We start from the raw sequence: 285,519 nt of genomic DNA, 5'->3' as shown, positions 1-285,519 counted from the left end.
TAGAAAAATTAACACACAATGGATAAAAGATTTAAATCTAAGACACAAAACTATAAAAACCCTAGAAGAAAATGTGGAAAATAACTCTTATTGGCCTAGAAAAAGAATTCATGAATACTCCACTGGCAATCACAGCAACAATAAAAATAAATAAATAGGACCTGATAAAATTCAAGTTTCTACATAGTAAAAGACACAATCAACAAAGCAAAAAGACAGAATAAAAGAACTTACAGAATAAGAGATTTATTTGCTTGCTAATCATCTGACAAAGGGCTCATAACCAGAAATCTACAAAGAACTCAAGCAAATCAATAAGAAGAAATCAAACCACCTCATTAAAAAGTGGGTAAGAGACATGAACAGAAACTCTTCTTGTGAAGATAGATTAATGGCCAACAACACCTACAAATTATTAATCAAAAAAGAAACTATTAACTTCATGGTGAAGAAACATAGTGCATATTACCTTAAATAAACATCAAAGTTAGTATTACCAATAATGGCACAAACTAAACTCATGTATCTCCTGATATACACTTAGTAGTATTTTTCTAGTATTTTTATGAAAACTGCAAAACTTCAAAGCCTGGTGTGGTAGCTCATGCCTGTAATCCTAGCACTCTGGGAGGCCCAGGTGGGTGGTGGGTTGCTTGAGCTCAAAAGTTTGAGACCAGCCTAAGCAAAAGCAAGACTCCATCTCTACTAAAAACAGAAAAACAAACCAGGTGTAGTGGCACATGCCTGTAGTCCCAGCTACTCGTGTTATTGAGGCAAGAGGATTGTTCAAGCCCAAGAATTTGAGGTTGCTGTGAGCCATGATGATGCCATGGCAGTCTACCCAAGTGTCCCGATTCGCGGGACAGCAACGGGGGACGCAGGAACCACCTAAAGGAGAAAAACAAACAACGAGCGCGAGAAAGGGAGACAAGACAGTTTTCTGATCAAGTCTCAAACTTTATTGAAAAACCTGCCCCTTATAAGCATTATGGGGAAGGTGGGTGTGTCTTGTTGGGAGGTTCAGAGGAGTTGTTAACTGGGGATTGGCTAGAGTAAGTAAGATGGGGCATAAGGTGATTGGTTGGCTAGTTGCCGGGTAAAGTTACCGGGAAAAGGTGAAACTGTTTTTTACTTAATGAGGAAGTAAGGCCGAGCTGTGCCTTATATGGCTTCCGACATCTCCTCCCTTTTTGTTTAAGGAGGTGGGCATTAACCGAGAGAGAGAGTAGTGACCTGGCTCCTCTCGTGGATTTCCCAGATCCACATTTGTTATTTGTGGTATCTTTTGGAGAGGAGAGGTAAGTGAAATTTTTGATACCAACCTCTATGCAAGCCAGGTTTGCTCTCAGAGAAAAATCAGAGGGGGTCTGATCCTTCATTTGACTTCTCCTTGGGATCGGGAGGTTGAAGGATTGTGGGACCTTCTCTTGCAATGCTTTGCTGTGCACTCAACTCGGTGCCCATACCCTTTTTTCCTTTTATTAGGAATGGGTAAGTGTACCTCTGATCTATACACTGCCCTCATTATGAGGGGAAGCCATGAGATAAGGAATAGTCGGCTTCTTGGTCAGACAAAGCTAAGCGATGGTAATGAATTTGAATTGGTTTTGCTAGTGCAGAGTCTATTTGTTGTTTAATGAAGGTGGTGACCTTTTTGAATAGCCAGGGGCCAAAGGAAAGGACTAATAGAAGACCTAACAGGGGGCCTAGGAGTGGGAGGAGATAAGGGAGAAGTCCATTGAGTCCTGTCCAGAGGGGGTTATCACAAAATTCCTTTCTTCTTTCTTCGAGCTGGTCTTGCAGGGTTTTTATCTTGTCTCGAACAATGCCTGACTTGTTGGCATAGAAACAGCATTTTTCCTGTAAAGCCAAACAGATACCTCCCTGCTCTGCCGTGAGGAGATCTAAGCCTCTACGATTTTGTAGGACTACTTCTGCTAGGGAGTCTATTTGATCTTGAAGATCGTGAATTGTTTCAGAAAGAGCTGAGACATCCTCTATTAGTTGACAAGACAGTTTGTGGTAGGAATGTGTAGATATTCCTGTTCCGGTAACTCCTGTGGCTACTGCTGTAGTGATGCCTAGTCCCGCTATTAGTGGGATAAGTTGAATAGCTCTTTTAGAGCGTGGATGTCCAGCTATATAATCAAGACTGGGGAGAGGAACAGGTTGATCTCCTAGTATAATAGAGATATCAGGGAGTAGTTGGGCGGTTATACAATAGCTTGTCCAGTTACCTGGTAGGGCCGTGTAGGCCAAATTTCCTCCGCATACAAAAACATGTCCGGGAGGGGGGCACCAGTGTGAGGTGTTGTTAGAAATGGAGGAGCAGTTTGTGAAGGTGATGCTTCCTAAGTCTACATCATAATTATTATTCTGGGGAGGTTTGTATAAATTCTATAGGTTGGACTCTAAAAGGTAGACTGTCACTACAGTTTAGATGTGAGTTGTTTAGATGTGAAGTGGAGGTGTTTGTTAGTAGGGCCAGGGGCATAGGTATGCCAAGAGTTAGACATAGCCAGCAGTTTTCCACGAGGGTTGGGTTGGAATTATTTAAAGCTTTGAAAGTGGCTTCTAAAATATCAGAGGTTTGGATGTCGAGATCTATGTCTCGAGATTTTGGTAAAGCTAAGGGGTGGTATTGTAGGGGAGTATATTTTTCTTTAATTATTTTTTCAATTTGTTTTTGAACCGCTCTTCTCTTATTTTATCTGATGGCCCACCACCATCAGATGTGTGAATTGGTGGTTTTAGTGGCCAGCAAACATTTTTGCCAATTGTGCCTGAGCAGGAGGCTTGGGCATATTTGGAGTGTCCCAGGTTATGAGTAGAATCAAGCTCACCTCCAAAGGAGCCAGAATAAGTTCTTTGTAAAATGGCTGTTAGATATGTGTTGCCGTTTGTGTGGGTGCACTGCTGGACACTATTGTAGCACATAGAGTGCATTTGATCAGTTATTTCGCACTCCGTAGGACAAGGTCCTGGTTCGTTTTGAACTGGGAGTATTATTTTGGGTGCATTAACACACTGCCAGTTTTGCTTATGTCCTCCTCCTATCTGTGACGTGAAAGTTAAATAGGCAGTTTTGCCACTGCAATCAACTTGGCTAGTATGTGAGGTGGGTATTATTGTAGTTGTTCCTCCCTTACAGTCACAAGGTGCCCCATATAATTTTTGGAGTAGTTGTTCTGTGGTAATTGGGGGCCCCATGCCACCTAGGGTAGTGTTTAATAAGGTAAAGAATATTATGGTAGGGTAGAAAACCATGGCTTTGATTGATTTTGTTCTAGTAGGTAGGAGTTTATTGAGAAGTATTGTCTTCAGGAAGATCGTGTTCTAGGGCCGCATCTGTAGGGAAAGATAAAGTTTTCTCAGGGATTTTCCCTGGAACTAATAGTGTTACTGAGGGGTTGATGGGTTTGATTAATCGTTCTGGGAGCCAAAGAGGTTCGTCTTCTTTGGTATCATATATACAGGCATGTCCTCGACCCCAAATGAGAACGGGGTCAGGGCCATTCCATTTTAAAGTAAAGGGATCTTTCCACATGACTTTGGCATATTGGGTGTTTGTTTCTTGGTGCCAGAGTCTGTCAGCTGCAGACTTTCCGTGGTAATCTAATTGTAAGAAGTTTAGGACAAATAGAGCATGGTTAAGGAGGTTACAAGGGGAGCCTTTGGTGGGATAAAAGGAGGTAGTTTTAAGTTTGTTAATTGTGGTTTTTAAGGATTGATGTGCTCTTTCAACGATCCCTTGGCCTTGTGGGTTATAAGGAATCCCGGTAATGTGCTTGATTTCTAATTGATGGCAGAATGATTGAAAGGCTCTGGAAATGTATCCGAGGCCATTGTCAGTTTTGATTTTTTGAGGTTTATTCATGGTAGTAAGACGTTGGAGAATATGGGCTATGACATTTTTTGTGGCTTCACCACTTTGAAGAGTGGCGAAGATGAATCCACTGAAGGTGTCAATAGTGACATGGACATATTTAAGGGTGCCAAATTCAGGGAGATGGGTAACATCCATTTGCCAAATTTCATTGGGGAGTATACCCCTGGGATTGACTCCCAAGTGAGGAACCGGTAATGAGGTTACACATCCGGGACAGGACCTGACAATTTGTCGAGCTTGTTCTCTGGAAATTTTGAATAGGAGTCAGAGGTGTGAGCATTAAGATGGTGAGAAGCATGAGTTTGTTGGGCTTTGGTAATGGGGTCTGTAAAGATGGGGTATATAAGTCGGGTATTTTTGTCAGTGATGGCATTGCCCCGAGAAAGGGGCCCTGGTAGTTCTGTATGTGCTCTTAAGTGTCCGATGTAAAAGGGAGTTTGTCTGGTTCTTATTAATTTTTGTAGTTGATAGAATAGAGGTACTGCATTAGTGGTAGGTTTGATATAGGGAATAGTTTCTAATAAAGGGATGGAAAAGGCTAGGTAAGAACTGTCAGTGTAAAGATTAAAGGGAGAATTGGGTAATTCTGTAAAGACTTGAAGGATTGCAAAAAAGTTCTACAAGTTGGGCAGATTTGAAAGGGGATTTAATGGAATGTTCTTTATCATTGATAGTAAAAGCAGCCATGCCATTGGAGGAGCCATCTGTAAATACTAAGAATGCTTGTTTAAGTGGTGTTTTTGAGGTGATTTTGGGGATAACGAAGGGATGTAATCGTGCAAATTGGAGTAATTTGTGGGGAGGGAAATGGTTATCTATTGTTCCTTGGAATGAAGTGAGGGAAATGGTCCAATCGTCATCATGTTGAATAAGCCAATTTAATTGTTCCTTAGTATATGGAAGAATAAGTTGATTGGGATCTCTTCCGAAGTATTGTAAGCTTTTTTCTCTCCCTTGTCATATGATTTTTGTGACTAATGAAGGGTAGGGTGTAAGTACCCAGGAGGGAGAGGAGGGTAAGTGAATCCAAAGAAGGGGATTGTCTTGCCATAAAACTCCGGTTAGTGTGTGAGGTGTAGGGCATATGATAAGAGAGAAAGGTTCATTGTAGGAAAGGAATGTAATTTGTTGTTGTTGAATGGCATTCTCAACGGAGCGAAGGGCTTTCTTTGCTTCAAGGGAGAGGGAGCATGGGGAGAGAGGATTAGAATCACCCTGTAGGGTGTTAAAAAGGGGCTTAAGTTCCTCGGTTGTAAGTTTTAGATAGGGCTTTAACCAGTTAATATCGCCGAGGAATTTTTGGAAGTCATTAAGGGTTTGAAGGTATGAAGTTTTTAGTTGGACTTTTTGAGTTGTAATTTTATTTGAGTTTAATTCAAATCCAAGATAATAATAGGGGTCTTTGAGTTGTATTTTATTGGGAGCTATCTGGAGTCCTAAGGTGTTGAGTTGATTTGTTAGTTCTTGGCTGCATTTGAGTACTTTTGAGGCCGAAGGTCCTGCTAGAAGAATATCATCCATATAGTGAATGATATACATAGAGGGCCATAGTGGTTGGAGGGGATCTATGGCTTGGGCGACAAATTTTTGACATAGGGTGGGACTGTTTGCCATTCCCTGTGGGAGTACTTTCCATTGATATTGGGGCATAGGCCCTTTGAAGTTGATGACGGGGAGGCTGAAGGCAAAACGCTCCCTGTCCTGAGGGTGTAAAGGAATGGTGAAGAAACAATCTTTAAGATCAATAATAATTTTGAAATAATTGGCTGGAATAGCAATTGGGGAGGGGAGGCCTGGTTGAAGGACTCCCATGGTATACATGGTTTTATTAATTTCTCTGAGATCTTGGAGAAGTCTCCAGGATCCTGTTTTCTTTTTTATTGTAAATATGGGGGTGTTCCAGGGGGAAGTAGTAGGTTCTAGGTGGCCAGCTGCTAGTTGTTCCTGTACTAACTGAGTAGCCACTGTAAGTTTTTCATTACTTAGAGGCCATTGATCTACCTACACTGGTGCGTCGGATTTCCATTTTATTTTGTCAGCGTGGGGTACAGGAAAGTCAATGGCCATTATGGAAAATGTTCACTCCCTAAACCCGAACGGTTACTGTTTTGTACTAGGGAAAGGGGTTGTTTTATTCCTTGGCCGTTTTTACCTAATCCTTGCCCTGGTAAGAAGCCCTGCTTAAGCATTTGATGCGTGATGATTTCATTGGGACTGCACATAATGATTTTCATCTGGGATAAGATGTCTCGCCCCCAAAGATTGATGGGCAGCCCTGAAACAATGTAAGGTTGTACTTGTCCGGTATTACCTTCTTCGTCTTTCCATGTTAATATTTTGGAACTTTGTTTAGGGTTGGTGGATTGACCAATACCTTTAAGGTGAGTTATGGAGGTTTCACAGGGCCAACTAGAGGGCCAGTTTTGGGCAGCGATGACTGTAGCATCAGCCCCTGTATCTACTAGGCCTGTAAAGGCTTTGCCATCAAGATGTAAAGTTAACAATGGTATTTCAGGGGTTATTTCTTGTGCCCAATAAGCATCAGCTGATCTGAGAGCAGCATTTAGTCTGGGGAAGGAGGAACTATTTTTATTGGAGGAATTTATGAGGAGCAATATAAGTTGGGCTATTTTTTTGCCTTTGGGGATGGACACAGGTCCTGATGGTGCTGAGGCTAAGAGTGTTATTTGTCCTGTATAATTATTATCAATAATTCCAGGAGTGATGTGGAGACCGGCCAGTGTAATATTTCCTCTGCCTAAGACGAGGCCGAAGGTCTCAGGAGGTAGGGGCCCATATGATTCTGTGGGTATGAGCTGTATTCCTTGGTCAGGAATTAATATTGTATCAGTGGCGGCACAGAGGTCCAATCCTGCGCTACCTGGGGTGGTGTGGAGGAGAGATTTAACATCTGAGCGGGGAGAATTTGTTGTTGGTTTTCCTGGGCTTGAGGGATGAACCTGGTGGCCCCTTGGTTCAGTCCCTGAGTTGGGGCCAGGGGCTGGCCTCTCAGGGAGTTTCCCTGGTTGGGGTTTTCCCGCGAAGGGGTAAGGAGTTTACCTTCGATATCAGTTTTGGAGTAGCATTCATTAGCCCAGTGAAGGCCTCGCTTGCAACGTGGGCAACGAGTTTTGGGAGGTGCTCGGGGCTGGGAACATTTAGGCAGGGAATTGGTGGTAGCTGCTGATTGTTTTTCATTAGGGCAGTTACGGGCGAAGTGCCCTGGCTGTTTACAATTATAACAGGTTTTTTGTTGGTTATTTGAGGTGAGGTCTTTTAAGGCTGCCCCAATGGCTAGACCAAGCGTGTGAGAAGTGCCAATGCCTGAGCATAATTTTATGTAGTCGGACAGACTGCCACAACGATGGGGTCTAAGGATTTCCTGGCATGTTAAATTTGCATTTTCATAATCAAGATGTTTAATGAAGGTGCCCTTGGTTTCTGCTTCCCCTAATAATCTTTCGGCAGCGTCAGTGAGGCGGCTGACAAAGTTACTGTAGGGTTCATCAGGGCCTTGGCGAACTTTAGCCAAGGAGGTGGTGGCTGAGCCTTTAGGAGGGAGTCGTTGCCAAGCTTTGAGGCCTGCATTCTGAATTTGGGCTAATAATCCAGGAGGAAATGTTACTTGGATTTCATTAGTTTCATAGGGACTCCGGCCAAGTAGTTTATCTCGGGTCCAAGAGCGTGTGGTTTTACTTTCACTATTGCGCTGGGCGGTTTCTCGACAATTTTCCGCAAAGTCAGTCCACCAAAGGACATAGTCACCTCCTGATAATGTAGCTTGTGCCAGGGAGAGCCAATCGTTGGGTGTTAGCCATCGGTCACTAAGACTCTCAAGGATGGTAAGTGTATAAGGGGCAGTGGGGCCATAATTGGTTACTGCCGCTTTTAGGTCTTTTAAATGTTTAAGGTTTAGGCGGCAGTATTTTTGTCCTTTAACAAGATTCTTTTGGTCAGTGTCTAAATCCTCTGTGTCTGAAATATCAGGATCAGGTTTTATGGAGTCGGGGGAGGTTTCATTTTCATTAGAAAGGTCTTCCTCAATCTCATTGTCTTCAGATTCTGCTACGGCAGGGTTAGAATTTTGGCTACAGGTGACTGGGAATGTAAGAACAGGGGAGTTGTCTTTGGCCCTTTTTGTTCTCCCTATCTTTTGTGGTGGTGAGGGAGATGGATTATTGGTGGTGAGGGTAGGGTTTAGTTTAAAAAGTTCAGTTTCAATGGCCTGAATTTCTTTAATAAGGTGAAGGTGCTCACGCTTGGTTTGTAATATTTCTTTGAGGGAGGAGACTTCTTGAATGAGTGTTGTTTCACTTGTCGGATGGGGTCAAGTGGGAGATTATTGGGTATAAAGGGAGGTTTTGGAATAATTGAGGTGTTGAGGTTGTAAGAGTGTGGGTTATGGGGGGGGGGTTTATTGATGACAGGGGCTGTAAGGCCCCAGGGGTTATGGTAATGGACAGCTTGATTTTCTAGGGATTCTTCTTCCTCAGGGTTTAAATGATGTATTTGATTATTAGAAATGAGCGATGGGTAGAGTTTGGGAGATGAAGGTTTTTGAGGGAAAGGGTTGGTAACATTTGGAGTTTTAAGAGCGTTGTCGGGGCTGTTCGGGGGTTTAGGGAAACTGGGGGGTTGTCAGGAATTTCTACCATGACAGAGGGGCAGGTGGAAGGAGGGCGAGAAGCCTCTTTAAGGACTTCTTCTCCTACTTTGATGACATCTCGAATGTCAGGATCTAGTGAATGAACTTTTAACATGTCGTGAATTAAATTCCAGTAGGAAAAGGCTGTAACTGGGACTTTGTCAGGACCAACGGTGTGGTAAAAGTCCTGCAAGGCATCTCCTACTCATTCCCAGCATTTTTGGCTGATTGTTCCCTCTAAAGTGAACCAGGGGCAGGTTTCATGAATAAAATTAAAAAATTCTTTAAGGTCCTTTCTTTTAACCCTTACTCTTCGCACTCTGAGTGATCCCTTGAGTCCGTCAAGGAACATTTCATGTGTACTAAGCGAATTCCCCATTATGTTGGCTGGATGGCTCTCTCAGGATCTCGGTTCACGCAAGTCTCCAGTTGACTCGGAACTTAAGTTTCTCTGTGACCACTCTCTCTGTGCCTTATGATCTCTGCTCGCGTGTCATAGGTCGGCAGGTATAATCCGCCTGCTCGGACCCTCTCAGGCAGGACAGCTGCCTACCACCCTCAGGCATAGCCTTTGGAAGGCAGCATCCCTGGGGGTGCCCTTGAGGTGGATGACCGTATAAGACGTAGTAAGCTCAGAGTTTGTTAGAGAGTGTTAGGCAGAAAAACTAGTCCAAGTGTTTTGGAGTTCTCACTGCCGAAACGGGTACCTCTCGTCCTTCCCCGCTTTGGCGCTGTCAGCGTTGGTAAGTGGATTAGATCCAGGAAAGCCAATAATAACAGCCAAGACAAAGGGGTGAAATGTTTGAAATCTTGTAAGTTATCATTTGCCTACCTTATCTTCCGATCCGTCTCACGGCGGGTGAACCGAGGCGATCTGAATGGGGAGTGCACGCAGGTCCTCACTGCAGCTCCGAAGGGTGCCCGGCCAGGGCTTCCGTAGGCAAGCGTTCTCCTCCAGGGGGTCCCGATCGCCCCATGTTGGGCGCCAGGATGTCCCAACCCGCAGGACAGCAACGGGGGATGCAGGAACCACCTAAAGGAGAAAAACAAACAAGGGGCGTGAGAAAGGGAGACAAGACAGTTTTCTGATCAAGTCTCAAACTTTATTGAAAAACCTGTCTCTTATAAGCATTACAGGGAAGGAGGGTGTGTCTTGTTGGGAGGTTCAGAGGAGTTGTTAACTGGGGATTGGCTAGAGTAAGTAAGATGGGGCATAAGGTGATTGGTTGGCTAGTTGCCGGGTAAAGTTACCGGGAAAAGGTGAAACTGTTTTTTACTTAATGAGGAAGTAAGGCCGAGCTGTGCCTTATATGGCTTCCGACACCCAAGGTAACAGAATAAGACTCAGTCTCAAAAAAAAAAAAAAAGATAAAATAACCCCCCAAATTTTAATCTATCATGAATTGTCAAATATACCCAAACTGAGAGGCATACCACAAAAATAACTGACCTACATACCTCAAAAATATCAAGATAAAGAAAGACAAAGAAATATTGATTAAATGTTTCAGGTTAAAGAAAACTAAGAAGACATGAGAAGTAAAGGAAAAGCATGATCTTGCATTAATTAGATCCTGAGTTTTGGGGAAAAACAGCTGCAAAGGATATGTTGGGACAGTTGCTAAAATTTGAATACGGGCAATCAGGTAAATAATAGTATTGGTTATGAAATAAAAAGTCCTTGATCTTAGGCAATACACACTAAGAAGGCTTTGGAGATAAAGGAACATAATCTCTAACACTTATAGTCTACTTCCAAACACAGGCACAGAAAGAGAGGAGGAGAGAGAGCACATAATATGCATAAAGCAAAGGGGGAAATGCCAATAATTGGTGTATTTGGATGAAGGGATTTGGGTCTTCTTTATCAATTAATGGGCTGTGGTTTAACTAGAACTTAGAAGAAAAATTATAACCTTAAGCCATAAATAAATAAAGTACAATTAATTCAGTGAATTAAACACCCAACTCAATAAGTTAAGTTATAGATCTATAAAATAAATCTAAGAAAAATTAATAATGAAATTAGTCAAGATAAAATCAATAATTAAAAAATTAGAAAACAAAATTTCCAGCTAATAAATAGATCTAAAGAGCTAGTTTGTGAGCCTTCCAACATTGAAAGATAAATTATTGCTATCTAAATCTAATTACAATATAGAAAGTACAAATACAAAATAAGAAACGAGAATAAGAAAATAACTGACAGAGGAAATTGCCAGGATTGTAACCTTTTTTTAACTTCAGGCAAATACATTTGAAGATCTACATGAAAGACATGAACAATTTCTTAGAAAAATATAAATTACCAAAACTGACCCCCTGAGGGCCATCTAAACAGAAAATTCTCACAGAATTTAGGAAATAGTAAGGATCCATTCGCAAAAAAAATGTTCCCACCCCTTTCTATAGGGAGTTTCTAGTGTTTCAACTCTAAACATGATGTTAATTGGGCTTAAAATATGGATTAGGTATAGATATATATTTAGATAAAGAATTAATTATAGTGTGGCACTGGCTCAGTGGGGAGGGCACCAGCCCCATGTACCAAGGGTGGTGTGTTCAAACCAGGCCCCGGCCAAACTGCAACAAAAAAATAGCCAGGCATTGTGGTGGGCAACTGTAGTCCCAGCTACTTGGGAGGCTGAGCAAGAGAATCGCCTAAGCCAGGAGTGGGGAAGTTGCTGTGAGCTGTGTGATGCCACAGCGCTCTACCAAGGGTGAAAAAGTGAGACTCTGTCTCTACAAAAAGAAAGAAAGAAAGAAAGAAAGAAAGAAGAATTAATTATACAGGTAGTTATTATACTATCCTATTAGGTAAGTAATCATCAAATCCTCTGTATATATTTTTTATTATTGATTCAGGTTAATTTGAGGGGACAAAGAATTAGGTTACAATGTTTGCATTTGTTAGGTAGAGTCTCTCTTATAATTGTGTCCCAACCCCAAGAGGTGTGCCATATACCCCAACATTGTGCCCATTAAGTGGGAGCACACATCCCCCTCCTCCTTGCTCTCCCATTCCCCTACCCCCCACCTTGAATTGATTTGAGTTTTTCTTTTATGTGGGCATGTATTAGATCATCTACTGCTTCATATTAAATCCTCTGTATTTTTAAAATCAAAATTATATATATATATTTTTTTTTAAGTCGAATGGAGGGAAATTTTTTGGTAATGGTGGTATGAAGAGGTTATAGAATTCCCCTTTCTTTGCAGAAAAGAAGTATAAAACTGGGGGTATGGAGGAATGTCTAAAACAACTACCAGCCAAATAATTGAGAGATGTTTATCCTTAAGAAATTGCCACAGTTTCAGATCAGAATGCAGTAAGTCCATAGTCCTGGCCTTGGCTGGTCTCAGCTTCCTCCTACTTTGTCCTTCACCCTTCATTGTTCAGTAGGACACCTGACTTGATTTGGAGTCAGGCAAGATGAAAACCTACACATTGCTGGCTGCAAGTGGCAGTCTTTGTTCAGAATGAATGGTAAAAGATAACAATTTTGCTAGGTTGAAGTTATAGGTATGACTTGGGATCAATTATTCACCAGACACAAACTCAGTAGTAAGAGATATAATGAGTAGGGATGAGCTCTCCACATATCCCTGCCTATCAGCTAAACTGTGCATATTGTGGGAGAAACCCAAGAGGATCCATGGAAAAGAGAAAACCAACATGGACTTGATAACTGGCTGCAACTTTGAGAGTGTTCTTCCATCAACACGTAGCTCAGCAGACAATGGATGGGGAAGCCTAAGGGAACTGAGGTGTCTGCTAAAATCACTGGCTGACCACTAAGCTATGCAGACAGAGGGATAACCAAGTAGTAAGCAAGACCAAGAAATAATGTTTAAAAAAACTGATCAGAAACATCACTGGCTTCACATTGCAGGGATCAGAGATTATAGTTTAAGTTCAAGGAAGTTACTAAAACAAACAGCACACACACAATGAGCCTTAGGATGGGAAAATAAAACACAAAAGTTCAAAATATACTTATTATCTAAATTTTTAATTTTCACATACACATAATAAGGCATGCAAAGCAGCAGAAGAATGTGACCTATATTCAGTAAAAAATAAAATAAAATAAAAGCAGTCAAAGGATATCAGATTTAGTAGGCAAAAACTTTATAGCAACTTTATAAATACTGTATGTTGAAAGATTTTTTTAATGTTCAAAGAATTGAAGGGAAATATGCAATCAATGAGGCAACTAAAAGATTCTGCTTTGCCTGTTGCTATGCAGGAGCATTTTCTATAACCTTTTACAGTTGGCATGCTAAGTTCTCCTTGGTAGGTTGGAAGGCTGGTCCTTCCTCTCCAGGTGTGGGTAATCACTTGGGAGAAAATTAAGATGGGAGACACCATGTTAGGGGCCTCGGGCCCTGTCTTATCCTCCTTCCCAGATTGAAAGTTATCAGGTGGAGTGCGGAGACAAGATGGTTGACAGAAGCCAGCTTTCCACAGAGGCTCCCATCCAGAAGGAGAGTTAAAGGACAGAAATTTAGCAAGTAACCTGGTGGATCAGAGCTGCACCAAGAGAGAAGGTTGAAGAATACACATCAACCCTGCTGAGGTGAGCTAGACCCCAAGAATACAAACAAAAGGTACAAAATCCATCACCAAGTGGGTGGGAGTCCCCTACCCCATAAGAATGGCTCGGTGTGCCCCACAAACAAATGAGCAGAGTTCAAAAGTCCTCCCACTACACTCCACAGGATAGACCATCTAAAAACTGGACCTACCTCCCCTGCTAGGGTGCCACGGTGTTCTCCTGCCAGGCGTAAAACTGTATATTTTCTCTACCTACAATTCTGCGCTCCCAGCACTCCCCTCCGCTCTTACTCTGAGGTCTGGAGGCCTGTCCCCCAGGAGTCCAGAATCTTGGGTGATTTCTCGAGGGGTGTGGAAAGGGCCTAAACTGCAGCTGGTCAGTGCTGACTCTGCGGCATGGGAGTGAAGAGAGGACGGTCAACTGAGAGGGAACCACACCAGAGCGGCGGTGCCAGAGGCACAGAGCAGCAGCTGTCTTTTGGCAACAATAGGGCTCACTCCTGGATATTCCGAAGCCACAACCCCCTGTCTCCCTGGGCAACCAGAGGAGGCTGGGCATCTGCTCAGGTGGCAACCACCCTGGGACAGATCTGGGACAGAAACGCAGGCCCCGTGATTAAAGGGTTTGCCTGAGGCAGTACCGGCCTGGGTGGACCATGGGGACTAGAAATGCACGTGCAGAGCCGGAAAGTTCCCAGGGTGGGACTGACCCAGAGGACTGCTTTACTGAGCCTAAGACACAACCAGCCCTCAGGGGATCATCAGCCTATAGACAAAGGAAGACAGGAGGCTAGAACTGACAGCTAACCAAATACAAACCTGCAGGACCAAAGACAGGGCCTGAGTCTCAGGCTCTGGGAACTCAAAACAGCTTCTCTTCTGGAGGGGAATTTAGCAGGGACAGAAACAAATTCCGGCAAAGTTGTTCTGTTCTGTTCTGTCAGTAACATCAATCAGGGATGGGGCTAGAATTGAGTGAACAACCCATCAAGCACCCGAGGTTGTCAGACCTCACCTCCCCCTGCTAGATAGAGGCAGAGTGCAGCGGCCCGGCTGAGCAGAAATAGATTTCCTTGTGATTCAGGCAGGTGCAAACCCCTGGAGTATCTGTTCACTACAGGCAACTGGGTCACAGCCCTGCGGGGCTATCAGTGACTGGGTGTGACAGAGGTGCAAGGTGGGGAAGGAGGCATCAAACTTCCCAGACTGATCTATTTGCTGGGTGGGTCCTCCTGACTCCACGGAGTACCAGAGCAAGCCATATCTGAGTAGTCACTGGACACCTGCGATCCAGTTGCTAGAGACCTTTTAAACTCTCCCACCTTAGACAGGTGCTGACTGAGACAATTGATTTGGACCTCTTGAACTGAGCAAATTGCCCAAAAACTATTCAGGTGGTGCCCTGGGTGTGTGGTTGTAGGAAGGTTTGATTTTCCTTTTCCAATTGTTTCCTGGGGAGGGTGGGTAACTTAATTGCTGGTATTTCTCCACAGCTGAGACTTCTACCCAGAGTAACTGTTTCACTAGGGTCGAACACAAACCACCTGAAAACAAGACAGAGACACTTAGCCCCACCACACCAAACAGGTGCCCAGTTTCTCAGGCCATAGCACTGTACGGGTCCTTGACAAAGCTCCAGGGAGAAAATCAAACAGTGTAAAACAATCAAGAGGCAGAATCAGCAGAAAAACTCTGGTAACATGAATAACCAGAATAGATCAACCCCCCCCCCCAAGGAAAGATATTGCAGATATAACTGAAGATCCCATTCATAAACAGCTGGCAGAGATGTCAGAAATCAAATTCAGAATTTGGATTGCAAACAAGATTAATGGAATGGAGGAAAAATTGGAATTAGAAATTCAAGGAGCAATTCCAAAGTCGGAATTAGAAATTCAAGGAGCAATTCAAATGTTGTCTCAAGAATTTAACGAATTTAAAGACAAAACCACCAAAGATTTTGACGCACTACAGCAAGAATTTGCAGCCCTCAAAGATCTGAAAAATACAGTAGAATCCCTCAGTAACGGAGTGGAGCAAGCAGAAGAAAGGATTTCTGACATTGAAGACAAAGCTTTTGAATGCCCAAAACTCTCGAAGAGGAAGACAAATGGAGAACAAAAACAGATCATTCTATCAGAGAGCTCTGAGATAATTCAAAGAAGGCCTCACTGGAATGATTTGCCTCATTGGAATCCCTGAAAGTGATGAAGTGGCCTCACAAGGCACAGAGAGCCTTCTCCATGAAATTATGAAAGAGAATTTTCCAGACATGCCAAGAGATTCTGAAATTCAGGTAGAAGTTTCAGAAACCCAAAACGACTCAATCCAAATAAGACGTCCCCCAGGCATATCATAATTAACTTCACTAAAGTTAATCTGAAGGAGAAAATTCTGAAAGCAGCCAGACATAAGAAAGCCACTCCCTACAAAAGGAAGAATATTAGAATGACTGCAGATCTCTCTGCTAAAACTTTTCAAGCCAGAAGAGGGTGGTCATCGACTTTTAATCTCCTAAAGCAAAATAACTTTCAACCCCGGATCCTGTATCCAGCTAAACTGAGTTTCATTTATGATGGAGAAATAAAATACTTTAATGACATTCATATGTTGAAGAAATTTGCCATAACCAAACCAGCTCTTCAGGATATTCTCAGACCTATCCTCCATAATGACAAGCCCAATCTTCCACCACAAAAGTAAACTCACTCAGAAACTTTTGATCAAACTCCAACTTCCACAGTGGCAAAAGCATTAAAAATGTCCACTGGACTTTCAAAAAACTCAATACCCAAAATTTTACCACAGTTATCAATATTCTCCATTAATGTGAACGGCTTAAACTGTCCTCTAAAGAGGCACAGGTTACCTGACTGGATACAAAAACTCAGGCCAGATATTTGCTGAATCCAAGAGTCACATCTTACCTTAAAAGATAAATATAGACTCAGGGTGAAAGGATGGTCATCCATATTTCAGGCAAATGGTAACCAGAAAAAAGCAGGTGTTGCAATTCCATTTGCAGACACAATAGGCTTTAAACCAACAAAAGTAAGGAAGGACAAGAATGGTCACTTCATATTTGTTAAGGGTAACACTCAATATATTGAGATTTCAATTATTAATATCTATGCACCCAACCAGAATGCACCTCAATTTATAAGAGAAACTCAAACAGACATGAGCAACTTGATTTCCTCCAGCTCCATAATAGTTGGAGATTTCAACACTCCTTTGGTAGTGTTGGATAGATCCTCCAATAAGAAGCTGAGCAAAGAAATTTTAGATTTAAACCTAACCATCCAACATTTGGATTTAGCAGACATCTACAGAACATTTCATCACAACAAAACTGAATACACATACTTCTCATCAGCCCACGGAAAATACTCCAAAATCGATCACATCTTAGGTCACAAGTCTAACCTCAGTAAATTTAAAGGAATAGAAATTATTCCTTGCATCTTCCCGAACCACTATGGAATAAAAGTTGAACTCAATAACAACAGGAATCTGCATACTCATACAAAAACATGGAAGTTAAATAACCTTATGCAGAATGATAGCTGGGTCAGAGATGAGATTAAGAAGGAAATTGCCAAATTATTGGAACAAAACTTCAATGAAGACACGAATTATCAGAACCTCTGGGATACAGCCAAGGCAGTCCTAAGAGGGAAAGTTATAGCACTTCTAGCCTTTCTGAAGAGAATAGAAAGAGAGGAAGTTAAGAACTTAATGGGACATCTCAAGCAACTGGAAAAGGAAGAACATTCCAACACCAAAATCAGTTGAAGAAAAGAAATAACCAAAATTAGAGCAGAATTAAATGAAATTGAAAACAAAAGAATTATACAACAGATCAATAAATCAAAAAAATTGTTTTTTTGAGAAGGTCAATAAAATAGATAAACCTCTGGCTAACCTAACCAGGAAAAAAAGAGTAAAATCTCTAATTTCATCAATCAGAAACAACAAAGACAAAATAACAACAGACTCCTGAGAAATTCAAAAAATCCTTAATGAATATTACAAGAAACTGTATTCTCAGAAATATGAAAATCTGAAGGAAATTGACCGATACTTGGAAGCACGTCACCTTCCAAGACTCAGCCAGAATAAAGTGGAAATGTTGAACAGGCCAATATCAAGTTCTGAAATAGCATCAACCATACAAAATCTCCCTAAAAAGAAAAGCCCGGGACCAGATGGCTTCATGTCAGAATTCTACCAAACCTTTAAAGAGGAACTAGTACCTATATTACTCAACCTGTTCCAAAATGTAGAAAAAGAAGGAAGACTACCCAACATGTTCTATGAAGCAGACATCACCCTAATCCCCAAACCAGGAAAAGACCCAACAAGAAAAGAAAATTATGGACCAATATCACTAATGAATATAGATGCAGAAATATTCGACAATATCCTAACAAACAGAATCCAGAAACACATCAAACAAATTATACTTCATGACCAAGTTGTTTTTTTTCCCCAGGGTCTCAAGGCTGGTTCAATATACGTAAAACTATAAGTATAATTCAGCACATAAACAAATTAAAAAACAAAGACCATATGATCCTCTCAATTGATGTAGAAACAGCTTTTGATAATATCCAGCATCCCTTCATGATCAGAACACTTAAGAAAATTGGTATAGAAGGGACATTTCTTAAACTGATAGAGACCATCTACAGCAAACCCACAGCCAATATCGTATTGAATAGAGTTAAATTGAAATCATTTCCACTCAGATCAGGAACCACACAAGGCTGTCCATTGTCTCCACTGCTCTTTAACATGGTAATGGAAGTTTTACCCATTGCAATTAGGGAAGAAAAGGCGATCAAGGGTATCCATATAGGATCAGAAAAGATCAAACTTTCGCTCTTCGCAGATGATATGACTGTATATCTGGAAAACACCAGGGAGTCTACTACAAAACTCTTAGAAGAGATCTAGGAATGCAGCAGTGTCTCAGGTTACAAAATCATAGTCATAAATCGGTAGCCTTTATATATACCAACAATAACCAAGCTGAAAATACAGTTAAGAACTCTATTCCATTCACAGTAGTGCCAAAGAAGATGAAATATTTGGGAATTTATCTAACAAAGGACGTGAAAGATCTCTATAAAGAGAACTATGAAACTCTAAGAAAAGAAATAGCTGAAGATGTTAACAAATGGAAAAATATACCATGCTTATGGCTGGGAAAAATCAACATTGTTAAAATGTCCATACTACCCAAAGCAATATACAATTTTAATGCAATCCCTATTAAAGTTCCACTGTCATACTTTAAAGATCTTGAAAAAATAATACTTCATTTCATATGGAATCAGAAAAAACCTCGAATAGCCAAGACATTACTCAGAAATAAAAACAAAGCAGAAGGAATCACGCTACCAGACCTCCAACTATACTATAAATTGATAACGATCAAAACAGCATGGTACTGGCACAAAAACAGAGAAATAGATGTCTGGAACAGAATAGAGAACCAAGAGATGAATCCAGCTACTTACTGTTATTTGATCTTTGACAAGCCAATTAAAAATATTCAGTGGGGAAAGATTCTCTATTTAATAAATTGTGCTGGGTGAACTGGCTGCCAATCTGTAGAAGACTGAAACTGGACCCACACCTTTCACCATTAACTAAGATAGCCTCTCACTGAATTAAAGATTTACACTTAAGACACAAAAGTATAAAAATACTAGAAGAGAATGCAGGGAAAACCCTTGAAGAAATCAGTCTGGGCAAGTATTTTATGAGGAGGACCCCCTGGGCAATTGAAGCAGCTTCAAAAATACACTACCTGATCAAACTAAAAAGCTTCTGCACAGCCAAGAACACAGTAAGTAAAGCAAGCAAACAGCCCTCAGAATGGGAGAAGATATTTGCAGGTTATGTCTCTGACAAAGGTTTAATAACCAGAATTCACAGAGAACTCAAATGTATAAGCAAGAAAAGAAAAAGTGATCCCATCGCAGGCTGAGCAACGGACTTGCAGAGAAACTTTTGTGAAGAAGAGAGGTACACGGCCCACAGACATATGAAAAAATGCTCATCATCTTTAATCATCAGAGAAATGCAAATCAAAACTACGTTGAGATATCATCTAACTCCAATAAGATTAGCCCATATCACAAAATCCCAAGACCAGAGATGTTGGCGTGGATGTGGAGAAAAGGGAACACTTCTACACTGCTGGTGGGAATGCAAATTAATACATTCCTTTTGGAAAGATGTTTGGAGAACACTTAGAGATCTAAAAATAGATCTGCCATTCAATCCTATAATTCCTCTACTAGGTATATACCCAGAAGACCAAAAATCACATTATAACAAAGATATTTGTACCACAATGTTTATTGCAGCTCAATTCATAATTTAAGTCGTGGAAAAAGCCCAAGTGCCCATAGATTCACGAATGGATTAATAAACTGTAGTATATGTACACCATGGAATATTATGCAGCCTTAAAGAAAGATGGAGACTTTACCTCTTTCATGTTTACAAGGATGGAGCTGGAACCTATTCTTCTTAGTAAAGTATCTCAAGAATGGAAGAAAAAGTATCCAGTGTACTCAGCCCTACTATGAAACTAATTTATGGCTTTCACATGAAAGCTATAACCCAGTTATAACCTAAGAATAGGGGGAAGGGGGAAAGGGAGGGGAGGGAGGAGGTGGGCGGAGGGAGGGTGATTGGTGGGATTACACCTGCGGTGCATCTCACAAGGGTACATGTGAAACTTAGTAAATGTAGAATATAAATGTCTTAACACAATAACTAAGAAAATGCCAGGAAGGCTATGTTAACCAGTGTGATGAAAATGTGTCAAACGGTCTATAAAACCAGTGTATGGTGCCCCATGATTGCATTAATGTACACAGCTATGATTTAATAATACTAAAAAAAAAAGATGGAAGAAAAAGTATCCAATGTACTCAGCCCTACTATGAAACTCATTTATGGCTTTCACATGAAAGCTATAATCCAATTATAACCTAAGAATAGGTGGAAAGGGGAGAGGGAGGGGAGGGAGGGGGGAAGATGGGCAGAGGGAGGATGATTGGTGGGATTACACCTGCGGTGCATCTCACAAGGGTACATGTGAAACTTAGTAAATGTAGAATATAAATGTCTTAACACAATAACTAAGAAAATGCCAGGAAGGCTATGTTAACCAGTGTGATGAAAATGTGTCAAACGGTCTATAAAACCAGTGTATGGTGCCCTGTGATTGCATTAATATACACAGCTATGATTTAATAATAAAAAAATGAGGCTAATGAAACTAATGAAAAATCTTAAAAGAGACATTGAACTGCAAAAAAGGACCAAATGGAAAATGTATCATTGAAAAGCATAATAACTGAGGTAAACATAAATCACTAGGTAGACTCAACACCAGATCTGAAACATTAGAAGACTCAATGACTCAGAGATAGATTGATAAAAATTGTCTAGTCCAAAGTTCAAGGAGAAAGGGGTTGAAAAAAAAGGAATAGAGTCTCAGAGATCCATGAGATAATTTCAAGAACTCCAGGAAACATTTACTGGGGAGTCATGGAAGGGGAGAGGAAAGGAAGGCAGAAAATAGTCTGAAAATAGAACGGCCGAAAATATTTTATTTTGATGAAAGACATTTACGTCAAGATTCAAGGAACTCAATGATTACCAACTAGTAGACATACACAAAAGAAAACACTCGGACACAGCCTTCTCAAATTCATGAAAAGAAAAAGAAAAGAGAAAATTTGGAAAACAGAAGAAAAAAGAACTCATGCTACATAAGGAAACTACAAGTTTTTGTCAGCTGACTTCTTATTAGAAAGAATGAGATCACAAGAAATAGGAATGACATATTTAAAGTGCCAAAAGAAAAAAGGAGGGGGCAACCAAGAATTCTGTACCTTAGTGAAATTATTCTTCAAAAATATAAGCAAAATATGTTCAGACATTTATATTCTGCATTTAGTAAGTTTCAACTGTACTCTTCTAAGATGCACTGTAGGTGTAGTCCCACCAATTATGTCTGAACACAATAACTAAGAAAATGTCATGAAGGCTATATTAACCAGTTGGGTGAAAATATTTCAAATTGTATATAAAACCAGCACATTGTACCCCATGATTACATTAACGTACACAGCTATGATTTAATAAAAAAAAAAAGAAAGAAAAAATATACAAGCAAAATAAAGACACTCCCAGAAAAACAAAAATTGAGAGATTTCAATGCTAGCAGACATTAATTACAGGGAAAATCAAAGGAAGTCCTTCAGGCCAATAGAAACGACACCATGTTGGCCACGCATGGTGGCTCATGCCTGTAATCCTAGCACTCTGGGAGGCTAGGGTGGATTGCCTGAGCTCACAGTTTTGAGACCAGCCTGAGCAAGAGTGGGACTCCATCTATAAAAACAGCAGGTGTTGGGGCAGGCACCTGTAGTCCCAGCTACTGGGGAGGCTGAGGCAAGAGAATCGCTTGAGCCCAAGAGTCTGAGGTTGCTGTGAGCTGTGACACCATGGCACTCTACCAAGGGGGACAAAGTGAGACTCTGTCTCAAAAAAAAAAAAAAAATAGAAATGACACTGTGTGGTAACTCAGATCCATGGGAAAAAATGTCAGTCACTAGAAATGTTTAAGTAAATGAAAAGACTGTGTATGAGAGTGTGTGTGTGTGTGTGTGTACATGCATACATGATTTTTCTTTTCCTTTCCTAATTTCTTTAACATCAGAAACTTTTTTAGGCTAGGCGTGGTGGCTCACACCTGAAACCTAGCACTCTGGGAGACTGAGGCAGGTGGCTAGCTTGAGTTCACGAGTTCAAGACCAGCCTGAGCAAAAGTGAGATCCCTGTCTTACTAAAAAAAAAAAAATAGAAAAACTGAGATAGGAGGATCGCTTGAGTCCAAGAGTTGGAGGTTGCTGTGAGCTATGATGCTACAGCACTCTACTCAGGGCAACAGTTTGAGACTCTGTCTCAAAAAAACAAAAAAAAGAAAAGAAAAAATTTTTAAAGTAATAATTATAACCAACACAATATTGTTCAGTTTATAATATACGTAATGAATCTTTTACATGTGACAATAACACAAAAGAATGGGGAAAGATTAAGTAGGGCTTTACTGGTACAAATTGTCTGGAGTTAAGTCAGTATTAATTTTAAATGAATTATGAAAGTTAAAAAGGTGTCATGATCCTTAGAGCAATTGATTTAAAAAAAAAATCTTTATTAAAAACAGCCAAAATATCAACAGAGGAATTAAAATAATATTAAAAAGTGCTTGCGTAGGCTCAGCCCACATAGCACAGTGGTTATGGCATCAGACACGTACACCAAGGCTGGCGGGTTCAAACCCAGAAAAGGCCAGCTAAACAACAATGACAATTGCAACAAAAAAAATAGCTGGCATTGTGGCGGGTGCCTGTAGTTCCAGCTACTTGGGAGGCTGAGGCAAGAGAATCGCTTAAGCCCAGGAGTTTGAGGTTGCTGTGAGCTATGATGCCACAGTGGTCTACTGAGGGTGGGATAGTGAGACTCTGTCTCAAAAAAAAAAAAAAAGTACTTGCTTAACACAAAAGAATATAGTAGTAGAAGAAGAGAGCAACAAAAAAAGATGTGAGATATAAAGGAAATAAATAGCAAAAGAGCAGATAATTTCAACTATAGTCATCCATCACTTAATGACAGGGATACACTCTGAGAAATGTTCTCATTAGGTGACTTTTTCATATGAATAACATAGGTGTACTGACACAAACCTAGATGATGCAGCTTACTACACACATAGGCTATACCTCATTGCTCCTAGGCTACAAACTTGTATATCATGTTACCAAGGGCCACATGCTAATTTTGTGAGAACTTTTTTACTTATCGTGTGGTGTCAGATATCACAAAAAGAATGCATGGACTTTTTTTGATAATCAGCTTTCACTAGTGTTTGTGTATTTACTGTGTGGCCCAAGACAATTTTTATTCTTCCAATGAGCAGCAGAAAAGAAAAAAGTTTGCACACCCCTCCCTGAATACTATAGGCCATTGTAACACATAGTAAGTATTTGTGTATCTTAATGTAGAAATATTACATTAACATCTTCTAGAACCACCAGCAAATGTGCAATCCATTATTGAAACATCATTTTTCAGCTTATGACTGTTTATCAATAACTATGTTAAATGTGAGTAGACTGAACACTCAATCAAAAGGCAGAGGGAGAATGGACAAAAAACCAAGGTCTTACTATTTATCTATAAATGATGTACTTTAAATTCAAAGGCATCAATTGGTGAGGGTAAAGAATGGGGAAAGATATGTATGCATAGAGCAACAATAACAGAGTCGAAATGGCTGCATTGGAATTAAATGACAGATTTTAAGCAACAGGTTGGTCAAAGAACAAATTACAAGGGAAAATGCAAAACATGTTAAATGAAAATAAAAACACCACATACCAGAATTTATGGACTGCAGCTGAAGCAATGCTTACAGAGAAATATGTAGCATCAAATACTCACATAAAGAAGAACGTCTAAATCTTATATTTTAACTCCATAATGAAGAACGTCTAAATCTTATATTTTAACTCCATAAGGAAGAAATCGACCCCAAAGTAAAAAGAAGAAAATAAAGACCAGAGGAAAAAACAGTGGAATAGAAACAGAAAAACAACAGGAAAAAAAAAAATCAATGGAAGCAAAAGGGTTGGGTTTTTTGGTTAAAGATCAACAAAGTTGATAAGCTTTAGACACCTGCTTTAAAAGAATTAGAAGAGTTACAAGGAACTGTTATGAACAACTTTCTAACTACTTAGATGAAATAGATAAATTCTTAGAAAGACACAAATTACCAAAACTGATTTAGATGTAAAACAAAACCTAGTGCTCCCTTCAGCAGCACATATCCTAAAATTGGAACGATACAGAGAAGATTAGCATGGCCCCTGCGCAAGGATGACACACAAATTCCAGAAGCGTTCCATATGTTTTCCCAACCCCTGACACACATAAAAAAAAAAAAAAAAAAAAAAGAAGTAAAACAAAACCTGAATAGACCCATTAAAGTAAGGAGATTAAATAAAAAATAAAGAGAGAGATCTCTGGGGAGGAAACTTTGTAAAATTCTACATCTTTTACCATCAGTGTGCAGTCTTCAATGATAACAAAATGTCTATATTATGGTTGTGAAGGGTTCAATTTAATCCCAGCACCAAGTTTATTTAGTTTTATGAAAGCACACAGGAAACAAACCAGCATGCACAACAGCCACATAGGTGTGGTACCTCCCCATACCTCCCATGCTTGCAGTCCTTGTCATGTTACTTAGAGAACATGCACAGCCTTGAAAAATGAACTCAAAATGTGCAAGCTGTCTCTACTCAGGGAACCACCAGCCCTGAGTTTTCTTTCACTTTTTTCCTAATCAGTCATGCTGCTCTCTCAGCTGCATGAGACTAGCCCCAATTCTCGGAAGCAGCTGCATCTCATCAATTGCAGTTATTCATTATTAAGTCTCAACATTGAGGTCTGGTGGTTGCCCTGTTGCTACTCTTTGGTTAGATTCTCTTTTAATATGGATCTGCTCTTGCTAAATTTCTGAAAATTTCCTTCAGTTAATATTGCAAGCAGGATTAAATATGGGTGAAATTCTCAAGTTCTCCCAAGACCAAAGGAAAGGCCAAAGAAATAGCCATTAACTCCCTTTATAACTATGAACAGACATTGCTGTAAGCTTAGTGACAGGTATCTGTTGAGATTATAGGTGATTCCTTTTCTTTCTTACATAAACTTTTAATTGTTTTTGTAATTTTTCAATGAGTAGTAATTAATTTTGTATTCAGAAATATGAAGCTATTTCAAAAAAAAGAAGAAAATTTTATAAACAAAATCAAGTGTTTGCTCAATTGGGGAAATAAACAGTTGGTGCAGATGGCACATATTTATCACACTTGCCAATGTTGAAATGACACAGAATTGTGAATTGAAATGTCACAGTCTTAGAAAATTACATTTTAATTTTAATAACTCTAATTTTTTTTGAGGACAGAGTTTTATTTTGTTACCTTCAGTAGAGTGCTGTGGCATCACAGCTCACAGCAACCTCAAACTCTTAGGCTCAAGTGATTCCCCTGCCTCAGCCTCCCGAGTAGCTGGGCCTACATGTGCCTGCCACAATGCCTGGCTATTTTTAGAGATGGATCTCACTCTTTCTCAGGCTGGTCTCAGACTCCTGAACTCAAGCAATTTACCCACCTCAGCTTCCCAAAGAATAACTCTAAAAAATTACTTCAAAATCCCAAATAAAAATTAAAACTAAAATAGAAAAAGGAACACATTTTGAGTACATTTAATTTTCTATTCTATTTTGGTAGCTAGTTGGGTTGTCCAGGAAGGAGACTCTGAAATAGGTAGTGTCACTCAGGAGATTTGATAAGGAAATCAACACCTGTGAAAGGCAGGAGAGGAAAGCAGACTAGAGAGAAGAAAGAGTTGAACTACAATGGGGTCTCAACAGAAGCATTGGCAGACCTCTCACTATAAACATGGGATGACCCTTCAGAGCTGTTCTGATGTTCCAAATAGCAGCAAGGAAGATGAGAGGTGAAGGGGAAGAAGGGGAGGGAGTGTCAGACCTGTGCAGGCCCATGTTGATACAGACAGCCCTGAGAAGGGGGTGTGGGCTTGGTGACGTCATTCACTTCAGTTGAGGCAAAACCTGAAGGCCGCGAATAGGGTAAGGCCGCGAATAGGGTAAGGCCTGTCTTCAAGCAGTCTTCCTGGCATCTGAAAACTGCATCACACTGTTCATTACAATTTGAAAACAACAAATGAGGTATACTAAGTTTGTCTTGTAACAGAGCCTGTGAGGTCTGACAATTAAGTTTGCAAACTTGCCACTGTGCTCTTATGTTGGCAGCACTGTACAAACAACTTGGTAAGATTTCATAACCTTAGTACATCAGTGTCTTATAGTTGTGTTCATGTCAATGTGTGTCAGTATCTTGCTGAGCCGTGTTTATTATTGTTGTCATGTGTTTTTGTGCACTGTCAAGAGAATGTCAGACTTTGAATTAGAGCAACAAACAACCATTACATTTCTTGTTATACTTGGCAAGGGTAGAAATGAAACCAGGGACAAATTAGTCCAAGTTTATTAGGATAATGCCATGAAGAAAACAGCAGTGTACAAGTGGATTAAATGTTTTTTCTGAGGGGAGAGAAAGTGCTACTGATGAAAAGAGGTCAGGGAAGCCAGTAACAAGCAGAACTGATGAAAACATTGCAAAAATTCATCAAATTGTGCATCAATATCATTGGTGGACCCTGAGAAACACAGCAGACCAAGTGAATATCAATAGAGAAATAGTTATAAAAATCCTAACTAAAAACTTGGCATGAGAAAAGTGTGTGCAAAAATAGTCCTGAAAGTTCAGGCATGATGGCTTATACCTGTCATCCTAGCACTCTTAGGCTGAGATGGGTGAATTCCTTGAGCTCAGGAGTCCAAGACCAGTCTGAGCAAGAGCAAGACACTGTCTCTACTAAAAATACAAAAACTAGTTGGGTATAGTAGTACACACTTGCAGTCCCAGCTACTTGGGAGGCCAAGGCAAGAATATTGCTCAAGCCCAAGACTTTGGGGTTGCTATGAGCTATGATACCATGACACTCTATCCAGGGCAACAGAGTGAGAATTTGTTGGAAGGAAGGAAGGAAGGAAGGAAGGGAGCAAGGGAGGGGAAAGGGAGAGGAGGGGAGGGGGCAGGATGAGTGGAAGGATGGTAATTGGTGGGACCGCACCTATGGTGCATCTTACAAGGGTACATGTGAAACTTACTAAATGTAGAATATAAATGTCTTAACACAATAACTAAGAAAATGCCAGGAAGGCTATGTTAACCAGTGTGATGAAAATATTTCAAATTGCATATAAAACCAGCACATGGTGCCCCATGCTTGCATTAATGTACACAGCTATGATTTAATAAAAAATAATTATGAAAGAAAGAAAGAAAGAAGGAAGGAAGGAAGGAAGGAAGGAAGGAAGGAAGGAAGGAAGGAAGGAGGGAGGGAGGGAGGGAGGGAGGGAGGGAGGGAGGGAGGGAAGGAAGGAAGGAAAGAAAGAAAGAAAAAGAAAGAAAGAAAGAAAGAAAGAAAGAAAGAAAGAAAGAAAGAAAGAAAGAAAGAAAGAAAGAAAGAAAGAAAGAAAGAAAGAAAGAAAAGACAAACTCACTGATTAACGAAAGCTAAGAAGAATAAAAGTTTGCCAAGACCTTCTGGAGAGGCAGGATGATGTTTTGGGCCATGTTATCACAGGTGATGAAACATTAGTGTGCCTATATGACCCTGAGAGAAAGAGTCAATGGAAGTCAGCCAATTCTCCACAACCAAAAAAGCTCTGTCTGTATAAATCAAGGGTAAAAACTATGTTGCTAAACTTTTTTGATATTAGAGGGATTATTCATTATGAACTTGTACCAATTGGACAAACAGTTAACCATGTTTACTATTTGGAATTACTAAAAAGGTTGCATGAAAAGTTAGATGAATGGCCTGAACTTTTGACCAACTCACACCTCTTGTATCACAATGCACCAGCTCATATAGCACTAACTGTGAGGAAGTTTTTAGTCAAGAAACAAATAACTGTATTGGAAAACCCTCCCTATTCACTTGATCCGGCCCCTAATGACTTTTTTCTTTACCTGACGATAAAGGAAATATCAAAAGGAAGAAATTTTGATGACTTTCAGGACATCAAGGGTAATATGATGATAGCTCTGATGGCCGTTCCAGAAAAAGAGTTCCAAAATTGCTTTGAAGGGTGGACTAGGCACTGGTGTTAGTGCACAGCTTTCTGAGAGAAGTACTTCAAAGGTGGCCATAGTGATATTCAGCAATAAGATATGTAGCACTTTTTCTAGGACAAGTTCACAAACTTAATTGTGAGATCTTTATACAGCAGATGCTGTTAGTTACCTTATTAAGATCTAACTTCTCTTTATGGTCTAATTTGTTTGAAGCAATAATGTGCCCAACCTACATGTAAGAACATGAGTCCCTAAAATTATTATGAGAATCCTATTTCCTGATTTTCTAGCCCTTACCCCTGTCCTCCCATCCTTTGTAATAGTTAGAAGTGGTCATATAGACTGATTCCAGATAATAAGACCCTAGGAAATGTTTATGATAGGAATTATGAAAAATATTTTGTTTTCTTATTAAAAGGAACAAATGAAGCTGATGTCCCCTGACAGCTCTTAATTCCCTCTTTCTCTTTCTTGATCACAGCTATGGTACTTAACAGCTGCAGTAGCCATGTTATAACCAAGGGGAAATGGTCAGAAAGACTTCTGAGTGTGTTCCAACATTTCTGAACTACTGAATAAAGCCATAAATCTATCTCTGGTTTTCTTGCTTTTTTAAAGGAAAGTAACCCCTAATTGTTTAAGTAGCTGAAGTTGTTACTTGTAACAAAGCATAATCCAAACTGATCATAGAGTTATAAAATGGGATGATGTCTGTATTGAGGATCTAAAAATTTACATATACTTGTTATATGGTGTGCATGTATCTGTTTACCAAAGTATGCTGTGTTTTTAATAAATTCAAAAACACCAAATCCTATACCCTTCTTCTGGGGTTTCATATTGCTCATTAGTATTAATGGTGCCAAAATTAGCATTAAGATGTTCTGCCACCAATTAGCCTATTTTAACAAAGTTTATTTGTAAAATATATATGTTTCTCAAATACAGAGTATATTTGACCAGAATAACTACTAAAACTCCACCTACTAATATGGAATGGATCAGGAAACAGTATTTAGCTTATGTTCTAGTTTGTGGTTCATTTGTTCTTTCCCTATTTCTGTTTTCTGTAGCAGTATTCCTAGGAGCATCCAATTTAAGTTGAATTAAGTCAAAGGTATAGATTATGGTTACTTTTTTCTTATGCCTATGACTAGATTCCTCAAGCAAGAAAATTATCTCTGAAATAGTCACACTGAGCTGTGCTTTAGGATGTGGTCAAAGTTCAACAGAGAAACGTGTAGCAGCACATTTGCAGCATTGTCTGCTGGTCACAACTAACATCCTGTTTCTCTCCACACCAGTTATTTTTATCTATCTGCAATCAGTCCCCTTTCACTGTCGTCCCAATTTGTTTATTGGCAGTGCAGAAGCAGAGACGTGACTGGAGGTATTCATCTTCCTATGCTGAAGAATGAGGTCTATTTTGACACAGGAAGTGATGGCTGTGGCCACATTAACAAAAGGCCTGAGTTTTATTTATATGTGGCTTTGAAGCTGGCATATATATTTGAAAAAGCAAAGCAAGATTAGTATCCAGTCATTTTCATACTAGAAGGGCTTGAAGGGAGTGTGCCAAAGCCTCTCTTGACGTATCAAAATACACACACACACACACACACACATATATAATTTAAACTTTCTGAAACTGAACTTGTGATTCCTCCTCCATATTCCACGTCTTGATGTTAGCACTATTATCTCCCTGAAACCTAGTTCCATCCAGAAACCTAGAACTCATCCTTGCTACCTTGACATCTCATCTTACACTTCCTGACTCCAGAAGACAGTTGATTCATTCAACCATCTCTCTGCTGCCCCCTTCAGCCCAAACATTATCGTCTCTCATCTGGACCACTGTAAATAGCTCCCCTACTTCTTTCTATACTTAATGGTTTTATAATTCTTTTCTCACACAGCCACCAGAACAAAATTTTAAAAACGAAATTAAATTAAGTCACTCTTTTGCTTAATGTGACTTTTCAGTGGCTTTACATTGAACTAAGAATAAAATCCCGATTCCTTACTATCCCTACATGGTCTGGATCCAGCACAGTTTTCTAATTTCAAACATTTAACATTTTCCCTTTTGCTCTAGATGCTAGAACAAGGGTTGGCAAACTATAACCAATGGGCCAAATCTACCCTATCACCTGTTTTTGCAAATAAAATTTTATTGGAAATAGATACATTCCTTTATGTATCCTCTATGCCTGTTTTTGTGTTGTAATCAGTCAAGTAGATGTAACAGAAGACATATTGCCTGAAAAGCCTAAAATATTACTAACAAGCCTTTTAGAACAAAAGTTTTCTAGACTCTTGTTTAGAGCCTCATTTGCTTCCTTTTCTCTGCTTTATCAAAATAAACTCTTTATTGCCTTTGGCCTTTGCACTTGCCCATGCCTAGGGAGAGTAATCTGTTTCTTTATGAAGCTTCTTCCCATCTTTTCCTCAAACTCAGCTCAAATATTCAGAAAGCCCTTCTTTTATAATAGTAAGTAAAATAGGGCACCTTTCCCCCCAGGTACATGTCACTCTATGATAGCCCACTGTTTCGTGTATAGCACATTAAAATAGAATTATCCTGCTTAAGTTTTTGTACATTGTCTACTTTCCTGAATGATAGTCTAAGCTCTGAATTCAGACCCTTGTCTATCTTCTTCAACAATGTTGCATATAGTGAGTGCCCATCAAATATCTGTTGATTTAATGAAGTAAACATTATAGTGAACTCTCTAAATTGCATTCAATTACTTAGTTTCATATACAATATAAATTTCCATGGGAAATATAAATTCTTCCTTTAAAACAATCTAGAATACATCATATGCACCAATAACAGCTAAGCTTAGAATCAAATCAGGCACAATACCCTTGACAATAGCCTCAAAGAAAATGAAATAGCTGGGAATATATCTAACAAAGGACATGAAGAATCTCTACAGAGAGAACTACAAAACCCTGAGAAAAGAAATAGCAGAAGACATTAACAAATGGAATAACATACCATGCTCACGGCTGGGAAGAATCAACATCATTAAATGGTTCGTATTATCAAAAAGGATCTACAGATTTATGCAATCCCCATCAAGGTACCAATGTCATACTTTGAAGAACTGAAGAAAAAAAGTACTTCATTTCACCTGGTACCAGAAAAAAAGCCTGAATAGCCCATTCAATTTTAAGAAATGAAAACAAATATGGAGGCATCACATTAGTTAACAGTCTTCAAGTTATAATACAAGTCTACAGTGATCACAACAGCATGGTATTGGCAGAAAAATAGAGATAGATCTATGGAATAGAATAGAGAACCTTAGAGATGAACTCAACCTCATATCACCATCCGATAAATCAAACAAAAGCATATACTGGGGAAAAGAATCCCTATTTAATAAATGGTGCTGAGAGAACATGTTAGCCACATGTAGAAGACTGAAACTGGACCCACACCTCTCACCATTTACAAAAATTGACTCTCGCTGGATAAAAGACTTAAATTTAAGACAAGAAACAACACAAATTCTAAAAGAAAGTGTGGGGAAAAAATGTTTAGAGAGCAAAGGAGGTCCCTCTCCAAGAGTGGAGAAGAGATCTTACAGAAGTCAAAAGCAAGAGGCTTGAGACCCAGGAGACATGGGTTGACAGCAAAAGACCCTGGGAGTGCACACTGAGGGGGATTTTGCCAGAAGGTTTGTCAGTGCTATGGTCACAACTGTTGCTGGAGACTCCAGAACCCCTGTATGTTGCTTTTGTCTACAGAAGCAGTGGAAATAAAGTGGGTTCAGGAATCTCTGAACTTTCCCTTACACCCCTTTGCTCTGCACTGCTTGATGGGGCAGTATTCCTGCTGGGGATGAGGAAGATTTGAAAGCCTATTCATTCCCCAGAAGCCTGTCATCTGAGAATTGTAGATCAGCAGCCACACTATTTGTTTTAACTGGCTGACTGATGCCCAATGATTAGGCCCATTGCTATAAAAAATATATATATAGGGTAGAGTCAAACAGGGGTCCAATTACTTACCACAATAGCAGATTTAAAATACCAGATGAGAGCCCTCAAAATATATAACTGGAATTCCTCCTCTGCTGAGTCCCTCTGAGATTAGAAGAGTGAATCCATGGACAATGCAAGTAAGCAGAAGGACAGATAAGGATTTAAAAAAGGTCACAGCCATGGGTACACTGAAAGGGATTCCTTAGGAGCTAGCCTATGTGGGCCTTCTCTCTACAGGTTTATATACAGCTTTTACTACCCTGCAGGCAGGGGGTGGGGTTGGGGAGATGGAATTCATAACCATTTGATGCCAGGGGCTTAGGGATAGAAGTTAATTTTAAAATTGCCCTTGTGTAGGAATGTGGTCTCATTAAGGGTGTGTTCTCTGCTTGGGAGTGGCAGCCTCTTGTTACGGTATGTTCTCCACTTTGGGAGTGTTGGCTTAGGTGGAATGTTGGTCAGACTGGCTTTTGGACCCCCTTGGGCCCAGAGAATGTGATTAGGATTGGTTAGTCCTAGAAAATGGAGTTTATGTACAGCCCTGGGAGGGGGACCCTGTGTCATCTATGTATCCTTTTATCTTATTTTTGCTTCATAAAAGTGGTTGTTACATTATTTAGTCCATAAATATAATTGGTGTATTTTGTGTTGAATTATGAGCTTCAGCATTATGAAGAATCTGTTATTTAAATTTAGGGGACTAGATATCAGGAAGGATGGAGCAAGATGGTGGCCAGGTAACAGCTTCTTTGCAATCAGGCACAGTGAGATTGGAGAGGGAGGACTCCAGGCATCTCCAGCTTATGGGCTCTGCCCAGAAACATCCCTTTGGGGACACAGGAAGATAGCGACAGACTTCTGGACCCCAGGAGCAGGACTAAGGCAGTGGAGAACTGTCAATTGGTTGCATTCATTTGGTCTGAGGCCGCCAGCAGCTGTAACTACAGCCACAGTGAGATTGCAAACAAGGAAGGCCTTCCCTGTGGGCTGTTTTGTTTTTTTTGGACTTGGGCACTCAGTAGAACTACCTTGGGAGAACGTGGGTGAGAGTGCGGATGACTTTAGGCATTGTCTAGGGCCCCAGACTGAGCCTTTGAGCTGGAACAGAGCTAATATTGTTCACTTTGGGGCCACCCATGCAGCCATTGTGGGAGAACTGCCCCTACAGGCTCTGCCCTCAGGGTCACACAGCAAGAATTGGGCTGGGAGACCTTGGGCGAGTAATCTAGTGACTGAGTAGTGCCAAAGGCCAGGCCTGAGATGTTGGGGAGGAGTGGGGATGTCAGTGTTTGGCAGTAGCAGGGGCGCCTTTCAGCCTTGGCCCTCAGCCCTCGGGGGCATTGAGTGAGATTGGTTTTCGTGCACTGGATAAGTGGGCAGCCACTCAGGAGAGATCCCAGCAACAAGTGCTTTCTTCGGAAAGCTTCTGCTTAGCCAACGTTAATCGTTTAAAGTGTCTTTTAGGTGGGCTGGGGAGAGATTTAGGATCTCAACCCTGCAGGGTTTGAGAAACCAGCAGAGGTCTCCTATCTGCATCTCATATAGCTGTATCAGCATTGTGATCGACATCTCATACCCCAGAGGATCACTTGTTGTCCAGACTATATTCAGCAAGATATATATACTGCTTTGTTTTTGTTTTCTTCAACATTTTTCCTCTAGATTTTTCTTTACATTTTTTTCTTTTCTTTCTTCATTTCTCTAGTTTAAATATAATTTTCCATTGTTGCCTTCTTTTATAATTAAAACTTCATTTTTGCTAGTGTTTCTGCCCCTATTATTTGGTTTTTCCCCCAATTTTATCCCATACAGTTTTCTGTTTGTTTGTTTTGTTTGATTTATGGTATTTTTGTCTATCCTCTCTACTTGGTAGAGGTAGGGTACTGTGTCTGAACAGGATGGCAAAGAGCTGCTGACCTCAAGGAAACCACCCAACCCAGCAACCCCATAGGTTGGGGGTCTTTAATGTTGGGTCAAAGTACCCTACTATGCCTTTAATACTCCTGTCTCCCTTTCTCTGTGCCTCTCTTCTTTTTGTCAATATTCCCTTTTATTTATCCCCTCTCCTTTCTCTTTTTTCTTTCTTTCTTTTTTTTTTTTTCTTTAATCTTTTTTCCCTTCTTGCTCTTCAATCTTCTCATCCTCTGGTCCTGTACCAAAAGGACTCATCAAAACCTTAGGCCAGAGGCATGGTAACTTAAAGAGCAAGAGAAAGTGAAAAGAAAATTAGGGCAAGGAAACATAAAATAAAACACTCATGAGGAAAAATAAGCAGAAAAATCCTGGCAACTGAAACACCAGTTTACAGCAACCTCCCTAAGGGATCATGAGGTAGCTATTGCTGAGGATTTCACCTATAAAGAAATGTTAGAAATGGCAGAAGGGGAATTTAAAATACAGATGATAGAAACAATGAGGGAAATTGCTGAGAAAGTGGAAAATAACCAAAAGGAAATCCAAAAACAGAATCAAATAAGAGATGAACAATATGAAGAATATAGAAAGGATATAGCAGAGCTGAAGGAATTGAAGCAGTCAATTAGGGAAATTAAAGATGCAAAAGAAAGTATCAACAACAGATTAGACCATGCAGAAGAAACAATCTCAGAGGTAGAGGGCAAAGCTCTTGAGATAACTCAGATAGTTAAAGAGGCATAAAAGAAGAGAAAGAAAGCAGAACTGTTCACTGACAGAATTATGGGACTTCATGAAGTGTTCAAACATACAAGTTATAGGTATCCCAGAAGGGGAAGAAGAATGCCCCAGAGGAATGGAAGCCATATAGAGAATATTATAAATGAAAATTTCCCAAATATCACCAAAGATTCTAACACACCCCTTTCAGAGGGATATTGGAAACAAGGTCACCTCTACTCAAATAGAGCTTCTCCAAGACACATTGTGATAAACCTGTCCAAAGTCAAGACAAAAGAAAAGATTTTGCAAGCTGCCAAGAATAAGTGCCAATTGACCTACAGGGGCAAATCCAGGGTGACTGCAGACTTCTCTAATGAAACTTTTCAAACCAGAAGACAATGGTCATCTACCTTTAATCTACTTAAACAGAACAATTTCCAGCCCAGAATTCTATATCCTGCTAAGCTAAGCTTTAAAATTGACAGAGAAGTCAAATCTTTTACTGATATGCAAACATTGAGGAAATTTGCCACATCAAGACCAGCTCTACAGAAAATAATTCAACCTGTTCTACACACTGACCATCACAATGGACCACCAGCAAAGTAAGCTCCCAGAAATTAAAGGACAGAATCTACCTTCCACAATGATGCAAAAGACAAAATTAAGCAATGGACTTTCACAAAATAAGATGGATAGAATGCTACCACACTTACCAATTATCTCAATAATTGTTAATGGCTTGAATTACCCACTGAAGAGGCATAGATTGGCTGATTGGATTAAAAAACACAAGCCATCCATTTGCTGTCTGTGGGAAACACACTTAGCCTCAAAAGACAAATTAAAACTCAGAGTTAAGAGTTGGAAGACAATTTTTCAGGCAAACGGAATTCAGAAGAAAAGAGGAGTTGCAATCATTTTCAGATACATGTGGATTTAAAGCAATTAAAGTCAAAAAAGACAAAAATGGTCACTTCATATTGGTCAAGGGAAAAATATAACAAGATGACATTTCAATTCTAAATATTTATGCACCCAACTTAAATGCTCCCAGATTCTTGAAACGGATTTTAGTCTGAGCAATATGCTATCCTATAACACCATAATAACAGGGGACTTTAACACTACTCTTACCGAGCTGGACAGATCCTCTAAACAGAAATTATACAAAGATATAAGGGACTTAAATGAGATCCTGGAACAACTGTGCTTGATAGATGTTTTTAGAACACTCCATCCCAATGATAAAGAATATACATTCTTCTCACCTGCCCATATAACATTCTCCAAAATCGATCATATTCTAGGACACAAAACAAATCAAAAGAATTGAAATTTTACCTTGTATCTTCTCAGACCACAAGGCACTAAAGGTGGAACTCAATTTCAACAAAAATGTTGAACACCAAACAAAGGCATGGAAATTAAACAACCTTATGCTGAATGACATTTGAGTGCAGGAAGAAATAAAAGAGGAACTCATTAACTTCCTTGAGCATAACAACAATGAAGACACAAGCTACCAAAACCTGTGGGATACAGCAAAAGCAGTCTTGAGAGAAAAATTTATCGCTTTAGATGCCTATATTCAAAAAACAGAAAGAGAGCACATCAACAAACTCACAAGCCATCTTATGGGTTTGGAAAAAGAAGAACAATCTAAGCCTAAACCCAGCAGAAGAAAAGAAATATCCAAAATTAAGGTCAGAGAGAGAAAGATTTTGTTTACTGAGGCCTGCCCTTGAGGGCTAAAGCATCCTAACATTGTAACAAGGACCATGGGAGTTATGAACCAGAAACAATGGATGAAAACACACACACACACACACACACACACACACACATATATATAAAATAATACCACAGAATATTACAAGGTGTTTCTCATAAGCCTCATGATACCATGGTAATCACAAAGAAAATATTTACAATTGTTAAAAGAGTGAAAGAAATCAAGCATATCACCACCAAAAAAAAAAAAAGAAAGAAAGAAAGAAAGAAAAATCAACAAATCACAAAGATAGCAAGAGAAGGAAAGAGAGACAAAACAAATAGAAAATAATAAAACGGTAATACTAAGTTATTAACTATCAACAATTATTTTAAACAAAAATAGATTAAACTATCTAATCAATGAATGGCTGAATGGATTATTAAGAACACAAAAAGATGCTACTTACTACTATATGCTGTCTACAAAAGACTCACTTTACAATCAAAGACACATTAGGCTGAAAGTGAAGGGATCAAAAAAGATATTCCATGCAAATGGTAACCAAAAGAGATCAGGGGTGGTTATACTTACATCACAAAAATTTGACTTTATGTCAAAAACTGTCAGAAAAGACAAAGAAAGTCATTAAATAATAAGAGAATGGAAAATTCATCATGATAATATTAAGAATATACATGTACCCAGTATCAGAGCCTGTAAATGTATTATTATAAAGCAAGCAATGACAGACATGAAAGAAATAGATAGCAAAACACTTATAGAAGACTTAAATACCCTACTTTCAAAAAAAGCTAGACCATTTAAACAGAAAATCAGTAAGAAAATAGCAGACTTGAAGAAATATAGACCAAACAGACCAAACTAACACATACAAAACATGTCATCAAACAGAAGCAGAATACATGTTTTTCTCAAGAACATACACACAATAGTCTCTGGGATAGATCACATGTTAGGTCACAAAATAACTCTCAACAAATTTCAGATGATTGAAATCATACCAGTATATGATTGTAATGGAATAACAGAAAAAATCAAAAAGAAGAAAAATTGAGAAACCTACATATAGAGATGTTTAAAAACATACTTTTAAACAACTGGGTCAAAAAGAAACCAAAGGGAAATTAGAAAATATTCTGAGACAAATAAAAAACCTTGTGGAATGCAGCAAAAGCAACAGTAAGAGAGAAGTTTTTAACCTATCACTGCCTACATTTTAAAAGAAAGAAGATATGAAATAAACTATAGAAAAATAGAAATAAACTAAGCCCAAGGGTAGTAGAGGAAATGAAAATTATTAGAGCAGGCTTGGCATCCGTAGCCCCGTGGTTATGGCACCAGTCACATACACAGAGGTTCTAACTCAGCCTGGGCCAGCTAAAACAACAATGACAACTGCAACAAAAAATAGCCGAGTGTTGTGGCAGGTGCCTGTAGTCCTAGCTACTTGGGAGGCTGAGGCAAGAGAATCACTTAAGTCCAAGAGTCTGAGGTTGCTGTGAGCTGTGATGCCACAGCACTCTATCCAGGGTGACATAGTGAGACGAAGGAAGGAAGGAAGGAAGGAAGGAAGGAAGGAAGGAAGGAAGGAAGGAAGGAAGGAAGGAAGGAAGGAAGGAAGGAAGGAAGGAAGGAAGGAAGGAAGGAAGGAAGGAAGGAAGGAAGGAAGGAAGGAAGGAAGGAAGGAAGGAAGGAAGGAAGGAAGGAAGGAAGGAAGGAAGGAAGGAAGGAAGGAAGGAAGGAAGGAAGGAAGGAAGGAAGGAAGGAAGGAAGGAAGGAAGGAAGGAAGGAAGGAAGGAAGGAAGGAAGGAAGGAAGGAGCAGAAATAAGTAAAATAAAAAATAGAAACAAGGGGAAAAAATCAATGAAACTAACAATTTTTTTTGGAAAAGATTAAGAAAATTGACAAACCCTTAGCTAGACTGAGAAAATGACAGAAGACAAAATCAGAAACAGAAAAGAAGACATTAAAACTGATGCCACAGAAATAAAAAAAATGATTATAAGAGCCTATTATGCAAAATTATACAGCAAAAAAAAAAAATTAGATAGTCTAGAAGAAATGAGTAAATTCTTAGAAACATATAACCTGCCTAAACTAATGTATGAAGAAATAGAAAACTTGAACATGCTGATACAAAATAAGATGAAATCACTTTTTAAAATATTTCTGGTATCCCAGGAATAAATCCCACTTGGTTATGGTATGTCATCTTCTTGATGTGTTGAACTTGGTTTGATAATATTTTCTAGAGAATTTTTACATCTTTATTTATCAGAAATCCTGACCTATAGTTTTTTTTTCTTGTGTCCTTGCCTGGCTTTGGTATCAAGGTGATGCTGGCCTCATAAGGTTTAAAGTATTCCCTCTACTATTTTTTGAGGAGTTTAAGAATTACATCAGTTTATTCTTTGAAAATTTAATAGAATTCAGCCATGAATCCATCTGGTCCTGGGCTTTTCTTTGTTGGAAGGGTTTTAATTACCTCAAATTTCTTATTTGCTAACAATCTGATCAAGCTTTCTATTTCTTTTTGATCCTGCCTTGGTAGGTAGTATGGTTCTAGGAATGTATTCATTTCTTCTAAGTTATTCAATTTGTTTGCATATAATTTTTCTTAATAGGCCTCTTTAATCTTTTTTATTTATGAGGCATCCAGTGTAATTTCTCTTTTATTTCTGGTTTTATTTATATCTTTTATATTTTTCCTTATTTTAGTTATAACTTTATTGATTTTGTGTATTTTTACAAAAAAACTCTTAGTTTTGTTGATTTTTCAGTTGTTTTCCATTATTGATTTTGTTTATTTTTACCCTAATATTTATTATTTCTTTCCTTTTACTAACTTTGGATTTAGTTTCTTCTTTTTCTAATTCCCTGAGGTGTAAAATTAGGTTAAAGAATGAAAGATAAAAACCACGTGATCAGTGTAACTGGCTTATTGTACCCTCAATGAATCCCCAACAATAAAAAAAAAAAAAAAAAAAAAAAAAAAACCACATGATCATCTCAATAGATAATGGGAAAGTCACTTGAAAAAGTTCAACATTCATTTATAATAAGAACTCTCAACAAAATAGGTATAGAAGGATATTTTGTGAAAAATCCCACAGCTGAAATGATAATCAATGGAAGAAAACTTAAAGCTTTTTCACTCAGACCCAGTACAAGAATTCCCACTATCACCACTTTTATTCTATATAGTTCTGGAATTACTAGCAAGAGCAATCAGACAGGAAAAATAAATAAAAGGCATCCAAATCAGAAAGAAAGAAGTAAATTTATCTCTGTTAGTAGACAGCATGATCTTTTATTAAAAAAAAAAAAACCTTAAGACACCATATATACAAAAACTGTTAGAACAAATTGACAAATTTGATAAAAGTATAGGACACAAAATCAACTTATAAAAATCAGCTTCATTTCTTTACACCAACATCTGAAAAAGATATGTTTTATGATAACATAAAAAAACTTAGGAATAAATTTAAACAAAGACATAAAAGATATTTACACTAAAAATAAAACATTGATTAAAGAAATTGAAAAAGATACAAATAAATAGAAAGATGGCCTGAGTTTAAGGATTGAAAGAATTAATGTGGTTAAGCTGTTCATACTTCCCAAACTGATATACAGATTTAACTATTAAAATTCCAATGTTATTTTTCACAGAAATAAAAAAGTTTATTTATAAATATTTATGAATCCACAAACAGCCAAAGGAATCTGGCAAAAGAAGAAAGTTGAAGGTATCGCATTTCTGGATTTTAGGTTATATTACAAAGCTATATAATAATCAAAACTATGGGACTATACAAAAAGTATGGTACACATAGAAAAGTGGAACATAATAGGGATCTCAGAAATAAACCCAACCATATACAGTCAACTAATTTTTGGCAAGAGCAACAAGAATATATTGTACAATGAGGAAAGAATAGTCTCTTCAAATAAATGTTGGAACATCTAGATATCCATCTTTGATCCATTTTGATTAAAATTCAATCCATTGGAATTTTAATAGAGATTATGTTGAATCTGTATATCAGTTTGGTTAGTATGAACAGCTTAACCACATTAATTCTTTCAATCCGTGAACTCAGGCCATCTTTCTATTTATTTGTATCTTTTTCAATTTCTTTAATCAATGTTTTATTCTCAGCGTAAAGATATTTTATTAAACAATGCATTTGTATCCTTATCTTATACTATACACAAAAGTCAACTCAAAATGGATTAAAGACTTAAAATTTAAGACCTGAAACTATAAATTCCTTGAATAAAATAGAAAATCTCCTTGACATTCGCTCTGACAGTGACTTTTTGGATATGATACCCAAAACTATGCAACAAAAGCAAAAGCAAACACGTGGGACTACATAATACTTAAAAGATGTATACAGCAAAGGAAACAGCAACAAAATAAAAAGATAACATATGGATTGGGAGAAAATATCTACAAAACATCTATCAGCTAAGGAACTAACATCCAAAATATTTAAGAAATTCACAGCTCAATATCGAAAAATAACCCACCAAACAACCTGATTTAAAAAATGGGCAATGGACCAGGCTTGGTAGCTCTTACCTGTAATTTTAGCACTTTAGGAAGTCAAGACATATGACTGCTTGAGGCCAGGAGTTCAAGACTGGCCTGAGCAAAATAACAAGACCCCATTTCTACAAAAAAAATACAAAAATTAGCCAGGTATAGTGGTGTGTGCCTACTCAGGATGCTGAAGCAGGGAGATCACTTGAGCCCAGGAATTGGAAGTTGCAGTGAGTTAGGATGATGCCACTGCATTCTAACTTGGGCAACACAGCAGAGCCCTGTCTCCGAACAAGAACAACAACAACAACAACAAAAAAAAAACCACCATGGACTTGAATAGAGCCCTGTCTCCAAACAAGAACAACAACAACAACAACAAAAAAAAAAAAACCACCATGGACTTGAATAGAGCCCTGTCTCCAAACAAGAACAACAACAAAAAAACCACCATGGACTTGAATAGACATTTCCCTAAAGAAGTTGTGCAGCTGACTAACAGGTACATGAAAAGGTGATCAACATCACTAACCATGAAGGAAATATAAATCAAAACCACAATGACATATCATTTCACATCTGTTAGAACAGCTATCATCCAAAATATAAAAAGTGTTGGTGAGAATGTGGAGGAAGGGCCCCTTGTACACTATTGGTGGGAGCATAAAATGGTATGTGAGGTTGTCCCTGAAAAAATTAAAAATATTATTACCACATGGTCCAGCAATCTCATTTCTGAGTATATATTCAAAAGAAATGTAATCGAGATTTCAAGGAGATATCAGCATTCCCATGTTCATTGCAGCATTATTCGTAATAGCCAAGATGGAAACAACCTAAATGTTCATTGATGATAAATAGATAAAGAAATTGTGGAATATATACAATGAAATTCAGCCACAGGTGAAACATGGGTGAACCTTGAGGACATTGTGTTAAGCAAAATATGTGGGTCACAAAAGACCAACTGCTGCATGATTCCACTTGTATGAGGTATCCAAAATAGTTGAACTCATAGAAACAGAAAGTAGAATGGTGGCTGCCAAGGACTCAGAAAGGGGAAAACAAGGAGTTGTTCAACAGTTGTAGTTATGCAAGGTGAATTTTATACAAATGAATAAATTCTAGAAATCTGGTGTCCAATTTGGTACCTATAGGTATAGTGTATTGTGTGCTTAAAAACTTGTTAAGAAGGTAGAGCTCATGTTAAGTGTTCTTACTACAGTAAAAAATAAAAATAAAAATATGAAAAAAGAATAAATTCCCACTTAGGTGGTCTGTGAGTGACTGATTAAATTATTAAATATTTGAAATTACCTGTTAGCTGTCAAAATCAGGTTATGTGGGCTTCAGAATTAAAATGGTTTATATACTATCGATTTTTAAATGTCATCTCAGGAGTGAGAGTGATTGGTTTACAATTATCGCTCAGGGCTTTTTCACATAGTAAATCCACATTTTAACATATGAATATAAATCTCTTTTCTGCCTTTTAGATGGACTACTTTTGCTTCACTGTTTGGGTGTAGGGGCAGACCTATTATTTACTCCCTGGTCAGCTTCACTGTGGACAACCTTAGAGACAATACCATGTCTATCGCAATCCTTAATAATTTCAGATTGTTCTGAATTTCTGTCATTTTATTTATTTTCATTGGTTTCAGCCTTATTTTTCAAACTTTTCTTTTTAAACACCAATCTATGTCTAGAGTTGAAAAAATGTGGCAAGAACTTGAATGGATTTTTTTAAAGCAATGCTTTTTACTGTGACCAAAAGTAATAAGCAGACATTGATTTCTAAGGTAAAAAATCTTACTTATAAAAATAAATCATCATTTATAAAATTTTAAAAACTATTTTTTAAAAAGGGCATAGAATTGCTGAGAAACTAAATATACCAACTTGCTCATTCTTTCCTTATAGCATTCCCAGCTAACATAAACTTGTGATGTTTGCATAATCTGTACTCACTTCAGGACCATGGTGAACTTTCCATATTGATTTAAAGTACTAATATGCATATTATATATTCTCCCATAACATCTCAAGGGTACCAAATTTTTCAATCACTTATTACATATCATTTGGATTTTTTTTTTAGGAAGGTTTATTAACAGGGGGAAAATCCTAGTCTGATTATTTTTCTTACACGTATTTGGGATGAAATCACTAAAGGTGCCCCCAATACTCAAATGCAGCTGAGAATTCCATGGAAGAATTTGCCACAATTATTTCAGGAGTGTATATAACATTTTTGCTCCCCTTTAGAGTCTCACTTAAAGAATGGAAAATGATAAACATCAAACTCTTCTCAAGAATGGGATGTGTCTGTGTCCTAATTCTTCCACTTTCCACCCTCAAAAGCTTGTTTCACTTTGATTCTACCAAACCACCAAATTCCTTACTGTCCCATGGGGCACACAGTGCTCTTTCATGCCTTTTTGCACATGGCCTACACTCTGCTTAGGACAAGTAGCATGCTGCCCTCTCCCTCCTTCAGTTGGTGATCATCTGAGACCCTGTTCTGCTGTTACTTTTCTGAAAAGCCTTCTGAGAAAATTTTAAAAAGGGTTCATCACAAGTAGACCCTCCATGAATGTTCATAAATAAATACTCTTAAATGAACTAATGAATTAAAATAGATATTCATTTGCTTTTTGCTATCAGGCTTTCCTTGTTTATTTGCCTTTTGTTTTATGTCAATTTCTTGGTTAAATTCTTCATAAAAATTTCCATCTGTCACCACCGTGACAAAATGGGAAGGAAAATCAGAAGGTCAGGTGGGGGGGTATAAACATCTGGGGGCTGAAATAGACACGACCTGGAGCAGCTAAGAGAGAAGGAAGTCTCCCCCTAGTCCTAGTGACAAGTCACCTCTCAGAACCCCTTCAAAACTAGGGTGCTACTTGAGATTAGCAAGTCTTCAGGATGTGGCCCCTGCCCACATTCCAGCTTCAAGGCGCACTGGTGCAGTGGCAGGGTGAAAGCCTCAGAGCTGCCACCAGGCTGCTCTGCGCTCCAGTCCCTGAAAGGCAGCAGTGTGCTGAGCCTGGGTGGCTCCCAGCTGCCCCAGCACAGCTCCTGGGAAGTGGGTGAGCCCGACGTGAGGCAGAGGCTGTCTGTATCTCTGGGTCTGGGTGCTGTGCTTCGGTCTAGAGGGGATAACATAGTTTTGTTGATCAGCCTATATTTACCTTTTTCTTGACAATCCCAACCTTTAAATTTGTTGAACATGTTATAATCTGTACTTGATCACTTTAACTTTGCTCTCTGAGCCCACAAATAATTCATTATTTTGTTTTCTAAGGCTTGACATAGCAGTGAAAGGATGTCTATGTCAGCAAATAAACATTCTCTTAGTTTATTTTCCCATTCCAAGCAGTGTTGTTCCCCTTTTGACATCCAAATTGTCTATTTTTACTGTCTTGCTGCATTCAAAACAAATCTTTATATGTTTTTATTGAAGTGGTCTTACTAAAATTTTATCATGATACACTGTGAAAAAGGATTCTCTATTAAAATACTCACTTTGAGTTACTTTGCCTTCTATGATATATAGCAACTATTAATTTTTCATAGCAGTGCACTGCCTTCCACTTTCCCCTAAGATGATGTCATAGATTGAGTTATGTACACCCCTATGTAGGGCCAAAGTTGTCTGGGCTTTCTCACCCATGGCCTTGCCAAAAGGTGCCTTTTGTTCCCAAATAGCCATAACCGTATACAGTGAAGTCATGCTTATGTAACTGCTGCTTAGCAACTTGCTATTACTGTTCCCTCTGGGTATAAATGTATATAGGACCATCAACTTGTACAGACCAAAGATTGGGATTGCAGATTGTAGACTTTCTATGTAGCTCAGCTTCCCGGCACCAGGAGCTGGAAAAGGGCGAACCTCCCATGTAACTTAGCTCGCCAGCCCCTGGGAGCTGAATAAAGACACGTTACACCTGCTCCCTCCTCCGTCCCAGTACCTCAGTTACTCTCCAGTCTGTTTGAATTAGGACACCTGCATTACACCCCCAAATTCATATGTTGAAGCTGTAACTCAGAAGGTGACTCCATCTGGAAATAGGCCCTTCAACGAGGTCATTAAGGTAGCATGGGCTCACTGGGATAAGCCCAAATGTAATGTGACTGGTGTCCTTCTAAGATGATGAGGTCAGCACACAGCACACAGAGGAAGACACATGAAGACAGAGGGAGAAGACAGCCTTCTACAAGCCAAGGATAGAGATCTTAGAAGACAACCTTATTCCTTGATCTTGGTGTTACAGCCTCTAGAACTAGGAGGTAATAAAATTATTTTGTTTAAGCCACCTAGTCTGTGGTACTTTACGATAGCAACCTTAGGAAACTAATACAAATTGTATCAATAAAAGTGTCAGTAGGGGTGGCGCCTGTGGCTCAGTGAGTAGGGCACCGGCCCCATATACCAAGGGTGGTGGGTTCAAACCCAGCCCCGGCTGAACTGCAACCAAAAAATAGCCGGGCGTTGTGGCGGGCACCTGTAGTCCCAGCTGCTTGGGAGGCTGAGGCAGGAGAATTGCGGAAGCCCAAGAGCTGGAGGTTGCTGTGAGCCCTGTGACATCATGGCACTCTACCGAAGGCGGTAAAGTGAGACAGTCTCTACAAAAAAAAAGTGTCAGTAATAGAAAAGACATCATTTCTGAGTCAGAGTCAAGACCTAGAACAGACTTGGAGAAGGGTGGTAATGACCTTATTACCATATCTTCCCTTCTCCTGCATGTGTTTGCTCTTTTCTTATGATGAGAAATCTCCATGTATAGGAAAAACTAGCCTGAGAGAAGTCTAGGCCTATATGATTAGATAAGAGAATTCTGGTTTTAATGAGGGCTCCTGAAACACAAGAGAAAAAACTAATTTTTAAGGTAGGACTAGAGCAGCATCAGAAAATGGAAACAGCAATTATTTGTAGGTTAATAGTTGTGATCTTCAACACTGAATAAATGAATGTTCATAAATGAATACTCTTAAATGAACTAATGAATTAAAATAGATATTCATCTGCTTTTCATGCTTTCCTTGTTTATTTGCCTTTTGTTTTATGTCAATTTCTTGGTTAAATTCTTCATAAAAATTTCCATCTGTCACCACCATGATAAAATCAGGAAGGAAAATCAGAAGGTTGGGTGGGGTTCCTTTCAGCAACCAGCCAGGTGTAAATGGGGATAGTGGTGGTTACAAATATTAGGTAGGAGGAGGGGGAATGCAACATTCATGCAACACTGAATAAGGAATTTCACTCTTTACAAACCCAAAGTGAGCAATATGCAGACTCAAAGGGAAAAAGTGAGAGTTAGAGCTGTGAGTAGCCTCTCCTGCTGCTTATACCACAAGAATGGAAAGAACAGGAACATTGTGAGAGGTTCCGGACCCAAAGATAAAAGATTATTTCGAGGCGCAAAACGAAAGGAAAACAGAGTCCTGGTTCTTTATGGTCAAGTGGTTTTTATTCCACCTGGGTGCAGGGCAGGTGAAATCCCCAACCAGGAAGGCATTCTGCAAATGGGCTATGGCAGATGGGGATTTAAAAGAGCAGGGGGGCAGGGATTGGTGTATTCATTATTTCCTCGGTGGAACATGCACTTGATCCTTCCTGGGCAGGTCAGTTCTACCCAGGCAGGTCAGTACATTCGACTCTGTCACTTTGCACTGTAATAATAATTTCTGGAAAGAATGAATGTATTTGGGTGTAAGATTATTACTTATTTCTTAGTTTGGGTATAATTGGTTAACTACCTCAGCTTTAGAATCAAGTTGAATTTGATAACATTTTGAGGCTTCATCTTTCAAGCCAAACTAACCACCTTGACAAAGAGAATTTGTTTCTTTATTCTTCAAATAAGCCAATTTAATCCCAACGGCCTATTAACGAGTGCTTAGCTTATTGAAATTTGATTTCAAAGAGGATAATAATGCAATAATGTAATTTGTTAATAGGTATAATAATAATTAACATTTACTGCCATGGTAAATAAATAAATAAATGCTGCCATGGTAACTTTGCACGCACAGCCTATGTAATCTTTATCACACTTCTTGAACTCATATTCACCAATTTAAGGATGAGGCAGCAGATTCTGAAAAGATAACCTCTTGTTTCACAGCTAGGACAATGGGAGGTGATGCCATTTTCTAAGATAGATTCCAAAGTTATATTGAGATTTAAGGCTGGTGCAGGGGATATACGGCTGTAGTTGAGGACCTTGCCCTACATTAGCAATAAGAAATGACCCAGAGAGTGCCCCAGAAAGGCCAAAAGAAGATATTACAGCTTCAGTATTTAGAGGAGAGGACACAGAGGAAAAGAGAGAGAGGAGATGGAAGGGGATAAGAAAGAGGGAGGGAGGGGAGGGGAGGAGGGAAAGAGAAAAGGACAGGGGGGCGGAGAGGGGAAGAGTCATTAGGTATATGTAGGCTAGAGACTGACAAGGCACAAAGAGTTGGGGTGGAGAGGATGAGAAAGGAAGGACATTAGGGAATGAAAAATCGGGAGAATGGCTTATTTTTTCATATAAGAGGAATTTGTGAGTTTAGTATGCTGGAAGTTAGAAGGTTTATAGGAGAGAAGAATGTGTGGAAATAATAGACCAATAGATAAAAGCATGAGAAGCAATGAGATATATACCAGTATCTCCCAAATGTTTGTGAGTTACTGAATTTTGTGAATGTCTTCTGATTTACTCAGATCCTCAGTGTGGGTGGAGGCATAGCCTGACTAGCCCTAGACTTTGATCTATAAGTACAACTCCCAGGTCTGTGCATGTCACAATAAATCATGGTCCTTCTATTTGCTAACACAGCTTTGAAGCCTCATGCTATGATTGGGCTCTTGGCCAGGGTCTGGCATGCAAGAGACAAACTAATAATAATGGAGACTGATTGCAAAGATATATGTCACTAAATTTGACACTCATGATGGGTGTGCTTGGGGGAGATGAATTACAAAAATTGAATATCAAAACTTGCGGTTGTCAGAATTATTTTCCAAACCCTGCATGCTCCTGTTTAGTTTTATAATAAATATCAATTACCCAGTAGGAGAAAAGAGAGTCAACATTCATCACCAGACATCTGGCTTTGAAAACAGCTTTGCTGAGAACACATCCTGTGAAACTGAATCTGTGTAGCTTTCATTCTTAGTGGTTTTGTATCCAGAAAAAGTAATAACTTTGCTATTTTATTTCTGCTTTTATAAAATTATATTGCACTTTGTGTCTGCATAACTTACTTGACTTCACTCTTTCATGCCCAATGACCCACTGACATGTAAAATGTACCTAAAATTGCTAAAGATGATGTGTCTTCCTCCTCACTGGGGCAGTGGAACAACTCTGTGTCTGAAATGTTTCTCATCAGCCTCTACAGTTGTCAGGATTCTCATGGACCCCAACCTGGGATGGTGGTCAACAAGGAAGATAACGCTGAGGAAATCAAGAGACTTTACATGAGACTTGTAGCATAAAGCCTGGAAGCCTGAAAGGGCATATACTATTTCATGTGCTAGGTGGCAACGGAAACAATGCAGCCTGGACTTGCTGTTCAGGAGTCTTTTAATGGGTACAAAAACAGAGTAAACATCAAAGAATGCACAGCAGTCCAAGTTAAAAGATAAGAGAGGGGAGATTACAGCCCCAGGAAGGTTGGGGAAAGGTTAATGGCGGGATAAACAGGGATGTAGGGTAATGGAACAGTTGAAATGGCCAGATAACATATACAGGGAGAAGAGAAGGGGGAAAACAAGTTTCAACCCTTTAAGCTATCTTAACTTCCCTAATTTAAACTGTTAATTAAGAATCTAAAAGTCTTAGCCCCTCTGCACTGTTGAATCCCCACACAGGGATAGACATTCCCCCAACTGGACACATTACCCTGAGTTGGAAGGCCCGTGAGGAGTTCCCCCTGCCTGCCTGACTCCCACACATGGTCATTGCAGTCATGGGTTGGGTGTTCATAAGAGATAGGGCATAATTAGTTATGCTAAGGGCCCGGGAACTCTAACACCCTGATGCTGAGCTCAGGTTGATGCCTGAGACACAGACTCATGGGCCCCACCTTCAAGTTTTCATTCCCAGAATATTTACCTCACTAGGGGGCAAAGCATTGAGAAGGTTCCTTGCACATTTCTCCCTGTGGGCTTCATAGGAGAGAGGTAACAAAGACCTTTGTAACATTTTTGTCCAGTATTGCTGAGAAATTTTTCATTCCCTTGGGCAAGAAATAAAGATTTTGAGAATATTTTCAAAAATAGTAGGGAGTCTCTTTTCTTCTACCACTTGAGGTCCTACTGGGTAAGAAAGCACTGAAAGAGACTTAAGAGAGTTGCCAAGAACTTGTTCCCACAGTGCCGATAGGACGGGGTCCCCAAACTCTGCTGAGAGTTAGATGGGAGTCACTTCTGAGGGCAGATACATTGGAGATGCCATTCTCTTTCAGCGAGGAAAAGCTGCACACATGCTAAAACATACTTGCCCCTCATTTGCTGATATGCTGCCTTCCACCGCAGTCTCTACTCACCAGTCTTTCCTCCAAGTCAAACTCTGCCCCCACAACAGCCACAGAAGTTCCACCTAAACTTCTGAGCTAATAATTTTCAGCTCCCTGGAAGCTAGACTGACAGCCATAGTTCCTTTAAAATTCACGATGTGAGGGTATTCAGCATGTCCCCTGGGTGAAGAGTTCAACTACAACTTGAACTTTACCTTGGAAATGAAAATGATGTGACCTGGACATGTGTACCCTCATATTAATCTGAAATTAAAAAAAATAAAAGTTTAATGTGGTTGTTTCAATGATCTGTCTCTGTAAAAGCTAGTGACTTAAAACAATGGTGTATTATTTCTCATGATTTGTGGTTTTCTGAAGGTGTTGTTCATCTGGACTTACTCATGTGGCTGCATTCAGCGGGAGGGTCTGATGGGTCTGGCATGTGGTCCAGACCTTGGTTTTCTTCTGTGTGGCCTCATATTCTCCAACAGGCTAGCCTGGCTTCCTTACATGAATGCTTCAGGGCAGCACTTTGAAAGAGTAAAATTGAAAGTGCAAGGCTCCTATGGCCTACCTTCAGAAGTGTACAGCTTCATGTCAGCCACATCCATTGGTCAAAGTCAGTCACAAGGCCAGACCAGATTCAGGGTTCAGACTATTTCTTGATGAGAGGAGCAGCAAACTGAAGAGAGTTATGTGTGTAGGAATTGGAGGTCTGGTTACAGCTATCTTGCCTCTATCCACCGCAGAAAACTGTAGGTTCACCACAACAGATGCCCTTAATAAGAAGAAAATTCAAACATTTTCACTATAGAAAAGGTAGAATGCATCAATAATTATAAATAAGGAAATAAAAGTCACCCTTAATCCCACCATCTGAAGAGAATTACTATTAATAGCAGTTTTATTAATATAATAATAACATAATGACATATGACATATAGTAAAAACATAATAATATGTGCACCCCCAGCAGTTTTCTAAATATATTTATGTCTGTTTAAAAATTTGCACAATTTTGACTTGGCACCCATGACACAGTGGTTATGGTGCCAGCCACATACACCTAGGCTGGCGGGTTCAAACCCAGCATGGGCCAGCTAAACAACAATGACAACCGCAACAATAAAAACAAAATAGCCGGGCATTGTGTTGGGCGCCTGAAGTCCCAGCTACTTGGGAGACTGAGGCAAGAGAATCGCTTAAGCCCAAGAAAGAGTTTGAAGTTGCTGTGAGCTGTGACACCATGGCACTCTACTGAGGGCGACATAGTGAGACTCTGTCTCAAAAAAAAAAAAAATTCATACAATTTTGTTCCCTGATTTCTATAACCCTGCAAAATGTCCTAAGTATTTTCTCATAATACACCTGCCTAATATCTCATGCATTGAATATGCCATAACTTATGTTTCGGACTTTTTACCACTATACATAATAATGTAATAATTTAATATAAAGATGTGTACATATAACTGATTATTTATTTAGATTTAAGTCCATAAAGTAGAATTTCAGGGTCAAAAGAAATACATATTTTATGATCTTGAGATATTGTGCCAGATAGTGACCCATAAAAAATGCTATCATTTTATGTTCTCACCAGTGGAATATGTGGAGCCTGTTTTCCCCTCGATCCTTAACCCTAGTAAATCTGAGAGGTAAAAACTGACATTAGTAGCTATTTCAATTTACCTTATATTATTGTTTTCAACTGACATCATTGAGCATTCTCTCCATTTTTATCAATCACTTGTATTTTCTCACTAACCCAGTGCTTTCCCTCCCTCTGGGAATATCTAAGAGAGAAAATAGAGAGGTTGAGCCCTTTCATAATTATCACTATATAAGCTGGTCTCTTTTTCCTACAGAAAAGTAGATAGCTATAAATGTGGGTGCTTAAAATGGCAACAAAGATTATGGCTCATTAGCCAGAGAAACCAGGTCGGGCCAGAGTAGAAAGGTTTAAAAAAAAAAAGTTATATGCTTAAGACAAAAGGCATAGAGAGGTGGGAAAGGAAAGCTAAACTCAAGTTTGTTAACCACGGGATTAGGGAGGCTTAAGAAGTTAACACTGGCTGTATGTCTACATAGAATTAGAAAAGCAAAACCCAGGATGTGAGAACCAAGAACCCTGGTCTGCCCATTTCTGCATATGGGTTTCCAAGATTGACCCTTTTCAGCCCAAACTCACAGATTGTTCTTGAAAAACTGACAAAAGATCTCACTGCACATTTTAGCAGCATGAGAGATACTACCATGGCCCTCAAGTTGAACAGGATAGAACCAAAATGATAAAACAAAAATTTAGGCCTATGTGCATGCATTCATTCAACCAGCCAACCACTACTGGCATGGACATGTGCGTGCTCGAGATATAAATAATTAAGAAATAATTCTTGCTCACAATCAACTTAAAATCCAATAAGGCATTAGACATTAGAGAAGATAAACAACTAGGAAGGAAAGAGACGCCTTCTAGTGTCTAACCATGAAGGCTATGAACCTATAATGTGCCTACAGTGAGACCCTAATACTCATTAAACTTTAAGTAATATGTGGCATTAAGTTTGTCTCACTACTAACAATGAACAATGACTTTTTTCCAATGCATAATTTAAAAATCACTTCCTAATTCATAACTTTCTGAGTTATATTGTTCCCATATCATGACTAGTATGAAAGAGGATTCTAGGCTCAGTCACACGATTTACCAGAACCAGTCTTCAACTGTGTGTACTGAGCCCAGGTCACCAGACCCCTGTTCCTCCTTATGTGTACCCTCCTGGGATCTTTGTATCCATTTGTGTTAACAGAACAGATAAGGAGCAGCTCAGTCTTCAAACTTTTAATCTAAAGTGTTATCTAAGTTCCAAAAATTCTGAGTTAAACCTAACATTTCAAAAAGTTTGCCCTTCAAAGTGAGTGGGGGCATCAGCATACCAGATTTTAGTTTGTACTACAAAGCCATAGTGGTCAAGACAGCATGGTACTGGCACAAAAACAGAGACATAGACACTTGGAATCGAATTGAAAACCAAGAAATGAAACTAACATCTTACAACCACCTAATCTTCGACAAACCAAACAAGAACATACCTTGGGGGAAAGACTCCCTATTCAATAAATGGTGTTGGGAGAACTGGATGTCTACATGTAAAAGACTGAAACTGGACCCACACCTTTCCCCACTCACAAAAATTGATTCAAGATGGATAAAGGACTTAAATTTAAGGCATGAAACAATAAAAATCCTCAAAGAAAGCATAGGAAAAACACTGGAAGATATTGGCCTGGGGAAAGACTTCATGAAGAACACTGCCATGGCAATTGCAACAACAACAAAAATAAACAAATGGGACTTCATTAAACTGAAAAGCTTCTGTACAGCTAAGGAGACAATAACCAAAGCAAAGAGACAACCTACACAATGGGAAAGGATATTTGCATATTTTCAATCAGACAAAAGCTTGATAACTGGGATCTATAGAGAACTCAAATTAATCCACATGAAAAAAGCCAACAATCCCATATATCAATGGGCAAGAGACATGAATAGAACCTTCTCTAAAGATGACAGACGAATGGCTAACAAACACATGAAAAAATGTTCATCATCTCTATATATTAGAGAAATGCAAATCAAAACAACCCTGAGATATCATCTAACCCCAGTGAGAATGGCCCACATCACAAAATCTCAAAACTGCAGATGCTGGCGTGGATGTGGAGAGAAGGGAACACTTTGACACTGCTGGTGGGACTGCAAACTAGTACAACCTTTCTGGAAGGAAGTATGGAGAAACCTCAAAGCACTCAAGCTAGACCTCCCATTTGATCCTGCAATCCCATTACTGGGCATCTACCCAGAAGGAAAAAAATCCTTTTATCATAAGGACACTTGTACTAGACTGTTTATTGCAGCTCAATTTACAATCGCCAAAATGTGGAAACAGCCTAAATGCCCACCAACCCAGGAATGGATTAACAAGCTGTGGTATATGTATACCATGGAATACTATTCAGCTATTAAAAAAATGGAGACTTTACATCCTTCGTATTAACCTGGATGGAAGTGGAAGACATTATTCTTAGTAAAGCTTCACAGGAATGGAGAAGCATGAATCCTATGTACTCAATTTTGATATGAGGACAATTAATGACAATTAAGGTTATGGGGGGGAACAGAAAGAGGGATGGGGGTGGGGCCTTGGTGTGTGTCACACTTTATGGGGGCAAGACATGATTGCAAGAGGGACTTTACCTAACAATTGCAATCGGTGTAACCTGGCTTATTGTACCCTCAATGAATCCCCAACAATAAAAAAAAAAAAGGAAAAAAACAAAAATAGCTTCAAAGAAGATAAAATACCAAGGAACATACCTAACAAAGGATGTGAAGGATCTGCAATGAGAACTATGAAAACCTGAGAAAAGAACTAGCAGGAGATGTTAACAAATGGAAGAATATACATGCCCATGGCTGGGAAGAATCTACATTGTTAAAATATCCATACTACCCAAAGCAATCTACAGATTTAATGCAGTCTCCATTAAAACAGCAATGTTATACTTTGCAGAACTTGAAAAAATAGTACTTTGTTTCACATGGAACCAGAAAAATGCTGAATAGTCAACACAATTCTAATAAATAAGAACAAATCTAGAGGCATCACTTTACCAGACTTCAGGTTATGCTACAAATCTGTAGTGATCAAAACAGTATGGTATTACACAAAAATAGACATTATAGATCTATGGAACAGAATAGAAAACCTGGGGATGAACCCAGCTTCATATCACCATCAGATATTTGATAAACCAAACAAAAGCATACACTGGGGAAAAGAATCCTTATTTAACAAATGGTGCTGGAGAACTGATTAGCTACATGTAGAAGACTGAAACTAGATCCGTAATTTTCAACACTTACAAAAATTGACTCACACTTAATAAAATATTTCAATCTAAGACACTAAATGATAACAACTTCAAAGGAAAGTGTGGGAAAAACTCTTGAACACATTGGCCTGAGAAAAGATTTCATCAAGAAGACACCCTTGGGAATTAGAGTAAGAACAAAAGTAAATAAATGGGACCTAATTAAGCTAAAAAGCTTCTGTACAGCTAAGGACACACAATTAGAGCAAACAGATCACCTTCAAAATGGGAGAAGATATTTACATGGTATGAATCCCACAAAGGGCTAATAGCCAGAATCTGTACAGATCTCAAACTAATCAACAAGAAAAGAGCAAATAATCCCATTTATTACTGGGCAAGAGACATGAACAGAACCTTCTCCCCAAAAGACGGACAAATGAACAACAAACACATGAAAAAATGTGTCTCTAATCATCAGAAAAATGCAAATAGAACTCACCCTGAGATATCACCTAACCCCAGTGAGAATAGCCCACATCACAAAGCACCAAAGCTGCAGATGCTGGAGTGGATGTGAAGAGAAGAGACCACCTACACACTATTGGTGGGATTGCAAACAAATACAGCCTCTTTGGAAAGAGGTATGGATAATCTTCAAAGACCTAAAGAAGACCTTCCATTTGATCCTGCAGTCCACTTGTTAGGTGTCTAGAAGAAAAAAAAAATCACTTTAGCATAAGGACATTTGCACTAAAATGTTTATTGCAGCTCAATTCACAATAGCCAAGATGTAGAAACAACCCAATTGCCCATCAACTTGTCAATGGATAAATAAACTGGTACATGTATACCATGGAATTCTATTTAGCCATAAAGAAAGATGGAGACCTTACATCTTTTGTGTTTACCTGGATGGAGTTGAATCACATTCTTCTTAGTAAATTGTCACAAGAATGGAAAAGCAGGCATCCGATGTACCCAATACTAACATGAAACTAGTAGATGAACAACTAAGTGAGAGAAAAATACAACTAAATTCAAGAAGGGGGAGGAAGGAGAAGGAGAAAGGGGGTTTAAAAAAAGAGATAAAAAACATCTGTGAAATTTAAAAAGGTGTTAATATAATCTAAAAAATATATTAAAGGAAATAAGAATGTGTTCCTAAATTTCTGAGATTGATATAATAGCAAGAAATTATGTTTCAACTCTTTCAAAATACAATACAAAATATGTTACACTGTAAAGAACATTAAGCCTAAAATCAGAAAAAAAAGAAAAAAGAAAAAAGAAAAAGATCAGGATAGTGATAACCCTGCTGAGCCCCCAAAAGAATTCTGAGATCACATGCTGTGCTTCTGGTTAAGTAGAGTAATACTTCCTTATTTTTAAGCCATGGTTAAACAGCCTTTCTGTGACTCTCCCACAAATGAGATTAGTCCAGGAAAATAAAATGATATCTGAACAGGTGACAAGTAGTTCCCTCACTCAGCAGACCACAAAGTAATCCTTTCCTGACGAAGGATCAAACAAAAGGTTTACACGTGGGGCAGGCCATGGGAGGCCCAGGTGTTAGCCTTATCAGGTCACCAAGAAGAAAGGAGAGGGAACAGCAGAGAAGCAAAAGACCTCCTTTGGCAGAGATCTAAAGCAAAGACAGCTGTTGCTTATCTTGGGCACTCTGAAGTTTATCACTGTGACATGTCATACCCCAGCTGGCACAGGTCTATGAGAATGTGCTAGGGGTATGTTTATATGTGTGTGCGTGCTTGTATGTTGCAAGTGCCAAGGTCAATAACTTAGGTATTAAAACACCCTTCCCTGGGCTGTCCCAGCAGAACTTTTCCAAACATTTTGGTGAGTCTGCTCTGCAGCAGCCTTCCATGCTTCTATAAGCCACTTACAAGAATCCAGTACTGAAACTGTTGTCCAGCCCTCCTGTCTTCTGTCCCTCACAGCCATGTGGGAGTGCAGGGATCTCAGCTTCTCTCCATCTCTCCTCCCAGCCCCAGGACATTGACTCTCTCCAGGATGAAGCCTACCATTTGCCTTCTTCTCATCCTCATCCCCCTTCTCCAGCTGATTATCCCAGGGAGTACTGAGTGTTCCTTAGAAGCCACTGTAGAAAAAAAGATCAAGGAAATTCTCAACAGTCCAGGTAACTGACTGAGGTAGTGGGGGAGCGGAAGGTTACCCCTTGCTCATGCCTCCTGCTCTCATAATAACTTTGTCTCTATCTCATCTAAGATCCCAACCTCTAATCAGTTTACTCAAGCCCCATATTCCTGTCTGGGGCTTTCATACCCCTGTTTGGACTCTTGACTATAAGCTCAGGTTTCCCTGACGCAGAGAAGGTGAAAGAGCATGGTAGCTATAACTGATGAATGCTCATTATGAATCAGATATAAGACATAGCTTTACATAGATTGGTTCATTTAAATTCTCACCACCGCTTTATGAGGTAAGCACAACTATTACTTTCCCTTTACACACGAGGAAACAAAGCCCTGAAAGCTCCTGAGTAGCCTGACTGTGGACACAGTGGCACCTGAGAGGTAGAAGAGAATTTGGAAGGGAATGGGAGGGACTGATTGTGGCAATCCGTACTTCTTTTCTCCTACACAGAGTATAAGCCCCCTGCTGTGGCAAAGAAGATCTCATGCACCAGTGTCACCCGATCGGGTAAATTTGCCTCCTGTCCTAATGGTGAGTAACTCCCTAAGGAGGAATGGTGGGTAAGATAGCTGGTGTTCTCCCACATCCACCTCCCAGCACCTACACTGTCCCCATCTCAGGTTTGTATCCTGCTGGGGCTGAGTCTTATCTCCTGGTGCCCAGAGATCCCTCATCCACCTTGCCCTGAAGGGTGGCTACAGAGGGATCTTGGGTTCTTTGCTTATTTCCTTCTAGTCCCCATATGCCAGCCCTCTCTCTCCTCCCTTTCCTGGTCAGAGTCACACCATTCATCTCTCCATCCCAATTTACCCCCTATTCAGGTGGGTAGGGGCCAATACAGGTGTGAATTTAACACGTATCAAAGGAAACCAAAACTCTCAACTTCCAGGTCTCTCACTTCCATGGGCTTCTTCCACAGCCATGTACATCTGTCTCAGTGATTTTGTTTTTCTTTTCTTGAAATGGGCTGTCAAAATTGAACTAGCTTTTCTTTTCTTGAAATGGGCTGCATGCACATGGATGAAAGATAGTTATGGGTAGACCACCCTCCTCTCAGACTCCACAAACTCTGAGCTCTATGTCTCACACGCCCATGCAGGGATGTCTGTCACCGGCTGTGCTTGTGGCTATGGCTGTGGTTCATGGGATGTCCAGAGGGGAACCATGTGCCACTGCCAGTGCAGTGGGATGGACTGGACCACGGCCCGCTGCTGCTGGGTGGCCTGAGAGGGGGCAAGAATCTAACTTCATGATCATGACAACAGTGAAACTATGATCCCAACCAGAAAACGTGTCTCAATCAGTCCCCTGTATTTGTTTCAACCCTGCCTCTTGAGTAATAAAGACTAACTTTACACTACCTGTATTTATGTCTTTGGTGTTATTGCTCCTAGCTTGGGACTTCTCTAGCCAGAAAATGAAAACCTCACTAACTACATCTTGATATGGCATGAGGGATAGGTAGCTATGTCAGATATAGGAAAATGGGAAAAACAGATCGATGCCCCAGCGCCTCAGTTTCTTCATTTTTCAACAAGAGATCTCTTTGTCTAGGCATATTGCTTAGCATGAGGTATAGGCAAATGAACTAGCATGAAGTACAGAGAACTTGCCAACTGAAAGAATGTGCTACAAGCAGTGTACGGGAAGAATTTTCAAGGTGTGGGCAGGCAAGAACAATTTTAAAGTTAAAAGAATAAATTTCTTAATTTTTATCTCATATATGCACTCTTGCCTAAATTGAAGTGCCTGCAATGTACTTTCACCATTGCCTTCTTCCCAGAGGCCTCATCGGTCATTGAATCTTACCACAGTTCAGAATCCTGGGGCATAAAAATTTGCAGAATGCCAAACCAAGGAATGAGCAAAAATCCCACTGTCAATTTGAGTGTGAGAATGATCCAGCAACTGGGTAACAAGTCCCTTTACAAGTTTGAAGCCTTCTAGTTTTTGGCCTTCATATTCTATATTGAAAGATGGCACAACCCAGCTGTCAACTGACAGAACATCAAAAACAATTTTTAACAATCGTGCTGTGATTGTTGACAAATAAAAGGAATTCAATCAAATTGAATGACATTGTCACGAGAGAATTTTTTCCTTTCTATATATTTAATTATAAGAAGTAGGTATCTTGAAATTGACAAGTATTATTTATAAACTCTGTCTCACTCTAGTGAAATATAGTTATTTGTCCATGGGCATATGAAATATTTAGGGAGAGGGAAAGCCCCATTTTTCTCATTTAAGAAATACATTGCCAAGAAAAATTCTTTCTGTTTATTAGTTACTTCTCAAAATTGTTATATTCTACTGAAATGTGTACTATTAATCATTGTAATACTAGTTCAATGCTTCTATTTATATCAACTGGAGGGAGCCTTTTAAAATATAGACTATGTCACTTTCTTGTCCAAATCATTCTAGCAATTTCCATTACATGAAAAATGAATTCCCATGGCCAAAAAATTCCTGCATTCTCTGGCCCCCAGTTGTATCACTGACCTCATTTCTGATCCTTTCTCACTTCAGCCTGACCACGTCTGCAGTCTTGGTGTCCTCTAAATTGTAGTCACTCTCCACCCCAAATCTTTCCTGCTCTGGGTCAGATTCCACATACAAAGTCATTCCTCGATATTTTCTGAGAATCCTTCCCATCACCTTTTTTCTCTCAACCTGTAATTCTTTTTCCATAATGGTTCTCAGTTTTGACTTCATAATACACATTTATCTGTTTATTAATGTGTTAACTATCTCCTGCACTGGAACACATGATCCATGAAAGATAAAACCTTGTTTAATTTGCACATCATTCTGTACAGCTAAGGAGACAATAACCAAAGCAAAGAGACAACCTACACAATGGGAAAGGATATTTGCATATTTTCAATCAGACAAAAGCTTGATAACTAGGATCTATAGAGAACTCAAATTAATCCATATGAAAAAAGCCAACAATCCCATATATCAATGGGCAAGAGACATGAATAGAACCTTCTCTAAAGACAGACGAATAGCTAACAAACACATGAAAAAATGTTCATCATCTCTATATATTAGAGAAATGCAAATCAGACCAACCCTGAGATTTCATCTAACCCCAGTGAGAATGGCCCACATCACAAAATCTCAAAACTGCAGATGCTGGCGTGGATGTGGAGAGAAGGGAACACTTTTGCACTGCTGGTGGGACTGCAAACTAGTACAACCTTTCTGGAAGGAAGTATGGAGAAACCTCAAAGCACTCAAGCTAGACCTCCCATTTGATCCTGCAATCCCATTACTGGGCATCTACCCAGAAGGAAAAAAATCCTTTTATCATAAGGACACTTGTACTAGACTGTTTATTGCAGCTCAATTTACAATCGCCAAAATGTGGAAACAGCCTAAATGCCCACCAACCCAGGAATGGATTAACAAGCTGTGGTATGCGTATACCATGGAATACTATTCAGCCATTAAAAAAATGGAGACTTTACATCCTTTGTATTAACCTGGATGGACGTGGAAGAGATTATTCTTAGTAAAGCATCACAAGAATGGAGAAGCATGAATCCTATGTACTCAATTTTGATATGAGGACAATTAAGACAATTAAGGTTATGGGAGGGGAATGCAGAAAGAGGGACAGAGGGAGGGGGGTGGGACCTTGGTGTGTGTCACACTTTATGGGGGCAAGACATGATTGCAAGAGGGACTTTACCTAACAATTGCAATCAGTGTAACCTGGCTTATTGTACCCTCAATGAATCCCCAACAATAAAAAAAAAAAAAAAAATTTGCACATCATTGATTCTCCAGTGTTTAGAACAGTGCCTGGACCATGGAGGAGCTGTAAGGAATGATTTTTCTATTACCAAGTTCAGCTTTGAATCTGAGTGGGCTCCCTTTTTTGCTTCCTCTTCCTCTTCCTTTACTTCAATCCTGGTCATTGACCATGAACAGACATTGTTCTAATGGGGACCTTGGGGTGGCACTCTCAAGGTGGTCTACCGGAGAAATAGCTGTTTATCAGAGGGCACCCCTAAAAAAGAAAAAGCCAGAGAGTGGAGATGGAGGTCAGAGAGGTTAGCAATAGCCGAAGCAGGAGTCAAATTTTCTAGCCCTGGCTGATACAACCAATTGTTCACTTGGTGGCCAATTTCCTCTTTCTCAATGTTAACAGAACCCTGATTTCACTCAGGGCAGTATTGTGCCAGTACTGAAGGATAAGCTAATGCTTGAAACAATAATGAACTCCTCCTTCTCTTGGTCAAATATTTCCTTTCCTATCCACATTTTCGTCAAGCTCTGTGGGGTAGCAATGCCCAAATCAGGCCAGGATGACACAGAAGAACACTTTTTGGGCCTCCTGAGAAAGAGTGGGCCTCCCCAAATAAAAACCAGAGAATAAACTTGTCCATGACCCTTCTAGCTTTGGCTGTGGGTGTGAGGATGTGGCAGCTATCTGTGTCCACAGAGTTAGTTCAACCATCTTATGACCCTTGAAGCAAAGCTGTAAGGACAGTGAAGCAGAAAGAGGAAAAGGACCTGAGGCTCTAATCACATTATTCTGCCACTAAACAAACTCCAAAATGACCTAAAGCATTTTTCTTCATAAGTAAATAATAAGTATTCTTGTTCACTCATTTAACAAGTATTTATTAAATCTTGTATTCAAAAGCACTGGGATATAGGGGTGGCCAAAATAGCAAAAAGATTACATCTTCTGAAACCTTCATTCTAATTCTAAATCTCTGCCAGACGGGATTTTTGTGTTGCTTTCCCATAGACAGAGTTAGTGAAGGTCGATGCTATGTTATCTGAGCAGACGACAACCGGGGCCCTGAGACCACACATTTTCTACCATTTTCTGTTGAAGGAGTGAACAAAAGGCCTATAAGGAGAGATGTCATCAAACTTGGCGATTTCTGGCAAGGTATGAGGTGCCAGGCTTGTGAGACTGCAAAGAAGGAAGGAGAGGGACCTCTCAGGACACACACTGGAGATTATTCAAGGCTTTCCTGAACGTCTGACCCAACTCAGCTACCTTAGATGCCAGAGTTGGTGAAGGAGAGACAATGCCTTTACAACACACCGCCAGGATGCAAGTCCCTGCCCTCCCATCCTTGGAACCTCAAGAGCTGGTCCCTAAGCCTGACATCTCTGCTTCTCAGAAGTTCCAGAAAGCAACCCTTCCTCTCCTCTCTGGACCCAGAAATTGTTTTTTATCTTCCTTCAGCTCAGGATGCTACCTCTTAAAAAAGTGAATCCCTCTTCTTCCCTTCTCCTCATCACCCTGCTCCAGCTGATGCCCTCAGGGAATGCTCAGTGCTCCTTAGAATTGGTCATGAGTGAAAGGAAAAAGAGGAGCTCTGGCTAAGGGAGTAACTACGACGGTCATGGGCATGGAGAGCCCCACCCCTGATTCTTAGTTCTAAACTCCAAGCCATTTCCTAACCCAGATCCCAATCTCTGCCTGGAAGATTCATCCCCATCTCCCCTAACCTCACCACACCTTTGGGGCTCTTAGGACAGCTGGCGATGGCAAAGATGAAGACTGTACCCAACTTGTCTGAGCGCTCATCCAGGTCAGGCACTGCGGGTGCTCCGCTATTATTCCGTTACAACTCACTACAGTCCTATGAGATAAGCACTGTTATTTTTCACATTTTACAGAAGTGGAAACTGAAGCTTACAAAAGTTAGATCAGTTGCCCCACAGCCCTCAGCTGTGAGGTGCCTTGATGCTAGACCCAGTGACTCATTTGCATGAGCAGAAGGCTGGTAGGAGAAGGGAACTGGCCAGTGCGTGTTCCTGTCTCAGCTCTTGGTCTCTACCACAGAGTACCAGCCCTCATTCTGTCTGAAACTCTCCTGAGCCAGTGTCACTAGTGAAAATGACCTGTCCTCTTGCCCTCAGGCAGTCTCTGAGTGAGGCTAAAAGGGCCGGCTTGATCCATGCCTATTTCCATGGTCCTGCACTCAGGCTGCCAACCTGTCACTGTACCGGCAGGCTGTCCAAAGCTCAGGAGTCTAATGTCTTTGTGCCGAGTCACAACCCAGTACCCACAACTCTCCTTCCCATATCTTCCTCCAGAGTGAATATTAAGGACTCTGGAGCTTTCTCTCACTGCATCCCTCTTCCTTAATCTCTCCAAACCCAAACCTTCGTCCTCCCCATTGTCTCCCATCTATCTTGCCCAACCCGATCCCACTCTGTTTTGTTTTCATCCCATCAGAGAGGAGATACTTCATGGGACAGAAGATAATTATGGAAGGGCTTCTCTTAAAATTCATGTGCTTCAAGTTTTTCTCCCTCCAACCCCACAACCTGCCATCTCTGCCACGCAGGGTACATTACCACCGGATGTTCGTGTGGCTGTGCCTGTGGCTCATAGGATGTCAGGGAAACCATGAGCCACTGCCAGTTGAATTCTGGAGGGTGGACTGCTGTCTCCTGCTGCTACCCCATCTACCCAAAGGAGGCTGAGAACTCCGCCTGGAGACCATGAAGGCAACACAGTGACGATCACAGCCAGGAAGCTCCACCCATGCTCAGCCAAACCATAATTTCTCACCTCAAGTCCCCTTTGCATGTGGCATCTCACTGTGCTTGTGTCCTCAGTGTTCCTCCCTCTGACCTGAGTCTTCGCTGTCTATAGGATGTCTCCTTTATCCACAGTGCTCCAACTTGTGCAGGGAGGGAAAAGGCTATGGAGAGGACTGGAAGAGCTGAAACCAACACCCCACCCTCACCATCATCTCATTCTGCAACAAACATGGAGCCTCTCTGTTCAAGGCTCCGTCTGCGACACTAGCAGTAAAGAGACATAAAACCATACACATGCCCTAAGAGTGCTTACCATCCAGAACATTCCTTACACATCAAGGTACACATGCTGAAGCTTGGAAGAGCTAGATCAGTAGCCCCACTCTACTCAGCTGTGAGGTGCCTTGATGCTGGTCACAGTGACTTATTTGCTTGAGCAGAAGATCTGGTCATCACTTCTCTAGAGGATCACCACACACTATTTCAAAATAGAGGTCTGGCAATTAAAAATATAATTATACACCCAGATCCCAAGATCAGGAGGCACACCCCACCTGGGGTGCAGCACACAGGGAAGCACTGGGGTAGGTCAGGAGGCAGAGGGAGTGCCGAGAAGATGAGGACAAGAGCCTTTACTGTGACCTCTACATGAAAGAACTCACGAGGCAGGGTAAGAAGTTGTAGGATTGGCTAGCCTGAGTTAAGTTCACCAGCTCTGGGATATAGGGGCTGTCTTTTTTGGCTGGTACCTGGCTCCATGGTGATTAGCATAGGTGGAAAGCGGTTAAAGGAGCTGGGTGGTGTTATGGATTTATTGCTTTACATATAAAAGCCATAGAACATAAGTGAGTTGTTTGCTGGCTCTAGGAATTAGCTAACCTTGGGAGGGCAGTCCCTTCAGGATTAGTAAGGCCTCATGATGTCAAAGTATCAGAAAATAAAAGGTGTGGTTAATTCATACACTGTTTAACTGCAGTCAGTTTTCTTGTTATTTCCTCCACTAAGGGAGCCTGGCATATAATTTCCCTTTAGACTACTATAGAGAAAATTCCTATACAATGCTTCAGATCCTTCCTAGCGTGCTAGAATCTCGATGTCACAAGCTCAAGGAGACATTTGTCATCGTATAAGGAATTTTTGAAGTACAAATTGTAGGCTTCTGAGCATAATATAGGTAGCAGCTGATCACAAATCTTTTTAGCAGACAGAGCTCAGTGCTTAAGGCTGACTCACTCTCAGAGTCAAGCTGTCTGACTACACTTAATTTTGCATTCTCCCTTATGTGGGATTTGAATGGTTTTCCCAAGAGTTAGTCATAGATCTAGAACTGAACTCTCTTCTGTTGTCAAGGAGATCCCCCACTGAGTTGTATTAAGCTGTGCAAAATTGTTGTAAAACACTCAGGATAGAACCAAATATTCTTTTGTGCTTGGAGAGAGCAAATCGAAGAGAAGGTAGCAGGTATTTACTGTAGCTTTTCAATGTCTCCAAGACCTGTTCCTGAGTGCAGGATTCCTCCCTAGGAAACCATGAGCCAGGACAAGAACATCAACTGACAATGTTTATAGTTCCCCCAAACCATCAGGAGAAATCTTCACTGTGTTGCCTCTGGCATACAGCATACATGAACGTGAATCCTTAGACTCTGAACGTGAATCCACCCCTTATTGCAAGCTGCAATCTTATGTCCCAGGCCAAATAGTTCTCAACATCTCCATTAAGGAAGAAGCACAAATCCACTGTTATAGAATCTGACACCTATCACCCATGAGTCATAGAGAATCTATTTCAATACTATACCAGGAAATTAATAATAAAAGATTCCTACTTATTGGATGTATGGACAAAAGAAAAAGATAAGAATGGGACCAATATCTGATCTTCTATGGGTCCAGTATGGAATTCTATCACAAATCTGGATAAGCTTTTCCTCTAAATTGGAATGGCTTATATCAGTTATCAGGTAGTGCTTCAAATCATAGTTCCACTAACTAGGATGTCTATCCTTTTTTTTTTTAATCTTTTTTTTAACCTTTTTTTAAAATTGAAAAGTAAATTTATTTCAAGTTAATATGAGGGTACAACCAACCAGGTCAAAATCTTTGATTTTGTTAGGTACAATCCCTCCTGTGATTATGTCCCACACTCAAAAGGTGTGCCAAATACCCCCACATCATGCCCATTCAGTGAGAGCAACCTGGCCCTGATTCCCTCTCCCCCTTCCTCATTACCCTTCTTGAATTGGAATGAGTATTTCTCCTATGTGGGCATGCACCACATCGTCTACTGGCTTCATATCAGTATTGAGAACATTGGATAAGTGCTTTTCTATTCTTGTGATACTTTACTAAGGAGAATGTGTTTCTACTCCATCCATGATATTACAAAAGATGTGACGTCACCATCATGTTTATGGCTGAATAGTTTTCTATGATATCCATACACCCCACAATTTGTTAATCTATTCCTGAGTTGATAGGCATTTAGGTTGTTTACATATCTTGGTGATTGTAAATTGAGCTGCAATAAACAATCTAGTGCAAATGTCCTTTCGATAAAATAATTTTTTTTCTTTTGGGTAGATGCCTAATAGTGGGATTACAGGGCCAAATGGAAGATCTAATTTGAATTCCTTGATTATTCTCTATACTTCTTTCCAAAGAGGCTGTATTAATTTGCAGTCCCACCAACAGTGTAAAAGTATTCCCCTCCATCTTTACATCTATACCAGTATCTGCACTAAACATAGGCTGACAACTGTTTCATTTTTACCACATAAATACCTTAGATGCGATGAGACGAAGAGAACAAAGGAAATTTTTTCAAAAATGTATACACTATTTAGCAATCTTTGTTAATTTGTTATTCATGGGAATGAGGTTGGGGAGGTAGTACTTTCAAGGAAGGAAACAGAAAGAAAATTAAAATAAAGCCAAAATGTGTGTATATGTGTGTATCTAGTTCTCCTTAATTTCTATTCAAATGCTGAACATAATCCACATAAGCTTCACATGTTGCCCTTTAGATACCTTTAGGACGGGCTACCTCTTGTTACCCTAAAATAGTAAAGTAACAAGAGAATTCCCCAACAAGGGAATGTGAAAATACCCAGAGTCATGTTAGTTGTCAGCCCCGATGCAGGGAAGGTGATGTTGGCATCCAGTGGGGATAGACCACAGGATGCTGGGAAACATCCTGTGACACATAGGAAAGGCCCCCGCAGCAAAGAACTACCTCACACAAAATGTCAATAGTACCAAGGTTTATAAAACACTGTGCTAGAATGTGTGCTTTTTTCACTAGTTAGATGGCCCTATTTCTCATTGAAAAGGAACCCTATCCTCCTAGACACCTCTATTCTTGAGCTAACATATGTATATTTTAACTCCCTAATTCTCACAAGGGCTGCTTGTAACTTAAATCAAAGAACAATGATAATGGAGTATCCCAAGATTTCCCAACAGCTAATGTTAACTCTTCCTCACATACTAACAGTTAGAAGCACATTTCTTTTTTATTTTTTTGCAGTTTTTGGCCAGGGCTGGGTCTGAACCTGCCACCTCCAGCATATGGGGCTGGCGCCCTACTCTGTTGAGCCACGGGTGCCACCAGAAGCACATTTCTTACACATGCTTGAACTGACCAGTAAATAGGTATCTGGAGGATATTTTGAGTGGCAGATTTCCAGTTCTTCAGAAACTATAAAACTGACTCAAAGATAGAAGATTTGCGTCAGAGAAATTCAAATCAAAAGCACTCTGAGATATCACTTACCCCCACAGAGAATAACTGACATCACAAAGCTGCAGATGCTGGTGTGAATGTGGAGAGGAGGAACACTTTTATATTGCTGGTAGTATTGCAAACTAATGCAACATCTATGGAAAGATGTATGATGAATTCTCAAAGAACTAGAAGTCGACCTTCCATTTGATCCTGCAATCCCATTGCTAGGTGTCTACCGAGAAGACAAAAAAATCATTTTGCCACCAGGACACTTGCACCAGAATGTTTACTGCAGCTCAATTCACAATTGCCAAGACATGGAAGCAACCCCAGTGCCCATTAACTCATAAATGGATTAACAAACTGTATTTGTTCATGTATACCATGGAGTACTATTCAGTTATAAAAAAGGATAGAGACTTTAATATCTTTTGTATCTACCTAGATGAAGTTGAAGCACATTCTTCTCAATAAAGTGTCACAAGAATGGGAAAGCAAGTATCCAAAATACTCAACACTAATATGAAACCAGTATATAAACAACTACACATCCACATGAAAGAAAAACACAGATATATTCAAGTGAGGAGGAGGGAGGAGAAAAGAAAAGAGAAAGGGGAGGGGAGTGGGTGATTAGAAAATTCTCACCTAATATGCACAATGTAAGGGTACCTTGGTTGAAGGGCTTAACTACAACTTGAACTTTACCTTAGAAACAAAAACAATGTAATCTAAACATTTGTACCCTCATATTAATCTGAAATTTTTAAGAAAGATAGAAGATTCGAACAACCAGCAGTTATGTTTTGCAGGTCTATGTGCCAGCTGCTTTTATTTATTTATGTGCTTACTGGATGTTAGAAAACCGAGTTTCTGCATATTTGTGCAACGGAAACATAAAGGGGGCCATTTGGGAGGACGCCCATAATTTAGTATGCCATCATTGGGCCCTTATTTTTAGCTGCCATATACACTATTTTTGAGACATTAAGTATTATTTTAGCTAAATAAATATACTCTTCCTGGGGGGGGGCGTTATTTTTGGTTCTGGGAAAACCCCATAAAGAGGAATTGCCAAAGCACATGATCTACGTGAAAAAGAGTGTGTTGTACTAAGATAAGACTTGGACCTAAGCCTTTGTTGTATGGACTGGAGGGAGAAAAGAAGGCCCTTGTTTATAAATAGAATCCTATAAGGCTCTAAATAAACAGAAAAGACAAGAGGAAGACAATTCTAAAAACCCACACAGATAGTACTTACCTAAGAAATGAAGACTATTTGCAAGACCAGGGATGTAATTTGAGGGAATCTAAGAAAACTCCCTTTTTTCAAATACCCTTGTCTTTTGTGCCTCAAAAACTATCATTAGATTAACTCAGAAAGTGAAGGTTACCAGAAATAGTTAAGACTTCTAATTAAATACACACCCCCTTAGGTAGGGTCCCACTTTGAAGTCTACCAGCGTTGTCCATATAAGGGGGAAAGATTACCAAGGCAGAGTGCACAGAGGGTGAAGAGAGTAGAGAAAGTTTGTTCTTACCAGTCATATCTTCCTGGGAGAGGGCACCATAGCTGAGGAGAAAGTGCTACAAATGGTAGAGACATGAGGACATGAGGAGTCAAGAGAGAAGGGCCAAGAGGAGAGAGATGAGGAAGCTGAAAACCACCTGAGACTAGATGTGCTTAGATGAAAAGGGCAGGTTTCCTCCCACCACAGGTTGAGAGTTGGTTTTCCTCTGGGAAAGTTACTATAAGTGAGGCTCAGAGGCTACACTGATAATTAAAAATTCAGAGAGAAGAAATTTGTGAACGCTCATGGGTATGTGGCAGTCAGGATTAGGAAGGAAAAGCAAAAGTTTCCTGGGAAAGGGACTCACAGCTAAGTTTAATGACATGGTTATCTTATATTAGCAGTGAATTTCAGAGATAGAAGGTAAACAAGATAAGCACAGGCAGCTAGTCAATTCAATAGTTAATAATCCACTGACTGTTATTGACTGTGTAAAATTTCACACTTCCCAAGAAAACCACACATGGGTAAACTGCACTGGGTGTGGCCTCCCTTCGTAATCTTTATCCTTTAAAGTAGAGCATATCAGTCCTAATAATCATAATAATAGTTTTTTAAATTGTGTAAAGTACCCACATATAACTTATGAAGACATTTAAAATATCTACAGCTATCACACATTTTTTGAAATATTTAACCAATACATTTTGCTCCCCAAACTAGCTAGTTCCTAGTTTTCGCTCATGCATTGAATCAGTAGAGTCATTTTTTAGATTTGAATCCAAAAGCCGACTTCTTTGAATCCCCAGAAAGAAACATTTAAAATTAGGATTTTCTAATTGAGAAAATTGAAACTAAATTAAAAATTTTTTAAATTAAAAAACAATCTAAAATCTGATCTTGAGTCTTACAAAAAGCCAACGTCCTATACTTAGTTCTGTCATGGAAAAGCCAAACAGATCTTTTTCACACTGGTTGAGATTTTTTTCTTCCATTGATGTGATTTAGACATCAGAGTTGTCACTTCCTAGTCAAAGTTCCCACTGCGCAAGCACCTGTCTTTGTTACACACGGGAGAATAGGCTTGACCCTGAGGACATCATCCACCTGGTAGTTGTGCTTGGAGGGGAAAGTTGTGAGCCAGTTCTGGTCTTTACCTGCTCTCAGATCTTTTAGGGATCTGTCTCTCCTCCCCTCTTCCACCATGTATGTTCCTGATGCAAGGCCAGCTCCTCACAAATCCCTTACTTCCAAGGTTGTTATGTTAGAAGTGGAGGTTTTAGCTATCATTGGCTGATTTCCTCCAAAGACTCAATATTGCTTAAATATTCTCTGTCACTTAATAAATCAAAACATTCTCTCCTTGAGATATGATCACCAATATGAAGTTAACTGATCCGTGATAGATAGGGGGGATAAAACATACTCATTTTTTGAAACTTAAGCCTTTGCTTTTCACATGATAAAAAATTATAAGGGCTTCCTCAAAAAAAAAAAAAATCCTCAATAGATTAGGTAACATCTGACCTACTTTTTCTTCAAATCATGCCTATACATTTTAATAATTACAAAAAGAAGTTTAAAAACTACAACATGAATCCATGCCTGATGGACTAACCTTTGAAAATCAAGGAGAAAGATTAAATAAGAGAAAGTAAAAAGGAGATAAAATGAATGCCCTAGGAAGAGAATAAAAGATAGGAAGCATTTCTGATGTGGCATAGACATGTTTGACCCTGCTCCTCTCTGCTAAGTAAACTATCAACCCTGGCAAGAATTGAAGAAGCAACCAAAGGAAAACCAAAGGAATAGTGAGAAGAAAGACACCCTGGCTAGTGATCCCAAAGCTGGAGAAATAGCTACCCCTTTGGCCAGGGTGTTCCTCATGTGGACTGCTCTTCCTGACCCTCCCTTGCCTGTAGCCTCCTACTCTGCCCGTTGGTATTAAGATGCTCTTTTCTGAAAACTTGTCTTGACAAATCAATCTCCTACTCAAAAAAGTTTACCAGTGACCCTCTCATGGCCTACTGGACTAAGCTGATGCACCCCTAGCTTTTCTCTGCTGTCTTTCACAATCAGTTGCAATCTATCTGTCCAACCTTACTGCCTAATCTTCCTCTATAGGATCTTTACTCCACTCAAACATGCCTCCTCCCTGTAGCGCTATCCACTCTTCACTTTTTCTTCTCTGTGCATTTGTTCAGTCCATTTTCTATGTCCCAAATTCATTCCTGTCACCAACATTGATCTCCTATCCCAACTCCTGCCTGTAAACACCATACCTGTCCTGGAAGCAGACATCCCACCCCCCATTAAAGTGCTCTCTAAACAACTTCAGCCCACAGTGACCATGAATTGCTCTTGCCTTCAGTATCTCTGTGTACCCTCAGTTGGCATTTTCAAATTGCAAATTGCTTCTTGTATTGCTGATTATCTCTTTATGTGTCATGTCTCATTTCTTACTAGAGTACAAGTTCTGTACACAGCAGGAACTATATTATGTCTATCCTCCAGAGTGCTGAGGACAGAGTTTTACATAGTGTAAGAGTTCTAAATTTGTTTCTTATATTTCAGGTATCCTGCCCTGAGATTTAAATGAAGTGCAAACAGAATTTAGGAGCAAATTACACAATCTTAGTATTTCATTTCAGGGGTAGAAAGAATGTGCTGTGTGCCAGACATCAGACAGGTGAAACTCCAAATCTTACCTCTTTTGTGATCCTTAATGAAGTTGGTTGATTCACTCAATCTTTAAAAATCTCCCTTTTTGGTAAAATAGAGATAATATACCTTCTTCATAGACTTTTCATAGTGATTAGATGGAGTTTTTATACTAAATGACTAGCACTGTAATTGGCCTATAGAAAATACTCAATAAAGGATATTACACTGGAGCCATCAGAAGCAGATGAGCTATTACCATGGACTCAGAAAATTCTACACCCAGATGCACCCCAACAATCATCGAGGCTCTCAGCCTGCCTTGCTGCTCTTCATCACCCAATATGAGCTGATGAACATCGAGATGATCACCATAAGTGCCCTCTAAATAAACTTCTGATTTGGGTCCCAACGAACACCAAGTAATCCTGTCTGAAATAGCTGCTAGAGAATGTAGAGTGGATTGTACCTGGTTAGAATGAACATTAACCATTACCTAACCCTAAAAACAAATAGACTGTCAGAGCACAATGTATATTGTACTTGGCATAGCGACAGAAGACTTCTTCATGATCTGTACCACCATGACCATCTCGAGGAGGGGTGACTGAAATGCATGGTAGATGTTTGAGTAGAGCTGGGAAAGTACCATCTTTCAGACATTGCAAAGGAAAACACTCTTGAATGAGTGAGTTTAAAAGGTCATCTGGGTTCAAACATATTTAAATCATGTTCTTGAGCTTTCAAACACCTACGTTTCCTGGTTCAATGCCTAATTAAGACCAAATGTCTTACATGCCCTGACTTAATCAGGAATCAGGTTGGGTATGTTGCCTTGAAACTTGAAAAACTGGAACAAAATGTACCTATTTATCTGATTACCTGCATGCTTATCTTTAAGGGTATGATAGCATTAATATAATGTTCCTTTTAGTATAGGGCATAAAATAGTATCAACCTAATCAGTGACCTGACCTGAGACCCCATACCCCAATGTTTAGCTCCCTGGACTCCAGCTGTGATCCAATCCATCCACAGATCTATTCCAATTCATCTCAGATCCCAAATACTCATGAGTCTGACAGAAGTTGTTCTTTCTCTTCATGGAATTTATGGCCCAGATGTCTCTAGAATAATCTCTGCTTGGACATAGTGAATTCTTATAGGCACTTGAGTGGGTAAGAATTATGGGTGGCTGGGGGGGGCCTCTGATCTATCCCTCATTCACTCCCATATAGAGAATGTGATGCTAAAGAACTTTTTCTGTCTCAGCATCACAGTCCTGGCAGACTATTCCTTAATAAGTGAGGAATATATAACTTGAAGCCACCTCCAGCTCAGGCTACTTCTCCATCCCCATGTACCTACCTTTACCCACCACCTCGTTAAGCCAGTCCAGTGTGTCTGAGTCACTATCCCACCTCTTCTTTCTTCATCCCTATTTCCCCTTACAGGTGTTGCTAAGAGATCCTTGGTTTCTATTCCTTTCCTCCCCTCTTGTCTATAGTGCATATTTGTTCTTTCTTTCAAAGAAATTTTTGTCTGTAGTTTGCCTTCAAGTTCATCTCTTATGTGCTCTGGCTCCTTGCTCTCTTCTTACATGACACTTTTTGAACTCCCAAGATTGGAGAAAGGGCAGTCATGGGAACAAGAAACAGGAGCAGGAATGAGGTGGGGTAAGCACAGGTAAGGACTCCAGTCTTCCCAAATCTAAGGGCTCTGGTGTCTCTGCTCCATGCCCTATGCCCCATGCAGGGTGCCTTGTCATCAGCTGTGCTTGCGCTGTGGATCCTGGAAGGCTGTAGGGGATCCATCCCTCACTGCCAGTGTGCTGCCTTGGACTAGACTACTGCCTGCTGCCGCTGCCTCCCCTGAGAGAGAAGAAACTGAGACCATGGCCTTGTCATGCCTAAAGAAACCAGTCAGGAAACCCTCACCAACTAACCTCAGGTTAAGACTTCTCAGCTGCAATTCCTTCCGCCTATGACATCGGGGCTCAGTTACTAAAGATGGTTTCTGTGTTTCCCTGCCTCTGAGTCTACCATTCCCCTAGAGAATGGTGATTAAGAACTGAAATAGAAACTTTGTTTGTTTGTTTATTTATTCAAGGTAAATAATAGCATGTTAGGCATTTTATTTAATTTATTAGTTATATTTGGACTTTTCTTGAGCATATTTTTAAAGAGCTGGACCAGTAACAAAAGAACAGCCAAAATAACATGGAATAGAGAGAGAGTAAGGCAAAGACTGAGCACCTGTCAATATTTCTCCACTTAAAAAAAAGATAACCCTTGGAACTTCTGTTTATTCTCCCCAGGTTTTCTCCTACCAATCCTTGCTTCAGGTTCCTCCAATACTTGCTTCAAGTACTTTGGCTTGACCAAAAGTCACTGAACAGGCAGGGTGAGAAAGATATTATCTGATAGTAAGAATAGGGAAGAGAGAGACCTTCCGGGGCTGACAACTGCAAAAAGGCCTATGGCACTCCTAGTAGGAAACACAAGCAGCCTTGGACCAAGCCAGTTCTGCTCACCTTCTCACTTGTTCTCAGGAATAATTGTAGAATGTGCTGATAATGCAACACCTTGAAATAAGATGGAACTGGCCAGAATCGCCAAGGCTCCCTCCAATTCCTAGAAACAGGACATCCTCCAATGCTTTAGCCCATGCTGTTCTCAGGGTACAAAACCCAAGGTGATCTGCTTCGATTAGAGTCCCTCAACTGTAGTGCATGTCGGGCACACACAGACAAGATAACATGCACCCTGCAAGTTTTCCTGAATGTTGGCAGACTGAATCACCCTAAATCTGAGGCATCTACTCTCCCTTGCTTCTTGCCTCTCTGTGAGTAATGAGGTTGCTGTACCTAACTTGTGTGAGTGTCACTGGCCTCATGCAAGCAGTGGAAACTGTAGCCCATTATGTAGTGGGTTGAAGTGGTAACCAGTGCTCAGTGAACTTGCTTCACGGCAGGAGTGCCCTCACTTCTCGTTTCCCACTCTACCAAGGTGAGGTTAGAAACACTTTATAGAGGATAAGGACCCCACGTTCACCACAGAGACTAGCTCTTGGTCTCCAAAGAGGCAAGAGGCTGGGCCAACAGGAGCCTCTGGTAAATAACTGATGATAAGTGAAAATGTTTTCATTCTTTGGCTTTGCATATATACTCTACCCTAAAGGAGGTATCTCCCTCCAGAAGAATAAAGTTGAATTTCCTAAAAGCCTATAAGAATGGGGGCTATGAGTCCAAACTAAGTTGACTTAAAGTCCATAAAGAAATATGGAACTTCCTGCATACTCCAGTTTATGCACAAGTAAGATGTCCCCCAGCCATATCTCCTGAACCCCAAGTGTTCTCATCTCATCTCAAAGCAGGGCAGGTTGTGCTGTGGAAACCAAGGTGGATACCAGGAGTCACAGTTTCCTCATTTCCAAAAATTTTTATTGAACTTGGAACACTATATTGGCTTCAAAGGCACAAAGAGAATACAAACCAGATTAGTCCTGACTCACGGGGCTTAGGGCACTATGTGTGGCGTTAGCATGACTCACTCTCATATTTTTGTTTCTGGTCACATCTGCTACCTTACCACCTCACCATCCACCACATGGGGCAAAATAGGGTGTTTCTCCTCTTAAGACAAAAGACCTTGGGACCACCGTCTGGCTTATAATCATCAGGGAAGTCATCAACCTGTCACCAGCTCAGGTAGATCCCTGGAAAGCCCACCTGGCTCATATTGGAAGGATTTGAGTGTGGAAATAACACACAGCCAACCAGGCTGTAGGGACTTAGCTGCCTCAGCCTCAAAGACCTTGGGAGAGAAAGCAACATCCCAGCCCATGAAACCAATGAGGGGGCACTTGGGAGGTGATTGGAGGAATTTGTATCCTACCTAAGACACAGATTATTTATCAAACTCACTTTTTCCCTTGTGAGGAATAATTGGAAGTTCATACCAGAAAACTATCATGAGGTGTTGAAAATCTGGGTGATAAAAAACATTCTTTGACAAATACTTACTGAGCACTATTAATGTGCTAGACATTTGGCAGGTCTTGATAATGAAGACATTGCACCTTCACTCAGATATTCATGGAGTATTCAGAGTGATATAATTTCAAAATAAGGCATTGAGTTCTGGGTTGAAAGGGTGCCCTATGTTCAATGATGGCACAAGTGAGCAATAGCTCTCAGATTAAAGACTGAGGGGCTATTTAGATGGGGCAACACCTGCACTTTGTCTTAAAGAGACAAAGTGGCATTAGCCATTTCAGTAAGAGGGAAGGCTACCAGACAGTAGCCTCAGGTAGCCCTGAAACACTGCTCATTATAGGTGGAGGGGAACAGAGCAGCTACCAGCAGTTTTGCATTACTGGAACTTAGCAAGTGATAACAGATAAGGTAGGAAGGGCTGTATGGGCAATTGGGTGATGGTGGGAAAGAGCCTGAATTCTATAAATTAAGCCTTGAATATAAAGTTGTAAATATATGTGGGTGGGAGGCATCCTCCAAAACAGTTTCTGATGATTCACTTATCCGAATACTCATGTCCTTGTACAGCATTATTCCCCACACATATCCGCTTTGTGAAGGATAAACTTACTATTGTTTTTCTAACAAATAGAAAATACCAGAAGGAATAGGATGTTACTCCTGGAATTAAATAATGAAGAAAGTCTACATTTTCTGTCTCACTTGCTCCAGCTAAAGGAAGTTGCTGTACTTGGAGGCAAGTGGAGAGGCTTGTGTGGCAATTACAACTAAAATTCACCAATCCCTATGGCATGAAAAAGCTCTTGAGTGAGTTCCCCTCAGCCTTCAGTGAAGCCTTCAGAAGAGACCACAGATCTACCAACAGCTTGACTGCAGCCTCACCAACAACCTTGAGCTGGAGGCACCCAGGTAAGCTGTACCAGACTCTGAGCCACAGAAATGGTGAGATAAATGTTTGTTTTTCTAAGCAGCCATAATTTGCAGCAATTGGTTATAGAATAACAGGTAAATACTATAATCTGGTGGTGAAAGAGGAACCTACATATGTTTTAAGAAAGAAATTTAGATTTGTCCTCTGGACAGATCTCACATGCAATTCGGAGAAGATAAATTTGGAGGGACAAGATTCAAAAGGTGGAGAGGGACGTTACCACCACATCCCGGGGCGGAGCTGAAATGGATCCCCCTTTGGAGAGAAACCAGCAGTGCTAGACACCAGGCACCAGAAGTCCCATGAGACAGATTCCTTGTCTGTGGCAACTTCAGGCTGTTTCTGTATCACTGCTTCAGACCTACCACAACTACTTTATACCAAGCCTCCTCCCATGGAGCATCAAGGAACACTTGTTAAATAATATTTGTTTTTAATAAATAAATACATATAAGACATGTCTATCTTTAGGTTGTTGTATTTTTTAAATCCTTTCTTTTTCATACCCATCACCTCAGCCATAGCTTATGTTTTTATCCTTGCAAGAGAGAACTAACACTTCCTAAGCATCTGCTATGTACGAAGCGTCATGGATCTGTACTCACTCGGGCCACGCTAATTGTTGAGTCATCCATGGCAAGTTATCTAACTCCTTAAGCTTTATTTTTTTTTTTTTTGGTATAAAAAATGGTTATATATAATATGTGGTTAACTATGAAAGTTTGGAGACAGACTGTGTTATGGTCCAATATTTCGCTTCCAAGAAACACAGTCGACAATGTCCTTTCTGATTCCCCCCATACGAGTTTCATCTTGCTCAGATTATCAGTGCTGTGTGAGAGCTTCATTTGTTTCCGTCCACAGGGATTTTATGTTTCTTGATTTTTACGTATCTCAAAACTTTTGTAATGACTCACAGACACTTATCAATGGGGTTATAGTAGATTTAAATAACATATACACATGAAGTCTTAATAAAATGTTAACTTTCTTCGTTATTACACATTACATCTCATTTCAGGTCTGTGAGGCATTTCCCAATTTTCAAATAAGACAAATATAATTTGTAAAGGGTAAATAACATCCTTGAAGTCACTAAAGGTTCCTCCTGTAATGATCTAAACTGAGGGATTGGGGTGAAAAAGATGAAGGAATTTATAGCCTGTGTAGAAAATTCTTCTACTTTAAGGTTTGAGAGTTTGGCCACACTAATATTTGGATACCTGTTTGGAGGGAAAAACACGATCTAAGAGAAGCTAGTTACTGACAGCCGGCCCAGCCCACGGCACAAGGGCTGTCTCATGGCAGCTCCCTCCAGTGAGGACATCACTCAGGAGCTGTTGTGCCCACACTCACTCTGGACCTCTGTCCCCTGGCCCACATTTAAGAAAAGCAAGCAGCATGGGCTCTCTACATATAAAGAAGTGACAGCCAGCTCAAAAAATGATCAAAGAGAGCCCTGATAGACAATTGAAGGAAATTTAGTAAAAAAAAAAAAAAATGTATATAACAAGATAATATTTATATGAAAGAAATCATATAAATAACAGTAACAAAGAAGCAACAAACACGTGTGTTTCTATGTACGTGTATGCACATGATGCATAGAAAAACCCAATGAGAGGGAGTCTGATCTGGGGTGTAACTGAGTGGGATTTTCCCTCTCAATGGGAACTCAACTCTTTTCTAAACAGCAGTGGTTAAAGCACAGCCTCCGAAGACAGGTGGTCTGGCCTCTAGTCCTGCTTTTGACATTTAATTTTTTGCATGAACTTGAGATAGCTGCATAATCTTTCTGCCTCAGTCTCCTCATCTACAAAATAAGGCAATAAGGTGTACAACTTATAGTACTGTTGAAAGGATTAAATGAGTTAATGGATTAACATATATAAGATACCACACACATATTAGCTTTAATTGCTTATATAATTAAAGTACGTTTTAAGTATGATATTTTAAAGTACCATTTCAGGACCTAGAGCCTAGTAAGGGCTCTATAGCATTATTTAATATCTCCAGGGGTGATGTTTCAAAAACATTGCTCTATCATTTACGTTAATCTTCTCTTGGTTGTCTACACCAAAATCATTGCTTTTTCCACCGCAAAAAGTAATACATCTGGCAGAATAAGGCCTTTCTTTTAAGTAAAGAGGCCAAGTGCGAAGATGAGGAGTTGTGCCAAGGATCTGTCCATTTGTAATCCCAGAAAAGATAAAAATGACATTTCTGAAGCATTAACTTATGGGCCTAGAATTCTAAATTACATCACCTATAAATCTAAGCTCTTCTCAAGTGAGACTTACACCTCAGCACGGAAGCTGAAGAAAAATGGTGTTATTTATCTGCTATAGCCCCGTGGGTGGCAGAGATCCCAGAATTAACATCCGTAATCAAGACTGCTGAAGAAGCACTGCCCACCCTAAATCAATTCCAGGTATTTTATCTGGCAGCCATTGCTGTGGTATAATTTAGATGGAAAATTAGAGTGCCATTGACAGGAAGTTCTCTGGTCATCATTTGCTTTACTGGCTCTGGGTGGCTTTAAGGAAGTAGGATTTCTTCCCCCTCACTTTCTACAGGAAAAGCACCCATGATTAGCAGGATTTTTTTCAACCCATCATTGGTGATTTTTAAGCTTTGTCTCTCATCCTTTAAGAAATTATCATCCCATAGTGAGATGTAGGTTCTATAAGGTTACAAAGAAATTGGAATTGAGAGTTAGCATTGGTTATAAAAGGTAATTAAAAAAAAATTTATACTAAACTGTTGAGTTAGTGACTGGAAGGGACTGAGGTGTTGTTTTGAATCACTTGCTCCTCTAAAGAGAAACATTACCCATTTTGATTCTAATGACACCAAAAGTTAAAATTAAAATATCACAAGTGAAGCGCAGATCATATTGAATGCATTCCCCATCACCCAGTGATTACAAAGAAATCCCTCAGCAGAGGGAAGAAATCATCTCCTTTAAAAATAAAGATAAAATAATAGCACATCACAAATAAGTTCCTAATGTTCTAATTTTAAAAGATGCTATACAGCCAACGAGGGCACAAAAACCTGAAGCAAGAGAACTGGAAATGTGTTCAATTTTTGCTATTTTTAAAAGCAACCAGCCAAAAGATTTTTGAGAGATTTCACTCTGGAAAGGATGAGAACTGTAGCAGAGCGGTTGACATAGATTCAGCCTCCTCCAAGCAAGTGCTTAGGTGAAGGTTTGCTGGCCCTGGCAGCACTTTGTTAGGTACTGAAGATCAATAGAGTAAAACTTCCTTTCCTGGAAGTCCTGAGAATCTATTTGTAGAGCTATAATCAATATAGGAAGTAAGTGAAAGTTAGATAGTCAAGAGCAAGTTATTTGGGTTTAGCATTGAGACAGCACAAACTACAAGAAATAGTGATGCGAGTGACAAGAAGAGAGAAGACCCAAGTCTTGGCTCTGCCACAAATGAGATTTTGGCTTTGAACAAATTCCTAAAACTCCCAGGGCTTCAAGTCCCTGTTGTGGAGAGCGAAAGGCTGTGAAAGGCGCATGAACAAAACATAGGGAGCAAAGTGGCCCTGCTCCGTGCCAGGCAAGTCCCCTTGTCTTTCTATACATTGCAAGAGATTCATACGTGACTCTATATGCCTTACAATCCATAAGGAAGTAGGGCTTTCTGGAGATAATTAGCCAAGCGAAATCTCTCCTTTCTAGGAGTCCACTTATTTCTGGAGAAGAAACACTTTTAACACTGAAGTACACAGAAGGTGCATAATAATATTGAGTTGCATGTTATATTGTGATTCATGCTAGTTCATTCACTATGATTTCTGCCATTTTTGAGGACATACAAGGATGCTATGGAAGTGAATACAAAATGGAAAAATAGCTGCCTTAACAATAGGAATTCAGCCTCACTGGTAATTAAATGCAAATTGAAATGAGATAACATTTCCATTTATCAGATTGGCAAGGATTAAAAGAATAGCATTATCTAGTGCTAATGTGGATGTGTAAGGAAGTGAGCATTTTCACATATTGCTACTAGGAGTGGAACTGATTCTGCTTTTTTTCCAGAATGGCAATTTGATAACACAATTGTTAAAAGTCCTGTAAAAAAGGTATACCCTTTACCCAGCAAGCTCGTTTCTAGAAATTTCTCCTGAGGAAACAATCGGACAAGAGTCCCAAAATATATACAAAATTGTTCCTACAGCACTATTTAAAATAATAGAAAATAATCCTAAATACCTCTTAATAGAGCCATTAAATAAACTTAATTTAAAACATACATGAAATGGAAGACCACACAGCCATTAAAAATATTAACTTTAAATTGCTTAAAAACCAACCTGGCTGTTTCTAGGTGATAAAATGTGAGATGATTATAAATTTATGTTCTTCTTTATCAGTTTCTCAAATTTTCTACAATGATTGATTTAATCATCTACATGAGCTTTTGTAAAGATAACATTTTTTTATTTTTTTATTAATATTAAATCATAGCTGTGTACATTAATGCAATCATGAAACATTTTAAGTATGATCATTGATATAATGCTTCTCACATAGTGGGCTGTCTATTAATAGATCTTATTATTCTCTCATCAATTAAGTGACTTGTGGTCCGATGGGCCTAGGTTTTAAGAGATTATTGAAGATAGGATTTATTGCCTCCATTATCAGTGTCTCTGTTACTCTTTTAAAACATTTTCCAAAGTATTTATAAAGGATTTTCTATTTGTTGATGAAAACATAAATGGTCTCTGTGATTTTTGTTTCAAAGGAAATAAAACTTTTGCCTCTTCATGGACACTTTTTGTTTATTTATTTATTTATTTTTGCAATAGGATTATAGGCAAAGGAAAAGAAATCACCACTTGCCTTAGTGACTTAGAACTAACAATTTTCCTTTGCATTTTTTCTCATGTTTCTCTACTTGGATTCACTACCAAAGAGTCCTCTGTAGCCAACGTGAAGATTAAAGACAAGCAAAAACACCTAAATGCTAGAAAACCGTGGTATTTGAAAGTTATTGCCAGTAGTCTTAGCATTTTAAGAATGCTAAGAAATGACAAATTTCTATGTAATGTGTGAACCACATACAGAAATGAGGAATCTTGTAAGTACACATGATTTTAGCCAAAAGTCTGAGTAATATTTTGATTAAAATGTGACTCCAATCATATTTGAAAGGCCAGTAGGTCATAATACTCCATCTCCTTGCCTTGAGCTCATCTTACTCAATAACCTAAAGACAAATTTAGTAGGAATATCATCTCAAAGCCATTAAGAATCATTAAGAAGTGTTGACTCTGTCTCTTCATTAGATTTTCAAGGAATCGGGTTCCCCCTACCTCACTGACTCTCTGGCCCTGCTTTCATTCTATTTCCTCCTTTTTTTATCCTGCCTCCCTCCTGGCCTTCTTCCAACTTGCTCTACTCTTGAAGCCCATCCTTCTTTCTCTTTGATTCACATAAGCAGGAGTCAGATAAGCTCTGGAGTGTGGGTTCACCATCAGTCATTTTTCACATCTAAAGACACTCTAATATTGATATTTTCTTTCTACATAAAGTATGTCAATAATTTTTTAAAAAGAACCACAGCCAAGCCAAAAAAAAAAAAAAAAACCAAAACCATGAAAAGATGTATAATATACTCACTAGAAAATCATGATTATATATTTTTTCATCTAATAAATTTTTATTATTTTTTTATTGTTAAATCAGAGCTGTGTACATTTGTGCGATCAAGGGGTGCAATGTGCTGGTTTCATATACAATCTGAAATATTCTCATCAAACTGTTCAACATAGCCTTCATGGCATTTTCTTAGTTATTGTATGTAGACATTTGTATTTTGCATTTAGTAGGTTTCGCCTGTATCCCTTCTAAGATGCACTGTAGGTGTGGCCCCACCCATTACTCTCCCTCCACCCAGACTTCCCCCCTCCATTTCCCTCCTTTGGCCCTTTCCCCATATTCTTGTGCTATAGTTGGGTTATAGCCTTCATATGAAAGCTATAAATTAGCTTCATAGTAGGGCTGAGTACATTGGATACTTTTTCTTCCATTCCTGAGATACTTTGCTAAGAAGAATATGTTCCAGCTCCATCCATGTAAACATGAAAGAGGTAAAGTCTCCATCTTTCTTTAAGGCTGCATAATATTCCCTGGTATACATGTACCACAGTTTGCTAGTCCATTTGTGGGTCAATGGGCACTTGGGCGTCTTCCATGACTTAGCAATTATGAATTGGGCTGCAATAAACATTTTGGTACAGATGTCTTTGTTACATTGTGATTTTTGGTCTTCTGGGTATATACCTAGTAAAGGAATTATAGGATGAAATGGCAGGTCTATTTTTAGATCTCTAAGTATTCTCCAAACATCCTTCCAAAAGGAACGTATTAGTATGCATTCCCAGAAGCAGTATAGAAGTGTGCCCTTTTCTCCACATCCACACCAACATCTCTGGTTTTGGGATTTTGTTGTGTGGGCTACTTTTACTGGGGTCAGGTGATATCTCAAAGTAGTTTTGATTTGCATTTCTCTGATGATTAAGGATGATGAGCTTTTTTCATGTGTCTGTAGATCATGTGTCTGTCTTCTTTAGAGAAGTTTCTCTTCAAGTCCCTTGCCCACCCTGAGATGGGATCACTTGTTCTTTTCTTGCTAATATGTTTGAGTTCTCTGTGGATTCTGCTTATTAAACCTTTATCAGAGGTATAACCTGCAAATATTTTCTCCCATTCTGAGGTCTGTCTGCTTGTTTTACTTACTATGTTCTTGGCTGTGCATAAGCTTTTTAGTTTTATCAAGTCCCAGTAGTGTATTTTTGATACTGCTTCAATTGCCTGGGGAGTCCTCCTCATGAAATATTCACCCAGGCCGATTCCTTCAAGAGTTTTCCCTGCACTTTCTTCAAGTATTTTTATAGTTTCATGTCTTAAGTTTAAATCTTTTATCCAGTGAGAGTCTATATTAGTTAATGGTGAAAGGTGTGGGTCCAGTTTCAGTCTTTTACAGATCGCCAGCCAGTTCACCCAGCACCATTTGTTAAATAGGGAATCTTTTCCCCACTGAATGTTTTTAATTGGCTTGTCAAAGATCAAATAATGGTAAGTAGCTGGATTCATCTCTTGGTTCTCTATTCTGTTCCAGACATCTACTTCTCTGTTTTTGTGCCAGTACCATGCTTTTTTGATCACTATCAATTTATAGTACAGTCTCAGGTCTGGTCGCGTGATTCCTCCTGCTTTGTTTTTATTTCTGAGTAATGTTTTGGCTATTTGAGGTTTTTTCTGATTCCATATAAAATGAAGTTTTATTTTTTCAAGATCTTTAAAATATGACAATGGAGCTTTGATAGGAATTGCATTAAAATTATATATTGCTTTGGGTAGTATAGACATTTTAACTATGTTGATTCTTCCCAGCCATGAGCATGGTATGTTTTTCCATTTGTTAACATCTTCAGCTATTTCTTTTCTTAAAGTTTCATAGTTCTCTTTCTAGAGATCTTTCACGTCCTTTGTTAGATAAATTCCCAAATATTTCATCTTCATTGGCACTACTGTGAAAGGAATAGAGTCCTTGACTGTTTGTTCAGCTTGGTTATTGTTGGTATATATAAAGGCTACAGATTTATGGGTGTTGATTTTGTAGCCTGAGACATTGCTGTATTCTTTGATCACTTCTAAAAGTTTTGTAGTAGAATCCGTAGTGTTTTCTAGATATACGATCATGTCATCTGCAAAGAGTGAAAGTTTGATCTCTTCTGACCCTATGTGGGTCGCCTTGATCGCCTTTTCTTCCCTAATTGCAATGGCTAAAAATTCCATTACAATGTTAAAGAGCAATGAAGACAATGGGCAACCTTGCCTGGTTCCTGATCTAAGTGGAAATGATTTCAATTTAACTCCATTCAATACGATGTTGGCTGTGGGTGTGCTGTAGATGGCCTCTATTAGTTTAAGAAATGTCCCTTCTATGCCAATTTTCTTAAGTGTTCTGATCATGAAGGGATGCTGGATATTATCAAAAGCTTTTTCTGCATCAATTGAGAGAATCATATGGCCTTTATTTTTTAGTTTGTTTATGTGCTGAATTACATTTATAGATTTACGTATATTGAACCAGCCTTGAGAGCCTGGGATAAATCCCACTCGGTCATGGTGTATAATTTTTTTGATGTGTTGTTGGATTCTGTTTGTTAGGATCTTATTGCATATTTTAGCATCTATATTCATTAGTGATATTGGTCTATAATTTTCTTTTCTTGTTGGGTCTTTCCCTGGTTTAGGGATCAAGGTAATGTTTGCTTCGTAGAATGTGTTGGGTAGTATTCCTTCTTTTTCTATATTTTGGAAGAGGTTTAGTAATATTGTTACTGGTTCTTCTTTAAAGGTTTGGTAGAATTCTGAAAAGTCTGTAAAATTCTGTAAAACCATCTGGTCCTGGGCTTTTCTTTTTAGAAACATTTTGTATAGTTGATGCTATTTCAGAACTTGATATAGGCCTGTTCAACATTTCCACTTTGTTCTGGTTAAGCCTTGGTAGGTGACGTACTTCCAAGTATTGGTCAATTTCTTTCAGATTTTCATATTTCTGACAGAAAAAGAAAATTACGATTATATTTTAAAATGTCTATCTCCAGTGTGTTGCTTTGTTATGCATATAAAACAATTTTTAACAAAAACTGGATCATAATGTACCCAGTGTTGTGATTACTTGCCTTTTTACTAATAATTATGCAATTTTTTCCGCATCATTCAAAATTCTAACTTTCTTTTCTTTCGTCTTTTTCTCTCTCTTTCTTTCTCTATATCTCTCTTCTTTTTATCTATCTCTCTATTTCTTTCTTTTTGTTTCTCTCTCTCTTCCCCACCCCTCTCATTTTCTCTCCTTCCTTCCTGCCTTTCTCTCTTTTGACAGAGTACTGGTATCGTCCAGCCTCTCAAGTGCTGAAATTACAAATCTACGACTATATACCCATCTGTGATTTTTAAAAAAGAAAATTTCAAGTTTAAAATTTTCTTAGAGCTACTAAACACAGCACTACATTGGTTAGACAACAAGGAGCAAAGGAGAATCAGACAAGAACAGCTCTGCTCACAAACACAAAGTAAGTACCAGTCAGGTGATTGCTAAGGAGGAGGACAAGGTGTTACAGAAGCAGATACTCAGGAGAGTAAGCTTGGACCAGAAGTTAAGGAAGGTCTCCCAAGGAAGTAACTTTACCTAAAAATGAGAATACAGGTATTCTAGAATACAGATCAGTGGTTCTCAACCTTCCTAATGCTGCAACCCTTTAATACAGTTCCTCATGTTACGGTGACCCCCAACCATAAAATTATTTTCATTGCTACTTCATAACTGTAATTTTGCTACTGTTATAATTGTAATGTAAATATCTGATATGCAGGATGTATTTAGGTGACCCCTGTGAAAGGGTCATTTGACCCCCAAAGGGGTAGCAACCCACAGGTTGAGAACTGCTAATACAGATGAACCTATAGACAACATTTGCTTGTTTTTGGTCTCCTTACCTAGCTAAGTCTACCAGATGTTCTGATCCATTCCAATATTATGCTTCATAACTCCTTGTAGCCATCCCTGTGTAGACATCCTGCTTTTTTGTCTTTGCCAGTCACGGGAGTATCTTCTTATCTAACATATGTCTTCTAGGATACCACTTGGTGATAAAAATGATTTATATAGAAAAAATAACTGAATGTTTCTGTGGTCTTGCCCTAACTTCAGAACTGCTTTCCCCAGGCACTCCTGGTTCCTGGCAGTGTGATCATTTCTGAGGGTAAGACCTCAATTTCGGAGGCTCCAACCCTTGATTTCCCCATTATGGATCAAATAAGACCTGCCAACATCACAAGCAATGACATGAGAATCACATTTGTGAAAGTGATTTGCAAGTGTTAAAAATTTGCCAAAGTTTGTTTTTTTTTAGTAATCCTTTTCCTAAACTATAATATCTTAAGAAGCCCATGGAGAAAATGTGAGTCTACCTCCAGCTAACTTCACAAATATTTAGGCAATACACATGTTTCTATCAGTATTCTTTTCTTTTCTTTCTTTCTTTTTTTTTTTTTTTTGGCCGGGGCTGGGTTTGAACCCACCACCTCTGGCATATGGGACCAGTGCCCTACTCCTTGAACCACAGGCGCCACCCTGTCTTTCTTTTTTTTGAGACAGAGTGTCACTTTGTCGCCCTTGGTAAAGTGTCGTGGCGTCACAGTTCACAGCAATCTCAAACTCTTGGGCTCAAGTGATTCTCCTGCCTCAACCTCCCAAGTGGCTGGGACTACAGGCACCGGCCACAACACCCAGCTATTTTTTTAGAGACAGAGTCTTGCCTGGCTCAGGTTGGTTTCGAATTTGTGAGCTCAGACAATCCACCCCTTGGCCTCCTAGGATTATAGGCATGAGCCACCACGCCCAGCCCTGATTTATTTTATTTCTGTGGCAAATTATTTCTAGGAAATTTTGAAATTTACCCATGATTTTATTTTATACAAGTATCTATGAATGAGTAATATTTGACACTTTGATTTCATTAATCCAGTAAAGTTTTTCTTTGTTTAATTTTCCTTTAAAATCTTTTAAGCTATGTATACCACTAGCACTTCTGATGTTGTTTCTCTACAGATTCAAGGCTGGGCACATGAAGCAGATGGCATGGACAATTGCTGAGAATCACAGTCTGGTCTCAGCAAAGCTGTCATCCCAGGAACATAATTCCCTTAACACTGACCAGCAGGTGCTTTATGACAACATTGAAGTATAGCAGAAAGGGCACAGATTTTGGAGCCACACTGACCTAGATCCAACTCTTAAATGAGTTCTCACTTTAGTTTTCTTTAAGATACAGATAATAATTCCTACCTTACAGCATGTTTTGAGGTCTAAATAGGCAAAGAATATTAAGTTGTATAACAGTCCTGGACTGCAGAGATTAAAAAGTACTTCCTTTTTTCTATCTAAGCACTCCTTCTCCTGCACCTTCCAGCCTGATTCAACATTCCTAGCCACCTTGCTCCAGCACAGTGAGAGTCACGTTGGCACCAAACTCACATACTCAGGCCTTCCATTTGGGAGGCTCTGCCATGCAAGGCTGTCTCCTTGGCATGATGCTAATTACCTGGTAATATGGTGTAAGAAACATGAATTCAAATCTATATCTTGATGAATGCCTGCTCATTGAAGGTATGCCTATTTATCACAGGATGAGAATGACACTTTTCCAGAAAGAAATGTTTCTGATTTACATATGTGTGGCTAATGTAGGAAGTGAGTTTTATAAATCACTATGTCATTACCATCAAAAAAAAAAAAAATGCCCTCTAGCATTATTAAAAAGAGCCCATGACAAGGGGCCTATCAAACTGAATGGAAAGGCCATAAAACCATCAGTTTATTTGACATAAAACTGATGTATTATGTGATAATGCTTCAAGTAGAACCTGAGACTCCATTCATCATGCAGGCTGCACCACAGCTAGGTTCTGAGCTGTGGGTTAATGAAACCGTCACGCTCGGCTCACACTGCAGATTATAGTCCCCAGTCAGCACTGGGGACCAACGCACCAGAAAATGTTCCCATTGAAAATGCATTTTGTTCACTAATGAACTTTCCTGGGAGAAAGTTACATCAGGACAGAGGTCACACAGCCTCATGGGGGAACGGTGTTCTCATGTGTGAAAGGTCAGACTGTAACCGTGGTTCTCCCTAAGAGAAGGGTCTCAATCCAGCCAGCCTGTAAAAGAAGGGCAGCAGCGGGGGCTCCATCTCGTGGGGCAGTAACTGGGACCCTCATCTTTAAAGAGACTGTAGGTGATTCTGAAGCTCCCCACGGTTTATCTTTTCTCCTCAAAGTGTTATCCCAGAACCAAGAGCATCAGCATCAACTGGGAATTGATTACAGATGCAGAAATCAGACATTACCCAGACCTACGGAATCAGAATCTGAATTTTAACAAGATCGTCAGTGAGCCCTTGTGTGTTAAAATTTGTGCAGCATTAGGACAGTACTTCACAGCCTTGGTCCCCATATTAACATCTCTTGGGAAGCTTTTGACTATCATGATGCCCAGCGGGGCCAATGACTCAAAATCTCTGAAGGTAGAACCCAAACATCAAATTTTTGTTGTTGTGGTTTTTTTTCTTTTAATCTCCCCCAGGTGATACTAATGTGTAGCCAAGCTTGAGAACCACTGGCTTAGAACCTCATTTATAGTTTACCCCTGAGGGTTCATCTGGCATCCTGGCCGTGTGATGATGGGAGGATATACACTCAGTGACTTAAGGAAAGCATTTCAACAGCAGCAGAAAGGACAGAGGCATTCCTGCAGTGTTCCTCCCTCATGTGAGCTAGTCTGTTGCAGTCTTATATATATACACCTTCCAGATAAGAACTGTTAAACTATTTTTAAAATGAGAAGTGAGTCTTGAGAGGTAGAGTGATTTGCCCAAGGTTATGTAGCTAGTAAGTGGTGTTCATCAACTCTGAAGCCAATGTTCTATGACCCTCTCCCTTTGTGCCTGACAGGAGATTAGATTAAAAAAAATTGAGAGGACAGTTTTAGAAGGGATAGAGACAGGGTAATTGATACTTCCAAGGTCATTCTATGAACATCATCAGATCAGAATGTGCAGAAAGATCCAAACTCAAAGATTTTTGGGGAAAGATCAGTAGAAAACTAGAGGGGCTCAGATGGAACCTGCTGGGCAGCGGTCCTGGATGGGGCTTTGTCTTAGTGTCTTTGCTCCATTTGAGTACTGCAACCTTAGGACATAATGACCATGCAGCTGTGTGAAATTTTGTGCTCACTTTTCCTAGCAACTTAATTGAGTTAAAGACACACAGTAAACTGCACATATTTAAAGTGTATAATTTAAGTTTTGACATGTGCGTACACTCATAAGACCATTATCATAACCAGGATAAGAAAATCCCTGTCACTCCCTGCCCTCAAATTTTTCTTTGTTCTTCCTTGTACTAACCCTGTCCTGTCCCTCCCTGTTTGCCGTCCCTCCCCAGGCAACCATTCATCTGCTCTCTGCCAGTGAAGATAAGTTTGCATTGTCTAGAACAGTGGTTCTCAACCCTCCTAATGCTGCGACTGTTTAATACAGTTCCTCATGTTGTGGTGACTCCCACACATGAGAAGCGGTGTCTCAGTTCCTAAGACCATGGAAAATATGTGTTTTCTAATGGTCTTAGGTGACCCTTGTGAAAGGGGAAAAGGTTGTTCGACATCCAAAGGGGTTGCAACCCACAGGTTGAGAACCGCTGGTCTAGAATTTTATACAAACGAAATCGTACAATATATACTTTTTTTTTTTAATCTGGCTTCTTTCAATCTACATAATTATTTTATGATTTATCCACATTGTTTCATGTATCAAATGTTCATTCTTTTTATTGTGTATGCACTTACCTGCTGAGGGATGTTTAAGTTATTTTCAGTTTGGGGGTGATACAAATAAAGCTTTTATGAGCATTCTTACACAAGCCTTTCGTGGCTATCATTTCTCTTGGATAAATACATAAGAGTGGAATGCGTGAGTTGCATGGGAGGCACGTGTCAACTTTTTAAAAAAATTCCAAACGGTTTCCAAAGTGGTATTTTATATTCCCCAAAGCAGTATATGGGAGTTCATTATGTTCCACATACATATCAACACTTCCTAGCACTTTTTAATTTTAGATATCTTTTCTTTTCTTTTTTTTTTTTTTTTTTGCAGTGTTTGGCCGGGGCTGGGTTTGAACCCTCCACCTCTGGCATATGAGGCTCGCGCCCTACTCCTTTGAGCCAAAGTTGCCGCCCAATTTTAGATTTTCTTATATGATAGTAGTATCTCATTGTGCTTTTCCCTGATCACTAAGGATATGGACGGTCTTTTCATAAACTTATTTGGAATCTTTGGTGAAGTATCTGTTATAATATTTTTGTTTATTTTTCATTGGGTTTTCCTACTATTATATTTTTGAAGTGCTCTATGCATACTGAATAAATCCAATTGATTTGATTTTCAAATGTTTTCTCTTCATCTATGGTTTTTTAATTCTCTTGATAGCATCTTTTGAAGAGCAGAAGTTCTTAATTTAGATGAAGTCCAAATGTATCAATTTCTTCTGTGAGGGATTGTGTTTTGAGTATTATCTCCAGGAACTCTTTGCCTAACCCAAATTCACAATAGTTTTCACCTATGTTTTTCTTCTAGAATTTTTATAGTTCTAAATTTTATATTAAGATTTATGATCCAGGTGCCAGGTATGTATCCAAGTTTATTTTTGTATGGATATTCAACTGTTTCAGCAGCTGTTGAAAAGACTCTCCTTTCTCCCTTAATTCTGTTTGAATTTTGTCAAAAATCCATCGTCCATATGTATGGGTTTATTTACGAACTCTCTGTTCTATTTTCATTGATGTATTTTTCTATCTAGAATATCCTACCTCACTTTCTTGATTACTGCAGCCTTAAAATTAGTGTAAAGTCAGGTAGTGGAAGTTCTCCAGATACGTTCGTTTTCAATAGCATTTGAATATTTCTATTTTTTTTTTTCTTTGTCAACCTCAGTAGAATTCTGGGGCGTTATAGCTCACAGCAACCTCAAACTCTTGGGCTCAACTGATTCTCTTGCCTCAGCCTCCTGAGTAGTTGGGACTACATGTGCCCACCACAATGCCCAGCTATTTCTAGAGCTAGGGGTCTTGCTCTTGGTCAGACTGGTCTTGAACTCTTGAGCTCAAGTAATCCACCCATCTCAGCCTCTCAGAGTGCTGGGATTACAGGCCTGAGCCACCGTACCCAGCCTCATTTGAATATTTCAATATTATTCTAGGTTCTTGGAATAGCCATATGAAGTTTAGAATCAGTTTGTTAATTTCTATTTTAAAAATCCTGTTGAATTTTTAATTAAGATATTGTTGAACTTACAGATCAACTTGGGAGACTAGATATCTTAGTGATATTAAGTATTCCTAGTTATCTTCATATTTTTAGGTCTTAATTTCTTTCAGCAATGTTTACGTTTTTAGTGTAGAAGTCTTGCATATCTTTTGTTGGATTTATTGCCAAATACTTTATATATTTTTGATGTTATTATAAACATATTTCTTTTAGTTTCTAATTGTCTATTGCTGTTAATATAAACAGGTTTTCATATAGTGTCCTCAAACATAATTTGCAGACTGCTTCAGATTTTCTACAGATAACAATATCATGTGGATGAAAAAAATTTTACTTCTATTGTTCCAAACTGCGTGCCTTTTGTTGTTTTTATCTTGTTTCATTGGTTAGAACATCCAGCCAGAGGCAGTGGCACACATCTGTAATCCTAGCACTTTGGGAGGCTGAGGAGACAGGATTGATTGCTTCAGCCCAGGAGTTTGCTGCAGTGAGCTATGATTTTGCCATTACACTTCAGACTGGATAGTAGAGCAAGACCTTGTTTCCAAAACCAGGGGGGAAAAAAGAACATCCAGTGCAGTGTTGAAGAGCAGTGGCATGAGCAAGCATCCTTGCCTTGTTCCTGAACACAGTGAGAAAACCATTTTTCACTGTTGTTAGTTGCGGGGAGTGTGTGTGTGTGTGTGTGTGCACATCTCCTTGATGAGATTGAATAAATTCTCTTCTATTCCTAGATTGTTGAGTGTTTTTATCAGGAATTGGAGTCTTTTGTCAAATGCTTTTTCTCCATTTGTTAAGATGTTCATATAATTTTTCTTGTTTATTCTGTTAATCTGATAAATTACACTGATCAATTTTAAAATACAGCTAACTCAACTTTGTGTTCTCGGGACAAACCCAATTTGATCACAATTCAATACCCATTTTATATCCTGTTGCACTCAAATTCATTAAAATGTTGTTAAAGTTGTTTTGTTTTCCAACAAATGGTACAGGAACAACTGGGTATCTGTGTACAAAAAAAAAGAATATAGACAAAGACCTTACATCTTACATCCTTCAAACATATCTCAAAACACATCATTGGACTAAATGCAAAAACTCAAAATGATAAAACTCCTAGAAGATATCATAGGAGAAAATCTGGATGACTCTGGCTATGGAAATAACTTTTTAGATGCCATACTACAGGCATGATCCTTGAAAGAAACAATGGATAATCTGGAATTCACTGAAATTGGAAGCTCCTGCTCTGTGAAAGATACTCTCTAGGGCTTGTCTGGGTGAAAGTGTTTGAAATAGGCTTATCGGGGGCGGCGCCTGTGGCTCTGTCGGTAAGGCACCGGCCCCATATACCGAGGGTGGCAGGTTCAAACCCAGCCCCGGCTGAACTGCAACCAAAAAATAGCTGGGCATTGTGGCGGGCGCCTGTAGTCCCAGCTACTCGGGAGGCTGAGGCAAGAGAATTGCTTAAGCCCAGCAGTTGGAGGTTGCTGTGAGCTGTGTGATGCCATGGCACTCTACCGAGGGCCATAAAGTGAGACTCTGTCTCTACTAAAAAAAAAAAAAAAAAAAGAAAGAAAAGAAAAAGGCTTATCTGATAAAGGACTTTTATCCAAAATATACAAAGAACTCTTAAAACTCATCAATAAAAACCCCAATTTAAAAATGAGCAAAGCCTTGAACAGACATCTCACCAAATAAAGAGACACAGCTGGCATAAGATTATGAAAAGTTAATTCTAACCACACATCTTTAGGGAAATGTAAATTAAAGAGGTAACACTACAAACCTTTTAGAATGGACAAATCACAAAACTTTGAAAACACCAAATGTTGGCAAAGATTTGGAGTGACAATAACTTTTATTCTTTGCTCGTGAGAAAGCAGAATGGTAAAGCAGCTGTGACAGACATTTTGGCCATTCTTTTTTTTTGAGACAAAGTCTCTCTTTGTCGCCCTAGGTAGAGTGCCGTGGCATCACAGCTCACAGCAATTTCCATTTCTTGGGCTTAGGCGATTCTCTTGCCTCGGCCTCCAGAGTAGCTGGGACTATAGGCACCTGCCACAACGCCTGGCTATTTTTTTGTTGCAGTTTGGCTGGGCCGGCACCCTTCTCACTGAGCCACAAGCGCCACCCCTGGCCATTCTTAAAAACTAAATGGACTTTCACCATATGATGCTGCAAGTACACTCTTTGGTATTTGCTCAAAGGAGTTCAAGACATATGCCCACAAAAAACCTGAAATAAAGCTATGTTTATAGCAGCTTTATTAATGATTGCCACAAGTTGGAAGCAACCAAACTGTCCTTCAGAAGGTGAGTGGATAAGTGAACCACGGCATATCCAGATGATGGAATTCGATTTAGTACTTTCTTGTAGTTGCTTAGTATTGCTATAAGGAAGACTTGAGGTTGGGTGATTTATAAAGAAAATAGGTTTATTTGGCTCACAGTTCTTCTGCTCCACATTTTAAAAATACTATTAATATTAACACATAAATATCATGCATGCCAATAATATTTATGAAATATTTTACTCCAAAGATCACAATTCACTTCTCACATAAGTAAATTGTTAACATTTTAAGTAACTCTAATGAAAAATACTTCCAGTTTATATTCTGATATGTCAAAATATGGGCACATGGTAATAGTTAGAACTGAAGCAAGTTTTAGAAGTCAGTTTCTTTACTTTTTCTGAAATAAATAATAATTTGTAACAACAAAGTAACTTTGACAAGAACTTATATACAAAAGTAAATAAAAACAAAACTCAAATTTTCACACCATTACTTTAATTCATTTTTAATTAATTCCAGAAGGAAAAATAAGCCTTGCCTATGTCTAAAAGACAACAACAAACAAACTGAGATAAAGAAGCTGCATACAATGAAGAACCCCCATTAACATGAACCCCCATAATTAACGAAATTAATATATACTTATAGCACTAGAAAATAATCAAGTTCTTAATCCCTTATTTAAAAAAAACTTAAAACATATTTTTTCCAAGTCAAAGACTAAAATTTTTTATTTTGGAGTTAGTCTTACTCTGTGCCCTAGGTAGAGTGCTGTAGGCATTGTCAAAACCCACAGCAACTTCAAACTCTTGGGCTCAGGTGATCCCCTGGCCTCAAACCCCTGAGTAGCTGGAATTACAGACGCTCTTCACCATGCCTAGTTTTTCTATCTCTAGAAGAGACAGGGTCTTGCTCCTGCTCAGGCTGGTCTCCAAATCCTGAGCTCAAGCAATCCACCTGCCTCAGCCTCCCAGAGTGCTAAGATTAGAGGTGTGAGGCACCACGCCTGGCCAAAGACTAGAATTGTTAACAATAGAATTGGTGATAGCTATATTAATTAGTTTGATTTAAGCATTCCATATTATATATCAAATCATCCCATAATACCCCATAAATGTATACAGTTATGATTTTAGTTAAAATTAATAAAAAAATAGAATCAGGGCTGTAAGAGCTACTCTACCAAAAGATGAAAATTACATTTATGGATGCATTCCTTTCAGACCTGGGTTTATCTAGGTAGTAACAGATTTTTCTTACTTTGACAAATGATAAAAACATTAATCTGTACTGATGCTACCACTGCACTAAGGTACCAATTTACATGTAGGCCAGGATAAGAAAGAATTAAAGCTTAATAACAGTAGATATGTTAGAGCAAGGAATTGACTATTACTGTTAGGATGGTTTACACAGTGATATTTTGCATTGAATATAATAAATTTATTTTAAAATATTATATACATAAAATTTAGAATAGAAAAAATGAAACTATGATGTTTTCTCTTATATTTCTGTACTTTGAAATTTGCTGTACTGAGACTGCATTACTTTCTTAATGAAAAAACATACACTATTAAAATAAAGGTTTTTCAAAAAAGTGTTTAGTCAAATTCTGTCAAAGTTGTGATATGTTGGTGTACCACCGTAAGGCCTCACTGTGGTGACTGCCATTTAGTGTAGTCTCTCATAAAGCATGACTCTGAGAGTTATAACCATTTGGAGCACTAAGTGTTCCTGTCTACTTGCTATCTCAAAACGAAGAAAAGCAGACTAGCCCTACCCCAAATGGACTAGGAAAGGGATGTTCTGGCAGACTGAATGAAGAGCACTCAGATTTCTGCTTCCTTCAGTGGCTTTTGAACAACTCTGTGGAGTCTTGTCCACTCAGGCCTAGTGGCAGAGCCCTGACACATAGGAAGATGGGCAGACACCTACTTGTCAATCCCAAGTGAGATACACTCGCAGTAGCTGGAGAGAGATCTGAGTAAACTTTTGTTAAATGAGTATCTCTTGTTAAGAGATAGTTTAAACAAAAAACAATTTTTCACCTGTCTTAACAATTTATGCCTTGGTTTCATTTTCATCCTTTGTAATAATTTTCACTTTTTCTTTTGCTATGAAAATTTCCACCTGGATAGTAAACAGCTTTCTATAGACAATGATCAAAAACTACTATCTTAGGTTGTTACAAAAGATCCTGGATCACTTTTTTATTGCTGAGTAGTACACCAGGGTATACAAATACCACATTTTATTAATCCACTTTAATTGATGGGCCATCTGGCTTGTTTTCATATCCTCGGAATTGTGAATTGTGCTGCTATAAACATTCAAGGCAGGTGTCTTTATGACAACATCTTCTAAGTGAAGTATCACAAGAATGGAAAAACAAACACAAATGTATTCAGAACAAAATTAGACCTACCTAATTAACACTTACGTGCACACAGGGAAGTAGAATACAACAGGAATCAAGTGGACGGAAAGTGGGAGATAGGGTTAGGTTAATTGACACCTACAGGGTATAAAGGCAGGTGGCAGGCACACATAACTTTGACCTGAAATATATAAAACAAACTATGTAACCAAAACATGTGTACCCCTGTAATATTCTGAAATTAAAAATAATATAAGGGTATTCAAGTTAAAAAATATTACTCAAGATTTAAGTAAATTTAGATTAATTAGAAAAGTTTTATATTCTAAGTATGTTTTAACAATGATTTTGAATAAAAATACTCATGCTGTATGTCTCCCTACTGAAAACAAACCAAAACACTCTTAGAAAACACTTGTTTTTCAAGCCATTGTTCTTGCCTAGAACGGCTACTCTGTCCTTCAGTAAGGCCCATTTATTGATCAAATATTTATTGACTGCCTATTAAATACCAGATAATGTTTTAGGCAATGGATTGACAATGGTGAATAACATAGACAAGATTCCTGTCTCTGTGATTACTTGGTGTTGAATATATGTTAAATACTATTTATCTTTTACAAGTTGGGATGTTTGCTCTTTTACTTAGCTCCTTCAGGTTAGGACTATGTTTCTTCCCATATGGAAAACTAAAATAGTACTCTTAGGTGATAAACATTCAAGGAACACTCACTGATGAGCATGATCACAGAAGTCTGATATAATCACCTGTACTGCTGTCATGCCTTTAATGAGCATATCGTCTATTGACTAAAGACAGAGTTGGGCAGAGGTGGTGAGATTCTGGCTTCTTAAAAACATACCCAAATAAATAAATAAATGCTGGTTTTGAATTTCTATTTAGGTTTCTTTTGTAATGATCTGATAATGTTATGAATGTATTTATAATTAAAACCTCCTTTCTGAACTGAAATTAAAATACTTCACCTTTAGTTGCTGAGGAATGGATTTTGTCATAGCCCTTGGAATTAAAGTCTCTGTTGGATTAAAATGATGCAAAACTTACATCTGTTGCTTATAATTAGCCCTTCTCTTTGTTATATAATAGTTTTAAGAGAGACATCAAAGGCCCAGGCTACTTAGTTTCTTATACCCTTGCTAATTTCTCTAAACTGAGATTGCAAATTGACAGATTATTCATACTACAGAGGTATGTTACTGTGATATTGGAATCCTAATATTGGTTATAAATTTCCATGGTTTAAAAAAATTACTCAACCCTGGAGGTATGCTCTAAACCAGGGGTCCTCAAACTTTTTAAACTGTCCCTCAGACCATTGGAGGGCCGTACTATAGTTAAAAAAAAAAACAAAACAAAACTATGAACAAATTCTTATGCATACTGCACATACCTTATTTTGAAGTAAAAAAACAAAATGGGAACAAATACAATCACACCACCTCATGTGGCCCGCGGGCCGTAGTTTGAGGACCCCTGCTCTAAACAAACATTAGCATGATTTTTTTAAATCAAACCGATGAAATGTCTGGCCTTTGCCTTTTTTAAACACTGATCACATCCCATGTAAGAATACTGGAAATGTGGTTGCATTCTGAACTAAAATAATGTTTCCTTGTGGTAAGGCCATTCTAATCTTGTTTTGCCTCAGTCTTTACCCAAAGAATCAATTCAGTGGGTTTTCAAGTAGTCAGTTTCATTTGGTTTTTGTTAAAAATGCAAATGCACTGGTATGGGGAAGAGTACACCAACTTTGATGTCAGGACTCTAGATCAAAATCAGGGCCCTACTATTTAATAGTTGTATGACCTTGGGCAAATCATTTCTTCAATACCCTGTCTCTGCCACATGGACATGACATATTTCCTACATGCCTGCAAAACTTTCAGTCTCCTAAATCACTGTCAGCTGTTGTTCAATCTTGCTGGGAAGTATTCAGGATTATTAAAGTTCACGTAGCTCAAATGGAGCAATCAATAAAATGTTATGAGGGTGTGATATCCTTGTGCACTAAACTTTCTGCTCAACATTTTGGGGCCATATGAAACTGAAAGTATGACTAATCACTAAATTCTTTCCTTCCTTCATTTTAATATGGGTAGTTGAAGATAAAAAAATCTTTTAAGAATTTTATGATCAAGGAATAAATTTAAGCAGGTTGAATGAATAATGAAAAGTATGCTACTTTGGGAAAGAAGACCAATAAATGTTCATTTAAGACAGTAAAAATAACTGCCAGGCAAGTAATCTCTTTTCTGTTTTCCAGAAAAGAAACTAGGTGAGAAAGTAATTTATGATCACACAATATGCCAGATAGGGAATTCAAGAATCAAAAAGATCTGCCTGAGAAAGCCACTTTCTACTACTCCAATGGTTTTCAAAATTTAGTTTGCATCAGAACCCCTGTGGTTCTTGCTCCAAATGCAGATTCTCAGATGGCTTCTCAGAAGATGCATTTGATAACTCACTATGTAATGGGATGACTGTCCAGAATGTGCACATAAGAACAACAGCCCGTTAACTGCCAAGAAGCATTTCAAATCTATACAACTAATTATTGAAAACTATCTATTCAAGAAAATCAGAAAACATACATTTTTATAATAAATTAGTATTCTCTGGCTATAAAATAGAGTAGTTCTACAGTATTGTTAATCCTAAAATTCTTACCTGTGAGGCTCATAGAAAAGGTATTCCGTGAGCATTTAGTGAGGATTCTTGCTAAATCTGAATCTGGTAAAATATAAGCCTACCTTCCCTGAATTAATCATAAAATAAAATTTATCATCCAAACTGGGACACTTATGAGGGTGAAGGGAAACTAATAATTAACTACTACTTTTCTTGTATGTACAAAGTCACCCTAAAGTGAGGATTCAGCTGTGAAGAGAAAACCTGCTAAAGAATAGAAGATTTGCATTTAAATCCCAGAATACCACTTTGTAGCTATGACTTTGACCAAATTATTTTCTTCTTACTTTTATCTCAGGCTCATCATCTGTACAATAAGGATAACAATACCCACTTTAGAGTCATTCGTGGATAAATAAAGTACTAAAAACATTTGAAGGTGTTCCATAATGTCTGTAAACTGTTAGGCACATGGAGTTACACACATAAATTATGTTATACACACAAATATGAAGGGAAACATTATGAGACATATCATCTTAACAGCAACTAGAGTGATATTCTGGATACCGAAGATTGTTTCTTTTTTTTTTTTTATTAAATCATAGCTGTGTACATTGATATATTCATGGTGAAGATTGTTTTTGATTAAAAAAAAAATTGCCCCTTTAAGAGCGCTCTGGTTCTCTGATTTCTTGGCAGTGTTCTGGATCATTCCTCAGTAGACACAGGCATGACAACAATCACTACTTGTGGGAGAATGACCCCTACAATTGTTTTTATTGCTAAATTATATATTAAAAAGGAAAAAACTCTAATCCTATTACCCTTTGTACCGATATAATTAGCTTGATTTTGGGGAGCACTGCTGTATTGTACTCTTACTATATACCAGCCACTGTGTTAAGTCCTCTGCCCCACCCTTGGGCATTAACACATGGCAGGTTAACACCAGTATCATCTCACAGTGTGAGTGCATGGAGGAAGCCTGTTTTGGAACATCAGGACCCTGAAGTACTGGTACTGGCCTAATCACTGGCCACATAACTTGGGCAAAACACATCTACAAAAGGAGAGACAGATTAGATGATCATTAGGACCCCATGCACTCTGGCCCTCTATGATTCTAAGACATCCATGGCAGTTTACAAGTCTAGATGATTGATTTCTTAAATTTTGTCCTTCACATTTTCTTGTCCTTTCTCAAAACAGAAAAGGTTTAAACGTGTAATTTAGCAGAAATAGACATTTGAAGCAGAGATTTAAAGTAGCTTCAGAATACATTAATAATGAAATACACAGATAAAATAGCTGTTCCTTTAAAAAACATTTATTCTTTTTCACATGAAAGTGAAATTGCAATTGTAAACGTGAACTAAGAAACAGTTGTTTCACAAGGTAACTTGCTATATGATGAGGACCTTATGTTGCTAGACAAGATGGTGATTAAAGACTATAAATTCTAAATCCTACAATTCTGAGACAGTCTTAGCATTTTACACATTCAGATTTATAGCCATCTTTTTTTTGATAATTTCTCTAACATCCTCCAGTCTATTCTCATTACAGAAGAAAACATTTACAGAACGATTACAGAAACAGAGATATTAAATAGAGAGTTAAAGAAATTTCAAAATACATTTACAATGAAATATATAGATAGAAGAGTTGCTGAGTCAGGAAACATTCTTTTCAATGTAATGAAATTGAGACTGTGACTATGAACCGAGAGGAACATTTGTCTCACAAGGTAACTCTGAATTCTTTTCATTTCGAAACTACAGACATGTACACACTTACAGAATTTACACAATGCTATATTCAAAATAGAGTTTTGACTTCTAAAAATTAAAGTTCTTGGTGACAAACTTTAGATATGCAATTTAGCCCACCAGATATCAACTTTATCACAAGAAGCAACTACATACAAATAGTTTCCTCCATCCGCAGCACAAGTAAATAAAACTAGAGACTTTTTAAAGCAACAAACTCTCCAAAATACAAATGATTAAAGCCCAAAGAACATGTTTACAAATAAACATAAGCTCTCAATTATTCAACTGAGGCAAGTGACTTAATTTGCATATTAACTCCTTTTCTTACTACTTCCTGATTTCCGATTTTGGAAAGTTTGGTTTGTTATTACCATTTTGAGACAGGGTCTCCCTCTGTTGCCTGGCCTAGAATGCAGTGGCATCATCATAGCTCACTATAACCTCAAAATCCTGGGCTCAAGCAATCCTCTTGCCTCAGCCATCCAAGTAGCTAAGACTATAGGTGTGCACCACCACAGCTGCCTAATTTCAAAAATTTTTGTGGAGACAGGGTCTTGCTATGTTGCCCAGGCTGGTCTCAAACTCCTGGTCTCAAGTCATCCTCTTTCCTCGGCCTCCCAAAGTGCTGGGATTACAGGAATCACTGTGCCTGGACTGATTCTGGCCATATTTAATCTGCACCTACTGTGCAAGACATTGGGAACATAAAGATCAGACAAGGTCCAGTGGTGTGCAAAAAAATGTTTAACAATCAGGTTTTAAAGGGAATCTAAGTCTTTACTTATAGCATTTACCAATTGCTATGGTCAATACTCCCAGTATGGTAGATTTCAAGCTACCAATAATTTAACAAATGGCTCACAGAGTTCCTGAAACTAATAATCATCTCTCACAAGCCATTGTAAGTCAGCTCCAACATACCACTGTAGAATCTCCACCCTTGAGTAGCTCATAATCTCTTCATGGGTACATACTTTAAAGAATAGAAAAGAATGGGGAAAATAGATATAAAATTTAAATACTTCAATTATATTTTTGTAGGTAGTTTTAAAAGCTAATAGGAACACTAAAATCTGTGGCATTTTCTTATTTTTCTTCTTTACTATTCCCTTTTTCCTGTTAAACTTATTTCAGAAAATCTTGTGGGAGAGTAAAGGATGAGTGGAAAAAGAAGAAAAAAGACAAGAAAAGACATCCTAAGAAATACATATAATTTCTGCATATTAACAGTTATCATGTTTACATTAGAAGAAAAACCCCACTAAGAGCAAATATGATGTAACTATTAAAGTTGCATCTTCTTTAAGCCCCTATAGTCAGTTTACAAGTTTACAAGTCCTGAACATCTGTTCTGACCCCTTTGGCTGTGGTTCTGATGTAATTAGCTAGTTTTTTCAGCACTATACTAAAGAGCATACAGCTGCATAACACTCGCACAATCAGCTCATAAGAAAAGGCAGATCTAAATTCTGGAGTCTGAAAACTGATCTTCCTTTGCATAGTCACCTCCCTTGTATTAGATCTTGGGCAACTGCCGGCTGGGGTGACCAGGGAATTCTTCTGGTAGCAAAACGTGAAGTCTGCAGGTTGGGCATGTCCCCTGTTGCATCAACCATGGTCTGATGCACTAAGCAGCAAAAAGATTTATGTCAGTCTCTCAGATTTAGCCTTAGCAGAGGCAGATGTGCCACTCTCTCTCTATATATTAGGGTTACTAAACAATCTGTCTTCTGGTGGATCTTTAAACTGCTACAATGATGGCACTTTCTTTGTGGTTTGCTAAACAAATAGCTGTTAATACCCTTCCCCCCTTTTTTTTCCTGGAGACAGGGTCTCGTTCTGTTGTCTAGGCTAGAGTGCAGTGGCATCCTTATACCTCACAACCTCAAACTCCTGGGCTCAAGTGATGCTCCTGCCTCAGCCTCTGAGTAGCCAGGATTACAGGTACGTGCCACCATGCTTAACACTAATTTTTCTTTTTTAACTATTGTAGAGATGAGGTCTCAGCTGAACTCAAAACTTCTGGCCTCAAGTGATCTTCCTGACTCATCCTCCCAAAGTGCTGGGATTACAGGTATAAGCCACCACACCTGGCCTAGCTGTTAATATCTTTTAGCCAGTTTATTCTATTAGAATTCTTTCTTCAACCCCAATTTTCCAGATGGCTAGCAATTCTTCCTGACAAGAAAATTGGGGAAGCTTGCTATATTTCCTCTTTATTATATGTTGTTTTCATTTATAATCCAGAAAAAAGTCATAACTAAACATATAAAAGCCACCAATACCTTATATCAAGTATTGACGATGTTCTGAGGTTAAAATCCCTAAATAATGAATATACTCAGATTTTCTTTAGTAATGATCTTTGACAATAGACTTTCTATTAAGTCATTTGAGTATTGATTCTTTAAAAACCATTTTTACCTATATGAATAACTGGAGAGCAGAGTCTGATAGGACTAAGAATGGGGCACTATATATGAGGCCTACTAATTCTAACTCTAGTAAGTAACCTGAACAAAATATATAATTTGTAGTTAATAAGCATTGTAGTTAATAGGCAAAGAATAAAATGTTTCGTTAAAGATGTATTTTCTAAATTCTTGGAAACTTAAAACTTCCAATGGAAAAGTAAGTGACTAAGTGTCTTTCCTGGAGAACTTTTGGGATTAGGCATTTTGTATCTGTCTCTTCATATCAGACAAGATGCAAAATAATTGTGTACCAGGTCCCACATGTCATATCTTTGAAATGTTTTACAAACATAGCTTGACTGAGCTGGCTATTGTTCACATCCCTGAAAATTTTTTTATGTAAGATTATCTTTTCCTGTGTCAAATTACATCTGTGCAACACAGAAAGAACTTGGGTCATAAATTATAAATCAATAGCAAATACATGGTAACAATCCCAGGAATTAATCCTCATGAATGCCAAAAGTCAACAAAAGATATGCCCGCCTCACATTTTTCTAACATCAAAACTCAAGCCTGAGCATCTTCAAAAGCAAATACAGGAGCCTGAACATACTGCTAAGTTAAGTTTTATGCTTTAAAATGACAAGAAGTCATAATTGTGGACAAAAAATATTATGTGGTGGTATTCATAGCATGCCAAGTTTAAGGGTTGCTGTTGCCAGTTCTGCTACTAAACTACCCTGTGCATCAACAGTTCTCCCAGTTCTATGCAACTGAACACAATGCCTACTATGTACCACTTAAGTCTCAACATTTTCCCCTTCTCCTGTAAGGTATGTGAAGATCTGAGAAAGCATAACGAAATCTATGGCTATGTATGGGAAAGATGTAAATGTTTCTGTGTTGTACCCAAAGTGGAGTTATACCCAGTGTAACTCATGACACAACAAAAGATGATGCCACATGTATATGATTTTAAGTTTAAGTAAGGTGGTATGAGGCTCACTGAACTGATTAGTGACAAAATATTACAGGAGAAGTTTAAAGGGTTACCTGAGAGTGGAATTTGTGAGCACAAGGCAAAACTGAAAGGTTTTCTGGAGACAGATTCTCATGGCAGATCACACAAGGCTCTTCTTCCTCTTCCTCCTCCTCCTAAAAAATTCCATATAATGTTATGATTAGCTCTCTTTTTTCTCCCAGCTCTAAATGTGTTCAGAATCAACAACTTTATTCGCACCAAACTATTGCCTCCTTCCCATGTGGCAGAACCTTGTGAACTGAGAGGCCTCCAGGAGGGTTTTGGAGGCTGTGTAGCATTAGGCTGTGATGGAAAATGGCTAGGTGAAGCACAATTCCCATTTGGCACTGATTTTCCTTGACTCTGAAAATAAGAATATAATATTTTTTTAGAATTGCTTTAAAATAGTAAGACTAGAATAGCATAGAAAGCAGTATAGCAACAATTAGGTAAAATGATTGTATTTGTAAGAAACCTTGAAACAAAATACTGACAATCTTTATATATTCAGAGCTCGGTAAAAACAAAAATAACTGTATATATTCTTTAAACTAAAAAATATCTTTCCAGAAAATTAGAAAAGGATATCTCCCTTTAGAATTCAAAGTAACCTAGAGTAAACTTCAAAGGGACAAGTTCTATTCTAGAATAATCAGGTGGTGGGAAATACAAACAGAATTCCTATATCCTTTGTCAAGTTGAAGTTATTACATTGTTTACTATTAACAGATGATTTAGTATGAATAGAAGTTACCAGTTTTCTGAACATGTTAAGAGATAATTAAAACTGTTTACTACTAAAGATAAGGGCAGAGAGATAGTCTGAATTTACTTTTTTTTTTCTTTTTTACCTGAGGTCTCTTCGGTTCAATAAATTGGGAAATCTTGTAAACAATTTCATCAAATGTCAGTCCAGATAAGGACTTCCCATGAGCATCCTTCAATTTTCGTAAGAAATCCATAAGCTCCTTTCTGGAAGAAATCAAGGGAAGAGCAGTGGTAATTTCCCTATTGCCTTGAGTCTGTGCCCTCCAAAGGAGATATAAAATCCTAACATGTGTAGCATATAGATGTGACTTTAGATCTTTCTTTAATCTGAAAAAGTGATAAATTTTTCAAGCCTATCTTAATTTATCCTAAAACAAAATGGAAACTCCTAATTGTGTTCATTAATGATATGTAATGTACTCATGAGTGATAAAGTTTAGTATTTATTTTCTTTCCAAAAAAACTGTTTTTGAGAGCTCACTATGTGAAAATTGGATTTATCTACTTATTTATGCATTGAGCTCTTTATATCTCATTTCTCAAATGTTCTCTTATTCAAGACTAAAATATGCTTTCTCAACTATTTAGCTGTTGATTTCTCTCCTCTTTATCAGCACTAGTAGTTTTACTTTTGTAAAACTCATAAACAGAAAACAAAGATTAAAAAAACAGGAAAGCAAAGGTGAAAAGATAGATTAATTATATGATGAGGGAACCGACAATTATTTTAATTGATATCTTCCTTTTCAATTTCCAAGATCCACTAACATAAAGCCTTTGTCTACATTTTTATAGGACAAAGTAAATATTTAGGAAATATGAAATATTTTTCTTTCTCAAATGAATCATCATAACATCAGCCTCATAAACTTTTTGATTTACAATTATTCTTTATATATATATTTATAACAACTATACTAAAATTCTATTCCTATTATTTACTATTATGAAATTTATAAAACCATAATCTAATATTAAAGTATGACTATATGTGTATTAAATGAAAGTGTTAGTGTTCAAATGAAAGTACTGTGAAAACTACGGTTCCTTAGATATGAGTAGAGATAAAAGAAATTTCATTTGTTATGAGTAGAATTAAATATCTTCCTGCTAAAGTCACATAGTGAAAAGCACAGTAAAATTATAATTTCTTGCGTTTTACTGTGTTCCCTAACAACAAAACTATAAGGACCCTCAGTAAAATTAAGGAAATAGGAAACTAAAACCTAGAAATGTTTGGGCTTATGTAGCATACAATTAACTTAAAATTCACTTTGAAAATAAGTCATTAAGGTAATTATTGCAGCTGGTGATATTTGGAGAGGTTTAAAACTAGTTGCACTTTAAGTAAATGAGAAAATCTAAATTTAAAATTATCCTCTCATGATTTAAGACTAGTAACTTTAATGAAGAAGTTTAGCATTTCTACTGAACACTATCTCTTTTTGTTAAATTTCATTTTCTTTACCAAGGCCAAGGTAAGAAGTATCTGTACTTTTTGTGTATGCGTGATATGTGTGTCTAAAATGTTTCATCATCATATTATGGCCATGGAAACTGTAGAATATGATCTGTACTCACCACTAAATAAAAATTAAGGTACCTGTTATGTTCTTCCATTTGTTAATATCCTCTGCTATTTTACTGGGCATCTACCCAGAAGGAAAGAAATCCTTTTATCATAAGGACACTTGTACTAGACTGTTTATTGCAGCTCAATTTACAATCGCCAAAATGTGGAAACAGCCTAAATGCCCACCAACCAAGGAATGGATTAACAAGCTGTGGTATATGTATACCATGGAATACTATTCAGCCATTAAAAAAAATGGAGACTTTACATCCTTCGTATTAACCTGGATGGACGTGGAAGACATTATTCTTAGTAAAGTATCATGAGAATGGAGAAGCATGAATCCTATGTACTCAATTTTGATATGAGGACAATTAATGACAATTATGGTTATGGGGGGGGAAACAGAAAGAGGGAAGGAGGGAGGTGGGTGGGGCCTTGGTGTGTGTTACACTTTATGGGGGCAAGACATGATTGCAAGAGGGACTTTACCTAACAATTGCAATCAGTGTAACCTGGCTTACTGTACCCTCAATGAATCCCCAACAATAAAAAAAAAAAAAAATACAGTAAGAAAGGCATTAAACATGGCTAAGAAATCCATTAAAGAATGAGCATCTGTACCAAAAATGATTATTTTGCAAAGGTTAACTATTCAGATAGTTCATATGAAGATATTTCTTTTGTATACAGATCAATCATTTTAATTGTTGAGAAATTATTTTATTTTTAAAATAGTTTTGTATATATAATTATTTTCAGAAGTTTATCAATAAAACATGAATTTTGTTGCTCAAAACATATTTTAAATTAAAAAAAAAAAAAATTAAGGTACCTGGTCTGTTGTGGAAAGGCGGTTTTCAGCCTGTCTGTAATCCTCTCCCAGTTCATCATGGAGGGATCACTTCCCAGACTTGGGCTGGGAGGCACAGCCTCTCCCATAGGTGTTGGCATAGTCCAGGCTATGCCAGTCATCTGGAAGGAGCACAGAGTTATAATTTATCAACCTCGATTACTAAGAAGTGACATTCCATGTCAACATGACACTTCCATATCTCATAAAATGTATAGAATGAAAAGTAATAATGACATATACATTATCTTTTTATAGTTTTTTCTTAACTAATGCAAACAATATTTCTAATTATTGTAACTTATTTTTAAAATACGACATAATTGCCTTAATAATTACACACAGGTACAGAAAAACATGAAGGGTGTTTATTGCTGTTTTTTGATAACAGAGAAAAACTGAAAACAACCTTAAATCTATTATTAGGAGAATGAGTAAATAAATTACGGCACATCTGATCAAGTTCTAAACATTAGATTCTTTATGTCTGGGCATAAGAGATGTCTATGAAATGGTTAGTACATTTTTTAAAAAGCTTGTGGCAGAGTATTTATGGTATGACTCCTTTTATATTAGAAAAATGTTTAAAGTAGGGCGGTGCCTATGGCTCAAAGGAGTAGGACGCTGGCCCCATATGCCTGAGGTGGCAGCTTCAAACCCAGCCCAGGGCAAAAACTGCAAAAAAAAAAAAGAAAAAAAATGTTTAAAGTATATGCATATATACATGTGTATGAAAGTCTAAGCTATGTAACTATAAACAGTGATTATTTCCAAGGGATTCAATTACAGAGTAATTTTGCTTTCTAACTCATATATATCTATATTATTTGTATTTTTTATGATGAGCACATATAATTTCATAATAAGAAAGTTAAATTTTCAAACAACAAAATAAAGACAGGAATACTTTGAACTGTCCAAAGTCCCATGAATGCTATAGTCAAAGGTAGTAAGGAAGTTGTAGTGATAACCTCTGAGCCATGAAACAAAACAGTTTTCCTCATATTTTATGGCAGTTCTTTCTTAGAACCATTAAGATTTGAATTAATTAAAATATCAATAAGTGAATTTTTTAGAGTGCTAATCTGATGACTAAGATAATTATAAACATGGACTCTATTTTCAAACATTAGATAATTATTATAAAAAATTAGCAGTCACTAACCTTCATTGGAATAACTTGTACAAAGCCTAATAAGTGAGAAGAACGGAATACTGCCCAGAAATCTGAATTTGTAGCAATATCAAGCTTTTTCCAAGGAATAAGAAAGTAATTTTATTAGGTTAGGTATTTTAATGTTTTCAATAAAATTGTATTATAGTTCCTTACAGAATGATGGACAAGCAAACTGCCTAAGTAATAATATAGTATCATGGTGAAAAAAATATGGTACTTATTTAACATGTTAAGGCCTTTATACAGATTTGTTTATAGACAGATTTGTAGACACTACAAAAACAAGCAAAGTCCATCTGATCTGACTGTAAAAAAAGGAAGAGAAATAAGTAGCTAGGCCTAGAATGTACTTACAGGGAAGTCAAGATTAGAGAATTTTGCATGAATTATATCTAACACCAACACCATTATTTGGAAGGACATTTCTCTTTTAATAAAAAAATTTACCTTAGCCAAAATTACAACTAATTACTCCAGTATAAAGTTTATCTAACTATTTTTAGCTAGGAAGATTGGTAACTTTACAGTATATGTTCCAAAATGATGCTATTCATATTGTCTGTTCATAGATACAGTTGAAACACTGTCTCATGTGTGTATGCACGTGTATGTAAATAAAATTTTTCTTTAGCTTTGTGGTATAGTTTATTGTGACTTATCTTCTTTGCTTTTCAATTTATCCAATAATCATACTAAAAATAATCTCTTAATATCATTTACCTACATCATTGCCTATTATGAAGTAAAACTGTAATTTTAGACTCTCTAGTATAAAAAAATGTATTTATCTCTGTATCCCCAAACTATGCTAATATCAATTAAATAATACCGGTAATACCCTTACCGCAGTGCTCCATGGAAAGAATTTATTTAATTATCATCATTACTACCATATAACCCATCGTTATCCATATCAAATAAATGAACAAAGAGAAGACATTCATTCATTCAGGAAGTGATAAAAAACTAGTTCATATGTCTATTCCATTAAGAAAGGTTCTTACCAGGGGGCCTCTAGGTTGGGCAGGTGCAGAAATGACTCCAGGGCAAACTGCAGGCATTTGAGGAACAGTAAGTATGGGTCTAAAGAAAGATTCCTTCACAAGGGGTCTTCCCAAGAATTGCTGCATCTAAAATAGAAAAAGTAAAAAGTTAAAGAAAAAACCCATACACATTTATGTATCTATGTAGGAAGTGATCTAAATTCATAGAGCGTGCATAAGGGGAAACAGTGAAATACAGATACAAAGCATATTACAAACAATGTGTGTCAGAATCTTAGGTAAATATATGGATATATGGAAGAAACAAAGGGAAATGAGATACACAAAAAAGAGCACTGAGAAACAGGAAAGAATTGGATTCTAGTTCCATTGTCTCTACCTAGTGGGATAACCTTGGATGCCCTTTATAAAATGAGAGGGTTAGGTGAGGTAATCTCCGAGTTTCCTTCTCAACTGTAATAATATACCACTATGGAAAGAGGATTCTCAGTGAGTGCTATCTATGTTGGTGGACACAATTGGTACTCAGAAATTTTACAAAAGTATTCAAAGTTATCCATAAAAAATATTTTTTTCTCTATTATGTGCTAGAGGTACCACTTGATGAAATACCAACTTTAGTTTTAGCTCCAAGGGGAGGAGAAGGATGAAGTGGGGTAGACTTAGGGGATAAATTATCCTACAGTGACTTACAGATATGCTTATTGGTATTACTGTACTTCCCAGGGGGTTGTAGAAAACTAGATCTTATAAGCAGTTATGGATGGGAAGAATACTTTATTGGCTGGAGTACAGAAGAGAACAGATTTATTCAAACATGTACCATGTTCCAGGCCTGGCATAAGGAGTAGTTTAATAACAATTTAAGTAAAACATGAATAATATCAATATCTAAGTGATGATCCTAAAACTAGCATGTAAAAAATAAATGGGGAACTTTTCAATGGAAGATTGAGTTGACATTTAATTCTTAACAGCACTGAAGAGACATCATGTGCCTTCTAGGTAAGAAAAAGACATTTTGAGACAACCGGGGAAATATAAATTTTAACTATCTATTAGATATAAAAATTGCTTAAAATTTTCTTAGATAATGGTATTAGGATTAAATCTAATAAGAATTCTACATCTTTTAGGCTATATCCTGAAGTAAAAATAGATAAATTGATATGATATCTGGGATTTTCTGTAAGATATTCCAGTGGAGAGAAAGAAGGGGGATGATATAACTTCATTTCCTTAGGATATGTACCCAGTAGTGCAACTATTAGATCACATGATACCCTGTTTCCCCAAAAATAAGACAGTGTTTTATTTTAAGGTGTGCTCCCAAAGACGCGCTAGGTCTTATTTTCAGGGGACGTCTTATCTTTCCTGTAAGTAGGTCTTATTTTCGGAGGATGTCTTATTTTCAGAGGATGTCTTATTTTCGGGGAAACAGGGTAGCTCTAGTTTTAATGTTTTGAGGAACTACTATACTCTTTTCCATAATAGCTATACTACATGACCTTCCCACTAACAGTGTACAGGGGCTTGCTTTTCTCCACATCTTCACCAACATTTTTTATATCTTTTGTCTTTTGGTAGTAGCTATTCTAACTGGAGTGAGATGTTATCTCCTGGTTTTGATTCGCATTTCCCTGAATTTTTCCAGTTTATGACCATAGGATATCTTTCCATTTATTTGTGTCCTTCTTAATTTCTTTCATCAATGTTTTATAGTTTAAACAATATAGTGATCTCTTAACTCCTTGGTTAAATTTATTTCCAGGTATCTTTTTTTGGTAGCTTTGTATAAGGAGTTGTTTCCTTGATTTCTTTTTAGATAGTTCCCTATTAGCACATGGTTTTTGTATGTCAACTTTTTATACTGCAACCTTACCAAAATCATATTTTAGTTCTATGGAGGTTTTGGTGGAATCTTTGAGATTTTCTATATGTAAGACCATGTTGTCCACGAACTGGGATAAGTTGACTTCCTCTTTTCTGATCTCGATGTCTTTTATTGCTTTCTCTTGCCTCATTGCTTCGGCTAGGACTTCCAGTACTATGCTGAATACAAGCAGGCATCCTTGACTTGTTCAATACTTAGTAGAAAAGCTTTCAACTTGTCTCTATTTAGTATGAGGTTAAGCTGTGGGTTTGTCATGCATGGCCTTTATTGTCTTGAGGAATACCTAATTTGCTAAGAGTTTTTATCATTAAGCAATGTTGAATTTTATCAAATGTTTTTTAGCATCTTTGGAAATGATCATATGGTTTTCATCCCTCTTTCTGTTGATACGTTGATAGTATATGTTTAACATATACTAATTTGTATATGTTAAACCATCCTTGTGTTCCTGGAATGAATTCCACTTGATCATACTGAATGATCTTTTTTTTAACACTTCTTTTGAGAATTAAATAGTCAGGGTATAAAAACCAAGATATAATGAGAACAGTCCATATTGGGTTAGATTTCTCAAGTTAGACTACTATTATTTTTAAGTCTCGTGACCATTCCTTAAAATGCTAGAATCTCAGAGATAGAAGGGGCTTAGTGATCAGATCATCTAGTACAATTTCCTAACTCATTCATGGGAAAACCAAAGTCCACAACAGCTGATTTTCCCAAGACCAATATAGCTCTTCAGAAAGTTAAGATCTGAAACCTAGACCTCTCTAGTATACTTTTAACATCACCTCAATTTATAACCAATAGCACTGTAATATTTGTAGCCATTTTTCTCTCAACCTCTCTTTTCTGAAATTTGATGGTCATCAATACTTGCACTTTAACACAACTGTTAGGTTGATCAAGTACAGCAGTGACTCTGGTTAGGAAGCCCAAAAGATAGGTGTGTACCCCTCAGGCTGTTGGCAAATGATGCTTATGAATTACCAGATAGCCTAACTGCCAGTGGGTTTTTGCTTTTAACTAAACATGAGCAAACCCCATCAAACATGAGAAAGTCTGCAAAGCAATAAAGGTAGAAGCTCTGGAGGTCAAAGTTTGTTACCTAGGTACAGAATATAACTAGTATTAAGCAACCAAGGCTTATGTGGGTATGGTCCTGGGAAACGCCAAAGAACAATTATGTATCTAGCTCATGGTCTCTGGAGCTGTTTTATATTTAGAGTAATGGGAGATTTTAATTATAATCTAAGGGCAATATTTTGAATATGGGGAAAAGGTCCAGGTATTTGGACATTCTACACAAAATACATGCTACTGCAGGGATTTCTCTGTCGGTGACTTAACACATTCCTTATCAGGGTGGTTTGGTATGATGATGATCCAAGTCTAGAATAATAATGTTCATAAATACTGCTCCTATAGAAACTGAATTGACCAAAAATATAAAAGCAATAGTATCATTCTAAACTAAAGACCATAATGTATATCATAGAATTCTTTTAGCTCTAGATGCTGCTTTTGAAATACATAGTATAGCTCCATTCAACCATATAATTTTTAAGTTCTTTTTTATATTAAGTTCTCTGAGATAACATTTTCAGAGTTCTACTACAAGAAGGAGTCCTGATACCAAAAGTCATCTGTCCACAAATATCTTATACTTTATTATCATTTTATCACCTAATGATACCATCCTAAAAGGTCTTTTGAAAAGCTGGGTGAATTTACTGGGTTAGGGTACGATGTTTCTGAGAAGGGTAACATAAATAGGATAGCATAGAGAATAGTCTATCTGATTAAGATCCACTGGCACCTATCAACCAACAAAGAAGGGGTATAAATGGAAGCTATCCTTGCTGTTGAGGGTATGATAGAACATAAAACTTAAGCGAAAGAAAGTCTAAAGTATAAGTGGAGGGGTAAAGTCCAGCCTTCTAGGGTATAATGTTGAAATGCTTCACTTATCTAGTGGTAACATGATGGCATTGGGAATTCTGAGTATTCATCAGTTATATTTCCCACGGTATAGGTGAGATTGATGGATAAATGAGAGGGACTATCACTCTCATCCCTAACATCCAGTGACACAACCTACTGTCCAGGCCTCAGCTGAGCCAGCCAACTAATTATACCATCTGGTAACTAGTAGGTATGGTCATAGTGTGTCTATCCCATTTTGAACACACAGGAAACATGCTGCATATTCAGTGTAGTATAGCCCTTACCATTTTGTCAAAATGAAGAAAAAACTGTCAGTTTTTCAGAATGTCTTATTTCTTACCAATATCTCAGGACTGGGTGGTGGTGGAGGAAGCTGAACTGGAGGCAAGGTACTCAAGGCAAACCCTTGCTTTACCTTGTTTATTTGTTCATTGTACTGTGTCTGGTGGAAGAAGAGTAAAACTGTTTTAGAACGCAATCAACTTTATAGAAACAGCATATGGAAATACTTGATATAGTTTTGAATAATATAATATAGAACAGTGGTTCCTAACCTACAGCAGGAATAATAAAAAACAGCTCTGATATAAAAATAATTCTATGAGTTACTATCTACACATGTAAATAGTCATATTTTAAAAAATGTCAATTGACAAAAAAACAGAGCCATAATTCACCAAACTGTGTGAAAATTTTCCCAGTGTTTACAGCTCTGAAGTAGAAACCACAGATACCAAGTGAAAAAAGAAACTAAAGATTTAAGAAGCCACATATACTACCTGTAAAAAGAGTCCCAAACCAAATTAATTAATAAGTATTCAGTGGGTTATCTTTTCAGATTAACTTTAGCATCATCCTAATTCTATTAAATCAATAATTAAGAATTTATTGTTTTGCATTATGGAATAATTATAAAAAAATTAAGATTAAGAATATAGGCCTACTTGATCTTCCTTTTAATTCTGTAAATACAGTGTTACTCAGACAAAGTCAAGACATTTAGTTTTGGTTGGAGTAGAGTAAACTTTGAAATTCTAGGAAAACTAGGTGTGAGGCATAGTTTTCAGTTTATGTTTTCCTGGACTAAGGATCTAAAAGACTGCTGAGTTTAGAATGCTATCTCTAATTAATTACATGCAAATAATCAATCTCAAATTAAAAAAAATAAACTTTGATTAGTGAAAGGAAAAAAATGTTTTTACTTAAATTTCTCTATTAATTGCTTTTAAAGTTAGATGTCTCCAATTTTATATCATCTGTGATATTTAGCCAATTGACTTGAAATGTACTTTAGGACTTACCCTAAGGAATGCAATCTTGTTTCTAACGTCCGCCACAATAGCATTCCAACTATCCACTGCAGCTTTTAATTGAAGTGATTCTAGGTTGCTGATGGAGAAAAGGAGATACAAGAGAAAGCATTTTCCTTTTATCTAACATTAGACTTTCAAAAATTTCCATTATGTTTTCTAGCATACGTATAAATAACATCAAACAACAAAATTACACCTATTACCAACAATTACCTCAAATGGACACAAAGATATACAGAAGGCTTATAATTAAACAAAATAAAAATGCAAAAAAACCCAAAACAGACAAAAAACCCCCCACAAAAATGAAAACAAAAACTAGTAATCTATGTGTGTAAGAATTCTTTTCTTTCAAGAGCAAATATAATTTATGCTTGCAAAATACCACATTTTTTTTATGTTGGCAATACTTTTTTAGGACATATTATAGAACCTTTGTTCAGGAGTAATTCTAATGAAGTAGGGAAGCAGACAAGGCCAATTGCCTTGGGAATTGCCAAGGGAATTGCCTTTGTTATCTAATGCAGGGGCATTCACAAAAATGTTGACCCATCTTGGAAGCAAGTTTTGGACTATCTGTTGTACATACAACACATACTAATTTTGACATCACAGAGCCGTGGTTGGCTTACATAGTTCCTTTGCAAACTAGAAAAACAAATTGCCTCTGGGAGGGCAAATTAGAAAGAAGCATCTCCTCTTTGTTGATGAATGAGGTTGCTGCTTTGCATAGTGCATAAACTGTACACAGTAGCTGTATTAACCCAGGCCCACCAAATTACTTAACCAAAATAGCAACAACTTTGAAGTCTCATAGTTTACCATCTCTAAAAGAAAGACTTCATATGGCCTTTCAAAAGGTTCTGTATGTCATAACATCTCCACTTCAGTATGACTTAGTTCAACAGTTTTATAAAGCTGAACTAGTTATAACTTAAATTTATCTCAGATAATGAGGCTTTGTAATATTCTTATTTATAGAGCATCTTTTCTCCTATTAACAAAGAATGAGCATTTATAACAGTATTTCCCTAACCTGAATGCTTGTCATTATAATCTGGGAATCTTGCTGAACATCATAGACTCTGAATCTTTAGCATTAAAGAACAATGATTATTAAAATGAAACCCATTCAAAAAAGTGATGTCTTGGTCCCAGAGATTCTAATTTAATTAATTCCTTAGGTTTGAAGGTACAGCCTATAAGATTATAAATTTAAGAATTTCATGCAACCTGTACAATACTGAAAATTAGTCTATAATAACTAGAATTTAAAAGTACAGCAGAAAACTGTCTTTAACATCTGATTTTAGGCATTCATATTGATTTTTTTCCTCAGAGTATTCCAAAGGTATTTAAAATTAAGTACTAGAAGGGAAAACAATTAGAAAAAAGTCATCCAATTAGAATTCAACTTGTTTTGCAAATATCTGATCTTTCATGCCTATCTCTGATACTTTTGATCTATTTCATTATAGAGGAAGGGAAAAATCTTTCAGCAACTGTTACTGTACTCAGTAACCTTCTTATTGCTTTGGTGGAAGTATAAGCACCAAAGTAACTAAATGACTTTTGAGGTTTTAAAAAAACAAGATCTTCTTCACTCCAAAGACTCTGATGTCATCTATGCAAAACACATCACAGATATGTTGAACCCTGGAGAAACTTGAAAATATCTCAGAGATCAAGACGCATTAAGAAAGTGGGAAAGGTTACCTTGCTGCCATGTGAGTCACCCTGGCAAGCTGACTGAGACACTCCTTTTCAGTCTGCTCTAGATGAAGCAAACCGAAATCTCTACGACACTGTAGAAAATACACCTACAAGTTTTTGAGAAAAAAAGAAAGAAGTTGAAAGTGTCTTTCTGATAAGTGAACATTATCTTCTCAATCACTCAAGTAAATTGTAAGCCATTTTTTCAGTTTCTTCCAACAGTACCTAAGCTTTTGACCATTCACGATACATCACAAAAACTTTTTGATCCATGCACATATGCAATTCTAATTCTTTCTTCAGTGGTTACTGGGTTAATAAGCTTTCTAGAAAATTAGTTTTCAAATTTGAACTCATATTTGAATCATCTTTCAAATGGCACTGGGATTTTTAAAAGCTCTCAGGTAACTCTAACATGCAACTAAGTTTGAGATCACTCAAAAGAAGGCTTGCTCTCTCTTTTTTTTTTTTTCATTGATGAAGAGATAATAAAATAATCAGACAATACAGAGAGATACAGTACAACAGGCCTTGAAGGTCATCTCATTCAATGTCCCTCCCATAGCAGGAATCCTTTCCACATCATTACTGATGCAAAAATCATTTAGCCTTTGTTTTTTACTATTCATCACTCAATAGTCACTAAAAAATATACTCTTGGAAAACATTAAGTATTAGAAAGTTCTTCCTTCTTAAAATTAATAAAGGAAGAAGAAAGAGACCTTTTGACCAAAAAACAGTTAAAAACAAAGTATACAAACGAAAGTATACTTGATCTTTTAAAGTAAAGTAACTTTTTCTTTTGTTAAAGCTAGTTTCCCAAAACTATTTATTCTTCAGGGATTTTTGATTCAGGTTTCATTCTTTGGTTGTTGACTTCTGGAATGCCAAGTACACTGCTAGGAAGTAGAGCTTTAACCAAGATGGAGAAGGAAAGGTTTTGATGTCAGCAAGCTCTCCAAAAATGTGAATCTTATTATGTATCATAAGCAAAAATTACATACACACATACAATCATATTTCTTTTGAGAGATCCCAGCTGTGGTGTTCTAAGTTAACTTAGAAGAAATTGAGTGACTATGGGAATCTGGAAAGTATGTTAGTTTTTGACAATGAGGTGTATGATGTGTATGTATTTTTGGAAGACCAATATAAGAAATAGTAGGCAAAGAAGATACTAAAATGTTATTCTAGAAGTTCTGCTTAAGTGACCTGGCTTCATGAGAATTTTGCCAGGATATTTGTATTTTCTACGGATACTGCAACAAAACACTTTCTTGGAGTCATTAGGGTAAACCACTGAAGTATTTTCATATATGATATGCCGAAGAGTCAAAAAACCCCAAAGACCATGACTTGTCCGAAGATGTCTTATTTCTATTTATTCAAAAACAGACTTTGAATTCTTTAGTAGTAGCATTCTTTTTTTTTTTTTTTTTTGCAGTTTTTGGCCCAGGCTAGGCTTGAACCCACCATCTCTGGCATATGGGGCCGGCACCCTACCCCTTTGAGCCACAGGTGCCGCCCCAGTAGCATTCTTTAGTATGCTATTATACAGGTAAAATTTTCCTCTCATCCCATGCCGACAGCCCCTTTTATCTTACCTCAGCTGTTAAAGCTCTGCTAGTTTCTGCATTCAGTTTGCTTAAGTATGTTTTCATTGTGCTTTCCAGATTATGTTTCTCCATTTCCCACTGAGATCTGAAATATATGATTATTAAAGAGTCAGCAATATTACAGCAAGGACAGCCTTTTTTATCTTATTCAGAAGGAAGATACATTATACAATTAGTAGGAAATTATTTCCTAAAAAAAAAAGTATAATGGCACATAAAAGTAAGAGAAGACACTGACTCTACTGTTATCATTTACTATTGAAGAATGTGTAAGTTCTAAAGTTGTTGAGATAGAGGTTATGATTTAAAACTTGGCTCTGAAATCAAGTTGTCTGAGGATGAATCTTCCTCTACTTATTAAATATAAAACCTTGGACAAGTACAATGGACTGAATATTTGTGTCCCACCAAAATTCTAACCTCTAAGGTGATATATTGGGAGGTGACTGATTAATGACGAAGTCTGAGAGAGTTCCCTTGCTTCCCTTTTCCCTCACCCCCACCCTGTGAGGCTACTCTGAGATGGTCATCATGAGGAAGCAGATTCTCACCATACAGGCACCTTGATCTTGAACTTCCTAGCCTCCACAACTGTGAGAAATGCATTTCTGTTGTTTATAAGTTTCCTCGTCAATGGTATTTTATTATAGCAGTGCAAAATTATGATGGCAAGTTACTTAATTTCTGTTTATTTCAGTTTCCTCACATAAAAATTTAGAGAATTGTATTACTTGCCTCAAAGAGCTGTTGTGAAAATTCATTCAGATAAATATACATAAAGCACTTTGCGTTTGGCACATAAGTACTAAATAAATGTTAGCTATTATCATTATTAATATACTTCATATAAAATAAAATTTCTATAAGCTTTTTGTATTCTCAAAATAGCAACCACATACGTTTTTATTATTCCTATCATAAAGTGAAATCACTGCATTTAAAATATTTTACTGATTATTTCAGTGCTCATATTCAACACCTTAGAATGAAAGCCAATCCTATAACTTGAGAGGTATACCCAAAAAGGAGACGAATGATGGTAAGGACATTGTTTATGAAGAACATCATGCAAAATCATGTAAAAAGCTACCTATGAGCCTTGTTTTCGTCTATCCCATCTCAGCTTCCTATACTTAAATCCAAGAATTCTATATAATATAAATCAATTTCTTTCTTTAATGAAAACAAATGAAAATATAACATTAAAATAGGGACCATCACAAGAGCCATCCTCAGTGTTTTATTATTAGAAACATTGATGAGATGATTGATAACAATATATTGTAAATACCATTAAGGCCGAATTTTTTAAGGGGAAGAAAACTCACAAAATAATCAAACAAAAATATTAGAGGAATTAATTATTGTCATTAAATACTGAACAAAATTTTCCTACAGAAAAAAATAAAAAACATTGAACTAATATCAAAATCAAAAACTCTGGTACTTTAAACAACATCATCACAAAAGTGAAAATATAACCCACAGAATGAGAGAAAATATTTGTCAATCATGTATCTGATAAGGGACTTGTATTCAAAACACACAAGAAACTCTTAAAATTCAACAACAAATTCAATTCAATCATATTTCTTCAAAAAGACAATATGATTTTTTAAATAGGCAAGAATTTGAATAGACATTTGTCTAATAAAGACATAAAACAATTACAACCTAGATTATATAATGTATACAGTTATAAAAAGCTATATATTATGCCCAGTACTAAAAATAAAATATATTCTTTTCAAATAGTGAAAATAAGATATCCTTCAAGTTTTCTAGGTCACATGTTTCATTTGACCATGCCTCTTTTTTCATTTTAAACAATGTCCAATATTTTCTTAGACAATAATGTCAAAATGTGGGCAATTTTCCTGACTAGTAACGGCCTACAAAAAGTGCTAAAATCATAACCTAGGCATTGAAATACCCTCTGCTGTGTTCCATGAATATAAAAATAAAAGACAAATAAATATAAATAACTTCTCAGCTATTAAAAAATCAAAGGTCCACTGTACTATATTAGGAGTAAGTCTTGGATGCAGACTACTGCAACCTGAATTAGTAAACAGCAACTAGCCGTATATCATGAACGGGTGCCCCCAATCTGACTGTGAGCTGTTGACTATGTGCTTGGCCAGAAAGTTCTGGAAAGGCTTTCTGGGTCCATGCACTGGTCTCCCAGACCCACACACAGCAGTCACGGGTTTCGGCTAGTCCCCAAGGGCTCCTCGCTTTTCACAGTTATATGTAAACTAATGTGTGTGTGTGTGTGTGTGTGTGTGTGCGCGCACGCGCGCATGCATGCTCTACCATGAAGCATGATGTCATATACTTTCTCCTCCAATTTTCATTTGGAAGACTTTATACAAAATGATACAAAAACGTAAGAACTTGTGAAGTGTAACTTTTGTTTAAAATCATAATTGTTCAGTGATGTACCACAGAAGGATTCAATCAACTTCTCTTTAAAAAAGTAGTGTCATTGTATCAGTTCTACCATTTTGTGAACTGTATTTTAAGCAAAAGGTACTATAACATTTTAATATATTATATATAACGTACATATGCACAGTGTCTACGTACTGTATGCACATTATAGTTATCACAGTTTATGATTATCATGAAAGGAAAGGAAGGAAAACATAAAAAAGGCTTCTATGATTTTGGAAAAGGTAAATATTACATCAACAAAGATACACACACAGATCTTATACATGTGTCTATAACATTAGTCTTATGACTGAAAGTCAGACAATCCTGGAATATCTTAAAAGATCTGGCTTGTATTAGAAGAAAATCTAAGAAGCTGACTTTAAACTTTTAAAGGCTGATTGAGAAAGTCTGACAGGGCTGAGAAATTTTTAAATGTCTGAAATATAATAGACAATGGTTTAAGCTTCTAAAAGCTATTGACCCTGTCATTAAAGAAAAATCATTTGAAGTATATTAAAATATAGAAAAACAAACAAAAAAAGCACATGAAAGATGCTCAATATAATAAATGGGAAAATGTAAATCAAAACAATAGTGATATACTACTTCACAAGTAATATAATGGGTAAAATAAAAACCAATAATCTAACAAGTGTTGGTGAGAAGGTAGAGAAACTGGAACCTTAATACATTGTTAGTGGGACTGTAATACAATGCAGTTCTCAAAAAGTTAGTAATAAAGTTTATTGATAACCCAGTAATTCCATTCCTTGGTATACACCCAAAAGAAATATGTTCATACAAAATCTGCATATAAATGATTATAACAGCATTATTCACAACAGCCAAAAAATGGAAACAAGCTAATATCCAATCAACTGATGAAAAATAAAATGTGGGGAGGTGGAGCAAGATGGCGGCCGAGTAACAGCTTCCTTGCATCTGGGCACCGTGAGTCTGGGGAGATAGGACTCCAGGCATCTCTGGCTGGTGGGATCTGCCTATCATCACCCCTGCGAGGATACAGGGAGTCAGCGAGAGAATTCTGGACCCCAAGAAGAGGACTAAAATAGTGGAAAAATGGCAAGTGGTTGCGTGTGTTCAATCCGTCTAAACCCGCCCGCAACTGTAAGTTCAGTAGCAGCGAGACTGCAAACCAGAAAGACCTTACCTGTGAACTGTTTTGGTGTCTTTGGACTTGGCACTCAGTTGAACTGCCTTGGGGAGAGCCTGAGCAGGAGTTCGGAGAACTTTGGCCGTTGTCTGGGGCCCCAGTCTGAGCTGCTGAGCCAGACGGAGCTAATAGTGTTTGGCTGTGGGTCACAGGGAGCCATTGTGAGCGATCTGCCCCGGCAAGCTCCGCCCTCAGGGTCGCAGAGCTAGAATAGGGTGGGAGCTGGTAACCCAGCGACCAAGTAGCCTAAGGGAGGGGTCTGAGCCGCCTTGCAGCCCTAACCCTCAGGGGCAGAGTGAGACCAGTTTTGGCACACTGGGTAAGTGAATAGCCACTTCAGCAGTGATTCCAGCGACAAGCACTTTCCTGGGAAAGCTTCTGCTCAGCAAGTGAACAAGTTCAAAGTGCCTTTTAAGTGGGCTGAGGAGAGATTTAGGGTGTCTACCTGCTGGGGTTTGAGAAATCAGCAGCCTCCAGTAGTATCAGAACTGTGATTAACATCTCATGCCCCAGAAGACCACGTGTTGCCCAGACAATATTCAATAACATATACATACTGCTTTGTTTTTGGTTGTGTTTTTTTTTTTGGTTTGGTTGTTTTTTCTGTTTATTTTGATGTTGTTTTGTTTTTTAATTTCAACCTTTTCCATACAGATCCTTTTTCTTTCTCAATTTTTCTAGTTTAATTATAATTTCCCATTGCTGCCTTTTTCAATAATTAGAACTTCATTTTTACTAGTGTTTCTACCGCTATTATTTGGTTTTCCACCCAATTTTATCCCGTAAAGTTTTCTGTTTGCTTGTTTTGGTTTGATTTATAGCATTTTTGTCTTTCCTCTCTACTTGGTGGAGGTGGGGTACTGTGTCTGATCAGGTTAGCAAAGAGCTGCTGACCTCAAGGGAACCACCCAACTGGGCACCCAGAAGGTGGGTTTTTTTTTTTAAAGTTGTGTCAAAGTACCCTACTGTATACCTATATTGCTCTGTCTCCCTCTATCTGTACCTCTCTTCTTTTTGTCAATATTCCTTTTACCCACCCCCTCTCCTTTATCTATTTTTCTTTGTTTTTGTTATCACCCGGTCCTCCTTTCTTTCATCCCCTTTTTGCTCTTCAACCTTCTCACCCTTCTGGTCCTATAACCCTTAGTCCACAGGCACAAGAACTTAAAGAGCAAGAGGAAGTGAAAAAAAAAATTAGGGCAAGGAAACAGATAAAAGAAATCACTCATGAAGAAGAATCAGAAGAAAACTCTAGGCAACATGAAGAACCAGTCCAGAACAACCCCACCAAGGGACCATGAGGTAGCTACTGCAGAGGATTCCACCTATAAAGAAATGTTAGGAATGACAGAAAGGGAATTTAGAATACACATGTTGAAAACAATGAAAGAAATGATGGAAACAATGAAGGAAACTGCTAATAAAGTGGAAAATAACCAAAAGGAAATCCAAAAACAGAATCAAATAAGAGATGAATGATATGAAGACTATAAAAAGGATATAGCACAGCTGAAGGAAATGAAACAGTCAATTAGGGGACTTAAAGATGCTGATGAAAGTATCAGCAACAGGTTAGACCATGCAGAAGAAAGAATTTCAGAGGTAGAAGACAAAGTTCTTAAGATAACTCAAATAGTAAAAGAGGCAGAAAAGAAGCGAGAGAAAGCAGAACGTTCACTGTCAGAATTATGGGACTTTATGAAGCGTTCCAACATACGAGTTATAGGAATCCCAGAAGGGGAAGAAGAATGCCCCAGAGGAATGGAAGCCATATTAGAGAATATTATAAAAGAAAATTTCCCAAATATCACCAAAGATTCTGACACACTGCTTTCAGAGGGATATCGGACCCCAGGTCGCCTCAACTCTAACCGAGCTTCTCCAAGACACATTGTGATGAACCTGTCCAAAGTCAAGACAAAAGAAAAGATTCTGCAAGCTGCCAGGAGTAAGCGCCAGTTGACCTACAGGGGCAAATCCATCAGAGTGACCGCAGACTTCTCTAATGAAACTTTCCAAGCAAGAACACAATGGTCATCTACCTTTAATCTACTTAAACAGACAATTTCCAGCCCAGAATTCTGTACCCTGCTAAGCTAAGCTTCAAAATTGATGGAGAAATCAAATCATTTATGGATATACAAACATTGAGGAAATTCACCACAACAAGACCAGCTCTACAGGAAATACTTCAACCTGTTCCGCACACTGACCACCACAATGGATCAGCAGCAAAGTAAGAACTCAGAAATTAAAGGACAGAACCTAACCTCCACACTGATGCAAAAGATAAAACTAAGCAATGGATTCTCACCAAATAAGACGAATAGAATACTACTACGCTTATCAATTACCTCAATAAATGTTAATGGCTTGAATTCCCCACTGAAGAGACACAGATTGTTTGACTGGATTAAAAAACACAAGCCATCCATTTGCTGTCTGCAAGAAACACACCTGGCTTCAAAAGACAAATTAAGGCTCCGAGTCAAGGGTTGGAAGACAATTTTTCAGGCAAATGGAATTCAGAAGAAAAGAGGAGTTGCAATCTTATTTTCAGATACATGTGGATTTAAAGCAACTAAAGTCAAAAAAAACAAAGATGGTCACTTTATCTTGGTCAAGGGAAAAATACAACAAGAAGACGTTTCAATTCTAAATATTTATGCACCGAATTTAAATGCTCCCAGATTCTTGAAACAGACCTTACTCAGTCTGAGCAATATGATATCTGATAATACCATAATTACAGGGGACTTTAACACTCCTCTTACAGAGCTGGACAGATCCTCTAAACAGAAATTAAACAAAGACATAAGAGATTTAAATGAGACCCTAGAACAACTGTGCTTGATAGACGCATATAGAACACTCCATCCCAAAGATAAAGAATATACATTCTTCTCATCACCCCATGGAACATTCTACAAAATTGATCATATACTGGGACACAAAACAAATATCAACAGAATCAAAAGAATTGAAATTTTACCTTGTATCTTCTCAGACCATAAGGCACTAAAGGTGGAACTCAACTCTAACAAAAATGCTCGACCCCACCCAAAGGCATGGAAATTAAACAATCTTCTGTTGAATAACAGATGGGTGCAGGAAGAAATAAAACAGGAAATCATTAACTTCCCTGAGCATAACAACAATGAAGACACAAGCTACCAAAACCTCTGGGATACTGCAAAAGCAGTTTTCAGAGGAAAATTCATCGCTTTAGATGCCTACATTCAAAAAACAGAAAGAGAGCGCATCAACAATCTCACAAGAGATCTTATGGAATTGGAAAAAGAAGAACAATCTAAGCCTAAACTCAGTAGAAGAAAAGAAATCTCCAAAATCAAATCAGAGATCAATGAAATTGAAAACAAAAGAATCATTCAGAAAATTAATGAAACAAGGAGTTGGTTTTTTGAAAAAATAAATAAAATAGATAAACCATTGGCCAGACTAACGAGGAATAGAAAAGTAAAATCTCTAGTAACCTCAATCAGAAATGATAAAGGGGAAATAACAACTGATCCCACAGAGATACAAGAGATCATCTCTGAATACTACCAGAAACTCTATGCCCAGAAATTTGACAATGTGAAGGAAATGGATAAATACTTGGAATCACAACCTCTCCCTAGACTCAGCCAGGAAGAAATAGAGCTCCTGAACAGACCAATTTCAAGCAGTGAGATCAAAGAAACAATAAAAAATCTTCCAACCAAAAAATGCCCTGGTCCAGATGGCTTCACACCAGAATTCTATCAAACCTTCAAGGAAGAGCTTATTCCTGTACTGCAGAAATTATTCCAAAAATTGAGGAAGAAGGAATCTTCCCCAACACATTCTATGAAGCAAACATCAACCTGATACCAAAGCTAGGAAAAGACCCAAACAAAAAGGAGAATTTCAGACCAATCTCACTCATGAATATAGATGCAAAAATTCTCAACAAAATGCTAGCCAATAGATTACACCTTATCATCAAAAAAGTCATTCACCATGATCAAGTAGGCTTCATCCCAGGGATGCAAGGCTGGTTTAACATACGCAAGTCCATAAACGTTATCCACCATATTAACAGAGGCAAAAATAAAGACCACATGATCCTCTCAATAGATGCAGAAAAAGCATTTGATGAAATCCAGCATCCTTTTCTAATTAGAACACTGAACAGTATAGGCATAGGTGGCACATTTCTAAAACTGACTGAAGCTATCTATGACAAACCCACAGCCAATATTTTACTGAATGGAGTAAAACTGAAAGCTTTTCCTCTTAGAATTGGAACCAGACAAGGTTGTCCTCTGTCACCTTTACTATTCAACGTAGTGCTGGAAGTTCTAGCCAATACAATTAGGCAAGACAAGGAAATAAAGGGAATCCAAATGGGAGCAGAGGAGGTCAAACTCTCCCTCTTTGCTGACGACATGATCTTATAATTAGAGAACCCCAAAGACTCAACCACAAGACTCCTAGAAAGTCATCAAAAAATACAGTAATGTTTGAGGATATAAAATCAATGTCCACAAGTCGGTAGCCTTTGTATACACCAATAACAGTCAAGATGAGAAGCTAATTAAGGACACAACTCCCTTCACCATAGTTTCAAAGAAAATGAAATACCTAGGAATATACCTAACGAAGGAGGTGAAGGACCTCTATAAAGAAAACTATGAAATCCTCAGAAAGGAAATAGCAGAGGATATTAACAAATGGAAGAACATACCATGTTCATGGATGGGAAGAATCAACATTGTTAAAATGTCTATACTTCCCAAAGCAATCTACCTTTTCAATGCCATTCCTATCAAAGTACCTACATCGTACTTTCAAGATTTGGAAAAAATGATTCTGTGTTTTGTGTGGAACCGGAAAAAACCCCGTATAGCTAAGGCAGTTCTTAGTAACAAAAATAAAGCTGGGGGCATCAGCATACCAGATTTTAGTCTGTACTACAAAGCCATAGTGCTCAAGACAGCATGGTACTGGCACAAAAACAGAGACATAGACACTTGGAATCGAATTGAAAACCAGGAAATGAAACTAACATCTTACAACCACCTAATCTTCGATAAATCAAACAAAAACATACCTTGGGGGAAAGACTCCCTATTCAATAAATGGTGTTGGGAGAACTGGATATCTACATGTAAAAGACTGAAACTGGACCCACACCTTTCCCCACTCACAAAAATTGACTCAAGATGGATAAAGGACTTAAATGTAAAGCATAAAACAATAAAAATCCTCAAAGAAAGCATAGGAAGAACACTGGAAGATATTGGCCTGGGGGAAGACTTCATGAAGAAGACTGCCATGGCAATTGCAACAACAACAAAAATAAACAAATGGGACTTCATTAAACTGAAAAGCTTCTGTACAGCTAAGGAGACAATAACCAAAGCAAAGAGACAACCTACACAATGGGAAAGGATATTTGCATATTTTCAATCAGACAAAAGCTTGATAACTGGGATCTATAGAGAACTCAAATTAATCCACATGAAAAAAGCCAACAATCCCATATATCAATGGGCAAGAGATATGAATAGAACCTTCTCTAAAGATGACAGATGAATGGCTAACAAACACATGAAAAGGTGTTCATCATGTCTATATATTAGAGAAATGCAAATCAAAACAACCCTGGGATATCACCTGGCCCCAGTGAGAATGACCCACATCACAAAATCTGAAAACTGCAGATGCTGGCGTGGATGTGGACAGAAGGGAACACTTTTGCACTGCTGGTGGGACTGCAAACTAGTACAACCTTTCTGCAAGGAAGTATGGAGAAACCTCAAAGCACTCAACCTAGACCTCCCATTTGATCCTGCAATCCCATTACTGGACATCTACCCAGAAGGAAAGAAATCCTTTTATCATAAGGACACTTGTACTAGACTGTTTATTGCAGCTCAATTTACAATCGCCAAAATGTGGAAACAGCCTAAATGCCCACCAACCCAGGAATGGATTAACAAGTTGTGGTATATGTATACCATGGAATACTATTCAGCCATTAAAAAAAATGGAGACTTTACATCCTTCGTATTAACCTGGATGGAAGTGGAAGACATTATTCTTAGTAAAGCATCACGAGAATGGAGAAGCCTGAATCCTATGTACTCAATTTTGATATGAGGACAATTAATGACAATTAAGGTTATGGGGGGGAAGCAGAAAGAGGGATGGAGGGAGGGGGGTGGGGCCTTGGTGTGTGTCACACTTTATGGGGGCAAGACATGATTGCAAGAGGGACTTTACCTAACAATTACAATCAGTGTAACCTGGCTTATTGTACCCTCAATGAATCCCCAACAATAAAGAAAAAAAAAAGAAAAAGGAAAAGAAAATGTGGTATACACAAAGAATAGAATATTATTTACTCATAGAAAGGAAATGAGTATTGATACATGCTATAGTGGATGATTTTGAAAATATTAAATGAAAGAAGTTAATCGCAAGAAGCCATATACCATGTGATTTAATTTATATGAAATGTCTAAAATAGGCAAATACCTAGAGATAGAAAACAGATTAGTGGTTGCCAGAAGCGAGAAGAGGGAGCAATAGGGAGTGACTTCTAATGTACAGGCTTCCTTTTGAGGGTGATAAAAATATTCTGGAAATGGATAGCAGTGATGATTGTATACCTCTGAACATACTAAAAGAACAACAAACTGTATATTTTAATAGGGTGAATTTTATGCTATATGAATGAAATACATCTCAGAAAAGCTTTTATAAAAAAAAGATCACTGGCTGTGGTGGCTCACTCATGTAATCCTAGCACTTTGGGAGGATGAGGTTTGAGACCACCCCAAGCAAGAGCTAGACTCCATTTCTACAAAAAATAAGAGAAATTAGCTGGGCGTGTGGCACACGCCTGAGTCCCAGCTACTCAGGGGGCTGAGACAGGAGGATCGCCTGAGCCCAGGCGTTTGAAACTGCAGTGAGACAGGATTACACCTATTACACTCTATCCCAGGCAACAGTGTGAGACCCTGTCTAAAAAAAAAAAAAAAAAATTACCTACAGGCAAAAACAGGTGAATCAGAATAGAACTTAACCAGTTTTATAAAGCAGTCACACTTAGAAGCATTGATTAAAGTAAAGAAATAAAAATTTTCTGAAGCTCTAGTTCCTGGCAATAGTTTGTTATGGTATTATAACTTTGTTGACAGCTACAGTATTTAACAATCTCTCTCAGAAGTTTTCTAGAGGCAGAGCTCTACTCTACCTCCCAATGTGCCTAGGACACTTCCAGTTTACACCTATTATCACAGTAAAACTGAATACCACTCAGTATCAGGCTCAAAAGTAACCCAGTTTGAATAATAAATTATAAAGCTACTGTACCCAGAATGTACTGAGTTTCAAAGAGGGTATACCCCATAAAAAATAAATTAAAAAAAAACAAAGAGGGTGTACCCACCCAAAGAGAAAACTAAGTTTGTACCTTTTCATGGAAAGTTGTTCTTTAAGGTTCTTGATTTCATTATCTTTAGCATGGATTTGACGTTGTAATCTAAGCAAATAAGAAAGAAAGTCATAAAATGTTAAAAATTATTTCTCATTAACATAGAATAGCTCTGTCAGTAGTTGATGAGAGGACCAGATACGTCCACTTTGGGCCACAAATCTTAACCCTGAAAACAATAATTCTATTCCTATCTCTGGTCCTTTTGACATTTATCTTTCTTGTTTCTGACATCTGATTTACTGACTTCACCCAAAAAGGAGAACTATGTCCTAACATTAAATCAGAAAGGAATTGAAAGTGTTTATCTTATATTCCCTGCTTAATGATTTGGAAAAAGATCTTCAGCTTTGTTTCCCACTAGAAAACAAAGATGGCATTTTCTGATTTTGTCAGCCTATGGTGGGATTGAGAACTTTAAGTTCCTTCAAGAGATATTATATCAAATCATGCAAATTATGAAAGACTTAAGGTCTGAAGGAAATCAGACTTGGGAGTCACTCACACGACCTAATCATAGAAAAATGAATATAAATTTTGTATAAACCAGAAAGTATGTAAGAAACTATTAAGAGAAATGCAAAGTAATACTTTTCAGTTGACATAATTTCTAATACAATTTTTGATGTTCCTCTCTCATGCTGCTATATTTCTTTTTACAACCAAGCTTTTATATAAAATTCCCAATTGCCTTCAATATGAGGAGATTCATAGCAAAAGTACATTTCTCTTTAAGTATCTCATATGTTCAGACTCTTGGGATACATGGGAGTTTGAATTAATATAAATTACTGAAATGATAAAGCATTGAAACCATGACTTCAATGTTGGCTAGATTGCATACCACTAGTTTTCAGAGATGAACCACTCACCGTTAAGCTTCTTAGAACCTGTAAAGACTTATAATCAATGTTCTGTTGATCTGAGAATGCAGTGAAAAGAAACTAGGTTTCGTTTTGTACAAAAGAGGTCTTATTTTCAAGTGACAAGTAAGAAATATAAGCTTTGTTAATATAATATATAGGAATATGTTGATAGAGTTGAAAGTACAATTTTAAGTAAATTTATTTCAGGTTAACATGAGGGTGAAAGTAGTAAGATTTCAAAGTTGACAGCTTCTTTTCCTTTGCATACCTCAATTACATCAATGTTTTACCATCTCTAGTTTAGAGTGCACAGTAAGAGTTCGTGGAACTAGTGGGGCGTTCAGAAGACCTAGAGTTTTAAATATTGAAAGATAAGGTAGGCATAGTTCTTATTATCTGGCTCAGATATGAACAAGCTATATATATTCAAGTAGATGTAACTTTTCAGTCCTATTTTTCTCATGTATAACATGACAGGGTAGCATTATTATATTTTCTTTATAAAAGATCTAAAGTTCTCAAGCTGGCTGTCAAGTTTATTACAGAAATTTTATTGATAGCAGTTTCTTGATGTTTATTAGGTGCTTATTGTAGTTGGTGCAAAATAGGTCACTTTATACACATTTTCCCTAGTACCGCAATTATCAACAAATATCTGCCAAACATTTACCACAGACATAGCATTGAATTAAGTAAAAAAAAAAAAAAAAAAAAAAAAAATTCTTTGGCTACTTAATAAAATCCATTTTCTAAGATGAAAAATATAATTTAAAAGTATATTTTTAGGCTTGGCACCTGTAGCACAGTGGTTACGGCATCAGCAACATACACTGAGGCTGGTAGGTTCAACACTGGCCTGGGCCAGTTAAACAACAATGACAACTGCAACAAAAAAAATAGCTGGGCATTGTGGCAGGTGCCTGTAGTCCCAGCTACTTGGGAGGCTGAGGCAAGAGAATCGCTTAAGCCCAAGGGTTTGGAGGTTGCTGTGAGCTGTGCCGCTACCGCATTCTACCAATAGTGACATAGTGAGATTCTGTCTCAATTAAAAAAAAAAAAAAAGATATATTTTACTTTACTTTTGAAAATGTTCAGGAGAATTAAACAAAGAAAAAGATCAAAAGTTTGTATAGGAAGCTTATATAAGAGTGCTCATGCTTTCTAGTCTACCTGGGTGGCCTGTCCTTTCTCTTCTCTCATCCTACCCAGCCTATAATGTTAAATTCAGTGTTATGTCCTCAATAAAGTTCTTCCTTCCCTGAAGTTAGTTCTTCCTTATCACAACAATCAAAAGTACCTCCCATCCAAGAAATTTCTATTAAATATATAACCTTAACAGTTATTTATATGTACTTTCTAAAATGAATTTTCCATTTTTAGATAATTGTAAATTCATATGCAAGTGTAAGAAATAATGCAGAAAGATCCCATGTACTCTTTCTCGGATTTCTCCCAATGCAACATCCTATAAAACTACAGTACATATCATAACCAGAATGTTAACAGTTACCCAGGCAAGATACTGAATGGTTCTACTACCATTTTGCCCTTTAAGAGCCACATCCACTTCCTTTCTTCTCCATTCCTCTTTTCATAAGCTTGGAAGCACCAATTTGTTGTCCATTTTTATAATTTTGTCATTTCAAGAATGTTATAGAGGGCAGCGCCTGTGGCTTAGTGAGTAGGGTGCCAGCCCCATATACCAAGGGTGGCGGGTTTGAACCCAGCCCCGGCCAAACTGCAACAAAAAAAATAGCCGGGTGTTGTGGTAGCCGCCTGTAGTCCCACCTACAGGGGAGGCTGAGGCAAGAGAATCACCTAAGCCCAAGAGCTGGAGGTTGCTGTGAGCTGTGACGCCACAGCACTCTACCCAGGGTGATAAAGTGAGATTCTGTCTCTAAAAAAAAAAAATAAATTAGAATGTTATAGAAATGTAAATGTACAGCATGGAAGCATTTGGGATAGGCTTCTCTCACTCAGCGTAATTCTCTTGATGTCTGCAGGGTTTGTAGTGATTTCACTATTTCATTCCAGATGGTGGTAATTTATACCTTTTCTCTTTTTATTTAAGACGGAGTCTCACTTTGTCACCCTTGGTAGAATGCCGTGGAGTTACAGCTCACAATAACCTCAAACTCTTGGGCTAAAGCAATTCTCTTGCCTCAGTTTTTCATTTTTAGTAGAGATGTGGTCTCACTCTTGCTCAGGTTGATCTCGAACTCATGAGCTCAAGCAATCCACCCGCCCCAGCCTCCCAGAGTGCTAAGATTACAGGCTCCAGCCAACACGCCAGCTTATGTCTTTGCTCTTGTCTGTTTTGCTAGAGATTTGCTAATTTTGTTAATCTTCTCAAAACAAACAAACAAATAAACAAAACAAAAAACCCAGCTTTCTGTTTCATGGATTTTCTCTATTGTTTTCTTGTTTCCAACTCCATTGTATCTCTTTTTTACATCTATTTTGGTTTTCTTTTTCTGAGATCTTAAAGTGAGAGCTTAGAATGACCATTTGAGACTTCTTCCTTTTTTAATGTGTATATTTAGTATTATAATCTTCTCAGCATTGCTGTATACCCCAAATTTTTATATATTAGATTTTCACAGTAATTCAGTTCTATCTATTTTTGTTACCGATGTCTAGTTTGATTCCATTGTGATCTGAGAATATGCTTTGTATGATTTCAACCTTTTAAAGTTTATTGAGGTTTGTTTTATGGCCCAGGATATGGTCTATCTTGATATATGTCCTGTGGGCATTTGAAAGCCTGTGTACTCTGGTTGTCTGGTAGAGCTTTCATAAATATTGATTAGATCCTGTTGGTTGACAGTCTTCTCTATATCCTTATTGATTTTCTGTTTAGTAGTCCTATAAATTGAGAGTAGGGTTTGAAGTGCTCAGTTACAATGGTAAATGTTTTACTTCTTTCAGTTCTATCAAGTTTTGCCTCATGTGTTTTGATGTTCTGTTGTTTGGTAGATGTACATTTAAGTTCTTATTTCTTCCTGGTGGACTGATCCAGTTATCAATATGCAATGTCCCTCTTAGCAGTTTTCTGTTAAGTCCTCTTAATTTATTTTAATACAGCCACTCCTATTTTTGATAAATGTTTGCATAGAGTGTCTTTTACCATGCTTTTACTTTTGAGCTATTTGTGTTGTATTTGAAGTGAGTTCCTTATTAACAGCATATTGTGGGATCACATTTTGCTTGTTTTTAAATCTACTCTGCCACTCTTTGTCTCTTAATTGGTGTATTTAGACCATTTACATTTAAGGTAATTATTGATATGTTAGAGCTTAAGTCTGCCATTTAATTATTTGTGTTCTTTTTTGGCTATTTGGTCTTTAATTCCTAACAAATTTTTTGCTAAATACAGGATTCCTGATTGTTTTCTTTCACTTATTGAATAACGTGCCACTTCCTTCTGGCCTCTATGATTTCAGATTAAAAAATCTACTATCATTTAAATTAGTGTTCCCACATAAGTCATGTTTCTCTCTGCATGCTTTCAAGACTTTTGTCTTTAGTTTTCAAAAGTTTAGTTATGATGTGTCTGTACTGGCCTGGATTTCTTTGGGTGTTTACCAATTGTGGTCCACTTAGTTTCTTGAACTTGTAAATTTATGTATGTCCTCAAACTTGGGAAGTTTTCAGTTATTTCTCTGAATACTTTTTTGATCCATGCCCCCCACCCCCACCCCACTGCTCCCCTTCTGGAATTATGATGATAAGTACTTTGCCTCTTTTGTTACTGTCTTGTATGAGTCTCTGATACTCGTCTTTTAAATTTTTACACCAGTCTATTTTCTCTTTGCTCCTCAGATTAGGTAAATTCTACTCATCTGTCCCCAAGTTTAATACTCTGTCATCTCTCCTCTACTAGTGACTATATCCCATACATTTTTATTGCAATTATTTTATTTTCTAGTTCTATAACTTCCATTCTTCATTAAAACATTTCTTACTGCTATTTTCTAGATTTTCACTTGTTTTAAGAGAATTCAATTTCATTGAAGCATTTTTGTGATGATTGCTTTAAAATCTTTGTCAGATAATTCCAATACCTGAATCATTGTAATATTGTCATTTGCTGGTCTTTTCTCTTTCATGTTGTGAATTTCCTAGTTCTTAGTATGATGAAGGTTTTCTATTGCAGCCTAGATATTCTGGATATTACGAATTCTCTGAATTTTATTTAATTTTCCTAATTTTAGCAGGCATTGAGGTGTTACATATGAGCCAAGGAGGTACGTATGTTCACATTTGCACTGGGCTCTGCCAATAGCACCCCAGCAAAAGTGGGCACTGACTCACACTGCCTCAATGCAGACAACAGGTATAGAAGTTCAGGTATAGAAGTTCAGCTCTTCCCTCAGTTCAACTAAAAGCTTCCCATAAAAGTGGAGCACCAACTCACAATGCCCTTTGGTCTCCAAGTTATATATAAGACCTGCTCCATGCTGAGCCCTCTGATGCCAGGAAAGGAGAAAGCAAAGAGCTGACTCATACAACTTTGTTGCTGCCGGAGGAGGCTAAATCCCAGCTGCCTGATGTGCCTTGCTGACATTAGCTGAGGAGATGGTGGAAATGGAATGCCAACTAGCCCCATGGATGAAGACTTAGCTTCCCCTGAGAATAATGGGAGTGAAGCCTAGCACTGACTGCCATGCACTGGCTTAAGTCACACTGATGCTGGACAGAAGCAGAGGCTCATCTCACAGTTGGACCACACTGACATATCCTGGCAGAGGAATTGGAGTATGACCTCCTTCTGCCTGTAGGAGAATTGGAAGTCAACTGCCTGCTTAGCATTGCTGACACTGTCCTGGTGGTAGGTTAGGATTGCTTCCACCTATTTCTGTCAGGTGGAAGAATCAGAATACATTGCGTACTTCTGAGGGGTGGTGTGGCCATTGGTGTTTGACTGCAGTTAGGTGGGTATTATCAAAAAGATTTTCTGTTGTTATACTTTCCATTTCCTAATCCTTTGTCTAGAGCAGTGATTTTCAATTGGTGTGCTACAAGAGGATCTTATGTGTGCTGTGAAAATTTTTAAAAATCATTAATTAAATTATTTTCAAAAGAAATTCAAGGCAAAGTATCTTTTCTTATTCTTTTTTTTTTGATCAACATAATTTAAATGTGCCATCAAGTTAACTACAGGTTCAAGTGTGCTGTTAAATAAAAAAGGTCAAAAAACACTGGACTAGAGAGGGCAGGCTTTTCTTGGAGTTTTCTTCCCCTGTGCTTATTGGCAGTTCCAGGTTTAAGACTTTCACAATGTGCTGTCTGGGACATATGGGAGACAATAGGGAATTTTAACTGCCATTTTGTTCCCAAAGTCTAACTGTCCTTATACATTGCTTCTTATTCTACCTTCTTGGAGTATTCCTAGGCTTGTTTATCGTGTTATATCCAGGGGGGTTAAGTTGTGAGAGGAAACCACTGTGACGCATGGAGCTATTACATTTTGGTGGATGTGGAAGTCCCTCTATTGAATGTAATTTTAATCTTTACATATTAATCTATACCCTCCATTAGCTCATAAACAATGTTCTGCATATCTCAGTATCTTCTACACGTTCCTTACATAATTTTTCTAACATAGTGACACTTGGCACATGTATGGTAAATACTCAAAACTGAATGCTTGTTGTGTGAGAGCTATGCATCCTTGCAGGGGTGTCCAACCTTTTGGCTTCTTTGTGTCACACTGGAAGAAGAAGAGTTGACTTGGGCCAGACATTAAATATACAAGCACTAATGAAAGCTGATGAGCAAAAAAAAAAAGAAAAAAGAAAAAAAGAAAGGTCATGATATCTGCCACCACAGATAAGCAAAAAAGTCCTCCTGTAATCCCCAGGTAGTCTGTGGGCCAAAGGTTGGCAGCCCCTGAAAAAAAGTCTGTTTTAGCATGGAGCATATAAAAATGCATGAGCCAGCTGTCAGAGCTGAGGAGGGACAGACTCAGATGGTAAAGGAGAGAGGCAGCTCATCTGTATTGATGGTATTTGCTTTTCTAATCTCTAATATTATATAAGGTATTTCTGGATTGGTCACCTTCACCTTCCAAGCTAAAAGACAGTTAATCCTAACAAATATTTTCTTCAGTGACTGCAACCAGCTTAGTTTGCCGTACCTTTCCTAGGTCCTCACTGCCTTTTGAACTTGAAGGATCTAACTCCAGTAAAGACAAGTCTGAGAGTGTTTGTGACTGAAATTCTGTTGCTGGACCAATAGCATCCAGGTCTTCCCAATGAGCCCTTTCATGTTGGAGATGTAGCATGCAAGAAAAGCAAATCTCTGTCAAATTTCTCCAACTTTACAAGAACTACTACCTTGGACTTCTTCCTCTAAAACATTCTTAGCACTTGTCTATTTTCCTTACTTGCATTCTAGAACTATAAAAACGAGGCTTCATAGAGAGCTGGTATTTTGTGTATTACTGTTTATTAAAATAATGTGTTACAAACTATGCTACTATTTCAATAAACACAGTTTGGAGGCAGTGAGTAGCCCAAAAAGAATAAAGCAGGTCACTTGTGTTTCCCTGTTAAGTCAGAATTTTTGGTTATAAACATTAAAATTTAAGGTTGCAGGAGAAAAGAGACTAGTGGCAGGGGAGGAGGGGAGAGTCTCTATGAACTTATCTCAGGCTTAGACAAATATTCTAAGACCAACATAAAAAACACTCAGCTGATTCAATGAGTGTCTTTGAGAAATGTACTCATCATATGCTATAAAGAAGCAGCCACTCATTAGTCACATTTTTTCAAATTAGAGCCATGACCTAAAAATTAATTATCTTTCTTATGTAATTCTATTAACTTCACACTTGCTCCACCAAAACATGAAAAGCTTAATATACAGTATGAGCAGCTGCTTATTTCTCGATCTGTTTGTCAAGACGAAAAAAAAAAGTTGGTTTTTAAGTAATCCAGTGGTTGGAACTCCTAATGTGCAGTCACAATGCCATCTAGTGGCTATAAAGATTAACTATTAAAAATGCTGTTCGTTATGGAACAAACACAGAAATGTCCCTTTCATTAAAGATTTACTCTTACTTGGAAACCTTATTGACTCCAAAAGCCACTTGTTGGTTAAGAGACGCGATGATTTTGTCCTTCTTTTTAATCTGCATTTGGTTTTCTTGCCATCGAAAAGTCACTGTTTTCAACTGTCTTTTGAAATCCTGATCAATGAAAAATATTATTTCACAATTAATTCTGTTCAAGTCACCAGAAATGAAAAGACAAAAAAAAAAAAAAAAAACCCCAACCTGGGCCCTTTTTATTTATTTCTTTTTTTTGAGACACAGCCTCATTATGTCGCTCCCAGAAGAGTGCCCTGCCATCACAGCTCACAGCAACCTCAAATTCTTGGGCTTAAGCGAATCTCTTGCCTCAGCCTCCTAAGTAGCTGGGACTATAGGCACCCACCACAACACCTGGCTATTTTTTTGTTACAGTTGTTATCACTGTTATTTGGCAGGCCTTGGCTGGGTTTGAGCCTGCCAGCCCCAGTGTATGTGATGGCACCTGAGCTGCTAAGCTACAGGCACCAAGCCCAAACAGGGTCCTTTTAAAAAATAAAATACCATTAAGTTTGACATTTTAAAAACTTCTCACTTCCCTCAGATCTAATGACAAAAGTACTTACTTCACACTGATAGTGCAATTTATAAAGCTGCCGCTGGCGAGCAAGCCTTTCCTTTTCTGTTTCTCCATAGTCTGCAGCTACCTTGCCGGATGAGCCCTATTGAGCAAATGGAATATACATGTTCCTTATTTTTCTCTTAAAAAAAAAAATCACTGATATTTTGATTATTTAAAAGAGATTTAATGTTGCTATCTTACTCCTCTTCGTGTTTTTTGCCTCAACTCAACTATCACAGTTAGTTCAGATAAACCCACCTCACCTGCATTATAGCATTCACTAAACAATACCAGCTGCTGCTACTACTGGCTAACACTAACTGCATGCTTACTATTTTAAGCATTTTTTGATAATGTTTTTATTATCATAAGAACTGTATCAGGAAGGCATTCATTATTCCCATTTTAGAAATAATAAAATTAGTAAGTAACTTGCTCACATTCACATGTTAAGTAAAGAAGACTGAATTCTAATATAGGTACGTCTTAATTGCCCAAGCACTATAACATCTCAGTTCAATGTTTATCTTACCTACTAGATTTTAAACACTATACTAAGAGAGACCATGTCTAAGTATAGCTTTTGACACAATGCAGGTGTTAAATGCTTTTGAATAAATGAACAAACAAACATTTTTTGAAAGGTATGTGACATTTTGATTCTATTTATGAGTTCTCAAAATTCTTATGGCTACTGAATGAAAACCAGAGGTCCCATATTTAATTAAACTTTGGTGTGACATCAAAAGATAAGAATGTCACTTCAGTTAAAATGTACATATTCTAAATGAAAAGAAGGAAAAAGGTATAGCAATTATATAAATATTGTTCTACAAGCTAGGGAATCATTTGTACTAACAGTATCCTTAAGACAATGAAAATTCCTACATACTATGTACCATTATATTTAAACCACAGAACAGATTCACTGAATGCTCATGGGTGGGTAAAATAAGCTACTTTAAAAAAAATCATTTGCTTTAAGTGTTCTATTGAGCAGTTAAGTCTTGTTTTTATATATGTATGCCTCTTCATATACAGGGACATCATTCTACAGTGACTAATACCAGGAATGGAACCAGAAAAAATCGTTAGATGTTAATATTTTTTTGTAGACATTTCATGGTAGCAATTAGATTTAATTCAATAAATGAAAGTAGCTTTGTTTTACAAAACTATTTTTCTCATGGCATTTAATCCAGTGAGATTATGCCAATTTTTTTTTTCTTGTGGTATTCAAAAACCCTTTGCAAGAAATCCATTGATAATCAACTCTGCCCCATAGTTAAAGCAGGAAATGATTTGAGGGTTAAAGTGATGTTTCCAGATCCTGGGAGTTTCTTCTTGTACTATTTTCTTTCACATATTCCCTCAGACCTCTTTTCCTGTTTTTTACTTCCTCTCACAAAGCACAAACCACTGGTTGCTCGAAGACTCATGCTGTTCCAAGAATAACAGGGAAAACACAAGTTAACAATAGTATCTGAAAGAAGGAAGGCAAAGATGTACCCTCTCCGATCATTCTCACCTGTTCTATCATGTCCAGAATATGCAGTTCATCCAGGCTGTAGAACTTGTCTTCTGTTGCAGAATCCTCTTGAACATCACTTGCATCATCTTTTATAAATCCACTGACTGAATGTGGATATGCTTGTTCATTCTTCAAATGTTCTTCCTTTTCTGCCATATATGGGCTAGAGTGGAGACACAATCAATGTGATCTTTTTTAATTGTGTAGTGCCTTTCACCTACGCTATTATTTCCCAAATTAGAATTGTACTAGTCTCAAGAGATGTTCAGCATTAGAAATAAGGGTTAGTGGTCAAAGAAAGTTTGGATGCTTTCTTTTGAAGATTCACATCAGCATATTTGAGATAGCAATCAATCAAGGTACCTATTTAATTCTGTTCAGCTCAGTGTTTTCAAGGGTTATGAAACTACAGTGTTCATTTTTCAAATTACAACCATTAATATCAGTTACTTTGAGAAACAGTACTTTGAGAAATATTGGCACACATTTCTACATCTGCTATATTATTTTACCATCATAACATTATTTTTTTTTTCCCCACAATTTTCTTGACAAGTAGGTTGATTTAATCAACCTCAGTGCTTAGGTCCAATGCACAATTTAAATAGAAGGTTGAAAATAGCAGCACAAAGTAAATTATAAAATGGAAGTTTCTTTTGTAATAGGACTTTTTAAAAAACTGCAGTAATAACATTGATTTCAGAAACTGAACTACTAAAAGGGACCACTTAAAAAAATGAAAATACTATATATACATAGAAAAGGTACAATAAAAATGCAATGTAAGACTAAAAATTGGTACACCTGGCTAGGGCCATGAATGGAGCTTATAGGACTGAATGATTATGCATGAGTAAGTAATGAGTGAATGTGAAAGCCTGGGACATTACCATACGTGATCATAGACTTTATAAACATTGTAAACTTAGGCTGCACTCAATTTGTTTTAAAAATAATTTAAATGCACTATGATGTTTGGTGACTCTGTCACTAGGTGATAGGAATTTGTGGTAAGAGTTTTTCAGGTCCATTATTATTTTATGGAACCACCATCATTATATATGCATTCTCTGTCATTGACAGAAACATTGTTAGGTAGTAAGTGGCAAATAACTATACAATAATAGCACTGGAATAATATAGAAAAGCATTCATATTTCTAAGAGATGCAAACTAAAGCAAGAAGTAAAATTATAATAATGGCTGGGATTGACAGCACTTCAACAAGGAACAAGTTGTCAAAGGAAGCATAAAACGTGAAAAAACAGAGATAACTGTTTAAACAGGAGGACAGGTGTATACATATATATATGTATGTAGGTGTATGTAGGTGTGTATATATATATGAATATATATATAAAATCTTTATTTTTGTGTATATTTGAAAATCTAATTTAAAAACAAAGTTCCTTGGGAGATCTGATCACCATCCAGATTTGGATCTACAATGATTGATAACACTGTTTCACCTTTATTAATTTATTTTCATGGCATTTAGACACAGCCTGAAAAAAAATTGCTGCTTCAGTGGCTCAACTTGTTGCCAAGTGAAAACACATCTTGGATGATTAACTGTTTTACAAACCAAGTGGATCATGTCCATAAACAATTAGAAAATATCAATTACAATAGCTTTAAAGTTGACAAATATATTCTTGCTGCCATTTTAAAGACATCCTATGTCCTCAGATGTCTCTATATTCAGTTAAACTTTTTGGTGGGAAAAACGATCACTTCATTGGACTGTCTCCCCCCTTCCTTCATCTATCACACTGTCTTCCATCATGCACAATATATCTCACAGTGATCCTTTGATATTAAAATGTTTCCATTAAAGCGTTAAAATTCATGAGACACAACTACAAAAGGGATTGCACCTAATAAATTCAAAAATTGTGACCTTTGTTGTTTGTACTCTCACAATAACCTGAAGTTTAAAAAAATGGTTAAAATTCACTGTCAACATCAGGGCTTTAAAAACCCTCAGGTTAAATTAAAAAAAAAACAACAAATCAAACCCAACTTTTTGGTAAATGTGGTGACTGGGACATAATAATGATTTGTCCTTCAAAGTTAAGTCTAACTCTAGATTTGGCAAACTATAATATAGATTGTATTTTATACGATTTTAAGCTAGACACAAGTTAGTTCTTGAATGAAGCAGTTAGCATCAGATGACTCTTGAGCAGCCTTACAGAAAAACGTAAGAGATTCTATTCTTCCAAAGCAAATGATAAATTAACTTTTTGTCATGTCCTGTTAAAAAATGGGGACTTATGATGACAGAGGACTGTCCTTCCTTCTCTTAGTAAGAACACTTTCCAAAGAAAGGCTGTGTCATATTGGTAAAGTATATTTTGAAAATACTAAAAAAAAAGTTAAAAATTAAAATAAAGTATACTTACACTTCATCTTCTTTTGAGTCCTTAATCTGAAAAACAGCATCAAGAATTAGTAATCTATATTAACTATATCAATAAACATAGTGATATGACTGCATGTCGGTCACTGTTTCTCAATTTTTTTTATCACAATCATAGTAATACATCTTATATCATGATGCTGTATGTACTTATACATATATGCATATTTACACATAAAACTGAAATATAACTTCCCTGAAATAAATCTTACCCATGTGTGATGAATGTTAGTATATTTTATTCCTATTTTGTTTTATTTCTCTTTTTTAAATGGTGGCTGTGACCCACTAAATTGATTTTATAATCTACTACTATGTTTTGAAACATAACTTGAAAATCACCCATTCTGATATATATCGGGATAGGTGGACATACCCATTTATTCCTACACTATATACAAGGGCTCTTGAATATGTACATATAAAAAGAAATCACAGTGGTATATATTTTAAGAATCTTATAGAAAAAGAAGTAATAAGGAGATCACAAATGGGAGAAAATCTTAAAAAGCCCCAAATGCTATGTTTATTAAAATAAAGCTATAAGGGCAACATATCAAGTAAAAGTAATATTGGTAACTTCAACACATATTAAAGTTAAGAATATCACGGTATTAATATCTACCATCTCCTGCTTACAAGAAACTTTAGAGCCTCCTTCTCCAGAGATACAATGCTTCACAAATTTGTTTTGCTTTCTTATCTGTATACCAAGAGTATTTTTGTGCTTCAGTGTCTCATCTTCTGCTCAACGTTCAGTGACAATTTGATTCTATAATTTAGAATTACTGACTTCTGGCTTGGTTCCAGTGTACTTGAATACCTGAGTTGAAAAGACTTTTGGTTGTTGATAATGAACATATGTAGTATAGTTGATTATTTCCCAAACTCCTTTTTAGCTCATCCCATGATAACTTTATACCAATGCATGTACCTGCCTCTCATATAGGCATCTCTACAACTTCCCTCCTAAAATTAGAGAGGACACTCAATTTGAGGGTCTGGCTTTATTTCCTGTCATGTTTATTTTTTCCCAAGGCTTCATCACAAAAGTGTTCCATTCTTTTGCCTACCCTAACCCTGGGGGTGGGGTGGGAGGATTTAATTAACCCTCAAAATAGTTATTTGTTCAGATATATTAGAAGATAAATAAATACTAAATTCGTAACTGAAGAAAAAGATCACATAGAGTAGCCACAAAGTTCCTATACATACTAGTTAGAAGTTATCTGTACTGTCCCTTATATTTGCTACATAAATTTTCCCTTTTCTTTATACTCCTCCAGAAAGTCCGTAAGGTATTTTTAGGATGACTGGTCAACATTTGCAAAACAAATAATGAACATTATTTCATGCCAGGGAGACTTTGTCATCACTCCATATATAACACAAGCAAAGTTGTAAATGCTATAATTTTTCAAGAGAACTACTGATTAGAGAATTTGGTTGACTTCATTTTTATAACTGATTGCTTATGCTACAACCTAATCATTCTTTGCACCTATAATAACAATAATTGAATATTTGGAAAAGAATTATTCCATATGCATAAATTCTAGCATTTTTTAGATCCTATAGCATTTTTTAAGGTCCTAATTTAAAATTCAGGACAAAGATACAAGATATGCTACAAGATATAAGATATACCATCTGTCTACTAATGTCCAAATTTTAAATTGATAAAATTATTGTATTTTTCAGAAGTATCTCAATTTCAGCTAATAAAACAAATTCAAAAAAATATCAAAAAAAATATTAGGATGTTAAAGAAACAAAAAAGTCCTAGATTTTTGTTAACATTTAATAAGAAACTTATAATGTTACTAGTCATAAATTTTTGAGTAGTGGTTTATTTAGTTGTGTTTGTTGCTTGTTTAATTTCAATTTGACGTAGAAATGAAACTTTCCATTTAACTAAAATTGGAATTTGAGCATTACCGTATTTTGGAAATAATACTTTGGAAATAAAGAAGAGATGCATCATATACCCTTGGTATTTAGCTTTGAGGTGTAGCAGCTGTGAATTTACTTGGTTAGCTTTATGTGGTATTAGACTTGGGACTTACTAATATTTTGACAAAATTGAAAATATCACTACAATAATGAACTAAGTTGTATTCTATCAGGTAAGAATTTGTTTAAAACCTTTATACTCACATCTTTAATAAACAAAATCTAACTTTTAAAATAAATTTTGAATGAAATTGTTATAATAAATGATGGTTATGATAAATATGAAAATAACAACATTATTATCAGATTAGCAGTATACATTTTATTTTGCTTCTGACCTGTAAGAATTTTATAAATTCATCTTCATTACCTTAAGTTTCATTAATAATTAAAATTTGTGTATACTTTCAAATGACTAGTAACGTAAGCTCACCATATTGTAGTTGTGCAAATATTCTCATTCAGTTTATATTAATGTATTAATGTTTATTTTTAATGTATTTTTCAGGCCAGAAAATTAACATTGTTTCATCTCAGAGTTTTCATAATACAGTAGTTAACTGTATGCTTGATTATAAAAGTTTCCTGGATTTCCCTTTCAGTTTTTCCAGTAATTAAGAGACCTGTTGCTAAAACGGCTATAGATAGTTACTTGTTCATTTTCCAACTGTCAAAAAATCAAAGAAGAGGCAATGAAAGAAGTTTGTACTTATACCATTTTTTGTATATTATTGCATTGTTGGCACACTCTCAGACATAAAGAAAGTCAAGGTTTCTTAAGGTTTCAAAAATGCTTCTGACCATTTTAATAGGGATATGACAAAAATAATCTATTCTTAAGACCATGAGTAGCATTTTTAAGATGGGGGGTAGGCAGAAATTCATTCAGTAACCCAGTCTATTTATTTGTATATGAAACGTATAAATTATAATTTAGGAAAGTAAAGTATGGTATACTATTTTAATCATTCAAGATACAACATAAGTAGACTTCTCTATAATCATATATTCAACAAGCTATTAAATCTCTGTGTTAATGTCTATTTGGACTAACTTAAATTCTAATAATGAATTCACATACAAGTATTGAACTCAAATGTTCATAATCAGACATCCTTCTATTATAATGTTATTGTAGTCTCTTACCTTTTTATTCTTTGTCTTTTTCTTTTTCTTTGCTTTACTTTTAACCTAGTAGGTAAGAAATATATCGTTTAATATGCGAGTCAAAGTACACATAAGTTATTTTGCAAAATATGTTTCCTCTAACCCTTAAGATCTTTTCTCTCCTAATATTTTAGACAGTATTTCTGTCTACAGTCTATGAAACAATTTTCATTTTAATTATTTTTATTTTAATGTTAATCTTTTGCCTTTGAAAAATCACTGATGAAAAAGAACACATAAGGTTAGTAAGTAGACTACTGATAAAAACTCAGATGCTCAATTGCACATGTGCCTGAGTAACGAAGAAGGAAAGCAATTTTCAAAAAGCAACATATTCATGTCCATAGATGAAAGATTAAGCTTAAGAAGAATTTAGTGACTATAAATGTCACCACTTATATGTAAAGAAGTATAACAGAGATTCCATCCTGCATAATCTAAATTCGACCTCTCTGTAAATAGGATTGAAATACTCCTGTTTTCCCTTTTTTTCTCTTTCTTTTATTCCCCACCATACTTTCTTCTATTTTTCTACTACCCTCCTGCATCTACTTCCATTAATCAGGATAAAGAAATTTTTTCAGAAATCTAGCATAGTACTTGGTATATAACTATTCAATAAATCTTGGCAAAATAAATGGTTATGGAAGGAAATACTGGGGAAAGAACCATTCCAATTCAGGCTCTGTGTGAACAGTATAATAAATATAAGTTAAGATCATCTGGGATATTTAAGCACATGCAAGGAAATAAAGGCTTAGAATAAGTTCTTGTAATTCAAACATTAATGAGAGCTTATACCTCCTGGAGATCTTTAATAGATTCTGTTGAAGACTCGCTGGGTATTGAAGCTATATCTTTACTCATTTCTGCAAACTGTATTTCAGAGTTTGATTTCACATTTATATTGTACTCCATGAGAGGCGGACTTAGTTCTTCTTCCTCATTCTGTAACTCTTCTATTTCAATACCTAAATATTAAAGACAAAATCTCAAAATCTGGCTGGAGCAATTTTAGCCTCTTATCAGTATTATAAATATTTTTAATAAAACCCCCTGAAATAGAAATATTAATATAAGACATCTTACTCTTTTTAATTACTAGATAAAAATGCAGTGTCCATTTATTAACAACAAATAATAGGTACATGTAGTCTGTAACCAATCAGTGTAAACCTGAATACTATGATACCTTACTGGTATCTTGAGTAGATTCTTGAAATTAGATACTCTAGAACTTAAGCAGATTCTAACTACTAAGTTTTTGAGTGTCCTGACATTGCCTATTAATACTACAACTGGTATTATTTTAAGACATAAATTTCAAACACAAAGAAGAAAAAGTTACAAGATCCACTTTCTACTTTTTCATAAGAAAAGTATCAATCCCCTATTATGTGACCTTTTCTTTGACACCACAATCCTTGATACTGCCCCAGAAACTCAGTCTCAAAACATGTGGACTTTGTCTGACTGGTCATAGATAATCCAACATTCAATTTCAAACAAACCCACGGGATTGTTTTCTTAGGTACAATTTTAACTGCAGAATAGGAATTTCATTAAAAAACAATAGCACAAAAATGGAAATTAGAAAAATAGCATCTCTCAAGAGGGACTTTACCTAACAATTGCAATCAGTGTAACCTGGCTTATTGTACCCTCAATGAATCTCCAACAATAAAAAAAAAAAAAAGAAGAAGAAGAAAAAAAAGAAAAAGAAAAATAGTATCTCTCAACCTAGCAAAAAAGTATGTAACTATAAACAATAGACAATCAACCAGATAAAGTTACATATGCTAAACAGACCATATGAGTGGATAGGCATTTTTGTCTGCTAAAGTGTTCTGTAAGTAAAACGTTAGAAAATTGTCCTTGGGTTAACCCTGGAGCACATGTACTAAGACAAAGGTAGAGTAAGAATCACTCTAGATTCAACTGGCCAGTAGTAATTTAGTCACACGATTTTAATGAACGGTTATAGTTTATCATATAATTTATCTGACCAAGTAAAAACCCCATAGGTAACCATAGGTATCCTAAGTTAGAAAATCACTAAAGCATTTTTATTTTAAAATACTTACGCTGACTGCCTGTTATTGATTGTAGAGCAATTCCTATGGTACATAAAAGAAAAAACTTAGATGTATAATTGCAAATACAACCAACAGATGTCTGACTGGAATTAAGAAAAGCCAGAGGCCTTTTACACTACACCAATTGATTCTATAAATAAACTGTAAAAATAACCAGCTTTGCTCACCAACAGTTTAACAAGGCACAATCTTAAGACTAATACATAAACAATATAAAGCTCTGACTAGAAGAAGAAGTAAACAGTAATTTGATAGTTCGTTAACAAATAAATCCTAGAACATAAGCAGTTCAAGCCAAAGAGCAAATTCTTACTTTTTACAGTCCAAGGCCATGAAACAATAATTAGTTATGAAACAAATCTCCATTGAAAATTTGAGCCCCTTTTTCTTCTGAATTACCCAGAACATTACTTCCTCTCTTTGCTCACTAATATATACTGAAACCTACAATGTGCATCAGATTGCATTAGCCTGTAGAGACTGAATGGTTAAACAAACAAACAAAAAAGACAAGCTTCATGAAAATTTAGGGGGATGTGTGTCTGATTTAAACTATCAGACACACAAATAAAAACTCCAACAGTATTGGTTGAAGAAAGAGATGTAAGATGCCAAGAAAGCCTCTATTAAAGGGACTTGACCAGTAAGCTCTTCAGAATACCTGAATAAGAATTGCTTACTAATTTAATGCCTTGAATTAAATTAGTACTCAAAGCTCTTTCTCAAATATTACCATATTTCTCATGAACTTTTGTTTAAGAGAGCTGGAATTGGGCAATAGCAGTTATCTCTGGGGGGGTGGGGGGGAACCTGAACCGTTTCAAAAATTACTAGAAACTTGGGAAGTAGTACATTTAAATAGCATCAGTGGTCATCAGTTGCTCTGCAGGCTGTTAATAACTTGGAACCAGGAAAAGTCACCCTGAACAGCAAAGATTTCAGTGATGTTGACAAGCGTTGAATTCTTATGTCTTAGAAAAGAGCTAAGAAGTGATCCTGGGATATGAGAGAGAAGGTCTGAAGTCTTCCTCATATCAACAGATTGGAAATGGTGGACACATAAGGTTATCTGATTTTTTAAATTATCCACAGTCATTAGATAGCTGCTAAAATTTTGAACAAAACATCAAGATTCTGCCAGAAAAGGGCAAAAGGATATCCTCTGCCTCTAAAAGGGAATTCCTGAAACCTCATAGTACCTATATTTCATGGTTTTAGGCATCCCTAATTTTGAAGAAATGATAAAAGTCTTCTAATTAAAAATCTTCAATGATTTTTTTCTGAAAATGAAAACTTTATATTTTTTAAAGGAAAAAAATCCTTTAACTTTAACTCTCTTACATTAATCTCAGTAGTGCCAAATTTTTTAGTATAATAAATATTTATGTTTTATACCTTAACTCTTGTTTTCCTCTGAAACAATCTTCCCCATCTTCTTCACTTGGCTAACTTCTATATATCATTTAAGAACCTTTAACTATTCTATTCTTCAGTAAACTTTTTTAGACCCCCCCCCCTTAAACTAGGAATTCCCTCTAGTATTCTGGAAACGTCTCTGGCAGTATAATTTGTTACCTTCTTCTTTTTTTTTTTCTGTCTGTTACCTTCTTGATGAAGCTATTTCTGCTAAATTGGTAAGCTCCCTGAATCTGCTGTCCTTAGCACTGCACCTGGAGCCGAGCAGACACTCAGTGAAGGTTTATTGGCCGAAGTAAGTAATTATTCAGTACCTTGCTGATAGCAGGATAACATCCTCTGTATGATTTCTGGTACTGGTATGCCTAAGTAGATGGATAGCTGATGGTAATCAAGGGAGATATTCTCAATGGGATTCTCCTTCACTTTGTCAATATCCTCTTGTTTCATCCCAAGGCGCAGAAGAATATCTGAAACTTTTTGCCAAATTGAATTGAATTGTGACTCAGTGAGACCATTCATCAAAATCTCACTAAGGAGAATATCCCTGTATTTGCACAGCCTCAGGATGTCTGCAGACTTAGAGAGATCAGAAGATGGTGGTTCCATATTCCAGCCTTTCTTGGGTGCAGGGAACACATTCAAATGTTTTATGAGAGCTAACAGGAGACATAAGTCAAACTGTTTGGACTGTGGCAGCTCCTTATTTGGGGGATAAAGTAGATGCCATGATCCACCCAAAGGATGATTGGTCCAAAGGTGGTTGTAGTAGGATTCCAGCACATTCTTGTGTATAAGCAGCTCTTTTTTCAAAAGAAGGGGTGGCATAGCTTCATCAAATATTTGCCGGACAATGTCAGTACCAGAAATAATAATTATATGAAGCAGATGATAGAAATAATTATAATCAAGTTTGAAGATAGGCATTTCATCTGAAAATGAATTTTGAGAAGTCAAGACATTCCACATTAATGCTCTTTTTCCATGTAGTCTCTTACATTATACCCTAAGTTCCTATAGGGGAATTATTCCAAAAGAATGAAGTACAGGTTAGAGCTTGGCCATAGCCAGTGCTCTACAAGCATGCTGCTTTCTGTAGAAATACAGACAAAAACAGTATGTTCCCAAGCAAAAGTAATCACAAATACTAATCACCACAAAAGCATTTTAGCCATCCAAGGTTTTATTCAAGTAAACGAGCTTTGGTAACCAAATGGCATCAAAGTATTAGGTCTTTGAAAATTCTGAAATTTGCCAAGAATAGTAACTGCAAATGGTTAATTATACTTTACTTAAATAATTATACATTAGCCTAATCAGCACTGTCTAAGAGAACATTCTCTGATAAAAATATTTTGTAGGTGCTCTGTCCACTATTCACTGACCACTGGAAATGTTGCTTGTATGGCTAAGGAACTGAGCTTTAAATTTTATTTAATTTAATTAATTTAAATTTAAATAACCATATATGGGCAGTCATTGAGTTACAACCATCTGACTTACATATGACTTGAACTTATGAACAGAGGCCATTACAGCTAAGAGGTAAATTACCTTTTGTAACTTACATACAAATTCAACTTAAGAACAAACCTTCAGAACCTGTCTCATTTGTAACCCCAGGACTACGTGTATACCTAGTGGCTACTATATTAACTCAGATCTATAACAGGAAACAAAGGGATCTCATCTCTTGCTACTCAGGTCTGTGTAATCCACAGACCAGCGGCATCAAACACCCACCTGAGAGCCTATTAAAACACAGAATCCCAGGCCCTATTCCAGACCTACTGAATTGGCACTTGCATTTTATTTTTGTTTTATTTTATTTTATTTTATTTATTTATTTATTTATTGAGAGACAGAGTCTCATTATTTATTTATTTATTGAGAGACAGAGTCTCACTTTGTTGCCCTTGGTAGAGTACAGTGGTGTCACAGTTCATAGCAACCTCTAGCTCTTGGGCTTAGGCAATTCTCTTGCCTCAGCCTCCTGAGTAGCTGGGGCTCCAGGTGCTCGCCACAATGCCCGGCTACTTTTTTATTACAATTTGGCTGGAGCTGGGTTCGAACCTGCCACTCTCAGTACATGGGACTGGCGCCCTACTCACTGAGCCCCAGGTGCTGCCAGGGGGCACTTGCATTTTAACAAAATCACCGAACATTTCAAATGCAAATAATGTTTGAAAAGCACTAATCTAATAAACCTCAAGGCCTTAACCCTTCAACAAATAAATTAATGATTAAGTATGCATTTCATCAATGAAATGGAATAAGACATGAGACTGACTTATTCGGTATTTTTTTGGCTTGGTAGTCCTTCCAAATAAGGAAAGTAGACTGAGGTGAATTAGAAAGGAGCAATAATCTAGTACAGTATGGTATTTGGTTTTTGTATGAACATCAAAATATTTATCATAAAATGCAGCTTTATTATTTTATCCTTCATGATTCTGTGTTTGAAGAGATTTTTTAAATTAATATTTTTGCATGGAATACTCATACTGTGGCGGCAAATGAAGTGAAAAAGCAAATGACTCGGGGAGCTTTGTCTGGCAAGCTGACATTAATTGCTACCATGCAAAAAGGGCTGCTACCAAACTATTCTTTCATAGGCCCAGGGACTTTTTATAAGGTCTGTAAGTACTGGGTGGGGCATTTCCTAGCATACTCCTAAACAGCAGGCCTAAGTTTAGACTACTTGGCCCTAAGCCCAAAATGTTTATTCCTTCCATGTAAAGCTACTCTCACGGTTGCTCTATTAAGATGGAATGCAAGGGAAGAGGGGTTGAGGAAACAATCTCACTATTCAGGTCAGGGCTATGTACCAGACCTAGCATGGCAAGGTAATGTGAGAATAATACAACTCTTTCTGTCTCTGAGTGCTCACCTATACCAACTATTCCCTGATGGTGTAAACACAAGCCCAGTGAATTGCTCATGGCATGATAATTTACAGATGAAATGAAAATTTTTTACATACTTTTTAATAGGAGGCATGTAAAAATAAAATAATACCTTTTGTATTAAATTTTAAACTGATCTTCGGTCTTATATCAGTATCAGTTATTTTCAGAGACATCAACTTTTTATAACTACAAGTGGAAAAAAATTAAGTTAGATAATTATCAAATAATACCAAAGGCAGGCAAGATTTCTAGTATAAGCACAACTAAGTGATTATTTTCATCTTCTACTCCTGGAAATAATTCAAAAAGGAGAAAAATAAATGAACAAATAAAAATCACCAACAATAACAACCCAACATTGTCATTTTCATTGGTTTTAACAGTAAAGTAGTTATTACTAGATTTGATACAGAAGAATCACATGACAAGGTCACTGGCAAGAAGGCTGTGTAGTAGCAGGGAAAAAAAAGGAAAGAGAGCTTTATTATACGAAAAAGAAAAGAAAAAGACAGCAAACCTGGAACGCTTTCCTGGCCATCCCATTTACCACATTTTTTTTTCAATTCTTAATCCAAGAAAAATCAAATCATTCAATATCTAGTAACTAAAAAAAAAAAAAAAAAACTGGTATATATCAATAAAAATAATTAGAATAACTAGAGGGAAGAAACAGAAAAATTCATTAAATAGATTAAGCACTGGGTTAATTTTCATCTGTTTATTACCATTAAACAAATGAAAAAACTTGTGGTTTGGCTTTGAAATGAACCTTGTCATAGAAAAAAAAAAATCTGTTAACAAAAATTCTGTAACACAATACAAATATTGGGCAACAACACTAGAATGTAAGTGTAAGGAGGACAAAGATTTTGGTGACGGTTGTTTTAGTTTGGTGGTGGTTGTTAACTGATTTTAAGTCCAATACCACTACAATGCTGTCAACTAGGCACTACACTGGAAAAATTTAAAACTCTAACAATATAAAGGACTGGCAAAAATACTGAATAAAAGGAAACCTCCTATACTGCTGGCAGAGAGTATAAACTAGTAAAACCAGTGTGGAAAAGAGTTGAGCAAAATCTAGTAAAGTTGAAGATATGCATAGATGGCCTAGCAATTCCACTCCTAGGCATATATATTCTAGAAACTTTTCTGCACATATACAACAGGAAACGTGTAAGAATGTCCCTTACGATATTGTTATAGTCTGAAATTGGAAATAAATATCAATGGTAGAATGATCAAAAGAGTGAAGCAAAATGATGAAAAGCAAAAGCAATGAAATGAATGAACTACAACTATAATATAAGAATGAATCATACAAATACACTGCATAGTTTAAAAATACATAAAAATAAATGTTCCCATGTATATGAAGTGCAAAACAAAAACATTACACTTTTAAGTAATCGTATATCATGGAATTTATAAAATATGTACAAGTAAAACACATGAAAATAATAGAACAAAAGAAAAAAAGAAACAAAAAGATGTCATTACAAGGTTCTTACACCTATATACATGCTGTGGTATATTATTATTCAAAATTGGATGAGTTAAAAATGTGTACAGTAACTCCTCAAGCAACCACTAGGGAAAAAAAAGTAAAACTAATAAACCAAACTAGATAATAAAAACCAGAGCACAGGGAAAATCAAAAAAACAGGAAAACAGTAGATTTAAACCCAACCACATAAATAATTATACCAAATTTATATGGAATACAAAACTCCAATTTAAAGGCAGAGATTGTCAGATTGTATATAAAAATAGTAAGACCTATGCCAACCTCAAAAATCTCTCCTTAACTTCAAAGACATATGTAGGTTGAAATGGATGCAAAAGGATGTTCTGTGGAAACTAACCAAAAGAAAGCTGGAGCATCTGTATCAGACAAAAGAGACGTAAGGCAGGAATAACATCCATGATCAAACAGGATGTTATATAAGGATAAAGAGTCAAATCATTAATAAAAAAAGATAATAATCCTAAATGTGTTTTTATCTTTTCATAAAAGAGTTTCAAAATACACAAATAGACAAAGACAAAATATGAATAACAAATATCAACATTTGTCTTTCAGGAACTGATAGAAAAAGTAAATAATCAATAATTCCAACCGATAATCATATAAAAAGGTGACACAAAACTATAAGCTAACTTCATCAAATGTATGTATGTACTCCACTCAACAAGAGCAGAAACAGATGTTTCACATGTAAATAGAACATTCATCAAGATATACAATATTATAGGTCATAAAACAAATCTCCACATATCTTAAAAGACTGTAATGCTAGAAAACATATTCTGGGACCACAAGGGAATTAAACTAAGAATCAATATCTGGAAAGATAAGTTGAAATATCCACAAATGTTTGGCAATTAAACAGCAAACTCCTAAATAGTCCATGGTAAAAACACATAATGTACTAGGCACTGTGAGTTGTGCATATGTGTTTTTACCATGGATGCGCAACTAGGCACCAGAAAACACATATGCGCAACTAGGCACCAGAAAACATTTTGAATAGAATAAAAATAGTAATAATAATAAAAGGCTACATATCAGTATGTATGGAACACAGCTAAAACAATGGTTAATGTGGTAGCAGTTAGTTAACAACAAAGGTCTAAACTTTTACTTCAAGAAAATCAGAAAAGCAAATTAAACCCAAAGCAAGTAGAAGCAAGGAAATTACAAGGAGCAGAAATCAATAAAATTAAAAACAGAAAATTATTAGAGAAAAGTCAATAAAACCAAAGTTGATTATTTGAAAATATCAATAAAATAGATAAAACTATAGCCAGAATGGTCAATAAAAAAAGAAAAAGATACAAATTACCAACCTTAGGAATGAAAAATGTGACATCATTAATGAGGCAAGGTCTCTTTGGCTGAAGGAACCAGAAAACAGAAGGGGAACCATGGCCACCAAAGACAATGAGCAAATTTCAGAAGGGAAAGAGTCAGAAGAGATCCCTAGATTCTTTCTAGCCACATGTCTGACTGACCACAAAACCACATACGTGTAGAATAGACTAAAAGCAGCTCAGGTAAAGGCAAAAGGTCTCAACTAAGAAAGATCTGGACTAAGACTGGAACCACAACCTGAAAAAGAGTTCAAATTCACATCCTGCCAAGTTAATGTCCTATCAGAATAAAAGTAATACTACCAATAGGGGAACAATGGGATTCAGAATCTCTACATCTATTTAACAGATACCACCTACATGCCAAGCATTATGCTGTGCTGAGAACATAAGAGAAAGTAAGACAAAATTCTGGCCCTCATAAGGGGTACAGTCAAATGGAGATACAGTAGTACTCCATAGTTGACCACCTCCCTACACTGTCCACCTTCTAAAGTTGACCTAATTTTCACAGACCAGACATATTCTAAATGGAAGACTGACTTCTATATATATTGACCACCTCTGTTAAGTTGTATCTTGACCATTTGGAGTGAAATATGGTATTAATTTACCCTTTATAACTTGAGGGTTATAACAGTTGGGTCCACTCTACACCAAGGGATAGAAAGTATAGCCTTTGTCCCTTAGTTCTATTATTTTTTCTTTAGTATAAGTTCTTTCTTCATGTTTATTATTATCACGCATTGGATTAGGCCTAAAGTCCTACTGTTTATCAAGTATTGTGGAAGACTTCTTTCAACATAAAGACTAGTCTGAATTATAGGTACATCCTATAGGTGTACAGTTACTGAAAAAGTTAGTTAATTAAGACACGAAGGCCCAAAGAAAAGAACTCAAAGAATGACACTGAAGGAAAAGGTTTATTTTCTACATTTTCTGGAAAGCAGTGACCAAAGAAAGATGGCAAAACATTTTGATGTTAGCAAGACCATAGTTAGCAATATCCAAAAATGTAAACATGAGTAATTGGAAGAAAAGCAGAGACCCACAGTAGAAAAGGAGGAAAACTTCCTCCGATAAAGTCCACGAAGCCACCTTAAGCTGGTTCAAACAAATGAGGGCAGTTAATGCCCTCATCTCTGGGCTGATGATCAAAGAAAAGTTGCTAAAAAATTTGCACAGGAATTCAGGGTGGCAGATTTCCGGCAGCAAGTGGTTGCCTTAAGAAATTTAGACTGTGACACAAGATCTCCCAGAAAGTCTTATGTGGTGAATCCAGTGAAGTTCCAGTAGAAGTTGTGAAGAGTTCATCAAAAAGTTCCTAGCCTTTGCCAGAGGCTTCAAAGATGATACCATCTTAAACGCTGACAAGTGCAGACTCTTTTTCAAGGTGATGCCTGACAGGAGCTTCATCATGAAAGGTAAAAATGTAAGAGTGGAAAACTTTCCAAAGGATGATTCACAGTTCTGCCTTGTGCTAGCTCAATTAGAAAGAAACTGAACGCCTTGGTGATTGGTAAATCAGCAAAGCCACATGTATTCAAGAATCTTAAGCCCCAAGATCTGCCACTTGGAAATTGAACAAATGCAAATGAATAACTAGTCCCTTATTTTAGGATTGGGCAAAGGGTATTGACCAAGGAATGAAGAAGAACAAATGGTCTACTCTACTCACAGCAGACTGTTCCTGTCACCTGCAAGTGAATCATCTCAGTAAACTTAAAACTATAATTTTAACAACCTCAAAATTCCAACCTCTTTACCAAGGCATCAACTAAAACATTTAAAATGCACTACTAAACCCAGCTCCTACAGTGGGTCATTACTAAAACACATAAAACACAAACCTGGGTAGTCTGCCTGTGGAAGCAACTTCATCTGCCCTGTCAGCTAACACTCTAGATGCTGCCTTCTGACTGGATCAGTTCTACTTGCAATAAAGTTCAGCCAGATATGACACAGAATTGTTTCAGGAAAGTTAGATTTGTCAGAACGTTAGAGTACAATGTTTTGGCCCCATCAGACAGTCCATCTACCATGGTGTAGATTTTGAAGGTTTTGTTGCAATGAACGATAAGATAGCAACTTGTAATGGACCGGACCCAGAAACAATTTTCTAAGTGATAATGAATGAAGTACAGAGCAGCATAAAAGTGCAGCTGAAGAAGAGAAAGAAGCAAGTGAGGATGACACAGAAATTTAAGAGACTCCAAAAGAAGAGGGTGTCAGGCATCTGATAATGCAGTTGAAGTCATCTGCTGTGGAAAATGCCCAGGTATGGGGAGGCGCCTGTGGCTCAGTGAGCAGGGCGCCGGCCCCATATGCCGAGGGTGGCGGGTTCAAACCCAGCCCCGGCCAAAACTGCAACAAAAAAATAGCCAGGCGTTGTGGCGGGCGCGTGTAGTCCCAGCTGCTCGGGAGGCTGAGGCAAGAGAATCGCCTAAGCCAAGGAGTTGGAGGTTGCTGTGAGCTGTGTGATGCCACGGTACTCTACCGAGGGCAATAAAGTGAAACTCTGTCTCTACAAAAAAAAAAAAAAAAAAAAAAATGCCCAGGTATGCTGAGTAGTGTAGTTAGCGTTGAGTGTTTTCTCCACTTATGTTTGTAGTAAGAAACAGACCATGACTGACTCTTAAACCACGAGAAAACAGTAAATGTATTGATTTTATATGATACAGTATGTATGATTTTACTATGTTTTGACGATATATGATTTTATATAATATTCTCTAATGATATCTGTACAGGGAAGTAGAGTATATGTACCTACAAGTATAGTAAGCCCAATTTCTTATGTTGATCACCTCCATATGTTGACTGTTACAATGCCTTGGGTGATCAGCTTATATAGGTTCTACTATATAGCCAAGAAAATATTAGAAAAGTTACTAAACGTTTTGATAGAAGTAGAAGGAATACATGATAGAAACACCCACTCTAATCTAGGGCCTTCCAAAAGTTTTAAGTAGGCAAAGCCAAAGGAGCCGAGTATTTCAGGCGCCTGGAGGTAAAATAGTAATACAGTTTTACCTTCATGTAAAAACCTGCACACTGAAGAAACTGAAAGAAGCTCAGTACAGTTAGTGTATATATGGTTAACAGTAAAATGACAAGAGGTAACACTAGTGAGTTCGGCAGGGTCTGAGGCAAATGAAGAGTCAAGCTAAAGAGTCTGAACTTAATTTTGCAAGCAATGAGAAGCCTCTGAAAGATCGTCAAGCACAGAAGTAAGTTATTTCTATTTTTATTTGAGAAAAGTCCTATTGATGGCTATGCACACAACAGAAAAGAGACAGGCAAGCCTGAAGAAGCTGTATGAGAAATAATGATTGTCTCATTTAGTTTAATGAAGTCAGGGAGGTAAGGACAGAAATAAGAAATTTATGATATACAAGGATTTAAGAAATGAATTGACAGGACTTAAAAGATTACAGAGCAGTGTTGGGAAGAACATGAGTCCAGTTTGGGATGCTGAATTATAGATATTTGTGAAAAGTAAAAATGAAAATATTCAGCATGCAGATAGGTTCATAAGGTCAAGATTTTAGACAAGAGATCTGTGCTAAAGATGAAGATTTGGGTTTCATGAACTCATAAGGGAAAACTGATGCCTTAGGTATCAATGCAATGTCTCTGGTAGATTGAAAAATGGTAAATATTTACATTTCAAACAGAAAAAAATAGAGAGTCAATCAATTAGGAGAAATTTTTATTCTGAAACCTCTCATTTCAATAGCAAGACTCTACACTTCTATGAGCTCCCAACTTACAATATAACATAAAATAATTACTCTACATACAATTTTTCTCATCTAGGAAGCAAGAAGATTCTACGAGATAAGCTTAGCGATCTGGATGAGTTTTGAAAGATAGCAGAAAGTTTTTATTTCTTAACAACCTAACTTAAATAACTGAGGAAAACAGATCTATTTTTAGAGGATTATTTTCATACTTAAGGGAAAAGTATCCATATGATTTCTCCCTCCCTGCTTCAAAACATAAATGTTGACAACAAGTAGGGATAGAGGAGGAAGCAAAGGGCATAATTTTCTGACAAATCTAATAATACCTTAAAATTTCATGGAGCTCTAACAGGTAACAGAAACACAGAAGAGAGAAGCAACTAAAAAATACATATATACCAGAGAAAAGTAATAGAATAATTTATTTCGAACTTACCTTGCTCCTAAATTTTCAATGGTTATATATTCATCCTTTCTCACAACTTCAAACTGCAAGTAATAGAAAAGGGAATCTTAAAGTTGTTCAGTTTTCAGAATTCTTTAATGTTACTTCTTAGTCTTAACATTTGAAAAACACAATATGAATGAAGCCATAGTAAATACAAAACAAAGTAGAAGTACTAATGTGAATAATAAACAATCCCGATCAAATAACAAATTAGAGTTGACCTTAAAAGGCAGCTCTACTTTACATCACTATAGGATTTTAGTGCCAAATGTGAAATACAAAAGTAGCATACCTAAAGATAAAGAAATAAAAAAAGACACTTCTATTTAGAATTTGGCCTATTTACTTATAAACTGAAGATTCAACAAGATATTTCATTTATCAAAAACCAAAATGGACAAAATCAGAGTACATTTTGTGTAATAGATAGTACACATTATATTCTATAGGTATTTTCCTAAGACAATATTTATAAACTCAAAGAGGTTCCAAAAGTCTAAAATTATCTTTCACATTGGGTGGCACAGAATTAAGTAAATAATTGTTCTTGGTTCATGATACTTCTCTAATTGGTACACTCATGACATGTTTTGTCTTTGTTTCTCGCTTTGTGTTTCTCTCTAGGTTTCTTCATCTTTAAAATTTTCTTGTTTTTAAGGACAACTTTAAACACCATGTTAGATAAATCTTAGCAATGCAAAGGTCAGAGAGCTTAATCGCCATTAAAGAGAATATGGCTAGAATCCTATTATCTTGATTCTCAAATCTGTTTCAAGTAAAAAATGTTATTCCAATGAAAGAAAGCAAGAAAAATGAAAAAAGACACTTACCAAAATTTTAACAATTCCAGGTACATCACACTGCAGCATCCTTACCATGTCACCCGTACATCCTTCCTTCAAACATTTTTTTCCACTAAAACTCTAAAGTTATTAACAGAAAAAATAATAAAAATTGAAAAAAATCACTGATGTGCAAATCCAATTATATTTATAAAGTTAGAAGCAGATGTTGCTAGATAAAAAAAGGAAAGATGTGAATGAACATTGGCGAGTTAGTTGTTAAAAGGTAGTCCATTTCATGTATCAGTGGGTACTTCGTTAAAACCTAAAATGTACTTGCTGCCCAAGGGAAAGCATCTTCAAGTAAAATATGTTAATTTAGTGAACATAAAAAAGATTACTGAAAGATTCTATCAGACATATGGGGATTCCGGAGGAAAGGGAAGAATAAAATATTGAGTGCTTTCTGTACTTTAGGACTTATTACCTCTGGTTAAGTTATTTCATTTTCTTTTTCTTCTATTTCTAAAATTGAGCAATATTAATTGCCGAAACAATCAAGAAAATTATACCACTCAAAAATGAGTAATAATGTTTTATACAATTGTTTTCACTGTTTACAAGTTCACCTGTTTTTTTTTTCCTATTTTATCTATTAACTTTCATAACACCCCTAACAAGTACGTTTATCTTATCCTCACCCTAGAGCTTATAAAAATTAGTCTCAGAGCAGTTATATTATGAGCCCAATTTAAAAAACTAGTAAGTGGCTCAATCTGGACTTGAAGCCAGAAATCTCCCAACTCCATATCCAATGCTCTTTCTACTATACCACAATTGCTTTATGAAGGTTTTCTACTATTTGTACAATGTAAACACTATAGGATCAAACACAGTAAACCTAACTTATGGCAATTCGCTTACTACAGAGTAATTAATACAGAATTGGGCTTTGGACTCCACTCTGAGGTGGCAAAGGACTGAATTTATTACATGCCTAATATAACTAAATATAAATAGAACTATAAATAGTTGCAAGTGTATTTTTGAAGACTATAAAATCAATTCTTGTTCTTTAACTTTAAAATTGCATAATTATCCCTTTTGCATGTTTATTAAACAATTCCAGTCTTTGATTCTATGTCCTTTATGTGCATATATATGCAACAATGGTTCTATTCTTCAAAGTGTAAACTTTTAAAGGGAAGAGAACAAATTGAAAGAAATAACTAAACAAAGCAACTAGTAGAGGAACCACTACAATGAGCTGCTTAATAAATGATGGTAATACATGAAGACTGGTGAAGAGATAAGCATCAGAGAGAACTGGGGAAGAAGAAAGGAGAAAGCAAAAAAAAAAAAAAGAAAAAACAAAAAACAAAAGCAGGAAGTAAAGAGAAGGACGTAAGAGGTGAACGGGAAGAACTAAAGAGGAAGAGGACAAAAAAAAAAGAAAGAATAGAGGAAAGGGTAGAAAAGAAATGTTGCAGTAAAGTTTTAAGAAGGAATCTTATACCTGATCATTGTCACCTGGATATTTTAAATTCTTGAACTTTTTCCAGCAAATTTTATGGAAATAAACACAGCAACTTTTACTGCACATTAACTGAAAAAATCCCTGGGAAACAAATAAAAGTAGTTGTTGATGTAAAATGGTAATTCATGCAGTTATGGAAAATAACACTTTAAAAATTATTCTATAACTAGATGAATTTTACACAACACTCAAAATTTAACAGAGTCAGAGATCATCAAAGAATTTTACAAGTCATTTTCATATCATTAAAGATAGAAAAATTAGGACAGTAAAAAGGGGGCAATAATTCAAACAAATGAATGTAGTATTTTCCAAACACTATGTACAACAAAATACCAGAAACCCAATGAATGACCTTTGTTGAGGAACATGTCCACTTCTCTTCATTTCCCCTTTTACATTTCTCTTTTCCTACAGTTCCAACTCCACACCATTATTTGCTGAATCTCTCTGCTACCAATCAATAGCACTCAGACTTGCTGCCTTGGGACAGATAGCTCCTGAACTACTGGAGGTATAGATTTCCTGTCCTTCCTACTGTGCCCTCCCTGGAAACTACATCCCTGCTACTTTATTTAAACTTTGTTTTGATGACAAAAATCTAAATTGCATGCCCAGTACTTTCTGCTGCTACATGCTGTTCATTTGATTGGAACTCTGAAGACTTCCAGAGAAACCTTAGGACCATATCCATATCACTATGTCACCTTTACCAATGCTCAATGTAGCTGGCCCTGAGCACTAGATCTCACCAAGCTCATTTCCCAATTCTTGTCTTATCTGAACGGATAGGTCTTGGTCTTCGCTTCTCCCCATCTACCCCATTTGCTATACATCATACCTTACAACTGAGATTTCAGTCATCTTATAAAAATGTCTTATAAAAGATTTGCACTGATAGTCATATATTCTCATCCTATCTTATGATTTCACAGTATTATTCTGACAGATCCAAAGACAGCTATCAAAAGTATTCTGATTGCTGAATTTCCTCAAGTAAAGGTCGGTTACATTTTCTTCCTGCCAAGGCCCATAGAGGAGTTAATAATTACTTATTTAGCAACGTAATTCCTGAGGAGTGATAACCTTTCTCCCGGAATTTTCAACCTCTAACATTTCTAATTATAAAGTAAAGCATTTTTTATATCATTTTCATTGTATGACTGATTTTAGGGATAATAGTTATAACTTCATAAGTATGTGAATATTACAAAACTCATAGCAAAATCAATTCATTCTTTTACTGACTCACAGAATATAAGTAGCTCCTGCTTACTGTAAATCTAAGTTCTCAAACAACTTCTCAATTGCTTTCACTGTAATTAGTCTAAATACTTTAAAAAATAATATTTTGATGCATAATAATATAAAACTTTTCATCTAAGTTTAATTTTATAATTACATGTTTAAAAATACTCAGTTAATTGACAGAGTACCTTATAATTGGTGTTTTTTAAAATGTCAGCTTCACAAGATCGTTCACAATCTAGGTAACTACAAATGGTCTGCTTCATGATATTACTTTCAGTTGTCTTGATAAAATTATCAAGAAGGTCCTAGATTTTAAAAAATAAAAAGAATTCTCATGATTTAGTAATAAATTATGACCATAATTCCAATATTTTACCTTAAGTAATATGTCCACATCTTATCCCTTATTGAAGGACTTATTTATAAGTTATATATAACTACACACACACACACACACATATCATTTAAAAAAAATAGTAACAGAACATATTTCCCTTCTTTGAAGTAAACAATGTACATAGTATAGGAAGGCCCTAAATGAGAAATACAGAATTTCCTACTGAATGACATAAACATGGGGAAAGGAGAGAAGTTTAAATTTGAGGCCATACTTCTCTTTGTCATTCTAACCCATAGCACAATACCTGGTGTGTTCCTATCAAGAATTATTGCTTTGATATGTGGGTTATTATGAAAGTTCTGAGATACATAAAAATCAAGAAATGTAAAATGTCCACAGATAGAAACAAAGGGAGCCCTCCCAGCAACACCAATAAGCTGAGTAAGTTGAGACTTGCACAGGTGAATCAGAAAGGATGCTGCCGACTATGTTTCTTAGAAGTGAAATCATGAACTATAACATATTTTGTTTCAAAAATTTCGTAGTGACCCATGTATATACATAAAGAGAGACAAAAGATCACTAGGGTTCAGGGGTGTCCTTGGTAGGACTAGCCCCTAGACCCCACGTTGGCAGTAAAACTACTGTAGTGGTGCAATATGCCATTTATTGCCATAATGGGCAAAAGTACAGTTCAGAAATGTGTTTCCAGTGTTCAGAGTTACAAATCAGAATACAATTTCTTATTTTAAAATGCAGATTGAATGTAAGTGGAATACGTTACCAAGTCTAAGTTAAAAATTAGACGAAGTCCTTAACACTTATCCTTCAGATAATCTTACTGCTAATATACTGAAGGCATGTGACATAATAAATAACCCTCTATAAATTATTTCATGAATATCATTTTATAGATAGAGATGCCCTATACAGAAAGACAAATTGAGAAAATTTCCTAGACAACAGAACAAAAAGACAAACAATAAAAAATATGAAAGAAATAAGATAATTAGAGATTTAATCTAGTATGCAAAACATTTGAACAATGAGTGTTCCAGAAAAAAAAATTAAGAAGAAATCATCAACTATAAGAAAATATACCAGAACAAAAATCACAAATTTAGAAAACTGGGGACACAAAGTCTATTCTTAAAGACTCTCAGAAAAAAATAAAACAAGTCATAAGGCAAAAGGTTAAAAATTAGAATGCCATTAGATTTTTTCAAAAGTTGTATTAAAAGCTAGAAAATCACAGAAAAATACTTGTAGAAAATTAAGAAAATTTATTTGCAATATACAGTTCTATGCCCAGAATTGAAAAAAGTACACAAAGGACAAACTAATTTTAGACTTGAAAGGTCTCAAAAAAAAATTATTCTCAAGCAAGCACTCTTTTATGGGATAATGCCGGAAGAGTTGCACCTCCAAAATAAGGGAACAAACCTAGAAAAAGGAAAAACTTGCATTCTGAAAACAAAGGACTCTATATAAAAGAAAGGTGAAAAAAATGCCAGGATGAGAGTGAAGGGAAACCCTGAGGTCAATTTAACAAAAACTTATAACTACCTGTAGGATGAAGAAAGGTAAGGTGTGGGTGTGTGTATAGGAAGAGAAACAGAGAGAAAGGAGATACAAAAGAGAGCTAAACCCTAAAGAAAAGAAAAAAAAAAAAAGAGAGAGCTAAACCCTCATCTCCTATAGTGAAAAGTCAAAAGATAGCATCTAAAATAAAGTTCTTAAACAGCAGTACATATGTTTTGGAAAATAGGCAAACAGTGAAGAAAAATGCTTAGAAAGCTGGAAGAAGTTGCCCCTAAGAAGCAGATTTGCAATTAGAGATGATGGAGCAGGAATTCTTGTTAAATCTTTTAATATTATTTGACAAAATGTATGTGTCGCTTTATATAAAATAAAAATGTACTAAAAATAGTTGGATGATTATATATTTTAAAAATTCACTGAAGAAGTTTAGATAATAAAAAAAATTTTTAAAGGAGGAGGAAAAAGAATAAAATAACATCCAACAGGGATTATGTTAGATAGTCATTGAAACTTTAATCTTTTCAAAATGTATAAATTACTTTAGCAAGTCAAAGTTAAAAGTCCCATGATTATCTTAATAATCCAAAAGCTGTCATATTCTGATTGACAAGAGAGGTATATTAACGTTTACTATTGCGACTGGGGATTTTTTCATTTCTCCTTTCAGTTCTATCAATTTTTGCCCCATATTTTTTGAGACTATATAATAAGGTATATACAAATTTTGTATTGTTATAATTTCCTGGAGAATTGAATTTTATATTTTCATAAAATGTCTCTCTTTATTTTAAGAAATGCTTTTAGTCTTAAAGCAAACTAACATGTAAGGATAAAGATTTAAAATAAAAGTTTGGGAAAAGATACATCACTTAAACATTAACTAAGAGAAATCTAGTGTAGTAATTTTCATATTAAACAAATTAAAAAGAGACCCCTATGGCTTATCAGATGAGTAAAAAATTACCCAAAAGGTAAAGATACCCAGAATGTATGGGGAAATGAACATTTTCATACTGTCTGAATTTATATTGATACAAACTTTCTGAGAGGAAATATGGAGATATGTAACAACTTTATGAGGGTATGAATGCTGGTTTCACAGTTCCACCTTTAGAAATTTATTCTAATGGAATGATATAAGAAATATGTAAACATCACTTTATAAAAAGTGAAAGACTAGCATATTTAGAATAAAGTAAATGTTCAATAACAGGAAACTGGTTAAGCAAATTACAGCACAGTTACATATGTGTATATCATGGACTACGTAAAAATCACATTATATAATAATCTTATCACTGAGAAATTAAAAATGCTATGTATGTCCAGATTACAAATAAATGTGTATAATATTATGATATTATACACATAATATAATATTATACATAAAAATAAAGGGTATGCAAAAGAAGTTAATTATTACATTTGGCTCTAATCACATGAAGTATTGGACTAAAATGGCTATTAACTTTCCTGGTATTTGAAAATGTAGACACTGCCACCTCAGTTTTCTCCCTTTGTTCAGTCATACTCACATTATGCACTAGGTAATGTAATCAAGGCTATTTCTTAAAAATGCTAATTGCCAATAAAAGAATATGCTTGCTATAGAGTATGACTTAATTGGTTCAAACTTTATCAAAAATGATTCTGATTAGTCACAAATGAAATGTCATTCTGAAACAATTTCTTACTTTAAAAGTTGCAGGTAAATCTTCATCTTCTGCAGGATCTACATCAAACCAGTGGTCATTTATATCTCCAATTTCTAGTAAGCTTTTATGAAATTCTAGCAGTCCTCCATTATATCTGCAAGGTATTTAAAAATAAAGTTAGTTTGAATGGGACTGTGGAACTGAATGGATTACCAACAAGACACCAAGTAACTCATTTTTTTTTTCGTGGTAAGTAGGGTGGTGATAACCTCTGGCATGCTATAGAAATACAAATACTAGGACTCTCACCTGTGGTAGATTGGGATGAAATACAGGTGGAAGGGGAGGCAATAGATTATGTAGTAGCTCAAGCTTGAACAGTATGGGGGCCATGGTAATTAAAGGGACTGTAGAGTTGGATGGCTTTTGTTAACTGTCTTGGAGGCCTTGAAGAAAGAGAATGATAGGCACAGGTCAGCCAACTATTAACTCAGGACACACTGTGAAAGCCAGAAGGCCTCTAATGGCAGTATATCAAGAGACTCTCATCTCCCATAGCCATAAAAACAATCTGTACTGAAAATAAGTCCCAGATTTAATAATAAGGTGGAACAAAGTGCAAATGAGACTGAATGCACGGCCTCATTAAGACTAATACTATAAACTCAGGATACTGAAAGCTAAAAGGCTTCAGTGGTAAGATGTAAGGAACCCTTACCTCCTCTAGACATAGGAAGATTATGTTCAAAATGAAGTCTATGACTTAGTCCTAAGGGTAGAACAACAGCAAGGGAGACAAAAAGCACAGCCTCAACAAAACTACTATGCTAAAATCAGGGCTTTAATAGGGAAAGAGTAGGCTCTGAGATCTGACATGGGAATATTTAGGTGAATATTTCAATTCCCCTTAAGCCGTTTAGCCGTCAAAGACTTCTTCCTTGCTATAGGAGAACAGCCTCCCTTGACTTAGAGATCACACAAAAATATTATCTGAGATGGATGTCTCAAAATATGACGCCCTTTCACCTCAAGATCCTCCCCTACCTCTCCACTCACTGCCTTCATACCAAAAAATTTAGGATCAGGTTAAAAGATCAGGTGGGCAAACAGAATCACTGTCCAGGAAAAAAATGCTTATTCACCATAAGAATTACACAATCTGATTAGCATGTATTGGCAGGGACATGAGTGGACGTAGACCTTAAGAGTGCTGAAAACGAGAGTAAATATTAATACAAGGGTGGACAAGGAAGTGTATATTGACATGGGACAACTCTTTAGTAATTAAAAATTTACTTTCTTAGCAAAAACATCTGAAGCCAGACCTAACATAAGATCATTAATTAAATTATTTTCAAAAGACGTTCAAAGCACAGTAAGCATATTCTTTTTTTTCTACTCTTCTTTTAATCAACGTAATTTAAGTGTGCCACTAAAGTTTTATAATAGGTTCAAGTGCGCTGTGAGATAAAAAGAAAAAAAAATGGTAGAAATACAATGGGCTGTAGTAAGTGAGGTAGAAATGCTGAAATTTTCTTGGTAGAGTATTAAAAGAATCAGAAGGCTCAGGAAGGTGAGAATGGTAAGAATGGACTTACTATATAAAAAGGCAGAACCCATCACTAGACAATATTCCTAGAAAGCTCACAGGACACTCCATTCATGCAGTAAGAAATACAGACTAAGAAGGGTACCAAGTCTTTAACAAGCTCAGTGGTGGTTGTCCTCCATAGTCCAGGGATGAAAGTAATAATGCTGCTATACAACTGGGCTTTCTAGGGGAAAACTGATTTCCTACAGTGCCATCAGTAAAGAGAATAAAAAGGAGTTTTCATATCTGAAGGACAGCAGTATATATGCTCTGTCCTATCTCAGGCTATATTAAATCTCTTACTTTGTCACAACTATAGACTAAGGGATTTTGATCATCTTGCAATTCTGCAAAGCATTACACTAACCCACTACATTGATGGCATCTTGCCAATCAGACCTAGTATGAAGGCTTGTAGATACCCTAGTTAAAAACAGTATTGCCAGAAGATAGGAGGGAAAATATACAATTAGGGAACTACTACATAGGTGATACTTTTGAGGATCCGACAGATTGGCCCTGAGGTAATCCTTCCTAAGTTTGCCCAAGTAAAATTTTCCTAATTCATCCTTCAGATCCCAACTAAACACTATTTCTTCAGGGAGATTTCTGATTCCCAGAACCAGATGCAAGCTCTAGAAAAGGTTTTGACTATTTACTCTATTTTCTTTCATAAATCTTTATCGTATTTCATAATTATTTCATGATTGATTATTTGATTACAGTATTTAAGCTTCACTATATTGTCAGTTACCTGAAGACAAGAACTGTCTTTTTTGTAAACCATGTTAGGTTTTGTATCCCCAACAACTAATAGTCTCTGGAATACAACAGATGATCAATAAATGAAGTGAATAAATTATGCTACCAATGGTAAAGCATCTCCAGATAGGAAGTAGACAGATAATCCATATAATCTCCTCTGTACAATTTCACTTTCTTAAAATACTATGTAGTACCCAATACTCCCTGATCTCAGCATTTGGACCCTTTCAACTCTTCATGAGCTCATTTATATCTTAACAAACTATTCCAAGTCAGTAATGATAATATTAATAACTACAACCATCATTTCTTTATTAAGTATAGTATTTTTGTGTCCTGGGTACTGTGTTAATTACCTACAACATTCTTGTGGGGTAAACACTATTATGAGTTCCATTTTAGAGAGAAGAAAAAAAACACAAGGCCTAACAACATTAAGTTTCCTAGAGTAAGTGGTAGAAAATGCATCTGAATCCTGGTCTGTCAGACTCCAAAGCCTATGTTCTCAATGGCAGTGCTAGACTGCCTCTATTGCCACTGCCTGTTAAGTTTGATACTCAATATTCTCGAATACATTAAAGAAATTATTATCTATAGAAATGGATAAAGAAAAAAAACAACAAACTAGCAGAGCACAAATGTCATGATCCCTGGTATACTATGCACACTTAATTCCCATTTCACAATGCTAAAAGTTGACAAGATCTACCCATTAATTAAAATCCTTACCTCTTCTGAGCACATCGAAGTAAGCCACGTCCAAAATAAACTAAACACATAAAGTTTTCACAAATTTCATTTTCTTGAATCACCATCTTCATCACCAGAAATTTATTCTCAGCTTCTGTGTAATCCTGTAGTAACATAAAACTAGGTTTGGCTCATGTGAAAACCATTTTTTTTCTGTTACGGTAGACAATTATTTCCCAAACTGGAAACATTAGAGCACCTTTAAAAAGAATTCAGTCATTTGGTCATTTATTCACATCTTTAATTCTATCATGTCTATATATAATCATAAAGATAATGTAATATACTCAGGGTTTAAAATATTCACTACAAACAAATTTAAGATCTTATTTAATCGAATTTTCAAAGTTAAATTTAAAACAATTTTTAATCTAATACTGATGTATTATTACCCTCCAAAGGGCTTTTCTGGTGACTATTAAAACACGATTTTTATCAATCTTCACAATTCTTCGTAATTTTTCAAATAGGAATTAAACAACTACTTGACCATAAATACAGTCTCTTTGGGGGAAGTGCCATTTTGATAAGCAATATAGGTTTGCAAGTAAAGATCAAGACTAATTCTAACAGAAGTTTCAGTTCTAATTAATAATACAGGCATAAAGGCCTCAATCTCTCTGGAAACAAAAAGTCAGAAAAATGCTGTATGGCCTTACTTTAAAATATACTCCAGTATATAAACATAAGATAACTAGTATTACATGAAATTATTTAAAATAGAAATGTTTTCAGTTTGGGTGCTTATAAATTATACTTCACCTTATTAATTAGAAAGTCATATTTATATACTTAATTTATAATGCCAAATAAAGATATAGATTTGGGAAGAAGAAAGTAGAAAATAGATCAAGACTGCAAAGAAAATTTAAGAAGTCATTAAAAATCAGAGAAAGAAAATTGATAAATTTGAAAGAACCATTAGAAATTATTTCCAACTCTCAAATTTTTACTTATTTGCATTTTGTTAATAGCAAAGAATTTGAGGTAAAACTCATACTTTACAAAAGAGGTTAAGATTAATTAAGCTACACTAGAAAATGAATTTTTTAAAACTTTATAAGTAAAAGAATCTAAGTAATTTCCTACTTTACATAAATGGCAAGCATTTAAAAGATAAAGTTAAAATAACTGAAGTTAAAAGCTAATTTTAACAGTTTCCTGTAACAGTATGTTTAGTTCCACAATATAATCTTTTATGTAATTACTGTAAACTATAAACATACAATAAAAAAGTCCCTGAATAGTTTCAATTTGTAGAGAATTTTTAGAAATCAACATTTTAATATGCTAAAATGAAGTCGGTATATATAAAAAGACTTCTAAGGACTAAACAGTACATGCTACATACATACCTCTTTCTTTCCTCTTTCAGTAAGAGCTACCCCATATAAGAACAGTAATGTCAGATAATAACCAACATTAATCTGGTGTGCCTAAAAAGAAAAACAATGTTAATTGCTTATTTAGACTAAGCTACTTTCCAGCATCACAGGTTTAATAAATATCCTAGACTTATTGAATAATTATTAAAAATAGTAAATTATTATATTAATAATCTAATAACAATTAATTTTGATTTTATACTATATAGCCTAGATATGTAAGAGGATGTATTTTAAATGTGTTCAATAATGACCAAGGAGTAACAAAGAGAATAATCAATAATCTCAAAATAACTTAGAATTTGATTTTTAAAAATTTAAAAATACTTAAAAATAAATTAAAAAAATAAAGTCAATATTATAAACATTTGTTACACTGTACCTTTCAAAAAATTCTCATTTCCTCTCTCTCTCCTATTATATATACTATTTTAGGTATCAAGAACACTTTAGGTAATAATATAAAGAACACCAATGTATCTAACATCCACCTTAAAAACTACAATTTCTTAATCAAAATCCTTTACTCTCCCACCATAGGTTTTGTTATAATAATATAAACATACAGCATACCACTTCTTCAATTAAAAGTTAAAATGCATGGATATTTCCCTCATTTAAAAATAGTCTATGCGAAATTACTGAGATAGACATAGATTAGGTATTAGAGAAGGTGCAGAGGGAAAGGGGTAGGAGTGATCACAAGCATGGCATAGGAGAGATATTTGTGATCATGAAAGGAGGAATTATGCCCCAACAAGAGTAGCTCTGCAGGAAATATTCAGACCAATTCTTCACACTGACCATCAAAATTGGTCACTACCAAAGTAAAGACACCCAGAAACTAAAGGACAAGCCTAGCTTCCACAATGGTGCAAGTGATAAAACTAAGCAATGGGCCTCCACAAAATAAGCCAAACAGAACTCCACCATACTTATCAATTTTCTCAATAAAGTTCTAGCTAATGCAATCAGGCAAGAGAAGTATATCAAGAGTATTCAAATGGGGGACAGATAGGTCAAATTCTCCCTCTTTGCTGATGATAATAATCTCATACTTAGAAAACCTCAGGGACTCAACCACAAGGCTCCTGGAAGTGATCAAGGAATACAGTAACCTATCGAGATACAAAATCCATGTCCACAAATCAGTAGCCTTCATATATTCCAGTAAAAGTAAAGCTAAGGACAAAATACCTTTCACAATAGCTTAAAAGAAAATGAAACACCTGCAAATATACCTAACAAAGGACATGAAGGATCTTTACAGAGAGTACTACTGAAACCCTGAGAAAAGAAATAGCAGAAGACATTAACAAGTGGCTGGAAAGAATCAACATTGTTAAATAGTTCGTACTACCCAAAGTGATCTACAGATATATGCAATCCCCATCAAAATAGCAACATCATACTTTGAAGAACTTGAAAAAATAGTACTTCATTTCATATGTAACCCAAATAGCCAATGCAATTCTAAGAAACAAAACCAAATCTGGAGGAATCACATTACGAGACTTCAGGTTATACTACAAGTCTATGGTGCTCAAAACAGCATGGTACTGGCACAAAAATAGAGATTTATATCTATAGAACACAGAACTTAGAAATAAAACCAGAGGGAGGAGACAAGATGGCTAACTAAAGCCAGATTTCCACAGAGGCTCCCGTCCAGTATGAGAGTTAAAGGACAAAAATTCAGCAAGTAACCTGGTGGATTTGAGCTGCACTAAGAGAGAAGGTTGAAGAATGCACATCAACCCCGCTGAGGCGAGCTGCGACCACAAGGATACAAACAAAAGGTACAAAATCCATCACCAAGCGGACGGCAGTCCCCTCCCCCATAAGAACAGCACAGAGTGCCACACAAACAACCGGGCAGAGTTCAAAGGTCCTCCCACTACACTCCACAGGAGAGACCCTTTAAAAACTGGACCAACCTCCTCTACTAGGGTGCCATGGCGTCCTCCTGCCAGGCATAAAACTATATAAACTGTATATAGTCTCCACCTGGAATTCTGAGCTCCCAGGACTCCCCTTCACTCACATTGAGGTCTGGAGGCCAGTCCCGGTCGGCGGACAGGGGACCACACAGGAGTGGCACTTCCCTGAGGCACAGTGCGACAGCCGTCTTTTGGTGACAATAAGGCCAGGCATAAAACTGTGTAAAGCTGTGTGTGTTCTCTGCCCGCAACCCCAGGCTCCCAGCGCTCCCCACGCTCCCCTCTGCTCTCATTCCAAGGTCTGGGGGCCTGTCCCCCAGGGGTCCAAACTCTTGGGTGATTGCTCAAGGGGTGTAGACAGTGCTGGGCTGCAGCTGGTCAGAGCAGACTCTGGGGTACGGGAGTGGAGAGAGGACGGTTGACCGGAAGGGAGCTACACCAGAGCAGTGGTTGCCTGAGCCATAAAACAGCAGCACTCTTTTGCTAGCAATACAGCTCACTACCGAATATTCTGAAGCCACACCCCCTCTCTCCCTGGGCAACCAGAGACTCTGAGATTCAGATTTGCCTGAGGCAACACCAATTTGCAAACCAGGAAAAATCCCAGGGCGGGGCTGACCTAGAGGTCAGCTTTACTAAACCTAAGACGCACCTGGCCCTCAGGGAATCGTCAGCCTATAGACAATACAAGAGTAAAGACAAGCTGATTTGGAACTCAATTCAGCTTCTCTTCTGCAAGGGAACTGCAGAGTTGTTCTGTTCTGTTCTGTCAGTAACGTTAATCAGGGGCGAGACTGGACCTGAGTGAAAACCCCCCAACCTTCATCAAGCGCCCGAGGTTGTCAGGCCTCACCTCCTCCTGCTACAAAGAAGCACAGCGCAGCGGCCTGGCAGACTTCCTTGTGATTCAGGTAGGTGCAAACTTCTGGAGTACTGATTCACTACAGGCAACTGGGTCAGCCAACTGCAGGGCTATCAGTGACTGGGTGTGACAGTGGAACAAGGTGGAGAAGGAGGCAGCAACCTTCCCAGACTGATCTGTTGGCTGGGTGGCTCCTCCTGACTCCACGCGGCACTGGAGCAAGCCACACCATAGTAGTCACCAGACCCCTGTGATCCAGTGACTTCCCACAGACTTCTTAAACTCTCTCACCCAAGACAGGTACAGACTGAGATAATTGATTTGGACTTTTTGAACTGAAACAATTGCCTGAGAACAAATCAGGTGGTGCCCTGGGTACACTGTGGTAGGAGGTTTGATTTTTCTTTTCCAATTGTTTGCCAGTGGGGGGTGGGGTGACTGAATTGCTGATATTTCTCCACAGCTGAGACTTCAATCCAGAGTATCTGTTTCACTACGGTGGAACAGAACCAGTTGAAAACAAGACAGAACCACTTAGCCCTACCACACCAGACAGGGCCCCAGTTTCTCAGGCCACAACACTGTACAGGCCTTCGACAAAGCCCCAGGGGAAAAAATCAAAGGGAGTAAAGGGGCGCAATCAGCGGAAAAGCTCTGGTAACATGAATAACCAGAATAGATCAACCCCCCCAAGGAAAGATATGGCAGATGTAATTGAAGATCCTATTCATAAACAACTGGCTGAGATGTCAGAAATCGAATTCAGAATTTGGATTGCAGACAAGATTAACAAAGTGGAATTAGGAATTCGAGGAGAAATTCAAAAGTTGTCTCAAGAATTTAATGAATTTAAAGACAAAACCACCAAAGACTTAGACACACTGAAGCAAGAATTTGCAGCCCTCAAAGATATGAAAAATACAGTAGAAATCCCTCAGCAACAGAATGGAGCAAGCAGAACAAAGGATTTCTGACATTGAAGATAAAGCCTTTGAACGCTCCCAAACTCTCAAAGAGGAAGAGAAATGGAGAGCAAAAACGGATCAATCTCTCCGAAAGCTCTGGGATAATTCGAAGAAGGCAAATATCTGAATCATTGGAGTTCCAGAAACAGACAAAGTGGCCTCGCTGGGCACAGAGGCCCTTCTGCATGAAATTATGAAAGAGAATTTTCCAGACATGCCTAGAGACTCTGAAATTCAGATAGCGGACAGCTTTAGAACCCCAGCACGACTCAACCCCAATAAGACATCCCCAAGGCATATCATAATTAACTTCACTAAAGTTAATATGAAGGGGAAAATCCTCAAAGCTGCCAGGAGAAAGAAAACCATTACCTTCAAAGGGAAGAATATTAGAATGACTGCAGATCTCTCTGCTGAAACTTTTCAAGCCAAAAGAGGGTGGTCACCAACTTTTAATCTCCTAAAGCAAAATAACTTTCAACCCCAGATCTTGTATCCAGCTAAACTGAGTTTCATTTATGATGGAGAAATTAAATACTTTAATGACATTCATATGTTGAAGAAATTTGCCATAACCAAACCAGCTCTTCAGGATATTCTCAGACCTATCCTCCATAATGACCAACCCAATCCTATACCACAAAAGTAAACTCACTCAGAAACTTCGGATCAAACTCCAATTTCCACACTGGCAAAAGGATTAAAAATGACCACTGGACTTCTGAAAAACTCGATACCCAAAACATCACCAGACTTATCAATATTCCCCATTAATGTGAACGGCTTACTCTGTCCTCTAAAGAGGCACAGGTTAGCTGACTGGATACAAAACTCGGGCCAGATTTGTTGCATACAAGAGTCACATCTTAACTTAAAAGACAAATACAGACTCAGGGTGAAAGGATGGTCATCCATATTTCAGGCAAATGGTAATCACAAAAAAGCAGGTGTTGCAATTTTATTTGCAGATACAATAGGCTTTAAACCAACAAAAGTAAGGAAGGACAAGAATGGTCACTTCATATTTGTTAAGGGTAATACTCAATATGATGAGATCTCAATTATTAATATCTATGCACCCAACCAGAATGCACCTCAATTTGTAAGAGAAACTCTAACAGACATGAGCAACTTGATTTCCTCCAGCTCCATAACAGTCAGAGATTTCAACACTCCTTTGGCAGTGTTGGATCGATCCTCCAACAAGAAGCTGAGCAAAGAAATCTTAGATTTAAACCTAACCATCCAACATTTGTATTTAGCAAACATCTACAGAACATTTCATCCCAATAAAACTGAATACACATGCTTCTCATCAGCCCATGGAACTTACTCCAACATCAACCACATCTTAGGTCACAAGTCTAACTAACCTCAGTAAATTTAAAGGAATAGCAATTATTCCATGCATCTTCTCGGACCACCATGGAATAAAACTTGAGCTGAGTAACAACAGGAATCTGCATACTCATACAAAAACATGGAAGTTAAATAACCTTATGCCGAATGATAGCTGGGTCAGAGATAAGATTAAGAAAGAAATCGCCAATTTTTTGGAACAAAACAACAATGAAGACACGAACTATCAGAACCTCTGGGACACCGCAAAGGCAGTTCTAGGAGGGAAATTTATAGTACTGCAAGCCTTCCTCAAGAGAACGGAAAGAGAGGAAGTTAACAACTTAATGGGACATCTCAAGCAACTGGAAAAGGAAAAACATTCAACCCCAAACCCAGTAGAAGAAAAGAAATAACCAAAATTAGAGCAGAATTAAATGAAATTGAAAACAAAAGAATAATACAACAGATCAATAAATCAAAAAGCTGATTTTTCCAAAAGGTCAATAAAATAGATAAACCTTTGGCAAACCTAGTCAGGAAAAAAAGAGTAAAATCTCTAATCTCATCAATCAGAAACAACAAAGACGAAATAACAACAGACTCCTCAGAAATCCAAAAAATCCTTAATGAATATTACAAGAAACTGTATTCTCAGAAATATGAAAATCTGAAGGAAATTGACTGATACTTGCAAGCATGTCACCTTCCAAGAATTAGCCAGAATCAAGTGGAAATGTTGAACAGGCCCATATCAAGTTCGGAAATAGCATCAACCATACAAAACCTCCCTAAAAAGAAAAGCCCGGGACCAGATGGTTTCACGTCAGAATTCCACCAAACTTTTAAAGAGGAATTAGTACCTATATTACTCAACCTGTTCCAAAAGGTAGAAAAAGAAGGAAGACTACCTAACACGTTCTATGAAGCAAACATCACCCTGATCCCCAAACCAGGAAAAGACCTAACAAGAAAAGAAAATTATAGACCGATATCACTAATGAATATAGATGCAAAAATATTCAACAAGATCCTAACAAACAGAATCCAGCAACACATCAAACAAATTATACATCATGACCAAGTCGGTTTTATCCCAGGGTCTCAAGGCTGGTTCAATATACATAAATCTATAAATGTAACCCAGCACATAAACAAATTAAAAAACAAAGACCATATGATTCTCTCAATTGATGCAGAAAAAGCTTTTGATAATATCCAGCATCCCTTCATGATCAGAACACTTAAGAAAATTGGTATAGAAGGGACATTTCTTAAACTGATAGAGGTCATCTTTAGCAAACCCACAGCCAATATCATACTGAATGGAGTTAAACTGGAATCATTTCCACTCAGATCAGGAACCAGACAAGGCTGCCCATTGTCTCTATTGCTTTTTAACATTGTAATGGAAGTTTTAGCCACTGCAATTAGGGAAGAAAAGGCGATGAAGGGTATCCATATAGGGTCAGAAGAGATCAAACTTTCGCTCTTCGCAGGTGATATGATAGTATATCTGGAAAACACTAGGGACTCTACTACAAAACTCTTAGAAGTGATCAAGGAATACAGCAGTGTCTCAGGTTACAAAATCAACATTCATAAATTGGTAGCCTTTATATATACCAACAATAGTCAAGTTGAAAAAACAGTTAAGGACTCTATCCCATTCACAGTAGTGTCAAAGAAGATGAAATATTTGGGAATTTATCTAACAAAGGACGTGAAAGATCTTTATAAAGAGAACTATGGAACTTTAAGAAAAGAAATACCTGAAAATATTAACAAATGGAAAAACATACCATGCTCATGGCTGGGAAGAATCAACATTGTTAAAATGTCCATACTACCCAAGCAATATATAATTTCAATGCAATCCCTATTAAAGCTCCACTGTCATACTTTAAAGATCTTGAAAAAACAATACTTCATTTTATATGGAATCAGAAAAAACCTCGAATAGCCAAGACATTACTCAGAAATAAAAACAAAGCAAGAGGAATTACGCTACCAGACCTCAGACTATATTACAAATTGATAGTGATCAAAACAGCATGGTATTGGCACAAAAACAGAGAAGTAGATGTCTGGAACAGAATAGAGAACCACAAGATGAATCCAGCTACTTACCCTTATTTAATCTTTGAAAAGCCAATTAAAAACATTAAGTGGGGAAAGGATTCTCTATTTAACAAATGGTGCTGGGTGAACTGGCTGGCAACCTGTAGAAGACTGAAACTGGACCCACACCTTTCACCATTAACTAAGATAGACTCTCACTGGATCAAAGATTTAAACTTAAGACATGAAACTATAAAAATACTAGAGGAGAGTGCAGGGAAAACTCTTGAAGAAATCGGTCTGGGCGAGTATTTTATGAGGAGGACCCCCCAGGCAATTGAAGCAGCTTCAAAAATACACTACTGGGACTTGATCAAACTAAAAAGCTTCTGCACAGCCAAGAACATAGTAAGTAAAGCAAGCAAACAGCCCTGAGAATGGGAGAAGATATTTGCAGGTTATGTCTCTGACAAAAGTTTAATAACCAGAATCCACAGAGAACTCAAACGTATTAGCAAGAATAGAACAAGGGATCCCATCGCAGGCTGGGCAAGAGATTTGAAGAGAAACTTCTCTGAAGAAGACAGGCGCACGGCCTTCAGACATATGAAAAAATGCTCATCATCTTTAATCATCAGAGAAATGCAAATCAAAACTACTTTGAGATGCCATCTAACTCCAGTGAGACTAGCCTATATCACCAAAATCCCAAGACCTGAGATGTTGGCACGGATGTGGAGAAAAGGGAACACTTTTGCACTGCTGGTGGGAATGCAAATTAATACATTCCTTTTGGAAAGAGATATGGAGAACACTTAAGAGATATAAAAATAGATCTGCCATTCAATCCTGTAATCCCTCTACTGGGCATATACCCAGAAGACCAAAAATCACAACATAACAAAGATATTTGTACCAGAATGTTTATTGCAGCCCAATTCATAATTGCTAAGTCATGGAAGAAGCCCAAGTACCCATCAATCCACGAATGGATTAATAAATTGTGGTATATGTACACCATGGAATATTATGCAGCCTTAAAGATAGCTGGAGACTTTACCTCTTTCATGTTTACATGGATGGAGCTAGAACATATTCTTCTTAGTAAAGTGTCTCAAGAATGGAAGAAAAAGTACCCAATGTACTCAGCCCTACTATGAAACTAATTTAGAGTTTTCACATGAAAGCTATAACCCAGTTACAACCTAAGAATAGGGGGAAGGGGGAAAGGGAGGGGAGGGAGGGGGGAGGGGGGTAGAGGGAAGGGGATTGGTGGGATTACACCAGCGATGCATCTTACAAGGGTATATGTGAAACTTGGTAAACGGTCTGTGAAGCTAGTGAATGATGCCCCATGATTATATCAATGTACACAGCTATGATTTAAAAAAAAAAAGAAATGAAACCAGCTATGTATCACCATCTGATCTTCAATAAACCAAATAAAAGTATAAACTGGGGGAAAGAATCCCTATTTAATAAATGGTGCTGGGGAAAACTGGTTAACCACATGTAGAAGACTGAAACTGTACCCACACAACTTACCACTTACAAAAATTGACTCTTGCTGGATAAAAGATTTAAATTTAAGATACAAAACAATAAAAATTCTAGAAGAAAATGTGGGGAAACCTCTTAACAACACTGGCCTAGGAAAAGATTATAGCAACACCAAAAATAAATAAACGGGATATAATCAAACTAAGCAATTGCAGCAACATCAAAAATAAATGAATGAGACATGATCAAACGAAAAAGCCTCCGCACAGCCAAGGGTACAACAATTACAGCAAATAAACTTCAGAATGGGAAAAGATACTTGCATGCTATATAAATCTAACAAAGACTAATATAACTAGAATCTACAAAGAACTCAAATTACTCAACAAGAAAAGAACAATCCCGTTTATAAGTAGACAAGATCTATGAACAGAACTTTCTCTGAAGGAGACAAATGGCCAAGAAACACGTAAAAAATGCTCATCATTCCTAATCATCAGAGAAATGCAAATCAAAACCACCCTGGGATATCACCCACCACCAGTGAGAACAGCCCACAACATAAGTCACAAAGCTGCAGATGCTGCCATGGATGTGGACAGGAGGAAACACTTTTATATTGCTGGTGGGATTACAAACTAATACAACCTCTATGGAAAGAAGTATGGAGAATCCTCAAAGACCTGAAACTAAACCTTTCATTTGATCCTGCAATCCCATTACTACATATCTACCCAGAAGGAAAAAAAATCACTTTGCCATAAGGACATCTGCACTAGAATGTTCATCACAGCACAATTCACGATCACCAAGATATGGAATCAACCCAAGTGCCCATCAGCTCATTAGTGGATTAATAAACTGCAGTATATATACACCATGGAATACTATGTAACCATAAAAAAAAAATGGAGACTTCACTTCTTTTGTATTTACCTGATGGAGTTGAAGCACATTCTTCTTAGTAAAGTATCACAAGAATGGAGAAGCAAGTATACAATGTATGCAATATTAACATGAAACCAATAGGTAAATAACTACACCCCAACATGAGAGAAAAACAAATTCATGTGTGTATGTGTGTGTGTGGGGGAGGATTGGTAAACTCTCACCCAATAGGCACAATTAAGGGGTATAAAGCACACATCCTGGGTGAAGGGCTCAACCACAACTTGAACTTGACTTGAATAAAAATTTTAAAAAAAGATAATTCTTGGGGGAAACTGTGTGAAGAGTATATCAAGATTTCTATACACTTTTGTATGGTACAGCTGTAACTTCTGTCAATCTATAATTACCTCAAAATAAAAAGTTAAAAATATTGTCTATAGATAAAAATGTTGTCTATGGAGAAAAATATCATCCATTCCATTTGTGATGGTTAATTTTATGTGTCAACTTGACTATCCCTGAGGTACCAGATTAAACACTGTTTCTGAGTGTCTGTCTGTGAAGCTGTTTCCAGATGAGATCAGCCTTTGAATAGGTAGACTTAGTACAGATTTCCCTCCCCAGTGTGGGTGGACCTGAATAGAACAAAAGGCAGATGAAGGAAGAATTCACCCCTCTCTGTTTCCTGCCAGCCTGCTTGAGCTGGTACATCTCATCTCAGCTTCTTCTGCCCTCAGATTGAGGTTTATACAAATGACTTCCCTAGTTCCTAGGCCCTCAGAATTGGACTTAATTATACCACCAGCTGTCCTGGGTCACCAGCCTTTCTGGATCTTCTGCTTGAGATAGATGATCATGGAATTTCTCAGCCTCCATAATCACATGAGCCAATCTGTCATCGTAAATCACACACACACACACACACACCCACACACACACACGCTATATATATCCTTTTAATAAATCATATATGTGTATATATGTGTGTGTGTGTGTTTTTATATATGTGTGAGTGTGTATGTATTTCTAACTGTATCCTCACCTAGCATGCATCTTAGGACCAACAGTTTACAATTATGAGATAACTGACAGGGGTTAGAATTTCACCTTCAAACTTGTATCAGTGGAGATATACATGTGTGTTTGTTCTCAAGTGACCAGTAGACTAAGTGGATACCAGTGGAAATACATGTGTGTATTTTTTCTCAATGGACTAAGTGAGTTTATAAACATAAACTCCTTGTAACATCTAAATGGTTTCCACCTTAAAATGCTCATCCCTGAAGAGGCGGTATAATATCATGGTTTAGATCACAGACTCTGGAGCCAAGACTACATGGATTGTACTCTGACTCCACTACCTGGTGAATTTATCAAGTTGCTTAACCTCTATTGACTCAGTTTCCTAATCTACAAAGTGAGAATAAATAATAAGATGAAATAGTTATGAGTAGTAAATAGCTAATCCTTAGAAAGTAACTTCAAACAGTGGCTGTCATACAGAAAATACTTAATATATGTGAGCTATTAGTTTGTAACATTTTAAAAAAACCAACTTCATAAATAACACAACAGAACCTATAGCTCATACAACATTTTGGAGAACACAAGCAGCAGCAGAATTGTGGTAATGCTTTAATTAGAAGGCAAAAAGCTCTGTAATTTAAAAATGTAAGTGTTACATGTCTAACCTAAAGCCCCTTCTCTTTCCTCCCTACCTTTCCCTATTAGCAAAGATTATTCCGTGTACTGGAACCAAATGAATATAGAGATGTCATTGGCAATCCCCACCCAAACAATCCACAGCTATCTCCTGTTGTAAGGTTGTCTGACCCCTTCTTGGTGACCTTGAGGAGTAGGAAAAACTATCTGGATATTGCAGTAGACTGCTCTGATCATAATTCCAGTTCTGCTCTCAAGTACTATAAGGAGAACTTTCATTTCCTAGTATAAGATTCATCTTTGAAGTAATGTCTAAACCAAGAAGGCTAAAATGCTGATTTATACTGATTTGTTTCACTGACTGGCAATCTGGTCAGTGGTAGAAATAGCAGATCCCAGAAGTTCTTGGGATCAAAATGCAAACCCATTTTTCTTTTGTTTCTTCTTTTGAATCTACCTAGAACCTCCTTTAGAGTATGTAAATCATTATTTAGAATCCTAATCCTTAGAGGCTTAAATAAGGATTATTTTCCACCTCCTTGTACAGTATCTTAGGCTATCTTTTTTGGTGTCTGGGTAGTCTAGTCCCTTTTGGAAAATAATCCTACTCCATCTTCTATACAAGGTCTGACAATTAAGTTTGCCAAATTGCCACTGTGCACTTACACGGTGGCAGCACTGTACAAACCACTCGGTAAGGTTCCATAGCCTTGGTATATCAGTGTTCCAGAGTTGTGATCATGTTGATATGTGGAGATATCTTGCTGGTGTTCATTACTGTTGGTGCATGTTTTGTGCGCTGTTGCAAGAATGATGGAGCTTGAATTAGAGCAATGAACAAACATAATTTTTTGTTAAACTGGGCAAGAATAGAAGTAAAATCAGGGACAAGTTAGTCCAAGTTTATGGGCATAATGCCATGAAGAAAATGGCAGTATACAAATTAAACGCTTTTATGAGGGGCAAGAAAGAATTATTGATGAAGAGAGGGCAGGGTAGCCAGTAACAATCAGAATTAACAAAAACATTGCAAAAATTTGTCAAATTGTGCATCAAAATCATGGGCTGACTATGAGAGGTATAGCAGGCCAAGTAAATAACAACAGAGAAATAGGAAAATCTTAACTGAAAATCGTGGCCAACAACTCATGGCTCTTGTATCAGAACAATGCACCACCTCACACAGCACTGCGTATGAGGGAGATTTTTGCCAATAAACAGTTTTTGAACAACCTCCCTATTCACCAGATCTGGCCCCTGGTAACTTTTCTCTTTACCCAAAGATAAAAGAAATGTTGAAAAGAAGATATTTTGATGATATTCAGGATATCAAAAATAATACAACAATAGCTCTGATGGCCATTCCAGAAAAAGAGTTACAAAATTGCTTTGAAGCATGAACTAAGCACTAGTGTCAATGCAGAGCTTCCTGAGGGGAGTACTTTGAAGGTGACCATAGTGATATTCAGCAATGAGGTATGCAGCACTTTTTCTAGGATTAGTTCAGGAACTTAACTGTCAAACCTTATATGCATATAAAATTTAGAATACTATTCCAAGTTAGGCAAAGACCTCATTTTTCCTTTTAGTGTCCTACACTATCAATTCCAATTTTTGATGTAACTTATTTCTTAACTTTTTCTGTTTATTTCTTAAGTTTCATCTGATTTTGTCTAGACCTCAAAATAAGCAGGCACTGTTTTCTCACTGAAAATATAAATATATTTTGTCAATTTTACTGATAATAGAAATTCCAACTTTTAAAAATATAGAAATAGCAAAAGAAAGAGAAGCTGGTTAATAATTAGAGAAGGAAGGAACAGTTATTTCTTTAATAATTGATAAATAAAAATTGCACATATTTATCATATACAACATGAAATATGTATACAATGTAGAATGACTAACTCAAGGTAATTAATATGCATTATGCCTTAATATTTATCACTTTTTGTGTTGAAAGCACTTAAAATCTCTCTTGGCAATTTTTAAGCATATAATACCTTATTACTAATTATAATCACCATGTTGCACAATAGTTCTCTTGAACACATCAATTATTCCTCCTATCTAACAAATTTTGTATCCTTTGATCAATATCCCCTTACCTATGCCCTCTCAACCCCAGCCCCTGGTAACTGCCATTATATTCTCTACTTCTGTGAATTCAATTTTTTTAGATTCCTTATGTAGGTGATATCTTACGATACTTGTCTTTCTATACTTCATTTATTTTTTGAACTTTATGACTTCCCATTACCTACTTGGGAAAGCTCATTTCTATTAGTTCAAGTTTCTCTTAAGGCAAACAATTTTGTGGTAGGAAAGGGAACTATAATAGGCTCATTACAGAGATATAGTAAAAGTATAAGACATAGGAAAGCAATAAACTTATAAGTATCTTTCTTTAGAGGCTGAAGAGGAAAACACAAAGTGTTCTAGACCTCAAAATAAGCAGGCACTGTTTTCTCACTGAAAAATGCTGACCAAGCCCTTTATTTCAAACTTCCAAGAAAAAAAAGCAACTCACAGTATAATTAGTTGCTTGAATGTTTCTAAGTGCTGATTCCAGTTGTGTTATCAAGAAACGTAAAGTCAAAGCAGGAACAATTTCTTCCCCATTCTGGCTGTTAGCTGCAACTTCTCTCTGTGGAAAATAATATGGCCAGAGATTTATTTAGGTTAGATCAAATAGCTACAAACGTTTATATTTTACAAATAATATATGCTTATTGCAGAAATTTTGGAAAACAGAAATAAAGGTGGTTTTAAAAAAACCCATACTACCCAGATACACTATTCTCACACTTGTTTTTTTTTTTTTAATTGAGACAGAGTCTCACTTTGTTGCCCTCAGTTGAGTGCCGTGGCATTAAAGCTCACAGCAACCTCCAGTTCTTGGGCTCAAGCAATTCTCTTGCCTCAGCCTCCCACGTACCTGGGACTATAGGTGCCCACCACAATGCCTGGATATTTTTTTTGTTTTAGCAGGCCTTGGCTGGGTTTGAACCCACCAGCCCTGATGCATATGGCCGGCGCCCTACCCACTGAGCTATGGGCACCGCCCTCTCACACTTGTTTTTAAGAAGGCTGATGAATCTCCTTAGTAACTATTTCCTCAACACTCTAAAAAACATTTCTAGGTCTGCCAAGGGGTGGCAAACATCTACTACTTCAGGGGAAGATGGTAATCCCACCTCACTCTCATACTTACCATTCTCTAGCATAGCTAAAATCTTCCTTCCAGCCCTGAACCTATGGCAAACAGGCATGCTGGCATTAATACCAATACCAGGACAAGCCATCTTACATTTTAACTAATTGGAACTGAGCTGATATATACTTCATTGTGTACTGCAGTTTGTTAATTACGTAGTTGAAATAAAAGGAAAGACTACATCTTACCATTGTGTCCATTCCCCACAAATGTTTGGCTTAAATTATACTTTCTGTTTATTGCTATATATTCTATATGTGAGGTTTAATCTAAACTTTTAACTTGGTTTCTAGTATATAATACTTTTCTGTTTTCTTCCTAGCTATCTAAGTACTTGCTTAATGTCAGTCTCTTCAGCAGTCAAGCTAATAAACCTTTTTTCTATCAACATACATTCCACTGATAAAGTAGTCCACTATCATATTTCTAAATGTCTACATACTGACAGTTTCTAAATTTATATTTCCCACCAAGAACTGTCATTTGAATTCTAGCCTCATACATCCAGACATTTATTCAACAGTATCTTTTGAATCTGAATAGGAATATATAACAGTACCAAAGTTCCACCTCTGTTAAACAGTATAGGTGGTTTCAGATGAGTCCTCCCAATGAGAACTAAAACAGCTGGACAAAACAGAAAAACCTGAAACTAGCAGATTAACAATCACAGATATATATAATAGAAAATTACAATTAATCTAGAAGGGAAGAGGAGAGGAGGGGGAACAGTAGCTTTTCACCCAATGGGTACAATGCATGGATAAACGGCATATTCCCTGGTGTAGGACACAACTACAACTCTCATTTTTACCCGTCATGTGTAAATTATATAACCTGATGGTTTGTATCCTCATATTAATCTGAAATTTAAAAAGAATGAAAAAACTAAAAAAAAACCCTTTATATATATATATAAGTATATATTTTACATATATGTGTGTGTGTGTGTGTGTGTGTGTGTGTGTATATATATATGCCATTTAATCTGAAAGCAATGTAAAGCTAAAAAGGCACTGAAAATCTCTCAGGTCAACATATAGAAGAGGAGGTGGGACTAGAAACATAAGACTAACTTATTTTTCTCTTTAAAACAATTTCCATATTCAGTTATGGCTGAGATTCTACTCAGAGGCTTCAGTAGATTTACAGAACCAGGGGAAAAGGAGAGCATGGCCTATCAAGGAGGAGGGGCCCTGGTCACTACTCCATTCTTTTGCAATGAAAGCAGACCATAATATAAGGATGTGAATGCAAACAGTTTATTTGGGAGGTATAGAGAAAAATGGGAAGGAAGTGAAGAAGTGAAAAGGGAAAGCAGGCTTAAATTAAAGGGTGTGCTACTAAGCTAATTACCCAAGGCTGGTGATTGGGTTTACTACAACAGGGAAATTTTGGAAAACTAATAAATACAAGCTTCAATATTCTCCAACTAAAGGCTAGAGAGAACTGGGGTGCTTATATAATAACTCCCAAGATTTTCTGGTTGAGTAGTTTCTGGGGTGATGGGGAATATTATTAATTCCTAGGATCTTCTGAACTGCCATGGGAAGTAAAGCTTTCTACAGTTGCAGAAAAAAGGCCTTGAGGCATAGGTAAGGTCCTATGGTTATGGGCAGACTACTGACAGCATTACGCTACAAAAAGTATAGAAATAGACCCTTCCTCACAGAACATAAGCAGGCTTGTCCCAATGCCTGGTTGAATTAAGCAATCTACTAGTAAAGTACAAATAAGAACTACCTGGAAAAATTTTTCCCAGTCGTTACACTTTTTCAGAGGAATATTGCTTTGAAACGAACCAGCCAGCCAGTGGAATTTGTATTGATGTTTTCATTTTCATTTTGTGTTTTGGTTACTTTTTTTGAACTCTCTTATCAAACATTTATCAATTGTATGGGTCTTTAAAAAAAAAAAAAAAACTACTAAGTTTTGAACCATAGACTGCATAGCTAAAATTTTAAAAATTTAAAAAAATAAAAAACCCCACCAAGCTTTGGCTTTATTGATCATAAAATTTTAAAAATTTAAAAAAATAAAAAACCCCACCAAGCTTTGGCTTTATTGATCATCTCTATTTTATATTTTATTCTATTTGTTTGACATATCCTTATTTCTTCCTTTCTGATTTACTGTTCTTAAATCAACCTTCCATCAACTTCATGCTTTGATGACTGATTTCAATCTTGCTTCTTTTTCTTATCTATGAATATCAAGCTACAAATTTTCCTGAAAGCACAGCTTTACCTAATAATATAAGTTTTGATATATATTTTTTATTCAGATCAAAAATTCATTTAACTTCCACTGAAGTTCTTCTTTGATCTACTGGTTAACTAGATTAGAGGTATATATCATAACTTATGAACATATGGTTTTCTAGTTTATCTTCCTGTTACTTAATCCTAGATTAACTGTACACTAATTACAGAACATGTTCTATATGTTTTATTCCTTTGAAATTTGGCAAGACTTGTTTTGTGACCTAGCATCTTATCATTTATTAAAGTATTTTATGTATTTGGGATTACTTCTGGAGTTTCTCTTCTATTTTCTTGTTTGTTACTTGTCAAGAACAAATAACAAATTTTTTTTAGTTATCACAGCCTCATAAATTATCTTAATTATGTGAACAAAAGCCCAGCTCTTTTCTCTTGTACTTAATATAATTTTCACTTATTTATGTATATAAAATATATTTTTCCTCTTATTACCCATATATTAGCTTTTAGTAACACTAACCAAAAAATTCCTTTCGTTTTATTGGAATGATATTGTATTTGTAGATTTTAATTTAGGAAAAACTGACAGCTTTAACATACTGGGTCTTCCAACATGTCCTATTTTCCCTTCAGATCTTCTTTTCTTAGCCTTAATAGAATTTAGAGAGTTTTATTTATTGTTATAATATGGAATATTGACTCCTAAACTTAATGTGAATAATATCAGTCTGTGGGTGCTTGCTAAAATATAGAGTCCCAGATTTACCCCCAGAGATTTTGATTCATTAGAACTAGTACTGGGTGTACAGGTTCTCACAAAAGTGGTAAGGACAAATGTACAGAAATACTAATTTACCTTGTACATTTCCTAAGAGTTTTTCCTGCATATTTTACTTTTTCATTGCTATCACACAAAAGCACAACTAGCCCTTTGTATATGTGCATTCCAGATCCATGAATTCATGGGTTGAAAATATTTGAAAAATAAATAAAAAGTAATAATAAAAAATAATACAAATTAAAAAGATAGTATAGTACAACACTATTTACACAGCATTTATATTGTATTATGTATTATAAGTAATTTAAAGAATATAGGAGGGTGTGCATGAACTATATGCAAATACCATGCCATTTTACAAAATAAACTTAATCATCACAGATTTTGGTTATGGTAGATGGTACTGTAACCAATCTGCCACAGACATGAAAGATGGCTGTACTTTTCTTCTATTTTTACTTCTTATTGTACATATTTTGCATATCTGAAGGTTACTAGTTTCTTTTTCTTGTTCCTGGGTGATTTCCAAAATGAGAGGAAATAATAGAATAATTTCACCAATTTCAAGCCAAAATTTATTCATACTATGGTAAACCTTCTCAGTTAAGATTATATTAAGTAACTGTATATAAAGTTTTATGAATATTTTCAGAATTTGTTTGAATTTTTAATCACAATAGTATTAATTTGTTTCATGGAAATAATTAATGACGTATTTTTCATCAAAAAGGCAAATGTCTTTTCAAGATACCTATGGTATTTTGCTCCCCTCTCCTCCAGTTAATTGTTACTAAGAGTAGATCATTAACTTTAGGAAAACCTAATAATTGAAAAAATGATATCCTTCCTATGATGAAAGTTATCAACAAATTTGTTGATAGTAGGTTTTCAGTATCTATAGTTTACAGAGCTGGAACAGACAAGATAGATACTTCTCCTTCCCTATGAGACAGATTGGGCAACCAGGGCTGACTCACCTCGTGCTATACTGGAGCTGAGAACTTTAGTCCTATAGTCACAAGGAATTGAATTCTGCCATAAACCATGTCAGCTTGAAGAGCAGCCTAAGTTCCAGAAAGAATGTAGTTTGGCCAACATTTCGTTTAAAGTCTTTTGAGACCGTAAGCAGAGGACCCAGAGATGGGATTTCACTGTCATGCATGCAGACTGGAGTTCAGTGGTACGATTATAACTCACTGTAGTCTCAAACTCCTGGCACAAGCAATCTGTCTGCCTCAACCTCCATTATAGTTGGGACTATAGGCAACTTCAATACCCAGCCACAGAGACAAAAAAAAATTAAGGAGAAGAAGGGAGTAGAACAAAAAGTAGGAGAAGGAAGGAAGAACCAATAAAAAATTGTGGCAACATGAAAAACCAGAACAGAGCAACCCCTCCTCTAACAGATCACAAGGCAGCTACCACAGAGGATCCCACCTATAAAGAAATTATGGAAATGTCAGAAAAGGAATTTAAACTCTGAATGGCAAAAATGATGAAGGGATTTGAAGGGAAAGTGGAAAACCACCAAAAGGAAATCTAAAAATTGACCCAAGAAATGAATAAAAGACATGATGAAATTAGGATATATTGGAAGTTAAAGAATTGCAGGAGTCATATTAAACCACAGAGAATAATCTCAGAGCTAAAGGATTAGGCTCGAGCTAACTCAGTCATTTAAAGAAGCAGAAAAGAAGAGGGGAAAAAAGCATCTCTTAGAGAATTATGGAATTTCACAAAGCATATAAACATACAAATTATAGCTATCCATAAAGGAGAAGAATAATGACCCAAAGATACAGGCACCCTGCTAAAATTTTCATAACTGAAAATTTCCCAAGCATCACCAAAGATTCAGACATACTCTCTTAGATAGATATTGAACTCATGTTCATCTCAATATAAACTTATTATCTCCTAGACACATTGTAATGAACCCAGCCAAAGTCAAAACGAAAGAGAAAATTCTGCAAGCAACCAGGAGTAAGCACCAATTAAGCTACAAGGGCAGATCCATCAGGGTGACAGCAGATTTCTCAGCTAGAACTTTACAAGCCATAAGAGATAAGACTCTGACTTTCAACTTAAACAAAACTACTTCCAGCCTAGGATCCTGTGTCTGTCCTGGCAAATTAAGTTTCATATTCAATGAAAAAATCAAGTCTTTCACTGATAAGCAATCATTGAGGAAATTTATCACTACAAGACCAGCCCTGCACAAAGTAGTCAGACCCATTCTACATACTAACACAATGAACCTCTAACAAAGTAAAGACACCTGGAAATGAAAGATCAAAGCCTACCTTCTCCAATGGCCCAAGTGACAAAACTGGTAACTGACCTCCATAAAACAAGACAAACAGAACTCTACCATATTTATCAATTCTCTCAATAAATGTGAATGGCTTGAATTCCCTACTGAAGCAGCATAGACTGGATTAAAAAAGCGTAAGCCAAATACATAATTATCTTCAGTAAACACATCTAATCTTTAAGGACAAACAAGACTCAGGGTAAATGATTAGAAAACATTTCAAGCAAACAGAAATCACAAGAAAGTAGTAGTCCCAAATTTATTTGCAAATACAAACGGATTTAAAGCAATGAAAGTAAAGAAAGACAAAAATGGACACTATATACTGGTCAAAAGCACAATACAACAAAAAGACATTTCAGTTCTAAATATATACGCACACAACATAAATGCTCCCAGATTTATAAAATGAAAGATATCAAAAATTATTATACAGAAAAACTACTTTCAGAAAGAAAATCTATAATATATTCTTTAGAATATTTATTTCATTCATAAATCTAAAAGTTTTGAACATTATTTTTGAAAATGTCAACATTTAAAAAATTAGAATATCAAAAGCAGCCCCGGTCCCAGAGTGGCATGTTGTAGGTTATTAGTAGAATTGGAACACTAGACCTTATAGTTTAACAGTTTATAAGCTACCAATTCACATGCCTACCATTATTCTTGAAAGGCTAACACCAATGAATTCTATTTATGTAATGAACAAATATATACAGTTAAAGTTAACTCCAAATCCTTTTACAAGAAGATGGAGATTTTAACATCTTAGCTATATTTTATGATTTAAAAAAATGTCATGTACATAGAGTTGTACTTCTGCCTTAAAGGACAGATTCTGATGTTACCTGCATAGTTTGGAAGGAAAAATCTTCTTGCAAGAACTTCTTAATGTGAGGAACCACACCTTTTGGTAGAGTATTAATTGCATTTAATAACTTCTTCACTTCTAATAGTAGGTTAACAGGGACAAGATCAGTAGGTATGTCCTTTTCCTGTTTGTCCTAGAAGACATTATTCATTGAACATTTAGACAATTATATATATTGTCATTTACTCTAACACTCAAACAAACCGAAGTATTAAAAACGAACAAAGTGCCTACCATAAGTAGATCACTATGACAGAACTACAGAAAATCCAAGCAAGACTAATAAACGTTCTCTGTATTGTCAGGAACTTACATATTAATATTATATAGATTATTCTACATAATATGAAAACTATGTCTATGAGTGTTTTTTATATTATATGACTGATACTTTAGCTACTAACATGAAATTGAAAATGAATAAGGCTTATAAACAAACTAAAATAGAACAACTCTCATATTAATTCAGAGCTGAGTAAATGAACCTGGGAATTCAAGAATTGATTCTTACAGAGTTAATATGGCTACTGTTAATGGTTAATTGATAACTATACAGTCAAGTCCTGCTGGATTGTCTACTGACACTAGTTTTAAAAAACTCAAGCCTTGAAAAGACACCACAGTTCTCATACCCTGTTGAGACTTTAGAAATATGATTATGTTGCTATTGACCTCTGCAAACCAGAAATAACAGCTTGTTATTGCAGAAAGCACACACAGTCACTGAAAATGCTTGATACTTGAATGTCAGGTCACTAACAAACACAGAACTACATAGGAAAGTGACTAGGAACCAATGAAGTCTACTATAGGACTCTCTCTCTAATCTCCCTATGTGTGCTAAATTAAGACAGCTCTATTCCCATTTATAATATTTCTAACAAATATACCTTATATTTTATAATGCTTCATATATGAAGATTATATATGTTGAAAAATATAAACCATTTTCTAAATCTCTGTGAAGAGTGTTCATTGTGCTATTCGTTATACTACAGGTACTCACTGTATTCTTGCAACTTATCTGTAGATTTGAAATTTGTTCAAAAAGTTAAAAAAAGTCCTACAAAGTAAATAGAAAAACTCTTACAAAGAAAAAAAAAAAGAATATGCAATTCATTTAGAAGGCAAAGGAAAAATTAATGAAGTGGTATAAGAAAAAAAAAGGAATTACCACTGTCAGTAGTGTGTACACAGTAGAACCTTTGTAAGTTGACCACCTTACTGCAACAGTTGACTGTAAGAGACTGGTCAGTATACAGAAGTGGTCATCATAAGGAAATAGGCCTACTGTACTAATATGTACATGTGCTGCACATCCAGTCTATGAAAATTAGGTCAATTTAAGGAGGTGGGCAATGTAGTGAGGTAGTCAACTATGGAGGTTCTACTGTATTTCAAACTAAAGGTCAACTCTGCAGTCAAAAGTCACTGAAGAATCGGGTGGCGCCTGTGGCTCAGTTGGTAGGGCGCCGGCCCCATATACCGAGGGTGGTGGGTTCAGGCCCAGCCCCGGCCGAACTGCAACCAAAAAAAAAAAAAATAGCCGGGCGTTGTGGCGGGCGCCTGTGGTCCCAGCTACTCGGGAGGCTGAGGCAAGAGAATCGCTTAAGCCCAGGAGTTGGAGGTTGCTGTGAGCTGTGTGAGGCCACGGCACTCTACCGAGGGCCATAAAGTGAGACTCTGTCTCTACAAAAAAAAAAAAAAAAAAAAAAAAAAAAAAAAAAAAAAAAGTCACTGAAGAATCACCTGATACTAATTAAGAAATGTAAACACAAGCAAGATTATGGGATGAAAATAAATTAAGGTTCACACCTACTAAACATTTTTTTTTTTTTTTTTGAGACAGACTCTCAAGATGTCGCCCTGGGTAGAGAGCTGTGGTATTACAGCTCACAGTAACCTTAAACTCTTGGACTCAAGTGATTCTCTTGCCTCAGCCTTCCCAAGTGGCTGAGACTACCAGCACCTGCCACAATGCCCGACTATTTTTTGTTGTTGTTGTTGCCATTGTTGTTTTAGCTGGCCCGAGCTGGGTTCAAACCCACCAGCTTCAGTGTATGTGGCCAGCATCCCAACCACTGAGTCACGGGTGCTGCCTCCTATTAAACATTTTTATCTCATAAAATTCAATTTTAATTCTTTATGTTGTTTGTCAAAATATTTGATGCTTGATCCATTTTTGCCAAATTTAGTCATCTCAACATCTAAACCAAATTCTGGTCAAAGCATCCATCTTTCTTGGTTTTGTATCCCCAAATCTGTATATAGAATTGTTTTTTTCTATAGTTAGTCCCCTGGTTTTACCTTTCCTCAACAGTACAACTCTATGTACATTTGTGCATAGCAGATTTCCTTTGCAACATTTTTTACATTAATAAACTCATTTAGGTGCATACTGTGGATATTTTATGTGTACATAATTTTTCTTCCTAAATTACTAGATAATTTTTTTTTTTTTTTTTTTTTTTTTTGAGATAGAATCTCACTATGTTGCCCTCAGAGTGCCATGGCCTCACAGCTCACAGCAACCTCAAACTCTTGGGCTTCAGTGATTCTCTTGCCTCAGCCTCCCTAGTAGCTGGGACTATAGGCACCTGCCACAATGCCCAGCTATTTTTTTGTTGCAGTTGCCATTGTTGTTCTAGCTGGCCCGGGCTGGGTTCGAACCCGCCACCCTTGGTGTATGTGGCTGGCGCTTACGCACTGTGCTATAGGTGCCAAGCCAATAAAAATGTTTGATAGGTGTGAAGCTTATTTTTCATCCCATAATCTTGCTTGTATTTAAATTTCTTAATTAGTATCAGGTGATTCTGCAGTGACTTTTGACTGCAGAGTTGACCTTTAGTTTGAAATACATTAGCACCTCCATGGTTAACCAAATATGCAAACCTTATTCACAAGTAGGCATCGATCATATAAAACTATATGAAAAGTAAAAGTGCATGAACAAGAATCTAACAAATATCTCTTCATCAATCTTTCATTAAATATAAGGACACAAGGTATTCATATAAATATTTTATCCTATCATAAAGCATATTGTCACTGGCAGTAAATTTATGTATAATTCAATGTTATTCTCTTTCATCTAGACTTAGAAGTTCTAATAGTAAATATAATGAAAAATAAAGAAGAAATTTAACTTCAGAAACAACTCACTAAAACTTCTTACTAAATAAAATTCTACATATATATGCTTTCTTTATATCTGTGTACATATGTAGTTTTTGTTTGTCTGAATTTCCCTTCAAAAGACCAATGAGGAATTTTTTAAAACTGATTGTTGGGATGTTTCTGGACATGTCAATTCAATTTTCTACTAAAGGTATGCTGACGATTGGTTTTTAAAATGATAACCTTGAGATACAGCATCAATCTTCAAAGCAAAAGTTAATTATGTCCATTTTACTTATTGAAGTAGAAAAGTAGACTCACCTAAAACAGATTATTGACTAAATTTACCATAATTAACTAAAAGTTAAAAAAAATTAAATTTCCTCTTACTAGTTGACCAGAAGGTTTTTCTAGATTACTCTCAGTTCCCTCTTTTCTCTGGTCCTCCACAGCAGGATCCCTATTTTAAATGAAAAAGAAAAGATATATTCAGAGCATGTTCTCACAAAGAACACAATGAAATTGTGGTAGTAAAGAATCTAACAATTATATTCTTGTCTGAAGTTTCAGAAGTATAACACATATGTATCAAAGACTGATAATAATGGTAGGTGCCATATCTCTTTAGGGACTCAAGTTAAAGAAATTAGGTCATGCCCTTACTGGATGGTAGTAGAGGAAACGGCAATTTAATAGACACACAATAGATATAATAGCACTGCTTCAAGAGAAAAAACAAAAGGGGCCTTGAAAAAGTCAAAGTTGTTTGTGGGTAGGTTTATGAAAATACAGGTTAGGAAAGGATCAATCTTTCAAAGATAATTTTTTCTGTTTGTGGCTCCTAGACTTACAACTGTCCAGTTTTCCAAAATATTTTTTAATTGAGGAAGACTATCATATTTAGAAATTATTAACTAATTTTGGTAAATAAATAGGTTGACAGGTTTTGCTTTTAATATTGACTCAAAATGTGAACATATTTAAAGTGTTACATACTGAACTGAAAAATGTTTATAAAATTGCTTTTGTCTACATACGGAACCATGATATAGGAACCATAATAAAATCATATGTAATTTATATAATCTTAATTTTGTATGCTAGCAGAAATAAAACTAAGGTGAGAAATTTATATTGATTGATTTACTCACAATAGTATTTTATAAATATTATCCTATTTTACTTAACATATATGTATTCCTTTGATAGTCAACCATTTATCATCTATACTATATGCTAACTGATTTTTCTAAGGAAAAATGGGTCAGATAAACAATACAATATTATCTACATTTTCAAACTCCTAGTGAAAATTTCAACAAAAGATGATTTATACATACAAACATTTCATAACATGTTTCTCAGGGCTCTTTAAAGTTTCATAGTAAAGACAAACCTATTAACTGTCTTTTCTTCCAGAAAAAAAACACAGAGCATCTGTGTGTTATCGAAAAATGAAAAATACTGCAACAGTATTGAAGCTTTTCAAGGTTTGAGAGAGTACAAAATATTCTAAAATGTTTACTCTACTTGCTAACTCCACTTCATGATCATTCACTCCTTAAAATAACCTTGAGATACATCATCAGTCATCAAAGCAGAAGTTAATTATGACCATTTTACTTATTAATAAAAGTAGGCTCACCTAAAACATTTTAACACATAATTAAACTGACTAGATTTACCATACATTCTCATACATAGTCTTTATTAACTAAAAGGTAATCAGCTCTGTAACAAATTTTTATGTGTAACCACAAACAATCCTCACCTCCTCCTGTGTACAAAATAAAGCTAAATTTCTTAGCAACATAGTCAAAATCCTTCCTCCCAATTTTTCTTAAATACTTTTTCTTGCTGTTTCTTCAGCCAAATGACCTCCCATCCTCCCTTACTTCCACACCCAGCAAAATGCTTCTCATCTTTTAAAAATAAGTTCAAATATCACTTTGTGGAACTCATTCAATTCCCAGTCAATAAATATTGTTCCTTCCTATGTTCCTTCCTAGCCACAGATCATCTCTAACATAATATTTATGTAATTTGTCTAAAGATATAATTACTTCCTATGTATCTTCCTACTATTAGCACTCTTTAACTATGCAAATTTTGTCTTACTCTATCTCCTATACCAAGCAGTCAATAAATGCCTGTAAAAATAAATTAATGGGTCATACTGCTTATTATATGAGAGGGTTCAAAGTTGGAGGGAGATCTCCAATACTAACCTGCTGTATTATATAACAGAGGTATAGGCAGGCTGAACTTGTCCTGATTGGAGGAAACAGATTGTCATTTGGTCTGGGACCAAATGAACTACTTAGTAGGGTCTTCTGCTTAACTCACTCTTTCTAAATGGGGATAATAACAGTATACAATAACATTTATGAGAACATTAAAACCAATGCTTCACACGTAGCTCTATGTAAGTATTTGTTAAAACGATAAAACATTATTTTGGTGAGAATGTTCCAAGAGCAGCAAGGTGTAGCACATTTTTCAATTCTTAGCTATTTAGCCAGGATGTAATTTCTAGTGAACTTTTCTAAAATTAGATACCCAGTTTACATTTTCCTCACTAATCAAAGTTGCCAAATTTTCCTGAAGCATAAGAGCATCTCATTCATACTAGCTAGAAAGGTTATTGGAAAAGACAGATGTCTTGTCTTTGGAACACAACAAATGCAGTCGGTTTTTGTTAACCTATCCCTTACCTCACGAAAAATTCTTCTGGTAGGGAATCCATGCTGCACAAGCTTCCTTTACAAAAACTGTATTCCAGTAGATGCAAACTGATATTTACCACTGCTGTTCAACACTGTAAGAAAAATAATATTTAATGGGAAGGATGAAAAGTTACATTCTTTCTCTCCACTATAAAAACAGCACAAGATCATTAAAGAAAACTTTGAAGTGCTCTAAAAGACAATAAATCATGTAATTTCACCATCTAAACATAATCACCACCTCTACTTTAATATACTTTTTTCTAAGCATAGGTGTATTTTACTAATTTGTAATCATATTGAATAACCTTTTTCACCACTGAATATCATACCACAAACATCTTCCATTTTATTTTATCCTCCTAGTAAACATTGTCAATGGCTATACAATAGTTGGTTGATTGGCGTTTCCTTAACCATTTTCATACACTTGGATGTTTTGTTTTCCATTATAAACATGGAAATTACTTCCATGATAAACATTATTATCCATAAAGCTTTTTCCTTATTTATTACTTCCTTATAATAAACTCTCAAAAGCAGAATTAGTAGGTCAAAAGACATAAATGCTTAAAGTTTCTTGGTGCATATTGCTAAATAGCTTACAAAAACGTTTGTACTAGTTCATTTCTCACGGCGGTATATGAGTTCCTCCTTAACACAATCTTGAGAGTACCAATTGTTTTGTTTCCTTTTAGTCTGGAAATAACAGGTGGCCACTATTCCCCCAAATCATGTGATTCTACATCGCCATAAAATAGGAGAAGTGGGATATAAAATATGCTAACACACTGTGATTCCAAGTATCAATGGATGTAGTCAAAGTTTCCTAAAAAAATATCTGAAGCAACACAAATGAAAACAAAGGGGACTAGAGTATCATTAGCATATCTATTTATAGAACTTTCTATTTTAACTACTCTAAAAACAACTCTTCTAAAATTGGTCCTGTTTGAGCTCCTTTACTGAGAGTTCAAGCCCCTAGAGACCAGAGCCCCATGTTAAGGTAGCTTCTCTTTCTGATCCCACTCTAAGCCCACAAAAGGTTGGAGCAAGCACATTGAAAGAAACTATTGCTAGGTGTTCTTGGGCAGAGGAAGAAAAGCTGAGGAAAAAGAAAAAAAAATGGCAGCAATAGCATATAAACAGACCTACACTGCCTTCCTGCGAAGACTGAATAAGATTCTTATTTGTCTCTGGGCCACTTAATTTATCTCAGTAACTGAGTGGGCAGTTTCTCTAACAGCACACTTAATGCACAACAATAGATTAGACTGTAGCCCCATAACTAAAGGCAATTCAGATGGGTAATTCCTAAATCAATAAAATATATAATACAAGATCAATTATAAGTCACCTGTTAAGAATTCAGACTGTATTTACTCCAAGAAACGTTTTTCTAATTTCTAATTATGTTGAACACCCTAAAAAGGCAATTTAATACAATTGAAAAAGAAGTAACTTTAAGACCTGACCCTTCTAACCTTTAAGGTCTGAGTATCTTCTTATTAGTAAGCTTAGAACAGAGGAAGGGGCAACTTAGCCCTGCTATAAAGATCATCTGCAAAACAAGTATTCCTGTTATTAAGATCATCTGCAAAACAAGTATTCCTAATTAGGATATTATGTGCCAATATTCTGTTTTGATTCACAACAACTCTACATAATACAGGAAGTCTTCACACACAGGAGTATTTCTCCAACAGTTTGATTCTGATAACTTCTTAATTGAAACACAAAGGCAAAGACAACGATAACACACACAAACACACAGACTTCCTTCTAAACTTCTTCATTTAAAACAGAGCTTTCTAACACCTCTTAATTTATTGCTTATCCTTAACCAAAAACATTTCTTGCTGTATTACAACTCACTTATGCAGAACTCAGTTCTTCTAGATAAATTATTTTGTTTTATAGTTTTACTCATTTTAAAATTCAGTAAGCAAAACCATAAGCAAATTCATGTTTAAATTTGTATTCTCTATTCAAATACTAATGAAAAATAGAATCTACAGCTAATAATGAAGCAGAGAGATTGGATAAACCTTGTCAGTCTTTCAAAGATCTGCTCCATCTATTCAATAAAGCTAAACAGAAAAGGAAAAAGCTTTGAGAATTTTAGGATTATGATCAAACTATTTTTCTTTTTCGGTTCCTATAAACTACCCTAATAAAAAAGTAACGACATTATTATTAACACATTATTTCATAGCCAAAGAATACAAACACTTGCCTTTTCTCGGCAAAACAATTCCCTCACTTCCACAATTTATAAAAGCTCAGAAACAGAGACCTCCCCCTCTAGTAAGCTCTTCTTCATTCAGTAGCTGTTTGCACTGACCACAGCAAGGATGAAAGGAAGGGAAGAAAATCCTCTGGTGACAAGATAGAGAGGATGGAAGGCCTCTGCTAAGCTGCTCATTGTTCAGCTTGAAAAAGAAAAGGATGGAAAATTAATCAATCAATAAATCAGAAGATAATCTGGATCCTGAATCAACAGAGTTAAGAAAGCCTAAATGGCTTTCTTTTTCAGCTCTTAGAATACAACCTGAGACGAATCTCTGTGATGAAAGGTTTTCCAGAAGAGAGGATCATCAATCCTGTCATTTCCCAGAGCTAGGCAGGTATCTGTGGCAAACACTACTGGCAACAGCAGCAGCAGTAGCACTTGACAGCCTGTAGGGAAGGGAGGCGTAAGTGCCTAGCAACCGAAAGGAAGTAGCCAGCCTGAAATGTTGCCACTGTGCTTCTGAAATCATCCAAAGGTTCTTACATTCTACAGGAGGCTGGAGGAAACCTTTAAATCAGAGTTAACATGGGAAAAAGGGTAAATCTAGTTTCCCTTGGTACATTCGTTTCAAAAGATTTTCCCTGTCAGCAGGAAACAAAAATTTCCTCTATATTCCTGGCACTGAGGGACTGCTTTTCTGCAGGAATCTATTTAAGTTCTGGTTGACTGATCTGAAGGCAAGCTAAAGTTCAATGTCAATTTACAGAACACCTTAATCCACCAAGGGAAATGATCTGTAGACTGTTTTACTGTTTGAAAAATAAGGTATTTTCACCTATGTCTTAATAATCACTAGCATGCCTTTCTTACCAGTAGCTCCCACTTTCCCTCTTATTTGCAGAAATTATAACAAGCTTTTTTTTAGTTGTAAAGATGTTTTTTGTTTCCACCCAATGTGCTTATTCACATCAAAGCAGGCACAACTCTTATTTATAATTTTTTCACCATTCATTTGAACATTTAACTTGTGGCACTACTGTCACCTCCCTAAATCACATAGGCACACTTTTTGTAAAAATCTACTCAAATATTTCATCTTTATACTAAGTAATCTGACCAAGTTAGAAGCATTTGCCAGCAAATTTACATTTCAATGTGTGGGTGGATGTCCCATGAAATGTTCAGGTTTGTCAACTCCAGCACTTACAAATTACACAATGTCAAGTGAAAAAATTAAAAATCAGTATGGAAAATAATAAAATAAAGCCTACAACTTTCCTCAATGCTACTAGCTCAAAAACAGAGTAATATATTTGGTGTTTTCCAGGAGAGAAGTTGTTACTTACACCCTTAGGGTTTCTCAATCTTGGCAGTATTAACATTCTGGGCTTGATAATTCTTTGTTAATTGTCCTATACATTTTTAGAATAGCATCCCTGCCTCAGCCCACTAGATGCTAGTCGCAACTCCTCCAACCCTCACCTTCTTTAAACCCACCAGCCCCTATTGTGGCAATCATAGATGTCTCTAGATATTGCCAAAATTGCCTTGTGTTGGGTTGAGAACCATTGAGCTTTACAAATGGGTTAAGATAAGAAGCTTTAGTAAGTGGACATAGAACAGATTGTTTGGGAGAAGAAAAATAAGACCATTCTGATATTATGCGGCATGTTTAAACACAAACATTGCATTAGGAGAAAGCAAAATGACGTAAAGTAGCTCATTTAGATTCCTGGGAACGTCAAAATAAGTTGAGAAGCGATACAGGAGTTTAAGAACACACAAACTAGGGAATCACTGGGCTTTTGTTGACATACAGCAGCTATGCCACCTCATGCGAAATTAATAGAACACTTCTTGTGCCTCAGATTCCTTATCTGAACAGTGGGGATAACAGTGGTACCTACTTTATGAAGGTATTATTTAATGTGAACATTAAATACTTAAAAACATGTAATAGAACAGTACTTGGCACATAATAAGCACTATCACTACCATCTTTATCATCATAATCATCATCATTTAATTGTTTAAGTTTGTAGCAAAATTAGTTCAATTTCTTCTAATTCTCTACCCAAATGGAGAAATAACACTGTAAAGAAAGGAATGATAATGAGATTTAAGAAATGGGACGGGGCGGCGCCTGTGGCTCAGTGAGTAGGGCGCCGGCCCCATATACCGAGGGTGGTGGGTTCAAACCCGGCCCCGGCCAAACTGCAACCAAAAAAAACAAAAAAGCCGGGTGTTGTGGTGGGCGCCTGTAGTCCCAGCTACTCGGGAGGCTGAGGCAAGAGAATCGCTTAAGCCCAGGAGTTGGAGGTTGCTGTGAGCTGTGTGAGGCCACGGCACTCTACCGAGGGCCATAAAGTGAGACTCTGTCTCTAATAAAAAAAAAGAAATGGGATGAAAAGGAGGGCATTACTAATCAACAGGAGGAAGGGGAAAAAAAAAAAGGAGATCACTGCACACACTGCCCCTCTGTGAGATTAACCACCCATGGTTTAACTCAGTCTTTTGAGTTTTATACAACTTGAAAAGTACTGAGCAGATAGGAGTGTGACCCTCCTCTATATCCACTAGGAACACATTCAGAGAGGTCCAATAAAGCCAACCTCATATATAGAAAGAGAAATAAACAAAAACCAGCTTCATAGCCACATCCTATTATGATTCTACAGCAGTAACATTTTTTTTTCCTTGATTACTCCCCCCCCCAAAAAAAAAAAAACATAAACACTTTACATTAGAGGCTGGCACTTCTTTCTTTCATGCTGTGCCCTTTCCTCCCTTGAAAAGCAAAATAAATTTTTTCTTTACACCTATCCTAATCTGTGTGGAGAATTTTTTCTCTTCACATGCTGTGAGTTCCTACCCTAACAGGAACAAAAAGTTACTTTTCAATTATTATCACACAGGACACAAATGGCAGCTTAACACATTGTTCTGCATCTTGCATTTTTCACACCAGCACATACACATCTAACATAGTCTTTAACTTGAATTACATAGCACTGTATGAATGTATCATTTTACTGGACCATTACTGATAAAAATTTTAGTTGTCTCTGAGCTTAACTATTATACACAATGCTGCAATTAACAACCTTGAACATGCAACTCAGTAAAACTTTGATAATTATTTTGAAAAGCTAGGTTTACCACTTTAAATTACTGTACCAAAGTTCACATACAGGTCTGTTAATATCAAGCAGACTCTGAAACTGCTAGTTATCATTTCTGCCAGATTTTACCCAAAAAATTCCAAAAACCTTCTCTAAGTTGAGATGTCAGATGATATGATAACTTCATAGCTTTAAAAAGATGAAAAAAACACTTTCAAAGACTATATCAAGACATTGTGTGATGGGAGTTCCTTAGAACCAAACTTTTAACTATCATTGATCTGATTTTGTCTGCTAAACAAGCAGCACCAGCCACTCTTGGTTGCTTTAAAGCAGGAGAACAGATTGCCTGAGTCGCTATGGCTGCTATAACAAAGTACATAGACTGGCTGACTTATAAACTACAGAACCTTATTTCTCACAGTACTGAAGGCTGGAAGTCTGAGATCAAGATGCCAGCAAGGTGGGTCTTTCAGGTGGCCAGCTTCTGACTCCTCTGTATATTTCTCACATGGTAAAACGAGGGTGAAAGAGCTCTCTTGGTGTCCCTTTTATAATCTCATAACCTCATGACCTAATTTAACTCCCAAAGGTCTCACCTCCTAACACCATTATATCGGGGGTTAGGATTTCAACATTTAAAAGGGGAGGGCAGCATTCAGTCCATTACACAAGTGTTGGTAGCTCTGGGTAGACAAAAATGGCTAAGGCCATCAAGTTAGACTCAAAGAATAACAGGTCGCACTATCATTTTATATGAGCATTGATAATCATGAACAAAATACAATAATTATTTGGCTTTCTAATTTACCATTAATTTCCGCCATTATTTTTTGTTTATCTAACTTCCTAGTAAGGCTACAAAATAAACATACCTAAACACATGTGGCTAAAATATTATTTGTTTAGGCAACCTACCGGAGCGACAGATGAGACAGCTGGACAATATTTGTAAAAGTTATCAGAAAATGAAGACATTTTCTGTGTAAAAGATCACCATCCATCTCAGCGCTTACCTTTGCAAAGATTCATTGTTAGCAAAATCTGCCAGCTTAAGCCAGGAAGCAATATATACCCACTACTCCTGTTACAAACCTGCCAACACAGAAAACTTCTTTGCTTTAAGCAAAATTAGCACCTTATGAAAAGCAGGTTTTTAATTCTATTCAGATCTATTCAGTCAGTTATTTTTGGAATTATACAGGCAAACTTATAAAATACATATATTTTTTAAACAGTTGGAAAGTACCTATCTTGAATATAGACACTAGGCTTTACCTGAAAAAAAAAAAAAACATCTAAATATTCAACTATCCATTAGTTTCAGGTATTTACAAGTAGCAGTGGTAAAACCATATGGTTCAGAAATGTAGCTAGAAACCATTGGAAGAAACATGTTATCCCCAGACAAATTCTACAAAAGTGGAGTATTTTCAACAATTTAAAAATATGTTGTCATAACAATTGTTAGACAATAAAGGCAAAAGGAAGGAGAATACTGAGACATGACACATACAGGATGATAATCAACCAAGAAATGGAGGAAACTTCTGTGTACTTGGCTCTCCCACCACCAAGCAAAGCTTACTCTAGCTACCTCCAACTTGCTCCACCAAAATAAGAAAACTGGCTGCTCACTGTTATCTTGGAAAGCCATACATTTGTAAAAGGGTGTATAGGTAAAAAGGAAGAGCAAGCTTTTAGTTGTGAAGAGTTTCTCTTCACATAAAACTGAGTTATAAACTTTGGTTTCATTGAAAATAAGATTATCACCAGCTCCTATGTGCCAGGCTGTAGGCTACGTACCCACGTACACTAAATAAACATCTGATCCTCACACCCTCCAAAAGATAAACTTTACTGTAATTCATCTTAAAAATTAAAAAACTGAGGCTTAGAGAGTTCTCGTAGCTAAAAAATATCAGTAAGAGTAAGAATTCATGGCCAAATTTCTTTATTTTTATTTTTTGAAAGAGTCTCACTCTATTACCCCGGGTAGAGTGCCATGGCATCATAGGTCACAGCAACCTCAAACTCCTGGGCTCTTGCCTCAACCTCCCCAGCAACTGGAGTAACCAGCCCTGTGGTGTAATCCACATGACACCGAGCTAGTTTTTCTATTTTTAGCAGTGCGATGGGGTCTCGCTCCTGCTCAAGCTGGTCTTGAACTTGTGAGATCATGCAATCTACCCACCTGGGCCTCCCAAAGTGCTAGGATTACAGGCATAAGCCCCTGTACCCAGCCCTAAATTTCACTAACTGCAAATTCCATGTTCTTTCCACTAATTCCCATTACTTCTAATGCCATGTTTGACTATAGGTAGATAGATGCATTATATATCTATAATATATATGTATATACTCAGAGTGCAATTATGAGCTAGATTAGATAATATACATAGGCACACTCAGAAACAAAGCTATTTACACGACCTTACAGGTCAGCAGTAACACTGTAAGAATAATTAATCATACCAGCTTAAATATTCATAGTACACAAATCACTAGCATTTTGGGAGGCTGAGGTAGGAGGATCACTTGAGGCTGTGTTTGAAACCAGCCTAGAAAACATACCAAGACCCTGTCTTATACAAAAATTTTTAAAAATTAGCCAGGTATGGTGGTATGTGCCTGTAGTCTTAGCTACTAGAAAAGCCACAGCAGGAGGACTGCTTGAGCCTGGGGGTTTGAGGCTGTTGTGAGCTATGATCGTGCCACTGTACTCCAGTACTCCATTCTTTTAAAAAATAAATGAATAAAAATTTTTTCTGCTAAGAGTTTTTCAATCACCAAAACAATTCAGAACTGTTAGGTGCCAGACACTATACTGTGGTACTGAAATGAAAATGAAATTGCAATAATTCATGCCTGTCTAAATCTCTCAAAGACATTTACAGAGTCTCCAAAGCTTTTTGATCATATATCCACCTAAAGCAATAAAAAATCAGAATGCATTGAAAATACATGAATATCAAATTTATTAATTATATGCAGGCATTACTATAATATAAATAAAAAATGAGATAAAATTAAGTAATAAGAAAAGTTTTAATGCTTGTTCCCATACCTCAGTAGTTTCATTCACATTCCCCTAAAGTGTACACACATCACTTTGGATAGTCCTGTCACATTTGAATTCAGAAAAAAAGATACCTATTCTTTTCCTGAACTTAACGAGTATCTATCTAACTTAACGAATGACCAGAAGTTAAAAAACTAGATACACAAAGGACTTCGATCTGCACAACAGGCCAAGTCTTCAAGAAGTAATGGTTATAATGATTACTGTACCTAGCACTTGGGAGGCCGAAACAGGTGGACTGCCTGAGCCAGAGTGATACCTCATCTCTAAAAATAGCCAGGCATTGTGGTGGACACCTCTAATCCCAGCTACTCAGGAGGCTGAAGCAAGATAATCACTTGAGCCCAAGAGTTTGAGTTTGCTATGAGCTATGATGCCACAGCACTCCACCGAGGGTGAACAAAGTTAAGACTCTGTCTCAAAAAAAAAAAAAAAAAAAAGGATGTCACTTCACTTATCTACAGAATTGGATTCAGAAACAATGGATATTTCTTCTGTTTAAAAAAAAAAAGGCAAGACAACATGCGAAGTCTGGGATATGAAATTAGATGTATAATCCAAATTATACAAATCTTGTACTTTTTTTTTTTGGGACAGAATCTCACTTTGTCGCCATCAGTAGAGTGCTGTGGCATCATAGCTCACAGCAACCTCAAACTCTTGGGTTCAAACAATTTTCTCGCCTCAACCTCCTGAGTAGTTGGGACTAAAGGTGCCTGCCACAATGCCCAGCTATCTCGCTCTGGCTCAGGCTGGTCTTGAATTTGTGAGCTCAGGCAATCCACCCGCCTGGACCTCTCAGAGCGTTAGGATGATAGGTGCAAATCTTGTACTCTCAACCTAGAGTTGGATTCTGTGAAATGTATAGAAGGAAAACTCAGGAATTTTTTTGAAAAGCGACAGTTAATTTTATGGTCTGGCAAATCATTTAGAGATTAGGTGCATTTTAATATTTAATAGTTGCGATAAAATAGGAATAATAATAATTGTAAAGGGAGAATTATTTTAATTTAATTTGTGGAAGAGGTAACATTTCTTAAATACTGAGAGCTGACACTAATTATACATACTTTGTTCTCTGGCTCTGAATAAAGGGTAAAATCACTTAAAAAAAAGTGTTGAATTGTTTTAGGTATAGTAAGTACATAATATTTTACTAACCCCATGTCTAGACCTCTGCCAGTTCTCTACTGCTGGATTTCTCTGTCTCAACCTCTGGAATCTGAGCCAATGAAACTCTCGTTCTACCTGCCATTTATGCATAATAATCCCCTAGTTTTAGATTTGGCCTTACATTCCCAACACAATGGAAGCCCCACAAAGTAGGCAAATTGTTTTTTAATCCATCTTATACCCAATTCCTAGAACAATAGCTGACATACTTTAAGCATTCAATAATTGATTTCAAGAATTAAGTCACCCAACCTTTGCACACATCAAGGTTTCTGAAGGCAGAAGGAAAGAAGGAGCCCATGTGTAGATTAAAAATGTCTTCTCTGCCAACCTAAAGTTCTCTTTTAGAAGTCAATAGCCAGCCTATATGCTTAACAATTTTATGGACCAGTTTAATATGCCTACAAGGATCAGATAATTTCTATGTGATTCTTATTATTCCATAACATAAAAGACAAAAACTTCCATTATTCAAAAATAACATATAACCTAAATTTGAAATGAGAATAAAGAAAAGATTGAAAATTTCCAGTTGTGACTATAAAGTCCTGAGTAAAAATATCACCAAACCAAAACCTGCAGCATTACAAATACAAAGTTTGTTACTACTACCTGAGTGACCGTGGGCAAGTTACTTCACCTTTCTGTCTTAGTTTCTTCATGTATAATGAAGAACATAATATTAACTATAGCATGAAATTGTTATAAAGATGAGATAGATAAATAAAAAGTTCTTAGAACAGTGCGTGGTACATAGCAATTGCTCAATTAAGTGTTGAGTATTATTAGCCCAAGAAATCATTGTGTTATGACTTTAAAGAATATAAAACTATATAAATGTGAAAATTTGATAATCTTTGTTTTTTTTTAGAATAAAACAGACATGAAGGGGAATCTCCTAAACACGATTAAGAATATTTATCACAGGCTAATGGCACAAATTATACTAAGTGTTAAAATACTAGTCATTCTCACTAAAGTAATAAAACAATGAAGTTCAGTATTAACATGACTTTCCATAATTTAGATATTACACTAATGCAATAATGTAAGACAATAAATTTTGGAAAAAATGAGATAATGGTTTTGCAGGCAATATATAGGTAAAAAGTCTAAGGAACAAAAACTGTGTGAGCGTTAATGAGAGATTTTAGTCATTAGGTTGGATTAAAGATGTGCCAAAAATCAGGACCTTTCTTAAGAAAACTTACAGTAACAAAATTATATAGTACCCATGAATAAACTTAATAAGAATAAGACTATATAATAAATTATATAAAATTTATTAAACATAAAAATACCCTAAATACTTCCTATTAGTCACCTCTGCAATATCTTTATCTCTTCATTCAATTTACAAAGTAGGAATCCCTTCCAGATTCATCCCTCTCTTCACTCCTCACAGCCACAGACACCTGTTCTGCCTATTTTACCTCCTAGACAGTATTTCTCAAATTTGTCACCTTTGTTCCATCTCTACTTCAATTATCCTGGTTATCCTTTGGAAAGACTCTAGCAAATCAGTCTCCCTAAGTCTAGTCTTTTCCTCCCTAAAATCATAGCCTTTCCAGCCGCCAGACTAATCAATGTAAAACAAAAACCTGACTACATCAGGCCCCAGTTAAAACCAGAGATCACCACTGAATTCAAAAGGGTTGTCCAAGTTCAAAGCCAATAAAACCTGGACCTAGCCTCACTTCCTTTTCCTCTCTCTTTTTAGAGCTTAAAAATATGGTTGTTTCTCGAATTATGACACACAGATATCTCTGACTAAAGATGTCAAGATTTAGCTACAAAAATCTTACTAAATTTAATTTTAATAAAGGTTTTATGAGAATCATTTGATTTTAAGACAAATACAAAAGAGAATACACAGTATGACTGCTTAAGTGTAAATCCAAAATTTCAGAGAGGGATGGCACTTCAACAGTGGGCAGTTGAGAGCCTTACTTAGGGGCTCAGAATGGGGATGATGACACAGTTGTCACTGTAAAGTCTCACACTACCAAACTCTTATCATTGCATTTGCCAACAACTGTAACTAACACCATAAGTATTATGCCAGGCAACAGTTGATTCTTCCTGATTAGTTCATTTTAAAAGTCTCTAAGTCTTATATGACCTCATCTCTACTCCCTCCATCCTTAGTCTCTCTATTCCAGCCAGGAGGCCTCCTGCTGTAGATGGCACACATTGTCATACACCCACTTCAGGGCTTTTCATTGTCATTCCCTCCATCTAGTAACCGTTGTTCCCACTAAACCAGGAATTTTTCAACTGCCTTATGAGGATCTTAGATGTGCTGCGAAAATTTTTTAAAGATCATTAATTATTTTTGAAAGACGTTCAAAGCACAGTAAGTATATTCATTTTTTACTTTTTTTTGATCAACATAATTTAAGTGTGCCCAGAAGTTTAACTATAGGTTCAAGTGTGCTGTGAGATTGAAAAAAAAAAAAGGTTGAAAAACACTACCCTAAAGAGTACTGCTTTCTCTCAACTTCTTTAAGTATTTCTTCAAGTGCTTTTTTAGTGAGGTCTACCCTGACCTTCCCTTTTCCCTTGTCAATTACCAATAGTACTCTACAGCAGTAACTCTTCTATTTTTCTCTCTATACAGTTTTCCTTATTTTATATTACTGTTTCTCTACCAGAATGTAAGTTCCATACCTGTAGAATTTTGTTGTATTCACTATATCTAGTGCCTAGGATGTTTTAGACTCTGAATTATTTATTAAATGCACAATCTTATGAAACAGGTGTAACTCTGGACCAGATTTTATCTTAGGAAGGGACAGAAGCAGTGAGAATTTGCCTAGGGTCACATACTCGAAGTTTTGCTAGCATTTGTAAGCAACATGGCTCCCCTCCTTTCTATCACCACATGATGCTTCCCATTTATGTGGTGTTTTCTTTATTAGACAGTTTCTTAGCAATAGGAGATACTTTCCTGTTCCCAGACTGGCAATATCTGGCCCATGTTATACACTCAATAGCTGTTTACAAAATGACTGAAAGCATAAAATGAATACGTTAGTTACCCATAGACTTTTACATCAATGTCTCAATTGGCTAAGACATTTTAAGATTTCAGATTTAATTTGAAATGATTTTAATACAAAAAATAAACCCTGCCTTAAAAAATTGAGTGACGCAAAAACGTTCTTTGAATTGATCAACAAATTTATCATTGATTTCTATGGACATGTACCCTATTCTTACACTTTTCTACAATCTGCAATTTAAAGCTTTTTTCGATATTAGCAAATACTAATTAAGCAAAAAGTTCCAGAAGCAGGTAATATGACTTCATCACAAACACATGCACCTCTGATCATAAAAAAACAAACAGGACCCATTTCATAGACCTGGAGAATGCTAAAACAATCAATCATGCCACACAGAAAGACACCCTCCCGTATAAAAACTGACGCTAATCTAACACCCCCAGGCGCAGTACCTGGCCCAGGAGTCACCCCGCGACAGTTTGACAAATACTACAGTAAGGGCATGACTAACTTGAAATACGCCAATGACCCTAGTTTCGCTCTGAGAAACAATCATTCCTCGGCAGAAGGCGTGGACTTATGAGAGATTTAAAAAAGAGGCCCCTCCCAGGCCTCCTCAGCATCTCAGGGCCCAAAGATTCTCCTCCTCAGATCTCACCGTGTCTAGACTAGGGGGGAGCGACCATTTCTCAGGAAGAGGATGATGCACAAAGCAAACACCGGCCACCCGGCGTGAAGGCCAAGCACACGCAAACACAGCGCACGGAGGAACAAGTACCCCCTCCCCTCTAACCGCCCTCCTCAGGTCGGGCCAAATTAGCGTTTCTCGCGAGATGTCTCGTCTTCACGAGATCTCAAGTTAAAACCTCGCGGCCTCTCAGATAAGGGGGCTCGGCGGGGCAGCCCGCAATCCCCTCCACCGATCCCCGGAGCCCCTGCACCCCAGGCCCACCCCGCCCATCTCAAGAGCAGTCCCGCAGGGCGCCTAGGGACTTCCGGGGCTCCACCGGAACCGGAACCTTCTGGGAGAAGGGGTGGGGCCGAAAAATCAAAAAACGCGCGGCTGAAGTTGGAAGCCTGAACAGAGCTGCTGGTGGTGCCTGGCCTTAGGGGCTTAGGGACGGTCCTGATGGACACCACCGCCTGCCTGAAGTCCTTGCTCCTAACTATTAGCCAGTACAAAGCTGTTAAGTCGGAGGCGAACGCTGCTCAGCTTTTGCGGCACTTGGAGGTGAGGCTCCGAGAATGGGGGGACGAGATGAGGGTATTTCTGCTTTCACGGTGAGGCTAGCGAGTGGCGATCCCAGCCTAGAAGAGAAAGGACAGACAGCCCTTCGCTTCCTGGGCTGTCTTTTTGTACCGGTAAAGGCAAGTTAGCGTCAAGGTTCAGCTCCCTGCAGCCAGAGAGACGAGTGCCAACAGAAGAGGAAAGGTGGGAGAGAAGGCTGGGAAATCCGTTTAATTAAAACAAAAAAGATTAAACTCAATTAAAGCTTATTTTAATTCTTTGTTGCAGCTCTCCTGTTACTATAGAATTGAACGTAATTTTTAAAAATATGTTCTACTCGTTATATTAATCTTGTGATGATAGGCTAATGCACCAAAGACTGGGAAAATGCTGGAGAAAAGTTGATTTACAATGGTACAGCGACATCAGTCTTTAGTGAAACTGGAGTCCTTGCTTTCTTGATCACTATTTCAGGTGTACTCTTAAGTACATTTGTTTTCTTTTTTTCATTCATTACCTCAATAAGTCCCTGCAAACGTTATAATTGAAATTAATAATTAAGCTGTTAAATGCTTAAGGTTTTGTTTCTCAATTAGGATAGAACAGTAGCTACTGGATTCCAGAAGCAGCAGGATAAGCAGAGACATTGATTGGTTTTATTTAAACCTTAGGAGTAAAGTGTTCTAGATACTGATCTGAAACATTACTTCTCTGAGAATAAGCAACCTGTGAGTCTGAGTGCAATGTTACTGTGAATTGAAAGACTACTGAGAAATTTGGGGCTCTAAGTCTGGCTCCTTGATGTTTTGTTCCTAAACTTTCTAGAGGTTTACAGAAAACTTTTACACCACTGATAAAAAAAGATGTGTTGAATACTGGCTTGAGATTACTACACTTAGGAATTTTTTTTTTTTAATTGAGAAATACAGTGCATAAAGTATCTTAAGTTAAGAGCTTGATAGTTTTTAATGTGTGGACATTTGATACCTGTATCATGGTATATTGATAGAATATTTCCAGCACCCTGTATGGTTTCTTCATTGTCTCTTACATAGGATTCAGATAAGTGGACTCATACACTATGTACCCTTGGGTCTGGCATCTTCCATTCAACCATATTGCACACGTACCAATGTCTCATTCTTTTTTATTGCCTTTCAGACTTCTATTGTATAAATGTATCATACTTGATATCCAGTCTCCTGTTTGTGGGCATTTGGGTTATTTCCAGTTCTGGGTGGAATTATGAATATAGGTATCATAAACAATTCATACATTTTTTGTGGATATAAGCACTCATTTCTTTTATACACCCTGGAGTGGAATTGCTATGTCATAGGGTAGGGTTATATTCAGTTTTCGTTGAAATTGTCAAAACAATTTTCTCATTGATTATGCCATTTTATCCTTCCATTAGCAATATATGAAAATTTCCCATCACTCATTCACACTAACCCTTGGTGTTTTCATATTTATTAATTTTAACCATTTTGGGGGGCAATTTTTTTATACTGAATTTCTGTACAGACTTCATGCAAGCAATGTCTGAAGATGCAAAGCGAGATGGGTGTCCTGGGGAAGGGGATTATTCATTCTTCAGTACTTCTGCCATACTTTGTCTTTATAGTCCCTTGCTGACCCAGGGCTTCCACTATTTCATGATTGGCAAAGCTGATCTGATCTGATGCTTAATGATGATATTCCATAGTACTAATCATGTGTAGTGATTAAAAGCATGGATTCGGGAACCAAGTTGCCTAGGTATGAATCCCAATTGTGCTCCTTTTACTGTGTGCCTCAGTTTATTCATCTGCAAAACAAAATAGAAGCACCTACCTTACAGAGTTACTAACAAGATGAAAAGAATTAACATATATAAAGTACTTAGATCAATGCCTAAGCCAAACTAAGTGCTATGTAAGTATTGGTAATTATTAAAATAAATTATATTTGCATTAAAACATCGAGTGTGTATGTGTAAAGGAAAGAATTTGTAAGGGAATTTTTTATTTTACCTTGTACTCAATGATTATTACATGTTTAGACTTACTGAGGTACAGATCCAGTCCTGAGGGGAATTATGTTTAAGACAGGGAATGTCTTAATCATCTGAAGGGCTAGATAATAAGTAGGAAAAGAGGCATTGTTCAGAAGGTTGTCTTTGCCAAAATATCTGTTATTGATGTATATAATTTCATCTTTGGACTTATTTTTTCAGTCTTATAGACTTTTACTTCAGTAGTATAAAACACATATTCCTTGCAAACAGATAATATAAAAAATCTCTTGTCAGAAAAACCTTAGAGAAAAACTGACATATGAGTGTGGGAATAAAAGAGGGATACAAAAGGGAGAGCTTAGAGAGATAAAGCAGCTCACTTCAGCCTGATCCTTTCAAATAACTACTTAGAACAGATTTATTCTTATTCTAAAGTAACTAAGGTTTTACCATCTTTATAGAAAAGATATGCTCAATAATGAATACATTTGTAGAGCATTTTGAAAATTCATGCTAACAACTGGTTTCAGCCTTCAATTCTACCTTTACCTTCTTTCTTTCTCTCCACTTATATAGTTTAGAGGAGTAAAAAATGGAATAACCAAAAATAAAAGTTTTCAATGCTTTCCCTACTTAAATGATTCTTTTTTATAATAACTTCCTTCTCTGTAATCTCTTAACTTCTTGGATCACCTGTTATCTTTGGGAAGGAGTGGAAGGAATAATCCTGTAGTTGCCCTGTAGACTTCCGTTTTTGGTTCTTTTCCCTCAAAGTGGGAGGAATGAGTGTTCTGGAATTCATTTGTAAAATAAACATGGTTAATAAAGTACAGATTTTTAATCTACGTCTTCATGGCCTGTTCAGTGTAGTGTGAAGGATAAATACCCCCACATACTCAAACTTTACTAACTTATAAAATAAAAGTATAATGTTTTATAGGACAGTGGTATAGGCAGACCTAAGCTAGGTGGTGTAAGAGGCTTAGGGAAAGCTACCTGTAGGAAATGAATTTAAGCTGAGATCCAAATAATTACTTTAGCTAGTGAGAGAGGGATTTAAGTAATCTAGGCGGTGGTAATAGCATGTATGAATTTTTAGAAGAACTTAAGTTTTTCATTTGAAATGGAGAAAAGATGAAAATTGCCTACCACACATTTTGTTTACTATTTTATAGGTAATTTCTGGACAGAAACTCACACGACTGTTTTCATCAAATCAGATATTACCAAGTGAATGCTTGAGTTGCCTCGTTGAGTTACTTGAAGACCCCAACATAAGTGCTTCACTGATCTTAAGTATCATCAGCTTGCTTTCTCAACTAGGTGGTACTTTAATTTCTCTTGTGCAGTTTTTGGAAAATGTATGAATTTAATATTAAAGTGCAGATTTAGTTATAGATTCTCTTAGAGAATGACCTTCAAAAGATTTCTTCTTGCTAGACCTCTCAGGTGTTGTACATTGTGAATCTCTTTAAAGAGCAAACTATTGTGTGCAGTATTTCTTATAATTATTAGATCAAGGAATCTGAAACATATCAAAGGTTCAGTTTTCTGCAAAAAAGAATATACTTTGGGGAATGTTTGCCTACTTTTGAATGAAACAAAACCCTACATAATGGCAGTGTTAAGTACACCACTCAGAAAGTCATGCTACCTAAGAATCATCCTTCTGTGATAGACTGCTTTGAACTTAGGAGCTCAGGGTAAAATGCTAATGTTGTGTTTTCTATTTTTTTTTTTCACTTATCTTTAGTTTTTAAATGTTTTTTAATGGTCAATCTTTTCCCCCAATTTGGAGGGGAAGAGTATTTCTATGTGTGATTGTAAAATTACCATATGCTTAGAATAAAAAAAATCCCAGGATGCAGAAGTATTAGCATAGAGCAGCATTGTCCAGTACAATGGACTTTCTTCAGTAATAGAAGCGTTTTGGATCTGTGTTGTCCAAACTAGTGGCTGCTAGTTGCACGGGTCTGGTAAACACCTGAATTGTGGATAGTGGACTGAATAACTGAATCTTTAATTTTAATTAATCTAAGCTTATATAGCCACATGTAACCTAGTGGCTGCCCCAATTTAGAAAACATAGGTATAGATGAGTCTTTTACTCATTACCACCAACCCTTATCATTTCTACCCTTGAGGATAAAAATCTCATTAATAGTTTGATACGTAGGCTGTTACAAATAATTTTAGATCTTTAGCTGATTGTTTTTAACACAAGTGATGTTGTAGAACACCAGGTGTTTCTTTTTGTATCTGTCTAGCACTGTATTTATAAGGTACTATAATTTATTCAACCATCCCCCTATAGTGGACACTCATGTTCTTTTTCAAGTTTTTGCTATTAGAATCAACAATTCAATGAACAATTTTATGTAATTTTATTCAGATATTATTTCTGTTAGATAAATTATCAGTAAAATTTCAAGATCATTTTAAAATTTTATAGCCATTACTGAATTCCTTTTCAAAAAGACTGCCACATCTAACATCCACCACAGTTTGAATGAGAATGCCAGGCATTTCCAACACTTAAATGTATTAGAACATTTTAAAGTGATAATCTTTTAATGTATTTTTAAATTTTATATATATATATACTTTTTAATTAATAGATAATGAATTTTAGGGGCATTTGAGATTTACAGAAAAATTGAGATGCTCTTTTATTTTTTATTTTGTTATTTGTAAATAATATACAGGTTTTTGTCATCATAAATGTGTGGTGTTTTGTTATATGCATAACAGTTATAATGATCAAGTCATAGTATTTAGGATATCCATCACTGTGATTGACTTATCATTTCTATGTATTGAGAATATTTCAAATCCTCTCTTCTAAATATTTTGAAATGTACAGTGCATTGTTGTTAACTCTAGTCACTCTATTATTAAACATTAGAACTTACTCCTATCTGACTGTATGTTTGTATGTATATACCCTCTCTTCCTCCCACACACACAATCCCCTGCAACCTTCCCAGGCTTTGGTGACTTACATTCTACACTCTACCCCCACGAGATCAACGTTTTTAGCTCCCACATATGAATATACGTGCTATATTTGTCTGGCTTATTTCACTTAACATAATAACCTCCAGTTTTATGCATGTTTCTTCAAATGATATGATTTCATTCTTTTTTATAGCTGAGTAGTGTTCCATTGTTTAAATATACAATGAAGTGGTAGTTTTTTAATAGCAAAATTTTTATAAAGCAAGTTTCTTCTTTAATATTAATGTATTCCACATAGAAAACTCATTTGAACTTCTGAATTGGAGGATACTGACCAACAGCCTCATTTTATTTTTTAAATGACAAAATTATATGAATTAAATTTAAGATTATTTTAATTTCATCCATGAAGACCATATATAAAAACGATGTATTTTATTTAACTTGCAGCTATAGACAATGAAACCAGAGACTGTCTTCAGAATACATACAATCTGAATAGTGTGCTGGCAGGAGTGGTTTGTCGGAGCAGCACTTGCCACAGTGATTCGGTGTTTTTGCAGGTATACACACCTCCACAGGTGTCACCTAACACCTGTTCTGCTTTCCTTATTTTCAGATCAAAATTGATAGTAGCTATTATAAACCAACTTGTAGTGGATATCCTGTTAAATACTACATAAATCAGGCATAGTTGTTATCATTAAGAGCCAGTTACACACATGTACTATTTAAATGTTTCTAGAGAGGGGATGCTTACTCACTTTTACTACCATTATTGAAAAAAAAATCTACATTAGGGCAGCGCCTGTGGCTCAGTGAGTAGGGCGCCGGCCCCATTTGCCGAGAGTGGCGTTCAAACCCAGCCCCGACCAAACTGCAACAAAAAAATAGCCGGGCCTTGTGGCAGGCGCCTGTAGTCCTAGCTACTCTGGAGGCTGAGGCAAGAGAGTCACGTAAGCCCAAGAGCTGGAGGTTGCTGTGAGCCGTGTGACGCCACGGCACTCTACCAAGGGCAGTAAAGTGAGACTCTGTCTCTACAAAAAAAAAAAAAAATCTACATTATAACTGCTTTGACTTATAAACACAGATGTCTGTGTTTTGAAATGTTAGCTATTCATATTAAAATTGTAATTTGAGTTGGCATCTAGTCTCAATCTGTTGAGGAAACATTCTACAAAATTAAAGCTATAGATGTAGTCTTTTTAGCATAGATTGAAAGCTTTTACACCCATGATATTTCATTGAATCTAAAGTGTTAGATGTTATAAGAAAGAAAAACATCACCAATTAAACGTGGAATTTTAAAAATGGTAAAATGTGAAACAGGATATCTTATAATTGATGGTGTATGTGTGTGTTTCAATCTGCATTCAAGTTTAAGATGATTAAGTGAACAAAATTGATAAGGATGCCTTGTTTGAGATAGAAAGGGTAGAAATGTATGGCGAGAGATGGGGTCTTAATAGTCTCATTACTTTTATCTTTAAAAAAAACTGTTTTAAGAAATGGAAAAGTTCTTACCCTAATCTCTGCCTCTTAAAATGATGACATGTTCAGACTGTACACAGTAGTCCATTCTTGTGATGAATTGACAATCTTTCTGTATGTTTATATTCATAACTGTTTTCTTATTCTCAGTGCATTCAACTTCTGCAGAAATTAACATATAATGTCAAAATTTTCCATTCTGGTGCCAATATAGATGAATTAATTACATTCCTGATGGACCATATGTGAGTATGCATCAAACACATATCCAAATAGTCTATTTGTTTGTTTTTAAATTAAAAAGATGTGGTAGATCAATTCTTCTTTGATAATTTTTTCTAACTTTGTAAGCTGAATGAGACTCAGTCCTTGTTTGCTCCTCCTAGATGATTTTTAGGATCAATAGTTGTAAAGCACCTCTAATTTTCTTAACAAAAATTCATGAGATTAATTTATTTTGGCAGAAAAAAATTATTGAAACTGAAAGTTGCATGTTTATATTTAATCTTGATAGAATTTACAGTAAAATAGCACATGGTCACTTTGACGGTTATTTCATCTTATTTTCATAGTGCAATTGAATAGGATAATTTGGTTTCAAAACATGAAATAATCAGAGCTTGACTGGCTTCACATGTTAAATTTTTTCATGTAAAAAAGAATTGAAGTATGTAAACTACTATATCATTTTGACTGATTTATAATGAACTTAATGCTTTTTGTCTTTTATTATTTTTCTTTAAACAAAACATCAACATAAAACTACAGTCAGTCTTCTGAAGATGAGTTAACAATGCCTTGTCTAGGATTATTGGCAAATTTTTGTCGACACAATCTGTCTGTTCAAACACATATAAAGACATTGGTAAGAAGTTTATTTTTTAATGTTTCTAATTTTGTGGTAGATTCTGTGCTTAAAGAAAATTTTATCTATCTTTTTCTTAAAAAAAAAATTATAAGAAGTCTTATGGCTGATCAGCTGACCCATCAAAGCTAATGAAGGGTCAGATCAACATATAAATAACTCAGCCTTTATGTATGTTGTATTGAAAACTGTATGTTAAAGGTTAATGTAAATATTGATTTCCAAAAGTTTTTCCTCACCATAGCATCCCATTATGTCACATTAAATATACAATAATTGCTAAATTATTTTATCCTAATAGAAGGAAGGTACATCACTGGCAGACCCATTTATCTCAGTGTTGTTTTTACAAAGTCAGTGGCAAATCCACCAAAAAGATCCATCAGTAAATGCTCAGTGTCAACTGCCAGTACTTGTGGTAAGTGAAGGCACACAAATGAACTTAACTGAACAACTTTTAGAAGTATGTTAAATCAGCAAAGTCACTGATTCTTTAAGGTGTTTAGTGAACAATTAACCTGCTATGACAAAAAGGCCACAAAACTTGGAAAAATTCATCTCTTGCTCAGTTGTACACATTTACCAGTTTTTTTTCCTCTAGATGCTGTTTGTTTATAAGTCTATGAATTTAAATTTCTCTCTGATCTATAGTTGAACATTATCTTTTAAAGATGACAGTCATTTCTTAAAAGTTAATAATGATGTTTAATGAAAGTCTGCCCATTCTCTGTAAGACAGACTTTTTAAACCAAAATATAAAATTCATAGTTCTTTATTGTAATTTGTTTTTTTATTTTTTTTCTTCCCCAGAGTAATGTGAAATCTTTTTATCGAACTCTTATAACCTTCTTGGCCCATAGTAGTTTAACAGTGGTTGTGTTTGCACTTTCAATATTATCCAGTTTGACATTAAACGAAGAGGTAGGGGAAAAGGTAAATACAATTTTTGAAGTTAATTCTAAGGTTTATAGTCTCTGATATTTTAAAAGTCATCAAGGCATTTTTTTAATATTTTAGGATGGCATCAACTTAAATTTTTTGTGTTTCTCATTTTTTTAAGCTATTCCATGCTCGAAACATTCATCAGACTTTTCAACTAATATTTAATATTCTCATAAATGGTGATGGTACTCTAACTAGAAAGTATTCAGTTGACCTACTGATGGACCTCCTTAAGAATCCTAAAATAGCTGATTATCTTACCAGGTATGACTCACTTTAGTAAATTTTAGGACTTCTTTTTTCTTTTTAACCAAGATATATTTATGACATATGAAACTTTCTTCTAAAATAAACTAAACTTGACTTCTTATGAGTCGCAATATACCAAACTGAAATGTTTTCACATGCTTTACTCTCATTTGTTTTGCTTTCCTAAACTGAAATGTAAATGTATAACAAGAGTGCGTGTGTTTCAATCTTGTCTTAGATCAGTAGGGTTGTATCATTCTTTAAAATATGTGCATCTTGGCTAACGTGTTTTAAATACAGTTTTAAAACTTGAGCATTAAGATGCTTTGAAAGAATAATTATAGAATGTTCATGTTAGTACATCTGTCCTTTTTTATTTTTGTACAAAATGAATAATGTTTCCTTTGGTGTGTGTCTCTTTTGTCATAGGTAAAATAGGAACATGTGTTTATATGTACTTTCTGTCTCAGTGTATTTTATGTGATCATTTGTATTTTGAGATCAGGTGGTACTATTTTCCAAAGATCCTTTTTGCATTCTGAGTTAAATTTTTGCAGTGCCTAAGCTGCTTTGTTGTCTTAAATTAGGAATTTTTGAAATTGTTTTCAATAGTTAAATTAATTTAAATAAATTATTTATTGAGCCCCTACTATGGTCAGGTACTTAGCAGCAGCAGTATGTGAAGACATAGTCCCTGATCTTTAAGGAACATGGGCTCTAGAGGAAGAAATGCTAAACACTGGGGCAAAATTAACTACTCTTCATATGATAACTGGCATTTTGCAAAACCAAGAGGCATTCACATTAGCGTTTTACTTTTTCCTCTCTGAAGCATCTCTAGAAAGGTTGAACTTTTTCTTCTAGAGTGTCCTCCCTTGGTGTGCCTTCTCTTCACCTGTTGCAAGATTCTCCTAATATCTGTGTATATCTGTTCTGGTGGCCAGATAGTTCTTATTTGAAAGCTGCATAGAAAACAGAAAAAAATTGCTTTACTATACCTTTTCAGAAAGATATATATCTAGTTTAGCATTAGTAAGAGGTGGCTTCATCACTTCTGTAAGTCACTCAGTTCCATTATCTGTTTTCCTCTATTCTGCTTAAAACCCCAGAATCACCTCTGGTACACCATTTAGCTAAAACCCAATCCTAAATCTGTTCCAAAGTCTAACTTAATGCTTGGGTTACTAATGATAGCTGAAGAAAATCATACAGATTTATCTGGGCCCTACACCTCTTATATTGTTAGCTTTTGTCTCGTTTCCTACAATGACTGTTTCAAATATTTATTACTTTCCTCTTGTATCATCCACACAGAAGATGACCTTATCTTTATTCCACAGAAAAAAAAACAAAATGGAATTCCATTTGATTAGCATTCCCTCAGATCTGTGCACCTGGTCAAACTTACCCGTATTTATATCAAATTCTTACTTACCCTGTTTCCCCGAAAATAAGACAGTGTCTTATTTTAAGGTGTGCTCCCAAAGATGCTCTAGGTCTTATTTTCAGGGGACGTCTTGTCTTTCCTGTAAGTAGGTCTTATTTTCGGAGGATGTCTTATTTTCAGGGAAACGGGGTAGTTTCATCCTGTTTCACTTAGAAACATACTCCTTTATTCTGTGTATTAAGTTTCAGTTAGTTCTGTCTTGAGTAGCTGGGTCTATAGGTATGTATCACCATATCTGGCTAATTTTTTTTTTTTTTTTTGGTAAAGATGGGGCTCTCAACTAAATTGCCCAGACTGGTCTCAAATGCCTGACCTCAAGAGATACTCACACCTCAGCCTCCCAAAGTACTGGGATCACAGGCATGAGCCGCTGTGCCCAGGCTTCAATTTGTTCTGTCTTAAGCAGTTTGCCCTGTCTCTTTAGTGCCTCCCATGCAGTTAACTCTTCCCCTGTAACTTAGAAATATATTTAACTTTCAACTTTTTCTTCAACCATATGTCCCTTTTAAAATCTGTGACCTTGTATTTCATTGAAGATGAATATCCAAATGCTCAATATACCTCTCTCAAATCTGGGCCCCGACAGTCTCGCAGCTTTATTTCTTCACTTGTTTTTGCCTACTTATATCAGATAATAACTGCCGACTTACTGGAAATGCCTTTTGATATATCCATTCACTATTTCTTCCAGAGTATTTCCTCTGGAAGGCTGGAGTAATTTATCCTTCTAACTCCTGTTTCTTCTTTTTTTTTTTTTTTTTCTTTTTTTTTTTATTGTTGGGGATTCATTGAGGGTACAATAAGCCAGTTACACTGATTGCAATTGCTAGGTAAAGTCCCTCTTGCAATCATGTCCTGCCCCCATAAAGTGTGACACACACTAAGGCCCCACCCCACTCCCTCCCTCTCTCTTTCTGCTTCCCCCCCCCATAACCTTAATTGTCATTAATTGTCCTCATATCAAGATTGAGTACATAGGATTCATGCTTCTCCATTCTTGTGATGCTTTACTAAGAATAATGTCTTCCACTTCCATCCAGGTTAATACGAAGGATGTAAAGTCTCCATTTTTTTTAATGGCTGAATAGTATTCCATGGTATACATACACCACAGCTTGTTAATCCATTCCTGGGTTGGTGGGCATTTAGGCTGTTTCCACATTTTGGCGATTGTAAATTGAGCTGCAATAAACAGTCTAGTACAAGTGTCCTTATGATAAAAGGATTTTTTTCCTTCTGGGTAGATGCCCAGTAATGGGATTGCAGGATCGAATGGGAGGTCTAGGTTGAGTGCTTTGAGGTTTCTCCATACTTCCTTCCAGAAAGGTTGTACTAGTTTGCAGTCCCACCAGCAGTGTAAAAGTGTTCCCTTCTCTCCACATCCACGCCAGCATCTGCAGTTTTGAGATTTTGTGATGTGGGCCATTCTCTCTGGGGTTAGATGATATCTCAGGGATGTTTTGATTTGCATTTCTCTAATATATAGAGATGATGAGTCTGAGAAACCTCACCGGATCAGGCCTGCCCTGCCAACTCTGGGTTTGATACCCATTCTCTGTTCCATAGCATACCTTACATTCCTGAATTATAGCATTATATTTTGCCCTACCTTATATTATCACTTTCATTCTGCCTCCCACGTCTAGGATGTACCAGTCACATAAGGTATAACGTGAATGGCACCCCGATACTTCATGGAGGTGTTTAACCTAGATTGCTGCCACTTGCTTCTATATCTGCAGAGCCTAATTTAATGCCTGGAAATTTTAGGTGCTTTTTATAAATAATTTAGTAGCATTTTTGTATGCCTTTTAAATTTTTATAAACTGAATATAACATTTTCATAAAAAACTAAGGCAGTTGAGGAACTGAAAATGTTTAATATTTATTGTCAGAGGAGTTGTGTTTTAATAAATGACAGGCCCAATTTATGTATATTATAGTGTAAGATATGCTGCAAGTTATAAATATAAACTTTACAAAGAGAAGCCCAAATAAATAGATGAAAGAACATACACTTAAATTTTATATTCATCTTGTAGATAAATCCCTTTTGATGTATTGATTGTATAATTATCATTTGGTGTATATTTTTATTTTAAACCCAGGTATGAGCACTTTTCTTCATGTCTTAGTCAAGTATTAGGTCTTCTTAATGGGAAGGATCCTGATTCTTCTTCAAAGGTATGTAAAAACTTGACTTTGGGGGTTAAGCTTTTTACCTACTATAATATGCAGAAAAATCTAAATGCACAACTCTGAATTTTTACAAACTGAATGCAGTCATGTAACCAATGTCCACATCAGGAAGTAGAACATTACTGATCCTCTAGTGCTCTCTTTGAGCTCCCTTTTAGTCAGCACCTATCCCTTCCTGTCCTCTGCCCGTACCAGGGATAACCATTACACTGACTTATAACAGCATATATAATCATATGATACATTTTGTGTTTAGATTCTTATGTTCAACATTATGTTGTAAGATTCACCCATGTTTCTTATAGTTGTAGGTAGGGTTTTTTTGCTTTGTTTGGGGGGGTTTTTGTTCTTTAGGTGGGAAGTAGGATTTATTGGTGGACATGAATAAGGGGGAGCCACACAATGGAAGCCCTCATGTGTACAGACCCACCACTTGTCCAGGGAGTCACAATTGGTGATGTGTTTGATCCCAAAGCCATCCAGGATGAGCTACTTCTCAGCCACTATGTCTTCAAACTCATCCACATTAGATTTGTTAAAGTCTGACTTCCTTGAGATGTGGATCTTCTGGTGTCCAGATAATTTGAACTTGGCATTGCACAGGAGGACCTCATTTAATATACTCCTTGTTTTACAGCTTGGTGTGTTGATGGACATGGTGACTTGGCCAGAGTTCAAACTGACCACCATGCCCTGGGGCTTTCCAAAGAAACCTCGAATATCTATTCAATCATTTTGTGCAAAGAAGCTCACATGGAACTTTATATAATCATATAATACATACTCTGATGTCTGTCTTCTTTAGCTTCATATTATGTGAGATTCATACATACTGTTGCATGCAGTTGAATTTTCTTCATTCTCATCAGTAAACACCGTAGTTTATTTATCCATTCCATTGTTGATGGCATTTGGGTTGTTTGTAAATCTTAGCTAATAGGAGCAGTGCTGCTGTGTTTTATTTATCTTTTTTGTAAACATATGTTACTAGTTCTTTGGGGTAAATCCCTAAAAGTGAAATTACTGTGTGAGGTGACCCCTAGCAGGACAGAGCCTCTAGGTTTCTGGGAACCCCAGGTGAATGGTGTAATGAAACCATACAACCAAGGGTCCTCAAGGGCCAGACATTGTTGGAATAGGACAGTAGGGCCCTTATTCCAGGTTTCAGTGGGATTTATTGAGATTCAGACAAAGAATTATAAGGAAAAAGTTACGGAAAATGTCACAATGTGTAGCAGGATGTGCAGAATGTCTAGAAGTGACTTGTTTTTCTGGGTTACTTTATCTTGATGTGGGGAACACGTGGTTCAGCACCTGCTATTTATTGGCCTGACTGGTATCTGCCTTGGCTATTTCTGCCTAGCTAAGTGATTTATTTTGTTGTGCACATGGTTGCAGCTGTTGCTGCTGACCCATATGCCCTGTTCTAGCTATGCATGTAACTAACTTTGTTACAATTTCACATACACAGGTCAGTAACTTTTGCTACTGCCCTGGACATCCTGTTCCTTTGCTTATCTTGAGAGATGTCTTTGTTACGTTTCCCACACATATTATTTATTGTTCATGATGTTTTACTTTATCACAGTCACATAGCAAGCAAATAACAAGGTTAAGCATAATGAGAATTGCAGTGATTACACATTTCTCCACAATCATTGATTAACATTGTTCGTGAAGACAACTGGAATTCGCTCTCCCACAGTTGGGTAGTTTATGCACTTTCCCAGCATTAGCAGATAATACCAGTTTTCATAACGTGTACTGTGAGTACTGTATGAAAGTTATGGTATGTTTGGCATTTTCTATTATTATTGTCTTTAATCATCTATGTGGTGGCTGTGCAGTGGTATTTTTTAGTTTTTTATCGTTTTAAACACAGAACATGTTTGTGTTTTTAAAAATATAAATACCGTGGAAGAAGTAAAACCTTAGTTGAAATTGTCCTTTCTCTCTTTGTTTCTCTCAGTTCTTATCTGAGATAAGCACCATTAAAACTTTCTGGAACCTGGTCACACATTTGAAAATAATAATTGAAAGGAAAAGTTGGAAGCCACTTTTAAGTTTTATTTGGGGATTTTTTAAAAAATATGTGGCATTTTTAGCTTCATTGTGTGCTTGTTTTGTATATTAAAGTCCAGCGCAATTGACATTTAATGAAGGCTTTATATTGCACAGGTTTTAGAATTACTTCTTGCCTTCTGTTCAGTGACTCAGCTGCGCCATGTACTCACTCGGATGATGTTCGAACAGTCTTCATCTGGCAACACCATTCTGGGAAGCCGTCCTAAATGTTTAGAACCTACTGTGGCTCTACTTCGCTGGTTAAGCCATCCTTTGGACGGGTCAGAAAACTGTCCTGTTTTAGCATTGGAGTTGTTCAAGGAAGTGTTTGAGGTAATAGGATGGGGTAGAATTGACTTTTCCATTGTCATGACTATCAGTTAATTTGTGTTCAGAAACATTCATAATAACTTTCGATTATTCTTACATTTTAGGAAAACTTCTCAATTATTAACAGTCATTCTAGACTCCCTATTACTCAGCTACTGAATTTTTTTCTGCCAAAGTCACATATGTATATATGTTTACCCTTTTTTCACTGAATATATTATTTGTTTCAGTGTAATAAATAAAAGGATTGAGAAGATGTTTATGAGTTGTTGTATGCCAGTATTTAAAATAGTCACATTGTCTCTCCATCTCAGTAGATGCTGTCCAATGCCTTTATTAGCCTGTTGAAGAGATTAATGTGGGAATACTGGATTCAGTTAGTAAAATGGAGCGGAGCGTGCCAGACAATGTGCTAGGCACTTAAGATACACATAAAAAGCTCTGCATTCTGGTAGATTTGACTCTGGACAAGTTACTATTCTCTACTATTTTCCCTGCTTTTATACTCATTCTGCCTACTGCAGTGTCATCCTGAAGTATTTCATTCCTTTTAACTCAGCGGTTCTCAACCTGTGAGTTGCAACCCACAGGAACTATATTAAAGGGTCGCGACATTAGGAAGGTTGAGAACCACTGTTTTAACTGGATCCTATGCACCAAACAGATATAGAATGAGTGATTAAGTATTTTCATTAAGGATTATGGACAAATTGATCTTGACTGTTTCTTGATCATTTTTAGCATTTAAAGCCCTTTGAGATATTTTTTTTCTTTTTTTTGAGACACAGTCTCACTTTGTCACCCTCGGTAGAGTGTTGTGGCGTTACAGCTCACAGCAACCACAAACTCTTGGGTTTAAGTGATTCTCTTGCCTCAGCTTCCCAAGGAGCTGGGACTACGGGGCCTGCCACAACACCCAGCTATTTTTAGAGATGAGGTCTTACTCTGCCTCAGGCTAGTCTCCTTGAGCTCAAGTGATCCACCCACCTCAGCCTCCCACAGTGCCATGATTAGAGGCCTGAGCCACCACACCCAGCCCCCTTTGAGATTCTTTTTTCTTTTTTGAGAGAGTCTCATATGTTGCCCTCCATAGAGTTCTGTAGTGTCACAGCTCACAGCAACCTCCAACTCTTGGGCTCAAGTGATCCTCTTGCCTCAACCTCCTAAGTAACTGGGACTATAGGTGCCCGCCACAATGCCTAGCTATTGTTTTGTTGTAGTTGTCATTGTTGTTTGGCAGGCCCAGGCTCGGTTTGAACTCGCTAACCCCTGTGTATATGGCTGGCGTCCTAGCCACTGAGCTACAGGCACTGAGCCAGCCCCTTTGAGATTCTTGATGGAACTTATTTGTGGTTATAAACTGTTAAGACTAATATCTATTATTTAATTAATATTATATTTGCATTTTGCAAATTTAGGATATTTGTTTTCAGCAAACACTTTTAGTTTAGAATAATTTTAAATTACATAGTTCATTTAAAAAAGTCTTCTTTGTAAAACCTTACTGTTTGAGGAAAAAAAAAAAGTGATAACCCTCAAAATTGGATAAGAGAGTAAATTTTAAATAATAAGTAGGAGAGACTTGTTGATAAAATATCAAATAAATGTAGAAAGTGTAAGGAATGTTACAGATCAGTGGTGACTGTCTCTGCAGTGTGTTTTAACAATCTCTAATCTTTGGCGATGGGTAATTCTCTAGGATGTCATCGATACTGCTAACTGTCCATCAGCTGATCATTTTCTGACCCTTCTGCTTCCTACAATCCTTGATCAGCTGCAGTTCACAGAACAAAATCTAGATGAAGGCTTAATAAGAAAAAAATGTGAAAGGATGGTTAAGGCCGTTGAAGTTTTGTTAAATATCCTTTACTGTCATAAAGGTGAAAACTATATAAATAACCTTCTTTTTCCTATTATTGCATTTGCTACAATTTTGTTTTTGTAATTTTGTTACTTCTTAAACTCATATCTATTTAGAATTATTGAACTAAAATTGAAACTATAGAAAAAAAACTCAGTAGAGTCTAAAAAACTTATCCGGGTTTTTTCTCCTCACTTTTCTGCAATAAACTTCTAAGCTAAAGTACATTTTAAGAAATGCTTTTAAAATTTGATTTGAACATTTTTATTACAATTTGAAATTTGGAGATATATTCTAAGATGACTATTCCATTACTCTATGTTACTTTCTTCTGCTTTTGATACTAATGATAGCCCTTGGATGATTAGGTAGAGTGGTAGATTATAAGATAAAGAAATATTGGGCGGCACCTGTGGTTCAGTGGGTAGGGTGCCAGTCCCATATACCAAGGGTGGCGGGTTCGAACATGGTCCCAGCTAACTGCAACAAAAAAATAGCCAGGCGTTGTGGCGAGCACCTGTAGTCCCAGCTACTCGAGAGTCTTAGGCAAGAGAATCAGCTAAGCCCAAGAGTTGAAGGTTGCTGTGAGCTGTGACGCCATGGCACTCTACTGAGGGCAATAAAAAAATAAGATAAATATTGATAGAGTTGTTATTTTAGACCAGTTTTTTTAGCTTGTATTTTAAAAATAAAAACATCTATAATTGTTTTAATAATGATCATATCACATTTATTTAAAAAAGACAAATATATCAACAAAAATTCAGTTTAAAAAGAAAAACCTTGAACAATTAGTTTCACTATTTAACTTCCTTGTACTGATTTTCTTACGTCTTTTCCCTGTGTTCACTTTTCCTAGATCAACTGCTTCTGGGTTGCTAAGACGTGCAAGTCCCAATTTTTAAATAGTTCATTGATTTTTTTTTTTTTTTCTGTAGAGGCAGAGTCTCACTTTACTGCCCTTGATAGAGTGCCATGGCGTCACACGGCTCACAGCAACCTCCAGCTCTTGGGCTTACATAATTCTCTTGCCTCAGCCTCCCAAGCAGCTGGGATTATAGGCGCCCGCCACAACACCCAGCTATTTTTTGTTGTTGCAGTTTGGCCGGGGCTGGGTTTGAACCCGCCACCCTCGGTATATGGGGCCGGCGCCCTACTCGCTGAGCCACAGGTGCCGCCCTCATTGATGTTTTTTAACTATGAACAAGGAGCCGCTATATCTCAACCAGATCTCTTAAATTTACCTGGTCAGATTTCCATGTATCTCAGAGCAACAAGAATATGCCCAACCTTGTCCTGGCCTAGTGCAAACTCCACCTCTGTTTGATCTCTTCCGTAAGCTAATGCTCATAATTTTCATCTTTCTTTACAGCAGTAGTTTCAACCCTGGCTTCATATTAAAATCACCTAGGGAACATGAAAAATATTGATAATTAAACCTTACAGAGGTTCTAATTTAATTGGAGTAATATAAAACATTAAAATCTGAAATCAGTGGGTGGCGTGTGTTCATGTATTGGTTTTTTGTGTATAATTCTTTAGGTGATTCTAACATGCAGCTAAAGTTGAGAACCATTACAGTAGAGACACAATGATTACTTGTCCTGACTTTGTAATTTGTATTTACACCAGACTGCAGTGATGACATGATTTGTGTGAAATATAAAATATTTTGAGAATTTTTTGTTTGTGTATCTTAACAAAACTTACCTCTGTGTGGAGATGATACCCTGAAAATGCATATTGCAAAGACTCTGACTACTATCAAGTGCACCACTCTGATAGAACAACAGTTTACATATGGGAAGATCGATCTGGGGTTTGGAACAAAGGTAGCTGATTCTGAATTATGGTGAGTATATGAAATCTAATGACAAAATGACAAGGCAATAAAATCAAAAAATTCCATGACTCTCATTCCTTTTGGAGGATGATCCTTGGATACTCTTATCTCAGAGTATGCCAGAGAATTAACAAAAATATTTTGGTAATGAATTTATTTAAGAAGTCATTCAATTTATAGATTGTGTGCTTCTCAGGAAAAGTATTAACATCTGTGATTTGTTGTATATTGTTTATGTCATAATAGTCTGTAATCATTCTCCTCAAGAAAGAGTATTATCTCTTTTTATTTTTTTATATACTTCCAGGTGCAAAGATGATAACATGGCCTACTGTAATTCACTTACTACATATTAGATATTCTCTATCGCCTAAGGTTACCCTCTAATGTTGATACACCAGTGCCAAAGCTAAGATTAAATGGGTCATTTAATTAAATGGGTACTACTGCTTATTTGAAGCAGAAAGTTGAAGCATGTTTGTATTTGAAAGTAAGAAAAGAAACACTCTAAATTTAGGGTGTTAATGCCAATTTTTGTTCTCTTTGGGTCTTGATATACAAAACTTGTTGATCTCTATAATATTTTTACTTGTCAACAGAAATATTTTATCTACTTGAGGTTTTAAAAACAAAAGTATTGTTTTTTTTCACTTTCCTTAGAATTATGGACAGACAGACATTTTTGAGTTATTTAATTTAGGTATGACTTATTTTTAAAGCAAACTTGCTGCTGATGTAATTTTGAAAACTCTTGATTTGATGAACAAACTTAAACAATTGATTCCCGGTATGGAAGTAAGCTTCTACAAAATTCTTCAGGTAAGTTTAAACTCTTCCAACAGTGAAGTTTTTTCATCCCTAAGTGTTCCTAATATATGTTTGTGTTTAATATTCTGAATCTTTAGAAGATGTTTCTCTTAGAATGGGCCATCAGAAGAAAGTTTTAAGTTGTTAATTGTCTTAAGTAGATATAATAGTCTCATTGCAGAGTTAGGTAGTTTCACAGTAATTGACATAAGTGCTCCTGATGCTAATGTATAGAATGTTCTCGAGAGTGCTGCTTCCTCAGCCTTTACCTTTCTTGTCTCATACTTGCAAATGTTTTCATTTATTTCTCTTGATATTAGGGGGAGGGTGGTCTTTTTTTTTTGTTTGTTTTTTGTTTTTTGGTTTTTTTTGTAGAGACAGTCTCACTTTACTGCCTTCGGTAGAGTGCCGTGGCGTCACACAGCTCACAGCAACCTCCAGCTCTTGGGCTTATGCGATTCTCTTGCCTCAGCCTCCCGAGCAGCTGGGACTACAGGCGCCCGCCACAACACCCGGCTATTTTTTTGTTGCAGTTCGGCCGGGGCTGGGTTTGAACCCACCACCCTCGGTATATGGGGCCAGCACCCTACTCACTGAGCCACAGGTGCCGCCCCAGGGGGAGGGTGGTCTTTGTTTGGGGGTTTTGCTTTTGCTCAGGGTTGATGAGGTATCTAGGATTACTAGGTAATAAGACATCTAGAAGGAAAGGACTTGATCGTGAGTGATAGTAAGATTAGAAGGGTAGCCATAAAGTTTGTAAATTACACACAAACTTTTTGGCCACCATACAGAAAATGGCTTACTCATAGATTTCAGTGATAGTAGGTGAATAAGGTCAGGTGTTATCAAAAGACAAATTCACAACAAATTTAATCTAAAGATTTAATTGGTGTTATTTGTGATTTTAAAACCAAACAACCTCATTCTATAAAATAGAATAAATTGTTTCCATAGTGAGGCAGAAGAAGTTGATTTGATAGACAAAGGCTAAAGAAAGCAGAAACAGGAGAATGTTCCAATGGCAGATTGGTCATTTCAAAGCTACTTTCCTTATGGGGGACTTCCTTATTACAGTGAGTCGGGTTGATTAAAATCTCTCATGTGGTTTGTTTGTTTTTGGAAAACTGGCCCATGTTAAAGTTGATTACATACAAGTTAGCTTAAGTGACTCCATTCTGTTTTGGCCTGGTCTAGAGGGGTTTAGTACAGGAGACTAGTCTGAAACAATGGGCTCCCATAAACTTTGTTTAACAGTATCCACCTTGATATTTATAATACTTGTCTTATAAAAGGTATTTAACAAAAATATGTGAATTATGTTACGATAGTAACTTAGCAGAGGTGGTTCTAGTGAATGTATAGAAAGGGTAGAAGCCAAAGCTGAAACCTAACGCAGGGGCAACTTACATGCTTTGAGAACATAATGCTTAAGAGACTGTGTTCCAAATGTTGATTCTACTAATTGTTAGTCAATGTAGGTATAAGTCATTTCACCTTGCTACTCTTTGGTTTCCTTGACTACACACTGAAAATGATGATTCCTGTCCATGGCAGGAGTTATAAAGGGTTATCAGTGAGGGTTCTGGAGATGAAGGCCTGTGCTTATAGTTTTGTAAAGACATTAGGTTATACTGTACCTACCTGGCACTTGACATTTTAATACTTTACTAGTAACCTAATACATTTTTCAAAAATTGAGTCAAACTGATTTTATGTCAGTACTTGGGAGATGTTTTTTATAGTATAAGTTGAACAACCCTAACTTGAAAATCTGAAATACAAATGTTCCAAAATTCGAGACTTTGACCATCGTGATAACTTTTTTTTTTTTGGAGACTGAGTTTCACTTTTTTGCCCCTGGGAGAGTGCTATTGAGCTCACAGCAACTTCAAACTCTTGGGCTCAAGTGATCTTCTTGCTTCAGCCTCCCAAGTAGCTGGGACTATAGGCACTTGATACAACTCCTGGCTATTTTTAGAGGCAAGGTCTCTCTCGCTCAGGGTGGTCTCAAACTCTTGAGCTCACGTGATCCACCCACTTTGGCTTCCCACAGTGCTAGGATTATAGGAATGAGCAACTGTGTCGGCCTGTAATAACTCTTAAAAAGAAATGCTCATTGGAACATTTTAGACTTTGGATTTTCAGATTAGGTATGCTCAATCAATCAGTAAGTAAATATATTCCAAAATCAAAATATATCTGAAATGTGAAACACTTTGGTCCCAAGCATTTCAGATAAGGGATACGTAACCTTTAGAAGATTTGGGTCTTACAATACTAATATAAAATATTTACTGACATGAAGAACTTGAAGTGAGTATATTGTTTCAATCTTTAAATTTTCTAATTTGATTTAATTTGAATTTTACTTTTTATTTAATGGCTTTAAGTAATTTGGAAATGATTAGCCACTTTTTACATTTTGCTTTTAAATGGTAGCTTAAAAAATAAAACAATAATTCTAAATATCAGTCAGTTGGGTGACATTTTAAATACATCAATTTAGGGAAAGCATAATTTCCATAGGCACACTTGAAAGCATTGAAACCTTAGCCAGATTCTTTTTTTAAAACTAGTATGTTCATGTTGATTGCATGACACTGTAAACAGCTATACAACTATAAAAAAGCAAAGACTAATAATACATTCAAACATGAGATAGAAACACTTCAAGTTTACCTAGAATTATTTTATGACTTATCTCTATTTACTTACCTTACTCTAAAAGATCTGACATTGTTTACACTTTCTGCCTCTTTTCTGGTTTCTGATTTGTGTAGGATCCACGTTTGATTACTCCTTTAGCTTTTGCTTTAACATCAGATAATAGAGAACAAGTACAGTCTGGACTGGGAATATTATTGGAAGCTGCTCCACTGCCAGACTTTCCTGCTTTAGTGTAAGTTGTAATCATTTGCATTGTATCTTTGTGATGTTAAGATACCTTGCTATGTGTCTTTAGTCCTCAATATAAATAGGAATTGAAGACTTCACTGTAGAAACATCTTTCAAATGATTAAAAAAAATGTTTAATTCCTATAAACGAAAAATCTAGAAATACTCAGGGAAAAGCTAGATCCAGGGATTAAATATTATTCAGGTACTAGCCCTCTTTGCTTCTTGGCAAATCTTTTTAATGATAACTTCTGGGTACTCTAAGCTTATATCCTGCCAGTTGAGTTCTTGCACAGAAAGAACTTTTTCTTCCTGGTTATTTAAGTGAAAGGTCTAAGCAACACTGTCATTGACTAGACCTGGGTCATTTCCCAAGGGGTCAGCTATGAACTACATGGATGGAAAATTAGTTGGGGAAGTGGAGTAGGAGAGTTCCTAAAGAAAAAAAAAAATCTGTGCTTTCATCAGAAAGTGAAATAAATGATGGCGGGGCAAAGTAAGACAATATTTTCATTTATGTTTGATAAAAATTCAGGTTTGCAAGGTCTCTGTAAATTAAATGATTAACAAATGTCTATTAGTGATCTATTTTTTAAGTGGCTTAAATAAATGAATTTATATTATATAGGTGATTTGAATAATATGAAGCAATTGATAAATAGGTAAGATATTCCCTATATGCCAGGGGTCAGTATACTGGCCAGTGGACAGGTGCCTGTTTTTATAAGCAGTTTTATTGGAACAAGGCTACACCCACTCATTTTCATATCATCTGTATTTCTCTGTTTCATTCAGAGTTGAATTATTGTAATAAACCATGTAGGCCCTCAAGCCTATAAGAAAGAGTTTGCTAAGCCATGCCATGCCATTCAATGATTTTGCAATCCCATTTTTCAGAGTTAATAATTTGGATGGTCATAAATTAAGAAGTAAAGAAGTATGGATGTGAGACCTAGAGACTGCATAACCAAAATTCTCTTAATTTTATAATAAACATTTTTTGACAAAAAGTCAAATAGAAAGCATTTCAAGTTATAAGACAGAGGTGGTCTGTGAAGCAGCTCCATAATGTGGTGGCTTATTTGCTTCAGTGGGGGCAGTCTAACAGAAAGCAAAACCCCAGAGCTTCAGAGGGGAAAGCTGCACAGCCTCACTAAACATGGGAGTCTCAACTTCTCCCTCCATATGTGAGGCCTTCCCCGTTTTATTTGTATTGTAGGTGATTTTCTTTTGGGGTACTATCCATTTATGTTAACTATTAATATCCTTATTTGACATTATCTTGGGGCAGTTTAATAAAGTGAATTTATGTGATGGATGCATCAGTAAATAGGTTTTGTATATTTGCTTTTCCATTTTATTTAAACATTTAATGTGGTAAAAGTCACCAGATCTAGACATTTTGGACATTGTCATAAATTAGACAAAGTGCCTGTTGTCATAAGATTTGGACTCTAATGGGGAGATGAGTTAAAATTTTGTATATCAGTATGGGAGGGTAGGGTAGTTATTATTGGTCTTACATAGGTCATTAGTGAAGGCCTTTCTGAGAAGTACCTTTGAACACAGATCTATGATGGGAAGAAATCAGCCCAATGCAGATCTTGTAGGAAGAGTCTTGTTCCAGGTAAAGGAATAGCTTCTAAAAAGGCCCTGTGGAAGGAGAAGGATGGGATTTATAAAGGGACAGAATGGAAGTCAGGTTTTTGCAAATATACCGAGTAAGAAAGAATAAAAAATCTAAGGGCATAGATAAAGGCCAGGTAATGTCGCTCATGATAAGGAAGTTGCTCTGACCAAAACTAATAACATTGTTCTTATTACAAATAATTCAGACTCATAAACTAGTTTTATATTGCCTTCAAACCAGAAGCAGAGTTGTTATAAAGTGTTGCAAGTAGAAAAAAAGTGAGTCCTCTGGAAAACTTAGGACATTGCCCAAAACTGTTTCATCGTGATCTCTGAGAAAATTATTTCATGATTATTTTCAGACTTCTGTTCCAAAAACAAAAAGGACCCATTCTAAAAGATTCCTAATTCTACACTAACTCTGCCGTTTACCCTACTTTTTGTGTAATTATTTCTTTTTGTTTTTTGACTCCCATTCAGGCTTGGAGAAAGCATAGCAGCAAACAATGCCTATAGACAACAGGAAGCAGAACATACACCCAGAAGAATTCCTTTGCAGTCATTAAATCGTAGTTTTCCAACATCACTAAAGTGTTTAACTCCCCCACTTTTGAAAGATAGCATTCTTGGGTTGAACATTGAGGAATTAATAGAGAAACTTCAGTCTGGAATGGTGGTAAGTGAAAAATGGCAATTATAAATGGGATTATACCTATTACAAACCAGCTGTATGTCAGCCCTGATTATAACATTTATTTAAACTTTAAATGCATATTTCATTATGCATTTAAAGGAAGTTAAATGCAGAAAGGAAGAAAGTTCAGAAAGGAAGAAAGAAAAAAATCAGTCATTAAATGTCAGTATTTTAATACAGCTATCATTCTTTTTCCTAGTCCCCCTCCAACCACTCCCCAGCTTAAGAAATATACTTAAAATTTTCACAAGCCCACCAAAATTTACCCAGATATTGTTCTGCAGTTGCCAGCTTAGTGAAGTATTTGTCACCCACCTGATAGAGCATTCATTTCTTTTTACTTTATTACTTACCATTAAGTTTCAATGATTCAATTCAAAGTAGGCATTTATTTTAATTTTTCAGGTGTTACAGTGTTCTAATTTTTTTTACTTTATGAAAACCTAGGTAAAGGATCAGATTAATGATGTGAGAATATCTGACATAATGGATGTATATGAGATGAAGCTGTCCACGTTAGCTGTGAGTACAAGATTATTGTAACTATTTGTAACGTTTTCCTAAAATGATGAAAATTAATAGTTTGTTTTCTTCTAGTCCAAAGAAAGCAGGCTACAAGATCTCCTAGAAGCAAAAGCTCTAGCCCTCGCTCAGGCGGATAGACTGATTGCTCAGTATCGCTGCCAAAGAACTCAAGCTGAAACAGAGGTCTGTGTAATATATAGAAATGTCTGATTAGCAGCAAAATTAATAAATGAAGTAAAATATATACAAAATGTTAGTTATATATTTGTTACTCTAAAGTATATTGTTCTTAGCATTTGACATAACTACTGCCTCTGTCCTGAAATTCTCTACCCTTTAATTTTGGTTACATCATAATCTTCTTATTTTTTTCTACCTAATTAATACTCTTTTCTCATATTATTTATGGTCTACCTTTAAATGTTGGGGGTTCCCAGGATTGTGTTCTAAGCTCTTGCCCTTATTTCTATGTTCTGTGATTTTAACCATTATCAAAATGTTCATGTTCTCGATTTTATATATCAAGCACAGATCATTTTCCTGAGCACTAAGTGCTTCCTATAGTCCATTTACATATAAGTAAATATTGCAAACTACTCAGAATAACCAATAATAAACTAACCACTCTTCTCTTTTTTAAAATATATTTTTATGTATTCCCTCTACTGTTTTTAGTTTCCAAGTAAGAAACCTGAAAATCAGTTTACCTCCTATAATTATTCACCAACTCCAGTTGCCTTGTCTCTATTGGTAGAAAAGGTCAAATCCCTTTCATTTTTCATATATATCACAGCAGATCCTCTGATTTCTGTTCCTATCTTTCATCTAGTTCCTTCTTCTCAGCCATCGTCCACACTACAGCCTAACTTATCTTTCTTTTGTTTGGTTCTGCTCTCTCCCTCCCCCGGTGATCTGTGAGGCAAAACTCTGACCTTGTCCTTCCTGAACCGAATATCCTTCCCGGTAGCTGTTATTACTTTTGGAATATCATTAAAATTCAAGGATCCTAACTCTGCATGTCTCAGTCGACGTCTTGCATTTTTGCTCATTCTTGGGGGTCTACACAGACTACTTTGCATTTTCTGGAACTTGCCGTACTTTCATGTTTCCCTGTCTTTGCACTTGCTGTTCCCTATCTAGAACGCTTTTTCTTCTTGTTCTTTGCCTAACTCCTCATAATTCTTCAAATTTCAGCTTATGCCTTCATTTTCCACCTATTCAGGTCTCTTCCTTCTCACACATGTTTTCTTCCTCTTTCTGTCTGCCCTGTGCTTGCCTCTTTGTGGTATTTCTCAGACTGAAAAATTTGACCCTCCACCACACGCGCAGTGTCAGACTGTGTCTCTCTCTCTTCAGGCACATTACTTGGCACAGGGTTTGTGCTCAGTAAGTTTGACATTGGGCTATGTATATATATACATGTGTTTCTATACCTTGTGAGCAAAAACTCAACTGCACTGGTAGGAAATTCCAGTAAATGCAAATGGAATTTATACAAATTGATATCATTTGTAATGAATTGTAATAGTTATCTGACTTCTAAAGGAAGCATCAAAACTAGTGACAAGTAAAATACCTTTTAAGTCTTTTTCAGAATCAAGTATTCAAAAAAATAGAAATATAACCATATTTCTTTTTCTTTTTAGTTTAATATGATATCATTTGTCTTGACTGGTATGTTAAATTTATCATAAATTTCAAGAAAGAAAATTGGTGATATTAAAATCATTTTTCTCTTTCTTCTCATGGCACATTCTTATATTCTGTGTCTGTTAGACATGTCTGGTATTTTGTTAGAGAATGTAGTATTTTATCAATGTGACTGGAAAAGCTTATCATAAAAATAACTAAATAATTGGGTATTACCTCTTTATAGTCTATGTCATAAAAACAGAGAAGGGCTTAGGTTTTCATCTGGCATTTTAAAATATATAGTTTTGGGGGTTTTGGGGGGGCTGGCGGGAGGATTGAAACAGTCTCACTCCCTTGCCCTGAGTAGAATGCCCTGACATCATAGTTCACAGTAATCTCAAACTCTTGGGCGCAAGAGATCCTCTTGCCTCAGCCTCATGAGTAGCTGGGACTGTAGGTGCCCTTCCCAATGCCCAGCTAGTTTTTTTCTATTTTTATTAGAGATAGAGTCTCACTTTTGCTCAAAGCTGGTCTCAAACTCTTAAGTTCAGGCAATCCACCTGCCTTGGCATCCCAGAGTGGGGTAGAAGCAATCCACTCCTCATTCTTGTTATTTTCCTGCTTTTTTATTATTTCATGTCACATACTAAATACAGACGGTTTATGGTATAGGTTGTGGTCCCTGATTATGCTAGCTTAATTTTAAGTATTCATTTAAGCATGTGTGTAAGATATTATTCTTAATTCTTACCTGAAATAAGAAAGCTGATGTGAGCCTACTTTGTGGTTTAGTGTTAATGGCTACACTCAAGGATCATACTTTTTAACTGAGTACTGTATGTATTGCTATCTTTATCTTCCTCCAATTTTGTTTATTTCCATTAATCTGCTCATAATGATATTGTTTTTAATCTATTACAAATAAAACTATAACAGTATCTGATTTATTAGAGTAGTTAATAATAAATATGTATGACTAATTTTACATAACCCAATAAATGGTAGTCTAGTTGATATTTAGTAAATCTTTTAAATTATAGAAATTTGAGTGTATTACATACATGACAATGGAAAAGTTTATGGTATTTTTTCTTTTTCTTTTTTTCTTTTTTAAGGCAAGGACACTTGCTGGTATGTTAAGAGAAGTTGAGAGAAAAAATGAAGAGCTTAATGCTCTGCTAAAGTCACAGCAGATTGAAGCAGAAAGAGCCCAGAGTGATATTGAGCATCTCTTTCAACATAATAGGAAGTTAGAATCTGTGGCTGAAGAACATGAAATATTGACAAAATCCTACATGGAACTTCTTCAGAGGTAAATAAAAATAAATAAATAACCTAATATCTGGAATCAACACAGTCAGTATTTCTTTTCTGTGACCCTAAAATCCTTTTGTAAGGTTCCAGATATTCCATTAACTTAAGGTAAGTAGTATTTTTTCCTACTCATGGTCACTGTTAGAAATAAAATAAAGGTTTCTTCAATTGTCCTAATTGACTTATTTTAGTTACTACTCATTTGGGATATAAGCTCCACAAAAATAAACTTCTTTGTCCATTTTGATCACTCACAAATCCCTAGGCCTGTAATGGTGGTTGGTACATAGTTAGGCTCTCCATTAATAATTGTTGAATGAACCTAGTTGTCACATTTAGTATTAGAATGAATGGGTCATTTCTGCAGATCAAAAGTAATTAAATATTGGCAATTTCATATTATTCATATGATTCGTAGTGTTTAACTATCTGAATGTCATTGAATATAGTTTATTTATACAAGATCTGACAGTTAAATTCACAAATTTGCCACCACGTGCTTATGTTGCCAGCACTACACAAACAACTCGGTAATTTCATAACCTTGATATATTAGTGTGTCACAGTTGTGTTTGTGTTGATGTATGGCAGTGTCTTGCTGAGTGGCATTCATTACTGTTGCATGTTTTTGTGTGCTGTCAAGAAAATGTTGTAGCTTGAATCAAAGCAGTGAACAAACATTTGTAAATTTCTTGTTAAACTTGGCAAGAGTGGAAGTGAAATCAGAGGCAGGTTAGTTCATGTTTATAGGGATAAAGTAGGAGTATACAAATTGATTAAACATTTTTCTGAGAGGAGAGAAAATGTCACTGTTCATGGTGGCCAGTAACGAGCAGAATTGATAAAAACACTGCAAAAATTTATCAAATTGTGCATCAAAATTGTCAGCCAACTGTGAGAAGCATAGCAGACCAAGTAAATATCGATAAACAGTTAGGAAAGTCTTAACTGAAAATCTTGTTCAGTAACTCATGGCTCTTGTATCACAACAGTGTACCACCTTACATAGCACTGTCTGTGAGGGAGGTTTTTTTTTTAGTCAGTAAACAAATAACTATATCAGAACACCCTCCCTATTCACCTTGGCCCCCCAGTGACTTTTTTTCTTTACCCAAAGATAAAGGAAATGTTAAAAGGAAGAAATTTTTGATGACATTAAGGAAATGTCATCAAAAAAAGTAATACAACAATAGCTTTCACGGCCATTTCCAAAATTGCTTTGAAGCATAGTCTAGGCACTGCTGTCAGTGCGCAGCTTCCCAAGGAGAGTACTTTGGAGATGACCATAGTGACATTCAGCAATGAAGTATGTAGCACTTTTATTAGGATGAATTTGTGAATTTAATTGTCAGACCTCATATGTGTGACTTTATTTGTAGAGTGAGTTCTTCTGGTTGAATTGCTGGGTTAAAAAATGTATGCATTTGAAATTTTTATAGATATTTCCAAACTTCCTTCTAAAAAGCTTAAGCAAGTTAAGTATCTTGTATCCTTTGAGCATCATGTTGGCACTGAAAAAGTTTCAGATTGTGCAGTGCTTCAGATTTTGGATTTTTGGATTAGGTATCCTCAATCCTATACTGATTTATTTGCCGTACTAACCAAGTTTGATAGGTTTGTCCTCCTTTGTCAAGTTCTTTTATCTTTTAGGGCAGTTTTAAAACTTCTGAATTACAAGAAAGTGATAATTATGTATTTTCTACTAAATAATGAAAATAAAAACACTGGGAAATGTGTTTATTGTTTTAATTTATATTTTAAGATTGTTTAATCTAGAATATAGATAATTTAGGAAGAAAAATGTAATTTTGTAAATGGCCAGATGGGTAACAGATAAATGTAGCTGACTGGAGAAGATCATTTGTAATGGGTAAACTCTCTAAAGGCATTCAAATTCACATTGTTAAAAAACTGTATAGGACTGATAAACTCCCTGCTGGCTGAATTTGGCCAGTGCCACAAGTTGTGGTTTATTTTATTTTATTTTATTTTATTTTTTTGGAGATGGTAGTCACTCTCAATTCCTTATGCAGTGACATCATTATAGCTGATTGCAATCACAAACTCCTGGTCTCAAGCAATCCTCCTGCCTCAGCCTCCCAATTAGCTGGGACTATAGGCACAAGCCACTTTGTCCAGCTAATTTTTGTATTTTTTGTAGAAACAGAGTCTTAATGTGTTGTCCAAGATAGTCTTAAACTCTTGGCCTCCAATGATCCTCCCACCTTAGAGTCCCAAAGTGTTAGGATTACCGATTAGAGCCACTGCAGCTGGTCCAAAGAGGATATTTTAAGGATTTTATTCTGCATTTACCTCGAAGATAAAATAAGCAGAACTATTAGATGCAGAACTTTAAAGAGGTAGAGAAATTTAGAACCCTAAATTTTTTAAAGATAGCTGTTTTATCTATATCAAAATATGTAATGCAATACTATCTGTGAAGTAATGCTGTATATTCATAAACAAAAGATTAATGTCCACATATTTCTGTTTCATAGTAATTCTTACCACATCAATCAGCCAAAACGTCTTTACTGCCTTTTAGAGTTGATTGAATTTTATTTAGGTTCTGATTGTTCATAGCATTCCTCTTACCTGCATTGTATACAATTTGGTTAGAAGAAATAGTAAAGAAAACACTGAGTTTTTCTTCTCTGTGTACTTTTTCCCATAAAGATACCAACTCATTTCTTTTTCTTTTCAGAAATGAAACTACTGAAAAGAAGAATAAAGATTTTCAGATCACATGTGATTCTCTGAATAAACAAATTGAGACGGTGAAAAAGTTGAATGAGTCACTCAAACAACAAAATGAAAAGTAAAAATCTCTAGTTCTATATTCTAAATATTTGAGATTTTTAAAAACAAAATGATTATTTTTCTATATTGATAAAACTACATTAGATACAATTATTAGTAAAAATTATATCTAGATATAATTCCATATATTAGATATGCTAGCAGAATTTACGGGCATAAATTTTCTCTTGAAATACTTCTTCAGTAAAAAAAAGGCACAAATGATATGCTTTATTGATGTTTTCTTCTATTTCTTTCTATAACTTCAGAACTATAGCCCAATTAGTGGAGAAAGAAGAACAGAAAAAAGAAATACAGAACCAGCTAGTAGACAGAGAATATAAACTAACAAGTGAGTGGATTATTTAACACATTGTCTATTTTTAATGTTTCGTGTTGGAAGAAAATCAAAGCATGAGTGGTTTCTCTTTTTTGTTTTCTAATTCTCTATTTTTTTAAACCTTAAATCACATTAAACACAGCTCTCCTTTTCTTGCCATAATATTTTACAAAAGCAGTTTAATTTAATTGGTCAAGGAAATAAAGAATACATTTTGTTGAAATCTCTGGGTTATAAGAAATGATTGCCCTTTTTAAAATAAAAAATGTTGAAGGAACATAACAGCAGGTGGCAGTACTAGGTAACTTTTAGTTACTACCTTCTCAGTAGTGTATCTGTGAAATAGTCCACAAAACCAGTTTTGTTCTGACTGACTTGTCTTAGAGCATAGATACCTATCTGTATTATTTTTGTAACTGTAGTTCTCCTTTTCTTTTCTAACCTTTAAGCTTTGAGGGTTTTCCTCCACCTCTTTCAAGTGTATTAAGAACAGAGGATGAGGAAAACCATGGAGATTTACTATTTTGTATAGAAATGGAAAGGATTTCATGGTGTTTTTTATTCAGCAAATACTGTAAATCTTGAATTTCCCACAAGATTATTTCTTTATCTTCCTAGTTGTCTTTCTTTTGCTCTTATAATATTGTTACTAAACCTTTTCAGGGTACTATCAGTATAAGACCTCTGAGTATATAGTTAGCTGATTGTTTGTTTGTTTTAAGATTTGCATCAAAAATTAAAAGTACAAGAAGAAAAAATTAAAGTTTTACAAAAGGAAAGTGAAGATAAAGAAGAAACTGTTGATATCCTTAGAAAAGAATTAAGCAGAACAGAACAGATAAGAAAAGAGTTGAGCATTAAGGTAAGGGTTTTCTTTTGCCTTAAAATGAAGAAGTCTTTGTGAAAAGGGTGAATTTAGAGAAATTGAAGTTCTGTTTCTTTAGTAAATTTGTTTAGAAGATATTAGAATCTCCATCACTTGTTTTGAGGGCTCCCTCACAATGTGAAAACTCGTATTCTCAAAAATCATTAAACATTTTTTCAAGTACATACGATGTGCCAGCACTTGCTGCTTTCAAGTGTACAGTGAATACAGAAGGGGGTTCCTCGTTCTTGATGTCACATACAGGTTAACTGTATGTCGGTGTGTAGCTTTATCTCTGCTTATGGGAATGGTAGCAATAATCATAGTTCCTATTTGTTTAGAACTTACAATTTGCAAAGCACTCTCTTTCAAACATTTCCCTTAACTTTTACTTTAATAAGTATTGTATTAACATATATATACTAATAAATATTTTCAACTTACAAATGAAGAAACCAAATCTGAGGTTACTTGCTAAGATCACATATCTGGTGGGTGGAACAGTAGACATACATTCTGAATGTAAGTCCAGTGTTCTTTCTACATTATCATGATTGTATAGCTTGAGCAGTAGCTATGAATTGAGCTTTCTGGCTCATTTACTACTAGGAAGATGAGAACAGACTAGGATTAAAAGACCGAACTACTACACAGCATGAGTAACAAAAGAATAATAAAATTTAATGCCATTTACAGTTGTTTCCAGTTCTGCTTCAATGTGATTATTTTATAAGTGATTTTTAATAACATTATACAGTATTTTCTACCAAATTTAGTTACTAGCATTGATTTAAAAAGACAAAAATGTCTGTGAAGTGGCTCAGCGCCTGTAACTCAAGCAGCTAAGGCGCCAGCCACATACAGCAGAGCTGGCAGGTTCGAATCTAGCCGGAGCCTGCCAAACAACAATGACAATTACAACCAAAAAAATAGGCGGGTGTTGTGTTGGGCACCTGTAGTCCCAGCTACTTGGGAGGCTGAGGCAAGAGAATCACTTCAGCCCAGGAGGTGGAGTTTGCTGTGAGCTGTCATACCACGGCACCCTACCCAGGGTGACACAGCTTGAGGCTCTGTCTCAAAATAAATAAATAAATAGTATTAAAAAAAAAAAAAAATGTCTGTGAAGAGAAAACATGCAAAGTTATTTTTCGTCTCAATCTTCCCCCACCCCAATTCCTTAGGCTTCCTCCCTAGAGGTTCAAAAGGCACAATTAGAAGGTCGTTTGGAAGAGAAAGAGTCCTTGGTGAAACTTCAGCAAGAGGAGTTGAACAAGCATTCTCATATGATAGCAATGATCCACAGTTTAAGTGGCGGGAAAATAAATCCAGAAACTGTGAATCTCAGTATATAGACATTATGGCCTTTTGGAATTTATAATGTAATGTAATGTTATTTATCTTTTGGAGGGGCTTGGGTAGGGGAGATAATTTGTGACTACAAAACAATAGGAAATTATTATCCAAGTATTAATTTATAAAGAACCTAATTTGATACATGTTTTTACGTGGTCTTTGAATATAAATTTTAAGTTTTGCTTCCTGTTTCTGGCTTTTAATCGTGCAGGGGTGTCTAAATTTTTCTTTTCTGCCACACCGTAGGAGAATACAAGTTGTCTCAGGCTACATATTAAATACACAAACACTAAAAAAGCCGCTGAGCATAAGAAAAGGTCTGTGCATACTTTTCAAGATATCTGACAGCACAGATAAGCAAAACAGACCTCGAATAATCTGGATGCAGCCACAGGTTGGATATCCTGGCTTAAAGGTTTTTTTGGTTCTTATATTAGAATTTTCCTCTTAAACTCCAACATCATCATTTTTGTAAGGTCTTTTGCTTCTCTTTAATCACTTTCTAGTCTGTGATTATTCAGATCTTAGATTCAAACTTTCTTGATATAAAAATCTTAAAGATTAATAAATTAAAAATACAATTATTATAAAGAGAAAAGGTCTGATGCTGCTAGAGAAGTTTTTCTCTGGCTCGGCGCCTGTAGCTCAAGCAGCTAAGGTGCCAGCCACGTACAGCAGAGCTGGCGGGTTCAAATCCAGCCCAAGCCTGCCAAACAACGACAGCTACAACAACAAAAAAAAAATGGCCGGGCATTGTGGCAGGTGCCCATAGTCTCAGCTACTTGGAAGGCTGAGGCAAGAGAATCACTTGAGCCCAGGAGTTGGAGGTTGCTGTAAGCTGTGATGCCATGGCACTCTACCCAGGGCGACAGCTTGAGGCTCTGTCTCCAAAATAAAAAAAGAAGAAGTTTTTCTCTAAAGAAGCACAAAAGAAAATATTAATGAATCTAAAATAGTTTTTACCAGGGAATTTAAAATACAGTAAGATCTGCATCCACATAGGTCATTAAAAATAGAAATAAAATTCAGTAAGATGTATAAATTTGAAAAAAATGCAATGATTAGTTATCAGAAATGTATAAAAATTATGAAATAGCTGTTGTGTTAAATAATTACATTGTCTCAAAAATCTAATAATACGTAGAATTACTTGTAGCTTTATTTTTTTCTCTTTTCAAAAATGTATGTTGGTCCACCCATATCACTTCTAATTTTATGAATTTCTGATTTACATAAGGATAATTTGGATTCTACCCTTGGTACATGTTTAGGAATTTATTATTTGCTATTAATTCAGATGTGAATATCATTTAATATACTGTCTTAGATTTAGTGTTCATTGGACCATTTAATTTTAAGGTATAGGTTAAATATCCTCATTTAGGTATTTCTCCAATACACATGTAAGGGAATTTTTTAGTACTTTCATTTGAATCAAATGTTCTAATTTGTAAATATAAGAGAGTTTTTATACCAATGCACAATTGTACCAAAGTACAACCATTAATTTTACCTGTTTTTTCACTATATTTCTGTTTGATTTAAGTGAATTTATATTTACTTATATTTCTGAACCATAGCACATCCGAATTTATGTTTAGAAATTAAATACATTTTCATATTTTGCTAATTACATTAGGCGATATCAAGCTATCACAGATTTATATATATATGCATTTACATTTTGTACAGTTCTGAAAAAATTTTTAGTGTTGTACATAGTAAAATGTTTTAAATTACTGCTTGTTCTATACAGTTACTTTTTTTCATCTTTTGAAATTGCGTACATTTTCAATTTCATATGAAAAAAATTAAATAAGTAGATATAGAAAATAAAAGAATAAAAATTAAGGCCATAAATGAATGAAAAAAACAAAAATTCTAGAGATAATCAAACTATCTTTACATTTTAAAGCCTGGCTCAGTGCTGCCCTATAGGATTTTCTTAATAATATTAATGTTCTGTATTATCCAATACCATAGCCATTGGTCACATGTGACTGTTGAGCACTTGAAATGTGGCCTGTGCAACTGAAAAAGTGAATTCTTAACTTTATTTAATTGTAATAGCAATCTTTCTGGTTATGCAGATCTAGCCTGTTCTTAGAAGAAAGCGTTTATTTAAAACAACTCAGTATGTCTGTTAAAGACCTCTTATATGTAATATGTATTTAGTAGCCTTTTTTAATATAGTAATTTTAATCTATTTTTAATGTTTTCTCCTTGAAGAGGGAAAATCATACTTCAGCTTTGAAGGTGAGTAGTTACTAACATTGTCCTTTGTCACTCTCCCTTTTATCACCTTTCATATTGTTCCTGGGGTATATTGGGTACTTTTGTGTGCCTTTGATTTAAAAAAACGGAAGTGAGGCTGGGCATACCTGTCTAGCCTCACTTTGGGAGGCTAAGTGGAAGGATCACTTGAGGCCAGGAATTTGAAAGAAGCCTCAGCAACATAGCTAGACTTTATCTCTACAAAAATTAAAACATTCTAAAAATTAGCCAGGCATACTGGTATGCACCTGTAGTGCCAGCTACTCAGGAGTCTGAGGCAGGAGGATTACTTGAACCCAGGAGTCTGAAGTTGTAGTAAGCTATGATGAAACCACTGCTAGCTGGAGCAAGAGAACAATACCCAGCCTCCAAATAAAATTAAAAACAAACAAAAAGAAGAAAAAAAAAAAAACACAGAAGCAAGTGTATATGTAAATATTTTCTCTTTTCTACAAACAAATATATTTTAATCAAATTGACCCACTACCATAGTCATGGTTTTAAAAATGATTTGTGTATGTGTCTGCATGGTCATCTCCTAATGGAGCAAAAAAACCTTAGGAAATGCATCATTATATTAGGATTTTTGAAGTCTTCTTTAAATTTTACTAGGAAGAGTTTATCTCCAGAATGTACATTAACACAATTCCTTTTACTATTTACTCTTGCCACATGAACAAATAGAGTCCTTTTAATATGGCTGATTGGAGTTTATACTAAACAGTCAATGTCAGGAAAAAAAGAAAATATTTAATAAAACTATGCTGTGTCTTAGGAGGAATTTACCATGTTAGTGCCCTTTTGAGTCTGTTTATTTTTATGTTATAAAGACTACTTATGTATTTTAAGAATGTAAAGAGATTTATGTCCTGAGTTGGGACTGTCAGTTAAATGAAAGTGTGTTTGAATTTCAGCGTCTTCTACTGAGGCTTATTCATACATGTTACAGGTATTTCTTATCAAGGTATATTCCCTAAAACTGATAGCCTTATAATTTGATTCTTTCTTTTCCTCTGTTAAAATATTTAGAACTTTGCTTTTGACATATATAATATTAGACAAACGTGTCCTGTTTGTGACTTAATTCCTTTACAGGAATTAGCAAACATTTTTTGTAAAAGACGACCTAATAAATATTTTGGGCTTTTTGAAACCTAGAGTCTGTCCCAACTACTCAACTCTGCAAATGTAGCACAAAAGCAGCCATAGACAATATATAAATTCAATTTATATGAACATAGTCAGTTCTAATAAACCTTTATTAACAAAAAGAGTTAGTGATATGCTGTTGGCATTTAATTTCTACTAATTAAGAAATGTGTCTCTGTTTCATAATCTTTGGAAATCTATTTTATTTTATAATAATATAACCACTTAATTCTTTTTGTGCTTTCTATTGGCCCTGTATATCTTTTGCTATTGATTTACTTTTAACCTGTGTGTTTATATGTAAAATGCATGACTTATAGACAATAGATAGTTAAGTCTTTTTTGTCTGTTTTGACAAAATAAGTCCTTTACTTTCATGATCCACCTAGAATTAATATTGTACCACTTAGCATAAATATAGAAACCTTTCAACTATATCGGTTCATTTGTCCTCTTCTTATCCTTTATGCTGTGGTTGACATGTATATTTACCTCTACAGCCATAACTAGTCCCCCTCAATCATGTTACAATTTTTCCTTTAAACAGTTACATGGAATACCCCTATCTGTCATCAATATACCATAATACAAAATAGTTCTTCAATGTAACATTACTGTTTATTCCTTTCTAAGTAATAGGTAACTGTGGGCAAATACTGCAAATAAGCTATTTCTCTTCTCTCATCATTGTTGATAATTTTTGCCTAAAGCAGTTATTACTCTGATGATTACCAAATGATTATTTTCTCTTATTTTTTAAAGGTAGAAAATTGAACATTTTGGTAAAGCTTTGATGTATTGAGAACAGCAGACTAAAGGGAATTGCTTATTATATCATCGACAAAACTAAAATGTAGTACTGAGAGTTTTACAATTAATACCGCATGTGCTTTCTTTTTTGTGCATATTCTTACAAGCCAAGATTTTAAGATTTGCTTTCTATAGCTTAAGAAAATAATTGTTATGTTAAACATACTGGATTTTTCTTAACCCCTAGGACCCTTTGGTTATTTTTCTTTCCAAACCCACTATTATGAGAGTTGCTCATTTAAATCACAAGATTCTATTTGTTTGGGTCATCACTTACCTGGGCCCTTTCAGTGGTCACCAATACATATTAAATGTGTATTACCCATAATAATGATTAAGTATTTTGGATTAAGAAACTATTTATACATTTCTAGCCTTCACTGAGCTTAAATTTAAGAAACAGTAGAACCTCTCTAAGTTGGCCACCCAAGGGACTATAACAAACTGGTCAATGGAAGGAACTGGGCCTAGTGTAGTTAAATGTGGTGCGTGCCCAGTCTTTGAAAATTAAGCCCACTTGAGGTGGTCAGCTATGGAGAGTCTACTGTAATTAATTTTTTTAATAATTAAAATTAACAAATAAATATGCCTTGTGCTTTAAAAAGGCACATTATTTTTCAATAATGTGAATAATAAGCTTGATAAATACTTGACAGTGTATGTCTCTGTATTCCATAAGTTGAGAGGAAATGTGAAATAAAAAAAAGTAAGCTATTTTGAACATGCAAAAGTGCTTTGAAATCTTATAGTCTTACTCAGTTAAGCATTTTGTAGCTAATTGACTTTCTTTCTGTCATTGAAAGAGGTTGTGAGGCCTGTTGTTTGTTTATGCTTGTGTCATCTAAAGTCATTTCAAAAATACCGTAGAGAAAACTTAATTATCACATCATCATGAATGAAAAGTATCATAATTCTCAGAAGCCAGCTATTTTGCACACTGAGCTACTAATATCTCTTCATAAATGCAGGAAGAAGTAAGCATCTTTCCTCCATACTAAATGTACTTTTATTCCCCAGGGACCCAGTTTTTATATGCTCTTGATATTTCAAAAAATGATGGATAATCCCAGGAAGTATAACAAAGAGCTTTTTACTTGAGGTCCACTGCTACATAAAGAGTGACACTTTCAGAGTCAATGGAGTAAGATTGGGTTTCAATTTCATTATGTTATTAAAACCTAATTTTTCAGTAAGTAGTGGAGCATTTGGCAAGGATTTAGTAGTGAACATGATTATGCCTCTCCATCACATTATCTATACTGTTATTCTAAGTTTTATATTTCATCTTCCTTATCTCCAAAGAGCCAAAAGACATAATATATTAGAGTAGCCTTTTGCTTTTCTCAAAATAAAACAGTTGTGATTAGCCCTATTAAAAGACAACATTGTTTACATTTGATTAAGCAAGGTTTTCATTTATGCACAAATAAAATCTGTTATCAACTTCTAAGTACTAATTTATGTAATACCCACAGTTAGCATTTTAGAACTGAAAGGATTCTGAAAGAACAGTGAGCCCAGGCCTCCTGTGTTAAAAAAAAAAAAAAACAACTACAAAACATTTAAATGTGATATTGTGTTCTTGGAAAAGATGTCCCATGATTCAAATACCAACTGATGTGTAATTAAAAAATAAATGGGACACTTTACTAAGAAGAATAAGTTCCAGCTCCATCCATGTAAACAAGAAAGAGGTAAAGTCTCCATCTTTCTTTAAGGCTGCATAATATTCCATGGTGTACATATACCACAATTTATTAATCCATTCGTGGATCAATGGGCACTTGGGCTTTTTCCATGACTTAGCAATTATGAATAGGGCTGCAATAAATATTCTGATACAAATATCTTTGTTATGATGTGATTTTTGGTCTTCTGGGTATATGCCCAGTAGAGGGATTACAGGATTGAATGGCAGATCTATTTTTAGATCTCTAAGTGTTCTCCATATCTCTTTCCAAAAGGAATGTATTAATTTGCATTCCCACCAGCAGTGCAAAAGTGTTCCCTCCACGCCAACATCTCTGGTCTTGGGATTTTGTGATGTAGGCTAGTCTCACTGGAGTTAGATGATATCTCAAAGTAGTTTTGATTTGCATTTCTCTGATGATTAAAGATGATGAGCATTTTTTCATATGTCTGAAGGCCGTGCGCCTGTCTTCTTCAGAGAAGTTTCTCTTCAAGTCCGGATGGAGCTGGAACATATTCTTCTTAGTAAAGTGTCTCAAGAATGGAAGAAAAAGTACCCGATGTACTCACCCTTATTATGAAACTAATGTAGGACCTTCACATGAAAGCTATAACCCAGTTACAACCTAAGAATAGGGAGAAGGGGGAAAGGGAGGGGAGGGAGGGGAGAGGGAAGTGGAGGGAGGGGGATTAATGGGATTACACCTGCGGTGCATCTTACAAGGGTATATGTGAATCTTAGTAAATGTGGAATGTAAAGGTCTTAGCAAAATAACTAAAAAAATGCCAGGAAAGCTATGTTAACTAGTGTGATGAAAATGTGTCAAACGGTCTATGAACCAAGTGTATGGTGCCCCATGATCATACTAATGTACACAGCTATGATTTAATAAAAAAATAAATAAATGGGGATATGGGATGTGTACAATGGCTTATGCTTATAAATCCCAGCACTTTGGGAGGCTGAAACAGAAGTATTGCTTGAGTTTAGGATTCCAAGGCTGCAGTAAGCCCCAATCATGCCACTGCACTACAGCCAGGGTTTACAGAGAAAACCCTGTCTTTAAAAATAAGTTTTAATTAAAAATAAAACGGGGAAAAAATAGGCCCAGCGTGGTGGCTCATATCTGTAATCCTAGCATTTTTGTTGTATCACTTGAGGCCAGGAGTTAGAGACCAGCCTGAACAATTTAGCAAGACTAAAAACAAAAAAGAAAAGAAAATTAGCTGGGCATAGCAGTGTACACTTGTAGTCCCAACTACTCAGGAGGCTGAGGCAGGAAGATTGCTTGAACCCAGGAGTTGGAGGTTGCTGTGAGCTGTAGTGATCCCACTGTACTCTTTCTAGCCTGAGCAACATTGTGAGTTGTTTTGAACCAGTTTCACAACTAGGAATTTGTCTTAGGGAAATAAGGCTGTTTACTAAGATTTAGACATAGTAATGCTCATTACAACATTATTATGGCACAAAATGAGAAATAACCTGTATATGATAATATCTATAACTAGAGATTGACTAATCAGTATAAAGTATGGTTATCCAGTAGAATACCATGTATCCTTTTGATTGATTGAAATAAATACTGGAAAGAGATTTCTGGTATAGTAAGTAGAAAAAGTAGTAAACTAAATTTTTTGTGAAAAATGATTCAGATTTTGGAATATCTGTAAGATGTAAGTTTATTTGTATACATACGAACTGAACAGTGGTAACCTTTGAGTAATGAAATTATGATTGGTTCTTATTTGTATTCTAAAATTTTTACAATGTTACTTTAACTTTTTAAAACCATGTTTGAAAACATTGTTTTTGTACCCACACATAGATTTGACTTCTGGCTTTTATTTAACTTATTTTTTTGCAAAGTGAGCATAAAACATTAGAAAAAATAACAAAGTTTATTGTTTTCAGTGGGTTTTCAGTAAGTGTTTATCTCCCTTTTCGAGGGTGAATGGAATAGAACACTTACTGTATCCTTTGTTTTTGGTTTCTTATTTCTCTTCATTAAATCTATGGCCAATGGGATTAACAGTAAGGATTCTGTACATTTTCAAGAATAATGGAGGCTAGAGACATAAGTGTTAGGAGTTAAATCTTCAACTCAAGTTATTATCAACACCAAGAGTAATAATTTTGTTGACTAGAGAGGTCTGGGTTGCTCTCCAGCCTCATTTGTTTCTGTCAAATATTTGTTCTAAGTGGTGTTAAATAAAATTTTTCTTTCGAAAGCAGCATTTTTCATACTTTAAATCAGCCTTATATTGGGTGTCACTGTCTCTTCTAGTTAATGAATATACCTACAAAATTCATTAAGATGTACATTCTTTTAAAAAATTCTTGAAAGAGATTATGAGGAAAAGGCATAGTTGAGAAAAGTTTGCCAAATTTTAATAACAAAACAATGTCTAGGACTTGAATCCCGTTATATTCCTAGATCTTTTGACAGAGGTATAGACACAAAATAGCAAAAAGGTTTTTAAAAGATACCTAAGCCACATGTTTGTAATAACTTCAGTGATTTTCAACTTAATATAAATTAGAATTTTTCTATTCAATGTTAACATTTCTGTTTAACTACATGTCATTTTCATGTAAGCTTTTAAAAAGTCAAAAAATGTCTGGGTATCCCAAAGTAAAGACCTATGCATTTTGTTTATAAAGGTAATTAAAATACCAATCTTTAGTTGTAATATCAAGGAAGAGTTACAAGGATATTGGGAATTTATATAGGATCAAAAGGAGAGATAACTTGGTAATAGGTGTTTGAAGTTTACCTGTAAAAACACCTTCAGAAAACAATAAGCAAGGTTACCTGAACCATTTAGTCTGAGTGGCATTTCATGCACAAAGCCTTAAGATTAGACTAATTGAAGCTATGACTTGAATTGCTGTTATTCTTGAGCTCCTGAATAAGAAACTTGGATTATTTATACTGTGGGTTGATCCCAATAGCATAATGTCTTATTTGCTATATTGGTTGGGTGCAAATTTAACTTCTGATCATTCTTAGTTTCCAGGTGCTGTGTTTTTTTGTAAGGCCCTGTGATTATTGTATATTAATCAAATATATTTTTTTATGTCTCTTTTAGATCTGTCCCCATTCTATGAGCAATAGTACCAGCTTAACTTTAACAACTATGAGATTCTCTGGGGAAGGGGGAAGGACTATGAATTAGAAAAGATACAAGGATTATATGTTTTAGATATAGATACAGATATATCTAAAACAAGAGGAAGTATATATATATATATAAAACCATATATATGGTTATATAAATATACTTTGGCATGTTAAAGTATCTGATTTTATCAAAACTGGAAAAGGACTGCATCAAAATGGATGTGGAATTTTATCAGATTTTTTGACATCTGTGAAAGATAATGTGAGTTCTCTTTTTATTAGTATCATATCAGTAAGTATATTTTCAGTTTATGCTTCAGTAATCCATAGCCCCCAAATCTCAGTCACTTAAAACGACATGATTTCTTTCTTTTTTTTTTTTTTTTCAGTTATTTGGGGGGTTTTTTGTTTGTTTTTTATTAAATCATAGCTGTGTACATTAATGCGATCATGGGGCACCATACACTGGTTTTATATACCATTTGACATATTTCATCATGCTGGTTAGCATAGCCTTCCTGGCATTTTCTTAGTTATTGTGTTAAGACATTTATATTCTACATTTACTAAGTTTCGCATGTAACCTTGTAAGATGCACCGCAGGTGTAATCCCACCAATCACCCTCCCTCCGCCCATTCTCTCCCCTTCCTTCCCTCCCTGTCCCCTTTCCCCCTATTCTTAGGTTATAACTGGGTTATAGCTTTCATATGAAAGTCATAAATTAGTTTCATAGTAGGGCTGAGTACACTGGATACTTTTTCCTCCATTCTCGAGATACTTTACTAAGAAGAATATGTTCCAGCTCCAACCATGTAAACATGAAAGAGGTAAAGTCTCCATCTTTCTTGAAGGCTGCTTAATATTCCACAGTGTACATATGGCACAATTTATTAATCCATTCGTGGATCGATGGGCACTTGGGCTTTTTCCATGACTTATCAATTATGAATTGGGCTGCAATAAACATTCTGGTACAAATATCTTTATTATAATGTGATTTTTGGTGTTCTGGGTATACCTCGTAGGGGAATTATAGGATTGAATGACAGGTCTATTTTTAAATCTCTTAAGTGTTCTCCAAACATCTTTCCAAAAGGAATGTATTAATTTGCATTCCCACAAGCAGTGCAGAAGTGTTTCCTTCTCTCCACATCCACACCAACATCTCTGGTCTTGGGATTTTGTGATATGGGCTAATCTTACTGGAGTTAGATGATATCTCAAAGTAGTTTTGATTTGCATTTCTCTGATGATTAAGGATGATGAGCATTTTTTCGTGTGTCTGTAGGCCGTGCACCTGTCTTCTTCAGAGAGATTTCTCTTCAAGTCCCTTCCCCATCCTGAGATGGGATCACTTGTTTTCTTGCTAATACATTTGAGTTCTCTGTGAATTCTGGTTATTAAACCTTTGTTGGAGACATAACCTGCAAATATCTTCTCCCATTCTGAGGGCTGTCTGCTTGCTTTACTGTATTCTTCATGATTTATTTCTTCTTGCTGCATGTCAGTGGGGCTCCATCTATCCCTTACCCAAGGAGCAGGGCTCATAGAGCAGCCATCATCTGGAGCTTTTAGAGTTACTATCTATAGTGGAAAGAAAAGGAGCATGGTGGGTCAGCTACATCCACTGGGAATCAACCTGTCATTTTGGCTCACATTTTATTGACCAAGACAAATTGCACAAATTACATGGCCACATCAAACTGCAAGAAGAGAAGGGAAACAAATTCTACCATGTGCGCTGGAAAAGAACTGGAAATGTTTGGTTGATATATGATGGAATATATTAATTATGTTTCTTAATTTAAATGATCTTTAAATTTCTGAAACAAATAAATGTATTATGGAAATGTCTTGGTGTCATTGCCACAGGAATGGGCTACTTACCTTTGGCTTGCTAGGAAAGCAAGGTGGCCTCCTCTCGTCTTCGTGCTCTTGCCCTTACTCGTCCTGCCTTCCAAGACCATGGGAGGATCCAGCAAGAAGCCCACTAGATGTGGGATCCTCAGCCTTTGACTTCCAGACTTCAGAACTACAAGAAATAAATTTCTTTAAATTATCCAGTCCATGATATTCTGTTTGTTATATATATTCTGTTTTTAATATATTGTTACAGCAATACAAAATGGACTAAGATAGCTTATATCCAACCAACAATCTAAATTCATTTATTCTCATATTTAATCTGTCCACTCATGGATTTTCATGTACACACCACATTGTACACAAAGTAATGATAAATATATATTTAATCCTTATACTTTTCATTTTTCTTTGTCACCTTATTACACTATTTAGGACCTGCCATAAAATGTTACATAGAATGGAGCTTTTTTATGTTCTTCTTGGACTTGATGGGTATGATGTTAACATGTTATCATTAACTACGATTGATATAAGTTCGGTACTTTTTTTTTTTTAAGAAATGCCTTACAAGATTAAAGAAGTTTCTTCCTTCTATGTTTAGTTTGAAAGAACTTAAATTCTTACCAAATGCTTTCACTGCAAGGGATCCTCTGTTCTCAAAGATGATGGACTCCTCTATTTTTATTGATCCAATAGAAGTTGAGCTTCCTATTTCTGAAATCTTAGGCTCTGCTGCATTAAAGTTTCTGGTTACTCAAGAAATTCTTTCACCTAAGGGTATAACAGAGGTCCCACTGAACTGGAAATTGAGACCGGCACTTGGCAGCTTTAAGTTTCTAATACCAGTAAGCCATCAAGAAAAGAAGGGGTTACTTAACCAACTGGGGTGAATGGTCCCACACAAGACGTGGAGAGAACAATGCCTGGCAAGAGCCTCTGGGGTGCCTCTTAGTACTCCTATGTCTGAAATAAAAATTGATGGAAAACCACATTAACTGCTAATGACTCAAGCCTTTTAGGGATGATTATTTTGATCATCCCACCAACCAACTAAACATTGACCAGCTGAAGTGGAATATGGAATGGATAGTGCAAGCTACAAATACCAGCATTGACTACACAATTTCAGAAACAGAGACTGCAGTAGTTACGAATGTTTCATCCCAACTTTGAAATGAATCATTTTCTTTGTTTTGTTCCTCCCTTTATCCCAGTGGTTCTCAACCTTCCTAATGCCGCGACCCTTTAATACAGTTCCTCATGCTGTGGTGACCCCCAACCATAAAATTATTTTCATTGTTACTTCATAAGTGTAATTTTTGCTACTGTTATGAATCATAATGTAAATATCTGATGTTAGGCAACTCCTGTGAAAGGGTCGTTCGACCCCCAAAGGGGTCGCGACCCACAGGTTGAGAACCGCCTCCGCTGTCTAACACAAGATGTAATCTAACACAAGGTAATCAGGTTACAGGGCAGCTTAGTGCATGTGTGTTGCTATAATAGACTGGGTAATTTGTAAACAACGGAAATGTATCTCTCACAGTTCTGGATGCCAGGAAGTCCAAGGTAAAGGCACAGGCAGCTTCAGTGTGTGCTAAGTGTTACTTTCTGCTTCCAGGATAGCATCTTGTTGCTACATGGTGGAAAGCAGAAGGGCAAAAAAGCCTAATTAGTTCCCTCCAGCCTCTTTTATCAGGTTTTTCTAACCTAACTCCTGATGACTTTACCCTCTTGATTAATCACCTCCGAGAGGCCCTTCTTTTATTTTTTTTATTTATTTATTTTTTTTGTAGAGACAGAGTCTCACTTTATGGCCCTTGGTAGAGTGCCGTGGCGTCACACAGCTCACAGCAACCTCCAACTCCTGGGCTTAGGCGATTCTCCTGCCTCAGCCTCCCGAGTAGATGGGACTACAGGCGCCTGCCACAACACCCGGCTATTGTTGTTGTTGTTGCAGTTTGGCTGGGGCTGGGTTTGAACCCACCACCCTCAGTATATGGGGCCGGCACCCTACTCACTGAGCCATAGGCACCGCCCCTAAGAGTCCCTTCTTAATACTATCACGTTGGCAATAGTTTCAACATACGAACTTCGGAAGGACATTCAGATCTTAGCACAGGATTTTAAAGGAGTAATGTGATTCTGCCTGAAAAAGAATAGACATCACCCATGAATATGACATATGGGACTGAGTGAGCATGTTTTGCTTTTACAGATAGGTCTCTCTGTGGTTTTACTCTTCTAAAGATCTGAAGGAATTAACATGCACTCTCCCATCTTTCTAGGTTATAATCAGGAATAAATAACAAAAATATTAAACTAGAGTCATCACAGATTTAGCTTAGTAACAGAAAAGATGGATTTTTGAAATTGCCAAGTTTGCCTCCCTCCTATTCAAATTTTAATTTCTGCATTAAGTCTTAGGGAGAAAGCTGTAAATATACCCCCACTGTGTAGAGGGGTGTCCCATGTGTTTATCCACATGGGAAAAAACTGAGGACAGAGAATGTGTTTCACTTAAGGACAAGCAGATTCAAGAGAAAGGGGACCTGCACTATCTTTCCAAGCAGTAGCCATATCTCCAGGATGATGTGGTCTTAAATATGAGAATCTCCCAAGTCTCACCAAGTCATTAAGTCCCAAAAGGAGCCATGAGACATGCTGAGAAATCCCACAGGCATGTGTTCTAGTGTGCTTCCTTCTTGTAGATGTAGGGAAACTGTTGGGAATATGGGACTTGGGATTTCACCCTTTTTGTTCTTGAGGCACAAAGAAGCAGCTTATATATGCTGACTTTAATTATGAGCATCTAGACCATTTCCTCTTAGTGGAACCCTGCCTGCATCCCCTATTTACAAATTCTATATGCAGATCAACTGACACATCACCAATGTCAACACCCTTCTCCTCTCCTTATCTGTATGAGTTCCTCCTTAAAGAACCATAAATTGGATAGCAAGATTCTGTACTTTTCCAGCAACTCTTGATGTTAGGGATTGTCCCAAGCCATGGTTCTGGCCAGTGAGCTGTAGAAATCTGAGTGGAGTCATGTTTCTTAAAAAGCTGTTGTTCTAATAAAAGAAAACAGACAAGTGTCACCAACCTCTTTTTCCCTCCTTTCTGTCTTAAATGTGTAATTGTTTTCTAGTGCAATTTGTTGAACAACATCAACAACAGGCAATACTATTATTCATATAAATAACCATGACCCACTATTGTAAATTGGGAGTTGGGGGACATCTTGGTTGGCGGAAATTTACGTCAGATTTGAATGGGTATTTTTGCCAGTCTTATTATTTGTAAGGCTATCAAATAACAAGTTTAATATTTTTCTCACAATTTACCTTAGTATACAAAAAAAAAAAAAATGCAACAACAAAAAACCCAGTTAGTACCTTTCTGCTAGGCTCTTACATAGTATGTCCTTCAGTCATGTCCAACCTGCACTCCCCCAATTCAGATGCTGAATCCTAACCCCCGATGTGATGGTATTTGGAAGTGGTCCCTTAGTAGCTAATTAAGTCATCAGGATGGATCCCTCATGAATGGGATTAGTGCCCTTATGAAAGAGGTTCAAGAGAGACCCTGGCCTTTTCCACCATGTGAGGACACAGTGAGAAGATGCAAACTATGAAGCAGAAATCAAGCCTTTATCCAACACCAAACCCACTGATGCCTCGACCTTGGATTCCCAGCCTTCAAAACTGTGAGAAATACTTTCCTGTTGTTCACAAGCCACTCACTCTATGGCATTTTGCTGTAGAAGACCATATGGACTAAGACACCAACCCTGAATCAATAGGTCTAGGATGAGTTCATGAATTTGCCTTTCTAACATAATGTTAATGGCACTAATCTAGGGACCATACTTTGAAATGTGCTGTCCTACAACACCAATTCTGTGCTGTATTCTTCCCCACCTATTTTGACATAGTAGACCCACTTGACATTGGATCCTGTGAGGAGCTGTATTATATTAAATTTTCGTAAAGTGAGAAATGCTGAAGTAACTCAGTTGTGAGGAGCACATCATCACAACTTGCCTTCTCTGTAAAAGAAAAAACAGTGAAGTTTGCTTTTCAGTTTGGTTTGATGATTCCTTGTATCATTTTTTTTAAGCTTTAAGAACAATTTGTAAAGAGGAAAATTTAAAAATGTTTCTTTCCACATGATTTTTGATAAGAAAACAATAATAACCATTTTCTGGGTTTAATAATAATTGAATATTTCACTTATTTGAGCTTAAGGAAGACAATTATTTTTACTTAGTTTTGATGTCATTGGTTTGATAGAAATTTCATTAGGCATCCTTCTAAAGGTAAACTTATTAGAAGATAATATATTATCTAATAGATGGATCTGATTTTCTATTTTCAACAAATAATTTAATATGGATGACATGTTTTATCATCATATGCAATTGGAGTTTTCTGATGTGAGCTTTGGTGATTACTATCATTCAGCTTCCTTAAAAAACCTAGGCATCTCATTAGTATTCAGTTAGTGAGCAGTGCAAGCATTTGTGCAGCAGCTGGAGAGGATTATATGTTTCACAGGACTCCTTAGATTAATGATAAGAAATGCCTGGTAGTGACCCATGAATAGAAAATAGGAATCTTTCAAAAAGCTCTTCAAATCTATAAGCCTATCTTATTTAGACAAAGTATTTTTTGAAAATACTTACAGTAAGAGTCTATTTGGTTCTTCACCCACTGTCTCACTTTACCTCCAAACCTGGGAATGCATCTCTTCATCTATAGATTCAGCTTCACTCAAGATTCTGAGATCAACCCTGGTTTTGATCAGGAGACATTTAATAAACCCTGCAAGGGAAGGCAGCGTGCCGGTTTCATTTGGCTGAATTTCCTGTCTCTAATGTGTGTCCAGATTCTACTACCTGAGCTTTGGTCTTTTAATTAAATCCTAAATTAAACCAAGTCCTACTAAATACTATAGATTGTGGCACATGTGCTCTGGTTTCCTGCACAGAGCCCCAGTTCTTCCATGATTAGGGCCTTTTGCCTAGTCCCCAGGTTTTTCAAGAAATTCAATCTCGACTACCTCCTCATTATCTTGACATTCTACCCTTTACTGTAAGGCCTTTTGCTTGGTCAAGTGCATCTCCACCTGGATGCTCATCATAACATTTGTGTAGGACTCCACTTTTGACAAAGGACCCTCCTGTCTTTTCATACATTCTTTTGTTTGACCATCAGAAATAACCAGGTGAGCATGGTGGTCATATTTCTATTTAATTTAATAAATGATTTAAGAAATGAAATGAATTGCAGAGACTCTAAGGCTCAGAAGAATTAAATAAACTTTCCGGGGTCCCAGAGCTAATAAATTATAGACAATAAGAAGAGGTCAGGTCTTCTGATCATAAATTCAGTACTACTTTGCTTGCCCTCCCTGACAGTCTGGCAAGCACTTCTGCCTGAACTTCTTTCTCCTGCTTTGTGTCAGGACCCTCTTAGGGCAGTCTCATCTTCAGATCAAACTTGTGTTGTCCATTTTGCCTACTGCTCTGTTCACAACTCATGAAAATTAGAAAAAAAAAAAAAAGCTTTATTGTCCTTTACAGTGTTTTACTGTATCTGAATTGAGTCAAAGTAGGGTGACAAATGATGCTATAACTTCAGACTAGGAAGAATAATTCACCAAAATATAAATTGATCTCACAAAGAAGGTTCCTAACCTGTAGAAAACTTTATTTAATTCTATCATCATCATCATCATCATCATTCATCCCCAAATACATTAGAGTTACCATTTGTTGGAATATTGGTAAAGCAAAAGTACAGCCTCAGTAGCCAATATGCTGGCTTGACAGTGTACTTATTCTTGATAAATTCATCATGCACCTGAGCATGACCTTGAGTTATACAGACTTTAATCTCATATACCTCTGACCTTTAATTTTATCTTCCTTCTACTAAACAGCAAGGACTATATACCTTTTAATATTATCTTGAAGGACTACTGTAATTCTAAAATTGACAGGAGGGAAGTCTTTTTAATATGACATGTTAGTAAGGTTCTCCAGTGAGAAACAACCAATAGGTTGTAAATACGTACAGAGAGAGAGAGATTGTAAGAAAATTGTTCATATGATCATGGATACTGAGAAGTCTCGAGGTAACACAGTTGGTAAGATGGAAACACAGGAGAGACGAGGTATAGCTCCAGTCTGCGTTCAAAGCCCTGAGAACCAGGAGAGCTGATGGTATAAACTCTACTCCAAAAGCTGGCAGATTAGAGACCCAAGAAGAGCCAGTGTTTCAGTCAGACTCCAAAGACCAGGAAAGACAGATGTCACAGGAGGAACTCCCTTTTTGTTCATATTTTCACCTGTTTAAAAAGGGCCCACACACATCCTGGAGGTCAATCTGCTTTACTCAGTCTACCGACTCAAGAACACTACCATAGACACCAAAAATAATGCATAACCAAATATCTGGGTACCCTGTCAAGACAAAAATTAACCATCACAGATGACAACTTTTAGTATCCTTATAGGGAAAATGTTCTGTTTTAATCTCTATCTCCTTTCTCTTTTACTTACTTTTCCCACCTCCACATGCTTCCTTCTCTTGAGTGCTTCCCTACATATTGCTTGCAGGGGTCCTCAAACTGCTGCCTGCAGGCCACATGAGGCGGTGTGATTGTGTTTGTTCCCGTTTTGTTTTTTTACTTCAAAATAAGATATGTGCAGTGTGCATAGGAATTTGTTCATAGTTTTATTTTAAACTATAGTTTGGCCCTCCAACGGTCTGAGGGATAGTGAATTGGTCCCCTGTTTAAAAAGTTTGAGGACCTCTGTAAAGGCAAGAATGGAACTCCCCTACCAAATCTGATGGTTATTGTTGTGGCAACACCTGTGGCTCGGTGAGTGGGGTGCTGGCCCCATATACTGAGGGTGGTGGGTTCAAGCCCACCCCCGGCCAAACTGCAACAACAACAAAATAAATAAAAGTCTGGGCGGCGCCTGTGGCTCAGTCGGTAAGGCACCGGCCCCATATACCGAGGGTGGCGGGTTCAAACCCGGCCCCGGCCAAATTGCAACCAAAAAATAGCCGGGCGTTGTGGTGGGCACCTGTAGTCCCAGCTACTCGGGAGGCTGAGGCAAGAGAATCGCTTAAGCCCAGGAGTTGGAGGTTGCTGTGAGCTGTGTGAGGCCATGGCACTCTACAGAGGGCCATAAAGTGAGATTCTGTCTCTACAAAATAAATAAATAAATAAATAAAAGTCTTTAAAAAAAATCTGATGGTTGTTTTTCAGTTGCCTGTTTTTCCTTTTCTACTCTAATATTGCATCCCTGGGATAATTACTTAACCTTCTTAAGTGCCAAGTTTCAATTTTTCAAATAGAACTGTTGATAATAGATGCTCTTATTAATAAAATGTTAATTTAAAAAATAATATGACCCTTTCTCTGTATTTCCACTGCTATCCTTTTAGATAAGAAACTTCTCATTTCCCTGTTACATTATTATAATTACCTCATGCCTGAAAATCTTTGTTCTTGGTCTTCCCAATTATATCCTGCATCCCATGACCCATTCAATACTCCTAAAATATCACTATTTTCATGTCAAATATTGCTGAAAAGTTTAATGGTTTCCAATAACTTACAGCAATAATTCTCAAATTATGCTTCACTAAACTCCAGGGTTTTGCTCATTGTAGGGCCCACCCTCCTTGAAGCAGAGCAGCTCTTCCATGCTCTTATCATATTCGATATTTCCTCTAGTTCCTTAAATATACAACATACAGTTATAATAACTATTGCATTGTTTTTATCTACTAATTCTATCATCTATGTCATTTCTATGTCTATTTTGATTAGTTGATTTTTTCCCCATTTTAACCCATATTTTCCTTCTTCTTTGAGAGCCTGGTAATTTTTAAAAGTCATCTTTTAGAGCAAATTTAAGTTTATACTAAAATTGAGAGGAAGTTACAGAGATTTCTCATAAGCCCCCTGCTTCCACACATGCATAGCTTCTCCCATTATCAACTTCCCCATCAGAGCGGTATATTTGTAATGCTTGATGAGCCTATACAGACACATCATTATTACCCAAAGTCCATAGTTCACATAGAATTCACTATTGGTATTGTATATTTTATGGGTTGGGCAAATATATAATGTCATGTATCCATCATTAGTGTATATTTGGTATTGTATATTTTATGGTTGGACAAATATATAATGTCATGTATCCATCATTATACTATCACACAGAAAAAAGTTTTGCTTCCCTAAAAGTCCCCTGTGCTCTGTCTATTCATCCCTCCCTCTTACAAGCCCTTATAAATCAGTTATCATTTCACTTTCTCCATTTCCAAGATGTAGTTAGAATTAGAAAATACGATAGGATTGCTGGTAATTTTTAATTGGATGCCTGACATTGTGAAATTTAGCTTGTTGAACACAAAATATATCTAAATTCATATAAATAGGTATATTTGAGCTTTATTCTAGGATGTAGTTAAGTTACTTGGAAACTGATTCTATTTGGATTTTTAAGATTTTTTAGTTCGGATGACAGAAGTGTTTAGTAATGGGCTAATTTTTCCCAGTACTGATGCAAAACCCTTGGGCATACTATTCCTGATTCCCCATAAAGGAAGAGGTTTTCTACTCTGACTTGCAGGACCGGGGACTATTTCTGATAAGCTCCAAGAATATTTCCTCTACTCCTTTTGGGTGGCCCTTTCCTTGTGTATACATGCACAGGTCACTACTCTGATGAAGACTTGAGAGGGATACCCTGCAGATCCTCAGAGCTCTTTTTGAGCAGGCTTCTCCTTTACAGTACTCCACTGTAGCTGCCTGGGCCACCACAGACCTCTGCTCCAACTCCTTAATTCAAGACAGGTGCTGGACATGGCCTGGAAACTCCTTTGCCTTGACCTGGAAACTCTCTGCACGGTAAGCTGGGGCTGTCATGAGACTCCCCTTGTTTGTTCCCTCTCATTCATGGGTCATTGTCCTTTTTTCTTATGGACCAACTACTTGAATCCATTGTATCATATATTCTGTGCATTTTTTAAAGTTGTTTTAGGTGGAAGGATAAATATACTTCCAGTTTTCCCATCTTGTTGGAATTAGATCTCTTAGTCAAAAGACTTTTTGGAGTTTGTTTTAAAAATTGTTTTTGGCTCTAAAAGAATGTTTTAAAATCTAGAATAAGATCTAAGCCCCTTAGTCAAACAGCCAAAGCCTTCCACATTGTGCTCTCAGTCTAAATTTTGAAATTATTTCCTGGTTCCAGGAAGAATAACTAAATTCGGCTTCCACGTTTCTACCTCTTTATTTACAGTCTCTCCTGCTGTCAACATAACATTGCCTTCCTGGCAACCATTCTCTGACCCTCTATTTGGTCTTTCCTACTTCATATGATCATTTTAATTATGTTTACCTCATCTTACCAAAAAGATCATAAGCTCTTTTAGGTTGGAAACTATGTCTAGTATCTTTATATATTTTTTCCCAAGGGTTTAGCACAGGCGTCCTCAAACTTTTTAAACTGGGGCCAATTCACTGTCTCTCAGACCGTTGGAGGGCCAGACTATAGTTTAAAACAAAAAACTATGAACAAATTCCTATGCACACTGCATATATCTTATTTTGAAGTAAAAAACAAAACGGAAACAAATACACTTTACACCGCTTCATGTGGCCCGCGGGCCGCAGTTTGAGGACGCCTGGTTTAGCACAAAGACTGGGGCAGTGAGTGCACTCCCAACATATGTTTGTAATTTGTCTAACAGAATGCTGAAGAGCCTGACAGTAGGAGCTTAGAGTTTTATTCTTGCTGATCTTAATCAGCAGCACACAAATTACTATATGACAGTCTAAAAATAGGCTATGATGTAACTTTTGAGTGATCATAATATGACATTATAAATGTAGTCAGCCTACTTTTTAAAAATCCAAACAGATGGTAGAACACTTTATGTGATTTCTTTTTGTGTGTCCAATCGACAACACACAACTTCTCACCCACCCTTTTCTCAGACATCAAGGATCACGGTGCTGAAATTTTTCACTGTACTAAATCCCTTCTTTGTATTAGTGGGACAGAGGGTGAAGTGTCACCTCTATTTTCACTGACACCAAAGCTGCCTGAATCGTAATTATTTACTGAGAGTAGTTGTCTCAGAGACCAACACTGAGGCAAGAAGTCAGCATGTCCTCTGAGGTCAGACGGCAGGAGTTTGAGTGCTGGTTCTGCTGAGTATTAATTAGCACTGTGACCTTCTGCAGCCATTTCTCTTCTGTAGGCCTCAATTCCCTACCTATAAATGGAGGCAATAATAGTGCCCGAGATACAGTCCTGTGTAGCATAGGATGACTTAGATCTTCCTGCCACACTCAGTGGGAGTTCAGTGCTTTTAGATTGAATTGAAACACATGCTCATCTACCTAAACTGGGTCATTGCTTTGTAGGACAAAATTTCTTAACAAATTGTTCAAAACCCTATGCCATGACTAAGTGTAGAAAGACCCAACCATCATTCAGATTTCAATGTTTCTGTGATCTCAACAATTTTACCAAGGAGACATTGCAAGGAGTTTAAGATCCAAAGAAATTTATCATATCTTATGCCTGCCTATCAGTCTTGCCAGGCCACAACCAATCTTAATTCTTGAAACTGAATCAAATTCTACTCATATATGTCCCCAATATAATTATAATTTTTTAATAATAATTAATTTTTTCTTTTATTGACTACTTTCTCTATTCTGAGTATTGTCCTGAGTACTTTATGGATATTATTTTATAATATTTAAAATGAAAACTTTATTATGTAGACTGCTATGGTTTGAATATTTGTCTCCCTCCAAAACTCATGTTGAAATCTAATTGCCATTATAACACTAATAACAGGTGGTATCATAATGAGGTGATTAGGTCAGGTATGGTGGGTCACCCCAGTATTTTGAGAGGCCAAGGCAGTAGGTCCACTTGAAGATGGAATTTGAGACCAGCTGGAGTCATATAGCAAGACCCTGTTTCTCAAAAAGTAATTAAAAAATTGGCCTGGGGTGGTGGTATGTGCCTGTAGTCCAGGCTACTCAGGAAGCTGAGGCAAGAAGTTTGCTTGAGCCCAGGGGGTTGAAGTTGCAGTGAGCTCTGATAATGCCACTGCACTCTCGCCAGCAAAAAGTGAGACCTTGTCTTAAAAAAAAGAAAAAGTAATTAGGCTATTAGGGCTCCACCCTCATGAATGGATTAATGTTGTTAATGAAGGAGTGAGTACTTATTAAGGGGCAAATCCTTACCCAAACCCCCACCTCCACCATGGGATGACACAGCAAGAAGGCCCTAATCAGGTGTGGGCTCCTTGACCTTGGACTTCCCAGTCTCCAGAACTAAAAACAGAAATAAATTTCTGTCTTTTATAAGTGACTCAATCTATAGCATTTTGCTATAACAGCTCAAAAACAGACTAAAACATTGTTATACTATGGATAAGAAAACTAAGCACAGACAGAAGAGAGAAAATAAAGAACTTGCTGAGTGTCATCTGGGTAGACAAGGAGCGAGGGATTCATATTCAGACAGTCTGACTTCAGAACCCCCGCTTCACCTCCATGCTTTTCTAATAAGCTACAGTAAGATTTAATCTATGGTGACATATTTTTCAAATCCAAAATTGGTCTGACTAGTGTAGTTACTGGGAAATTCTGAGACATGGTGAACATAAAATAGAGTCATGGAAATGCATCACAGACATTACTTTAGGGTGGGATAAGTGATGGTTTAAACAAATTAATTGAATGCTATCTAGAATAACATAATTATCTCCTGAAATGGGAGGCCTTTGCAGTGAGGGGTAGTGTAGGATGTTTTTCAGTAGAGCTGTGCTAGGGCAAGGTGCTCGTGAGAAGCAAGCTTTGACTCTCCTAGAGTGTGGAGAAGAGCCAGGAAAAGCCAGTGTCTGGGTCATCAGAGAAAGGCTAATTGAGGCTGCTCTGTAGGGCTGGCTGATAGGCAGGTCTAATGACAATTCAGTGACCCCTAGGGGCTTAACAGAATACCCTCCACCCCCAGTTGGTTACCATTGTAGGAAATTCCTTCAGTCTAGCATAGTGGTCCTCAAAGTGAGCTCCCCAGACAAGCAGTATCAGTATTAACTGGGAGCTTGTTCAAATGCAAATCCTCAGGTCCTATCCCAGATCTACTGAATCGGAAACTCTGGGGGTGGCAGACAGCAATATGTGTTTTTAAAATTCTGATAGAAGCTACATTTTAAGAACCACTGTTAACAGGAAACTCTTTGAGCTCCACAACTAGAACAAAGAATATTAAAATTATGAGAACATAGCTGAGAGTGCTTCAAGGCCAGTTAGCTACAGATAAACGTAAATAAATTTTGACCCACTGCATTGATTTGTTTTTTTCAATACTTTTTGACTGAAGTAAGCTTGCGCAAATGCCAGTCCTCACCTTTTTCCTCAGCCATATACATGACTTATGTTCATTAAAACCACAGCTTTGGACTTGAGGCACCCATCAAATGGGCTACAGTTCATAACCATGGGTTCTCCAGACACATCCACTGGAGAAAACATGTGAGTGATGGCAAGATACGTGTCAATGTATGGCTATTTTAGAAGAAGTCTTCTAATTTATACTTTTAAAATAGAAATCATTAATTAATCATTCATAGAAATCATTAATATAATAGACATCATTATATTATAATTTTTATTGGCCTGTTTCAGGTGATTAGTGAGGGACATAAGGCTGAGTTCTGCTCTAGAACATGAGCTCCCTGAAGGCAGGGACCTTCCTCATTCCCCAGTGTTCATGGGCCCTGTGACTGGCACAGAGCCAGCTGCTCAAGGAACAGATTATGAGCTGCACAGACTGGAAACGAGTGAAAAGATCAGAGAGCATTAACTCACAAGTGAAAGAGCAGAGATGGGAAGAGGAAGCAAAACAGGGAAACAGGAAACAGGGAAAGTAAATTTCAAAGTTGACAACTTTATTTTCTCTAGTTTAGTGAAGACTAACAGAAGCTCTCCATAGAAGTATATGCCTCACAGATGCCAAATTAGGTAGCTCTGATTTGCATAAGTTGTAATTTTAATGTGTTGGTGGCAGGAATTGATTAATAAAATGCTTCATGGAGAGTTTGTTTATCAAAGCATCACTCCCTAAGAGTCTAGCTTTATTGGCCCATTTTGTGCAGTTGAGTTCAGTTTCAGTCATGAGGGAAGAAGTTGTTCTGCTGAATGACAGGCCCAGGAGTTTTCAGAGATATTGGAATTGTAAATGAGCAACTCAGAACCGGATATTTCTTCTCGTTTCTTCTTCTTCTTTTTTTTTTTATTTCTACTAGGCATAATCAAAGAATAAATCAAAAGATGCTTGTTCGGCTAGCATGCACCCTTAATTCTAATTTGGAACCTTTTTTAAATAATACAGATATTTTATTTTAAAATTAGAGATCTGATTTGCTCCAAAAGTCTGTATATTTTTAATATACAGCAGACATTGATGTGATATATTTTGAAATTTATCTCTTAGGTCCGAAAGTCAGATAGATAACAACTCACATTATAAGTCACAGCATATGCTTTGCTGCTGTCTTTACCTGCTAAAGATAAAGTTTATTAAATTCTTTTTCATTATGTAATTTTATTTTAAAGTAGACTAACATCTAGACAGAAGTTACTCCTATAAATATAACCACTCATTAAAAAAACACCCAGCAGTATTAACCCTTCCAGCTGGAAAGTTGTTTCTTCCCAGCGGATTCTTCCATTGATCATTTTTCTAAGCTCACAAAAAGTTTCTAGGTTGTTGAGACCATCAGATGTATAGGATAAGCAATTGGTAAACCTGAACAGTAGATTTAAAAAAAAAAAAAAAACCCTTTTCTTTATGCTGTAGTGCTGGGTCACTTGTAGCTGATAGCAATTTTCCAATTACCTAGGCATCATCTGCTAAAACATCTGTGCCCACCTGGCTATAGAAGAAAATGATGGCTGGGGAGCAATTGTGTTAGAAGAGAGAGCTTAGGGAAAGTAAATGAACACTGGGAAAATATTAGAAGTGAGTTAATTCATTCATTCATCATTCATTTATCTATCTGTTGAATTAAAGTAGTATTAAGTCCTCATACAAGACATGCTTTCCCCAAAATCATTAGCCTCAAAATATCTCAGCTAATTACTGGTTTGAAGTTCTCTTGCAGTACCCAGTATCCATTTTTCCCATCTTCCATAGTACTAGAACCCTTAATCTTTAGTTGAGTACAAGGCCACCTGGAATTAGGACTATTTCATATTCTCTCTACGTTAGTGGCCAGGGAAATTTAAGCATCTTTGCAACTAGGTATATCCACATTATTAAGTTTTCATTAATGTGATATAAATGGAAATGGCAAAAATTTTTTTAGAAAAAATTCTTAAAGGGCATGGTCCTTGTTTTTTTCCTTCTTTTTTCTTACTGACTGGAAATGGACAAAATGATTGGGTCTTTAACAGAATTTTGAATCATGACTTGACCTAAGAAAGGAAATTATGAACAGTAGATTTTCAAGATAGAGAATCCAGATCCCTTACCCTGGAATATACATAGATTAGAATGTATTAATTCCTTCCAGGCTTCATGAGAGAAATAAACTTAATTTTATTTAAGTTGTTATTATCTGAGGGTTTTCTGCTTCTAACTTCTTTCTCTATTTGCAAAGGATAATTTTGTGATTGTTGTTACCTTTGGCAGCTAATATTGGGACTGTCAAGAAGACTGACTAAATATAACTATTTATAATCCTCCAAAACCAGACCAAAACAAATAAGTTATAAGAAGAGAAGACATATTAATAGTGTAAAAATAGAGGACAAAAGTTATCACAAATAGCCCGTAATCCTACCACTTGGGGAGGCTGACGCAGGTGGATTGCTTTGGTTCAGGAGTTTGAGACCAGCCTGAGCAAGAGCGAGAGACCCTGTACTGAAGAAATAGCGGGGTGTTGTTGGCACCTGTAGTCCCAGCTACTTGGGAGGCTAAGGTGAGAGGATCTCTTGAGCCCAAGAGTTGGAGGTTACTGAGAGTTATGATGCCACGGCACGCTATCCAAGGTGGCAGAGTGAGACTCTGTCTCAAAAAAAAATCAATAAATAAATTCAGAAGAAAAATGATAGATATGGTAAATTAAAATAGTAATAATGACAGAAATAGGGTTAAAATACAAAATGTACAAAAAATTGTTGCAAATCGAAAAAAAAGCAAATATCTTCATATAAAAATAGGCAAAATAAACAGAACAAGCAAGTCAGACAAGAATCATTCCAATGACTAAGTATTTGAAAAGTCTGTCAAATCTTTTAATAAGGAAGGGAAATTAAAGTAATATCAAATGAGATATTACTTGATACTTATTGGACTGTTAAAAGTTAAAAAGAATGAAAATGCCTATTACTCTCAGTAACACAGGAAAAAGAGTACTTTCATACATGACGTGAAATTTTTAATTGTTGATGCCTTTTCAGAAATGATCTGGCAATATCTATCAAAATTTTAAATGCATGCGTTCTTGATTTCACATTTCCACTCCTGGGACACTTTCCCAAACAAATAAAATCATGAGTAATGCCACATGTACAAGGGTGCTGATTGGAACATTTTTCATAATTGCAAAAGAAAAAAAAAACCTAGAAACTTCAATGGGGGAATTGATGAATAAATTAAAGCACATGTGGCATAATATGGAATAGCATACAATCATTAAAATAAGGAATTAGAGCAGTAGCAGTTGTTCCGGAGCTTTTCAGTGAGGTATTACTGAGTGAGAAGTAGCAGGACCTAGAGACTTACGTATTATTGATCCGTAAGTCAATATTGTTGTTGTTACAATATGTGATATGTTAGCATGCTTTCTGAGCACATAAGCATGGAGAAAAATATTGAAGACTACATCATTAACCTGGATCAGGTATCAGGCAGGTTAAAGCAAGAGGGGTAATGTGAGAGGAAAAGTACTTATAGACAGGACCTGATTTGGGTTGTGGCAAGATGGCAAAGGCAAACTAAAACCCCCAAATTTGATAGTCTGTTTGACTTATTTGTGTGTAAAATTCATTATATGTATTATAATATATATATTTGTACACATGGATGTATTTAAAGACATATGCCTAATCCTTTTTTGTTTTTAAATTTTTTTGTAATTTTATTTTTGACAAGTAACATTTGTATATATTTATGGAATATATGATTAGGCATATGACATATTGTGAGCCTAATTTATACCCCCACATATTGACCAGCATCTTATTTTAATTTTTATTATACAAAATTACATTTTTACTGTATAAAGGGTAGAAAATATAGAGTTGCATTATAATTTATACTACCCAGAGCTAGCCACTTTGAGGCTTTTATTAGTAGCACATATAATTTTTAAGTATACCTTAGATACTGTTTTACAATTCATTTTCATTTGAATATCACAAATGTCTTTAATAATTCTCCCCAGAAGCATATAAGATGACATCTACCAGATATGAAGCTATCACTTTATATTCACGCACAAAGTCCTTTCACAAATGTTTTCATCCTCAAATCACACCAGTAACATTGGAAAGGGAAGAAGATGGGCACCCTGGAAATGAGAAGATTTGAAAGTTCTGGTTTTATTTTTTTCCTTCTTTGTAGACCTATAGCAAATCTGCATGGAAGACACCCTCTTTTCCTTCCTCCATCTCCCTCATATATCCTAACGTCTTTTATGATAAAACCTTTCTATGTAGGTTAGGAATGGGAAAGAATAACTGCTGTTGTACATTGTGTTTCAAAATAATGTCAAATGAATTCATCGGCTCTCAAATGGTTCAGTATCATCTATATAATCAATGCTCCAACACATTTCCTCTTTAGCAATTATTATATATAGTAAGGTTTCTGATTTTGACATTTGGTTCAGTGCATTAGAGTACGTGATCACTACATTTTAAGTGGAATAACTTGTGGACATCAATATACAAGACATCTTCAAAGAGGTATCTATGTTGAGAATTGTTACTTTAATTTTATCATCAAGTTAATCATCTATAAGAATGTGGTCATTTGAATATAGCAACTGTCGAGAGAAATTAGTTCTCACTTATTTATTTATTTATTTGCAGTTTTGGCCGGGGCTGGGCTTCAACCCACCACCCCCAGTATATGGGGCCGGTGCCCTACTCCTTGAGCCGCAGGCACTGCCCCTTATTTAATTTTTTTTTTAAGAGACTATTTACTTTACATTAAGGTTTTTCTTTTGATCCCCATTCTCTGTTCAACCCAGGGAAAAAATAACCCTTCCACATGTTCTAGGGTTATACTATGTAATAATGGAATCGTCAGCCAAATTTGAATCTCCAGGGCTGCCATGCCTATCTACCCTTTAGATTTGCCAAATACTGAATGCCAGTAGCCAGCTTGATCCCACTCTTTCTTCTTCTTGTTCTTCTTCTTTTTTTTTTTTTTTTTTTTGTGGACAAAACCCCAACACCCCTCTCCATCACATCTACGAGGATATGTCTCTCCTGACTATTCGAAACTGGAAACAGGCTTATTGCTTTTAACAGCTGTCTCTCATTTATTTCAAACTAAGCCTCTCTGAAAACGGGTCTGCTTAGTTTCTTCCCCATTTGGACATTTTGATTCCTTGATATGCAAGTTAAACTTTGTCTGTTTTATCTGGATTGACTCTTTAAAAAGTGTCTGGATGCAACATAGTTTTTTTCTCAGGTCCATGTGAAAATGGCTTGCAATCTTCCAAAGACCAAATGGAGAGCTTTAATGTCTATTGCCTACAAACCAAAACCTGGCCAGGGTGATATTTCTCTTGTTTCATATCATATTGCATAGAATTTCTGTGAGGTTACTGCTGACTGTCAGTTTAGCCATTCTAAGTAAATTACATTCCCGTAAGAAACAACAAAGATTTTCTCAATTAGACTGCCACATGGACTCGTTTTAGTAAAACTGATTAGTTACAATTCTGCAGTACTCGCTTGTAGCCTATTTCTGCCCTCAATGCAGCTTCAATAGGCTTCAGTATCAGTGTTTCTCTGCTATCTTCTTCCCTTTTTCTCCAATGGGAAATGGAGAATTAATTGGTTTGAGGGAATAGTTATGCAGAACTCGCCCATCAGTAGTGAGAATTAATGCCTGAACTGTTTCCTATAACTCAAAGAGTTTCACTTTTTCACATTATTTCTCAAAAGTTATTTTACACAGAGTTCAGAAAGTTCTTTGCTCCAGAGAGACATTTTCAGGTTTTTCTAAAAGCTTTCAAGTCCTGCAAAAGTGATTCAAAGTCAAAGACCTTGACTAGCTAGCCTTCCTCTTTTATAGCAAACCTGTTAGCTGTTTGCTTCACCTTGAGATGCAGTAAAAATTTTCTGGATGTTGGAAGAGACAATAATGCATTTCCTTGGATAGACAGGACACTTTTTAAAATTATACTTTTTGAAGAAAGAAATTAATTAACATTATCAGAAGTATGTGCTAATAATTATATATCATAATGATGGCAAGAAGAGATTTTTGTTTGTTTTTCAGACAGTTTGCTCTGTCACCCAGGCTATATCGCAGTGGTGTGATCATGGCTCACTGCAGCCTCAAACTCCAGGGCTGAAGAGATCTTCCTATGTTAGCCTCCCTAGTGGCCAGGACAACAGGTGCTTGACACCACACCCAGCTAATTTTAAAATTCTTTTGTAGAGACAGGGTCTTTCTGTGTTTCCCAGGCTGATATGGAACTCCTGGCCTCAAGTGATCCTCCTGCCTTGGCCTCCCAAAATGTTGGGATTATAGGCAGCCACTGTGCTCAGCACAACAATGGATTTTGAAGCACAACATTGTAGGCTCAAATTCAAAAATTACTAGCCTATCACCCCTGCCTTTTCCCCCTCATCTGTAAAATGGGAATAATAAGCCCTACTTTATAAGGTTGTTATCAGGCTTATATGAACTCACATATGCAGAGGGTTAGTATAGTCTTTGGGACATAATATTCCCCTAATAGATATTTAATGGCCTAGAAATAGTAGATCTATTGTTAACTGTTTTCTTGGCAATAAGGAAAATGTTAAGACTCTTAATTTCTCAAAATCACTGGAGAGATAGTACTAGAGCCCAAGACTCCATAACTGATGCCACCAGAGAGGATGTTGCTGCTTCTCTTATTAATATTGTCTAATCATATTAGGTAGGAAACATTTGGGGAGTTTAAGTAGTCTGTGGATCTTGGTTATAGAAATGAAATAATTTTCTGGCATCTCACACTCTTGTCTCAGAGACATTTTGGGTGCCAAATCCAGATCCATGGGTTCAACTTCTCAAAAACCAGCAGACAAATATAGAAATAATGGCAAAATTGACTGACGTTGACACCATTGACCTTGACAAAGAGTGTATAAAATCTTGATTCTGCACTGGTCTGTTCATCTTTTGATCTTTCCAAAGTAGGTTTTTATCTCTTCTTTTTTCCACCAACACATTTAACATTGGCTATGAAAGTCAATTTGCTATTTTTACAGATTTTTTCCTATGGGGATTGTTTATTAAAATGAAATATTTTAAGCAAAAGGCAATGCCTTTATGGAATACAGGTAAGAATTTTAACAAAAATTTCTTTTACTTTTATTATAATCTTTTTGAGGGCATACATCTATTATTGCACTTACCATACTAAAAAAAGAAAAAAAACTGTTGTCCCTTGCTAGACTTCAATCTTGAAAACAGAAGCCAAGTTTCAATTATTCCCAAGTATTTTGACAATTCTTGGCATTTATTGGGTGTTCAAAAACTTGTTTGTTGAATGTAATTGAACTAGAATATGCAATACTCTGGATTTATTTTATATATCTTTGCATATGTATTAATGTCATGTGAAGATATTGATTACAATTGTACTAAGTTAAAACTCATATAATTATTCCGAGTTAAAGTTAGCACATACAGAAAATATGAAACCAATGAGAATAATACAAGTAATGTCTTGGATTTCTATTATACGCCACCTTTTAGAATCATTGAATATATTTAATGCATATCTTTTGGGCTGAAGAACACCAGCAATTGTAAACTAGGTGTTACTCTGTTATACAGATCATGGATCACTGACCCTGAAGAATATTATCATAACAATGTTCTATTTGAGCTAATATTTACTCTTTGTAGTTTTAACTAATATTTTACGAGAGCGTATATTTGCCTTCAATTCTAAAGTATAAAGATACAACCCTCAATCTTAGTTTTCTTCAGTTCCTCTTCATAGATCTATTATCAATATATTTTTGTCTAATCTCTGCTCCACTGTCATTGGCTGGAGAACTTGAGAAAATCATTTATTTTTTATTTTATTTTACTTGTAGTTTTTGGCTGGGGCTGTGTTTGAACTCACCACCTCTAGTATATGGGGCCAGCGCCCTACTCCTTTGAGCCACAGGCGCCACCTGTGAGCCACAGGCGCCACCTGTGAACTTGAGAAAATCATTTATTTTGCTGGTCCCTGTCATACTTACCTATAAGTTATGGAGTTAACTAGATGATATTAAAGAACTTTTGGTTCTAAAATTCTATGAATATAAAAATTTGGAGGAAGGGGTAATACAATTCATAATTTTTTTTTTTGTAGAGACAGAGTCTCACTGTACCGCCCTCGGGTAGAGTGCCGTGGCGTCACATGGCTCACAGCAACCTCTAACTCCTGGGCTTAGGCGATTCTCCTGCCTCAGCCTCCCGAGTAGCTGGGACTACAGGCACCCGCCACAACGCCCGGCTATTTTTTTGTTGCAGTTTGGCCGGGGCTGGGTTTGAACCCGCCACCCTCAGCATATGGGGCCGGCGCCCTACTCACTGAGCCACAGGCGCCGCCCCAATTCATAATTTTTTAAATACTTTTATTTTTTAAAAGAACTAACTCTTTCCCTGCCACTTCAATTTTCTTGATATAGTCAAGCAATTGACTTTTATCATTATCATACATTTTCATGACCCATAAGTTTTTTTTTTTTTCCATTTTTTTTTTTTTTTTATTGTTGGGGATTCATTGAGGGTACAATAAGCCAGTTACACTGATTGCAATTGTTAGGTAAAGTCCCTCTTGCAATCATGTCTTGCCCCCATAAAGTGTGATACACACTAGGGCCCCACCCACCTCCCTCCATCCCTCTTTCTGCTTCCCCCCCATAACCTTAATTGTCATTAATTGTCCTGATATCAAGATTGAGTACATAGGATTCATGCTTCTCCATTCTTGTGATGCTTTACTAAGAATAATGTCTTCCACTTCCATCCAGGTTAATACAAAGGATGTAAAGTCTCCATTTTTTTTAATGGCTGAATAGTATTCCATGGTATACATATACCACAGCTTGTTAATCCATTCCTGGGTTGGTGATGACCCATAAGTTTTATTTCTCATCAAACTTAGACATTGAGGCAGTGATGCATTTTAAACTAAGAACATGTTGCCTGTGTGGACTTGTTACATCTTGATTAGATGCTTTACTTTTTTTTTCTTTTTTTTTTTGGACAGAATCTCATTTCATCACCCTGGGTAGAGTACCATGGCGTCACACAGCTCACAGCAACCTCAAACTCCTGGGCTTAGGCGATTCTCTTGCCTCAGCCTCCTGAGTAGCTGGGACTACAGACGCCCGTCATAACACCTGGCTATTTTTTGTTGCAGTTTGGCTGGGGCTGGGTTTGAACCTGCCACCCTCGGCATATGGGGCTGGCACCCTACTCACTGAACCACAGGCACCACCCTAGATGCTTTACTTTTGTGTGTATGTGTATGATAGGCAAATGTTCTTTATTTTTCTTTTTAAATTTCACATTAATAAGAGGGTACGAACAATTAGGTTACAATGTTTGCATTTGTTAGGTAAGGTCCCTGTTGTGGTTATGTCCCGCACCCAGGAGGTGTGCCATATAGCCTTACATTGTGCCCACCAGATGGGAGCACACCCACCAACATTCTTTCCTGTTGCCTTTCCTGGTTAGATGCTTTTTCAACCAAGAACATAATCCCTCTAAGCCAGAGCTCAGCCAGGAGGCATTATGCTCTAGAGCAGGGTGTAGGTGTCAGACAGATGAGTTTGCTTTGTTAGCTCATTCCCTAAGGACTTATTAAGGCCCTATTCAGTGCCAAGAACTGAGGTTTGCTCTGATGCTGCAGACCTAGTCCCTGCCCTAAGACTGCTTATACTTCACAGAAAGATGGACAATTAAGCAAATAATAATAACATACAGAAAGATTATCATGGCCCAAGTAGTGAAGAAATCTGAGAAAGCATCTAGCAGAAAGAACTGGCCTACAGAATACCTTCTTTAGAAATGTTGCTTTATGAATATGCAAAAAAGGAGGAGGGACAGGGCTCAGTGATCCAGTTCATCACATGTGAATACCCACATGTCAGAGAGTGATCTTGGTGCATTCTAGGGGCGCACCAGCCAGGTCATGCCTGGGGGTGACAGAGGAGAGACAGGATAAGGGTAGGCAAGAGGGTGGAGAACTCTAAAAGGTCTGGTAACATACGGACTTTTAGGTAAAAATGGGGAAAGACTTTAAATAAGAGTAATATAATTGTGTTCCTCTATTAAGCACCTCACTCTGGATTGGCTGTTTGTCAAGAAACTAAGTATTTCTCCCCAGTTGGGAGAAAAATGATGATGGCCTTGATTGGGTTGCTGGCAGGGGGAACAGAGAGACATGAATGGCTTTGAACAATATTTAGGTAAAGTCAGCAGAGGCTGGTTTGACTGATAGGAAGACGAACAGAGAAATAGGAAACACAAATGACGTTCACGTATCTAGATTCCAAAGCAGACATGACAGTTGGTAGTTTGCTGAGTTTCATGTAATAAGGTTATTAAATACATCCTTCATAGAGCTGCTGTGAGGTCAGAAGAGTTATTATCTATAAGACACCTAAGCTAGTGCCTGGTATATAATGAACATTCAGAGATGATAACTACGATTTGCTTTAATTAAATAGTATTGGTTCTGACTCCACCGGTATTACTTCAGAGACATTTGAGATTTCTTCCTTTAAGTTTTAAACTGTTATTTTTTAAAATACAAATAAAGGTCTGGGTGCCGTGGCTCACACCTGTAATTATATCACTCTGGGAGGCCAAGGTTGGAGGATCACTTGAGCTCATGACCAGCCTGAACAAAAGCAAGACCCCTATTTCTGTTTAAAAATAAAAAAGAAAGAAAGTAAAAATATAAATACAGGTGAAAGGGTTGTGTCTCCCTGGCCTGCATCGCCTGCACTTTGGTGCCCCCGCACTTATCTTATTGGCTTGCAGTAACCAATTTAATTTTCTGTATGTAGCATAGTGCCCACGACAGCGGAAACTTCTGGAGGTCTTGTCACTCTTTAAATCTGTAGATCCTAAGAGGACATACTTTAATATGAAGGCATGACAGAATTTAATAAGGAGTTTTTCTCTGGATCAATAGCAAATAGATCAGTGCAGAGACTTCATGTTTTTTTATTTTTTATTTTTACATATTTTTTATTAGGTTTCCATTTTTTGCCTTCACAAAATTAAAGAGGCTTAAAATTTAATATTTAATGTTTTGACTAGAGACCAAAGAGATAGGATAATGTAGGGAGAAGTGGTGCTAGGTGGGACGGAAGAGCCAGCAGAGGCTGGGAGGGGGGACCACTGTAAGGAGGAAATGATAGAGAAATATTACCACTCTCCATGATTTTCACTGAGGAAAGATTGTTAGTAAATGAACCACAGGGGAAGAGAACAAAAGGGGAAGGGAGTGCTAAAAAGTGTCAAATGCTGCAGAGAGGGCAAGTAGGATGAGAGAGTGAAAAGCTCTCTCCAATTAGAATTCGTCTTCAGGAGATGAATAGAACAAACAGTTCTTAGGAAGTGATGGAAGGAAAAGCCAACTGCAGTTGGGTGGGGAGCAAAGGGACCTGGAGCAGAATCTCCCCAACACAGCATAAACCGCATTGCCTGGAGCACTGTGGCTGTGACATAATCACCCTTTAAAGTAAATGCTTCAAACAATCAATAATGTGCACAGCACTCTTAATTTGTAATTCAATTCAACATTTTAACAGTCCCATTTTAAGAAGATAAATCTGCCAGAAAGCCCTTGCTTTTATAGGGAGCAGAACTGCATATAAATAAATGAAACGTAGGTATTACAACTGGTTAAAGGATGGTGGATCTGTGCACAAAGAGCAAGACTTAGGAGTTCTCTTCTGAGTAAACCTCACTGACTTAAGGCATGGAACATGATTATCCCAGCAGCATGAATATTAAGAGGCACCAGCATCATTTGTCTACCCAGTAGTGTCCCTAATTAAAAACATCTTGCAGCATTTCCTCAGATTTGTGGTTGTAACTTGAATGTGTTTCCTTTACTGCCTTGAGACATATGTTCCAGCTTGTTTGGAATCATTTAAGTGCTTGGTAATTCTCCCGTTCCTCTACTGACATCTGGGTAAATCCATTCTAATTTTCAGGCACTTTGTCTCCAATTTTAATAATGGAAGAGGATATGGTAGGAGATGTTTTGTGTTTGTTTACTCAAAGGAATATTAGTATTTCTCTTTATTACTTGTATCATGGCTTCTTAGCAGTGGAAGGCTTTGAAAGTAAATGCCCATAATAACCTACCTTGATGAAGAACTCAAGTGAATCTAATCAATTATGATGAAACCACCTTTAAAAACTGTTGGTGTCGTGAACATGAAAATAATTTAACTCTTTTAACAATACATTTAATATACAAAAAAAATAAAGTTTGAATTTCTGCTTACAGTTAAGGCACTAAAAGCCCAATGGAGTATGGATTTCTGCATTCCTTCCCCCAGAAATGTATTGTCTAGCTCCAACTGACAAAGATTGCCGTGTGATAGATTTACTATGGCCAGTAGTGAGGGGACTGAAGTAAGGGTGACCTCCCAGGAGAAATCACTATCCAGGTAGATGGTTCCCTGGTCTCACCTCTATCTACCCAGCTATTGCTGCCAGTGGGTGAATTTTCCCCTTTCTTTCCCTGTGGTGCCATCATCTATTATGATTTTGCAAATCTCAGAATCACTAAGCAATTTAGAAAGTAAAGCTACTCTCCCACATATTTAGCACAGTGTTCAAAGACTGCACAAATGCTTCTTGAATAGTAATAAGAGTATTAACATTGATTAAGATTTTACTATGCACCAGGCAATGTGCTGACTATTATATATAATCTTCACGTTATCTTAGGAGAGAAAATAAGAACCTGTATTAGGACAAAGACTGGAACGTAATATGTTAAGGATATTTTGATGGCTAATAATAAAAACTCATGCAAGATCATTTAAAGTTGGGGAGGAGGTAGGCCTCATGTCTGTAATCCTAACACTCTGGGAGGCTAAGACGGGTGAATTGCTTGAGCTCAGGAGTTCGAGACCAGCCTGAGGAAGAGCAAGACCCTGTTTCTACTAAAAATAGAAAAACTATCCAGGTTTTGTGAAGGGCATCTATAGTCCCAGCTACTTGGGAGGCTGAGGCAAGAGTATCACTTGAGCCCAAGAGTTTGAGGTTGCTGTAGCCCAAGAGTTTGAGGTTGCTGTGAGCTGTGATGCTCTAACCACTTTACACAGGGTGACAGAGTGAGACTCCATTTTAAATAAATAAATAAATAATGAAGTTGGGGAGGAATGGGAAGTTATTGGAAGGTGTTTGGGAGATTTCGTGGCAATGGAAGGCAGCAACTAAATATTGATCTCAGGAGGTACTGTTAGCAGGAAAGCTATGTGAGGCATCAGCCGGCAATCTCTTTCCTGCTCTCGTTCCTCAGTCCCTTGTTGCTGCTTTCCTCATTCTTGTGACTCCCTCTCTGTTGATGTTTGGCTGACTCACAGACCTGTGGCACCACATGATGGCACCATGTGACCATACCCACACCACAACTCCAATCTCAACCTCAAGTTTGCATGCTCCATTCCAGCAGGGAGCCCAGACTGAGATTGCTCCTAAGTCCCAAATCAATGGTCCATGGAAATGCCCTGAGCAGCACTGATCAGATCATTGCTGTCACTGATGTCACCTTACAGACATGGCTGCTTCTGGCTCCTGTCTATGGGTAAGAGCAGGCACTTCTTACAAAGCAGAGCAGGCCCACCAGACATGCTCGGCTGTGTCAGAGGAAAATGGATAAGAATCTGATGATGACAGAATGAAGAGAACTTGGAGATTAACTAACTGAATGTAGGTCTGAGAGAGACAGAGGAATGGGAGATCACGCCTAGAGTTCTATGTTGGGATACTACGTGGGCCAAGACTGGGACCCTTCGTTAGGGTAGGGGACAGAGGATGAGGAAGGCAGGAAGAGCCTGTGGAATAACAATGCCAGGAAAAGGCCCTGCACGTGAAGACCTCCCAGTGGACTAAACCTCCGGGCTGAGCAGTGAGTTGGGAGTTGTGGGTGCAAAAACCCACCTCTTCCCTTCAATTCCACAAGCCTTCTCTGGGCTTCTTTTCTTTCTTTTCATATTTTTATTTTTATTATGTTTGTGACGGAGTCTCACTTTGTTGCCCTCATTAGAGTGCAGTAACGTCATAGCTCACAGCAACCTCAAACTCCTGGGCTCAAGCGATTCTCTTGCCTCAGACTCCCGAGTAGCTGGGACTACAGGCACCCACAACAATGCCCTGCTATTTTTAGAGACTGGGTTCACTCTTGGCTCAGCCTGATCTTGAACCCATGAGCTTGGGCAACCCACCTTCCTCAGCCTCCAGAGTGGGCTTCTTTTCTGAACTCTGCTGGGGACAAGCTCCACCCCTCCCCAAGATGTGACGATTTCTCTCTATAGATTTGTCTGAAGTGTAGACAGAAGAAACTCTATTACTTTAAGAGGGAAGAAGAGTGTATTTATTCTGGGCCTACCATGGACAATTATAGGTGGGCAATAAATAAATAAATACACACACACACACATATATATAGAATGAGAGTAAGTGCACATTTGTTTGACAAATTTGCTTGACAAGTTGTTTTAAAAATACCTGAAGAAGAGGGAGACAACCACAGAAAATACAACCAGTGCAAAAAAGCAAAAATAGCTAGTTTCCAAAACCAATATTGCTTTCTTAAAATAACTTCAGGTACTAGACCTAAAAGTGGGGTGACCAGCTTGGCCAGGCTTGCCTAGGACTTTGTTGGCTTTTGTCTAAAATTCCCAAGTCCTGGGAAATACATCAGTTCAGGACAAATAGAAATGGTGTGTCACCCAGGCTGGAGTCACATCTCAGCCTAGCAGGTGTTAACTCATTTCCTATCAAGGGCAGCTAGGTCTGACCAACATGATCCTTTCTGGACCAAGAGGAAAAGCTCAATTCTCAACTCTCCTTTTCCCATAAGGGCTTCCCATTTGTTATCTTTGCCTTGTTAGCTGATAACTAAGATACACCTGGAAATTGTACTCTGTCAATGTAAATAGAAGTACGGTGGTTTATGTGGCACTCAGCCTCTGTCAAGGGGAACTCCAGAGCAGAAAGGCTGCATTATTTTGTTGTATTAAAAATGGAATGATATGACACACAAAATGATCTAATGCCTCTCTCTGAATCCAACTTTCTGATGGTAATGGTGTTTAAATGCCCTGTGAACCATGGACATGAGTAATCTGGTCTTTGTAGTTATGGAAAAGGTGTACCTTCATTGTTGGCTTATAAATTATCATTTAAGTCATCAATTCTCTAATAAGTGGGGTGTGTGTATATCCCTATTTGCTTGGGACTGTCTCAGATATGTTTCTTGTTTTGGTTTAAAAAAAAAAATTTTTTTTTGGAAACAGGGTTTTTTTCTGTTCCCTTGGCATCCTAGCTCACTGCAATTTCAAACTCTTGGGTTTAAGCGAGTCTCCCACCTTGGTGCCCTAAAGTGCTAGGATTATAGGCATGAGCCACCACGCCTGGCCCTGGTTTAAATAGCAGCAGCACTTTCTTTAATTCTCAAAAGAGTCCAGTATGAAATAATATGTCCAGGTTTGGATGGTGAATTATGTACCCACAGACGTAGCTATATGATTTACAGAGATTGATCTTTTCGGTATGCATTGATAAATCAAGTTCCTAAAGGTTACAAGGGAGCATCAAGCCCCAGAAGGGAGGTGCTCACAGCTGTGTGCAGACAGCCCTGGTACCCTATTCCTTCTTCTCCTCCTGCCTGAATTCCAGCCCTCCTCCCTGCCTTCTTCTGTCTTTTAAATTTATGCAGTAGCAGATAAAAATTTACAGTGGGCTTCGGAATCCTTTGATAAAAAAAATGCACCCCAATCCCAGTCTCTAATATAATTTTCTGTCAATACACAGATGAACTTTTCCCTCTAAAGGATTTATCCTTAGTTCTGCATTCATATGTGTTTCTCTGTCATTAATAAAATACAGCTTTCTGTTTATTTTTCTGGCAAGGTTAATTTGTTTACTTCTTTTGGGCATTTGGGCTCCTTCATTTTCTATTTTAAGGTGTTGGTATGATTACACTGTGACAAGTGTATTATTCAAGAAAGTTTTAAAGCCATATGTGCAACTTGAACTGAAATGGACCCAGAGGTCCGTAGGACGTTGTAAAGTCAAAGTATGCTGGAAGAGGTCAAGGAAGAAGGAGGATTTTGATCCTTCTTTGCTCAGGTGACTCATTCTCTTGGCTCTAGTTACCTTCCTCTACACAGTTGCCAGGCCCTCCCCACTCCTGGCACCTGCAAGTTCCCAAGTATCTGGTCCCACGTCTATGCATTCTGGTCCTTGTATATGTTTGAATATGCTAAGTGCTCCAGACTTGGAAGGAGATTCACACAGCTGTTCGCTCTATGTCTTGATGTGATCTTTTTATCCTTGGATGTTATAATAAGAACTTTATAAAAAAATCTGTTAATTGTGAAATGTAAGAACACGGCTCGCGTTGAAACACTGGAATGAAATGAAATGAAAGGTAGTTCTCTCCTTCTCCCACCTGTCTCCTGTTCTCACTTCGCAGACAGATATCCAGTGTTTTGGTAGCTTTTCAGGGAAGTGGTACACACACACACACACACACACACAAACACACGGATATCTTTGACATCCTTCCTGAGCTCTACTGTCTACTGAACTGAGCCTCTAGAATGTCACACACAAAGAGGAGGAGGACACAGTGCCATTTACAGACTCACGACTTGTCTCCTTGACGACCAGCTCTCCCTATCCTAATCTACCATAATATTCTGCCAGAGCCATTTTCTTAAAATACTGATTTCCTCCTGTCCCTGCCCAAAGAGTCTGTGATATTCCAAATCATCTACTACAGTTCTCTGCCTAAATGCCTGATGTTATCAATATTAAAATTGTTACAAATCCTAAATCTGAGTGTTCACCTTCATAAAGGTCAGTTTTTTCTGTTTCCCTGGAGAAATGCCACCCTCAGATCCATCTGGGCCTTTGCTTATTGAGGACCTTTGTTTCTCTTGAGGACCTTTTCTTCTTCTCCACACCTCTGGAAATGTCCCCATATGTTACAACTGGTCCTTGCATTGCATCGACAGGGTTCAGGGATTTCTTACAAGTTACATGCCTGTAACTTCTGGCAGAGATGAAATTCCTAGTATAGATTACTAGTTTTTGCTTTAAACCACAATTCTTTAAAGTTGATTTTAGAAATTGCATCACCGTACCTATTACCCTACACTCCAAGAAGAAAAGAGCAGATTAAATGCAATAATTGTTCATTTTTACCATGCACAAGATAGAAAGTGATTCCAGTTCATTCTGGAATGGGTAGACCATGTCACTGATCTGTCCTCCAGTGTAGCACCTGGGCTGAGCAAACCCGGCACCTCCTCTGTGCCTTCTTATCTGTAAAGGGAGCTAGTAGTACTTGCCTTGCACACTTGAGTAGAGAGGGAAACTGTTTTGGGTTTTTTTTTTGTTTTCGTTTTTTTTAGTCCAAATAGAGAGAGTGGCCTCTTATTTTGGATCATGATGGTCCAGCTTCCATTTCTTCTCCCTTACTATTCAATGTAAAGTGTGAAAATTAAAGACAAAATATGTCAAATGTTTTGTATTACCCTTGATAACGCCCAGCAGCTTAGTCCCTCCGAGACTTGTGCATGCCTTGCTAGAACCAACAAACTCCTTTATTCACACCAGCTCCATTCCCTCCACCCCACAGTTTGCTTCCCACCTCCATCCTGGGCTCCCCACCCTGGCTCTTAGGGAGTCTTCCCAAATGCCCATCTGCCTGTATGTTTGTAAACATCTGATTTCAGATATCCCTGTCAAGATACTTTACTCTTTGATATTGAACATTAATCTGAATAACTTCTCCCCTTTGTTAGAATATTCTGTCTATGACGCTCTTCCTAGCTGGATACAGCAAGAGACCTCTAAACCTTTCTTCCACTCTACCAAGTGCTCTCAGCTTGACATTTCTTAGTTGGGCCCATTCCACCAAGAGCCAAGTCAGAACTCTGTGGCTCAGGACTGTCTTATGACTTTCACTGGCCCAAGGCATGTCTGTATTTCAGGGGCTCTTCCCCTGAAGAATAAATTAAAAAATAAATAACAAATTAAAAATAAATTAAAAAATAAATAAATTTAAAAAATTTAAAAAACAATTAAAAAATTTAACAATAAATTAATTTTTTTTTTTCCTCTGGGCCCTGAAAGCATTATGGCCTCTCAGGATTGTGCCTTCCAGTTCTAGGGCATAAATCGGCCCTGCCAGAGTCAAATGTTCTTGAGTGCAAGTTTTTCATAAACTTGAGAAATGGCAGGAGGAATGAAGGGTAATAGGTAGTAAAAGAAAACCCAACATTCTTTGGTCTATCTGTAGGGAGTAGTTTCTCATTTAGAGCATGTTGCCTCATTTCTGCTTGTTTCTTCCTATACCTATTATTTGCTGAGGGAATCCTTTCCACTCACATTTAGGTCTAACCCTCTTTTGGCAGTGGATCATTTTGGGAAGGATGGATTTCTCAGAGCCTCGAGAAGCTGCAGCCTTCCTCCAAAGAAGTGAGACTGAGCTGCTACTGCCTCAACCCATGGCTTTGATGGTAAGACTCACAGCACCCACTGGCTAAACTTTATTTCACTACTTCAAAGTGGCATCTAAGATACTCGATTGGTTGAGAGGAGCCCTCAGAATTAATTTGCTTGTGTTGTGGTCAGCCTCTATGAACCTCTGACTACTCTGAGCAATTGAGCAACTCCAAGTGTTCAGGTAGGAAGGGAAGAACACAGACAGAGGGTGGCAGGAAAGCAACCCAGGCCCAGCTCTACTTGCACAACCCTCAGACAGCTTTTCTCTCCAAGGAGCCACTGTTAGAATACAGATGACACTGCCCCCACACAGCCTTCAGAGTTGCCACAGATAAAGCCTTTCCCAGAAACCTCTTATCCGTGAATAGTGTAGTTGAGAGAGGGGTCTGAGACTTAGACTGGAGGTGGGCTTTGTACACTGTGAAGGAGAAGAAAGGAAAAGACTCTGGGAAGGCTGGAGAAATTGGAGTTGGCTCTCTTCAGAGTTTCCTAACATTGGAACTTTGCCCTCTGGTGGAATTCTAGGGGAGCCAGGTCACTCAGCAGGCACTCAATAAAAGATAATTGGGAGACTGGCTCACCTGATTGATAGTTTTTTGGTAGTTATACACGAGGACAAAGGTTAATAAGGATTTAGCCTTCAAAAAAAGACTAAGTTATACATTAAAATCTCTAAATAATTGTTACTATTTTCCCCCTCTCCTGTTATGTGTTCAGGCTACATGGACATCTTCTGAACTTCAGCTAATTGGAGATTTAGAAGTCAGGTTCACAGTGTTATCTAGCATCAAGCTACCTACATGTCTTAATTCCCAAATTATTCAACAGTGCAGCATAAAAATTGAGTGTTGTTCTAATAATCAGGATTTGTCAACATTAGACTTTAATACAACCAATTATAATTCAGTTATGTAGGCTATTATATCTCTATCACAGACTAGTCCTGGATCAGTTCCCAGTTTCTAGCCATTGGATTTCATTACTGAGATTGGATTTTAGAGTAGCTAATTATAATCCATCAAATAAAATACAGTAACAGAACCATCCCGGAGGTCAGAACTGGTCATGCAGAGGCTTACCACAGGTAGTTAGATAACCAAGAACAAGATAAGAGTGGTGCCAAGGCCAGAGCACAAGAGATAATTGGATGATGCATTTAGTAGAATTAGCACTGCAAATAATTACTACATAATTTTCAATTAATTGTTTTTGTGAAACCATTCTTCCTCACAGAACTACACTGACAGCCAAA

The 285,519-nt window shown here is 36.8% G+C and overlaps 3 protein-coding genes and 1 non-coding gene across 7 annotated transcripts; 3 read left to right on the top strand and 1 right to left on the bottom strand.

The window, feature by feature from the left end:
- Positions 1-23,991: 23,991 nt before the first annotated feature.
- On the top strand, positions 23,992-24,098 carry LOC128568189 (U6 spliceosomal RNA). The gene has a single exon (XR_008375014.1). It is a non-coding gene; the product is annotated as a U6 spliceosomal RNA (small nuclear RNA).
- Positions 24,099-56,047: 31,949 nt separating this feature from the next.
- Positions 56,048-57,761, top strand: RETNLB (resistin like beta). Its single transcript, XM_053565454.1, has 4 exons — positions 56,048-56,093; positions 56,243-56,394; positions 56,862-56,942; positions 57,511-57,761. The coding sequence occupies exons 2-4, from the start codon at positions 56,268-56,270 to the stop codon at positions 57,636-57,638; spliced, it is 336 nt and encodes a 111-aa protein (XP_053421429.1). The 5' UTR covers positions 56,048-56,093; positions 56,243-56,267; the 3' UTR covers positions 57,639-57,761.
- Positions 57,762-99,338: 41,577 nt separating this feature from the next.
- Positions 99,339-208,733, bottom strand: DZIP3 (DAZ interacting zinc finger protein 3). Of its 4 annotated transcripts, none has more exons than XR_008374922.1 (32): positions 208,617-208,733; positions 195,329-195,432; positions 193,005-193,074; positions 189,475-189,630; positions 182,620-182,736; positions 168,841-168,921; positions 167,465-167,589; positions 164,419-164,533; positions 161,028-161,147; positions 159,571-159,672; positions 158,103-158,195; positions 157,261-157,313; positions 150,314-150,390; positions 147,610-148,227; positions 145,868-145,900; positions 144,585-144,754; positions 143,763-143,807; positions 140,647-140,672; positions 138,239-138,404; positions 136,715-136,810; positions 136,120-136,247; positions 128,169-128,237; positions 117,079-117,175; positions 115,478-115,581; positions 113,750-113,837; positions 112,789-112,890; positions 108,608-108,733; positions 106,409-106,548; positions 104,084-104,204; positions 103,484-103,595; positions 103,265-103,366; positions 99,339-101,421 (listed from the first exon to the last, which is right to left on the bottom strand). XR_008374922.1 is itself a non-coding variant. In XM_053565215.1 (32 exons), the coding sequence occupies exons 2-32, from the start codon at positions 195,358-195,360 to the stop codon at positions 101,311-101,313; spliced, it is 3,627 nt and encodes a 1,208-aa protein (XP_053421190.1). In that variant the 5' UTR covers positions 195,361-195,432; positions 208,617-208,733; the 3' UTR covers positions 99,339-101,310. The 4 variants fall into 4 exon arrangements, 3 of the variants coding, with proteins under 3 accessions (XP_053421190.1, XP_053421191.1, XP_053421192.1); XM_053565215.1 differs by having other exon boundaries at positions 103,452-103,595; XM_053565216.1 differs by lacking the exon at positions 103,484-103,595.
- Positions 208,734-208,879: 146 nt separating this feature from the next.
- Positions 208,880-242,425, top strand: CIP2A (cellular inhibitor of PP2A). The gene is made up of 21 exons (XM_053565219.1): positions 208,880-209,189; positions 212,361-212,508; positions 214,594-214,706; positions 215,785-215,879; positions 216,403-216,499; positions 217,310-217,432; positions 217,560-217,705; positions 221,246-221,321; positions 223,515-223,733; positions 225,430-225,589; positions 227,302-227,443; positions 228,154-228,253; positions 231,022-231,140; positions 233,246-233,441; positions 233,907-233,981; positions 234,057-234,167; positions 236,732-236,928; positions 239,635-239,748; positions 239,999-240,081; positions 240,792-240,931; positions 242,116-242,425. The coding sequence occupies exons 1-21, from the start codon at positions 209,088-209,090 to the stop codon at positions 242,284-242,286; spliced, it is 2,727 nt and encodes a 908-aa protein (XP_053421194.1). The 5' UTR covers positions 208,880-209,087; the 3' UTR covers positions 242,287-242,425.
- Positions 242,426-285,519: the final 43,094 nt, after the last annotated feature.

The sequence above is a fragment of the Nycticebus coucang genome, chromosome 16 (assembly GCF_027406575.1).
Source record: "Nycticebus coucang isolate mNycCou1 chromosome 16, mNycCou1.pri, whole genome shotgun sequence".
In the NCBI taxonomy this organism is placed as follows: Eukaryota; Metazoa; Chordata; class Mammalia; order Primates; family Lorisidae; genus Nycticebus; species Nycticebus coucang.
This window is presented reverse-complemented; position numbering and strand designations above follow the sequence as displayed.

Bases quoted from the DNA above. Each gene is read 5' to 3' on its own strand.
- RETNLB (XM_053565454.1), top strand. From the start codon at position 56,268: ATGAAGCCTACCATTTGCCTTCTTCTCATCCTCATCCCCCTTCTCCAG. The intron at 56,395-56,861 runs GTAACTGACTGA...TCTCCTACACAG, and splicing joins GGAAATTCTCAACAGTCCAG to AGTATAAGCCCCCTGCTGTG. The intron at 56,943-57,510 runs GTGAGTAACTCC...ACGCCCATGCAG, and splicing joins ATTTGCCTCCTGTCCTAATG to GGATGTCTGTCACCGGCTGT.
- DZIP3 (XM_053565215.1), bottom strand. From the start codon at position 195,360: ATGGATTCCCTACCAGAAGAATTTTTCGTGAG. The intron at 193,075-195,328 runs GTAAGGGATAGG...CATTTAAAATAG, and splicing joins CCAGAAGAATTTTTCGTGAG to GGATCCTGCTGTGGAGGACC. The intron at 157,314-158,102 runs GTAAGTGTCTTT...TATTACTTGCAG, and splicing joins CTGGAATTGTTAAAATTTTG to TTTGAAGTTGTGAGAAAGGA.
- CIP2A (XM_053565219.1), top strand. From the start codon at position 209,088: ATGGACACCACCGCCTGCCTGAAGTCCTTGCTCCTAACTATTAGCCAG. The intron at 225,590-227,301 runs ATATCCTTTACT...AACAAAACTTAC, and splicing joins GGCCGTTGAAGTTTTGTTAA to CTCTGTGTGGAGATGATACC. The intron at 234,168-236,731 runs GTCTGTGTAATA...TTCTTTTTTAAG, and splicing joins GAACTCAAGCTGAAACAGAG to GCAAGGACACTTGCTGGTAT.